The sequence below is a fragment of the Spea bombifrons genome, chromosome 2 (genome assembly GCF_027358695.1).
Source record: "Spea bombifrons isolate aSpeBom1 chromosome 2, aSpeBom1.2.pri, whole genome shotgun sequence".
NCBI classification, from domain to species: domain Eukaryota; kingdom Metazoa; phylum Chordata; class Amphibia; order Anura; family Pelobatidae; genus Spea; species Spea bombifrons.
In genome coordinates, this window is record NC_071088.1 from 53,178,721 (window position 1) to 53,467,078 (window position 288,358).

The following is a 288,358-nucleotide window of genomic DNA, read 5'->3' on the forward strand; positions in this document are numbered from 1 at the left end:
GCTGATTTATGTTTTATGAGTATTGATGAAATAATGGAGTGCTGGATCAGTACACTAAGGGTATTATTCTCATTATAGATTAATGATTTAGGAAGCTTTTTGGAATTTTTTTATTTACTATGAATACTGGTGAAACAATGGAGTGCTGGATCAGTACACTAAGGGTACTTTTTTTTAAATCAGTGGAACATCCCGTATTTGCTCGATTATAAGACGAGGTTTACCCCTCGTCTTATAATCAGACCTCAAATAGGTCTGACTATGAGACGACTAAGATCCAGATCCCCCGCAGCTGCAGGGGACCTGGATCCCCCCCCGCCCCACTTACCGGTGCTTCTGAGTCCCCGGTGTGTAGCCGGGGCAGTGTGTAGATGTCTACGCGATTCGCGTAGACAACTTACGCTGCAGCTGGAAGGAGGTGTGGCTAGCAGCGGGGGTTGTCTGCGGCCATCGCGCAGACCTTCCCCGGCGAATCGCGTAGACATCTACACGCTGCCCCGGCTGCATGACAGGGGAGTCAGAAGCACCGGTAAGTTGGGGGGGGGGTCGGGGGAGTGTTAAATGGGGCATTTCTGGAGGCAGAGTGTTCTATGAAATGCCTTTTAACCCCCTTAATGCCACTCTGCCTCCAGAAATGCCTTTTTAACTCTCTATACGCCACTCTGCCTCCTGAAATGCTTTAAACCTCCCTATATGCCACTCTGCCCCATAATATGCCTTTTAATCCCCTTAATGCCAGAGTGACATATAGGGGTATAAGGCATTTCTGGAGGCAGAGTGGCACATAGGGGGTCAAAAGGCATATCATGGGGCACAGTGGCATATAGGGTTAAAAGGCATATCATGGGGCACAGTGGCATATAGGGGGTATAAGGCATTTCTGGGGCAGATGTGCATAACTGGGGGGGGTTGGAAAATAGAAGGAAATAAAACCAAAATATTTTTTATTAAAAAAATAGTTTACATGCATTAACATTTACTGGTAAAACTTTTTTCCTATAGGGTCGTATTATATTCAGGCTTTTTCTTTTTTTCCTACATTAATATTCAGATTTGGGGGGTCGTCTTATAATCAGGGTCGTCTTATAATCGAGCAAATACGTACACGTTGAACTGCTGCTTTTTTACACTAATTAACGTGTAGAATATTGATTGATCACTAGAAAATAAAAGGTGGTTCAGCATAATAATGGTAATATTCAATTTATATCACAAATCACTGATTTAGGATTGAATTTTTTTTTCTTCTGATCAGTAGAACATACCTGTTCTTTATAATAGATGTCATATCGAAGAATCATGGTTCGTTGAATTATGAAATACATTTTTAGTAATGTTATTATTATTATTATTATAGATCACTAATTTATGAATTGATAATTTTTCACAATGTTGATTTAATGACCACTGAATTATCTATCACACATGAATGTTGGTGGATCACTAGACAATGAAAGTTGGATCAGCATAATAATGGTAATATTCAATTTATATCACAGATCACTGCTTTAGGAATGACTTTTTTATTCTCCCCTCTGCCCATTTCTTCGTCCTCTTCCACCTCCACTTGATGTGCTCTGATTTTATTCTGGTATCAGAGCAGGGGATGCATACATTTCTGTATCTCTTGAGTATGATTGGTATGTCAGTGTGTAGTGGTGGCGCTTGGGGGTTGTTAGTTGGCGACAACTTGATGACCTGGAGAATTTTGAATAGACACTATGGGGTGAAATTTAAAATAAAATGGTAAAGCTTAATTTAGTCATTATAAATACTCAAGGTTTAAATACTCAGAACAGGATGTATTTATATGAAACATTAATTAGACACATTGGAATGATGAAGGAGTAACATACTGGAAATAAAGTAAAAAATACCCTATCATTTATTCATCTAATTTATTCATATATAATTTATTCATCTAATTTACCAATTTAAAAAAAAAGGGGGCGCTGCGATAATTTTGTCTACAGACATTAAATTAGATTATATATTTCATGAGTGCGATCCTTACGGTAGATATGTTATACTCATTTGTAAATTAAACGATACAACTTTTACTTTGGTCAATTTTTATGCTCCTAATGACTACCCTGTCAAATTTTTGACCTCACTTTTTACAAGAACTGAGGAAGTTAGAAGAGGTACTTTATTATTTGGTGGGGATTTGAATTGTGTTTTAAATGTGGATCTGGATAAGAGATTAAGAGACAATAGGTCCCCTCCCCTGACAGGGCCACGGGGACTATGGCTCGGAGACTGACCAGGCTTATTGAAAACCATGGTTTATTTGACATTTGGAGGACTCAACATCCTTCGGAAAAGGATTATACATTTTTTCTAATAGACATCTCTCGTGTTCAAGGATTGACGCATTATACACCAATTTAGCATCCCTAAAAGATTGTATTTCATCTCATATTGGGAATATTACTTGGTTTGACCACGCCCTAGTCTTCTTTACGATTAATGATCAATTTAAATATAATCCTAGACCGGGATGGAGATTGAATGAATTTAATTTAAAATCTGATCTTTCTAAACAAAAACTTCTTAAAGAAGCTCAACAATTCATTCAGATAAATGATAACGTGTCAGTCCAAGGCATTTAAATGCACATTAAGGGGTTAATTAATAAAAACAAACAAAAAGGCAGATCCATCTCTGAATTATATATAGCATTGGCAAAGTTCGAACGTACTAATAAACTAAATCCCAATCCGGTTCTTATTAAAGAAATAGCAGTAATTCAGACAGAGATAAAGTTAAAACTTGATGAGAAATTAGAGCGAGCTATCTTTTATTCTAAGCAGAGATGGTATCATGAAAGTAATCGCCTGCATAAATGGATTACCAATAAGATCAAGACAATGGTTCAAAGACATAGAATTAAGAAACTAATAATAAATAATAAAGTGCTTCTGGATTCTTCAGAAATTGCAGAAGCCTTTAGAGACTATTATAAATCCCTTTATAAGGAAGATATATCTCTTGATCTATCAAGAGATATATCTTCCTCTCGCATTGAATGTTTCCTATGTAATCTCCCGCTACCAAAGTTATCTAGAGAAAAAGCTATATTAATAGACCTTTTTCATTGATTGAAATAAAAGAGGTGATTTTAAATTTAAAACATGGGAAATCACCTGGCCCAGATTGCTATACAACTTTATTTTATAAAATATTAGATCCCTTGATCTCTCCTCTATTGCTGAGGGTTGTTAATAATATCGGAGAACAAGGTGCTGTTACTAAAGACTTCCTTCAAGCTTCCATCTGTCCAATTCCAAAGATCCCTGTTTCGTCTCTAATTATAGACCAATTATATTCCAACATCTTGGCAAATAGATTGAGTAAAGTGATTATAGATCTGATCCATTCAGATCAATCTGGATCAGTGGTAGAAATGGAGAACATAACACTCGAAAATTATTAGATCTGATTTCGCAAGTTCATTATACTCTTACCCCCTCTGTCTACTTGGCTTTAGATGCCGAGAAGGCTAGTTGGAACTTTTTGAGTGCTACTCTGGATGCCGTAGGGATTACGGGATTTTTTAAAATAAGCACAATGGCTTTATATAGTACTCCTAGTGCTAAAGTCACAGGGCCCTCTTTGAATTCTACATTTTTTGACATCGCTAACGGTACTCGACAAGGGTGCCCATTGTGCCCTTTAACAATTGAACCGTTAGCGATTCAAATTAGATCATTGCAAGACATTGAAGGGATTAACATTAAGGAACAATCTTTTAAAATAAAATTATATGCAGATGATATTATTCTTACTTTGACTAACCTAGAGTGATCGGTTCCTGCGGCCCTGTCAACTATTCGAGAATTCAGTTCATATTCTAATTACAAATTAAATCTTCCGAAGACACAGGTGATGTCATCTTATCTTTCCCCTGCACAAAAGACTTACCTTGCTGAGTATTATCATTTTGATTGCGTGAATGAGTCGGTGGACTATCTGGGGATCACATTAATGTTTAATTTTAAAAAATTAGTCTATTAATTATGAAACTTTGTTGAATAATCTGGTCTCTCAAATAGAAAAATTTAAACTAATAGAGCTATCTTGGCTTATGTTGGAGATGCGGTTATGAGGAGGGGACTCAACTTCATATTTGGTGGGCATGCTGCAAACTGGAAAATATTAACCCCTTAAGGACAATGGGCGGTCCCTAAACCCATTGAAAATAATGCATTTTGAGCCCGTACATGTACGGGCTTTGTCATTAAGGGGTTAAGCTGGAAACTTCCAGGCTTCTCTCGTATATATTTAAATGCAACCTTTCCGTCCATTCTTATACCAAAAAATATGGCTCTTCAAGTAGTGCACGTAAACTACTGGCACTTAACATCTTACTATCTATAAAAATATGCTTTTTATGTTTTTATTGTTTATGTATTTCCCAAGCTAAACCAATACGGGCGTTGAAGAAACAAATGCCTCTTCTGTACATGCCATCGATTTAAAGCCGGGTGACTGCAACATGCAGAATGTGCCGCAAGCCAGGGCCGACACTTCATGGGTTACTTCTTTGCTGTAGAATTGTGAGCGCGCTGTTCTTATCGCTAAAAAGATATATATAAAATGTAACTTGTACAGCTTTCACTCGTTTGAAGGTCCTCAAATATTATATGCAGAATATTGATTTAACAAATTGGACCTCAAATAACATTGTGATACTTGAAGATTTAAAATCGAATGATTCACTTCTCAGCTTTTCAGATAAACTACTGGCAGTTAACATGTTACTGTCTATAAAAATATGCTTGGCCAGAGCCTGGAGGAAAGATGCAGCTCCCATATGGAAAGAGATAACAGATCAAATAACTTATCAGGCGAATATGGAAAAATATTTTTATTTGTTGAATCAAAACCCGCTAATTATAATGACATATGGTCTCCTTGGTTTAACCCCTTAATGACAAAGCCCGTACATGTACGGGCTCAAAATGCATTGTTTTCAATGGGTTTAGGAACTGCCCATTGTCCTTAAGGGGTTAATTATATTTTAGGCACTCATACATATAATTCCAATTCAATCTTGTAGATATCTCTTCTTTTTGGATTTAAATCTTAACCTCCTTGAGTCTCTTTATGCCATTTTATTCTCTTTATCTACTTACTGTAAGACCCCAATGGGTATAGTCCCTTCGAAACATCTTCTAGTTACTGATAACTAATTCTTCATCCTCCTCCTACCGCCACTTTGAATGTATGCGTCCTGTAAGAATGTCTGTGCATCAGTAAGTATGATAAATAAGTGAATAAGTAAATTAGTTCTGATCCATATTGGAATTGTGTCCGATTGGTACCCTTTAGATTATTGTGTAAGCAATTAAAATACTTTTGATCGATATTGTTATAAGATTGAAGATTACATTTTAATCTGACTCTTCAATCTGTAGTGGATTGTAGTCGTTGTACTTATTTTCACACCTTTTTTATTTAGTATGTTTGTGATATTTATGTTTATATATGAATAAATATTTAAGAAAAGGAAAAAAAATATACATAGCCAGTGCAAAGTAAGAAAAAAACTTTATTTAGGTATTTGCCTTGATTTTGGAAACACCTCATATGTCTGGTATTTATTTTGGTAATTACTGGGCTAAACTGGGTTGCTTGGAGTTTAACCCACAAAAGTGGCCAGAAAAAGCTATACCACTATATATAAAGGTATACAGTGCCCTCCACTAATATTGGCACCCTTGGTTTAAAATGAGCAAAAAATGCTGTGAAAAATTGTGTTTATTGTTTAACCCTAACCTGGATTTTATCAGCCCCAAAACATTAAAAAAGCTACCACCATATTTAACCGTGGGCATGCGGTCCTTTTCCATATGGCTACCTCTCTGTGTGCGCCAAACCCACTACTGGTGTTTATTGGCAAGAAAACTCTTCTATCTGAAGTTGCAGTAGTGTCCGGCGAACTGAAGCCAGTTGAGTTTGTTTTTGGATGAGAGTAGAAACAGACAATATACAGACAATATAGACACACATAATCTTCCAGGTTATTCCATAACATTTCCAATTGACTGGAACTCCTTAATTATTTCACTGGTGGTGGAAGTGGGCATTTTCAGTGCTTGCCATTTTCTTAAAGCCACTTAGAGAAAGTGACGGCAGATAACAACCATTCGGCCCATCCAGTCTGCCCAACATCTTAAAACTGTCCTTAGTTCCTGGCCTTATCTTATATCTAGCTTAACCTTATACCTATCCTATGCTTGCTTAAACACCTTCTCTGTATTAACATCTACCACTTCTGATGGAAGGCTCTTCCATGAAGCCACAGTTAAGAAATATTTTCTGATGTTACTTTTAAACCTTTGCTCCTCTAGCATAAGACTATGTCCTCTTGTTGTGGTAGTATTTCTCCTTTTAAATAAACTCTCTTCCTTTAAATCATATCCTCTGAAATTATTACTCCTAAATCCCTTTCCTCACACGTTGAGGTTAGGACAGTATCAAATATTCTATACTCTGTCCTTGGGTTGTTATGCCCTGGGTGCATTACTTTGCGTTTATCCACATTAAATTCCAGTTGCCACAGCTCTAACTATGTTTCAGGTTTAACTTAATAATTTGCCATTTGGCAAGGAACATCAACCCTGTTGCAAACTTTTGTGTCATCCGCAAAAAGACATACCTTCCCATCAACAATATCACTAATAAAAAATATTTCCCATTTTGTGAAGCTCAACAATCTTTTGCCCCACATCACAGCCATATTTTTTGGTTTTACCCATTATGATCAATGACTAAGGGAATTTGGCCTATGTGTTACCTAATATTTATACCCCTGCCAATATTACTGGAGAGCACTATACCTTTATACAGCAGTATAGCTTTTTCGATACTTTTGGGGCCCAACTATACATATAAGGTGTTTGAAAACAGTGATGCACATCTTTCATATTTTGCCCAGTAACTACCAAAATAAATATAAATACCAGGCATAGGAGGTGTTTCTAAAATCAAGGCAAATACCTAAATAAAGTTAGATTTTTTATTCTACTTACTTTGCACTGGCTATGTATATTTTTTAAAAGAAGCAACTGTGAACACAAATGGGATTTTTTTCCCATTTTGTAGAATTTGTTTTCAATATTAAATGGTTTATGTATATAAGATCCTACTTGTCCTCTAAAAACTCAATATATAATTTGTGGGCATGCACTGAATGAGTTGGTAGGAAATTATAGTTGAATAAAGATGGAATTTTATCTGGTAGTTTTTTGGAAAGCATTGTAAAATAAATGTTGGGGTTAATCACATCCTTTAAAGAAATCTTACCAATTTAATTATGTATTATCAGGGCTAATTTGTCAATGTTTTAACAGCCGAATAAGCATAGGTTGGTCCAATTTAACACGTCTAAATCAGCATATTGAAATATCCACCTCTATTCAGAGGCTTAAATTAATCTATCTCAGCTCATTGAATACCATAGACGGAAATACAACATTTTTAGTTAAAAAAAAAAACAATAACGAATTGATCTCACATAATTGGATAGAACCCATTATCTCAGTTTATTTTAGTTAATAAATATCACTTTAAGCCTCATTATAACATTTAAACCATTCTAATTTACTAGGGCAATGTTTACTTTATTTGACGTTGCTCCCTATTTCCTGTAAGTATGAGATGGTTTACTTTAGTTAGAGAGAAATGCAGAATTTGCTTTTGCAGCTCAGTTATACTGGCCACATATAGCCATAATTGAGTTTGATATTTCCATCAAATCCTTGGACCAACTGCCTAAACTCCACACCAAGAAAAGAAGGGCATGAAATGAATGAACTTGTTGCATGGGATGAAGATTTTGATGTGCCCCACCTACATTTACCAAAGTTTGGTGCGAGGAAGTGCAGACATTTTCTACAGCTTCTTGGGGGAAAACGTCACCGTAAACAAAGACATTCTTTTGGTTCCTTTTAACACGGATTCCTGGGGCTTCGGACAGCACTGGTGCCTTGGTGTAGTCCTTTTTAATACCAGGGAAGTGATAGTCATAGATTCCATGAAGGAAAAAGAAAGAGCTAAAGAAAATTGTGACATATTATTGTCTATTGCAGCTGCTTGTTACCAACTAGCAACATAGTAACATAGTAACATAGTTCATAAGGTTGAAAAAAGACCAAAGTCCATCAAGTTCAACCTATATACATATTGTGTCCCTACCGTGTTGATCCAGAGGAAGGCAAAAAACCCTTATGAAGCAGATGCCAATTGCCCCATACCAGGGGGAAAATTCCTTCCCGACTCCAAATATGGCAATCAGAATAAATCCCTGGATCAACGTTCTGTCCCTATTAATCTAATATCCATAACTTGTAATATTATTGCTTTCAAGAAACACGTCCAGGCTCCTTTTAAACTCTTTTATTGAGTTTACCATTACCACTTCCTCTGGCAGAGAGTTCCATAGTCTCACCGCTCTTACTGTAAAGAACCCCCGTCTGTGCTGGTGTAGAAACCTTCTTTCCTCCAGCCGTAGAGGATGTCCCCTTGTTATAGATACAGTCCTGGGTATAAATAGGTCCTGGGAGTGATTTCTGTACTGCCCCCTTATATATTTATACATAGTTATTAAGTCCCCCCTAAGCCGTCTTTTTTCCAAACTAAATAACCCTAATTCTGATAATCTTTCTGGGTACTGCAGTCCTTCCATTCCCCTTATTACTCTGGTTGCCCGTCTTTGAACCCTCTCCAGTTCCACTATATCTTTCTTGTACACTGGTGCCCAGTACTGTACACAGTATTCCATGTGTGGTCTGACTAGTGACTTGTACAATGGTAGAATTATTTCCTTGTCATGGGCATCCATGCCCCTTTTGATGCACCCCATGATTTTATTTGCCTTAGCAGCAGCTGCCCGACACTGGTCGCTACAGGTAAATTTACTGTTAACCAAGACTCCTAAGTCCTTTTCCATGTCAGTCGTCCCCAGTGTTTTCCCATTTAATACATATTCCCAGCCTGGATTTTTCTTCCCCATGTGCATAACCTTACATTTATCCGTGTTGAACCTCATCTGCCACATCCCAGCCCAAGCCTCCAACCTATGCAGATCCATTTGTAATCGTGCACTGTCCTCTATTGTGTTAACCACGCTACAGAGCTTAGTATCGTCTGCAAAGATTGATACTTTACTATACAATCCCTCTACAAGGTCATTAATAAATATATTAAAAAGAATAGGACCCAAAACTGACCCCTGTGGTACCCCACTAGTAACAGTCACCCACTCAGAGTATGTACCATTAATAACCACCCTCTGTTTCCTATCACTGAGCCATTTACTTACCCACATACACACATTCTCCCCCAGCCCAAGCATTCTCATTTTATGTACCAGCCTTTTATGTGGCACCGTATCAAATGCTTTGGAAAAATCAAGATATACGACATCCAGCGATTCTCCCCGATCCAGTCTTGAGCTCACCTCCTCATAAAAGCTGATCAGGTTAGTTTGACAGGACCGATCCCTTGTAAACCCATGCTGATATGGAGTTATACATTTATTTTCATTGAGATACTCCAAAATAGCATCTCTTAGGAAACCCTCAAACAGTTTACATACAACAGAAGTTAAACTAACAGGCCTATAATTCCCCGGGTCACTTTTTGTCCCCTTTTTGAATATTGGCACAACATTTGCAATGCGCCAGTCCTGGGGAACAGACCCGGTCACTATAGAGTCCTTGAATATTAGAAATAGGGGTCTGTCTATTACATTACTTAACTCCCTTAGAACGCGGGGGTGAATGCCATCTGGACCTGGTGATTTGTCTATTTTGATTTTTTTTAGGCGGCACTGCACTTCTTCCTGGGTTAGACAGGCGACCTGTACTGGGGCATTTATCTCATCCTGCTGTATATTACCTGGCATTTCATTTTCCTCTGTGAATACAGCAGAGAAGAATATATTTAATAGATTCGCTTTTTCCTGATCCCCGTCTATAACGTCTCCCTCATTACTTTTTAAGGGGCCGACGCTTTCATTTTTAACCTTTTTACTATTTATATAGTTAAAGAACATTTTGGGGTTTGTTTTACTCTCTTTGGCAATGAGTCTTTCTGTCGCCACTTTTGCTGCTTTTATCTGATTTTTACATATTTTATTTTTTTCCCGATAGCTTCTTAGTGCTTCCTCACTGCCTTCCTGTTTTAGTAGCTTAAATGCCTTTTTTTGCCATTTATTGCCACCTTTACATTTTTATTTATCCACATTGGTTTTCTCTTGCTCCTGACACTTTTATTCCCATACGGTATGTACTTTTCACAGTGAGAATTTAAGATATTTTGAAAAATCTCCCATTTAGTATCTGTGCTTTTGTTTTTGAGGACATTTTCCCAATTTACAGTGTTAAGGGCTTCTCTTAGTTGATCAAACTTTGCCTTCCTAAAGTTCATAGTTCTTGTGGCTCCTCTAAGAGTTCCCTTATTGAACGACAAGTTATAATGTATTATATTGTGATCACTATTTCCTAGGTGCCCTCTGACCTGCACATTAGTTACTCTGTCAGGTCTGTTGGTTAATATTAAGTCCAGTAGAGCGCCCCCTCTGGTTGGGTCCTGTACCATTTGGGACAGATAATTATCTTTACTTATAGTCAGAAAGCGGTTTCCTTTATGAGATTCCCAGGTCTCGGTTTCCCAGTTTATGTCGGGATAGTTAAAGTCCCCCATAATAACCACCTCATTGTGATTTGCTGCCTTGTTTATTTGCTTTAATAATTGATCTTCTGCTGCTTCAATTATATTTGGTGGCTTATAGCAAACCCCGATCAGTATTTTATTATTTTTCTTTCCATATATTTCTACCCATAATGACTCCACATCATCATTTCCCTCACATATATTCTCCCGCAGTGTGGCCTTTAGGCTGGACTTTACATAAAGGCAAACTCCTCCCCCTTTTCGTTTTTTTCGATCCTTCCTGAATAGACTATAACCCTGTATGTTAACCGCCCAGTCATAGCTATCATCCAACCATGTCTCTGTTATACCCACTATGTCATAATTTTCTGCAGACATTATTAACTCCAGTTCGCCAGTTTTATTGGTCAGACTTCTGGCATTAGTAAGCATACAATTTAGAGGTGTATGGTTTTTTCTCCTATCAAGCCTATCCCTATTAACTATTCTAACCCCTCCCTCCGCTCCACCCCCAGGTACATTTATATGCCCCAGCTCTCTATCTATACTATCTTCCCCTTCTATATTGTAGTTTCCCTCCCCCCCTTTCCCTAGTTTAAACACTCCTCCACCCTTCTGGCCATCTTCTCCCCGAGTACAGCTGCACCCTCCCCATTGAGGTGCAGCCCGTCCCTACCGTAGAGCCTGTATCCGACAGAGAAGTCGGCCCAGTTCTCCATGAACCCAAACCCCTCCTTCCTACACCAGCTTCTGAGCCACTTGTTTAGCTCCCTAATCTCCCGCTGCCTCTCTGGTGTGGCACGTGGTACAGGTAATATTTCAGAAAATACTACCTTGGAGGTCCTTGCCTTGAGCTTGCTACCTAAGTCCCTGAAATCATTTTTAAGGACACTCCGCCTACCTCTTACTTTGTCATTGGTGCCAATGTGCACCATGACAGCTGGGTCTTCTCCAGCCCCTCCCAGTAATCTGTCAACCCGATCCGCGATGTGCCGAACTCGAGCGCCAGGCAGACAACACACTGTTCGGCGATCCCGGTCTTTGTGACAGATTGCCCTGTCTGTCCCCCTAATAATAGAGTCCCCTACTACCAGCACCTGTCTGGCCTGCCCTGTGCTCGTCCTTCCCTCCTTACTGGAGCAGACACCGCTCTGGAGGTCAGAGGCAGTGACTTGCTGCAGTATTGCTAACTCTGAACTAACATCCCCCTCATCTGCCAACCGGGCAAACTTGTTGGGGTGTGCTAGATCAGGACTAGCCTCCCTGGCGCTTTTCCCCCTACCCCGCCTTCTAACTGTAACCCAGCTAGCTGCCTGACTGTCCTGTACCTCCATCCCGCTATCCTCCCCCACCTCTACCCGCGAGAGAGCTTGCTCAGTGAGCAGCAGACTCCTCTCCAAGTTGTCAATAGATCTCAGTGTTGCCAGTTGCTCCTCTAGACTCAGGATTTGTGCTTCCAAATGAGCAACCTGCACACATCTCGCACAGCAATATGCACCCTCGAAGCGCTGATCAAGGATTGCATACATTGAGCAAGATGTACACCTGACCGCATTGTCAAACATGGAGGACATCTTGGCAATGGGGATAGCTCAAATAACTAGCAAAAACAGACAGTAAGGTGCAAAATATATATAAATATATATGGAATAACAAGGATGTATACTTTCCCCTCCTTTTTGCTTTTTAACTCCTTCTTTGCTTGTAACTCCTCACTTAGAGATGTCACTTAGGAGATTCGCCCCAGCTCAGGATTCGCTTGTGTGTCCAAGCTAAATGCAACTGCAAAAAGCCAAGCAGAACTCACAGGACCAGCAAATAAGGGTAATAAAGTCTAAGCAAGAAACCGGACGTATGGCCAAATAAAATACAGGTAATAAGTCTTTTGGCAGAGAGCCCGCTTGGAAGGGCACGAAAGGCAGAGAGCCCGCTTGGAAGGGCACGGAGCCCACTTGGAAGGGTATGAAAGGCACAGAGCCCACTTGGAAGGGTACGAAAGGCAAGGAGCCCACTTGGAAGGGTACGAAAGGCACGGAGCCCACTTGGAAGGACATAAAGCAGGGAATCCCCTTGATCAGGACACAAAGCAGGTAACCAGGAACGGTACAGGTGCAGAGCCACAGCAGAAAGGTCCACAGACTTCAATACAAAGGCCCTCCGATGGACATTAATGCAATACTGTCATTCCATAGAAACCAGCTATAATCCCATTTAATATGAGTTTTAGATCCTATACACAAGGGGGAAAAACAAACAGCACACCTGATGTGGGTGTCAGTGTGGCAGAGCCTGTCCTGGTGTGTGCATGTTTGGGTGTCGGTATGGCAGAGCCTGTCCTGGTGTCTGTGTTGTTTGACTCTCTGTGTGGCAGAGCCTGTCCTGGTGTATGTGTCTGGGTATCGCTGTGGCAGAGCCTGTCCTGGTGTGTGTGTTTTGGTGTTGGTGTGGCAGAGCCTGTCCTGGTGTGTGTGTTTGGGTGTCGGTGTGGCAGAGCCTGTCCTGGTGTGTGTGTCTGGGTGTCCGTGTGGCAGAGCCTGTACTGGTGTCAGGGCGGGCTGTTTGGGGACAAAATTGTCTCACTCTGGACTGTAATTTGTTAATGTTATCTGGGTGCTAGTCGGGTTCTATAAGGGCAGTGTGGACACCAGGGCTGGCTTTGGGGTGTGCATCCTATGACCTGTGCCTGTAATTTATGCTATGTTTCCATACATTATTTATGTATTCCTGCAAATACAGGGTTTGTTTGTCTTATTTAGTTGATCTATACCAGCACGTGCTGTTTACATGTGGTGTTTATTTGATCTATACCTGAACTACAGGGGGTAAGTAAAAGAGAGGTATGGCTTAGTGAATGAGGCACAAAGGGACTCTGGGGGTGATTACAGTGGAGAGGATCTCTCAATGTCACAGTAATCTGCAGTCAGTATGGCAAATATTTTTTGGTGTGGGAGCGGAGTGATTGCATGCTAGGGAGTGTGGAGCAGGGCCCAAGGAAATGGGTCCAGTCTTTCAATATTTAAAAAATTAGCTGTTTTTTTTCATGTATTTAATGTACATTGTTTTTACCAGTGTTTCAAGTGATATATTATTGTACTTGTTTGCAAAAAAGATGGGGATAAAGTGGAGAAGGGGATAGTGAGGAAAGAGGTATGTGATCGGGAGAAAGAAGGGGGGTATCTGATAGGGAAAAATGCTACCCCCCCAGATTTTTAGGGGTTCCTACGCCCATGCTGCTGTGTGTGTATTTAGTCATCTTTTTCCTGGCACTTTACTTTCTGTAGGAATAATTTGAACTACATCATTTTTACTTATCCCGAGAGAAAACACCCTCTTGAAGTTGTAGTAACTTCAGTGAACAAAACGTTCTAGGCCCTCAAATCAGTGAGCAGAAAAGTAATGGTTTTGTGTTATTTACTCTATTTTAAGTTGCATATTTTATTAAAAAGTATTAGTGGCAGTAAATTGTGGCTTCAGGTGTCCCATGTATGATTTTGACTAGACTAGACACACCATTGCGTTTTTTCTGTATGTTCGTGCTTCCTCCTACATATACTCTGTGGTCGGGCCCCGAGGTGTTGATTTTTACAAAGCTTGATTGATCCATACACACTGTGAGTGCATAAATATATTCACCATAGGATCATTTGTGTCTACTACTATACCATCATAGTTTTCTTTTTATTTTTTACCACAGTACTGTTATGTGTTTGGACACGCCAGACTAGATGTACACTTACAGTTAGCAAAGATGTCTCATGCCTGTAGATGCTAAAGTCTTGTGAAGACTTACAGAAAACGTTTGACCTCTGTCATTGCCAACAAAGGGTATATAACAAAGTATTGATATGAACTTTTGTTATTGACCAAATACTTATTTTCCACCATAATTTGCAAATAAATTCTTTAAAAATCAGACAGTGTGATTTCCTGTATTCTTTCCCCCCATTCTGTCTCTCATAGTTGAAGTGTACCTATGGTGAAAATTACAGGCCTCTCTCATCTTTTTAAGTGGGAGAACTTGCACAATTGGTGGCTGACTAAATACTTTTTTGCCCCACTGTACATTTAACTTATAAAGAAATTATCTCGCAGTTTCAGAAGCTGTACATATTTTTTTGAATGGAATAAAATGTGACATCTTAGACCATCCACAATGACGTAGATAGTATTACAACCTTCATAATAAGGAAGATCCATTATAAAATCCATGCATATGGATTCCCATGGCCATTGAAGGATGTTGAGATTCATAAGAAGACCTTGTGGTGGTTTACGAACATTTAAAACATGCACAGAGCTCACAAGAGTGGATATAGTTTTCAATATAAGTTTGATATTGAGGCCACCAAAAGTAACGTTGATCGAGGTTAGTGATCTTTCTTACTCCTTGATGTACCACACGTTGCATGTCTTCAGGTATATAGAGAAGATCACCTTTATAGTACAATCCCGCTGTTTTCTAGAGACATTCAAGGATTTGTTCCTTGGATTCAAGAGGAGATTTTTTCAATTGTGATTCCATGGGAATATGATACCAACAAATTTTGATTCAGGGAGTACATCTGGATGGGTTTTGAGAACTGTATCCCTATTTGATAGAGCATCTGGTTTACCATTTTTTACTGGCTGGTCTATAAGAGATATGGAAATCAAAATGTTCAAAAAAGGTACTCCATTAGAATTGCCTGGAGGTAAGGATTTTACTAGATTTTGGATATTGGAGCTTTTTATGATCCATGTGAATGATGAAGGGAAATGTTATGCCCTCTAAGAGATGTCTCTAATTCTATAAAACATATGTAACAATTATTTTTCCTTTTGGCAGGTAATACATTTCTTGAGAAAAAGGCAATGGGATGTTGTGGATCATCTGCAAATTGCATTAGAAGTAGAATCTATTTAGCAGGTTTATTCATTAGCTTTAGTCATAACTAAAAGTCAGAAAAACTCCTACTTTTCTCAATTTTTCACCATATTTTATACTTTTTTTTAATATAGAAAATTAAATGATGCAATCAAAATAATGACATCTAAAGAAAGCTCGTCTTGTTTTATACAATATATAATTTGTGTGGGTACAGTAAATGGGAAAGAAGAAAATTACAGCTAAACTTGAGCACCGTAGAAATGTTAAAACAGCCATTGCCATGAAAGGGTTATTATTATTATTAATTGTTTTATATAGCGCCATCAAATTCCTTAGTGGTGTACAATGGGTGGACAGGACAAAACAAGTAGTATGTAACATAACAATTTGACTTAGAGAAAACAGGTGAGGAGGGCCCTGCTCAAACGATCTTACAATCTAGAGGGATTTAGGGTGTAATAGGTAAAAGTGCCGTCATTAAGGATGGACCAGCCACACTAGTAAAAGTATTGCAGGAGATGGACTAGGAAAGGTGAGCTAAAGAAATATGGGAGGGCATGAGGAGAAGGGGAGATGAGAGCACCACTGACATTGAGGGAAACTGATTGGGGAATCTTAGCATTGGAGGGAAGATGAGAAGTTTGGTTTTAGAGCGATTGAGTTTCAGGAACCGTGCAGACGTCCAGGTAGAGACAGAGGTGAGACAGAAGGAGAGAAATTAGGAGAGGATAGATAGATCTGGATGTCATCATCATACGGGTGGTATTGAAAGCCAAAGAATGCGATTAGTTTGCCAAGTGAGGAAGTGTAGAGAGAGAACAGAAGAGGTCCTAGAACTGAGCCTTGGGATACCCCCACTGAGAGGAGAGGGGAAGTGTTACCGGAGACGCTGAAGGTACGATCAGAGAGGTAGGAAGTGAACCAAGAGAGAGCAGTGTCACAGAGACCAAGAGCATGAAGGGTTTGAAGGAGAAGAGGGTGGTCCACAGTGTCAAAAGCGAGATAAAAGAGATATTGAGATAAAGAGGAGGAGAGAGATAACGAAAGATACGGAGAAAGGAGAGAGGTGAGGAGAAAGGGGAGAGAATAAGTAGAATGGATAACGAGAAGGGTAGAGAAAAAGAGGGGAAGATTTGGGGAAACAAGAGATAAAATTAAATCAGTGAGAGAGAAAGAGAAATGCAAAAGGTGAAAAAATAAAAAGAGGATATATAAAGAGAAAATGTGAATAAAGATAAGGAGAGAGATAAAGAAAATGGAGAGGTAGGGAGTTGAAAAGAATGGGAGATTTAGAGAACGGAGGGAGATAGAAAAAAGGTGAGGTAAAGAGAGAGGGGGAATGTTACAGAGTAAGGAGAGAAAAGAGATGAATAGCTCGAGAGATAAAGAGAATGGTGGGATGAGAAAGAAAACGAGAGCTAAAAAAACAAGAGATTAACCGAAAGGGAAGAGAGAAGAGAGATAGAAAGATAAGGGGAAAGAAGAGGACAGCTAAACAGCCAAGGGAGAAATGGGATAATGTGAAAGGGGATGAGACTCTGAGAGGAGACTACTGTAGGTGCAATCAGGGTGCGAGTAAATCCTGTGAATGCAATCTAAGCAAATCCTGATGGTCCAATATGGGTCCTTGGGCAAATCTTGTTGGTTCAATCCAGGTGTTTAGGCAAGTTGATGAAACATAGAGGGATGATAAACCAATTCATGAGTTTTTTTAGTTTATCTGCAGGTGAAGTTGGAAACATCCTTGGAAACATCAAAGTTGCTGAGCGGAAACCTGTTAAAAAAAAAAAGAATAGACTTGGTCTTTTGGACTAATGGCTAGCCCTTAAAACACTCTCTCCCGATTGGAGGAATGGGGAAAGGCTTTCCCTCTGCCTCTGCTATTTTGTGGAGAAAAGAGAGGCCTATTGGAGTACTTCCGCAAAATATTTATGTAAATATTTTATTATATCTTTTCATGTGATAAATGACACTCTGCTACAATGTGAAGTAGTGAGTGTACAGCCTGTATAACAGTGTAAATTTGCTGTCCCCTCAAAATAACTCAACACACAGCCATTAATGTCGAACACCTTGGCAACAAAAGTGTACTTTTGTGAAATACGGTATATCTTGTAACTTAGATGTCAGGCGTCAACGTTTACAGACCACTGTGCTGAATAGATAAGGAAACCCCCAAGAACATAAGAACAAAATGGTGAAGGACCTCTGTTTAGGGTGCCTGGCCAGCATCATAATTTGGAGGATTTTGGAATGTCCCCACGATGGCTATAAAAAACCCACGGCTGCGACCACAAACTATGAAGCCTCATCTGTGGTGTTTACAAGAACGCACATGGGCAACCCAGGATGGATCCAGGGATTCTTGCGTCCGAGACAAGCAGCTCTTCGAAAAGACTGTTCTGAGGGGTTTCCCAGTCCCTGCTGAGTTGCGAGTTAATCAGCTAGAAGAGTGACAACTACTTGGCTCGGCGATGTATTACTGTATTGACATTTGACACTATAGCATTGATTGCTGTGATATTGATGGATTGCTTAACTTGTTTTACACACACATATACATATATATAAATTTGCATACACAACTATTTTCTACCTGCTGTAGTAAGAGTTCTATATTAAAGTTTTGCTTGATCAAATTGTGTGTTGTGCTGTCATTCCATATCCTCATTGATTGGGCAAAACACCTCACAAATGATGTACTGGATAAATGGGCACAAATTCCCACAGAAACACTCCAGAATCTTGCGGAAAGCCTTTCCAGAAGAGTGGAAGCTGTTATAGTTATGTTATGCAAAGGGGAAGGGGGCAACCACATATTTAGAATGCGATGTCCCTATTGCTGTAATGTTCAGGTGACCCAATAAATTTTGTCCGTTATGTGTGCATGGGCAGGCGTGTGTAAGGGCAGTGTATGTGTGTGTATTGGCAGATGTGTGTATGGACAGTGTATATGTGTGGGGGAAATGTAAGTCTGTGTATGGGTAGTGTTTATGTGTGTGTATGGGATGGCCTGTATATATGGACAGTGTACATGTGTGTTTATGGACAGTGCACATGTGTATGTATGGGCAGGCATACATGTACACAGTGTATATCTGTGTGTGTGCAGTGTATAGGCAGTGTATTTAAGGGCAATGTATATGTGCGTGTATGGGCAAGCGTGTATATGGGCAGGCATTTGTAAGGGCAGTATATATGTGAGTAAGAGCAGTATACGTGTGTGTATGGGGAGTGTATATGCGCATGTATGGGCAGATGTGTGTAAGGGCAGTCTATATATGTGTATGAGCAGTTTTTACAGCATATGTGTTGGCAGTGTTTGGGCAGGTGTGTTTGTGTATGGGCAGGTGTGTGTGTGTGTGTAGACAGTGTATATGTGTGTTTATATGCAGTATATGTGCATGGGCAGGTGTTTATGAGCAGTGTAAATGTGTGTGTATGGCAGACCCGTGTAAGGGTATTGTATGTGTGTATGCATATGTGCAGTGTATATGTGTGTGTATAGGCAGGAATGTTCAATAGCAGCGTATAGGTGTGTGTATGGGCAGGTGTATTTAAGGGTAATGTATATGAGGGTGTATGGGCAGCCATATGTAAGGGCAGTGTATATGTGGGTGTATGGGCAGCCATGTGTAAGGGCAGTCTATATATGGGTGTATATTCAGGCGTGTGCATATGGAGAGTGTATATATAAACTATATGAACAAAAGTATTGGGACATCTACCCATTACACCAACAGGGACTTTTAGGACATTGCATTCGACATACATAGACATTAATATAAAGTTGTTCCTCCTGTTGCAGCTATAACAGCTTCCACTCTTCTGGGATGGCTTTCCACAACACTTTGGACTGTTTCTGTGGGAATTTTTGCCCATTCATCCAGTAGAACATTTGTGAGTTCGGACACTGATGTTGAACAAGATGGTTTGGCTTACAATCTCTGTTCCAGTTAACCCCAAAGGTGTTCGATGGGGTTGAGATCAGAGCTCTGTGCAGGCCAGTCAAGTTCTTCCACGCCAAACTCATCCATCCATATCTTTATGGACCTTGCTTTGTGCACTGGGAAACAGTGATGTTGGAATAGAAAAGGGCCTTCCCCAAAGCATGGTCCATAAAGACATGGTTGGATGAGTTTTAGGTGGAAGGACTTCACTGCACCACATTGAAAGGATTAGATCCCAGGAAACAGAGACCTGGAACCTACACCTGCTAGCTACTTCTTTAACACTAAAATTTCCTTTACATTGACAAGTCTTAAGGGTGTTGTGGCAAGTGTGCTTCTGAACTTGGTGATATAATCTGTACCATAACAACTAGATTATGTGGGTTGGGCAGAGTGGGTGGATCTTTGGGGCAAGTTTTCAAGTAAGTCTTTTTTTGCAAATTTTACCTGGATTTCTTTTTCAAATGTTGCCAATTATAATATTGCATTGCTTTATACAGAGTTTTAGGAAATCACCCAAGCAACCGAGGTATAGTGTTAGTATAATTGTTGTAATACTGTGTTAATTTCTACACTAAATTGATGTGTCTAGCTAATAATTATTGGTGTTTTAGTTAGAAACCCTTGATGACAATTGACGGTGCGGACACACAAAAACATTAAGTTACCAGACAGGTCTGGACAATTTTGGCTTTAAAAGGGTGTAGAAATCGATCGACACCAGTCGTGTCTGGCCCCTCCCCGGGGTGTCAACGTCCGGAAGCCCGTTTCAAATGGTGTAGCTGAAATGCCTCTATAGGCATTCAGCGACACCGAACAACCACCCCAGGACGCGCTATGACCGCTCCGGAGAGCAGTCACAACCGTTGCAAGAATAAGGGTATTTCTATTGCAGTCATCATTTTAAAATCAGTTATGGATGTCTCATTATCCAGTTTTTCCAGGACAGGTGACATGTAAAAACTGACAAAGGGAATTAAATAATTAACAAACGTAAATATTTCAGGATGTACTTGTACATATAATATATACTGGTCAGCAAAAAGCATTTTTAGGAGCTTTACTAAAAAAAAGCAAGCCTACCAAATTAAGTAATTGTTTTCTGTTAATTTGAATAATCCCAATATATGCAGCTATTATATATTAAAAACGTACATGATAATTTCCTGTAAGAATGATCCAAAAAATGTTGAAACGTTGCACAATACATTTCTGTCGTCGTAAGTACGTTGCCTTAAAACACTGGTTAAAAAATCTTCATTTATTGCATGCTTCAGAAAAATCCTGGTTTTCATAGGCCTTTTAAAGTCCAGTTTAAACACTGCTGTTCTGTTTTCTTCAGCACTGAAAAAATAAATTACAGAACTGTTTAGTCTACATGTTTTTATTGAGTAATGCTATAAATGGAAGCCACAATGTTAGTATTTATGTAAATCAAAATAAATGTACCGACAGCATACAAAGAATGTAAGTATCTAGTGCCGAGCCTACAGTGTCCCAGTATCAAAATACCAAATATAAAAAAATATAAATAACTTAGCAACGATGTGTCCACAAAATCCTCTTGTAATCCTAACGAGTACACTAAATGTATAATACTCACTTATCAGATATGCTCAGTAGGTTAAAATACCATTTAATTATTAATCCCAGAGAACAGTGCTATGGATAGTAGGGAGATCCTTGACCAGGGATCACTTATAACATAAGTCCACAGTTCTGTTATGTCTGCAACTCAACATTAAGCAAAAACAACACCACCGGCATATTAGTAGAATGCAATAAACTTTAATACAAATCTGTAAAATCACACTCATTCAGCAAGTCTGCCAGAGTTGCATAACATCCACAATATGTAGGAGTACAAAAGTAAATGTGCTGCATTCAGTCACCAGATGCTCTGGATCAATAAGCCTTCACTTTACAAACACATAGTTGTTGACCACTGACAAGTTAGATGTCAAACAATCTGTGAAAACCCATGTGGAGTTTCAATGATCACATCTATAAGCCATTGAAGAAGTGATTCTTCAATGGCTTACAGATGTGATCAAAAGTTTGCATACTCTTGGAGAGGTATTTGCCCGTATATAGGCCGCAGCCTAAAAGCTTGGTGCTTTTTTAAAGAAAAAGTTTTTTTTAATAGACATGCTGCCCTGTCCCCCCCCAAGAAATGCTGCCACTCTGTCTCCCCCCGAGATATGCTGCCACTCTGCCCCCCCCGATATGCTGCCACTGTCCTTCTCCTCCCCCCCGAGATATGCTGCCACTGTCCTCCTCCCCCCGAGATATGCTGCCACTCTGCCCCCCCCGACTTACCGGAGCAGACTCCCGGGTGTCTTGCGGGGCCGGCGGGGGACATCTACGCAATACACGTATACAGCGGATGTGCCGGCACCGGAAGTTGTATACGCTTATTGCGTAGATGTCCCCCGCCGGCCCCGCAAGACACCCGGGAGTCTGCTCTGGTAAGTCTTGGGGCAGAGGTAAAACGCATGACTCCCCCCGTGGGAATTCCCAGCAAGGTAGATTGTTAAAGCACATCGTGCAGACGTGCCGGCAGCGGAGGCTGTTTACGCTCATCGCGGGCTGCTGGTGAACGTCTGCACGATGCGCTTAGACAATCTGAGACAGGAGGCTGTCTCAGTGTATGAGAGAGTAGGATACGGGTCCCCTGCACCGCTGCGGGGGATCTGTATCCTAACCCTGCTGCCTGCCCAGCGCCCGGAACTGCATGTCCCGGGCGTCGAGCGCTAGACCCCGAATATAAGCCGCACCCCCACTTTAAAGACTTAAAGTGGGGGGGGAAAAGTGCGGCCTATATTCGGGCCAATACGGTAGTTGTCTATGAGGCCCCAAGTTCTTGCAAGTGGTATGGCAAAATGCTTCCAGGTCATGCAAAGTATTTGGCTGTCTTGCATGAACTGCATGTTTGAGATCTTCTAAGAGTGGCTGATATTAAGGCCAGGAGACTGTGATAACCACTCCAGAACCTTTTTCTGCTGTAACCACTGGAGGTTCAACTTGGTCTTGTGCTTAGGGTCGTGTTGGAAAAACCAAGAGCGTCCCATGCTCAGCTTTTGTGTGGAAGAATGGAAATTGTCTGCCAGTATTTTCTGAAAACATGCTGCATTCATCTTGCCATCAATTTCCACAAGATTCCATTTAGAACTCACAACCCAACTAAAACATCAGGGAGCCACCACCATGCTTCACAGTGGGGATGGTATTCTTTTTGCTATAGGCCTTGTTGACCCCTCTTCAAACATAGTGCTTATGGTTATGACCATAAAGCTCTATTTTGTCGACATATTGTAACCGAGCATTTTAGTCAGCAGTCTAAAGGTATGTCCTTTTTGGTTTTGTGTTTAGATTCGATGTTTAGTTTCAGTTTCAGTGATTCAATAGGCAGGGTTTAGCGTTAGGTACCACTAAGTCAATGTTCTACCCAAGAACAAGAATTTGCATCTAGACACATTTCTTTCAGTTTGAATACTAACCTATTGTGTGGATCCGTGTCAAACGCCTTGGCAAAATCCAAGTAGATTACATCCAATGCAATTATGACCTATGTTTCATAAAACCATGCAGATTTTTGCTAATAACACTGTTCTTCCCAATGAATTCCTGAATATTATCCCTTAATAAACCTTCAAATACTTTCCCAGCCACAGAAGTTAAGCTCACAGTTCTAAAATTTCCAGGCAAAGAGTTGGAACCCTTTTTGAATATAGAAACAACATCTGCCTTCCTCCAATACTGAAAGTACAATTCCTGAAAGAAAAGAACCCCGGAAGATTAAACACAGAGGTTAATTTATTTCCAGACTCAGCTCCTTAAGTACTCGTGGATGAATTTGTTGACATTAACTTTATTTAGTTACTGCAGCACCTTGTCCTGAGTCATCCAATCATAACTTGTCTGCAAGTTTTTTGCCGTAATCATTTGCATATCCATTGCCATAGGTCCCTCCTTAATATATACTGAGGAAATATAGTTAGTTTTTAATTTCTTGGTTTACTTCCCCACTAAGCCACATTGGTTTCAATCTGTTTCTTTTATATGTATTACCCAATGGTACATACTGAGAAGTGTACCTTTCTAATATTTGTTTGAAGATATTAGATTTTTCCTCTGTGTTTTTTCACTAAAGACTATGCCAGTTAACATGTTGTAAAGCTGCCCTTATCTTATTGAAATTGGCCTTTTTAAAATGATATGTTTTAGTATTACCCATGTGCAATTTCTTTTTGGAGTTTATTTCAAAAGACACCATTGTGAACACTATTACCCAAGTGCTCCCCCACTTGAATGTTTGACAATAGATCAACATTGTTTGTTTTAACAAGATCCAGACAAGAATCCTTTCTAGTTGGTGCTTGTATCAGTTGTGACATAAAGGTGTCATGTAACAGGTTAAAAAAACAGAATTCCCTTGCAGAACTACTAGTTCCTCTGTCCCAATTTATGTCTGCGTAATTAAAATCACCAAGAAAGTTATGAATAAATATATAAATAAAATAAATGCAATAATACATAAGAATATAAGATAGATATAAATACATTATAGTAATAAAATAACAATATATAAATATACAATTCATTAAATAAAGATAAGTAAATAATCTTATAAATTCATACAATAATTATATATGCAATAATCCAATAATAAAAATTAAATCAGAACCATAATCAATCCCAGTAATCCATAATGTAGAATCAAATTCAAATAGAACAATTAATAATACCATCACAAATTCATCATAGTAAACATGGAGGACAACAATTAAAAGCCAATTAAACAATGAATCTCCCATTTCCTACTGATACCAAAAGGAGCCTTAGTACCTACTTTGAAAATCCAAAATACCTCCCTACGATTGAGAAAGGTCTCAATATCACCACCCCTAATGACTTATTTACATTTTTCAATACCTAGAAAAGAAAAGAACCGTATTTTCCAGCGTATAGGACGACTGGGCGTATAAGACGACCCCCAACTTTTCCAGTTAAAATATAGAGTTTGGGCTATACTCGCCATGTAAGACTACCCCTCTACCCAGTATACAACAACCAGCCAATCACGGCAAGCGATGTACCTTACCGGTGATTGGCTGGTTGTTGTATACAAAACCTGCTTGGATTGGGTGGGTCAGCTCTCCCTAACATATGCCTGTCCACACACACACATGTATAGACATACACTGCCCTCACACACCCCTTCCTTTACACACATATACACATACACACCAGCTTACAAACACACATATACACATACACTGCCCTTACACACATCTGTCCATACACATACACTGCCCATACACAGACATATACATACATACATACACTGCCCTTACACACACACATATATATATATCTACACATACTAACATATGCCTGTCCATACATACACATACATACACTGCCCTCACCACACACCCCTGCCTTTACACACATTATATATATATATATATATATACACACACACCAGCTTACAAACACACAAATACCCACACTACTCTTACACACACCTGACCATCCACTGACCTTACACACACATATATACACATACACTGCACTTACACTCCTTTCTCCCCATCTCTTACCTTTCTCATCTTCTATCTTCCATCCAGTTGTGGGAACGTGAGGTCTGTCATTTCAGACCTCTGCTTTACTGCTCCCTCATCACTACGCACCGGCAATTGATGCTGAGCGCCGGGATATGACATCATCCCCGCGCTCAGCATCAATAGCCGTAGTGATTAGGGAGCACGGAAGCCGAGGTCTGAAGTGCCAGACCTCGAGCTCCCTAATGTTGGGCTAGTTAGAGGGAGGTCGTGATCTCCCCAACCAGCCCTGCTCATCGGGCGACCGCTGATCAGGGCTAGTTGGGGAGATCACGATCTTGCACCTACCTCGGCGCGGCCCTGAAGACCGGCCCAGGGGAGCTTCTCCGCTCGCCCCTCCCCTAGAGATACGCTAGGTTTTAGGGGCTTTGTGGGGAATAGTGATTCTCCAGTCCGGCTCGGTAAGTAAGTATACCCGGCGTATAAGACGACCCCCGACTTTTGTTATCGTGACAACAGCTATCAAAGAATCTAGTATCAATGTTCCTCCCAAAGCCTCCAATCTACCAATCATGCACGGCCTTTGTTATCACTAACATCAAATATACGTACCAGCCAAACATCGCCCATCCATCCTACAGTATCATCATGATAACCCTATCCACAATACCACTGAACAAGTCCAGCAAAGTTTCTGGAGGCCCTTCATGTCTTCTGTCCTGTTCCATTTGTGCCCATAATAAACAACCTACCACAAGACCAAATGGACTGCTATAGCCATTGCCTCTTCCAACGCATCCATTGAGCGATATCGGTATGGATTTTATAGTCGATAGTCCTATTCCTGCAACATATATTCCGTCTCCATGGAGTGCCCTGATTCATAACATTGGACCGTGGCTCCCAGTTCACCTCTCGGTTCTGGACTCAGTTTTGTCGAGGCCTCCACATTTCATGTTGCCTCTATCCTGCATACCACCCTCAGTCTAATGGCCTAACGGAAAGGACCAACAAGACTCTCAAGCAATATCTACGTTATGTCTCCTCTCACCTGCAGGATGATGGGAAACAATTACCCCTTGCTGAATTTGCCTACAATAATTAGAAACACGTTTTCAGCTAGGTGACCACTTTTTACACTAATTATGGATACCATCCGAACATCCTTCCTAACCTATTAGCCACATAAATAATGTAATAAGGGTTGTTATTTGATACCACTTTTAGTCCAAAATCTAGTATAAATATATTAAAAAGAAGAAAACAAAAATAGAAAAAATAGTTTTGGTATTGTCACTTTGGGTATTGTCAAAGTTGAGTTGACCAAAATACTCAATATGTTTTTTTTGCTTTTTTCTGCAAGTTATTGGCAATAAGTACAAGTAGCGTTTTGCTATTTCAAAATCATTTTTTTCAAAGCTGGCCATTCTGCCCCATGTGCTATTTCGGGTATCTTTGAAGCTGGCCAATGCAATTTACCCCCTCAAACCATATATTTTTCAAAACTAGACACCTCAAGGTATTTCAAATGCTGGTATTTTAGCCCTTTCCATGCACTAATTTTACTACCACCCTTTGCCAAACTTTGTGGTAGTGATTTATTTGGTGTTTTTTTATCACTAAAATTGCGCTTCGGGTATGGATTTACAGCTCCTGGTGTATGTCACTTTCAAACAATACCCCAATATTTGTTCAGTGATACCCCCCATGTATGGGTTTGTCGGGTTGTTTGGGAAGTGCACATTTTTTTACTTGGAACTTTTACATCTGGTCCTACTGCCCACATGACCTAACAGGGCCACCTTTGAATCTGGCTAATACCCTATCAAACCATATATTTTTGAAAACTAGACACCCCAAGGTATTTCAGATGCTAGAGATTCTACCACCAGCCTTTGCCAAAGTTTGTGGTAGTAATTTTTTGCATTTGTTTTTCACACACATTGTACTTCAGGTATACATTTATAGCTCCAGGTATACGTCACTATCAAACACCCCCCAATGTGTGTTCAGCAACATCTCCCGAGTACAGTGATACCACCCATGCATGGGTTTGTCTGGGTTTGGGGGTTAAAAGGCCACATTTGGGAAGTGAGCTCCCCCCCCCATTTTGGTCAGTCTGTGCCTATGCCCTATCTTTGAGCCCAGCCACTCCAATTTACCCCATCAAACCATTAATTTTTTTTTAAATTAGACACCCCTTCGGTATTTGAAATGCTTTTACATTAACTCTTCTCATCTCAATATTTTTTGGAGGATACAGCGCTAATTTTAGCACTTGCACATAATAATAAACTTTATTTTTTATTTTATTTATTTTATTCTTTTTGGACTTTTGTTTTACATTTTGCTGGAACTGGATGTTTCCTCTGATACATAGTTATTTTTACATGTTACCACAGATGTTTTTGTATTTTTTTTTTATTGGGGGAATTTTCTCAGGTTGGTGAAGGTGGGACTTGTTGTTACAGAGCGTTATATCGCTTGCAGTATAAACATGGATCAGAAAGTTTTTCGAGTGTGCCAACCAGCTGTTTTTATTTTTTAATGGCATGGCCATAGCATCCGCCATATTAACCCCTTCAATCCCAGGGGTTTTTGTTACCTCAAGTCCCAGAGCATGTCGGTTCAGCGATTCTCTTTTCCTGTGTACCCATGTAAACTATATTTTGTTTTTTAAAGGAGAGATAGAGCTTTCTTTTGATACCATAGTTGGATGATTAGCTGAAAATTTTGAATAAGAAATTTAGTAAAAACTAGCGAAAATTAGAAAAAAACACCTAATTTTTTTTACATTTTCCCTCTGAATCCTCACAAAATTAGGTAAAGTGATGGAAAATCCCCTCAAAGTTTATCAATTCAGGTGTACTGATTTCAGAAATACCTAATTTATATAGATTTTCCATAGTTTCCCAGCACCAGGGAACATACTATAAGGTGTACATTTTTTGTAGAATTTTTATGCTTATGGCTTAATGGGTTTAGGGGGTTGTGGGGCAGGAGGGTTATACTGGGTAGATGCTATTCTAGGGCAATGAGATGTAAGGTTTTTTAATTTTTTTATGATTATCTTTTTTTATATATTTTTTTTATATATATATATATATAAATATATATATATTTTATTTAAATGGTTAGAGGTCCTCTTAGGGACCTCCTGAACATGCCAGTGATGTCACAATGATTTTTTTATTATTATTTTTTAAATGAATAACATTTTTTTTTCTTCTTCTCTGTTTCAGGACGGGAGGGGAGTGAGAGACATGGCCCCAAAGCATGATGTTTCCACCCCCATGCTTCACCGTAGGTATGGTGTTCTATGGATGCATTCTCTCTCCTCCAAACACGATGAGTTGAGTTTCTACCAAAAAGTTCTACCTTGGTTTCATCTGACCATAGGACATTTACCCAATCCTCTTCTGGATCATCCAAATGCTCTCTAGCAAACTTCAGAGGGGCCCGGACATGTACTGGCTTAAGCAGGGGGACACGTCTGGCACTGCATGATTTGAGTCCCTGGCGGCGTAGTGTGTTACTGATGGTAGCCTTTGTTACTTTGGTCCCAGCTCTCTGCAGGTCATTCATTAGGTCCCCCCATGTGGTTCTGGGATTTTTGCTCACCGTTCTTGTGATCATTTTGACACCACAGGGTGAGATCTTGCGTGGAGCCCCAGATCAAGGGAGATTATCAATGGTCCTGTATGTCTTCCATTTTTGAATAATTGCTCCCACAGTTGATTTCTTCACACCAAGCTGCTTGCCTATTGCAGATTCAGTCTTCCCAGCCTGGTGCAGGTCTACAATTTTGTTTCTGGTGTCCTTTGACAGCTCTTTGGTCTTGGCCATAGTGGGGTTTGGAGTGTGACTGTTTGAGGTTGTGGACAGGTGTCTTTTGTACTGATAACAAGTTCAAACAGGTGCCATTAATACAGGTAACGAGTGGAGGACAGAGGAAACTCTTAAAGAGGATGGTACAGGTCTGTGAGAGCCAGATATCTTGCTTGTTTGTAGGTGACCAAATACTTATTTTACCGAGGAATTTACCAATGAATTCATTAGAAATCCTATAATGCACAATTGGTGGCTGACTAAATACTTTTTTGCCCCACTGTGTGTATATATATATATATATATATATATATATATATATATATATATATGATTTTTAACAGCAATCACACTCCTATCATGCCCAGGCATACCCAGATTCCAGCATGTACTAGCTGACTTGGCATGATAGGAGTGTGATTGCTGCAAATCCCGTATTTGCAGGTATACAATAATGTATGGAAACATAGCAAGAGATAAAACTACAGGCATAGATGATAGGTTGCACAACCCAAAGCCAGCTCTGGCGCCCACACTGCCCACATAGAACCTGACCAGCACCCAGATTACACACATAGGATTTACCATCTTTGTCCCCAAACAGCCCAGCATGAGTTAACTTCGTCCCCAAACAGCCCGGCCTGTGTCAACTTGGTCCCCAAGGCTCAAACATCCCGCTTGTGCCATCTTTGCCTTTCCACAAATCAATTATACATCTATCATACACACAAACACTTTAACACTAATTCACACTTTCATTCACATAATTAATTCATCCACACATTCATTCTCTCACTCATTCTCACTATCTACCTTTCCCCCTTTTCTACCCCTTCTCACTATCTACCCGCCTCTCCCCCCTCACTATCTATCCTCCTCTCCCCCCTCCCTCCCCCCCTCCCCACTATCTACCCCCCCCACTATCTACCCCCCCCTCACTATCTACCCTCCCCCCCACTATCTACCCTCTCCCCCTTTGTAGTTAAAGGTTTTGGACTTACCATCCAGAAGTCCTGCGGTGGGAGCCCGACGCCTCCATCTTCCTGCTATGCCGCTGCGCTGCTTCACTGCTGAGCACCGAAATATGATGTCATATTTCGGCGCTCAGCATGACATGCCGGCACCGTGACAGAGTTAGAGGCCTCGCGAAGGAGACTGAGAGGCGCCACCATTCGGCGCCCCTCTCTCTCCTCCGTGTAAAAAAAAATAAAATTACGAGGCTTCCGGGGATCCGTGACATGTGGTCACCCTAGCCCGTGGCAAGCCCTGACGAGCGGCACCAGGGGCGGACCGCCCACCCCCAGCCCCCCGCTAGGTATGCTACTGGAATAATGTACACCTTATAGCATGCTCCCTATGTGCTGGGAAAGTATAGAAATTCTATACAAATTAGGTATTTCAGGACACCTGAAATTATAAACTTGGAGGGGATTTTCCATCACTTTACCTAATATACAAAATTAGTTTTTTTGCAAATGTTTGCTAGTTTTTACTAAATTTCTCATCCTAAATTTTCAGCTAATTATCTAACTATTGTATCAAAAGAAAGCCCTCTCTCCCCTTGAAAAAACAATATATAGTTTATATGGGTACACTATTCGCAGGAAAGGGGAATAATCGCTGGACTGACATACCGCAAAAATGGCAAAATTGGTCTGGGACTTGAGGTACCAAAAAACCTTGGGACTGAAGGGGTTAAACTGCCTGCTCCATGATCACTTGCTTTCAGGGGGGAAACAGTTTACTTTTTTTTTTTTTTTTTTTTTTTACAATTTTCTCTTCATTTCTGCAATACCTTTAACCACTACCCGCAACTGTAGTGAGGCTTCTATACTAGAAGGGGTTATTCTGATGAAAAGAATCCTGTCTATTTGGGGAAATGTAGGAGTTTCATCAAAGATATCCAAGGTGGATAATGAGCTTGAATGAAGATGAAGCCTCTTCTCCCTGAGGTTAGTCCTGGAGTAAAGGTTTCAAAGGTTTTTGACGCAGGGATTTTTTTTTTACACATTCAAAGCCTGGACCCCGTGCCCCTCCCATGTGGAATATTCCCTGCCCATATTCCACTCATCACCCACCTTATGATTCTCTCATAAGCACACCTTATAAGAGTAAGGGTGAGCCAAGGGTCAGGGCCGGCCCTATAATGGGGCAGACTGGGGCAATTGCCCCAGGCGGCACTTTAGAAGGGGCGGCACTTTGCCGCCCCAAGCGATTTTTTTTTTTTTTTTTGAAGCGGAGGAGAGAGAGAGAGGGGCACCGAGTGGTTTTCGCTTACCCGCTCGGCGCCCCTCTCTCTCTCTCTCTCTCTCTCCTCTGCGGCGAGTCTCCCTGTTCGGTCCCGGTGCCGGCTTGTAATGCAGAGCGCCGGAAGTGACGTCAATTTCCGGCGCTCAGCATTACAAGCCGGCACCGTGGCAGAGCAGGGAGACTCGCCGCAGGACTGTTTAAAGGTAAGTACCGGGGGGGGCGGGGGTAGATAATGGCGTCGGCGAAGTTTAAAATGCCGCCCCCCCCGGCGTTGGCGGGGGGGGCGGCGTTTTAAACTTTGCCCCAGGCGGCGTTAAGTCTTCGGCCGGCCCTGCCAAGGGTTAGTGATAGTTTTTGATCACACTACCTAATATGCATGCATACTAACATGCAAACTCACCCTAACACTGTACACTTACACACACACATATTCTGTCTGCTGCTGCTCCTCCTCTCCCTGTCCCAGACACCATTAACCCTAGGCTCACCCTTGACACTCTGATGCTATAATATGTCACACATTATTCAACAACATACGCCAACATACACAGACACATTGACACTACAGTACAGTATACATACACTATTCCCCTTTTACCTCGAGAAGACCTGGTCTCCACTGCAGATTGCCCCTCTTGGTCCCTCAATTATCAGGTGGCTGGGTGCCGTTCACCCATGCTTTTAACACAGGTATACTAATCAGCTTAAAGGAATTTTTGATTTCTATTCTGTGCTCTAGAAAGGTTACCAAGTTGTCCTCATCTGTTTTGCAACCCTTGAGAGCTGTGTTCTGGTATCCTTGCACTAAATATATGATAAGTACAGTGGCGTCGGCAGGGGGGACAGAGGGGGCCATGGCCCCCCCTACAGCATGCTGTGCCCCCTCAATTGAAACGCCGTGTAAGGCACCTACCTTAAGTGGCTCCCGGACGTCCTCTCCTCACTCCCGGCAGAAACGCCGGCACCGTTCGCTGAAGCATGAAGCAGCCGCTCGCGCGCGCGGCCGCTTCATGAATATTTATGAGGCTGACCGCCGGCTGGATTCCGCTGCGTCGCTATGGCGACGCAGGACGCGATCACGTCCTGGACGCCGGGGAACGCCCCCCCCGGGCTATTTAAACCTCACTTACCGTTTCCTCAGTGCTCAGTTATACTGGTGCTTCCTGTATCTCGTGAGCTCCTCCAGTACTTCAGTTGTTGGTTCTGTTTACCCGGTATTTGACCCTGGTCTGCTTAACGGTTCCTGTGTACTTCTGGTATCCTGACTCTGGCTCTTCCTACGACTACGTGTACCTCTGGCATCCTGACCCCGGCTATCCTACTACTACGTGTACCTCTGGCATCCTGACCCTGGCTATCCATACCGACTACGTGTACCTCTGGCATCCTGACCCCGGCTATCCATACCGTCTACGTGTACCTCTGGCATCCCGACCCTGGTCTACTAAGCGGCGTCCCTCTGACCACCCGTGCTTACAGTTACACCGCCAAGCGCCCTGTTACCCTCTCCAGGCCCCTTGTGCGTGTTCTGTTCTGAGCAAGTGTGTTCCATTCCTGCATTCCGGATTCCTCCTGGTAAGACGAACCTCACACGCCGTCTTTTTTTTTTTCTTTTATAGGTGCGGAGCCTCGGGGCCGTTTTTAATGACTGCAGCATCCGCGGTGGGCCGGCACACCGAGATGCCATTGCAGCCGATATGGCTGTGACTCTTGAAGCGGCGGTAAGACACTGGGCAGCCAGCGTGCCTGCACAGTGCCGCCCAGTGTCCTGTTCCGTGTGACTCAGCCCCCTTGAGCGGCACGTCACAACGTCAATGTGATGGGCCGCTCAAGGGGGCGGAGTGACACGGAACAGTTCCTCGTGACAGGTAGAAGAGCACGTTGGAGGACAGCAGCAGTGAAGGATGGCAGCAAAAACGTAAGTATAAAAAAAATAAAAAAGTTGGGGTAATTGGTTGGAAGGGGAGCCATATTCAAAGGTGGGGACTGCATTGGGACAACAATTGAATACAAAATGGGGGTGGCTAGGGGGTATACAACAGGGTGGTTGGGGCACCACATAAATCAATACACAAAGGTGGGGGGTGGGTGGCTGGGTTCAATATACATGGGTCAGTTATTAACAATGCAAAGGGGGGCATCAATACACAAGGGAGGGAGGCTGGCTGGGGACATCACATAAATCAATACACAAGGGTGTTGGGGCATAATGCACAAAGGGGGCTGGCAGGGGGCACAAATCCACATGGGGCAATACACAAGGCGCATAATGTACAAAGGGGGCTGGCTGGGGGCACAAATCCACATGGGGCAATACTCAAGGGTGTGGGGGGAAATACATTAAAACCAAAGGGGGGCTGGCTGGGGCATCAATACACAAGGGGGAAAAACAAACAAACAGCAAACCAGTGTGGAAAGCATTTTGGATGTGGGTGTCAGTGTGGCAGAGCCTGTCCTGGTGTGTGTGTGTTTGGGGGTAGGTGTGGCAGAGCCTGTCCTGGTGTGTGTGTGTGTGTGTTTGGGTGTCGGTGTGGCAGAGCCTGTCCTGGTGTGTATGTGTGTGGGTGTTGATGTGGCAGGGCCTGTTCTGGTGTGTGTGTTTGGCTGTCTGTGTGGCAGGGCCTGTCCTGGTGTGTGTGTGTTTGGGTGTCGGTGGGACAGAGCCTGTCCTGGTGTGTGTGTGTTTGGGTGTCGGTGTGGCAGAGCCTGTCCTGGTGTGTGTGTCTGGGTGTCAGTGTGGCCGAGCCTGTCCTGGTATCTGTGTGGCAGAGCCTGTCCTGGTGTGTGTGTTTGGGTGTTGGTGTGGCAGAGCCTGTCCTGGTGTGTCTGTTTGGGTGTCGGTGTGGCAGAGCCTGTCCTGGTATCTGTGAGGCAGAGCCTGTCCTGGTGTGTGTGTTTGGGTCTCGGTGTGGCAGAGCCTGTCCTGGTGTGTGTGTTTGGGTGTCGGTGTTGCAGAGCCTGTACCGGTGTCAGGGCGGGCTGTTTGGGGACAAAATTGGCTCACGCTGGGCTGTTTGGGGACAAAGTTGGCTCACTCTCGACTGTAATTTGTTAATGTTATCTTGGTGCTGGTCGGGTTCTACCTGGGCAGTGTGGACACCAGGGCTGGTGAGCTGCATCCTGTGAGCTATGCCTGTAATTTAGGGGGTTTTATCTATACCGTTAATGCTTAGTTGTTATGTGATTTCCAGTTGATCTGTACCTGCAAAGCTGGGTTTGTGTTATTCCGTTGATCTGTATCTGCTATGCTATGCTTCCATACATTATTTATGTATACCTGCAAATACAGGGTTTGGATTTCTTATTCAGTTGATCTATACATGCACGTGCTGTTTACATGTGTTGTTTATTTGATCTATATCTGAACTACAGGGTGTAAGTAAAAGAGCGGTATGGTTTAGTGAATGAGGGGACAAAGGGATGATTACATCAGGACCTCTCAATGTCACGGTGCAGTCAGAAGGACTGACTCTCACTGTCTTCCCCTGATCTGCAGTCAGTGTGGAAAATATATTTTTCTTGGTGTGATAGCGGAGGGAGTGATTGCATGCAAGGGAGCATTGAGCGGGCCCAAGGAAATGCTTGGGTCCAATTTTTTCACTATAAAATATATTGGCAACAGGGTCTAATATTTATATATATATATATATTGGCAGCAGGGGCAAATATTTATATATATATTGGCAGCAGGGGCAAATATTTATATATGTTTTGGCAGCAGGGGCTAATATTTATATATATCGGCAGCAGGGTCTAATATTAATATATATCGGCAGCAGGGTATCATATAAGTATATATCGGAAGCAGGGTGTAATATTTCTATATATCCACAGCAGGGGCTAATATTTATATATATATTTCATATATTCTTCAAATATAAATCATATTTCAATCACTTCAAAGAGATAAGTACATATGATGTAATTAAAAATGCATGTCTAACGCATATATATATATATATATGCGTTAGACATGCATTTTTAATTACATCATATATAGTATATGTACCGTTTTATAATTGGCCCCCCTACTTTGGTCCCTGGTCCCCCATGTGCCCCCCTAAATATGAAAGCTGGAGACGCCACTGGATAAGTAGTATAATTTAAAGAAAAGACTCACTTAGTTAGATATTTTACTTCAGCAGTCAAGAAATAATGTTGTAAGGCTGGAGATGTCTGATATACACTGGCAACCTACAAAATAAATAAAGAAAAAAAAACATTTAAACACACTTCATTTAAATCGATTAATGGAATGGAATTGTATTAAAATAACCACTAACCAATCAAACCATTATTTTAAATTATGAATAAAATTAAATACTTGCCTCTAAGGCAAGTGCTGTTATACCATCCAGCATTATAATCTGTAAAATTTCTTGTGCATTGTACATGTTACATAGTTACAAAGTTACATAGTTACAGGCTGAAAAAAGACGTGCGTCCATCAAGTTCAGCCTTCCCTACAACATAGATACATACATCACCATCTATTTCCAAGGCTTAATATCTTAGAGACAAGGATGTATACATAGGAAGGAAAAAACACAGCACAACACTGTGTAGTACAAAAGCAGTATGATATTTATTTCAAATACACTCACATGTAAAATTGCATTCAGGTTACTGCTACACTGTCACTTCAGCAGAGAACATAAATGTTTCCACTAGACTTGTGCATTCGTCTTCGGACGAGCATGAAAACAAACATGAAGAGTGCGTTTTCGTTACGAAGAATCGAAAAAGAGAAGATAGCGGCCGTAAACATAGACGATCACGAAGACGCACAAAACGAAGAATCTTCGTTTCTTCTTTATCGTCTTAGTTTTCGCGGCGCGCCCGCCACATTTTCAAAGAGGAGGACACAGATTGAGTGAGTTGATCCTCGTTTGTCCAGTCAGCACGCTCTTGTGACATCATGCTGAGGGTCTCGTCCAATGCCTGTGCTGCTTTTTATTCAGAAACCGCCTTTATAAGAGCAGAACTTCCATGAGAGATCTATTAATTTTCGCTGTGACTGCTTTCGCAACACTGCCGTGCTGCATACGAGTGTTACAGAGAGAGATTGTTCTGTGTGAGACTGGTAAGCCTTAGCCTGCCATTTCTCACAGTATACTCTTCTTTAGTTCTACGGAATTAATTTAGTATTTTTTTTTTTAAGTGCTTCTGTCTGTCAACTGTGTAGTGCTGTTGAGTTAACAGTTTGCACACAGTGCCTCACTGGCACTAAGGTGCCCTTGCACTGGGCTGGCAGTGCCTACTGCCTGCCCTGTCTTCCCTTAGATTTTAAAATCTTCTTTTGCAATTTCAGGACAGCTTTTCAGTCAGTCAATAATTTAGTTATTTAAACTGTTTGAATTATTAATTAAATAATATAAATCATAAATTTAATATAATCATAATAATATATAACTAATAATATTGTCTTATAGCATACTAGTGTAGACGACTACTAGTGTGTAATCTAAAATCATTCATATTTAGTAATAATATTATTATAATTAATTTTAGCTAGCTTAATAATTAATTAGCTATATTATAATATATTAGCTTTTTTTTTTTTTCGCTTGAGTCTGTCAGGTAGAAGAGTTAATGTATCCCACATAAAGATTAACCAGTCCACTACTACCCTTAAGCTTAAGCTAGAAGTTGATAATGAATTTTATTATTAAAACCCTATTTATTAACTACTTAGCTAATAATTTACTATTACTGGTGCTGCAGCTCTTTAGTTTGTGCTTTGTTTTAACAACAGCAAGAGACCAGGTCAATTTTTCTTAATATTATTAATTTCATTTTATTTGTTTTGCTCACCTCAGTCCATCAGTGAAGTGAACATGATGGGCTAGTGAGTGCAGCCACATAAGTGCTGTGTGTTTTTTTGTTCAGCAAGCAGTGACGGTACCTGTTTTGCTAAATATTATTTTCTCATTTTAAATTTTATTTTATTAAAACCCTTAGTGTTTTGCACACTTCGGTCCATCAGTGAAGTGAACTTGTTGGGCTAGTGAGTGCAGTGAAGCTGTTTTGCTGTTAAATTTTATTTTCTCATTTCTTTTCAAGAAAGATTGACTGTGTGACGACAACTGTACTAAGCAAAGCTTCAAGGTAGCTATAGTACTAGTAAAAAAGAAAATAATTTAGCACATTTTTGTAGATTTAGCAGAAGTAGGACAACTATATCTGTCTGCTTCTGTATCTGATTTAAAGTAAAAGATGTTTAACCCCATAATATAATAAGTAATTGTGATTTATAATCTATTAATATTATATAAATTAATAATATTAATTAATAAATAATACACTGATATAATCTCACTTTAGCTTAGTGGGCTTGATCGTCTACCTTTCCCTCGAGGTAGACTTAGAATAGTAAGGAAATATAGCTTTAGCATAGTAGTAGGCTCTTATTTTTAAAATAAAAATAAAATACTGCTAGTAGTTTTACTAGTTAGTGTATTACAGTGAAACTTTAGTTAACTAATTTTTAAATAACTTGAGCACGTTTGCAGATTGCACAGTGCAGTTGGGCATAGTTTTTCAGCAGTAGCACTTAATAGAAACTTCCTCTAATTTTTTGGGGTTTCCATTTTTTTTTCCTTTTTCTTTATTTTTTTCTTTTTTAATCCTATTTTTCTTTCTAAAGTTATTTTCCCTGCCCCCCTAGTTTTAAACACTACACTACACACACAACACAAAATTTGAAATGGATCCCGCTTTTGGGACTAACAAAAGGAGGGAGGGACTGGCTCTATATACCACCACCACTACCAGTTCTTCTACGATGCAGCCTTTGCGTCAGTCTAGACGGCCAAGTAGGCCAAGCTCTCGGTTATCATTTGGGGAATCATTGCTTGGATGATCTATGTCATCAAGTAAAGGAAAGGCCCCAATAGCAGGCAGTAGTGGTGCTGCTAGGCCCACCATCTCTATGGTTTTTTTACGAAAAGCCTAAGGCACCAGAAGCAAAGTTAAAGGGTAGCACAACTAGTACTTCTACTAGCCCAGTGAGTAAAAGTAAGTGACTTTTGCCCCAAGCAGCATCTTCCCCATCCACGAGCAGCATGCAAGGTACCAAGCTGAGCAAAATTAGCAGGAAGAATGAGAGTGGTGTTCCCAAAGGGATCTTGTTCTTTCGCAGGGAGGCTTTTTGTAGAAAAAAATCCACCTCCCAAGACCACCCCCTCTACCACCACTAGTGCTGCGCCTGCTTTTCCCACCGGTACTGCCACCCCATTTCCTCCTAGCAACACCTCTAGCAAGCCAACAAGTCCTTACAATATTTTTCTAAAAACAGTTAGAGAGAGGACTACACATAGTGGAACTCCACCTAGCAAGGTACCAGAGGAGCATGAGACTAAGAGGCCAAGTGCAGAGTTAGGCTCTGTTCTTCCTGCTCACTCGTCTACTAGTCATGATATCCATCTTAGCTCCAGCCTAGCAGGAATTTCATTTGATCTGGCTAATAAATAACTTGACTATGAGCCAGAGGAAGTAGAGGAGATGAGTGGTCTGGGATTAGATTCCTCAGGGAGCAGTACGAATGACTAGTGCACAATTTTTCCCTGAGCCTCCACTTCTCCACTACTATCATAATCACCACCACCAATAGCAAAACCTACCAAATCTGGTAGAATTCAAGAAATTAGCTGTCCCACTATGGCCAGTACTCCTGTTTGCACTGGCACAGTTACCAGTGCCACCACCAGTACTGTAAAAGTGCCTATAAGAAGAGCAACCACTGGAACTAACGTGTATGCCAAATCAGGGCGTGATGACGTGAGGCGTTCACAGGGAGGAGCGATGGAGCGTGCGAGATGAATGTTAGGAGATGGCGTCCTGCGTTTTGTCTTCCTGACATGTTCCGAGATCCTGCTGGCAAACCTATTACGCGTTTCCCCCCGATTGAGGTTTAAAAATTCCTCCAACCAGCTACACAAAAAGGTTCTTTGGATGCAGCTACCCGGGAGAGTACCCTGAGGTGTGTCTGCCTCCGATTGAGGTTCCTGTGAAGCTGGACAGGCTGCTGTTTTTCCTGGAAACAGGAGTGAGATCTGAGTGAGACCTGAGGAAATTTACTACCTGTCTGCCTTACTGGCGGGGAAACGCGTTACAAATTTTTCGACGCCGAGGCCGGCGTTTGAGAGGATCTTCAGAGCTACCAGACTTGTCAAAAGTATTTTTTATCTATTTATTTCCTCTCTAATCATGTCTACGAATTAGCATTTGAATCAACACTGTATCCTGTATATTATTATTATTATTATTATCCTTTATTTATATAGCACCAACAGTTTACGCAGCGCTTAATACAATACAAAAATTCAAGGGATATGACAAGAATTGACAGACTAAGACAAACCGATACATTTGGCGGAGAGAGCCCTGCTCGCAAGCTTACAATCTAGAGGGAAATGGGGTGACAAACATAAGGCACAGAGAAAGGGTGAGAGGTAGTGTGGTGGTTGTATCGATGACAAGGAAGTTCTAGCAGCTAAGATGGTATGCTTCTCTGAAGAAGTGGGTTTTTAGATGTTTCTTGAATGTCGGGAGGGAGGGTGAATGCTGAAGGTTCCTTGGGAGTAGATTCCAGAGATATGGGGCAGCCCGAGTGAAATCTTGTAGACGGGAAAAGGAAGAGGTGATGAGTGAGGAGGAGAGCCTTAGCCCATGGGAGGAACGTAGGGAGAGTATTTGCTAATGAGGTCAGAAATGTACGGAGGAGCAGTATTATGGATGGCCTTATATGTCAGTACCAGGATCTTAAATTTAACTCTAAAGATAATTGGGAGCCAGTGGAGGGATTCACAGAGGGGGGAAGCAGAAGAGGAGCGACGTGCAAGGAAGATGAGCCTAGCAGCGGCATTTAGGATAGACTGTAGAGGAGAGAGTCGAGACAGTGGAGTGCCAACCAGAAGAGTGTTGCAGTAGTCAAGACGGGAAATGATAAGGGAATGAACCAGGGTTTTTGTGGATTCTTGGGTGAGGAATGGGCGGATACGAGAGATGTTTTTTAGGTGCAAGCGGCAGGCGAGGGACTGAATGTGAGGGATGAAGGAGAGGTTTGAGTCAAGGATGACCCCAAGGCATCGGGCCTGGTTAGTAGGAGAGATAGTCGTGTTGTTCATGGTCATAGAGAATTCAGGTAGTGGAGTGGAGATGGAGGGAGGGAAGATAATGAGTTCAGTTTTAGAAAGATTAAGTTTCAGGTAGTGTTGTGACATCCATGAAGAAATAGCAGACAAGCAATTGGTAATACGGGACAGGAGAGATGGAGAGAGATCAGGAGAAGACAGGTAGATTTGGGTATCATCTGCATATAGGTGATACTGGAGGCCAAATAAGTTGATTAGTTTGCCAAGAGAGGAAGTATAAAGAGAGAACAGCAGAGGGCCAAGGACTGAACCTTGGGGGACACCAACCGAAAGTGGAAGGGGTGATGATGTCTTGCCAGAGAAGTTGACAGAGAAGGAGCGGTTAAACAGATATGAGGAGATCCAAGAGAGAGCTGTATCTCGAATGCCTATAGAAGCAAGTGAGTCTAGAAGAAGGTGGTGATCAACAGTATCGAAAGCAGCAGAGAGATCCAGTAGAATTAGAATAGAGTAGTGACCTTTTGCTTTGGCAGAGAGCAAGTCATTGGAGACTTTTGTTAGAGCTGTTTCCGTAGAGTGAAGGGGTTTGAAACCAGACTGTAGAGGGTCAAGGAGGGAATTAGAGGAGAGGAAGTTAGTGAGGCGATTGTACACAATCCGGTCAAGCAGCTTAGAGGTAAAAGGAAGCAGAGAGATAGGGCGGTAGTTAGTCAAACAGACGGGATCTGAGGTAGGATTCTTTAGAATGGGTGTGATTAGCGCATGCTTGAAGGCAGATGGTACAGTTCCGGATGATAGAGAAAGATTAAATAGGTGGGTAAGTGATGGACCAAGGGATGGACATAGAGACTTTGTGAGGTGTGAAGGGATGGGGTTGAGGGGACAGGTTGTTGGGTGAGAGGAAGAAAGAAGAGTGGCTATCTCTTCTTCGGTTGTAGGGGAAAAGGCAGTTAGTATAGTAAGAGTGGAGAGAGTGGTGTTGAGTGGTGTAGGAGGGAGTTGTAAGGAAGAGAGGTCTTTTCTAATAGTCTTGATCTTCTCTTTGAAGTGGGTAGCAAGATCTTGGACAGTGAGAGAGGTTTGTGGTGTGGGTGTGGAGGGACAGAGAAGGGAATTGAAAGTAGAAAAAAGGCGTCGTGGGTTGGAAGAAAGAGAGGATATGAGAGTGGAGAAGTAGAGCTGTTTGGTGAGAGAGAGGGCAGAGTTGTAGGTGTGGAGCATGAATTTATAGTGAGTAAAGTCTTCGTTGGATTTGGATTTTCTGAAGTAACGCTCAGCCGTGCGGCAGCACTTCTGAAGAAACCGTGTGGTTTTGGTATGCCATGGTTGGCGTTTAAATTGTCGGGGGTAACTTGTAATAATTGGAGCTATGGTGTCGAGGGATGAAGCAAGTGTGTTGTTATAAAAAGAGGCTGCTGTGTCTGGGCAGGAAAGGGTTAACATGGAAGGTAAGAGAGGTTCAAGTGAGGCTGACAGTTGGGTAATGGTATTGTCTGGTAATGGCCTACAAGTATGAGGTGAGCGCTGTAAGTTTGTCTTGTTAGGGGTTAGCACTGGAGAAAAGGATAGAAGGTGGTGGTCAGACAGAGGGAACGGGTAGATGGAGAAGTCTGAAAGCGAGCATGATCTGGAGAAAACCAGATCAAGTGCGTGTCCCTCAGTGTGTGTAGGGGAATTAGTCCATTGAGAGAGACCAGAGGAGGCTGTCAGGGAGAGGAGTTTGGGGCTAGCAGAGTTGTTAGATATATCTAGAGGAATGTTAAAGTCACCCAGAATGAGACAGGGGATATTAGGAGAGAGGAAGAAAGGGAGCCAGGCAGAAAAGCGGTCAAATAACTGCGAGGTAGGACCTGGAGGGCGATATATGACAGCAATTTGAAGAGAGAGTGGAGAGAAAAGACGGATTGTGTGAGCTTCAAAGGAACAGAATGAGAGAGAGGGAGAGCTTGGTATATTCTGGAAGGTGCAGTGAGGTGAGAGAAGGATGCCTACACCACCACCCTTTCTGCCATCAGGCCTAGGAGTGTGGCTGAAGTGTAGTCCTCCGAAGGAGAGTGCAGCAGAAGCGGTAGTGTCATGGGAGGGGATCCAGGTTTCAGTAAGAGCTAGGAGGTTAAAAGCATGGGATAGAAAAAGGTCATGTATACAAGCAAGTTTGTTGCATACCGAGCGGGCATTCCATAGCGCGCAGTTCAAGACGGGAGGTAGCTTATGGTTGGAGATGATAGGCATAAGATTGGTTAGGTTGCGCATGTTGATTGAGTTTGCTGGTTTAGAGTGATAGGAATAGGGAAGACTATGTGGGGGACAGGAGTAGTAGAGCAAATATAGTTAGGTTTCACATATATAAAGGTTTAGTGTAGAGGTACTGGGATAGCTTTGACGGCAGAGAGATGGGGAGGGATAGGATTTGGAATTCTTTAATGGGGAGTAGTGGGTAGTAAAGGGATCTACAGTTTGGTGCCCTCTACTGGCGTGTTCCAATAGAGCTGGTACTTAACTGTCTATATATTAGAACACCACTGGGGCGGGTGGGAGAGGGGCAGGGAGGGCGCGCAAAAAACCAGTTGATTGTGGGGAACATGAAGGTGGGTATTGCAGGTTGTGAGGGCTGTAACAGAGAGTGTTAAATAGTGTTAAAGTGGACAGGGGCAGTAAGAGGGCAGATATAGGAGATAAGGGGTCAGTGGAGCAGAAAGATAGAAAGTAAAATATAACACACTTAAGTAGTGACAGGCATGACATAAATTTCACCAAATAAAAACAAATAAAACAATCAGTGGAAAAATGCTGCAACTCCCAGTAAGGGCATTCCTAGGCCATAAAGCATAGATAGACAGAAACAGAGTAATAGACAATTCAGGCACAGAAACAGGAAAATGATAATAACAATACAGAAAACAATAACAGATAATAAAGGAGATCTCTTGGTCCACTCTGTATACCTTGTAGCAAAGTATGCAGGTTTGCTTGGGCTTCAGTTGATTGTGGGGAACATGAAGGTGGGTATTGCAGGTTGTGAGGGCTTGTAGCAAAGTATGCAGGTTTGCTTGGGCTTCAGTTGATTGTGGGGAACATAAAGGTGGGTATAGTATACACTATAATCATTATAATTATGATGGCAGAGGACATGGCAATTTGATTGATCTTGGCTCTTAGGAATCATGCTATTAATTTACAATATTTATATATGAATTCATATTTTGATGGATCTAAGTGATATTTCTATTGATTCAGTTCATTTCTAATCATGTGACATCTTATTGCATCTCCTAATTATACAAAAATCATGCTTATATTTAATTAACTCACTGAATCACTACAATCATGCTGGAAACGGACATTCTAATTTAATCAAGCTGCGTAGGAGTTGGAAAACTGATTCGTCTTTGTGAATGTAATATTAACAATCAAGAAAGTGGATCTTGGTCTATACATAAATAACTAACTTTGGGATTAACCAATTTATCTTTGACTAGGTTTATTTGGACCCCTTTTTCTTATACCTCTAAAATGTATTTATTCTTTTTTATCTCATTAATGAATTATATATTCTGATTTTTATCTCACTAATGAATTATATATTTTTTGATTATCACTTAATTTCTGAATTGTGGTTATTAAAAAGAATATTAAAAAATATTTTTTTTTCCTTATTTTGACATTTACATTTTTTGGAAGAATAGAGGACACGATGGCTTCAAAAAGAGAGGATCCAAAATCGAAAAAAAGAGAAAAAAGAGACCTAGACCTAAAAAAAGAAAAAAGATCCCTATGTTATTTTCACCCAAGGGGCATAGGAAAATGGAGGAATCCGTGTGTCTTTCTGATTCCACTATAGATGAAACTGGAAGACATTCCCTAAGCCCTGGGGCACAATCCACTCAAATGATTACCAAAGAATTATGTATGGAATCTCAGCTGAACTCATTTAAAGATGAATTTATGAAATTGAACATGGAGTGGAAAAGTGAATTCAAAAAAACACAAGAATGTCTGAATTTAATCATGCAAAAGAATGAGCATCTTGAATTAGAGTTAAAATCAATTAAAGATGACCTTAATCAAAAAGAGAATATCATAAGAAATTTGGAACAAAAACTGAACGATGCTGAGGATCGCACGCGCAGGAAGAACTTAAGGATACGTGGCATTTCGGAGGATATTAAGCAGGACTCTATCAGAATTGTTCTCAGATATGGGCATCCGTGACGTTGAAAGAGATGATATAATTGAACGTGGACATAGAACACTAAAACCAAAGAATATTGCTGAAGGGAAACCCAGAGACATAATTATTCGCTTTTCAACACTTTTTATGCGACAGAAAATATTAATGGCAGCAAGTAATTATGTTCCGAAAGTAGATTTCAAAATGTAATGTTTTTACAAGATCTATCTTTACATACTAGACAAAAGAGATTTGAATTTAAAGAAGTGACTAAGAAATTGAGAGAGCAAAATATTAGATATTCTTGGGGATTCCTAGTAAAATTGATTATTATGTCCGCTCAGCATCAACCAATTAAGTTATCAACGGTTGACGAAGCTAGAAGTTGGCTTAAAGAAAAAGCAGTACATGTTTTGTAACAATAATCTAACGGATGTGTAACTTGATAAGAGTGGGAGGGTTATTTTTTTTTTCTTAGTTTTTTTTTTAATACTAGTACCATTCATTTAAGATTAATTTGGTATGCATATGATTGATGGTTTTAACTCCTTTTTCACCAATATATGGGCCTCAAAGGAGTGTTGGAGGGGTATTCACCTGCTGATCTTTGATAGCTGACAAATGAATTGCCGTCACTAATAAACTATAAGTATTGGCGGGTTAATGGATTTGTAGATGCCCACTAGAAGGGAATGCACACACATATTAATGTCATAATTTAAACGACACTTTGTTTATAACCTTCTTAATTAGGTACAAGGTATTTTATGCCTCTCTACTGGGGGCATGTAAAGTGCCATTCGACACTTGGAGTATGGTGTTTATTGTACGCTGTATTTGGGAATGTACTTGTTATCACTTGCACGAGATGTGGTTATTATATATAGTTACAACCTAATTCTTTTCATTATATTTTACAATATTCCTTACCACAATTATTGGCACTTTTTATAAGTAATACACTTAAGGGAACCCATCTTTTTAATAAATTTTCATTAACTACTCAGGATCAATTTGGTATAGATATGATTGGTCGTAAAAACACATTAGACTCTTACTTATATTCAGGTTTTAAAGGAGCTATGTTTATTTGATCGGTTGTAGCTGATAAAAGATTTGATTGATATTCCTTAACACATCTATTGGCACTTTTTATAAGTAATAAACTTAAGGGAACTAATTTTCTTAATATATTTTCACTAATTATTTAGGATCAATTTGGTATAGATATGATTGATCGTAAAAACACCTTAGACTCTCACTTATATTTGGGTTAAAGGAGGTATGTTTATTTGATGAAACATATCCCAGTGTGCTGTCCGTTATAGAAATAAGGGGAGAAGGAGTAAAAAGGAAGAAATATACGTAACGGCTGGAAAACGATACTTTAGACGTCCACTAGTATTTTAGTATTTCAATCTCAAAACTTTAACGAAATTTCCCCCCCCCCCTCCTGTTCATTTTTTATTCTTTCTTTTATACAGATATGTTCTCGCATAGCTCCTCAACAAGGTGGAGATACTATGTCCCCGGAGATTGTCGGGTTTTTTCTCCGGTGTTGGAATAGTATCCGGGTTTCCATTAATTTTTGTAAACTTTGTTATATGTGTGAGGATGTAGGATGTATGGAATGTGTGTATGGAGTAGTAGGGTCATTACCAGTCAAGCTTTATCTTATATCTTATTAACAAAATCTATATGAAATATGGAAGAATTACTTAAGATTATTTCGTTGAATGTCCAAGGCTTAAATCTGCCTCATAAAAGATATTCCTTATTCAATTATATAAATAACCTTCATATAGACGTATGCTGTATTCAAGAAACGCATTTGAAAAACGCAGTCATCCATAGATTGAATGATAAAAGATATACTGTGTTTGAATACTCATCTTTGACCAGTAAAAAAAACGAGGAGTAGCTATTTTAATTTCTAATAAAATTAAAGCTGAGTTGATTTATAAGCAGAAGGATCCCCATGCTAGATACGCCTTCATTGTATGTAAATTAGACGAGATAATTTTTTCTATTTTGAATATATACGCACCAAATTACAAACAGAATAATTTTTTAAATGGCACATTACAAAAAATCCAGAAATATATCCAGGGAACCTTTTTGTGTATGGGGGACTTTAATTGAGCTCCAGATGCAGAACTGGATAGCACTAGTCCCCAAGGAGGAACTTCCAACAGAAATCAAGTTACTTTATCTAAAGCCTTTAGTGCTACTCTTGGTAAATATAGACTTTATGATATTTGGAGGACGCTGAGACCGTCAGATAAAGATTATACGTTTTTTTCGGGTCGACACGACTTTTTCACGTATAGCTTTAATATTAACTACTGCGAACGTGATCTCAGATTGTAAACGTATAAGTATAGGTAATGTAGCTTGGTCAGATCATGATCCAGTTTGTTTGGAAATAGAAAATAAATATCACTTAAGTCCCCGTCCCTGGAGGATAAATGAATCCTTATTCAGCTGTAAGGATTCCCTTGATTACATTTCTCTGACGACTACCCAGTTTTTTCTGGAGAATTTGACGCATAATGTGAGCTTAGGTAATGTTTGGTGTGCTTACAAATGTGTCCTGAGAGGATACTTAATAAAAAAAGAAGCATACAATAGGAAAAAAGGAAAAGAAAAATTGTCTGATTTATATATATCCCTGAGCAATTTAAAAAGAAAGTGCGGCCAAGAGGAACAAGATATTACGAACATGATTAAAATTAAAAAAGAAATCGAGGATTGTTTAATAAGTAAAGCAAATTATAATTTGATCAAGTTAAAGCAAAAATTTTACTATATTGGGAATCGTGCAGAGAAACAGCTTACCAATCAATTAAAAAATAGAAATTTAAAAAATAGAATTCTTAAACTTATAGAAGGGAACAAACATATTTCTAGCCCAGATGACATTGGGAATGCTTTTGGCAAGTATTATACAACTCTGTACAATATTGTAGACCAAGCCCAAGACGACGTACAGATGAGACATTATTTGAAAGACTCCAGATTGCCGAAATTATCTGACACATTGGCGGAACAATTGGACGCCCCTTTTTTGGAGAGCGAAGTAAGAGAGGCGATTAAAAAACTAAAAATACGTAAAGCTCCTGGTCCTGACGGATACACAGCACTGTTTTATAAAAAACTGTCTAATCTGGTAGTTCCGCATTTAACCAGCACGTTTAATGAAATTAGTGTAAATAAGTCTTTTCCTAATGGCATGCTGGAGGGTATTATTCTTCCTATACCTAAGGCTGGGAAAGATTGTACGAAAGTGTCCGATTATAGACCAATCTCCTTGATTAATTTGGATATAAAAATCTATTCCTCAATACTAGCAGCTCGTTTAAAACCATTATGCTCACAGCTAATTTATAGAGATCAGACTGGTTTTATAAAAGGAAGGCAATCTAGCGATAATGTCCGAAAGATTATTGACATAGTAGAGTATGTAACCACTCATGAAATTCCCTCAATTTTCCTGGCCTTGGACGCAGAAAAGGCCTTTGACCGGGTTAACTGGACCTTTTTAGATCAGACACTGAGGTCCTATGGCTTCGGTGAAGGATTTATTCGAGCCGTTATGGCCCTGTATACGACACCAACTGCAATGGTAGTAGGCCAAGGCTTTAGATCGGAATGGTTCAGACTACATAACGGGACCCGACAAGGCTGCCCATTGGCACCTTTACTATATTTACCTACATTAGAACCATTAGCATCTAGAATTAGGTCCAATAATAGAATTAAAGGAATAAGAATTGGTGATCTGGAAAATAAACTTTGTTTATATGCGGATGACATATTATTATCTCTGTATGATCCGTTAAACTCAGTTGATTACTTGATGGCCGAAATTAATTTATTTAGCCGCTTCTCAAATTATAAATTGAACATTACAAAAACTCAAGCTGTAATGATGAACCTTTCGGCCTCATCAAAAGCTAGTATAGAGGAATCTTTTGAATTTTCCTGGGCGGCTGATAAGATCGACTACTTGGGGGTTGTAATACCAATTAAAATTGTTGAAATTATAGAAGCTAATTTTAGCAAACTACAGGATGAATTGATTAAGCAAACTAAAGAGTGGAAAGGCCTTTTTATTTCTTGGCTTGGGAGGATGAATGTCATTAGATTTTACATAGTCCCAAAATGGTTATACCTTCTTCAAATGATTCCGGTTAGGCTCCCGCTGTTTTGGACTACAGTCTTTCAAAAAAATATCGATAATTTTATCTGGGCTGGTAAGAGATCTTGAATAGCACGGAAAACATTAGTAGCTAGTAAAAGTAAGGGAGGACTTAATGTTCCATCGCTAACTAGATATGCCCAAGCAAGTATGCTTTCGCATATTTTGAAATTACAATATAAGAACAATAATAACGTAGATTGGTTTGTGATAGAGCAAGAGCTGACAGGCCTCTCAAACCTAGAATGTATACTTTGGCTACAATATTCTAAGCTAAAATCAATTAGAAATAACCTACCAATTACTCTTCATAGCTCTATGGAGTTTTGGGAGTTTATTAAGCCTCGATTAGGCCTTCGTAATAAAATAGTTTCGACAGCTCCGCTTGAAATTCTTCAGTATAATATCTCTCAATTAAAACTGAGAAATTGGACTAATTTTAGGAACAAAAGGATTACAGATATTCTGGTCCAGGATAAAACAAAATCATTTCCCCAGCTCTCAGGGGAATTTGAATTCGGCAATCTGGAGTCTTTCAATGTTTTTAGGATAACATTTTATATTAGATCTCACTTGTTTGTGGAGACTTCATCCACTTTGAGCCAAAAGATCTGTGCCATTTTTTCTACGGAAATTATTTCAAAAAGCCTGAAAAAATGGTATATATTGCTTGAAGATATAGAAACTCCCTTTATTTATACTGCATTAAAATCCTGGCAATCAGACTTAAAATGTTCGATCAATCTAAATATATGGACCAGTAGTCTATTAGAAATTAATAAAATCTCGCATTGTCTCAACATGATTGAACTGCATTATAAGATAATGTGGAGATGGTATATAACCCCGGTGAAACAGAGTAAATTTAATCATAACGCGTCCCCCCTCTGTTGGAGATGTGGCTCGACATTAGGATCATACACCCACATTTGGTGGGAATGCTTACAGATCCAATGTATCTGGCAAGATTTATTTAAGATTATTTCTGAAATTTTGAATCATGATATAGCTCCTACTATGCAAAGAGCACTATTACATTTTGATTTAAATGGATTTCAATTCAATCAAAGGGCCTTTATTGAACAATGCTTGTTAGCTATGAAGATAATCATAGCCAGACAATGGTTGCAATCATCATCTATTTCTTTGGATCATGTAGTGAATCAAATAAGTCATCAGTGTTTAATGGAATGTGTTTTTTTCTATCTCATCAGCGTCTTCATAAATTCTATAATATTTGGAGACCTTGGCTGGTTCAGCATCTGGACATTCTTCCGTGATAGTAAAATACATAATATAACGTATAAACATATTAATTATTTAAAATCTGCTTGACAGTATGAATGAATTGTGCGGATGGTTTGGAATGAATTAGTTTTTTGTTTGTCAGTATGTTAAGGTCCTGTGGGGTTTAGCCTGGGAAGTTTGTTGTAATCCCAGTCTAATTGTGTTTTATACTATGTATTCTCAGATGCATCAATATATATATGTGAACCCGTATATAAACGTGGAAATATATATGTTATTGTTATTTTATCGAAACTGTAAATATGTATTTACATGTGAATTTACATGTTGTTTCACCTATTGTAAGCATATTCTGCTTATATACTTTTGTTGATGCGATCTAACCTGTCATATAATAAACAATTAATTACTTTAAATAAATAAATAAATAAATAAAAAAGAAGAGCAACCACTGTTAGTAGCTGTTTAGAGAGCCTAGAGACGGAGAGAGGTTGATGTGCCATCTCCCAGTGTTCGCAGAACTAGTTCTGCCGCTGCTCATCCACCCAGAGCAGTAGAATGGAAAGTGAAAACATTGTGGGAAGCTAATAAGGAGATGGAAAGTGTCTGGGCATTTCAGCAGTGCTAGCATGAAGCATCACCTCAGCACTCAACACAACGCTGTGCTATTGGTCAAAGATGCAGAAAAACTTAGGGCAGGCAGCATAGCTGGTGGCCGTGGTACTACAACAACAACTAGTACCATCTCCAGAGAGAGTGGAAAAACCCCAACATCTGCTTCTGGGCCAATTGCAGCTACAGCTAGTGCTGGCAGCCAAAGAAAAAAAAAAGTTGGAGCACTGCAACATGTCCAGCCCACCCTGGAAGAATTTGGGGCATTCCACTCCAGGAGGTCGATACCCAAACAGCAGGCCAATAAAATAATCTGAATTATTGATCTGTTCTTTGCTGTTGGAGGGACACCCTTCTCCATGATTGAAGGGGAGCCTTTCAAACAATTGATGGCGGCTGTGGCTCCACTATACACAGTTCCATCACGTTCCACTTTCAGTAGGAACATTGTCCCCTCACTGTATCAGTCCTGAGTTTCAGCAGCGAAAGAGGAGCTTTCCAAGGCTGCTGGTCAGTGTGTACATTTCACAACAGATTTGTGGAGTGCACCTAGAAGTTAGCATGCCTTTCTTTCCTTGACAGCACACTGGTGGCAGCCCGGTGTGTCTAAGGAAGCTGCTGCAGCAGGCTACCGATCATGTCTTCTCCATGCAGAAGTGATGGATGAAAAGCACACTTCTGAAAATATTCTGCATGCAATAAGGAAAATGTGGGCACCAATGTTTAAGTTGGTTTTGTGGTAACTGACGGAGGTGCAAACATGGTGAAAGCACTGCAAGATGGTCATATTGTTGGTGTGCCCTGTGCAGCCCCATCATCCATTTTATAGTTAAGGCAGCAATGTCAGAAGGAACTAATATAGCAGCAGTAGTTCTGTAACGCTGCAGAAAGATCGCTGGGCACTTCTACCACAGTGTTAAGGCTAGCCAACTTTTGAGGGAAGAGCAAGAGGGGGCAGGTCTTCCCGTACACTGTCTATGACAAGATGACAGTATGTGGGGTAACTCCACTTTAGAGATGCTGGAGAGGATTTTGGAGCAGCAGATTGCCTCAGAGCACAATATTGGGATTACATCTTCATTGAATAGGGAGGATTTGACAGTGATAGCCCAGCTAGTGGCAGTCCTTAAACCATTCAGGGATGCCACAGAAAATTTAAAATGAAACACTGCCAGTCTGGCCCAGGTAATCCCAGTGTTCTCCCATCTAGGCAGCAAGATGGATGTTATCCTTGAAAACCGTGAGGCTGTTCATGGTGGCACTCTACATCCTGAAGTAGCAGCCATAGTCAGGAAGCTGAAGTATCTGCTAAAAGTATGCCTTCACAAACGCATGGAAGAAAGTCATGAAATTATTCTAGTGTGTCTTTGCGACCCAAGGATTAAAGGGAAGCTAGCAATGAAATTAAATGTTCTCAGTAGCTACCAGGAGCAATTGGTTGGAAAGGTGCCTGACTGGAAGCGTAAAAGGGGAATGCTGTCTAAGGACGGAGAGGTGCAGAAGGAGGAAGAGATGATGTTGTCGGCTACTCCTAGCAGCAGCAGCAGCCGCAGTGCCGCAAGCAGCACAACAAAGCTGAGTGGAGCAGCTGCGTTTTGGGAAGATGCACTTGGGAGTATAGTTGGACCATCTGACAGAGCCAGCAGCAGAAACAAGAGTAGTGCTGCTGAAATGGTCAAACTTTACCTCTGTGAAGTTCCTTCTGGGCCTAATGTTGATCCTCTTAGCTACTGAGATTAAAAGAAGAGTGTGTGGCCTGCACTCTCATGGGTTGCGCAGCAGCTACTATCATGCCTGCCAACCACTGTTCAAAGTGAGCACATGTTTTCTATGACTGGAAATGTTCTGAGTCCACAGTGCTCACGCATGGCACCTCATCTGATGGAGCAGATTGCTTTTCTTAAATTCAATCTGCCCAAGTTGGGGTACCCAGCTCTTAGCTTGGAAAGTTAATTTTCCCTAACGGTCAAGGTAGCTTCTCCCCCTGGTTGTGCTTGTTTGCGGTGTGGCAATGTCTGCTACCTCTGCCGGTGTAGCCAACTTACGCTAGGGCCTAGTGTTTGCGCTTTGGAAGTCCGCTCCCAAACGTCTAGGACTGACAGTGTTTGAATGCTTTGCCCTGGGGAGAAACAGGTGAGGGAGTCACAAATTGCCCACTCATTCACCTTTTCTGTTTCCAATGCTGCTTCTGCTGGTGGTGCCAGCATCTTTTGCCAGTTCGCTTCCTCGCTAAAGTCATGCCTCAAATGTCCCTAATGGTAAGGGTAGTTTATCCCTCTGGTTGTGTCTGTTTGTCATGCCTCAAATGTCCCTAATGCTCAAGGTAGTTTCTCCCCCCTGGTTGCGTTTGTTTGCGGTGTGGCAATGTCTGCTACCTCTGCCGGTGTAGCCAACGTATACTAGGGCCTAGTGTTTGAGCTCTGGAAGTCCGCTGCCAAACGTCGAGGACTGACAGTGTTTGGAGGCTTTGCTCTGGGGTGAAACAGGTGAGTGGGTCGCCAATTACCCACTCATTTACCTTTTCCATTTTTCATTCATCTACTTTTTCTCAGCAAATCATGCTTTTTCATTCCTTTAATTTTTTCCATCTGATTCACAACCAACCAAACATAACCTACACATATACACAATTCGCAAGGATCTTTCCTGTTATTTGCCCTGGCCTTTACTTCTACACTCACTAGCCTACAATTAACGCTAAAACTCATACTTCAATCTATAACCCTAAAATGATATTTGGAGTTTTTTGCCCCTCTTTCTTCTAACAAATACCTTCCAACAGTTCCAAAGTTCCCTACAGTCCCGTTGTTTGCATCCCGTCAACTTTGGAAAGTAAGTATTATAATTGTGCATTCGTCTTCGGCCGAACATGAAAATGAACACGACGAGTGTGTTTTCGTGTTCGTTCCGAAGACACGAAGAAGAGAAGATAGCGGCGGTAAAACGTAGACAAAGACGAAGACACACAACACGAAGAATCTTCGTGATCGTCTTCGTCTACTAATCTCCCTGGTCCCTTTCCCATCTAGCCTACCTTATCTTTGTGGCATCGCAGTAGTTGACAGAAGCGGAAATCTGTAGGTTTGCCGTCAGGGGTTAAAGGGCAGTGTGAGTGAGCTTATTGGTCACCTGCAGGGACCTCCTCTGGCATCAACCAATCAAACCCCTGCGATGCTGCGTTAGATAACGGGAGCGGAAATCCATAGATTAAAGGGCCATGCAAGCGACCAATAGGCTCACTCGCACGGCCCCTTAACTCCTTAAGATGCAACCCGACCACTGGTCTCCCTGCTGCAACAGTTAAAAGTCTGTACGAACGACCAATAAAGTCACTTGTATGAACATTTAACTGATAGAGCAGGAAGACCAGTGGTCTCTGCCGGTCAAGTTACGGGACCAGGATTTTAAAAGTCTCTACGAGCGACTCTGTTGGTCACCAGCAGGCGAGCCCCCTGCTGGCGACCAATAGAGTTGCTGATACGGACATTTAAACTCCTGGCGCCAGAGCGTAGTCCGTACCGCGTTAACCCCGTATTAACCCCTTCTATAAAACTGAAAAAAAACCGAAAAAAAACAAACACGAAGAATGTCCACGAATATTCGCCTGAAGAGAAGACGGGAACGGGCGAATATTCACGGAATACAAAGATTTTTTTTTCCCCGAAGACGAACACGAAGACCTCCCAGGTGCCCAAGTCTAATAAGTATGCCCTTGTGGGTAAGTATACAAATGTAGGTAAAAATAAATTAAATAAAACAACTTTTATAATATAATAAAATAAATATAAGAAATGTACCTCTTATTTTTAATAACACCCATTAAATTTAAATTATTTATAAATAATACATCTTTAACCAAACCAGTGCACTACTACTACTCTTAAACATAACCGTACATTAACCCTAAGCTATTTTTACTTCTTGTCCCACATTTTTCCATCCGATTACCTGCCAACAGATCCTCAATTTTCGGTACAGTCCTGTTTTTTTTTCCCAGTCCTGTCCCGTCAAATTTGGGTTGTTGGAAAGTATGTCATTGTAAATAAGTAGCAAATGTTAGGCAAGTATGTAAAAGTGGTCCAAAATAGACTTGGGCGCCGGTGGTGTCTTCGTGTTCGCCCGTTCGTGTCTTCTGTTCCGGCGAATATTCGTGTGCGTTCTTCCTGTTCCGGTTAATACGGGGTTAACACGGTACGGACTACACAGCAGCTTTGGCGCCAGGAGTTTAAATGTCCGTATGAGCAACTCTATTGGTCACCTGCAGGGGCCTCCTCTGCCATCAACCAATGAAGTACACCTGTACTTCATTGGTTGATGGCAGATGAGTCCTTGCTGGCGACCAATATGGTCACTCGTACAGACTTTTAAAATCCTTTCCCAGCAACTTGGCCCGCAGAGACCACTGGTCTCCATGCTGCAACAGTTAAAAGTCCGTACGAACAACCACTAAAGTTGCTTGTACCTTTAACTGTTATACCAGGGAGACCAGTGGTCTCTTCCAGCCAAGTTTACCCCTGACGGTGAACATGTGGATCTCCCCCTTCTTCTCAGTTAAGTCACACTGTGCTTTTGTTTTGTTTGTGGTCTTGGTTGACTGTGGTCACCATTTTAATGCCTGGAAGTTACTTGCCAAAATAAACATATGATAATTATGGATGTCAGGTATTCAAGTCATGCAATCCTTATTTCCTTGTACAACTGATATTTTTACCTATACATGTGAGGAAGAAAAAAATCCTATATATTTTTTTTCCTTAAAATTTTAAATTAAAATGTGGTACATATTTGCATAAAGTGAAAAGGAGGGCTACAAAATTAATAAGGGGATTGGGAGACACTAGTTATAAGAGAGACTAAAAAAGTTAAAATGATATACGCTAGAAAAACGGCGTCTCAGAGGGGATATGATAACATTATATAAATATATACAGGGCCAATATAAAGAGCTCTTCAGTGACCTGTTCATTAACAGAAATATACAAAGAACAAGAGGTCACCCTCTGAGACTGGAAGAGCGCAGGTTTCATAGCCGACAAAGGAAGGGGTTCTTTACAGTGAGGACAATAAAGGTATGGCATTCACTTCCAGGGGAGATGGTGTTATCCAATACATTAGATACCTTCAAAAGGGGTCTTGATATTTTCTTAGAAAGGCATGACATACAGGGATATAAATAGAACAACATTGATATTTTAGAGATTCTTGATCCAAGAAGAAATCCGATTGCCTCTTGGAGTCAAGAAGGAATTTTTTTCCCCTGATGGCAGAATTCGAAGTAGCTTAATTAAGGGGGTTTTTTTTTGCCTTCTTTCGGATCAAGAATAGGAAGGTTAGGTAGAAGGGTTGAAGTTGATGGATTTAGGTCTTTTTTCAACCTTATGAACTATGTAACTATGTAACATATGATATTCCAAAAAAAAAAAAAAATACATAATGTCATTGGGAAAAAAATGAAAACCTTTGTTGGAGTGAAATTGTTTACTACCAAGGTAGTACATCAACATTTTCAACATCACATTCAATTAAAATATTATCTCAAGTTAATATATTATCAATTACCAAACAAAAGTAACAGTGATAACCTTACCATTGTTTTTATTCCTGTTTGATTTCTTGGGATGTGGTCACATATAGAACTGTCTGTTAGCTTCAAATGTCCCATAAAAGTAAATATGCTTTTTTTTGCAATTGAGTCAACATGCATAATTTCATCTTCATCAATGTAAACACCTGAAAAAAATCCACAAGTTCTATTATTTTATAAACCAAGTATTCCCATTTGTTTAGACCACATTTTTTACCATACATCTTATGTTTTCACATTTTGTGTACCAAAAAAGCACAAGAAAAGGTCTGCTCTGATGCATTTGTAAAAAAAAAGTGATAATATTTATGAAAATGTATTGCTTTATTATTATTATTTGTATTATTATTTATATATTAAGTATACACTCAAGAGGTAGTTAAGGTTTATTAAGGTGTAAAACTGTCACTGTTAGAGGTGGACTAGCCACTCTAGTGTAAGTATTGTCCAAAGGTAGGAGAAGAATTGGAAAGGTGAGCTAAAGGAAGATGGCAGGAAGGACGTTAACGCATACATTTGTAGAAATTGTTCAAGAAGGGATCTTGAGGGATTTTTTGAAGAAAGGCAGGGGGAAAGACAGATAGGCCGGGAAAGTTGCCTTCCAGAGGATAACAGCAGCCCTGGAGAAATCTTGCAAGCGTGCATAGAGAGAGACCTATAAATCAGAGCACAGTATAGACGGAGATCACCACACAATCCCGATGTCTCCTACTGGACCTTGAGCTCTCTATGGATACCCCTGGATTGACACAGCTCCCTCAGTATTTTTGTTGGTAGTTGCCTGGTAGTGGGTTAATAATCCTTATCCAATTATGTTGTCTGTATAAATATCTGTGCTGTTCCCAATAAAGTCAGTTCCTGTTTTACCTCAATACAAGCTCTGTCTTGTTATTGGTGCTGTCCGGACAGTAAAACACTGTATTGCAATGCTACAGTGCCATTGAGGTTCACTTACAAATTATCTGATATTTTTTTTACATTGACTTTTATAATTTCCTTATTGGTCGGAGAAGCATAGTCTAACATGTTGGCATCAAGCGTGCATTATGACATCAATCAAATCAAGTAGTTATAAGAGTAACATTTCATCGTTACACTGAATGGGAAGGCAATAAAAGATACTGAAAACACATAAGCACCATATAGTCAATCAATTTTATGATGAGAGTATTGTAAAATAATTGTGACAGAGACCCGTACTCGGACTGAGTAGGTCCGCCATAGAGATCTTCCTTGCCGCTGAAAGCTTAATTGCGCAAGGAATTAACCCTTAATATTCCCCCAAGCACTATCCAAGACTAAGTGTAGGGGTAAAACAGAACTCTCTTTATTGAAGACAGCACAGATATTTATATAGCAACCATGATAGGATTAGGGGTTTAATCCCATCAACTACCAGACGGACCGGCGCCTCCATACAGTTCTATGGCCAGCAATGCCCACCCAACAAAGATTCACTATTTTGGGGTGATCCCAAGAGACCGGCATCAATCCTGGGGTACCAATAGAGAGCTCAACCCTGAGAAACTCAGTTTTGAGTGTTCTGCAAGGCTCATCAGTATTATTATGTAGTATTTTTAGAAGCATCTTGCAATAGTCCCTAGAAACAAACATTTTTGAATTCCTAACATATGCTTGGAGTGCTAAGTCCAAGTCTAGATTGGGAAATGCATTACTCCAAGATGCCGTACCAGCCACCTGCGTGTCCCATGCTTGTACGGACCTAACAAAATTATAAATTGTGGCCATTTTAAGTGGTTTGGAAAAAGACATTACCGTAAGACTGAATTTGTGCAACAGTTAACTATTTGACCGTATTTGGTTCTATAAAGTCATTAATTAAACGGCCACCACTCAGGGCCAGACGTTTAAAAATAGCATCCTCCCTGCCATGCTGGAACTGCGGATTATGATCCAACGAGAGGAATCTGGAACAACGAAATTCCAAGCCTAGTCGGCATATGACACGTTCCCATTCCTTTCAAGTGTGGTATAACAGTGGTTTAGAATTAAGATCTTCAGGCCAGGGAAATGTCTGGTGACAACTGTTGCTCCAGACTCAAATTTGTGAACCTAGTAGAAGCCTGAATCCAGCGATAATTAGCCGCTAAATTATAGTCAAACAAATTTGGAAGGTTTATGCCCCCAGTGTGGACCGGCTGTTGAAGTTTAACCATCCCTATCCTATAAAATTGTCGCAGCAGGTTATTATGGTACAGAACATCAAAACATCTGGATTGGGTAAAGCAATTTTGGAAAGAAAACCATCTTATACAAATGATAACGTCCCATAAATGAAAGGTTAAACTTGGACCAAGTTTTAAAGCAATTTCTCCATTTGATGCAATAAGTGAGACAAAATTTAAATTATAGCGTTGAGTTAAATTTCTTGAGATAGAAAGACCCAGATATTTCAAAGTAGGAGAGTGTGTCCATTTGAATGGGAACTCCCTTCCCCAATCTTGTCTTGCTTGTGGAAAAATGGGAAGTGCTTCAGTTAGAAATTAGAAATACAGATGCCATATGAAATTGATCAAATAAGTGGAAGAGTTGGGGCAATGCTGCCTTGGGGTCAGATAGAGGAAATACCGTATTTGCTCGATTATAAGACGACCCTGATTATAAGATGACCTCCCAAAATCTAAATATTAATTTAGGAAAAAAACAAAAAGCCTGAATATAAGACTACCCTATAGGAAAAAAAGTTTTACTAGTAAATATTAATTAATGTAAACAATATTTTCATATTTAATAAAAGCTATGATTGAGAAATTTTTTTTTTTATTTCCTTTTATTTGCCAACCTGCCCCCCCAGGTATGCACATCTGCCCCCAGGGTTGCCACTCTGCCCCCAGAAATGCCTTATACCCCCTATTTGCCACTCTGTCCCATGATGTGCCTTTTAACCCTCTATATGCCACTCTGCCTCCAGAAATGTCTTATACCCTCCTATATGCCACGCTGCCCCATGATATGCCTTTTAATCCCCTATATGCCAGAGTGGCATATAGGGGGTTAAAAGGCATATCATGGGGCAGAGTGGCATATAGGGGGTTAAAAGGCATTTCTGGAGATATATATATATATATATATATATATATATATAACTGCTAACAGCAATCACACTCCTATCAAGCCAAGGCAGCCAGTACATGCTGGAACCTGGGGATGATAGGAGTCTGAGTACAGCCTCCCTATGCCATGCTACCACCACCACCCCCCCTTACACATTGTATTGATTATGGACTGTCCCCATGCATGCGAAATAACATATAACCTACAGGGGGCCTAGTGAGCTCAGTGACATCGAGTGAGTAAAGATGGCTGACGCATACTCAATGAGACATGTGCTTTTGAGAAACTGTGATGTCGAGTGAGTAAAGATGGCTGCCGCATACTCAATGAGACATGTGCTTTTGAGAAAGGAAGTTGCCTAGTGAGAACTGTGACGTCGAGTGAGTAAAAATGGCTGCCGCATACTCAATGAGACATGTGCTTTTAGGAGGAAGTGAGGATCTTTGGGTCACTTCCTTACACAAATAACCACCTGTAGTGACCGCCTCCTAGAAATGACCATTCGGTATTGGCTGGGTTACTCCCGTGGGTGGATACTGGATTTAAGGCTATTTAAGGTTCTACCAGTTAGTTTAGAGGTAGTTTCATGACTGGGTCGGAAGAAGCCAGGTGTCTTATTTGAGGAGCCCATGTACTTCAATTGAATATGCGGCAAGGAACTCTCCTCATTGTTTCAACTTTTATGCTGAGCCATTTATCCCGTGTAAACTGCTGAGTCTACTAATAGAGCTAAGTATATTTGTATTGTTATTTTTTGTGTGTAATACTGTTTAGTTTTGGTTTAGATATATATGGTTTCTTCAGCAATGTATGTCTAAAACATTTGATTGATGTTTGTTGTTTATTTTTAGTAAAGGTTTGTTTATACTTTCATTGAGATTTTGCCTTGTCTGTTTATTCAAGATATTCACTGATATTTATGTGATTGACCAGTATACTTATCTATATTTAAATTTGGGTATTTGCATAACTGTATAAATTTACATATTCCCATAACACACATCCATACTAACACACACTCATTCACAAAAATGTAAATACTCATTCATTCCATTAATCACACATACTTGCTCAAAAACCCTCCCCCACCCCCTTACCTGAACTGCAGATCTCTCACTCAAAGACTTCTGCAGGGGCCCGGCTGTGCGAGCAACTTCTCTGGCCTCTGGCAGAGTTATGTGACACTCTTCTAGCTTCCTGTTCTCCTGCTGCTCGCGACCAAAGCACGGTAAACAGCATGGCCACAGCGGACATTTTGAGGTCTGATTAGAAGACGACCTCGATTATAAGACGAGGGGTATTTTTCAGACATATAAAAAGGGTGGTCTAAATACTGATCTAGATATAGTGACTTTTATAGATTGATTATTAACATATAATTTTATATATAATTTTGTTTTAATTTATAATCCATGAATTTTTTATTATATATTTTTATAATTAATTGATCATTAATATATAATTGTATCATTAATTTATTTGACTATTAAAAGATTTTAATTAATTTTAATTAATTAATTTTTTAAAAAACTTTCTTAAAAACTTTTTTAATTAATTTTAAAGCAAGATTTAATTAGATACATTAATTTTTCAAATGAATTAATATTTTAAACATACAAGGTTGAAAATCCTTTAAAACTTTTTAAAATACATCTCATTATTTCATAATAATTTAACCCTAGGCCATATTCAAAAGAATATTAGGATATATTATTATTTTTTTCTCTTATTATTTTTTCTCCTGTTATAATAACACATCTATTTGTATTAATCTTTATTGGCTTAATTTTTGCTTATGGTTTTATAATCAATAATCTATTAATTAATAGATTATTTAACTATTACATAATAAATATAATACACATCTCTCTCTGCATATAAACCTTAATGAATATCCCCATACAACATACATGTATCTCTCTATACTATCTCTCTTTCCTATTGTTTACGGTTCCGGGTCTCCGTCCACACATTATGGTAATTAACAAATATATTGCAAGACTCTTGACATATCCCTTCTCCCCCCCCCACAAAATACTCATGAAACGAGCACACACGGAAAGATGTTTATTGATGACATGCCCGAGAATCATCGCAACGATCTGAAAACAGTGAGGGGAATTGACCAATACATGTCAATCGGGAGGAGCCAGAAATTGAATAGACGCAGCGTCCCGGTTGCTTGGAGACGCCTGGAGACGCCGGAGATACAGAAGGGAGAAACTGCGAAAGCGTCCTGGTTGCCTGGTAACGACGGAGAAAGCGCGCTGACGACACACCCGGAAGCCAAGACGACGGACGGAACGGAACACGGACATAAGACATATAAATAGACGCTTAATCTCCACGAACACCATAAAACTTTCATTGCTGATAAAAAGCTGAAACGACTATTGTTCTCCTGAGGAAGCCGCGAGGCGAAACGCGTTGAGGACTACTTACGAGGACTACTTACCTTTGGATTTTTGCTTTTAAACCCCGGACTTTGAGTTGAAGTGCCTGATACAATCAACCATCTTGTAAGTGCAATCTAACTTTCCTTTTACAACCACAGGAAAATACTGCACCATTGGCCTGTTCTCTTTTTATATTAATTTTTAGAAATAAGAAGAAATAAAGAAAAATTTTTATTCTGAAGAGCCTTGACCACCTGTACTTTTGTGAGTGCACCCACTACACATACATATTATATTTTTATCTTTTAACATTATTGCACTATTATTCTTTATTTTTTTCCCACACATGTACATGCGCGCCTATACTTGTGCTGTTTTCTGTTGAACACTAAGAGGAGTGTTGTTCTGGGCCGCTGCAGTACTGTGAGGAAGTACCTTTTTATTATTTCATTTTCACGTTCACTATCTGGTGTTTATTTCTTTACCTTCTAGTTAAGCTGTGTTCCCAGGTTTGTTCCCTACTCCCTTATACACTTTAATTGAGGATCTCTATTTGGATTACTGGTTTTGACTCTTGACTACCCTTTGGATTACTCTTTTTTGCCTGTGTCCCCGATTTTGGACTGTGACCTCGTTACTGAACCTTTGCTGTCAGCCTTGGCCCTTGAACTTTTTTTGACTACTCTTTGGATTATCCTATTTTTTGTTGTTGTTTGTTTTTGTTTTTTTGTTTATTAAAGCCTTGATCACAGCCCTGCACATCGCTCCCTCTAGTTCTGACTGGGAACACCCTACAAGAGCTGCAGTTTTGTAAATGCTCTGACCCAGTCATCTAGCCATCACAATTTGGCCCTTGTCGAAGTCACCCAGATCCTTACACCCATTTTTCCTGCTTCAAACACATCAACTTTGAGGAAGAAATGTTCACTTGCTCCTTAATATATCCTACCCACTGACAAGTGCCATGATAACAAGATTATCATTGTTATTCATGTCACCCTTCAGTGGTCATAATGTTATGGCTGATCGGTGTATGTGCTCGGGTGGCATGGGAGATTATTTTGTTGTGTTTTCTTTCTTGTTCCAGGTAGGCCAGGGTACAACATCCTTCCTCAAGCATGCCTTGAACGTGAAAAAATATGTGGAAAAAAACACCTTTGTTCTTGACAGTGGTGTACCTAAAAGGGGGCAAGGGAGGCAGTCCGCCCCGGGTGCCACTTATCAGAGGGGTCCCGCGGGTGCAGTGAGTTGGCCCCGGACCACTGAAATTTGCAAGAGAGCAAAGGGGGTGCAGGAGAGTGAATGAATGAAGTAAGTGTTTAGGGGCGGAAATGGGACAGGCAGGCTGCTTAGAGGAGCAGAGGTTACATAGTTACATAGTAACTAAGGTTGAAAAAGACCTAAGTCAATCAAGTTCAAGCCTTCTACCTAACCTTCCTATTCTTGATTCGCAGTATTGCAAGTAGGTAATGCACTCACATTTCCAAGGACATAAATGCGCTCATCATAAAATATTCTTTTATTCTTTGTAACAAAAAAATATAAAAACACAGCAGCAATGGCACAGTATCACTGGGTCACGTGGAACAGATGAATGTACGTGAGTGTGTATAAGGTAATCATTGTTAAACCAGGCACAGGAAAGTCCACCATCCAGCAGCAGGAACTTCCCAATATATCCCAATCTCTCTCTCTCAACGCGTTTCACTGGACAACCGGCTTCCTCAGGAGATGAATCAGGATTTTCTTTTGCAGCTTGCTCGAAGATATAACATACACCACCCCTCAACAAATCCACAGTGGTTGAGTCATAAGGAAGGTGGTCTATGCAAGTGATTTGGCCACTCACAAGAAGGCGGTGGGTTCTTTCAAACAATAGTTTCCAAAGGGGTCTCTATAGACCCCCCTGAAAATACAGGTACTGCATTCAACCATTCAAATCAATGGAGCCCAGCCTTTTAATCACAAATGTAAAAAAAAATGTGAAAAATTTAAAAAGTTTAAAAAAAAATATTAAAAATGGTGTAAAAATATGTAACATGTAAAACATGTAAAAATTATTTCCCACTGATGTCACCATCAAGGGAACATTCCAGTTCCATTTTTTTTTTAAAAAGGCCAAAACAAAATTAGCCAACAGTGCCAAGAAGACAGAGTGAGTAGAGTGGACTTGGGAAATTAGATCAATCAGATTATGAGTGTTATCTTCTCCAGTTCTGCCCATTATAAATCCAGATTGATTTGGATGAATCAAATCGCTGATCACCCCATTCAATCTGTCTGCCAAGATTTTAGAATATATCTTGGCATCTAGACTGATCAACGAAATTGGTCTATAATATGTCATGGAGCTAGGGTATTTCCCGGGCTTTGGGATTGGACAAATCGAGGCCAGCAGGAATGCCTTCAAACAGGGTCCTTTCTCTCTCTAAAAACCCTTAGCAGCAGCTGGGAAATCAGAGGGTTCAAAACCTTATAGAATAATGCTGATTAGCCACCTGGGCCCGGTGATTTCCCCATTTTTAATTTTGAGATGGAATCTCTTACTTCCATTATAGAAAAAGGTCTATTAAGGGAACCCAGTTTCTCTTTTGATAGCTTAGGAAGCGAAAGTCCCTTTAGTGAGACGTGAATTAGGATTCAATTTATTATCGTGCTCCACGTTTGCTAATGCTATATGTAAATCAGAGATAGAGCTGCCTTTTTGCTTTCCAAGATAAGCATTAGTTTTAACCAAGTAACCCCTTAATGTGCATTTTAGTGCCCCCCATAAGGTACAATCCTGAACCGAACCATTATAGTTTATCTGGATAAACTGTTTAGCTTCCTTATATAATTTCTGTTTAGCATAGTCGTATTTTAAATTATATTTGTTCATTCTACAATCAGGTCTAACACAATAAGTAATAGACTTGTGCATTCGTCTTCGGGCGAACATGGAAACGAACACGAAGAGTGCGTTTTCGTGTTCGTTCCGAAGACACGCCGAAGAGAAGACGGCGGCGGTAAAACGTAGGCGAAGACGAAGACACACACCACGAAGATCTTCGTGATTGTCTTCGTCTTCGTCTACCATTCTTCCCCCCCTCTTCTAACTTACCTTGTCTTCGCGGCATCGCGGCAGTTCCCGGAAGTTCGCCGTCACGGGTTACAGGGCAGTGCGAATGAGCCTATTGGTCGCCTACAGGGACCTCCTCTGGCATCAACCAATTGGTTGATGCCAGAGGAAGACCCTGCAGGTGACCAATAGGCTCACTCGCAAGGTCTTTGTAACCCCTGACAGCGAACCTATGGATTTCCACTCCCGTTAACCCCTTCGATGCTGCGTTATCTAACACAGCATTGAAGGGGTTAACGGGAGCGGAAATCCATAGGTTAAAGGGCCGTGCAAGCGACCAATAGGCTCACTTGCACGGCCCCTTAACCCTTTAAAAAACAAAGTTAACCCCTAACTAATTGAACAGGGAGGGAGACCAGTGGGATCTGCCGGGTAAGTTGCAGCATTGAGGTTTTAAAACCCCAATGCTGCAACTTACCCTGCCGATGCCACTGATCTCCCTCCCTGTTCAATTAGTTAAATGTCCGTACGAGCGACTTTATTGGTCGCTCGTACGGACATTTAACCCGGCGCATACTAACTAATTGAACAGGGAGGGAGACCAGTGGCATCGGCAGGGTAAGTTGCAGCATTGGGGTTTTAAAACCCCAATGCTGCAATTTACCCTGCCGATGCCACTGATCTCCCTCCCTGTTCAATTAGTTAAATGTCCGTACGAGCGACTTTATTGTTCGCTCGTACGGACATTTAATGAATTGAACACGGAGGGAGACCAGTGGGATGTGCCGGGTAAGTTGCAGCATTGGGGTTTTAAAACCCCGATGCTGCAACTTACCCTGCAGATGCCACTGGTCTCCCTCCCTGTTCAATTAGTTAAAGACCAGTGGCATCTGCAGGGCAAGTTGCAGCATTGGGGTTTTAAAACCCCAATGCTGCAATTTACCCTGCCGATGCCACTGATCTCCCTCCCTGTTCAATTAGTTAAAATGTCCGTACGAGCGACTTTATTGTTCGCTCGTACAGACATTTAATTAATTGAACAGGGAGGGAGACCAGTGGGATGTGCCGGGTAAGTTGCAGCATTGGGGTTTTAAAACCCCAATGCTGCAACTTACCCTGCAGATGCCACTGGTCTCCCTCCCTGTTCAATTAGTTAAAGACCAGTGGCATCTGCAGGGCATGTTGCAGCATTGGGGTTTTAAAACCCCAATGCTGCAATTTACCCTGCCGATGCCACTGATCTCCCTCTCTGTTCAATTAGTTAAATGTCCGTACAAGCGACTTTATTGTTCGCTCGTACGGACATTTAATTAATTGGGGTTTTAAAAGTCTGCACGAGCGACCAACAGAGTCGCTCGTGCAGACTTTTAAATCCCCAATGCTGCAACTTACCCGGCACATCCCACTGGTCTCCCTGTTCTATCAGTTAAATGTCCGTACGAGCGACTTTATTGGTCGCTCGTACGGGCATTTAACTGCTAGAATAGGGAGACCAGTGGGATGTGCCGGGTAAGTTACAGCACCAGGAGCCTAAAAGTCTGTACGAGCGACCAACAGAGGCTTTAACCCCGTTTTAACCCCTTAACCGGGGAAAACGAAGAAAACCCGAACACGAAGAATGTCCGCGAATATTCGCCCGAAGAGAAGACGGGGCCAGGCGAAGACGAGCACGAAGACGAACACGAAGAGCCCCCTGGTGCCCAAGTCTAATAATTAAGGCGGTCAATTATCATAAAAAAAACTGGAGCATAATCTGACCAAGTTATGTTGGCAATATGGCAGGAAATACATTCCTTTAATTATGTCATGTTAGTATATATAGCATCGATCCTTGAAAAGAATGTAAAATCCCTCCCGGTAGGATGTTGAATCCTCCAATATATCAAATAAATTATACCTATCAATGAGCCTAGTGAGTCTTAGAGCTGTCTTCTTTACCACATTAGCCTCCCGTTCCTTTATCTCTAATCAAGATGAAAGCAATTCATATCTCCTCCAAATATTGGAGTATCTTGCTTAATTTCTTCTGTCCTCGCAATAAGTGAGGTCAGATATTTCACAGGATAATTGTTGCGGGCATAAAGATTAACCAGGGTAAAGAGTGAATCATTCAATTTACAGATAACAATAATACATCTACCGCCGGAATCATGCTCATGATGAACATGCTCAAACTTTATGTCGTTGGAAACAAATATCGCAATACCTCTCTTCTTTTCGTTTGATAAGTTTGTCGAGAAAACAATAGGATATTTCTTACATTTCCAAAAGGATACACCTTCATTGTTCCAGTAAGTCTCTTGAGCAAAACAGATAGTTATCTTTTCTCTAATTAATTTGTCATACAAATATGCCCTCTTCTGAGGAGTATTTAAACCCTGGGTATTAATAGTAACCAAATTAAACTTTACCATTTCATCTTAAAATTCACCCTGTAGTGTTTACCAAAGAACCTCCCAAAATCAAGTGGAGGTGGTAGACGAGGCAGGGATAACTACCAAGTATCATCAAGTTCATCCTCAACTCCGTCTACAATTAAAGGGGGAGAAAACAAAAAAAGGGGGGGAGCGGGGGAGTTTCCATACATATTCCATTAATGACCATTTTTCATTTAACAAATAAAACAGTAAAGTAGTAAATAATAAACCCCATATCAAAAATGTAGAAATACTAAACTTATATATAAATAAAATAAATAAATAAATTTATCTGTGCCAGAAAAAAAGGGGGAAGGAAACACACTTTCCCTACACTTCCATTAATAACCATGATTCATTTGACAAATGAGACCGTAAACTGGAAAATAATATAACTCAAAGTATAAGAAATAATGCTAAACATATCTCTCATATAAATAAATAAATAGATTTATCATCAATTATTTTTAAAATAATCTGTGCTCAGGGAACCCAAAACATATATATAAAAAAAAACGTGCAGACGTGCAATCGCGGCCAAAATATAAATGAAATGCCCCATATTATATTATCTGTGCTCGGTAACATAAAACATATAGTTCTAGGGGAGAAAAAAAATTAATAGTGCATTAGCGTCCAGGATTAATTTTTACACATAAGGCAACAAAAAATAAATAAAATACCCCATATTATATTATCTGTGCTCAGTAACGTAAAACACATAGCTCTATTAAAGAAAATACCCCATATCAAAACATTTGGGAGATAGCACTAGACTTATCTCTCATAGAATAACTTTGTCATCATTTGCTTATAACATTATCCGTATTCAGTGAACATAAAACATGTTTAAGTATTCTAGCTAAATGATCACTGTGGTAGCCAATGTTACCACAGTGATCATTTAGCGATGAAAAGTCACATTCCCTTTTTAAAAATGGCCGATACTAAATTTTAATCCCATGATCCCTTTGATCATGGGGTTAAATTTAGCCAATGGTAGAGGGAGGTAATTTTTGGAATCCTGATGAACTGTAAATGAACTGAAAATATTATTAAAATCAGCCTTTTAGCCTGTGTGGTACGTGAGTAACCATCTCATCCCTGGAGCTCCTTGCATTTTTACTGCAAAAACTTTTGCTGTAAAAGTGATTTTGTTTTTCCCTTTACCATCATTTCTTTGGGATTGTAAGGGGAAAGAATGGCATGTGCTTCTGTGAGTGAATGTATGGAAAGTATGGTGTGTGCTTCTGCGAGTGAATGGAGATATGAAAGGCATGTGAATGGTCAGTAATTAGGTTTGAAGCCTTGCCGTAGCATTACTGCTCACGTAGGAAGTTAAATTATGGCGCATCAAATGAGGGGCTGCATGTGTTTCTAGTACAAACATGGAGTGCGCAAGACACAAATGAACATGTCGCTATGGTTAGAAAAAACATATTTTCTAGCCAAAGCGACATATTCCATCGTTATTTGTGCACTCAACTTTTGTCCTAGAAATACATATAGCCCCACATTTGAGGCTCCAAGGGGTGTAGTTTCTTGAAATGTGTACTTTATGTACCAGATGTCTAGACCACTTTAAGTAGCAGATTTGAAAGTCTTGTTAAAAAATTGTCTTAAAACATTTAGGGGTGATGCCTGCAATTAGACAGCTTTAGACAGCTGGGAAGTTATGGTACATAAAGTATACATTTGCAGAAACTACACACCTTGGCGCATCAAATGAAGGGCTGCATGTATTAGTAGCACAAGACTGAAGTGCGCAAGACATAAATGATCTTGTCGTCGCTTTTAAGTATTTTTCTTATTTTTTATTTATTTGCTGCAGCTGGGGGTGTAGTTTCTAAAAATACCGTATTTTTCGCTCTATAAGACGCACCTGCTGATAAGACGCACCTAGATTTTAGAGGAGAAAAAAAAGGAAAAAATATTTTGAGCTAAAAAATGGGCTAAAATATTTATTACAATAACTGAATAAGCTATGAACACAGTAAGACACACACAGACACAGTGAGACACACACAGACACAGTAAGATACACACACACACAGTAAGACACACACACACACAGTAAGACACACACACACACACACAGTAAGACACACACACACAAACACAGTAAGACACACACACACACAGTAAGACCTCCCTCCCTAACCCCCCTTCTCAGTATCTCCCCTCTAACTCCCTAACCCCCCCTTCTCAGGATCTCCCCTCTAACTCCCTAACCCCCCCTTCTCAGGATCTCCCCTCTAACTCCCTAACCCCCCCTTCTCAGGATCCCCCCCCCCCCGCCCCGGTCACTTACCTTAAACTCCTGTGTTGGAAGCGTGAGGCGTTTGTCTCGGGTGCCGGCGCTTCACTGCTGAGCGCCCAGCGTAAAGCGCCGGCACCCGAGACAAACGCTTCCAACACAGGAGTTGAAGCGCTGAGGCAGGCGGCGGTGGCGGCGGCGGCGGTGGCGGCCGCCAGCAAAGGATTCCTGTATATCTGTCAGGCAGGGGGGCCCGAGAGTTGCCGAGCGGTTGTCTTCAGCAACCGCTCGGCACCCCTTGGGCCCCCCTGACTGGCAGAAATCCAGGACTCCTCTGCTGGCGGCCGCCGCCGCCGCCTGCCTCAGTTGCGACCCCGGATTTATCGGCGTATAACACGCAGGTAGGGTTTAAGCTCCGGATTTTAGTTAAAAAAGTGCGTGTTATACGCCGATAAATACGGTATATCGTTGCCCCCCCCTCCCTGCCTGCATCTTCGCTCCATAAGACGCGGCTGATTTTTCATCCTACTTTGGGAGGAAAAAAACTGCGTCTTATGGAGCGAAAAATACGGTATATAGTTTTGTTGGCATATTTTGACATCCCAGGCAGCTAGAGCTGTTTAATTAACGACAGCCATGCATTAAATTTAAAGATGTCTTTTGTGATAGTCTAGTAAATTGAACTTTTAGCAATAAAATATTAGAAAAACACAGTCTACTGTTCTCAATTTCTGTTTATTTTAGACCGGTTACCTACTACAAATATTTGACAACACAGGGTTTGATATTAGAGTTTAGAAAAATAAAATTACAAACTAGTTTTTATTGAGTCAGAAGTGAAGAAATACACTTTTTTTTCCACATTTTTGGCTTTATTTTGCAAACCTAATGAGACATACACATATGAAAAAGGGAAACATAGGAACTTGCTGGGTATGCTGAAAAAACAATATATGGTTTGTATAGTTTATTCCCAAGAAATTTACTTCTAAACATGTTTAAACGTGAGATGCACCAAAATGCCGAAAACCATCTTAGCACCCAGGTGGGAAATGGCTTAGCAGCCAAGGGGTTAAAATAGATAATTAACAACGCACTTGGTTCCACTGGCTGGCCTATGCCTCTGGTCCCCGCGCCCGTTCCTTGCTGTCCCAGGTGTCTGCGGACTAATCTGTAGCCCTTCTGTCTTGGCCCTCTGCCCGACGATATTGTAGCGCTCTGGTCCACATCCCCAGTCCTCTCCCCTCCTCTTGCCCCCCCCCCCCCTTTGTTCCCCCTTTTTTTTTTTTTTTTTTTTTTTTTTTTTTTTTTTTTTTTTTCTTCTTCTCCCTCTTCCCCTGCGCCTGACTTCCATCGCGTGCCGCTCTTGACTCTACCCGCTCGACCCCCCGTTCTCTTCTCTGCTGTTACGTGGGCAGTATGCCCGTGCAGGGTTTCCCCTTGACAGGCTGCTTCATCCCTGGCGCCTCTACGCCGGTAGTTGCGCTCATCTAGCGCTTAAGGCCACCGAGGCCATTCAGAGCTGAAGTTAGCAACCTTTGGGCTCCGCACCCCTCTCTTGGGCGTGCTGCTTAAGACATGTGTCGGTCAAGGGTCTCCTGCTGTTATCTTGTCGCTATGCGGGCCACTGTCGGGGGGTGGGCTGTTGGAGTGATATTGTTCTGATGTGTACCAACTGGGATGTCACGGTTTGTTTGCTCCCCTCCCCTTTCTTTTCTGTATCCCACATATTTGAAAAAATTTCAATAAACATTGATTTACCCTAAAATAGATAATTAAGTCCCTTGGTTAATCCATAGCGTTTAGGCCTCTTGGTCTGGGTAATGGATACAGTCAAAACTTCCCAGTTTATCTCATTTATCACTGTGGAGACCCATTTCTTACAGAATGTATCCAATTGATCATTGGTAATAGTCTCCGGAATTCCCCTAATACGTAGATTTCTCCTTCTTAACTGGTCTTCCAGGTCTGCCAATTTGAATTCCATCTTGTTTATATCTTCTTTCAAATACTGTGACTCGCTAGTAAGTTTACCCATATTTTCCGATTAATTGAATCTCCTGCTTCAGTTTAGTCAAATAATCCTTGATTTCGAATTTGTTCCCGGAGGTTCTCCAGTGCTCGCGCTAGGGTGACATTAAATAAGGGTTCCACAGGACCATTTGAACCGGCTTCTAAGTTAATTCTCTCAGGGGTTGCCATCATACCTGGAAGTGATTTCCTTACTCTGTTTCTGGTTTTGGGTGAGTAATATCCACTTATTCCACTCATTGTCTTAAGGTTTTGAGCATTTTCTTTATCTCTTTCCTTGTCCCTTACTCTCTCCCTATCTTTTTTGGAAGGCATTTAAGGGGTATTCAGGAGTATTATTCAGTCGGTCTGAGTTGGTCTGAGTTGGTCAAATATATAAATCTGCAAGCTCAACAGCCGTCTGATGTCCCCCACTCAATAAAGCTATAACAATTTATAGGGAGAAAGCGTAAGTCTATGGGACTGTCTTCAGGGTCCCACTCTAATACCGCAATGGGAATGCTGTGCAAGATAGTCAATAGTACATGTTTAAATAATTCCAGAGCAGGTATAGATCTCCTTAGTGAGTGGTTGACACTAGACACAAAGCCTGTATTGAGAGGTTTGGTTGAGTTAATTTAAATGTGGCTACATTTTATACGTAGCCTAAGCTTATGCTGTAACAATGCAAAGTAATATAAGGTATACTTTTAAGCGTCCCCACATATATACTTTAAATATTTTCGATTTTTATATTTATATAACTTAAGAGTATAACATTGTTGGAGTGACTGGTATAAAATCGGTCCTAACATTAATAGGGGGATCAGAAGAGCCACTGCGTAGAAGGCTATGTTGTTAATAACGACTACTAACTGCTCTGTACTCTTCCTTCAGGACGAAATGTTCAAATTATTGCAAAGGTTTCCAACTAAATTTCCGGGTTCCAATGCAGCTCAAAAATATGGCCCCCGATGTCTCTTCAAGATCGAGAATGCAACTCCACTCTCCTCTGGTTGCTCTCCAGCCTCCCCTGTCAGGACCTCCGCTACAGCCCTCCCTAGGCAAGTCGAGCAACCTAAAAGAAGGCTGTACGTAGCGGGATGAAGAGGAAGGAGGCGTTCGGAGGAGGAGACCTATAGACGGCGTTATGTAACTTGCTGCTTGTAGTTTCTGAGCTCTCTTCTGCTCATATCCACTCATAGTCCCTCCACATCGTCTAGCCACACCTCCAAACATGCGTCCTACGTCATGAGGCCTCAACAGCAAATCATTTTCATGAAGGCCAAAACTTTGGGGTTTTTTGTTGCAAATTTAACAAGGTCTGTATATGTTAAGAATATTTCAACTATACATGAGAAAGGGTACCCCCCCTTTCCCTCAAATGCAACAAAATAAATGAAAAAAACATCAACACAAAAAACAAAAGATCTCCTCTAATCCTCCTACATGAATTGGCCTAGGAGATTTACACCTTAGTACCAAGTGCAAAAGAAAAAGTTAAGTAACATTATTTTTACCGGTCAGATGTGGACACATTGCATCTTTCATAAAGGTCTTTATGTAATATAGTTTCATTGCCATAAACATATTATATATCATGTTAAAAGAAGATGTTCCACACTCTACTTTGCTTCAGTTTTTCTTGGAAAGAAAACAAAACAAAAATGACTTTGGGGGGGGGGGGGACAGAAAAAAACGCCTGCAGGATTTTCTGGTAGAGAGCACATTTGATAGTTCTAGCAATTATGCCCCAGGTCTTGAAGCAGCCCCAAGATCCTGAAGCAGCCCCAGATCATCACACTATCACCACAGCGTTTGATTATTGGTATGATATTCTTATTGTGGAATACTGTGTTAGCTTTAATCTAGCTGTGACAGAACCATTACAAGTTTGCATAGGAACCTGTCATAAATAAACTGCAATCTCTGGGTTTAGATCCCAATGTTGTTGAATGGATTAAGGAGTGGCTGAGTGACAGAAAACAGAGGGTTGTAGTCAATGGCGTATATTCAGAACAAGGTCTTGTTACCAGTGGGATACCTCAGGGATCTGTACTTGGACCCATTCTCTTTAATGTTTTCATTAGTGATATTGCAGATGGTGTTGATGGAAAGGTATGTTTATTTGCTGACGACACAAAAATTTGCAACAGGGTTGATGTTCCTGGAGGAAGAAGCCAAATGGCAAACGATCTAGGTAAGCTGGAAAAATGGTCAGAGCTGTGGCAATTGGCATTTAACGTGGATAAATGCAAAGTAATGCACCTGGGGCATAAAAACCCAAGGGCAGAGTATAGACTATTTGGTACTGTCCTAACCTCAACGTGTGAGGAAAGGGATTTAGGGGTAATTATTTCTGAGGATTTAAAGGTAGGTAGACAATGCAGTAGAGCAGCAGGTAATGCTAGCAGAATGCTTGGTTGTATAGGGAGAGGTATTAGCTGTAGGAAGAGGGAAGTGCTCATGCCGCTGTACAGATCACTGGTGAGACCTCACTTGGAGTATTGTGTACAGTACTGGAGACCATATCTCCAGAAGGATATAGATATATTGGAGAAAGTGCAGAGAAGGGCTACTAAAATGGTTTATGGATTACAAAATAAACCTTACCAGGACAGGTTAAAGGATCTTAACCTATATAGCCTGGAAAAAAGACGGGACAGGGGGGATATGATAGAAACATTTAAATACTTAAAGGGAATCAACAAAGTAAAGGAAGAAAGTTTATTTAAAAGAAGAAATAAAACCGCAACAAGAGGACACAAGCATAAACTAGAGGGGCAAAGGTTTAATGGTAACATCAGAAAATATTACTTTACGGAAAGGGTAGTGGACGCATGGAATAGCCTCCCAGTGGAAGTGGTAGATGTTAATACAGTAAAGTCATTTAAGCAAGCATGGGATAGGCATAATGCCAAGCTAGATATAGGATAAGGGCAAGTACTAAAGGAGAGTACTCAGAGGTTGGGCAGACTGGATGGGCCTTCTGGCTCTTATCTGCCGTCACTTTCTATGTTTCTATGTTTCTATGTCATCTAGAGACTCAAACCAAGTGTCTTAAGTGTCCCAACCCCTATTTTTGACAAAAGATGCAGATACACCTGACAAGAGGTACCCTATTTTGCTACCTTATGCTGAGTTCTATGATGTATTTGACAAACAAAGAGCTGATCAATTACCACCCAGTAGACTATACGACAGCCTCATAGATCTAACTGGAGCCCCTATATCCTCTGTGTTCTGCCAGGGTGGAAGAGAAGATCAGGATATCATCCACATATACTACCATGCAGAGATCAAGAACGTCTCGGAAAATATAGCTTAGGAAATGCTGAAAGGTAGCAGGGGCATTGCAGAGGCCAAATGGCCATATTGTGTCCTAAGGGCGGTCTTCCAATCATCTCCTTGAGATCCAGCTTAGAAATATTGTTGCTGATCGTACCCGGTCTAGTAGTTCAGAGATAAGGGTTCTTGATGGTAATCTTGTTCAGTTCTGGATAATCTATGCAAGGCCTCAAGCCCCCATCCTTCTTTTCCTCAAAAAAAATACCGGTTCAGGACATGTGGATGGACGAATAAAACCTTTTTGCAGATATTCCTTAAAATGCTGAGAATAAATTCTTCCAAAAAGGTATAGCTGCTCCTGGAAGGAGGTCAATAGGATAATTGTAAGTTCTGTGGGGAGGAAGTTGTTCAGCATACCTCTTAAAACACATCTTGGAAATTCTGGTATGGAGGTTGCAGATTGGAGGATGTGGTTTCTGGATCTTTGATGGTGTGCAGGAAAGCCATACCTGGCTGGCTGATAATAATGTTAATTGTAGCTCACACTTAAAAACATCTGCATCTTTACTGTTGACTGCACTTCCCATGATGCTCAGCTAGCATCATGGAAGCAGTATGTCTGGCGGAGCCTCATGGGAACTGTAGTTAACTGCAGATGATGTTATAGGTGTTAGTTGTGGATTACAACTCCCATGATGCCTAGTCATGGTGGACACCTGCCTGGCTGAACATTATTATTTTTATTATTATTTATTGTTTTATATAGCGCCATCAAATTCCGTAGTGGGAATTGTAGTTCACAGCGTACATCTGCAGCTTTATCTACTGTTAACTGCACTTCCCTTGATGCTCAGCCAGCATCATGGAAGTAGTATGTCTGGCTGAGCCTCATGGGAATTCAAATCAATGTGTTGGTTATTTTTAATTTGCATGACGGTGCTGACAAAAATGGAGTGTGTTTAAGTGGCGATGCAAGCGTGACACTGTAAAGTAGCGCCAGAGTGATCTAAAAAAATTGTCCCTCTTTCACATTTTGAAATGTTGGGATGTATGTTTAACAGACATTCTATATTATATTCTTAAGTTTGGATTTATGTAATTTTTGTGATATTTAATAAATAAGTAATTACTATGATTTAATTCTCAGTCCTTATAATTGTGTTCACAACTTCATTTATTGAATGTGAGACATCACATGTATAAAATTGAGATTTGGTAAATTATCACTTAGGGTGGAGAATAACCTCTTCTTAAGAAATTACATGGGTGGAAAGGAGTGAATCCATCACAATGGTGTCGCTGAAATGCCTCGATAGCAAGGCACTCAGTGATACCGAAAAACCCACCCCAATACGTACTGTGACCAGTCTGGACAAAGGTGCAAAAAATAAAAAATAAACACTGTGTATTTCTAAACTCAGGGCAAATAGTAGAATCTTTTTAGTTTTTTTTTTTTTAAATTTAAATGCGTTAAATACTTCAATTTCTCATCATTTTTTTTTATTTATAGGAAATTAGATGATATGATCAAAAATATCTGAAGCCATTCTTCCTTAACCCCTTCATTCCCCTATAGACGTACCGGGATGTCCAAAAAACGCCCACTAAGAAACCCCTATGGACGTACCTTTGTGCAGCGTCGTTTGACAGCCTGGACTCCCCCCTGGCAGCAGAAGCCGGCATCGCCGGCTTTCTGCTGCCCGATCTCCCGTAACAGCTTCCGGCATGAAAGCCGGTAAGCTGTTACAGTTGAAAGTGCCCGATCACTGCTGACGTAACCCGGAAGGTCATCGGAGGACAGGATATCCCCTGCGGGGATATCCTGCCCTCCCATGAGGCACAGAGACGCTGCGATCTCTATGCAGGTCTGTGAGGCCCTACATAGAGATCACAGTGTGATCGGTGCAGGGGGATCGCGGGGAGGGGAGTGAGAAACCATCTTTCTCACTCCCCCTCCCGTCCTGAAAGAGAAAGGCAGAAAAAAAAAAGTTAATTCATTTAAAAAATAATATTAAATAAATCATTAAAATAATAATATAAATAATACAAAAAAAATTATAATGTGAGCTGTGATGTCATTGTGACATCACTGGCATGTTCAGGAGGTCCCTAGGAGGACCTCTAACCATTCTGTGTAAAAAATAATATATAAAAAATAAAAAAAAATATAAAAAAATTAAAATTAAAAAAAAAATTCAAAAAAAATATATAAAAAAGATAATAAAAAATTTATTAAAAAACCTTACTTCCCATTGCCCTAGCATAACATCTAGCCAGTATAACCCTCCTGCCCCCGTTCACAACCCCCAAACCCGTTAAGCCATAGGCATAAAAATTATACAAAATTGTACACCTTATAGTATGCTCCCTGTTGCTGGGAAAGTCTGGAAAATCTATATAAATTAGGTATTTCTGAAATCAGGACACCTGAATTAATAAACTTGGAGGGAAGTTTCCATCACTTTACCTAATTTTGTGAGGATTCAGAGGGAAAATGTAAAAAAAAAATAGTTTATTTTTCTAATCTTCGCTAGCTTTTACTAAATTTTGTCAGATATTTTATGATGGAAAACATGTATTCTATATATTCTGTAATTTACATGAGCACAAAATGGAGTCAAAGCCATTTTATTTTACTTAATCATATAGTGATTATTTCTTTTTGTCCTTGTTCCCTCTAAAATTGAGAACAAAGAAGCGTTCATGTATATAGATGTTTCAGTATATATGATCCAATTAAGACTATCTTCCATGAGAAAGTTAAGGAGTAGACACTGCATATCCTTAGGAATGTAAATTGGAATGGGGGATACGTCGTAAGACCACCAAAACCTAATTTACTACCTAGGAGGCAACGTCTGGACATATGGGTGACTACAAAGACCTGATTTACTATCTAGGAGGTAACATCTAAAGATAAGGGTGACCATGGATGAATTCCAAACGCATATGTAATGGTCTTAAGTTATTCCTTAGACCAGAGCGTCTCTCGCAGGTAAATTAAGAAATTACAACGGTGTAAATATGAGTAGAAGTCCTAATTATAATGGCTAAAACCCACCGTTATGATTGGATAATTCCAATCAAGAGGTGGAGGCTATGATAATAAGCCCTGTCTTTAAAAGCTTATGTCTTTAATAATTTAGGAACTCACCTTAAGAGACTCACCCTAAAACTCACCCTGAAAAACTGACCCTGAAACAAAGGCACCCTGAAAACAGACAGACCCTGACGGACTCATTTAAATTTACCCCAGAGAATTGGAATCTTAAGATCCTGACACCATAATTTTTACTCTTAGAGTTACTTTGAGTCCTAACATATATAACTTTTAGAAAGTTATATTTCTTCCCACTTAATTTCTTGCCACTGAACCTGGGTTAACTTCTACAAGGACCAGTTGGACCACAGCAACAAGTGGTGGCAATTATAATTGTTTTATTATTCTGAATAGAGGTGAATTTTGTCTTCTTCATATAGAATTCCCTTTTTTCTGGGAAATAGCAAGTATTTGGCATTATTGTATATGACGGCTTGTGAGACTGCAGCTTATGACCCGTGATAATGACAATAATGAAAAGGTATTTTCACCTATAGATGAAGTTTGACATTATTTGCATCTATTAGGAACTTCACTTATACTCTTAGACATTATTAAATTATTTTTAATGTCATATTAGTAAAACTAATATATAGATAGAGTAAGTGATATTTTATTGCTGCCCTGATTATTATTGTTGTTGGTTGCTGAGTGGACTGGAAATTAATTGTGTGTTAGACTCATAAAGTAGTAATTTATATTGATAATATCGATAATATACTGTATTTGGAACTGATCCAATTTGACATGTTTTAAGAATTTTGTGTTTTATATTATGCACTGTGTGACTCGTATAGATATTTTATAAATTGTGTTTACAATAAATAATATTTTTGATTGACTATCGTGGTGATATATATCTAATTTGAATTATAATTTTTGGCGATCTGAAAGGATTTAGGATCGGAGATAAAATATAGGGTATCTCCTTAAATTCATATTGTGGATGTGGTACTACAATATTTGGTAGCGTCGTTATTTTGCGTGTGTGATAAAATATTGTTTTTACCTATTTTGTCTCATTAATATCCCTAATAATTTCTCATTCTAAATTTTCAGCTAATCATTCAACTATGGTATCAAACAAAAGCTCTATGTCTCCTTGAAAAAACAATATATAGTTTATATGGGTACACTATTCACAGGAAAAGAGAATCATCGCTAAACCGACATACCCCAAAAATGGCAAAATTGCTCTGGGCTTTGAGGTACCAAAAACCTCTGGGATTGAAGGGGTTAATTAAAGGGTTAATATAGTTATGTATTGAATATTTAATTGAAATAGATTTTTGTATACAATATTTAACATTGTTTTATACATTTAATTTATTCAATATATATGTATTTTGCACTATCATAAGATTTTGGTTGCTTATATGTCCCTTTAATATCTAATTGTGTCCCTTTTTTAAGTATCCCTCCTGCAATGATTGGAAAACTTCAAATTGCTGTGTAAACAAATGGAGAGAAGCAGGCCCGGACTGGGACACAAAATAGGCCTGGGAATTTAAGACTGAGCAGCCCATTTTTATGAAAAAAAACATATATATATACATATACATACATAATACTTGGTCATTCCACATGGGAAGCCTGAAGCCACAATTTAGTGCGACTTATCATTGAAATAAATATTATAGAGTAAATAACACAATACCTTATCTTTTCCACTAAATGATTTCAGGGCCTTGAATGTTTTGTCCCCTGAAATCACTACAAATTCAGGAGGGCATTTCATCTCTGAATAAGTACAAATGAAATAGTGCCTACTGTAAATTAAGTGCCAGGAAACAGAAAACCAAACACACACACCAACACAGGCTCTGTCACGCCGACACCCAGACACACAAACAAGGACAGGCTCTGCCACACCGACACCCAAACACACACCAGGACAGGCTTTTCCACACCGACACCCAGACACACACACCAGGAGAGGCTCTGTCACACCGACACTCAGACACACACCAGGAGAGGCTCTGCCACACCGACACCCAAACACACACTCCAGGACAGGCTCTGCCACACTGACACCCAAACACACACACACCAGGACAGGCTCTGCCACACCAACACCCAGACACACACACCAGGACAGGCTCTGCCACACCGACATCCAAACACACACACCAGGACAGGTTCTGCCACACCAACACCCAGACACACACACCAGGAGAGGCTCTGCCACACCGACACCCAAACACACACTCCAGGACAGGCTCTGCCACACCGACATCCAAACACACACACCAGGACAGGTTCTGCCACATCAACACCCAGACACACACACCAGGACAGGCTCTGCCACACCGACATCCAAACACACACCAGGACAGGCTCGGTCACACCAACACCCATACACACACACACCAGGACAGACACTGACACACACAAAAGGACAGGTTCTGCCACACCAACACCCATACACACACCTGGACAGGCTCTGCTATACTGATAACCAAAAACACACAAACAGCAGGACACAATCTACGACACAGACATCTACACCAGGATGGATTTTCCACACTGCATTGTCATTGATACCCCCCTTAGTGTTTTTGTCCCTTGTGTATTGATGCCTCAGCCAGCACCTTTTTAGTATAGATTAATGTGTTGCCCCCAGACCATTGTATGATCGCCGCCAGCCAGCACTATTTGTATTAATGCCCCCAGTAAGCCCCTCCCTTTATTATTTTTTTATGTGATGCCCCCATCACATATACAAATTAGACATGCATTTTTTAACTATATAATAAGTATTTATCTCTTGAAATATGATTTTGAAATAACAGCTGAACTGGCAGTTTCTTTAATATTAGATCCTGCTGCCGATATGTATTAATATTAAACCTCGCTGCCCATATATATTAATATTAGCCTATGCGGCCAATATATATATAAATATTAGACCCTGATGTCGATAGCAGCTATAGATCAACACATTAACACACAAACCCAGCTTTGCATGTATAGATCAATTGAAATTCACTTGTGAACTCCGTACTGAAGGTATAGATCAAATAAATAAATAGCATAGCAGATATGGATCTACAGAATAGCCAAAAAACCCAACTTTGCGGATATAGATCAATTGGAATTCACATAAAAACTCAGCATTAAAGGTATAGATACAAACCCTAAATTACAGGCATAGATCACAGGCTGCTCATCCCAAAGCCAACCCAAATTATACATATAGGACATGCCCCAAACAGCCCAGCACGAGTCAATTTTGTCCCCAAACAGCCCGGCCTGTGCCATCTTTGTCCCATAAACACCCTGACTGTGCCATCTTGGTCCCCATGGCTCCAACACCCTGCTTGTTCCATTTTTGCCTTTCCACAATTATACACCTGATACACACAAACACTTTTACAGTCACTCACTGTATTCTCTCACACATTCACACAAATTCATTAATTCTCTCCCTCATTCAGACAATTCATCCACACATTAATTCATACTCACTCTTTTGCACTTTCAATATTCTTACTACCCTCTTTCTCACTATCTACCCCCTCTCCTTCCCTTACACATTTTCTACCCTCTACCCCTTTCTATCTACCCCCACTGCGTCAATTATCACTTTCTACCCCCGCTCCCTCCTCTACCCACTATCTAACCTCTCCCCCTACCCACTATCTACCCTCTCCCCCACCCCTACCCACTATCTACCCTCTCCCCCACCCCTCCCCACTATCTACCCTCTCCCCTACCTACCCTATCCCCTCCCCACTAGCTACCCTATCCACCTCCCCTCCCCACTAGCTACCCTATCCACCTCCCCTCCCCACTATCTACCCTAGGAACCCAGCAGAGTCAAGTGAATGTACGTCACCTCACATGACTCCGCTCCATTACTGTTTCCCTGGGTGGGACAAGTGAAGTTTGCACTAGTGATCAGGTTACAGCTCATAGATTCACAGACTCGTTCAGAGGGACTATGACTCATAGATTCAGAGACTCGGTCAGAGAATCGTTCAGAGACTGGTTCAGAGAATCGTTCACAGACTCGTTCACATAATTGTTCGCAGCACACTGACACAATACTTTTATAAATAAATACAGTGTTAATCTTCACTGCCCCAGGATTTAAATTCCCGTTAGTTTGACGCCCTTTACCTCTAACTGCACCTTAAGTTAACTTTATTAAATTAATTAAATTAACCCTCAGTCCTCAGCATTAAATTAACCCTAAAGACCCCATCAACCATAACTGCCCCTAAATTGACCACAACGACCCCAACCATAACAGGGCCCCTAAGTTAACCCTGAAGACCCCATTAACCATAACGGCCCCTAAATTAACCCTAAACACCCCATTAACCATAACTGCCCCTAAATTAACTCAACCCTGAAGACCCAATTAACCATAGCTGCCCCTAAATTAACCCTAAACACCCCATTAACTATAACACCCCATCAACCATAACTGCCCCTAAATTAACCCTTAACACCCCATCAACCATAACTGCCCCTAAATTAACCCTAAACACCCCATCAACCATAACTTCCCCTAAATTTACCCTAAACACCCCATCAACCATAACTGCCCCTAACTTAACCCTAAACACCCCATTAATAATAACTGCCCCTAATTTAACCCACACCTCCACTAACTTTCAATAACCCAAATATTAACTTTTTACTCACAGTTAGATGAATTGCTGGGGCATGTGGACGCTATAGGAAATGAGCGGGGCCAATCAGTGTGACTGCAGGGAGGGACTGGGAGAAGGAAGGGGTGGGGCCAATCATCAGTGACTGCAGGGAGGGACTGGTAAGTAGTAACTGCTGTGAGTCACACTGAAATGGATTATAAAACAAGGGGTATTTTTCAGAGCATTTGCTCTGAAAAAACACTCATTTTATAATCGATAAAAATCGATTCAACTAATCGATAACGAAATTCATTGGCAAAAATTTTCATTATCGATTATTATCGATTTTATTGATTTGTTGTTGCAGCCCTATTGCCTATTGCTTCTAGTTCCCCCATTTTATTTAGGCTCCTTGTATTAGTAAGCATACATTTAATATTACCATGAGTCTCTTTTATGTGAATTTTTATCATTACATACCTCCTCTGATCTTGGGAGGACCCTGGGCGGATTCATCCAGGCATGCATACATGGAGCAAGATGTGCACTGAGCCAGACCATCAATCTTGTTAACTCCCATAACCACATACAGAATCAACAAGCATAGGAGAAAAATAAATAAATTAATAAATAACAAGAAATAAAAAAATTAACAGTTAAACAAAAATAGTCCGAATAAATATATATTGTGACAGTGTAAACCCCAGGGAGATGCTTATTTCGGCATTTGGGAACAGGTGCTATCCAAAACGTAAATATGGGTCCCTGGGGTGGAGCAACTGGAGAGCAGGGTGAGCCAATGCTCCATTCCCTATTCTGTGGAAATTCCATGCCGGCTTTTCCAGGAGGCTAGAAGTCTGCAGGATCAGGTCCAGGATTCTTATGGGGCCGGCATCAGGCACAGGTGCTGGGCATTAAAAACCCCTGGAGCCTGATATTCAGAGAGACTGTTGGGGAAAGAGGAGGTTCCCTGCGTTCCCAGGGCAAGGAGAGGCCCTGAAGAAGACCACCCCTGAGACAAGTGAGGCAATACCTGGACCTTTTGTGTGCGGTCTGGGGGAGGTATTCCAGAGCATGGCTTAGCTGGGTCTGGCTGGGAGGTCAAGTTAGTGGGTAATTAGGCAGGTCAGTCTGGACCAGCATAGTTTAGTTAGAGAGGGCTCCAATTGGGAGCTAGGTTTTCTTTTTATGATTTAGTTTTGGGGGTTTAAACGATTAAAAATAAAGAGCTGTTTTGTTACAAGCTGGTGTTCCCGACTCTGATTGCCCTAGAGGACTGTGCTTAGGACCCCTAAATGTGACACACACAGCCCTCGTGCTACAGGGTTTGTCACAATCTATATATATATATATATATTACATATAACATATAACACTACCTTGTCTAATCTCCTTTTCTTTTTTAAATTCCTGTTTTCTTTTTTAACTCCTACTTAAAACGGCCTACTTCGAAAGAAACTATCTCTAAGCAGAAGCAACTCACGTGAGCAAGCTCTGTGAGTTCGTTGTTAAAATGTAATCTAATAATACATATGGAGTCTATAGTGACTGGCTATGTACTGAAGTAAGATAAAAAACTAGACTTGGGCACCAGGGGGCTCTTCGTGTTCATCTTCGTGCTCATCTTCGGCAAAAAAAAATTTCGTATTCCGCGTATATTCGCCCCTTTCCTGTCTTCTCTTTGGGCGACTATTCGTGGACATTCTTCGTGTTCATTTTTTCCGTTTTTTTAATACGGGGTTACTGCGCACCGCAGCAGCTCTGGCGCATAAATGTCCGTATGAGCAACTCTATTGGTCGCCAGCAGGGGGCTCATCTGCCAACCAATTGGTTGATGCCAGAGGAGGTCTCTGTAGGCAACCAATAGGCTCACTCGCACTGCCCTGTATCCCCTGACGGCAAACCTACGGATTTCCGCTTCAATCAACTCCCGCGATGCCGCGAAGATAAGGTGGGCTAGATGGGGAAGGGACCAGGGAGATTAGTAGATTAAGACAAAGTCAATCACGAAGATTCTTTGTGTTGTGTGTCTTCTCTTCTTCATGTCTTCCGAAAGAACACGAAAACGCACTCTTCGTGTTCGTTTTCATGTTCGCCCGAAGACAAATGCACAAGTCTATAACAAACCAGAACAATGGGAATATAAATATAAACTGGCAGGAATCATAAGAATGCTTACAAACAATGCTATCTAGGAGCAAATACACGTAAAAAAGAAAAAAAACTCTTGGGATAGTAAAAAAAAAAAATAGTGAAAAATTGCTGCTGCAAAGGTAGCAGTTGCATACCTAGGAACTTGTGGACTCCAGAAACCCGGAGCCTACCCTTGCATGATGCAGTCAGGAATGCCCACTCATGTCCCCAGTGGCGACTCTAGAAACAATATATAGGGGGGGCACACAAGATATCACAGTCAAACTGGGGGTGCATAATTTCCAAAAGTAATGTGCTATGGAATTATACTTTTGTTATTGGGCTAAAATAATACTTGATCATTCAACATGGGAAGCCTGAAGCCACAATTGAGTGCGACTAATCCTTGAAATAAATATTATAACACAATAAATAACTTTTCCACTAAATGATTTCAGGGCCTTGAACGTTTTGTCCCCTGAAGTCACTACAACTTCAGGAGGCCATTTTATCTCTGCATAAATATAAATTAAATAATTCCTACTGTAAGTTAAGTGCCAGGAACAGATGACCAAACACACACACCAGGACAGGCTCTGCCACACAGACACCCAGACACACACACCAACACAGGCTCTGTCACACCAACACTCAGACACACACACCAGGACAGGCTCTGCGACACCGACAACCAAACATACACACACACCAGGACAGGCTCTGCCACACAGACACCCACACATATCATGGCAGGCTTTGCCACATCCAAACACACACACACACACCAGGACAGGCTCTGCCACACAGACACCCACACACACCAGGACAGGCTCTGCCACACTGACAACTGAACACACATATCAGGACAGGCTCTGCCACACCCACATCCAAACACACACACACACACCAGGACAGGCTCTGCCACACAGACACCCACACACATCAGGACAGGCTTTGCCACATGCAAACACACACACACACACCAGGACAGGCCCTGCCACACAGACACCCACACACACCAGGACAGGCTCTGCCACACTGACAACTGAACACACACATCAGGACAGGCTCTTCCACACCCACATCCAAACACATACTAGGACAGGCTCTGACACACTGACACCCAAACACACACCCTAGGACAGGCTCTGCCACACTGACAACTGAACACACACACCAGGACAGGCTCTGCCACACCAACACCCAAACACATACTAGGACAGGCTCTGCCACACCAACACCTATACACACACACCCGAGGACAGGCTCTGCTACACTGATAACCAAAAACACACAAACAGTAGGACACAATCCATGTCACAGACGTCTGCATCAGGATGGATTTTTTACACTGCATTGTCGTTTATACCCCCTTAGTGTTTTTGCCCCTGCTGCCCATATATATATTTATATTAGCCCCAGTTGCCGATAGCAGGTATAGATCAACACATTAACACACAAACCAAGCTTTGCATGTTTAGATCAACTGAAATTCACTTGTGATCTCAGCACTGAAGGTATATATCAAGTAAACAGAATCAGACATACAAATCCTGTATTTGCAGGTATACAATAGTATATGAAACGTAGCATTGCACGTATAGATCAAATAAATACATGGAAACAGCATTGCAGGTATTAATTAACTGAGTAAGACATACAAACACTGTATTTGCTGGTATGCATAAATAATGTATGGAAATATATAGATATGGATCTACAGAATAACGCAAAAACCCAGCTTTGCAGGTAAAGATCAATTGGAATTCACATAAAAACATGTCATTAAAAGGTATATTTAAAACCCCCTAAATTACAGGCATAGATCACAGGTTGCACACCCCAAAGCCAGCCCTGCCGTCCACACTGCCCACACAGCAATCACACTCCTATCATATCCAGGCAACGAGTAAATGCTGGTACCTAGGCATGATGGGACTGTGCTTGCTGTGATTGCTGTTAGCAATCACACTCCTATCATGCCAGGTCAGCCAGTACATGCTGGTACAGGGTGGCTGTAAGTGATTTGTAGACCCCATACTGCTGGCAGCATCAATACACAAGGGGGGCAGCTAGCTAGGTTTTAGCATGTACTGGCTGACTTGGCATGATAGGAATGTGATTGCTAACAGCAATCAAAGTCCCATCATGCCTAGGTTTCAGCACTTACACATCCAACCAGTAAATGCTGGAACCTAGGCATGATGGGACTGTGATTGCTGTTAGCAATCACACTCCTATCATGCCAAGTCAGCCAGTACATGCTGGTACAGGGTGGCTTTAAGTGATGTGCAGACCCCATACTGCTGGCAGCATCAATACACAAGGGGGCAGCTAGCTAGGTTTCAGCATGTACTGGCTGACTTGGCATGATAGGAGTGTGATTGCTAACTGCAATCAAAGTCCCATCATGCCTAGGTTCCAGCACTTACACATCCAACCAGTAAATGCTGGAACCTAGGCATGATGGGACTGTAATTGCTGTTAGCAATCACACTCCTATCATGCCAAGTCAGCCAGTGTATGCTGGTACAGGGTGGCTGTAAGTGATGGGCAGACCCCATACTGCTGGGAGCATCAATAGACAAGGGGGGCAGCTAGCTAGGTTTCAGCATGTACTGGCTGACTTGGCATGATAGGAGTTTGATTGCTAACAGCAATCAAAGTCCCATCATGCCTAGGTTCCAGCACTTACACATCCAACCAGTAAATGCTGAAACCTAGGCATGATGGGACTGTGATTGCTGTTAGGTGATGGGCAGACCCCATACTGCTGGGAGCATCAATAGACAAGGGGGGCAGCTAGCTAGGTTTCAGCATGTACTGGCTGACTTGGCATGATAGGAGTTTGATTGCTAACAGCAATCAAAGTCCCCTCATGCCTAGGTTCCAGCACTTACACATCCATGCTATCACACACACACTCATTCATTCATATACTCATTCATTCATTCACAGATTCATTCCCTCAATCACACATTCTCATTCAAACTCCCTCCCCACCCCTTACCTGCACTGCAGCTCCTGGACGCCGCTCACAGACTTCAGCAGAGGGTGCGGCCTCCCTCTGCGTTCTCTGGTAAAGCACAGAGGAAGCGGGACTGGAGCAGAGTCATGTGATGTCACGTGAACTCTGCTAGGTTCCGCTTTCTCTATGCACTACAGAAGACCCTCCCACAGGTAAGTAGCAGGGCTCGAGGTGCGGCCCGCGTAAGATCGGTTGCCTCGGCTGCCGATCTTACTCGGGCCGCACCCTCTCTCTCCTCCGCGTTAAAAAAAGAAATAAAAAAAAAAAAAAGAAAGACGGGATCCAAATTCGGCAGGGGGGCAACAGGGGTGGCAAGGATTAACCTAGGGGGGGGGCAATTGCCCCCCCTTGCCCCCCTGTAGCGACGCCACTGCATGTCCCTCAGTGGTACTGCCTACATCAGTGAGCATCCCACTGGCATCCTAGGAAAAAAAACCATTTAAAGGGAAAATGAGCAGGGAGTGTCTTCTGCTGAAAAAAGCACTATTTAATTTTCCATGGGTAAAATGATTCTTTTTCTCTGGCACTTTTAAACAAGAGGTGATTTTTAAATTAAAGATAGCGTTCAGAAGAAATTATAGTTTACGTTTGCTAACGTACGTAAGGTTGAGGGGACGCATATCGGGGACGTTCCTTCTTAATATTAACCCATTCAGGGAGAGAGAGAGAGTCACTGCTAAGCATCATACGGCTTTACAGCAGGTAATTTAATGTGGGAATTACCCCATGAATCCCACATACCCTATTACACAAAGTGTTACTTAATTAAGACTCAAGATCCCATTCCCATTATTAATATTGAACCTGAACATTAACCACATCAATTTTACATTGTTCATTGAGTTATACACCTAAATACAACAGACATATAATCTAGTCCATCAGATGAATTTAATACAATCAGAAGGAATGCACCCCAATAGTACTTATATCACCACCACAAAGGTATTAGAAGCTTATTAATGTATTCATTTTAATAATAATAAACTTAAGGCGAGGTGAAAAAAATAAAATAAATAAAAATAATGTGTATATATATGGGGTAGTAGAAGTATTATTAAACACTCATCTACAGACACCAGACAAGCCAGAAGGCTTGTTTTTTCCTCAGAAATCTAATGGTGCTGCCACAGCCACAAGGGATTCTGGGTAGGTATGCGCACATAAGGTTAACAATTATAACATAAAATGATATGCTATATCGCGTGTGCGTGGGTGAAATAAAAATAAAAGTGGTGAAAGAAGTGAAAAATAATAATTAAATTATGATATACTTCCCAAATGACCGCAGCAACCCAAAAAGCACTCTTCCTTAGGGTGCAAATACGAATATATACAGATGATTGGGGCGCAGGTACATATAGGGAAGAGAAAAACAAATATATAGTGTAAATCTTATGGACACTGAAGAGTGTATGGAAATATGAATGCACTCACAAACGAACAGAATGCTTCAGGCCTCTCAAATGTTGTAAATAGTTGAATCTTTAATTGATCTTCATATAAGATCTAAAAAATAAAACTAGACATAGTGCAGTATCTTAATAAAAGCAAAAGTACTTCTTTAGATTGCACTCACAGTTTATCCATGCACGGAGTGCATTTAAAAGCAAATGAAGTCCACCAAAAGGGGGGGGGGAGTCCCTTATGATGTTTTCTTCGTAAATCAAATAATCAATAAATAATATAAATAATAATAAATCCGCTGTAGTCCTTCTGACGCGTTTCGCCGTGTGGCTTCCTCAAGAGAAGGATTTTCTGTCACAGAAAATCCTTCTCTTGAGGAAGCCACACGGCGAAACGCGTCAGAAGGACTACAGCGGATTTATTATTATTTATATTATTTATTTATTATTTTATTTACGAAGAAAATATCATACGGGACTCCCCCCCCCCCTTTTGGTGGACTTCATTTGCTTTTAAATGCACTCCGTGCATGGATAAACTGTGAGTGCAATCTAAAGAAGTACTTTTGCTTTTAAGATACTGCACTATGTCCAGTTTTATTTTTTAGATCTTATATGAAGATCAATTAAAGATTCAACTATTTACAACATTTGAGAGGCCTGAAGCATTCTGTTCGTTTGTGAGTGCATTCATATTTCCATACACTCTTCAGTGTCCATAAGATTTACACTATATATTTGTTTTTCTCTTCCCTATATGTACCTGCGCCCCAATCATCTGTATATAACAATTATAACCTTTGCCTCTATATCCACTTTATACATGGATCCCTTGAAAGTAATTGCTCTCCTTTAGACCATCATATTGTTTATCCTTTTCAATCATTATTCAATGAATGAAGTAAAAGAAAAGCCCCCCCCCATTTAGCCCATTGGGGGAGAGCGTCTATAACTTATAAATCCAAAAGCACCCTCTCCACAGTAGTTTCACATTTATGTCACCTTTTCTAGGTGATTGCTTGATCTTTTCAATTGCCACAAAACTCAGACAAGATACATTACTCTTGTGGTATTGTCTCACATGACGAGAAACTGTACGGTATCCCTCGTGTATCTAACATAATTAATGTGCTCCTAAATTCTCTAAAGGTTTTACCGATGTATCTTTTTCCGCAGGTTCATTCGATCATATACACAACGCCCGTACTACGACCATTTAAGAAGTATAAAATAGTACTTACTCACTGCTAAATCCAAGGGCCAATACTCCATTCTAATCCTACTGGACCTTTCTGCTGCTTTTCACACTGTGGACCACCCTCTTCTCCTTCAAATGCTTCATGATCTCAGCCTCCGTGACACTGCTCTCTCCTGGTTCACTTCCTAACTCTCTGATCGTACCTTCAGTGTCTCCAGTAACACTTCCCATCCCTCTCTCAGTTGGGGTACCCCAAGGCTCTGTTCTATGACCCATTCTGTTCTCTCTTTAACACTTCCTCGCTTGGCATACTGAACTCATCCTTTGGCTTTCAATACCACCTGTATGCTGATGACAATTTCCCTCATCATTTCCCTGTCTACTCATGCACGCTGTCTTGGTGTCTCTTGATTCTAACCTTTCGTTCACCCCCCACATTCAGTCTGTCTCTAAAAACTGTTGCCTCCATCTTATAAACATTGCCCGCATCTGTCCCTTCCTAACACAGCATGCCACTAAGGCTCTTGTCCATGCCCTGATTATCTCCTGTCTTGATTACTGTAACTCTGTCTTAGCTGGTCTCCCTCTCAACTGTCTCACCTTTCTACAATCCACCATGAATGCTGCTGCCATAGTTATCTTCCTCTCCCATCGCTTTAGTGTCTCTCCCCTCTGTCAGTCTCTTCACTGGCTGCCTGTGCGCTTCAGGATTCATTAAAAAATCCTCAAAAGCCCTTCCCAGCAGTTCCCCTGCCTACATCTCCTCACTCATCTCTAAATACACTCTTAACTGGTCTCTCCTCTCATCCAATTATCTCCTTCTATCCTCTTCTCTGATTTCTAGCTCTCATGCACGCTTACAAGATTTGTCAAGGGCTGCCCCTATCCTCTGGAATGCCCTCCCCCGGTCTATCCGTCCCTCCACCTGCCTTTGGTACTTCAAAAAATCCCTCAGGACCCACTTCTTTAAGGATGCTTTTATAATATTGCACATAAACACCCTCCATATTCCCTTAGCTCACCTCTCCTAGTCCCTCTACTGCAATACTTACACTAGTGTGACTGGTCCATCCCTTACATTGGCACTTTTACCTTTTACCTATTGTGTAATACACCCTAAATCCCTAAATCTAGATTGTAAGCTTGTTTGAGCAGGGCCCTCCTCAACTGTTGTCTCTGTAAGTCAATTTGTTATGTTACATACTACTTGTTATGTCCTGTCTACCCATTGTATAGCGCTACGGAATTTGATGGCGCTATATAAAACAATAAATAATAATAATAGTGAAATGCGAGATGTTTTGTGACCTGTTGAATCCTTAAAATGATGGGTACATTTATACATTTATGCATGCCTTTAGGTTTCTTTCTGAGCCATGTAGAGGACTCACTAGTTGGTGAGAACTATGAACTAGTACAGGGGTGAGCAAGTTTTTTCTGCAGTGGACCACTTCATTAGAAATGTATGTGTGCATGGGCCGCACTCATATGTCACTGAGAGAAAATATGGCCTTTTAGCTTTATGATGCATATTAATACAGGGTTAATGTGGCAATAATAAAAAAACATTCTATCAATACTGATTTACTTAAACAGTAAAACAAAGTCAGTCCACAAACCATTTAAAATAGCCAAATAAAACCGTACAAGGCTGGAGCACACTGTGGGTACAAGCTGGATTTAAGTGGCCATTTTATGGAAATAAATAAAATAGACAGAATCTTAACTCAGAGCTCGGCAGATAATACAAGAGAGAATCTTATGTGATGGGACTGGGATTAATCAGTATATTATTATTATTATTATTATACTTTATTTATAAAGCGCCGACAGATTCCGCAGCGCTGTACAAGATGAAAATTTTACAGATAACAACAAACACAATACATACAGATACAAGAGGAATGGATGGTCCTGTTCCCGTAGGAATTTACAATCTAGGTGGATGAGGGGTGAGAAACAGCAGGTGAGGACTACGTGGTAGTGAATCATGTTAATGTAGGGCGAGATAAGGGTTGTTAGTGGGTGAGAGAGACGTTTTGATGTTTATGTCAGTGGTAGGCTTCCCTGAAGAGAAAAGTTTTTAGGGATCATTTGAAGGAGGATAGAGTTGGCGAGAGTCGGATAGCATAGGGAAAGAGCGTTCCAGAGGGTTGGTGCTGCACAAGAGAATTCTTGTAGGCGGGCACGGGAGAAAGTGATAAGTGTAGATGCAAGGAGCAGGTCATTGTTGGATTTTAGAGGGCGGGCTGGAGTATATTTGCTGCTGAGGATAGGGAGAGGGGAGTGGAGTTAGTGAGAGCTTTGCAGGATAGAGTTAGTATTTTGAATTTAATTCTGCAATGGCTGGGGGGCTAGCCAGTGGAGGGACTCGCAGAGAGGTGAGATTGGGGGTGGAGAGATAGATTTGTGTGTCATCTGCATAGAAGTGGTATTTGAAGCCAAAGCTGTCGATAAGTTTTCCAAGTAAAGAAGTATAGATGGAGAATAGTAGAGGACCCAGGACAGAACCCTGAGGTACTCCAACAGACAGAGGCATTGAAGAGGAGGAGTCGCCAGCAAAAGACACAGAGAAGGATCTGTCGGAAAGATATGAGTTAATCCAGGAGCCCAAGAGAGGAGGGGGTCGTCGACTGTGTCAAAAGCAGCAGAGAGGTCAAGTAAGATTAGGATAGAGTAGTGGCCATTGTTTCTAGCAGATAGAAGGTAATTTTCGACCTTGGTGAGAGCAGTTTCAGTCGAGTGCTGTGGGCGGAAACCAGATTGCAGGGGGTCAAGCAGGAAGTTTGAGGACAGAAAGTGGGTTAGACGGTCATAGATTAGTTTAGATGTTATTGGAAGTAGTGATATGGGGCGGTAGTTAGCAGGGGAATTTGGATCAAGGCAGGATGGGAGTGACCTGTGCATGTTTGAATGGGGATGGGAATATGCCAGTAGAGAGTGAGGAGTTGAAGATGTGAGTGAGGGCAGGAGTAAGGCTAGAGGAGAGTGATGGAATTAGGTATGAAGGAATGGAGTTGAGAGGGCACGTAGTGAGGCGTGAAGAAGACAGTAGAGCGTGAACTTCGTTCACTGTGGTTGGGGAGAAGAAGCTAAGAGAGGCAGAGGGGTTGATCGCAGAGGGAGGAGGAACGTGGAAACCATGCACTGGAAAGTTGTTGCGGATGGATTGTGGTTTTTTTTGGAAATAGTCTGCAAGCTCTTGGGCACTAAAGGCAGATGAGGGAGGTGTTGTGGGTGGGGTGAGGAGGGCGTGCAAGGTGGAGAAAAGTCATTTGGGGTTGGAGGAAAAAGATGAAATGAGGGAAGAAAAGTATGTTTGTTTAGCTAGCTGAGGGGCAGATGTGTAAGCATGGAGGATGAACTTGTAGTGGTTGTAGTCAGCTTTGGAGTGAGATTTCCTCCAGACACGCTCAGCAGTGCGGGAGCATTTTTGTAAGTAGCGCGTCTGCCTTGAGTGCCAGGGCTGAAGCTGATGACGTGGAGCTTTGCGAAGTTGAGGGGGAGCCAAGTTGAAGTGAGTCAAGTGCAGTTGATAGAATGTTGTTATAGTGTGCTGTGGCAATGTCAGGTTATAGTAGGAAATGCCAAATTGAATTAGATTAGCAAATTGACAGATTTCTACAGGTGCGGAGGCGAGGAGGAGGAAAAGTAGGTTTAGGTGTTAGTGTGAGATTGTAGGTGAGGAGATGGTGATCGGAAATGGGGAAGGGGCGACAGGTGAACTCTGATACGGAGCAGAGATTAGAAAATACCGGGTGTTTAGTATGCTAAAACAGTCATCATACACGGGATGCCTGAAGCCACAATTTAGTGCCACTAATCCTTTTTAATAAAATATGCAGATTAACAGAGTACATAACACAAAACCTTTACTTTTCCTCTCACTGTTTTCTGGGCCAAGAAAGTTTTGTCCTCTGAAGTGACTACAAATTCAGGAGGGCGTTTTATCTCTGGATAAGTAAAAAATAAGTAGTTCTATTTATTCCTGAAGTAAGTAAAGTTCCAGGAAACAGATGACCAAATACACAAACTAGGACAGGCTCCGCCACACCGACACCCAAACACACACACACCAGGACAGGCTCTGCCACACTGACACCCAAACACACACACACCAGGACAGACTCTACCGCACTGAAGCATAACAAATTGCCCCAGCCCAACCCTCTTTTGTATTGATTAATATGTCCCCCCCCACAACCTTGTGTATTGCCCCCCTTTGTGCATTTATGCCCCCACACCCTTGTATATTGATTTATGCGATACCCCAGCCCCCTTGTGTATTGATGCCCCCACCTTTTTTGTATTGGCTAATGTGATGCCCAACCAACCTCTTGTCTATTGATGCCCCCACTGCCATGTGTATTACCTCCAGCCACCCCCTATTGATTTTGTAATACCACAACCCAGCCACCTCCCTTTTGTATTTAATTTTTGTCCCAAGGGAATCCCCCCCCTTCAATATGGGTCCCCTTTCCTATAACCCCTAACTATTTTTTGGTAATACTTTTGAGGTTTTTTTCCCTGCTGTCCTCAGACATGACGATCCTCTTCTGTGAGCCTGCCCCCTTAAACGTCACATTTTAAAAGGGGCAGTAAGGTGGCGGCTGGCAGAGGCGGTATTGTTGCCACACGGCTGCTTTGAAAGTGGATGCGAAGGTCATGCAGTCGCTATTAATGATGGTCTGCCAGCCCACGGCCCAGCCATGGATGACCCTGAACTAGTATATCTCTGAGGTTTTTGGACCTTCTCATGGTGATCGTTGGATATGATAGTAGTGCCTTTGATAAATGAGGATCATTGTATAAAATCGTCCAGTAGATCTTGAAGATTCTCTGAATATCCCTCCGTGACGCATCCAGTGGTGGGATTCAGACACTTTGCACCGGTTCGTGCAAACCGTTTCTTAAAAAAATTATCGGTTCGCGCGAACCGTTTCTTAATTACCCTATTATAGGCCGCACTTTCCCCCCACTTAAAGTGGTTGTGCAGCCTATAATTGGGTTTAGGATCCAGATCCCCCGCGGCGCTGCAGGGGACTTGGATCTTCCTTTCCGGCAGCAGCGGGGTTTTCTGCTCCGCCCACCGTCCTCACTGAATGGAGCTGTCACTGCCCACGAAGGTCACTGAGTCGCGCTGGCCAGCTGACTCAATTCTATTTCGGATCAACGGGGACGGCTTCTTAAAATGCCACCCCTGTCGATTCGAAATAGAAGTGAGTCAGCCAGCGCCGCTCAATAACTTTCGTGGGTGGCACCAGCGCTGCTCAATGACCTTTGTGGGCGGTTCCAGCCCCGTTCAGTGAGGAGGATGGGTGGAGCTGCCGGCAGCAGCAGCGGGGTTGCCTGTATCACACAGATGTTTGACAGCGGGAATCCAGCAGAGTGCACATCGGGGTCTTCAGTCAGGTAAGTTTAAGAAGCTGGGGGCATGCTTGGCAGTGGGAGGCTGGGACAAAGATGGCTATGGGAGACTGGGGGCAAAGGCAAACTCTGTCCCCAATTTCCTATAGGCATCTTTGTCACTAAATAGCTTCCCATAGTCCCATGTTTAGTGACAAAGATGCCTATGGGAGACCGGGGGCAAAGGCAAACTCTGTCCCCAATTTCCTATAGGCATCTTTGTCACTAAATAGCTTCCCATAGTCCCATGTTTAGTAACAAAGATGCCTATGGGAAACTGGGGGCAAAGGCAAATTTTAACCCTTTAACTTTTAGCCCTTTAATCCCTCAAATGCAACTAAAACACTAACAAATCAGATACCAACCGACATCCCTCTAATCCTTAATTATAATGGAGCAGGGGTGGAAATAAAAAGGGTAATCGATCGGCACTGGCATTTACTAAAAACAGACCCATACCTGGAAGAACTTTTGGGACAACATCCAACAATAGTATTTAGAGGCGCACCAAAACTAAAAAAACAGCTGGTTAGAAGTTATTTAAAAACCTCAAACCAAAAAATACAGGAGGGAGACAATTCTTCAGAATAAAAAGGAGCATTAAACTAGAGTGTACCCTTAAATTGTTTAACACATCATAATAAAGATGCAAAATGTCTTGAATTCTTAGGAATTGCAAGAATAAATGGCTTTTGGAGAGGGGGCCACCTTTTAGACCAGTTAGGTAAGGCTGAAATGAAATGGATTTATAATTTAAAAACTCTTATACCAAATGGATTGAATAATGACTTTGAACTTTGTCATTTTCTCTAAATTATTTTTTTTATTATTTATTATGATATATATATATATATATATATATAAATATTTTTACTTTGGTTTTATATATATATATATATATATATATATCTTTTATAATGTATTTTATATAAATTATTCTATCTAGTGTATAAATACAAATGATTCTGAGGCTTTTTAATCGGTATATTAGTACACTTTTATCAAATTCTTACTACATTTTTATAAATCCATTTCAGGAGACAATGTATTTTAAGGCAAGATGTTTAAATAGCCCCCTAATTACATGGTTACGCGTCGTACATTGCACGTTGTGACGGAGGAGAAGGAGGACGTGATTGATATTTGCGGATATACATTCGGTTGTGCAGCAGTGTATGAACGCGGGACACTGTGATTTTGAAAACTGCCGCTACTCCAATTATTTATTTATTTTATATATTAAAATATTCATCTTTATATCATCCTCACCTCCGGATCTGTGCTTTGAAGAATTTGGGAGTAGTTCCCTCGATTTTCCTCGATAAGCCCCACCAAACGTAAGGGTCCAGTTTGCCTGTTAGATATTTGCCCGAATATAGGCCGCACTTCCCCCCCCCACTTTAAGTCTTTAAAGTGGGGGTGCGGCCTATATTGGGGGTCTAGCGCCCGATGCCCGGGGCATGTAGTTCCGGGCGCCGGTCAGGCAGCAGGGTTAGGATACAGATCCCCCTCAGACAGCCTCCCCTGCCAGCACTTCCCACGGGGGGGGGGGGGCACAGGGAGGTTGTCTAAGCGCATCGTGCAGACGTTCACCGGCAGCGGCGATGCGCGTAAACAGCCTCTGCTGCCGTCACCTCTGCATGATGTGATTTAACAATCACCCTTGCCGGGAATTCACACGGGGGGAGTCCCAACAAGGGAGATTGTTAAAGCACATTGTGCAGACGTGCCGGCAGTGGAGGTTGTTTATGCTCCCATCGCCGAGCCGGTGAACGTCTGCACGATGTATGCTAACAATCTTCCTTGCCGGTACTTCCCACGGTTCACACACTTCCGCAAGACCCCGTGTAGTCTGCACCGGTAAGTCTGGTGGGGGGGGGAGACATCTTGGGGACAGAGTGGCAGCATATCTCGGGGGGGTAGAGTGGCAGCATATCTCGGGGGGCACATCTTGGGGGCAGAGTGGCAGCATATCTCCGGGGGGATAGAGTGGCAGCATATCTCGGGGGGCACATCTTCGGGACAGAGTGGCAACATATCTCGGGGGGGCAGAATTTTTTTTTAAAAAAGCACCTAACTTTTAGGGTGCGGCCTATATTCAGGTGTGGCCTATATTCGGTAGATATACAATTATTTTGACGAACTGCACTATGATGTTTTTTTCTTTTCTTTTTGTTCTATGATTGAAATCTAGATACTGCTTGGATTTCCTTGAAGCTACATTAAATTGGTATTATTTGCATTATTTATACTCACTTGGTGTGAGGGGCGCGGTCACCTTTATATGTTTTTGCTGTTTTTCTTTAACAAAGTGGGGTTTTGTTTTGAGGTGTACCAGCAGCACATTCACATTTACTTATTACGTGTTTTTTTTTTTTGTATTTTGTATTGTTTATATAATTTTTTTGCGCACTACTCAGTTTTTATTCTTATATAAATTCATACTCATTACAGGAAATAAGATGGTTTTCAAAAGCGTAATTGAAGATGTCCATAAATATCTTCTCAAAGGGGATGGTAGGGTCTTGTGAAATTGATTTATATTTAGTCTTGTCCTCTAAGATATAAAGATATTTTTGAATAGCTATCATGATCCATCAAAACTATATTACCACCTTTTTAACAACAACAAATAGAGTGCAAACCTAGTCTCCTATGGTTGCTACATTGACGATTAATTACTTGGATCTGGATACTTACATCGAAGAAGACATGATAAAGAGTCGTTCTTTTTTTAAAACAGCTGATGTAAATAGTTATATAAAAGCCACTGGATTTTTAATTTGAATGTTCTTCAACCAAATGGTTTAAACTCAGATTTTGAGTTGTGTCACTTTCTATAATGCATGTGTATATTGGGAAGGTTTTTATAGCAGGTTCTATATTCTTTATTTATATATTTTAGGATAAGGATTTAATATTTGAGATATTGTATGGATATATTTTGAACTCTTACTATTTAATGGTGTCTGTTTCTTTAAATGATTATTTATGCTTTTTAATGGCTTTTTATGTAATTGTATTACGAAATTGGCAAGAATTAATGCCCCCCCCTATTTGTCCCTCCCTTTAGAGGAGTATTATAATATTAAGAATATGTTTTATATTTGTTTACTTGGCGTGAGTTATGTCTTATAAGGACCTGCTATGACAAGAAACTATTTAATAAAGTCAGAGTGTAGGCACCTTTATTAGCTCACAACATTGCATACTATATGCATTGTACTGTAATATATGAACTGCATTTCCCTATACGTACTGACGGTATATTCTATTTTGTCTTCATGGTTCATATGGTCACATGAGGAGGACTTCAAAAACCTCTGTTTTATATTTAAGGCATGTTCTATGAACTTTTATATATTTTGGTCTCAACCAGTTGCCATACCTTGCAACGGCAAGCGGCCGTATTGGTAGAGGACAGAGATGTTAACACTGACACAAGTAGGCGGCGGCATTATAGAAGGACACGTGATGAATGATTCGCCCGGTACCTGGAAATGAAGTTAAAACCACGGAAGATTCTGGAGTACAACCAGACTGATTTGAGGAAGCCCATCCAGGGGAATTTGGCAGCATTTCGTATTTGTTTATTTTGTTTTAATGTATTTGTTAAAATAAATACCTTTAGCCATATTTGCAAAGTCTGTTTTTCTGGTTGTATCCGGCTGCCTAAGGATTAAAGAAGGGAGTGCTGCCCTGAGTCAGCACCAGTGCATATACACTTGAGCCAGTGTTTCACTAACAGGTAGTGATGTGAAGTTTGGATCAGTAAAGTGAATTGGATCATTTCGAGTCGTTCATTGAAATGATCCGATTCATGATCCGATTCTTTGGATCATTCAGTGTGACTGACAGGAGTTACTATTTCTCAGTCCCTCCCTTCAGTCACACTGATGATCGGCCCTGCCCCTTTCATTAGAGTCTATTAATCCTCTTGCCTGGCTACTCTGGTTATGTCACTGAAGGCAGAGAGTCGTTTAGAGGATCATTCAGAGATTCGAATCCTTCAGAGAATCTCACTGACACCATACTTTTATAAATACATTAATAATCTTCACTGCCCCCAGGATTTAGATTCCCCTTAGTTTGCCCCCCTTTACCTCTAACTGCACCTTAAGTTAACTTTATTAAATTAATTAAAGTAACCCTCAGTCCTCAGCATTAAATTAACCCTAAAGACCCTATTAACCATAACTGCCCCTAAATTAACCCTAAAGACCCCGTTGACCATAATCTGCCCCTAAATTAATCCCTAAACACCCCTTTAACCATAACAGCCCCTAAATTAACCCTAAACACCCCATTAACCATAACTGCCCCTAAATTAACCCTAAAGACCCCATTAATCATAACTGCCCCTAAATTAACCCTAAGGACCCCATTAACCAGAGCAAATGCCCTGAAAAAAACCCCTTGTTTTATAATCCATTTTACTCAGTGTGACTCACAGCAGCAGTTACTACTAACTGTAGCAATGTTATACAAGCAACCTGCAGAGGGTGCTGGAGAGTTCAGTGTGAGTTGTAGCAACTGTAGTTTGGAGCTAACCAGCTCAGCATGGCGGTTGTATGTTATGAAGCTATGCATAATAAAGAAGCCTGTTTTACCCTTAACTAGGTATCAAAACATGGTGGCAGCGGTATGTGGATAATACTGAATTTCCAAACTGCAAAAGAAAACCTTGAGCTTTTGCGCAATATACAGCTGAGGCACAGAGAGGCCTTCAGAGCACTGGGAAGCCGGTTTGTGTAGCAGACTTATATACAGCAGAGAACACTGTAAGTAAGCATACTGATTATATCATGGAAGCTGTTCTAAAACCACCAGAATCTCAGTGCTGCTAACTTGTCACAAGCTTGGAGAAGCTGGAAAGAGGAGTTTACACTGTATGTGGATCTGACACTGACAGCAAGAGATGAGAGCAAGAAGGTAAAACTATTTTATTATTTGATTGGTGTGGAAGGTAGAGAAATAGCCAAGACACTAAGCATCCCAGGTGATACAGAGACCCCTGCACTGAGAGACATTACACAAGCATTTGATAAATACTGTGACCCCAAAAAAATGAAACTGTGGAAAGATATAAGTTTTTTTCAAGGAATCAAGAGCCAGAGGAGAAAATGGACTCATATGTCACACATTTGAAAAGGTTAGCAACAACCTGTGAGTTTGGGGATATAAGAGACTCTTTAATCAGGGACCGAATAGTCTGTGGTATGAGGGATTCCCAATTAAGAGAGAGACTTTTAAGAGAAGATGAGCTGAATCTTGAAAAATGTCTCCAAATATGTAGAGCCTCACAACTGACAAGTGAAAGTGTGAAAATGATAGAGAGTCCTTCTCTTTCCATGTTACATGCTATAATGTCAAAAGTAAGAAAGGCACATGTTAATGCAAGTAAGAGTACTGGATATCTACTAGACTTGGGCACCAGGGGGCTCTTCGTGTTCGTCTTCGTATTCCGCGAATATTCGCCCATTCCTGTCTTCTTTTCGGGCGAATATTCATGGACATTCTTCATGCTCGTTTCATCTTCGTTTTCTCCCGGCTGCGTAGCAGATGCGTTCGCGCCGTGAAGGTACGTGTGCGAGACTCTATTGGTTGCCGGAAAGGGGCTGATCTGGCATCAACAAATGAATTGCAGAACTGCAGAATGCACCTCATTCGTTGATGGCAGGCGAGCCCCCTGCCGAAACGACCAATAGAGTTGCACACACGTACCGAGGTGTACTGTACACTATACACATTGCCCGAAACTGAGGGCCAAGTTCCTCCGAGCCAGTTGTCTTGTCTGAGACCTAGACAAATGCTCCAAGGAACTTGGCCTCCTTTTTATCATACAGTCACACATCCATAGATGTTTAATAAAAGAATAGGGATTATTTTACATTTTTAAATCGATTTTGGACCACTTTTAATACATGCCTAACATTTGCTACCTATTTATAATGGCATACTTTGCAACAACCCAACTTTTACTGGAAAAAAGCAGGACTGTCCACGAAAATGTTGGGTGTGTTGGCAGGTATGCGAATGGAAAATTTTGGACAAGAACTAAAAAATAGCTTAGGGTTAATGTATGGTTATTTTTAAGATTATTAGCAGTTTTGGTTAAAGATAAGTTTAATTTTAATGGGTTTATTTAATTTTATTTTAAAGTTATATTTATTATTATTTACTTTATTATATTTATTTAATGTTGTAGTGCTACCCTACCCAGCTATACCTATGTGCACTAGCATACCTAGTTTAGCTAAATTTGATGGGACAGGAAAAAAGCAGGACTGTCCCTGAAAAAGTTGGGTCTGTTGGCAGATATGTGGATGGAAAATGTTATAGGGTGAAGTGTTATAGCGTTAATGCTAGTGAGTGTAGAAGTGAAGGCCAGGGCAAATAACAGGAGGAAAGGTCCTTGTGATTTGTGAATTGTACATGTGTGTGTTATGTGTGTTATGTCACTGTGTTATATGTGTTATGTGTGTTATGTGTTATGTCATTGGAAAAGGAAATGGAAAAGGCGAAAAGGTGACCCACTCACCTGTTTCACCCCAGGACAAAGCATCCAACAACTGTCAGTCCTAGACGTTTGGCAGCGGACTTCCAGAGCTCAGACACAAGGCCCTAGCATAAGCTGGCTACTCTGGCGGAGGTAGCAGGCGTTGCCACACCGCAAACAGACGCAGCCAGGGGGGAGAAACTACCCTTACCATAAGGCTAGGTTTCCACTTGGGTTTTTGTCCTGCGTTATTTTCTTGATGAAAAACGCCAAGAAAACTGCCACTGCATTTACCTGCGTTTTGGCGTTTTTTCTGGCGTTTTAGCCTTTCTGTGGAAATTGCTTTTTTTGACCTTAGGCAGTTTTTCCAGCCTTTACAAGTTAGAAGTTTCACCCAGCTAAAAGGGATTAGGATAAATGGCAAGTATCTGCCCCCTCCTGATGTCATTTCCTTGGTAGAGTTCTACTTAAATGCCCCGGCGGACCCTTTTGTCTCTTTTCTGTGGTTTGTAAGGCATGCTTTATTCCGAATGTCTGCTCCTCTAGGAAGATTGGCCCCAAATGATGGTGCAAATTGTTTGCTGTTGCTTTCGGCACGCATCCAGTTAATGCGTCGGGTATGTTTGTTTGTAATGACATGTTTGTTCCCAATGGTGTAAAATTCAATATGAACTTTGTTTTGTGTGAAACTGTTTGTTTCCAGCCTATTTCTCATAGGACACACAGATAATGGGTCCATCCTCTGCATTGTAACTGTGGAAAAAAACGCCGCAAAAAACCCACATGGCTTTTTCATGGCGTTTTTTCTCTCCCATAGACTTCTATTGGAGAAAAAGGCCAAGATTTCCTTGCAAAAAACGCCAGAGTGTCAACATGCTGCAATTCTGAAAAACTGCCACAGAGCCCAAAAAAGCAAAAAAACGCCAAAGAGGACTGAAAAAACGCCAAACAGAAAAACGCCAAGTGGATATGGCATTGTGCGATTTCCTATTGAAGAACAGCTAACATCTGGCTGCAGCGTTTTTTCACAAAAAAACCGCCGTGTGGCTGAATTGGCGTTTTTATGGGCGTTTTTAGCAAAAAAAAAACAAGTGGAAACCTAGCCTTAGGGACATTTTGGGCATGACTCTAGCCAGGAAGCGAACTGGCAAAGAAGAGACGCTGGCACCACCACCACCAGCAGCATTGAAAAATGAAAAAGGTGAATGAGTGGGCAATTGGCGACCCACTCACCTGTTTCACCCCAGGGCAAAGCATCCAAACAACTGTCAGTCCTAGACGTATGGCAGCGGGCTTCCAGAGCTCAGACAATAGGCCCTAGCGTAAGCTGGCTACTCCGGCGGAGGTAGCAGGCGTTGCCATACCGCAAACAGACGCAGCCAGGGGGGAGAAACTACCCTTACCATTAGGGACATTTTGGGCATGACTCTAGCCAGGAAGCGAACTGGCAGAAAAGAGACGCTGGCACCACCACCAGCAGCAGTAGCATTGGGAAAGGCAAATGAGTGGGCAATTGACGACCCGCTCACCTGTTTCACCCCAGGGCAAAGCATGAAAGTCTGTCGGTCCATGGCGTTTGGGAGCGGACTTCCAGAACTCAGACACTAGGCCCTAGCGTAAATTGGCTACACCGGCGGAGGTAGCAGGCGTTGCCACACCACAAATACGTGCAACCAGGGGGAGAAACTACCTTAAACATTTTGGACATTTGAGGCATGACACTAGCCAGGAAGCGAACTGGCAGAAAATGACGCTGACACCACCACCAGCAGCAGCAGCATTGGGAAAGGCGAATGAGAGGGCAATTGGCGACCCGCTCACTTGTTTCACCCCAGAGCAAAGCATCCAAACAACTGTCAGTCCATGGCGATTGGGAGCGGACTTCCAGAACTCAGACACTAGGCCCTAGCGTAAATTGGCTACACCGGCGGAGGTAGCAGGCGTTGCCACACCACAAACACGTGCAACCAGGGGGAGAAACTACCTTAATGTTTGAGGCATGACACTAGCCAGTAAGCGAACTGGCTGAAAAGAGACGCTGGCACCACCACCAGCAGCAGCAGCAGCAGCAGCATTGGGAAAGGCGAATGAGTGGGCAATTGACGACCCGCTCACCTGTTTCACCCCAGGGCAAAGCATGAAAGTCTGTCGGTCCATGGCGTTTGGGAGCGGACTTCCAGAACTCAGATACTAGGCCCTAGCGTAAATTGGCTACACCGGCGGAGGTAGCAGACGTTGCCACACCACACACCACACGTGCAACCAGGGGGAGAAACTACCTTGAACATTAGAGAAAGAAAATTAACTTTCCAAGCTAAGAGCTGGGTAACCCAACTTGGGCAGATTGAATTTAAGAAAGGCAATCTGCTCCATCAGATGAGGTGCCATGCGTGAGAGCTGTGGACTCAGTCATGTTTCCAGTCATAGAAAACACGCGCTCGCTTTGACCAGTGGTTGGCGGACATGATAGAAGCTGCTGCGCAACCCATGAGAGTGCAGGCCACACACTCTTCTTTTCATCCCAGTAGCTAAAAGGATCAACATTAGGTGCAGAAGGAACTTCACAGAGGTAAAGTTTGACCATTTCAGTAGCACTATTCTCCTTTCTGCTGCTAGCTCTGTCAGATGGTCCAACTATACTCCCAAGTGCCTCTTCCCAAAACGCATCTGCTCCGCTCAGCTGTGTTGTGATGCTTGTGGCACTGCTGCTGATGCTGCTGCTAGGACCTCTCCCTCCTCGGACAGCATTCCCATTTTACGCTGCCAGTCATGCACCTTGTTGACCAATTGCTCCCGGTAGCTACTGAGAACATTGAATTTCAAAGCTAGCTTTCCCTTAATTCTTGGATCGCAAAGGCACGCTAGCATCATTTCGGGACTCTCTTCCATGCGTTTGCGAAGGTGTACTTTTAGCAGATCCTTCAGCTTCCTGACTATGTCTGCTACGTCAGGATATAGAGTGCCACCTTGAACAGCCTCACGGTTTTCAAGGAACACATCCATCTTGCTGCCTAGATGGGAGAACACTGGGATTGCCAGACTGGCAGTGTTTGAGCTTAAATTTTCATTGGCATCCCTGAATGGTTTAAGGACTGCCACTAGCTGGGCGATCACTGTCCAATCCTCCCTATTCAATGGAGATGTAATCTATTAAATTATTTATAAATTCTATTATTTAATTTATTTAAGCAGGACAGCCAGCCCAGGGCAAGGGCACCCCAGTGCCAGTGAGGCACTGGGTGTACTGTCAACTCAACAGCACTACACAGTTGATGACAGACAAAAGCACTGAAAAAAATTAAATTAAAAAATGATTAAATTAATAAAATTATTAATTCAGTAGATGTAGAACTGAACACAGTACACTGTGAGAAATGGCAGGCTGAGGCTTACCAGTCTCACACAGAACAGAACAATCTCTCTCTGTAACGCTCGGATGCAGCACAGCAGTGCTGCCAAAGCAGTCACAGCAAAAAAAAGATTGGATCTCTCAGGAAAGCTCTGGCCTTATAAAGGCGGTTTCAGAAATTAAAAAAACAGCAGCACAGGCATTGGACGAGACCCTTAGCGTGACGTCACAAGAGTGAGCTGATTGGAGAGACGAGGATCAGCTCACTCCTGTTTGAAATTTTGGCGGTTGCGCGGCAAAAACGAAGATTCTTTGTGGTTGTGAGTCTTCGTCTTCTCCTACGTTTTGCCGGCACTGTATTCTCTTTGGCGTGTCTTCGGAACGAACAAAAAAACGGCCTCTTCGTGCTTGTTTCCATGTTCGCCCGAAGACGAATGCGCAAGTCTAATATCTACTGCTGTGTAAATACTGTGGCAAAAGACATGAGAGAAACAAAGAGAAATGCCGAGCTTATTGACAGACATGCAGGAGTTGTGGCAAAAGCAACCATTTTTCTACACAGTGTAAGCTGAAAGAAAAAATTAAGCACATGAAAGTACATGCAGTCACAGAGGACGCAGAATCAGATAGTTATGAGGATGTGATGTGGATTCAGTTACAACCTGAAGCAGACAGTATAAATATAATACAACAACCAACTACAAACAGAGCAACCCAGCTCTTTGCTACTATGATGCTGGATAAAAAGCCCATCCAATTTCAATTAGATTGTGGGGCAAGCTGCAATGTTATTCCATCTCATCTGCTGAATAAGACCGTAGACATACAATCTACAGATCAAGTCCTAATGATGTACAATAAAAGCATTCTTAAACCTGTGGGTAAGTGCAAAATTAAACTGAAAAACCCACGTAACTACAAAAGTTATAGGTTGGAATTTACAGTGGTAAATGAGGGTGACCATGTTCCTCTGCTGGGAATAAAAGTTTCAGGCAATGAATTTAATACAAGTGGAGTTTCACACAGGGCCACAGCAAACTGAAGGCCAGGCACCTATTGATTTGCATACCTTACAAGCAAGATTCTCAGATGTGTTTGAGGGAGATGGATGTCTGGAAGGTAGATATAAATTTGAATTGAATAATAGAATTGAACCAACAAAACTACCCAAAAGGAGGGTCTCTGTGTCAATGGTAAACCCTCTGAAAGCAGAACTCCACGACCTTCAGAAAAAGGTATAATAGCACCAGTACAACAGAGCACAGATTGGATAAGCAGCCTGGTGATAGTCAAGAAACCATCGGGAAAATTAAGAATCTGTATTGACCCAAAACCTCTTAATAAGGCACTGAAAAGAAACCATTACCCATTGCCTACAATTGATGATATTTTACCAGATCTTTCAAAGGCTGAAATATTTTCTGTCTGTGAAGTCAAAAATGGATTTTGGCACGTAGAGTTAGATGAGCAATCTAGATATTTGACAACTTTTGCTACACCATTTGCGCGATATAGGTGGCTTCGAATGCCACCTATAGGTGGGAATAAGTCCGGCCCCTGAAGTGTTTCAGCAGAAGCTCAACCAAGCTCTGGAGGGACTTCCAGGAATCAAAACAATAGCAGATGATATACTGGTGATAGGAGAAGGTGAAAATATGGAGTCTACAATACAGGATCATGATCAAAAAATGACTATTTTTAGAAAGATGTAGGAAACACAATATCAAACAAAATTTTGAAAAATTGCAACTTAAGTTGACGGACGTACCATACATTGGACATCTCCTAACATCTCAGGGATTGAAAGTGGATCCAGAAAAAGTCAAGGCAATTCAAGGAATGCCCTCACCTACAGATGTGCGTGGGGTCCAGCGAAGCGAATCTGTAGGTGAGGACATGGTAAATTATCTGTCTAAATTTTGCAGTCATTTGTCAGAAATGCGTGAACCACTACGACAGCTGACACACAAAGATGCACTATGGGAATGGACGGAGCTACAGCAAACAACATTTGAGTCTATAAAGCAGGCAATTGCAGAAATCACAATTCTGAAGTACTATAACCCAGAACAGGAACTAGTTTTCAATGTGATGCATCCGAGAAAGGCCTGGGGCAACACTCATGCAGGAGAAGATTCCTGTTGCATTTGCAAGTCGAGCACTGACTATAACAGAATCTGGATATGCGCAAATTGAAAATGAATTGTTAGCTGTGTTGTTCGGGATGGAAAAGTTTTATCAATATACTTATGGTCGACCCGTAGTAGTGCATTCTGATCACAAGCCGTTAGAAAGTATAACAAAGAAAGCATTACTAAATGCTCCAAAGAGGTTGCAGCGTATGCTGCTCAGACTGCAGAAATATGACTTCACCATCTGCTGCTGTCCAGGAAAAGACTTACTTATTGCAGATGCCCTCAGTAGAGCTTATTTACCAATAACAACCGACAAAGGAATAGCTACAATCAATACAAACATACACAGAAAATGACAAGACACTGAAACTTTTGAAAGAAGTAATTCTTGAAGGCTGGCCTAAATGTAAACAATATGTCCCAGTGGATGTTCCTCCTTTTTTCCATATACGAGATGAGTTGTCAGTACAGCATGGAATAAGGGGGAAAGAGCAGTTATACCTGAAGGTCTGAGACAAGACATAATGCACAGAATACATGCCTCACATATTGGCATAGAGGGTTGTTTACAGAGAGCACGAGAGTGTGTTTATTGGCCTGGTATGAATGAACAGTTAAGAACCTTTATCGAGAAGTGTATTATATGCCGATGTTGGGAAGACAAACAAAGTAAGGAAGCACTGCACCCACATGAAATTCCGAAAAGACCCTGGGAAAAATCAGTACAGATTTGTTCACTTGGGATAGCAAGGACTTTTTGATAACTGTGGACTATTTTTCTAATTTTTGGGAAGTGGACCATTTAAAGGACACCAGATCTAACACAGTTATTAGAAAATTAAAAGCCCATTTTGCATGATATGGCATTCACCCATATCATTGCTGCACAATTTTCATCAGCTGAATTTAAGAGAGTTTGACCATCAGACTTCATCCCCAGGATACCCGCAAAGTAATTGAAAAGCAGAGTCTGCGGTCAAAACTGTAAAGGGGCTGATGCGGAAGGCAAAGCAAGCAGGGACAGATATATATCTGTCTTTATTGGATCAACGGAAAGCAAAAAAAAACAAAAAAACAAATTCCACGTGTAAATTCAATAAAAATAAATATAGTACTTCCCAAATGTAAGCAGCTACCAACGACACTCTTCCTCAAAGTGTATACAAAAACGAACGGCAGATCATGGAGCGCATATACATAGGGAAAAAAATTAAATACAATAATAGTGCAATATGTTGAAAAAAAAGACTTTAATATGGTGTGGCTAGTGGATCTTACACCATATTAAAGTCTTTTTTATTTTAACATATTGCACTATTATTGTATTTTATTTTTTTCCCTATGTATATGCGCTCCATGATCCGCCGTTCGTTTATTGGATCAACGCAATACACCAAGCCAGGGTTTGTCCAGTAGTCCAGTACAAAGGCTTATGAGCAGGCGAATGAAGACTCTTCTGCCAATGAGTGAACAGCTACTAAAACCCAAACTTCTGGAGCAGACTCGAGTCAGGTTACACGAAAACCAAAAACGACAGGAACATTATTATAACAAAGGTGCAAGAGATCTGTCAGTGCTCCAAAGAAATGATTCTGTGCAAATACAGCCGATGGATAACTACAACAAATATTGGCAAAAGGCAACAGTCTGTCGGCAGGTGGGCATGGGCGTAGGAACCCCTAAAAATCTGGGGGGGATAGCATTTTTACTGGTAGGGTATACCTGACCATTTCACCAACAGGGATTTTTATGACATTGCATTATAAATACATAGACATTAATAGGTAGTTGGTCCCCCTTTGCAGCAATAACGGCTTCCACTCTTCTGGGAACGATTTCCACAAGATTTTGGAGAGTTTCTGTGGGGAATTTTTGCAACCATGCCTGTATGGACCTTGTTTTGTACACTGGGGCACAGTCAAGATGGAATAGAAAAGGACCGTCCCCAAAACTGTCCCCACAAAGGTAGAACCATAGTGCTGTCCAAAATGTCTTGGTTTATCACCTTCAGCTCATAAAACGTTCTACTGGATGAATGGGAGAAAATTCCCACAGAAACAGAAAAATCTTACAACCACAGATGGACCCCACTGGACACGGCCACAGAGACTACTATGATGTATTGAATGATCCATCTAAGACTCCTAACACGTCATGCACACAGGAACATATCCACACACTTAAACACTTGAATAACATACACATACATACACACACACACACAATAATACACCCAAAAAGATTCCCACCCTAATATACCTAGACACATGCCCACCATAACACACCTGAAAACAGACTAACATACCCACAAAAACAGATGTGCACAATAACATACCCACAAACATACGCTATCACACCCAGACACGCATTCAAACACATCCTTTACTTACTCTGCCTACCCGTAGATTTAACACGTGGTGCTTTGTATTAGTGATGCCCTAGACCAAGTAGCACCCCGCAATATTCTCTTGTGTCCAAATGCTACATACAGTGACACACACACTCATTTTAACCAGAAATAGGCCTGGATTTAACCCTAGGCGCCCCTGAGTTAAACATGTGTTACAGGGAATCATTCTCTTCCCTTTAAGTACGACATGCCTGCTTATACACACACATATGCACTGCTCTTACGCATGCCAGCCCACAAAAACACACATATACGCTGCAGTTTCCTGCACATACACACTTGCCAGTACTCACACATATGCACTACCCTTATACACGCCTGCCCAAACATACATAAACTGCTCACACACACATGCCTCCCCATAAATATACACTGCCCTTGAACATACTTACACAGACGTATACACTATAAGACAAATACACTCCTAATATACACACATATACACTGCCCATACACACATACACATATACACTGCCCATACACACATACACACTGCCCATACAGACGTACCCATACACACTGCCCATACAGACGTACACATATACACTGCCCATACAGAAGTACACATATACACTGCTCATACACACGTACACATATACACTGCCCATACACACGTACATATATATACTGCCCATACACACGTACACATATACACTGCCCATACACACATACACATATACACTGCCCATACACACTTACACTGCCCATACACATGTACAGATATACACTGCCCATACACACGTACAGATATACACTGCCCATACACACATACACATATACACTGCCCATACACACGTACACATATACACTGCCCATACACACGTACACATATACACTGCCCATACACACGTACACATATACACTGCCCATACACACTGCCCATACACACGTACACATATACACTGCCCATACACACGTACACATATACACTGCCCATACACACGTACATATATACACTGCCCATACACACATACACATATACACATATACACTGCCCATACACACGTACACATATACACTGCCCATACACACGTACACATATACACTGTCCATACACACGTACACATATACACTGCCCATACACACGTACACATATACACTGCCCATACACACGTACACATATACACTGCCCATACACACGTACACACATACACTGCCCATACACATATACACTGCCCATACACACATACACATATACACTGCCCATACACACTTACACTGCCCATACACATGTACAGATATACACTGCCCATACACACGTACAGATATACACTGCCCATACACACGTACAGATATACACTGCCCATACACACATACACATATACACTGCCCATACACACGTACACATATACACTGCCCATACACACGTACACATATACACTGCCCATACACACATACACATATACACTGCCCATACACACTGCCCATACACACGTACACATATACACTGCCCATACACACGTACACATATACACTGCCCATACACACGTACATATATACACTGCCCATACACACATACACATATACACATATACACTGCCCATACACACGTACACATATACACTGCCCATACACACGTACACATATACACTGCCCATACACACGTACACATATACACTGCCCATACACACGTACACATATACACTGCCCATACACACGTACACATATACACTGCCCATACACACGTACACATATACACTGCCCATACACACGTACACATATACACTGCCCATACACACGTACACATATACACTGCCCATACACATGTACACATATACACTGCCCATACACACGTACATATATACACTGCCCATACACACGTACACATATACACTGCCCATACACACGTACACATATACACTGCCCATACACGTACATATATACACTGCCCATACACACGTACACATATACACTGCCCATACACACATACACATATACACTGCCCATACACACGTACACATATACACTGCCCATATACACGTACACTGCCCATACACACGTACACATATACACTGCCCATACACACGTACATATATACACTGCCCATACACACGTACACATATACACTGCCCATACACACGTACACATATACACTGCCCATACACACGTACATATATACACTGCCCATACACACGTACACATATACACTGCCCATACACACATACACATATACACTGCCCATACACACGTACACATATACACTGCCCATATACACGTACACATATACACTGCCCATACAGACATACACATATACACTGCCTATACACATGTACAGATATACACTGCCCATACACACGTACATATATACACTGCCCCTCGTTTTGCACATCAGACCCCCCCTCGTTTTGCACATCAGACCCCCCCTCGTTTTGCACATCAGACCCCCCCCTCGTTTTGCACATCAGACCCCCCCTCGTTTTGCACATCAGACCCCCCCTCGTTTTGCACATCAGACCCCCCCTCGTTTTGCACATCAGACCCCCCCTCGTTTTGCACATCAGACCCCCCTCGTTTTGCACATCAGACCCCCCCTCGTTTTGCACATCAGACCCCCCCTCGTTTTGCACATCAGACCCCCCCTCGTTTTGCACATCAGACCCCCCCCTCATTTTGCACATCAGACCCCCCCCCTCGTTTTGCACATCAGACCCCCCCTCGTTTTGCACATCAGACCCCCCCCTCGTTTTGCACATCAGACCCCCCCCTCGTTCTTCACATCTCTTACCTTTCTCTTCTTCCTTTCTGCTTTCTCTTCATCCTCTCCTTCTGGTTTGCCGCTCACTCTCAGTGCAGTGCGGCTGCGCACAGCTGTTTATGCTGAGCGCCGGGGTTGGGATATAAACGTCATATCCCATCGCCCGGCGCTCAGTGACAGAGATCACACCGGTAAGTGTGCCCTTAATGTTGGACTGGTTAGGGAAATCCGTGATCTCCCCAACCAGTCCTGCACGCTGCAGCTGCTGATCGGGCAGCTGTGCACCGAGGGCACTTACCTCAAACAGCCCTGGGGGGATTTCTCTATTATCGGTCCCCCCCGCATGATTTCCTGGGGGGGATCTGTCCCCCCCGTCCCCCCCGGTTCCTACGCCCCTGCAGGTGGGACCCCGCTCATATGTAGTGCAAACAGAAGACGGTCGATTGTTTTAATAGAAATCGGCAGCACCTAAGGAGAACAAGAGAACTGGCCACTAGGGAACCAGGTGGGGATCTTGACATTACTCTACCAGAAGTGTCACCTATCAACACCCGACCAGGCGAAAGCCCCAATGCGAAATGTGCAGGAACCAAGAACACTAGAAGCATGGAACACTGGAGTACAAGGGACAGACAATGCAAATATTCCAGGGAGCAATGCAGATGTCCAATATACAACCAGATCTGGCAGAGTATGCAAAAAGCCAGTTCATCTGAAAGATTATGTCTGATTTTAGCTAATCTAGGACACCATTTGAAATCATATATATTTTCTGTATTCTACATGTTTATATTATTAATGTTGTTTTTGTTTCTTTAAGAGAAAAGATGTAGCAATGTTATAGAAGCAACCTGCAGAGAGTTCAGTGTGAGTTGTAGCAACTGTAGTTTGGAGCTAACCAGCTCAGCATGGCGGTTGTATGTTATGAAGCTATGCATAATAAAGAAACCTGTTTTACCCTTAACCGAGAGTGCATCAATGTATGCATAGGAGGTATCAAAACACTAACCTCCCTGCAATCACTCTGACGATCACTCTGACGGGTGTTAAGGGTTAATTTAGGGGCAGTTATGATTGATGAGGTTGTTAGGGTTAATTTAATGCTGAGGACTGAGGGTTAATTTAATAAGGTTAACTTAAGGTGCAGTTAGAGGTAAAGGGGGGGGGACTAAGGGGAATCTAAATCCTGGGGGCAGTGAAGGTGAATCCTATATTTATTTATAAAAGTATAGTGTCAGTGTGCTGTATACGAGTCTGTGAACGAGTCTGTGAATCTATGAGGGAACCATGGCATATCTGGGGAGGACAGAGTGACATATCTGGGGGTATAAGGCATACTAGGGTATAAGGCATATCAGGGGGCACAGTGGCATATCAGGGGGTATATAAGGCATTTGTGGAAGGCAGTGTGTCATTTGTCTGAGGCAGTGTGGCATATCTGGGGTCAGGGCCGGCCGAAGACTTAACGCCGCCTGGGGCGAAGTTTAAAACGCCGCCCCCCCCGCCGACGCCGGGTACTTACCCCCCCGCCGACGCCGGTACTTACCTTTAAACAGTCCTGCGGCGAGTCTCCCTGCTCTGCCACGGTGCCGGCTTGTAATGCTGAGCGCCGGAAATTGACGTCACTTCCGGCGCTCTGCATTACAAGCCGGCACCGGGACCGAACAGGGAGACTCGCCGCAGAGGAGAGAGAGAGGGGCGCCGAGCGGGTAAGCGAAAACCACTCGGTGCCCCTCTCTCTCTCTCCTCCGCTTCAAAAAAAAAAAAAAAAAAAAGCGCTTGGGGCGGCAAAGTGCCGCCCCTTCTAAAGTGCCGCCTGGGGCAATTTCCCCCAGTCTGCCCCATTATAGGGCCGGCCCTGTCTGGGGTTATGTGACATCTGGGAGGTAGTGTGGCAAGCCTGGGCTCAAATGTGCATATCTGGGGGGGGGGCAGGTTGGGAAATAAAAACAAGAAATGCATTTTTATCAAAGTTTTTTTTATTCTGCCGTTTGTTTTTAACATCCAGTTGTTTTAACATTTGAAACATTTACATTTAATTTTTTATCCGATTAATCGAAAAAATAATCGGCCAACTAATCGATTATGAAAATCCACTACAAGCCGAAAATGTAGTGAACGCTACGTAGAAATGCGCGTCTGGTTTTATTTATTTATTTACTTTTCCTGTAATTAGGCAGTCTTTTACAGACAAGGTAGATCAATAGATTAGAGTCCTTAACTTCCTGTCGGCTGCTGGGCTGTCCCCCTTTTGGGGGATAATTTTTCATTTGGACTAGATGTGATACAGACTTGCAGTCTATGGAGGAGGAGTTTTACATTTAACCTGCCATTGATAGCCTGTTTAGATACAGTATATTACATTGTGCTTTTTTCATAATAACGTCACGTTTTAATGGCAGGATTTCAGTTCTAGTGTGTGGGTTTAGTTAATATTTAAAACTAGCATAGAAATGATGTAGCCATAAATATTTCATTGCTCACCCTTTCTTGCTCACCCTTTCTGTTCTTCTCCCTAGTTCTTTCATTTCACACTTCCAAGATCTCATTAAGATCTCTTAATGGGAAACACACCCCTATTTTAAACAGTGCAAGGGGGTAGTTTACATACAATAGTCACAGCCTCATCCCTGTAGGGGGTTGCTATTGTAGTCTATGGGGAAGATAGTAAACATGGGCGGTTCTCTGATCTCTGGCTAAAACCAGTTTAAAACGGCTGGATTTCAGTTCTTGATCCAAATACTGGCCATAGAGGTAATGGAGAGCAAAACATATCACATATAACCCCCCTCACAAAATTCAGGTACTCCAAATCTGTGTCTGAGCTTCACAGACTTTAAAGTCTCTAGCAATGGGGAAACGTGGCACTCTGTTCCAGGGGGAACCCTTGTACCCACCTCCCCTAAAACAGAATCCCTTCCAAGGCCAGGGCCCACAGTCTGCATGGAGGAGGTTGGCCCTCATACCCCTCCAGGATTCCAGGGCATGGAGGGTTCTGTGACCCTGTATATTTAGCATAGATATCGAGCACCTACTTAAATTCTGTAGACATTTTCTGTAAATATATGTAACCCAGTGCAGTTATTTTGTCTAATAACATTACAGCTGGGTTGTCATGGATACTGACCTTTCCTTCCAGCACCAGGTTACTTGTCTCCTCTGAGCCAATCAGTATCTCAATGGGACATATGTCAGTTTGCCTAAGCTAGGGAATGTTTCTCAGCCTATCAGAGGAGAGGGTCTAGGAAGAAACTTCTGGAAGAGCAGAGCTAAGCAGGGGAGTGAAGGAGGAAGAGAGACAGACTGTCCTCCCTGTAAGTAGGCCTGAAATAAGCCTGCTGCCTTTAGTGTGTGTACTGCTGACATCCAAGCAGTACATTGAAGTAGAAGTGTGCAGCGAATACAGCATGGTGCTGTATGCTTCCTGAGTGAGAGTGAGAGACTGCAAGTACCCAGAGCGTCCAAGTCCTGCATCCTGTACCAGTGAGGTGAAAGCAGAGCTGCAGACAGACATCTGTGTGGGAAGACAGTTATACTCTCAGCCAGGAGGTTAAAGGGGCAGCATCCCAGAGCTGCCTGAAGACACTAAGGAGAGGTACTTAACTAATATATATCAACATATATATACTTTTCTCCCCGGGTAGCGCTACCTGCATCAAGGGCCCCAACAGTGCACCAACACTGGGACATCTGGGTGGGAAGAACACCTACATTTGGGGTGGGGGAGCGGGTGTTGGCAGTTATCTGTGTTAAATATATATATATTCTCAGGACTGTTCACCCACTGCTAGAACTGAACTGCATAGGCACAGCAGCTGGGTCTTTATATTATAATACCTGTTTATTTCAATATAGTCTATAAATAATTTGCATTTTAGTTGTGTGTTATTTTCTTGTGTGAAAGGGGCCATTTCTCAGTGGGTGGGTTCCCCTACTCAACATAGTACAAATCACTGAGTGGAGGCACTGCATAAAGAAAGAAGATGTCCCGATCTCCCAGCAATTGCGGAGGTTCAGGTTTCCTGTCACCAGCGTCACTGAAATTTGTAACTACCAGCCTGACAGCGGAGCAAGGTAAAAAAAGGGTTACAGATGGAGGCACTGCTGAGATGAGTTGGGACGTTAATAGAGTTATTAGTAGCATTTCGTACCCCAACTCCCTAGAAGTTCGGGAATGGGCACTGCGAAAATCTATTCCACCTAACCAGGCTGTGGCTATATGCAATATACCTCTTGCATTAAAAAGAAAAAGTTTTGATGATGCCATTCGACAGATACAAGGATTAGAGCATTTTCGTCTAGTACAGACCCGGAAGGATGAAACAGCAGGATTGGCTGTGGCTCTAGTAAGAGGCTATGGACCTCTGAACAAGGAAGATGGTCCTATGTGTATACAGTTGCCAGGGACACATATACCTGGCAGTCCTTTGATTTACGCTTATGAAAATAGCGACGATGACGGTGAAGTCAACGATGGGGACAATGACAACATTTTCAGCCCCGACTCTGATACCGAAATCCATAGTGACAGTGAGAGCGTTTGTGAAACTGTAAGGAAGCATCTTAAGCTGCCCACGCGAGACAGATCTCGAAAGAAGTATCATACCACCCCTGTTACTCAGAGAAATGAGACAAGTCCATCCTTAACTGAAGTACTGGCTCAGCTGTCTAAAAGTGTTGTACAAGCATCTCATGAACAGCACTACAGGAAGTTGAAAACCTTTTCCGGTGTTATGCCTGTGCCCACAGGTGAGGAGGATTTCTCTACCTGGAAAAGTAATGCAGTCCAGATGTTAGAAGAGTGGACCTGTGTTGAGAATGTTAAACGTCAACGAATCATTGAAGGTTTGAAAACTCCAGCATTGGAATTAGTGAGACATCATCTCTTGCTATACCCTGACTCAACAGCCAATGATATTATTGAGGTGTTGAATGAAGTCTATGGAGATGATGATACAGAGGATGAACTACGTACTCAGTACTATAATACCATCCAGAAAGAAAAGGAGAAACTCCCTGCTTATTTGGTTCGCTTAGAGTTGATATTAGGTAAGCTGTTTGAAAAGAAGATAATTTCTCGAGGTGAAATTGATGCATACAGAAGAAAACAAGTACTTAGAGGGACTCGTTCACAGGATAATAGAGTTATGTCCTTAACTACTCTGTTGCGATCTAGAGGTCCCCTTAGCTTTTCAGATCTAATAAAGGAGGCTAAAGCCATTGAGAAGGAATTCTCCTATGCAGCTAGCCAAAAGGGAATTGACACCAAAGCCTCTGGAAAGGAAGAACGGAAAACTGAGTTCAAGGAAAAGAAAGTGGATGCTCAACCCAAAGACTCAGAGAAGACTCCTAGAGCGTGGCCACAGCCCGAGATGAGGAGAGAATTTAAGTGTTTCAACTGTGGACAGAAGGGACATCTGCTAAGTAAATGCCCTCTTAAGGCTGGTTCTGCTAATGTAGAAGTCCTAACTATTGAACAGAGTCCTGCAGAGCTTAAATATCAGAGGAAGAAGAAGCAAAGGAAGCAAAGGAAAAAGCTACCTAGTAAAGGTAATGATGAACTGTCTACAGATATTAGGATAGGCCCAAAGTCTCTCATATCTCTTATGGTTGAAGGGATTCATGCCTCAGCATTGCTGGACACAGGCTCCCAAGTAACTATAATTTTCCGTCCATTCTACGATGAGCATCTAAGCCATTTACCTATCTTGCCAGCAGATGATGTCAAGTTGTGGGGGTTGAGTTCCCAGGCTTATCCTGTCGAAGGAGTCGTCAAGGTGCAGATTGTGATTCCTCAGCTGGACACTGGAATGGTGTATCCTATGGATGTTGAAGCCTTAGTGTGTCCAAACCTAGGTCGGCCTGGTATTCCCATTATACTTGGGACGAACACTCACATGGTTCGAGGTCTGTTGCAAACCTACCTTAAGGAAGTGGGAGATGTCTATATGAAAAGGATGGAAGAACTAGAACCAGCTCTGAGACAAGAATGTCATAAATTGGCTCTTGAGACCCAAACTGGACAGTTTCATTATTGGGGCCCCCAACCTGTTTCTCTAAAGCCTGGAGAAATTAAGTCTGTTACAGCTGTTGCAGTCTTGGGAGAAGGTATGTTTTCTGGGGATTGTCAGTTCTGCCTGGAATCCCTTCCTGAGGAAGACTCCATTAAAGGTTGGACTATTATGCCAGAAGTGAAAGACTGGAGAAGTCAGAAGATCGACATATTTGCAGTAACTGTCTTCAATCGATCTGCTACTGATATTTGTATAGATCATTGTCAGCAGTTGGGAGTTATCCACCTTCTGGAAGAGATAACCCCTCTCACGATGCTGACAGTAAATTGTGAAGAAAATTCTTCCAGAGACCTAAAGTTCAATCTGGATGGGTCCCACCTATCCCCAGAATGGACAGAGAGACTGTTGAAGGCTCTTAGATCCCGAGAAGGGGCCTTCTCTACAGGAGATATGGATGTGGGCTGTGCCAAAAGTGCCCAGCATAGCATTAGGCTGAATGATCCTGCTCCCTTTCGTGAGAGATCCAGACGAATTGCTCCTCGAGATATTGAAGATGTGAGAAACATACTTCAAGAAATGGAAGAGGCTGGAATTATTTGTGAGTCCAGAAGTCAGTATGCTTCTCCCATAGTCGTGGTGAGAAAGAAGAATGGTTCAGTGCGCCTGTGCATTGATTATCGCACATTGAATAAGAGAACTATCCCTGATCAGTATACACTGCCAAGGATAGAAGACCTCCTGAATGCCTTAACCGGGAGCAAGTGGTTTAGTGTCTTAGATCTACGGTCTGGATACTATCAAGTGCCTATGAGAGAAGAAGATCAGCAGAAGACTGCATTCATTTGTCCCTTGGGGTTTTTCCAATTTACCCGTATGCCACAAGGTGTAACCGGAGCTCCAGCCACTTTCCAACGACTAATGGAGAAGACATTAGGGGATCTGAATCCAAGGGAGTGTCTGGTCTACCTGGATGACATAATTGTATTTGGAAAGAATCCCGAAGAGCATGAAAAGCGGCTGCTGAAAGTGTTAGATCGTTTACAGGCTGAAGGTCTCAAACTTTCATTAGATAAGTGCAAATTTGCTCAGAATTCAGTTACATATGTTGGACACATCGTATCCGCTGAAGGAGTGGCCACAGACCCTGCCAAAATTGAAGCAGTTGTTAACTGGCCCAAACCAAGTAACATTGAGGAGTTGCGTTCTTTCTTGGGATTTTGTGGCTATTACCGGCGTTTTGTGGAAGGCTACTCCAAGATAGCCCGAAGTCTCCACAATCTTCTGCAAGCGGAACCTGTTAAAAAGGGGCGCAAAATTCGTCACCCCAAAGACCCTATTGGGGAAAAGTGGACTTCAGAGTGTGAAGAGGCTTTTCAGCTTCTTAAACAGAAGATGACTGAGGCGCCCGTTCTAGCTTATGCTGATCCTGACAAGCCATATGTTTTACACGTGGATGCGAGTTTGGAAGGACTTGGGGTTGTCCTACACCAACCATATCCTGAAGGGCTTAGGCCAGTGGCCTATATCAGTCGGAGTTTAACCGGAAGTGAGAAGAATTATCCAGTACATAAATTAGAGTTCCTTGCCCTTAAGTGGGCTATTGTGGAGAAGTTGCATGATTACTTGTATGGTGTTAAGTTTGAGGTGCGAACTGACAACAATCCTCTCACTTACATTTTGACTACAGCCAAGTTGGATGCTACAGGTCATCGGTGGTTAGCTGCGTTATCCAATTATGAGTTTTCATTGAAATACAAGGCAGGACCAACGAATGTGGGGGCTGATGCTCTATCTAGACGACCTGGATTGCCTGCAGTGAGAGATGAAGAGGAGTGGGTTGAGATCCCTGGCCCAGGAGTCAGAGCCCTTTGCCAAACCTCAACAGTGGAAAATGAGTGGGTAAATTTCTCAGAGTTGCGGTGTATAGACTCTCTCAGCTGTACGCCTGAAGCCATTCCAGAGGCTATGTGCCTTCCAGCCACAATTCCCCTGTGGTCCATGATTCGAATAGAGGAAAAGCAAAAAGCCCAGAACCAAGATCCTGTAGTTGGTCGTTTGTTAAGAGCTGTGAAGACTAATAATCTTAAGCTTTTGAATGATTTACCCGCTGAGCTACAACAACAGTTTAAGAAGGAGTGGCGTCGATTCCATATTGAAAATAAACTCCTGTATCGTATTATACAATACCATGATCATCCTGGCAGGAAACAATTAGTCCTACCTCAAAGGTATAGAGGGATGGTCCTGAGGTCTCTTCATGACCACCATGGCCACTTAGGAGTAGACAAAACCTTTGGGTTGATACGAGATCGCTTCTACTGGCCTGGAATGAGAGAATCTGTAGAGCTGTATTGCCGGAGGTGCAGAAGATGCATCCAGAGGAAGACCCTACCTACCAGAGCTGCACCCATGGGCCACCTTAGGAGTTTGGGCCCCATGGATTTAGTCTGCATGGATTTTCTCTGCATAGAAGCCGATTCTACTGGCACCAGCAATGTTTTGGTGATTACTGATCATTTCACCAGGTACGCCCAAGCATACCCAACAAAAGATCAGAAAGCTGCCACTGTTGCTAAAGTATTATGGCAAAAGTTCTTTGTACATTATGGGTTCCCAAACCGGCTGCACTCCGATCAAGGTAGAGATTTTGAAAGTAAGCTTATTCATGAGATGTTGAAGCTACTTCAGATTGAAAAGTCTAGAACGACCCCATACCACCCTGAGGGAGATGCTCTTCCTGAGAGGTTCAACCGAACGCTGCTTAATATGTTAGGGACACTTAAAGATTGTGAGAAAAGGTCCTGGAGTCGGCATGTAGAAGCGATGGTTCATGCATACAATTGTACACGGCATGAATCCACTGGCTTCTCCCCGTATTTTTTGATGTTTGGAAGAGAAGCAAGATTGCCCATTGACATCCGTCTGGGAGTGTCCTCAGATGGAATGAACCATGGATCTCACTACCGATATGTCAGGCAATTAAAGGAGAACTTACAAAAGGCTTATGGGTTGGCTGAGCAGGCCACAGCCAAGCTGAATGAAGATAACAAGCAAAGGTATGATACTAAAGTACGTTATAAGGACATTCAGCCTGGAGACAAAGTCCTACTGAGAAATTTAGGCATTCCAGGAAAACACAAGTTGGCTGACCGTTGGAAAGACATCTTGTTTGAAGTTGTTTCCAAGATCCCAGGGATTCCCGTGTACAGAATCAAGGGGCCTGAAGGCCGGATAAAGGCATGGCACAGGAATCACTTATTACCTGTGGCTTTTCCTGAAAATAGTCAGAGTAATGGAAATGAGGGCCCTAGTATGCAACCTCCATCAACAATTGACCCTGGAGAAGGTTCTAGTGGAGTTGTTCCTGTTAGCAGAGGAGCTGCTGAATCTGGCTGTGAACAAGACTGGTGGACTTTACCCCAACCTTCTGTCCACGATTCTCCTCCAAATTGTCTGAATCCTGAAAGCCCTAGCTTTGTCCCAGGTTCCTCTGAAAGAGACTTAAGTACTATGGGAGAACCAGAGCCTCAAGCGACTGGACCCCTCCCCAACAGTGCAAGGGGAAGACCTTGTGCTGAAGATACCAGAGGACTTCCTCAGAGGAATCTGGGTCGCAGCAGGAGAAATAGAAGGCCACCGAGGTTTCTAACATATGACAACATTGGGGAACCCACCTACTTTCAGTCCCAACCCATGTACAATAAATTGATAAATGTGTTGCACGCCCTAACCGAAATTCTTGGTGAGAGTGCTTTACTGTTCTAAGTCGCTGTTCGTGTATCACGTACCATGTTGTGTTTTACTGTTTTATACTTTGCTAGGATGTTCTGTTCCTGCCAGTGGGAGGCAGGATATTTTTTTTTCGAGGCGGAGGGTGTAACCCAGTGCAGTTATTTTGTCTAATAACATTACAGCTGGGTTGTCATGGATACTGACCTTTCCTTCCAGCACCAGGTTACTTGTCTCCTCTGAGCCAATCAGTATCTCAATGGGACATATGTCAGTTTGCCTAAGCTAGGGAATGTTTCTCAGCCTATCAGAGGAGAGGGTCTAGGAAGAAACTTCTGGAAGAGCAGAGCTAAGCAGGGGAGTGAAGGAGGAAGAGAGACAGACTGTCCTCCCTGTAAGTAGGCCTGAAATAAGCCTGCTGCCTTTAGTGTGTGTACTGCTGACATCCAAGCAGTACATTGAAGTAGAAGTGTGCAGCGAATACAGCATGGTGCTGTATGCTTCCTGAGTGAGAGTGAGAGACTGCAAGTACCCAGAGCGTCCAAGTCCTGCATCCTGTACCAGTGAGGTGAAAGCAGAGCTGCAGACAGACATCTGTGTGGGAAGACAGTTATACTCTCAGCCAGGAGGTTAAAGGGGCAGCATCCCAGAGCTGCCTGAAGACACTAAGGAGAGGTACTTAACTAATATATATCAACATATATATACTTTTCTCCCCGGGTAGCGCTACCTGCATCAAGGGCCCCAACAGTGCACCAACACTGGGACATCTGGGTGGGAAGAACACCTACATTTGGGGTGGGGGAGCGGGTGTTGGCAGTTATCTGTGTTAAATATATATATATTCTCAGGACTGTTCACCCACTGCTAGAACTGAACTGCATAGGCACAGCAGCTGGGTCTTTATATTATAATACCTGTTTATTTCAATATAGTCTATAAATAATTTGCATTTTAGTTGTGTGTTATTTTCTTGTGTGAAAGGGGCCATTTCTCAGTGGGTGGGTTCCCCTACTCAACATAGTACAAATCACTGAGTGGAGGCACTGCATAAAGAAAGAAGATGTCCCGATCTCCCAGCAATTGCGGAGGTTCAGGTTTCCTGTCACCAGCGTCACTGAAATTTGTAACTACCAGCCTGACAGCGGAGCAAGGTAAAAAAAGGGTTACATATACATAGCTGTGCATAGCACTGTGCATACATACTTATTTACCCCCAAACATCTTGTCTCTGCCATCTTTGTCCCCAAACTACTTGTCCCTGCCATATTTGTCCCCAAACAGCTTAACAACCCCACCGCTGTGCCCAAACAGCTTAACAACATCACCTCTTTTTTCTTACACATATTTGTCCTCACAGCTTAATGCCATGTGTGTCCCCAAACAGCTTAACAGTGCCACATCTGTCCCCGAACTGCTTAGCAATGTCACATTTGTCCCTAAACCACTTCATATTGCCAACTACCCAGTTTTTCCCAGTGCCAACTTTGTCCCTAGCTTCCCAGCTTACCCCTACCTGTCCAAAGAAAAAACGAGAATGTCTGCCTAATAATTTTCATGGTTGGTGCCACTAAATAAACCTTGAGGGCAGCACCGGCACCTGGGTGGGGAGGCTTTTTATGCTGCCTCCTGTACGGCAGCATAAAGCATCGTGAGGTCGAAACGTTGTTGTCCTTCTCCTTCAATAAATCTGCCTGATGGAACCCTTGAGTGCCTGGAGCCTTTTTCTATTTTGATTTACTGGGGAGCTGGCCCTTCCTGGCACAGCTAAGCACCTGAGTTCCTGTGGGGAGTGTGTGCAGATTCCTGATTCTGGTGACTTCCTGTACGGCCTAGTCAGCCTACGCCAAGGTACAGCCCTGTCTCTCTCCCTTCTCTACATCATTTTCTTTATCCTTGTACTCCTCACCTTTAAACGCTTTGCCTATATTCTTTTAATTATTGTTTTCCTCCCCTTGCCCTTCCTCTGCTTGACTTAATAATTTGAAACCTGCCCCAGATGTTCTTGGATGTCATCAACAAATTCAGTATACTCTGCTTAGTCCATCTAGTTTTCCTGTTTCTCCTGCTATAAATCCATTGCACTTCTTTATATAATGCCACCAGATTCAATAGCATTTTACAATCAGAGTCATTACAATACATTTAAAATCATGAACAATAACAAACTGTTACAAAAGGGGAATAGTGCCTTGCTCTTGCAAGCTTACAATTTAGTCAGTTTAGGGGGAAGTGAAACAGAGAGGACTGCTTGGATGAGATGAGTTGATCATAGAGGTTGTTGGTTGTATGTTTCTCGAAACGTTTGAGTTTTGAGATAGCTTTTGAAATTTGCAATCGAGGGAGAAAATCTGACAGAAGGGGAACAGCATGGGTGAAATCCTGGATGCAGGAGTATTGATGATGAGGAACGAAGAGGGCAGTTAGGGGTGTATTTGGATAGGAAAGTAGAGATATACTGGTGTGGAGAGTTGATGGGCTCTGTAGGTCAGGGTAAGAAGTTTAAATTTGATTCTGTAGGGTATGGGAATCCAGTGAAGCAATTTGCACAGAGGAGTAGCATGCGAGCAGTGGTGGAACTACCGGGGTTGCAGGGGTCGCGACTGCGACCGGGCCCAGGAGTTCTGCCAGTCAGGGGGACCCAAGGGGTGTCGAGCGGCTGCAGAAATCCAGGATGCCTCTGCTCCCAGCTGCTGCCGCTGCTGCCTCCGTCGCCGCCGCCTGCCTCAGCGCTGCTCAGAGTGCAGTGTTGGGAGCGTGAGGCGTTTGTCTCGGGTGCCGGCGCTTCACGCTGAGCGCCGGCATATGACGTCATATGCCGGCGCTCTGGAGTGAAGCGCCGGCACCCGAGACAAACGCCTCATGCTCCCAACACAGGAGTTGAAGGTAAGTGACCTACAAAGGGGGGTGGGGTGTGGGTAGATCGTGAGAAGGGGGGGTAGGGGAGGTAGATCGTGAGAAGGGGGAAGTGGGTAGATCGTGAGAAGGGGGGTAGGGAGGGAGAGGGTAGATTGTGAGAAGGGGGGTAGGGAGAGGGTAGATTGTGAGAAGAGGGGTAGGGAGAGGGTAGATTGTGAGAAGGGGGTAGGGAGGGAGAGAGTAGATTGTGAGAAGGGGGGTAGGGAGGGAGAGGGGAGATTGTGAGAAGGGGGGTAGGGAGGGAGAGGGGAGATTGTGAGAAAGGGATAGATGGGTTGGGGGTGGGTTGGGGGGGCCCTTAACAGATTCTCGTTACTCTAGTTACGCCCCTGCATGCGAGGAACTGTGACAGCGAAAGATTAATATCTAGCTGCAAACATTGGTCTCTTCTTAGATTGAGAATAGCCACATGCATGTTTTAAGTACCAATTTCAAGCCTCACTTATAAGTCCCATCATGAATGTCAAATGCAGAGCTACCCATTTGCACATATATATCACCTCAATTTAACACCACAAAACAGTGTGTTCAATTTTTTTTAATGTTTATGTACAGTATGTAGTGATTTACAATGGTGTATTATATAGAAGTTACTTTGTAATGCACTCCTTCTGTACCCACCTTCAAATACCACCACCGTGTCAACTCTCTCTTTCTAAATATCCTTTGCTCCTTAGCCTTAACAAATGGCGAAACACTGGCAAGGTTTAACAGGTTTTGCTGGAGTTTATACGAGTTCAATGGACAGGTTGTTGCAAGTTTCCAATCCATTAGCTGTCCTGAGCATCTTCTATGGCAAAGCCTCACTGCAATGTTTTGTATTTTTACTTTGATTTAATCAGTGGTTATCTTGTTTTGCTGTTCTCACAACTCACATTTTGGTGTGATCAGGTGATGCACATGTGTGCATGTTGGCTTTTCATGCTTGTTTATTTAATTTTACTCTTTGAATTGTTATGTGCATATTGTGTACAGAAGGACTGTCCTGTATTTTTTTTACTACAACTAGGTTTAATGAAACCTTTAAAGTGAGGCCCTGCTTCCTAATGTAACCTCTTGACGACAATTGACATGCCAGGCACGTCATGACTTTAATCGGGTGTAGAAAGCGATCTATGATCCCAAACGTTGCTGCTGTAATGAATCGACGTTGAGGCATTCAGCAACACCAAAATCTGAAGAAGGGGCCCTGTATGACCTCTCCACGAGGTGTCAACGTGCTCCATATTAAATATAGTGCCGGCCACCTTTTTAAATCGTTAGGAGGCAACAATGAAAACCCAGCCCAGGGCGCACTGTGACCGCTCCAGACCCTCCTAAGAACTCAGACCTCCCACTGGAGGTTGAATAAAAGGACTACATTGAATCATGCAAATTAATGGAGACCAGCTTACTAATCACATTGTAGTAGAATTAGTGGATGAGAAGGGTTAAAATATCCTAGTTTTAAAACAGATATGGTTTGACAGGGGTTAATTAAACTGAGGAGCTTCAAAGATATCCCAAATAGGACATGGGGCAAAACTTTCAACATGCATGGGTGGTACTACTGTACTCAGGAGATGTTGCTAAACACATATTGGCTGTTGTTTGGCTGTGGCATATACCAGTAGCTGTAAATTCATACCTGACATAGCATAAGCATGGGGGAAAAAAACACAAAAAATACTACTGCAAACATTGATAAAGGTTGGTGGTATAATGTGTTCTTCGAAAAAGTGAAAATAAAAGCATTTAAAATACCCTTGGGTTTCTGGTATGTGAACATACATGGTTTGATGGAGGTACATTGAACTGACCAGCTTCAAAGATGTCCCAAGTATGACCAGATTGGAAATTAAAAATGGTTTTGAAATAGCAATAGGAGCTTGTACTTATTGCCCTATAACTTGCGTATAAAAGCAAAAAGACATAAAAACATTGGGTATTTCTAAACTCAGGAAAAAATATTAATATTTAGCAGTTTTTTAATTAGCCTTTGTCCTGAAAAACAAATACAACTTGTGTGGGTACAGTAAATATGAGAGAAGAAAATGACGGCCAAACATGAGCCCTGCAGAAATGTTAAAACACGCATTGTTTACAAAAAAAAAGCTTTGTCCTGGAGGAGGGGCTGGCTAATTAACCTATTTAGTGCCTTGGTATGAATACATCATTGATTGACTAAGTTCTGACTGTGAAAAGATTAGTTCATTCAAGTCAGACTCAATCCAGGTCACCTAGTTTTAATAAATGATTATAGAACTAAATGATTCTTAGGTTTTTGTTATATAAATACAATGTTAGCAAACAGAAAAGGTGTTTACATTTGATAGAATTGTGTGTGATCTATTTTGTCTTAAGAAAATAAAAGGTGAGATGGGCTGAGCACTCTATGCAAATCTTTAATGCAAACTTTTTTATAGGTAATTGCTAACCACATCTTTGACTTGTGCAATAGGAACATATATATATTATTGTACTTACATGAATAAAGGGTAAGACTTATAGTTATTAATATTATGGTTGCTGTAACAACCGAGGTAACCAAAATCCGCATGCTGTATTTGCAAAACCTTTTAAAACTGTTTTGTTGCTGACTCTGTAAAAGAAAAAATAGAAATAAATAATTATTACCCGTGTTTAATTAAAAAAAAAAAACTGGTTATACACAATGCTATGTTAACAATTTAGTAAAATTTGTTTGCCTTAACTTCTTAGCATTAATTTGTTATTGTGATTTTTGAGTCAATTCTGTCTTATTGAAATATGAACCACATTCATATACACTTATACATACACTGGGCATTTTTTACATACATATGTCTCAATAATAACCGGTAATAAGTGTATGTTAAACAAAATGAGGTACAGAGATCAAGTATAATAAAATACAAACATCAGTAAAATCATACAAAACATTGACAAGACAATGCCAGGTGATTCCTATTTGAAGTGGTTCAATTAAATGAACAGGAGATGTATGAGAAAAGGGCCACTGAGACCCACAAATTACCAGCAATTGATGTAAATATTTAGCCTGAGTATATGTGATCACAGATGATTGGGTACAAATTAAGGGAATTAAACCAAAAATGGAAACTAAAACCAAACCGTGAGTGGTGTGACTGACATTAGTAAAAGAAAAGCAGACAAAATTGACAGTAAAGGAAATGGTCACAAAAAAAATGTTTACGCAGAAACAATACTGTCTAGCTGTTCAGTAGGTGACGGGGCCTCAATCCCCATAATGATCTTGAACTTTGGGGAGAGGAGAAATTCCTTCCAATGGAACCATCTCAACTCATGTGAATGTGCCATTCCCCTAGAAACCATCACGAGGTACTCCATATGATATCTAAAGATTACCTTTTTTAACCAAGCCTGAATTGGGGGGGGTGGATTGAGCCCTCCAGAACTGTGGGATTACAGCCCTAACCACATTAAGAAAATGTAGAGTAAGGGAACGTTTATATTTCCCTATAGGTATAGGGGAGGCCTGCAAGAATACCAATTGTGGTGTTAACTGAAATTCAGGGTCACATACCTCTCTAATTACTGCCAGAACCTTTGACCAAAAGGGACGAACCAAGGGACACATGTATATATGGACACATGTGCCTGAGCTTAAATCACATCTCCAGCATTGTGAGGAAACATGTGGCAAAAACTTGTGCAGTTCTGCCGGAATCCTATACCACCTGGTGAGTAACTTGAAGGCCAATTCTTGCGTTTTGCTGGCAAATTTTCAGCTTCCAAAAGGGCAGCGTATAAAAGAGATAGGAGATAATAGGTTTCCCTTCCTGCATTACAAAGTTTCTCAAACCGCGTGAGAGGGAGCAGCACCCGGGAATCTCTTAGTAAACCAGAGACAAAATTGTAAATAGAAATAGTTTAAATGTTTTGGTATGGGATGTATCATACAAACATCTTGTAGGGGTTTTAGAACCGAATTTTGCAGAACATGATGCAATCGGAGTGCAAAAGTGCCTGGAGGGAGTAAAGTGCTCATTTGCGCGGCTCCGCAACCTGGAGCAAAGGCAGGATTTTGACAACCCTAAGTGTTGGAGCAATAGTTGGTGTGGAACCAGAGGTAGTCTCATCTGTTCGCATTGTGTTGGCAAAAGAAAGAGTCCTCAACATGTACCCATTGTTTAGCTGTAAATAAGGACCATTCTACGATACGTCTAAGATGAGAAGCCGTCCAATGCTAGGAAGTCCCATACCCCCCTGAGACTTTGGTCTCGTTAGATGAGAATAAGAAAGTCTAGGGGTTCTCCCCCCTCATACGTAGCTAGTAAATAACATGTGACATGCTCTAAAAAAAAATCTTTAGCAGGAATACAGGAAGGGTTTGAATGGGTAAAACAATCTGGGGAGGATATCCATTTTGAGAACACCCATTCTCCTGAACCAAGAGAGGTGCGGGAATGACCACCTCTTCAGGTCTCTCACAAATCAATTTGAGAAGCCTAAAAAAAATAAGATTGGCGAGGTCAGGGAAATTAGGAGAAATATAAAGGCCCAAGTATTTAATATAATGTTTTAAAATATCTGACTTTTGAAGGTTGATTTTATAATTTGAGAGAACTTGAAATTCTTTTAATTCCTTAAGTATTTGAGACATAGATTGAACTGGATTCAGAAGAAAACACAGCATGTCATCTGCGTAAACTGAAACCTTGTGTTCAGTGTCCCCAATTTGCAGTCCCGAAATAGAAGAATTTGAACGTATTGCATTAAGCAAGGGTCCAGGGATAAAATAAACAATAAAGGGGAAAGGGGGCAGCCCTGTCTCGTACCATTAGACAGAGTGACCTGACCCGACAAAACGCCATTGACCCTGACCTGGGCCATAGCACTGGAATACAGAGAATTAATCAAAGCAAGTAAGTTGGGTCCAACACCCTAAACAAGAAGGACCAGGCCACCCTGTCAAAAGCTTTTTCGGTATTCATAGACACCAACACAGCCGGGTACTTATGATGTTGAGAATACGCAATAAGACTTAAAAGTCTTGTTGTATTGTCCCTAGCCTCTCTACCCGGTACAAAACCCACCTGGTCAGGATGGATAAGGGAAGGGAGTCATAGTGCTAAAAGTTTTGCCAATATTTTTGACAGCTGAAGTGGAATTCCGTCTGAAAGGTTGTGAAAACGTTTAAGCAGTTGAGGACCAAGAATAGGGAGAAATTTCTTGTAATATATCGGGGTAAATCCGTCTGGACCTGGACATTTACCCTGGGGAAGTGTCTCAAGAACCTGTTCTAGTTCCATTAAAGTGATGGGAGCATCTAACATCGATTTATCATCTTCCGACAGCTTAACTTTTAGATACTTAGAAAAGTAAGAATCTACGGAGTCCAAAAAAGAGTTATCTGAGGGGGAGGTAAAAGGCAAATTATGCAAGTCTTGATAGAAGGACTTAAAACAGTTTGCAATTTTCTCTGAGTGATAATGTAGGTTCCCCCTAGAGTCCCTAATTTAAGGGATATAAGTAACCGAATGTTTACTTCCCGGGTTTGTCCCCTAATTCATAAAAGTGTTTCTTAGTTAATAGGAAATTTCTTTTAATTTTATCATTTAAAAGAGAGGCCAGGTGATCCCGTAGTGTTTGTAATTGAAGTAAGTGATCAGCGTCATCAGTAGATTTATGTTGCATCTCTAAATTTGAGTTGAGTAATCTTTAGAATATTTGCCAACTCGAATCTCTTAATTTCTGAGCCCAGCCTAATCAAATGACCTCTTATAACTGATTTGTGGGCTTCCCAAACAGTGGGAAAAGGGGTCTCTGGGGATATACCGTATTTATCAGCGTATAACACGCGCTGGTGTATAACACGCACCCTCATTTTAACAATGAGTACAATTTTTTTTTAAATAAATGACTTGGAAGCTCTGAACTTAACATTGAAATAATATTTATTACATTATAACATTTATTATAATAGTGATGCAAAAAGAAGGAGCTCATTGATTCAGCAAAGCTGACAGACACAGACTCAGTGACACACAAATACTGACAAACACGCTTACACACACACTGACAGACACACTGGCACACACAAACTGACAGACACACACACTCAGACACACACTCAGTTAGACACACACCCCCCCTCATTAACCATAACTGCCCCTAAATTAACTCTATAGACCCCATTAACCATAACGGCTCCTAAATTGCATGTACACCAGATAAATTACCTAACAGTCCCAGATACGGTGAGGGCAATCCAATAAATTTTCGTTTAGCCTCCAGGACCACAATTTCTTTAATAGAAAGATGTACTGGGGCATGGTCGCTAAGGGTTTGGACTCCGATGTCTGTTTTGAATAAAAGAGATAAGTGATGGTGAGAAAGGAAAGACGCATCTATTCTAGTGTACCTATTGTGTAGGGCCGAATAATATGTATAATCACGGTCCCTAGGGTGCTGCACCCTCCACACATTCATTAACTGATTAAGGTGTAATTGACGTTTAACCTTATTAATATTAGAGTAGGAGATGTGGGATGTAGTATCTGAACAATCTAATTTGGGATTAAGGACTAGATTGAAGTCCCCACGTAGAATAGTTAACCCCTCTTGAAAAACAGTTAATTTAGTCAATGTCTTTCCCAGGAACTCGACCCGAGTCTTGTTGGGGGCATATATATTAACTAAAGTTACCTTTTGTTGACCAATATAACATTTGATAAAGAGACTTCTACCCTCAGGGTCCCACTAAACCTCAAGCTCCTGAAAGGGGATATCTTTGTGAATTAAAATAGCGACCCTTTAGTTTTTGAAGTAGGATAGCTGGCATAGTATACTGTGTGAAAATATCTATCAGATAATTTAAACTGTTTTGAGGTCAGAAAGTGTGTTTATTGAATGAAAGCAATCTTGGTCTTCAACAATTTGGATCTTTGCTGGGGTTTATTAAGACCTCTGACATTAAGAGAGGTAAATTGTATTGTATCAGGAGACATTGAGGCATATTGGCAGAGACCCCTTGGCAGAGGAAAAGCAGTACCGCTGACTGGAAAAGAAAACAAATACCAAAAACAACAAAACAAAACCAGAAACAAAGATGAAATAATCGTCAAATGCAGAAACACCTAATAAGACTGGGGACGGCAGGCTCTGGTAGGGTAACATGAGCTAACACAAACATGTAATTTAGCATTCATCATTCATAGTGAAAACCCTCACTATAAGCTACAAAAAGGTAAGTTCAACAAACAAGGTAAAAAGCAAATGTATTACAATCTGAGGATGATATACGTAAGTCGACTTGTGTATTAACTCCAGGAGGAAATATAAAATGCATGATGTTGACAGATTATGGTGTGGTTATGTACAGACATGAGTGGTATACTTACGCACTCATAGTGCATGATAACATATCTACCTGAGCCCCAAATTATTTAACCCTCCCTATACAGGCAGACAGATCACACCACACAGGCTCTATGCCTCTAACCCCTCTCCTGCCAATTCAGAACTAAAAACGAAAAACATAATGGAATATCCAGACCCTAAAATTGGATGAGCGAGAAAAACTTTAAATAAATGAAAAGTGTTGTTCAAGTAAAAGGGCACATGAGTGGAAACACACCATCATCAATACGATGCATTCCCTTCTTCTTGGTCCATCTAGAAAATAGGGTATTGGCAAAGGGAAGAGAGGAACCATAGACGAAAATAAAAAGGAGATAATATTCCAGTTTAGGAAAGTGGAAAGCTACATTATAGGCGCAGAACAGATCCTCAGTTGCAGTAAAAAATAAGCGCAATAGATGGGTTGAAAGGCAGAGATGACTAACCGACTGTCGGAGCATTCAGATTGCGTTGGCGTTTTCGTTGCTGAGTTCCAGGGGTCCAGGCTAAAGCAGGGTGCTTCAAAATTTCCCAGTTGTCTACATAAATCTTAGGGAGGCCAAGACGTTCCAAAAACTCCAGGATATCCGAAGCCTGCCTAATGGAATATGTACGGCCATCTTTTCTCACCATAAGGGCCAGCGGGAAACCCCATTGATAGGGAATGGCTGAGCGCCTTAACTCTTCAGTAATGGGTCGCAGACCACGAGGGTATTGCAGCGTCAGTGGTGAGAAATCAGGGAAGATCAGAATCTTGTGACCTTCCCATGAGACCGAGTTAGCTGGACGGTAACACGCTGAAATGGCTTTTTTGATGCCAAAGCCGTGAATGCGACAAATTATATCCCTATGTGGTTGTGCAGTAGTAGCACGTGGTCTCAGGGCTCTATGAGCCCGATCGAATTTGATTTCAGTGTCCAAAGGGCGTTGCAGTAAAGTATTAAAGATTGACTGTAAAGTAGGGATGATCTCAGGTAGTTCAATTGACTCCGGAACCCCCCTATTACGAAGATTGTTTCTACGTCCTCTATTATCAATATCGTCCAGGCATCTTGTAATAGATATAATATTACTTGCCTGATTCTGCAGTTGTGTAGAAAGACTGTCCACGGTTGTGGAGATTTTGTTGTTGTCGGATTCAAGTGCAGTAACTCGGTCCCCAATGTGCTGGACATCAGATTTGATTTCAGTCAGGACCTTGTGTATGCGTGTTGCTTGGTCCATAATCACCATGAGGTCCGATTTGGTAGGAAGAAGCTTGAATGCATCTTGCCAAGAAGAGCCCGAAGGAGATTTATCCCGGTCATCTTTTTGTATTGCAGGGACGACATCTTCCGAAGTCACGCTTTGCGGACTGTCCGGAACGGAGAGAAGCCGAGGAAATGAGTCCCTAGAATCCTGATCTGCAGCCCCATGGAAGAAGGAACGTACCGAGGTGAGTGAAAGTTTCTCTTTCGTTCCCTGGGTCTTTGGAGTGGCCGTAGCCTTGTTAAATTTACGTTTGGTGAAATTATAAATTGAGGGTAGGCAGAGCTCACAGCTCAAGTGTGCATTTTGGATCACAGTTGGCCACGCCCAAGTTATTGTGATTTTTAGTCAAATCTCCGTTTATTGACAAGTCATGACAAAGTACATTCGGAACAGTCATTAGCATACACTGACAATATGCATGAAGAGACATACGCCATAAAAACATAGATATGCGAATATAAACAAAGTATGCGTAACACAATGACGGCGAATATGAACGCTTGGAACGGCAATCCAGAGCCAGCGTAGGGAAGACGCCAAATACATGGACCTTGCCAGAAAAAGAAAATACATTGGAGGAGGGAGATCCAGTAACAAAGTAGGTACCATAAGGTAACATAAAGAAAAAACATAATTAAATTCAACATAATAAACAATGCTCCGAGTGTGTGTCGTGGGTGTTCAGCTAAGGTAAGAAAAAATAAAACATGTAGAAGATGTTATGAAAATTAAAGAAAAGGCAGAGGAGGTACGCCCCCAAAAACCGGAGAAGTTAGCAAGAGCGTGACAGCAGGTCTAGTAACCGTGCAGAGGCTACAAAAGTAGCCCAAGGCAACCATTTAATGTCATTGGCATATTCACGACCGTGCGCCGCAGCCACCAGATCCTCCAAACGGCGTATGAAGTTAACCCTAGCAAACCATGCGTCAACAGGTGGGGGACCAGGAGTCCTCCAGTATCGAGGTATAATGGACTTAGCTGCATGGATTAAGTGTATAATCAATGACTTCTTATAAGAACCAAACGAGCGTCGGGAATGGTGCAAGAGCAATGACTCAGGGGTCGCCACAAAGGACGGATCCGCAATCTCAGCAATTACCCCAACCACCGAACGCCAAAAGACCTGTATATCTGGACAAGACCACCAGAGGTGAACATAGGAACCCTCTTCCAGCCCACAGCGCCAGCAAAGCGGGGAGACCTGAGGAATGTAACGATGAAGATCTGCAGGGACTTTATACCATCTAGATAGTAATTTATAATTACATTCCTGGATCGAGCTCGAGATCGCCCCTTTGTGAGTGGCAGACAATATGTTATCCCAGTCACCAGAATCAGGAATCTGCACACACTCCCCACAGGAACTCAGGTGCTTAGCTGTGCCAGGAAGGGCCAGCTCCCCAGTAAATCAAAATAGAAAAAGGGTCCAGGCACTCAAGGGTTCCATCAGGCAGATTTATTGAAGGAGAAGGACAACAACGTTTCGACCTCATGATGAGGTCTTTATCAAGTTGGGATTCTTAATGGATGACGCCATCTGAAGACTTAATTTTAGGAATATAGGAAGAGGCCCTCTGCGCCCGAAGGGCTCTCGCCAGCAACTTGCCTGGCTTGTCACCCAGCTCGTAGAGCAGCTTTTTGGTCAATAAGAAGTGTCGTTTAGTGGTGGTGTCAAGGAGGGAGGCCAGTTGGTCCCTAAGGGCATGGAGTTGAGGCAAGATTTCAGGGGCGAGCGTCAGTTTATGGGACTGTTCAAGGCCAATAAGTTAGCCAAGCACAGCTTTTTGAGGGTGGCCCCTATCTGAATGAAGTGGCCCCGTATCACCGGTTTATGAGCTTCCCATATAACCGGGAAAGCTAATTCGTCAGTAAGGTTATCTGTAAAGTAATTACGTAAGTGCGTCGATAAATCCTCTATATGTGAGGGATTGTGAAGTATATTCTCGTTTAGCCTCCAACACCATGGTCGAGGCGCACTATGGGTAAGTGTAAGCGTGAAGTGTATCGGTGCGTGGTCGCTGATAGATTGTATCCCTATGTCCGAGTCATGTAAGTGTAGTAGGTGATGGTGTATAAGGAACAGGCTGTCAATTCTCGAATAACTATTATGAACAGAGGAGTGAAAGGTGTAGTCTTTCGAAGAGGGGTGCTGAGCCCTCCAAACATCCACCAGTTGATGGATATGAAGGAGTCGTTTGACCTTCTTAATACTAGAAACAGGGATATTTGACCTCTGGGAAGAGGAATCTCTCAAAGGATCCAGGACCATATTAAGATCGCCTCCAAAAATATTGACACCCTCCTGGAATCCCCCAAATTTGTTAAGCATATGACACAAAAAAGGAACCTGACATCTATTCGGGGAATAGACATTGCCAAGAGTCACCTTCAAGGCCCCTATATAGCACTTGATAAATATAGCCCTACCGTCAGATGTCCAATAGCCGAAACGGAACGGATTTGTGAATAACAATCGCGACTCCTTTAGTCTTGGAGTCTGAGGCGATTGCAAAAAATGCGTGCGCATAACGTCTATCCACGAGACGGAATTCAGTGGGCGCTTTAAAGTGTGTTTCCTGCAGAAATGCGATGTGTGTCCTGTGTGAGTGAAGTATTTGAAGCAATTTAGAACGCTGCTGCGGTTTGTTCAATCCCCTGACATTGAGGGAAGTAATTTTAATCACGTCAGGGACCATGGCCAGGACATCCAGAAAGACCCTCGGGACTCACGGAGCATAAAAAGAAAAGAACAAAAACTAAGATCCTAACCATAGAACCACAAACAAAACAATAAACCAAAAACATGAGCACATACAATGACTCAGGATGCCTAGGCATCAAATAGTGAGCCGGTTGACCTAGAGAAAGGTCAAGAACCATTACATTAGCTCCAGGACAGGGTAAAGCAAGTAGGCTCCGGGGGGGTAGAGCGACAGAGCCCAAAATGGAGAAACACTAGCAAGTGTTCCGAACACCGAGAGAGAAGGTGAGAGCACAGCGCAAAAAGCCCTGAGAGTAATAGACAGGAGCCGGTTGTGACATTTATCAAATATAGGCTGACATGAGAACCATAGCGTAGTAACACTAAAGATACAACAATATAAGCCCCTGGGCAGGGGTCAAAGCAGCCCGTGCTAAATACATCAACCCATGTCTCGGAAGGGCCATATGAGCCCTCATATTCAAGGTAGCATAACAGGGCAAGACCCCTAATAGTGAATAGAGATGACCTACAACGTTCGAAAAAAAAAAAAAAAAGCGGTGTAAAAATAAAACCCCATAGCGGACGATCGAAAGTCAAAAAGGCACGACGCAAAAACAAAACGACAGTAATCAGTAGGATACCGGTCCCAGGTGTCGGCAGCATGGACACAGTCAGTCACATCCAACTGGAGAAACAGGTCCGGAGGCAGGAACAGTGGAACTCCGGCCGGTCCGCTATGTCGAGATAAACGATGCGGTTGATCATAGAAGCGGTGACCCACTACGACGTATCAAGAGGCTTTTGACGCTTCCTCCTTTGGGGCCTCGGGGACCAGTCCTTCGACGAATTGGAGAGAATGGCAGGTGCCACGAAAGTAGATTCCCAGTCCGTAACCTCACAGGGTGGAAGTCCCAGAGCTTCAATAAATGCGGGCACGTCACCCGCCTGCCGGATCAGATGTGTAGACGTTCCCCTCCGAACAATTAGGGTGAATGGAAACCCCCACTGGTAGGGAATCCCTGCATCGCGAAGGGCTTGAGTAACGGACCGTAATAGGCAACGGACATGCCTGAGATGACTGTTCAGGAAACGTAAGTCTATGATCAGACGAAAACCTCCTGTTGCTTTGGGAACCAGAAAGACAGGAGAACAGATCCCCCGACCTTGCTCCAACTGAGGCACGGGAACCAGGGCCTAAAGCTCTACAAATTGCTGTATGGTGGAAAATAGGCAAGTCTGTTTCGCCTGATCCCGAGGAGGGCTGCGAAGAAACTGAAGCCGGTAACCCTGGGATATGAAAAATCGGAGCCTCCTTCCCACAGGAATGGGAGTGGTGTCATGCGGAGCTCTTGGGGTCCTGGGGCACTTTGGGGAAGGAGAATCTGTCAAGGTCTCCCCCTTCCCCGAGGAAATCTGCCTCGGAAGCCTTGATCCCTGGATGAGCGAGCAAATCTGGAACCTTAGCCTCTGGCCCGGGAAGTACGGCCGAAAGGACTGCCGTTTCTTTGAAGCAGGTTTCCGCTGAGGCATCCAATGCTTATCCCCAGTAGTCTTTTCGAGGAGGGACTCCAGCTCTTCACCAAACAAAGTCTTGCCTTTAAAGGGGATATTAAGAAGTCTATTCTTGGAAGCATTATCCGCAGCCCAGGTTTTCAGCCATAAGGCTCGTCTAGCCGCGATGGAGAGTGCAGAAGCCCTGGCTGTCATTCTGATGTTCTCAACGGAGGCATCACATAGAAAGTCCACGGCCATTTTGACAGCGGCGACATTCTTGAGGATAGTCTCTCTAGAGGTCTTGGCGGCAATATCCACTTCAATCTGCGAGAGCCAGATCTTAACTGCTCTGGATACTGAGGCAGAAGCGATTCCTGGCTTGAAAACAGCAGCAGAGGCTTCAAAAGACTTTTTAACGGCTGCTTCAGCCTTCTTTTCCATGAGGTCAGAGTGAGAACCATCTTCAAGTGGCAAAGTAGTCTTTCTGGAGACCCTCATAACAGCGGTATCAACTAGAGGGGTAGCACAAAACTGGTCGAAGTCCTCATCCAAGGGAAATAAACGTCTCACCCGCCTGGACAGGTTAACCCTTCTTTCCGGGTGGTGCCATTCCTGTTTAATAATATCTGATAAAGCAGGATGCACAGGAAAAGAGGCTGAATGCTTAGAGAAACTGGCAAAGAATGGGTCCTCACAGCGGAGATAAGAGTCTCAATGTCATCTACCGGGAACAAAAAAGAACTCTCCTCCCGGATCTCTCCTTCCTCAGAAGAACACTCCTCCATCTCTGGATAATCAAATTCTGAGTCAGATAATAATGGCTGACGGCCCAGGAGCAAGGGATCTTGCACTGCCAGAGGGTGAGGGTAGGCAGGAACAGGAACAGCCTGACGAAAGGCAGAGAAGGTAGATTGCATCTCCTCTTTAAGCCAGGCCAAAAATTATCTTCCACCAGAAGCTTCCGAATCCGCAACTGATTTTAGGCAAGCAGAACAAAGTTTCTTCCTTGAATCCTGCGAAGCTTTGTGACATCCGGAGCATGTTTGGACTTCTAGATGCAACAGCACCCTAGAAGCATACACAGTAAGCCGACAATGCAATCACCTACTTACCTTACCCTTTAAATATCAAGTAATCGGACTACAATCAGGCTGTCAGCTGCAACAGCGGCAGATTTTGGCACCAAAATCTTCAAATCCGGACGAAAACGAGGCTTGAAACGCACTACCAGAAGTGTGTAATGCCCCGAACCGGAAGAGAACCAGACGCCATCTTGGAGGATGCCGAACAGCGGCACAGAAGCCGCCCTGAAGCCACAGAAACGCAGCCGATCATTGGCTGAGGGATGCAGCCGCGAATAGCGGCGTCCAAGCCCTCCTGCAGCCGCGGAGCCGCGAATAGCGGCGTCCAAGCACTCCAAGCACTCCTCCGGCAAGGTAAGAGTGCGTTGGGCGGCGCGGCACCAGCCATCCGGCTGATGTTATTCTTGAATACCTTGCAAGCCCTTTGTTTGATGAAATGTTTGCATCAATCTATCCTAAGTAATAGAATCAATACCAACAAGTATATCAAATAGCTACAACTTATCTTCCTAATATTGGAATATTTTGCATTACCAGTCATGGAGGATATGGACTTACTACACTCTTTTGCTGCACGGACTTATATCATCAAAAGTGGGTACTTCCAAAAGGTCCTTGCGAGGCATGCCAGCGAGGCATGCCAGCATTTTGGATTTCATGCCACTCAGGGGATTGCTATATCTCACCGCTGCTACGTTGTCCATTTTCAGCAGAATGGAGCATGAGGTTCTCCCTTTGATGATGATGATGAGGACTGCTGATTGGTTGGCCTATCTCTATGATGATTTATATTTGTTATTATTCCATCTGTTTTAACTCTTTCAGTCAAATAAGTTGTCCTTCAATCTTTGCTGCTGAGGGAGTAATAAAGAAAGAGATTGCATAATAGGAGCCTCCGTGTCGTTAATAAAATTAATGAATTAAACAGGGCAGTCAGCACTGAGGTAGAATACAGACAGGGTAAGGCACAAAGTGGAATATCTGAGCAAATAATTAATGAATTAAACAGGGCATTCAGAAATGAGGGAGAATACAGACAGGGTAAGGCACAAAGTGGAATATATGAACAAATAATTAATGAATTAAACAGGGCATTCGGAAATGAGGGAGAATACAGACAGCGTAAGGCACAAAGTGGAATATATGAACAAATAATTAATGAATTAAACAGGACAGTCAGCAATGAGGTAGAATACAGACAGGGTAAGGCACAAAGTGGGAAGAAACCCTGGAGTCATAGGCATAAGGGGAACATGACCCTGCCAGCACTACAGGACGATGCACATGGTATTAGGGCAGGAAAGGGTTAACCCAGCAAGGGTCAGCACAAGGATAGAATGCACAGGGAAGGGGGGGGGACAGGGCTATAAAGCCCTTCTAAGCACATATGCAGGGGGCAATTACTAAACACCACAGGAGCAGTTTACAACCCGCCCTCCCCCTTGTTTTTTCGGCTATGTGTTTCCATGTTGGCTGGTGTTTTCTTTCCCCCTTTCCCTCTTTTTCTGCTTCTTTTGCATGATACGCTTTCTTTGCTGACGGCAGAGGAGTTCCCTGGAGAAGTTTGAAGGATAATGGGAGTGGCGAGTTGATTGTTTTGGTTAGAGGTTAGAGTTCATGCCCTCCCTGTACAGGATTAACCAACAATTTAAGGTGGCGCTCCCCTATCCAATCCGCGGTCATTTGGACGATTGTTGGTATCCGGCGGAAGGGGTAATGTGCCATTGTCGGTGTTTAGGTTGGGAACCCTCAGCTGATTGTTTGTACACAGATGTACAGAAGACTGTATAGTATCAAAGTGTTAATATCAAAGTGTTTTTACAATAATTTATAAGATGTTAAATAAAGTTATGTTGAGACATTTGTTAAATAAATGTCTCTGCCTTTTCTAAATCCAATTCTGCTGGTGTCTGTCTTTTATTTAGGGCTTGGGAAATGGGGAACCTCCTGGGTATGAGCAGTGCAAGGGCCATGAGAGAATGTAGATGAGAGAAGAGAGATTATAGATTACTTCCTGATGGTGCATGGATGAGTATCAGCAGAATTAACTCCCTTGGTCACTCCCAGAGGCTTGGTTTCCATTTGGGTTTTTTTTGCTAAAAACGCCTATAAAAACGCCAATAGCGCCACCTGGCGTTTTTTTTGTGAAAAACGGCTGCAGCCAGATGTTAGCTGTAATTCAATAGGAAATCGCAAAATGCCATTTCCACTTGGCGTTTTTCTGTCTGGCGTTTTTTCAGTCCTCTTTGGCGTTTTTCTGCTTTTTTGGGCTCTGTGGCAGTTTTTCAAAACTGCAGCATGTTGACACTCTGGCGTTTTTTGCAAGAAATCTTGGCTTTTTTTCTCCAATAGAAGTCTATGGGAGAGAAAAAACACCATGAAAAAGCCATGTGGGTTTATTGCCTTGGCGTTTTTTATGGCGTTTTTTCCACAGTTACAATGCAGAGGATGGACCCAGTATCTGTGTGTCCTACGAGAAATAGGCTGAAAACAAACAGTTTCACACAAAACAAAGTCCTGGACTGGTTCATATTGAATTTTACACCATTTGGAACAAACATGCCATTACAAACAAACATACGCGACCGGATCCTGCGTGCCAAAAGCAACAGCAAACAATTTGCACCATCATTTGGGGCCAATCTTCCCAGAGGAGCAGACATTCGAAATAAAGCATGCCTTACAAACCACAGAAAAGAGACAAAAGGGTCTACCAGGTAAATGACATCAGGAGAGGGCAGATACTTGCCATTTATCCTAATCCCTTTTAGCTGGGTGAAACTTCTAACTTGTAAAGGCTGGAAAAACTGCCTAAGGTCAAAAAAAGCAATTTCCACAGAAAGGCTAAAACGCCAGAAAAAACTGCAGAAAAAACGCCAAAACGCAGGTAAATGCAGTGGCAGTTTTCTTGGCAGTTTTCCTGGCGTTTTTCATCAAGAAAAAAACGCCGGACAAAAACCCAAGTGGAAACCTAGCCAGATAGTGGCACTTTAGTCCATCTTTAGGACCAGGGTTTACCCAGCCGTGGCTATGGAACTCTGGCCTGGCTACCACTCTGACAATTCCTAGGGACGTTTCCAACGCTGTTGCTCAGGGTCCCGTCCATGGATCAAGCCGGTTTTTGGAACATAACATTCTCGGACCCTGAGCTCTCCATTGGTGCCCTGGGATTGACACCGCTCTCTCAGGATCACCCCAGGATAGTGACTTTTTCCAGGTGGGCATTGCTGGCCATTGAACTGTATGGAGGTGCTGGGTTGTCTGGTAGTTGATGGGATTATACTCCTGATTCAATTATGTTGGCCTACAGGACTGCCTTCATTCTTTGTGACATACTTTCTACAAGGTGCTGGAAACATTCTTCAGAGATTTTGATCCATATTGACATGATGGCATCACGCAGTTGCTGCAGTTTTGTCGGCTGCAATCCATGATGCAAATTGGAGTACATTGAACTCATTAGTTTGAGATGATGTGAGCTTTGTGACATGGTGCATTATCCTGCTGGAAGTAGCTATCAGAAGATGGGTACACTGTGGCCATAAAGGGATGAACGTGATCAGCAACAATACTCAGGTAGGCTGTCACATTTAAGTGATGCTCAATTGGTATTAAGGGGCCCAGAGTATGCCAAGAAAATGTCCCCCACACCATTACACCACCAGCCTGAACCGTTGATTCAAGGCAGGATGGATCCATGTTTTAATGTTGTTTACACCAAAGTCTGACCCTGCCATCTGAATGTCGCATATGGAATCGAGACACATCAGACCAGGCAACATTCTTACAGTCTTCCATTGTCCAATTTTGGTGAGCCTATTCGTAGCATTAGTTTCCTGTTCTTCTACTGTTGTAAACCATCTTGTAACGATTATGGTGAGGTAGGACCCCAGATGGCAGAGTTAGCCAGGCCAAACAGGAACCAGAAAGTCAGAGAACCAACCGGGTCAGACAGGTAATCAGGATAAGCCAAATCAGAATCCAGAGACGAGGTCAACAAGCCGAATCAAATACCAGACGAACAGGAATCAGGAGCCAAATCAGGAGCCAAATCAGGAGACAGGAACGAAGTCAGCAAGCCGGGTCAAACGAAGAAATAGTCACAGCAACTCGCACAGGAAAACCACAGAATACACCAACCAAGGGTGAACCAGAAGAGGAAGTCCAGGTTTAAATAGGGACAGGTGGAAGTGTGTCCTGCATTAAGGAGGTCACCCGAGGTTATAAGAACACGTTACGTATGTAACGTGTAATATTACTTTTTGGCCACACGGTGGCGCTGTGCTACCTGTTTGCCGCGTGGTCGGGCCACACGGTGAAGACGCCGACCGGGTAGCGGTGGTACTAGCTGCCCGGTCGAGGAGGCAGCGTCGTGGGACCGGCCACGGCGCGGGACCGGAGAGGCAGGTAAGTCCTTACACATCTGCTTCAAGGTTCGACGTGTTGTGCGTTCAGAGATGATATTCGTCATACCTTGGTTGTAACAAGTGGTTATTTGAGTTACTGTTGCCTTTCTGTCATCTCGAACCAGTCTGCCCATTCTCCTCAGACCTCTGACATCAAGGGATTTTTATCCACACAACTGCTGCTCACTGGATATTTTCCCTTTGTCTTTCCATTCTCTGTAAACTCTAGAGAAGGTTGTGCATGAAAATCCCAGTAATGTTTGGCAGGGTAAGAGCCCTAGAATAAGGCACTCTGCGCTTATTCGGCCAAAAGAGAAGGGGGGCCTTGCGCTCCCGGACTTTCGGGGATATTATCGCGCTACTCACCTTCTGCGCATGCTCGAATGGCGCTTCGCTCCACCCGCTAAGCTCTGGATCTCACTGGAACAGGCCACTACGCAGGTCCCTCTGTCATCTTGTTTGGGGATCCGCCCGGGGGCTCTCCATTCCTCCGAGACAGAGAATCCTTTTTTCCGCGCCACGTTGACGGTGTGGCGCTTGCGGCATGTGGGTGGGACTCTCACCTCCTTCCCCTCTCCTCTGACCCCCATTGAGGGTAACCCTGACTTCCCACCTGGCATGGAGCGGGGTTACCTGGACTCATTGGGGTTGCCCCCGCGCACGCTCCTCTCCGCGGTGTGGGGTCAGGGTGCCATCCTCCCTATTGACCGCGCAATTCCTGGCACGGAGCTCACTCTGCTAAAACGCTTCCGATATGCCCAACTTACCCGATATGCGTCATCTATCCCGGGCAGACACCACATCTCTAGAGCGTTGACACCCTTTGAGACGCTCGCTGGCCATGACTCGTTGCTTAGGGGTGGGGTCTCTTCGCTCTACCGTCTGTTGATGGCAGCAGACCTCTCCTCACCGCCGAGGTTTGCTGGCTCCTGGGAGGCCGCCCTGGGTGAGACTCTGACTGAACCACAATGGGATAGGGTTTGCGCATTGGCACATAAATGCTCAATAGCAACCAGCATGCAGGAGACAGCCTACAAACTGTTGGCGATGTGGTATAGGACCTCTGTGACTCTTGCTAGGTTCTTTCCCGGCAGCGATCCCTCCTGCTGGAGATGCGGCGCGGAACCCGGCACTTACCTACATCTTTGGTGGGGCTGCAGCAGTCTCCGACCATTCTGGCAAGGCGTATTTCGAGGCTCAGGGGAAGTGGTGGGTCAGTTGATTCCGCTCTCCCCGAGCCTTGCTCTTCTTCTGCACGGTGGGCCCTCACGGACCCTGGTTAAAACTACAGTGCTGCGTCATCTTCTTAATGCGGCCCGTAGCTTAATTCCATTATTCTGGAAACGCACAAAGGCCCCTTCCCTGCGCCTTTGGGTATCCCGCGTAGAGGAGATACGAGTCATGGAGGAGCTCATTCATATGTCTAATGATAAAATGGACAAGTACACGGTGTATGGGCGAGCTGGCTGTCTTATCTGTCATCCGCCTCGCTGCGGGCTCTTCTCACACAACCCTGAACGCATCCGATTTGCGCTTGGATCGTTCCCACCAACCTTCTTGACTTCATTGTCTATCCCCCATAACCTCACCTGATGTGTTTACCCTTGCCCTCCCCTCCCTCCCCCCGCTCCTTTTTTTTTTTTTTTTTTTTCTTCTTTCCTGCAACGTAATCTGCTGGATCTAGTCCTTTCACCTCATGAATCGCAGTGCTCCACAGAATGTTATACCCTCACTTTATCATTGCGCCTGTGACAGATGGTTGGGCTCATTTTGTATCACATTGTACCTGTATGTACTGCACCACTCTGTATTAACTTGGACGCTGGCGCTCCATGCAGATTCGCGGCCCGCGACATTTTCATGTTACGACACTACCTGTTCCTATTGGTTATGTATCATCATGGTCGACTGTAGTGTATCGAATTGTAATGTTGTAACGCCAGGCAGACCATGGTGCACTGCAGAACGTTATATCCCCCTGTAATGATCACAACAATGACCTATGTTCGTGTCCACCATCGGTCACACAATAGCTGTATGTATCATACCGTACTGTATCATGCTGGATCATCAACTCTGATGTTGCTCTCCCTCTTAACCCTTTTCTTTCTGTACCCTTCTTCGTTTGACATGTTAAAACAATAAAAATTGATTTACCTGAAAATCCCAGTAAATCTGCAGTTTCTGAAATACTCAGACCAGTCCGTCTGGCAACAACAACCATGCCACGTTCAAAGTTACTTAAATCCCCTTTCTTCCCCATTCTGATGGTCGGTTTGAACTTCAGCAAGTTGTCTGACTGCGTCTACATGCCTAAATGCCCTGAGTTGCTGCCATGTGATTGGCTGATTAGCTATTTGTGTTAACAAGCAGTTGAATAGGTGTACCTAATAAAGTGGCCAGTGAGTGTATATCTGTGCTGTCCCCAATAAAGTCAGTTTCTGTTTTACCTTTGTATGAGTCTTGTTATTGAGGTACGTCTCAGTTGTAAAACACTGTATTGTTATGCTATAGTGCCAAATCTACTTGTCTTCTCCTGATCTCTTCAGCTGTCATGTTCTGTATTACTAACTGCTTGTCTGCTATTTTTCATTGATGTCACAATGCTACCTGAAGCTTAATCTTTCTTATCTTCCCTTCTTCTGTCTCCATCCCAGTACCTGAATTCTATCACCATTAACAACACGATTATCTCTCTGGTCATTCCTCCCCTTCCCTTTTGACTTAAATTCAGCAAAACTTTATGCCTAACCCATGCATCTTTACATTTGCTCACAGTTTTAGCCTCTACCACATCTGCTATGGAGGTGACACCCAGAGCCAGCTTTAGGGGTGTGCCACTTACAGTGCTTTCCCATTGATTCAGCTAAGGTAAGCAATATAGTCATGTAAAATTAGATAGGATGCTCCAGCTAAGAAACATGTGGCCATATAGTGCGACAGAATCTGTAATTTTTTATGCCTCAGATAGGTGCTTTTAAATAAGTATTTGCTGTGTGTGATCTGATCTCGCGTTGTTGTGTGTACGTATTTGTCATTTCAGCAGCACCTAGAATCTAAATATTAATGCTTTTTAGGATGTGCTTCCCTTTATGCATTTGTCTGTATGAAAAGACCTCACATCACAAGACTTCAGAAAGGTTAAGAGATGGAAAGAGAGGGGAGAGATAGTTTAGTAAGAAAGTGGAAAGGTAAAAATATAAGAGAGAAATAAAGTAGAGAAGAGAAAAAGGGGTGAGAGAGTGAGACAAGGTCCATACAAGTGACTGTATTGGTCGCTGGCAGGGAGATCCTCTGCCAGAGGAGCTCCCTGCCAGCAAACAATAGAGTCGTTAGTACGGACCATTAGCTCTTGGAGTGGACCAAGTTCTGTCATCAGGAGTTAAAGGTCTGTACCATCCACTCTATTGGTCGGTCGTACGGACCTTTAACTGGTGGAGCGGGGAGACCATTGGTCTCCCCAGGCAGAGTTTCGGCACCAGGATTTTAAAAGTCTTTACGAGCTACTCTATTGGTGGCCAGCAGGGTGATCTACCAATGAAGAGCATTGGGTCTCGGGTCTCTACCACCGGTGGTCAGAAGTCCTGCCGCCGGCACGGAAGGCAGAAGGAGGGGTCTGGGGATCCCACTATGGGTAGACAAAGGGATACCCGTCAGCGCAGATGAAGATACTTAGCCGTTCTCGGTCGCTGGAAGCTCCGGCTGCTAGAGAGCGGGGGGGTGCGGCCATGACTTAGGAGGCGGGGTCCAGAACAGGCGCCGGATTTAAAAATCCGGAAATGATTCTCACTGGCACCCTGTTGTGGTCCATTACTGTGTATTGTTGCCTGGGCTGCGGATCTCTGATATTTTGACCCTTGGCCTGCTCGACTACTCTCTGCTTAGCGAATCTGCACCTTTGCCTGGATTTCTCGTGTACCGGTCCTGCTCGTCTGACTACCCGTTTAGTGTTTTGACCTCTGGCTTGAATGACTACCAGCTCTGTGTACCATCCTGTTAGTGTTAACCCCTACTAAAATCCCTGTGTGTATCCTGTCGAAGCTGATCCTTACCTTACTGCTTGACTCAGTATGTATATTACCTGCCTGCACTAGGCCTCCTTCCTGTTGGGATCATCAAACTCCTGGATTATTATTACTAAGGGTTCCTCTCTTGGTAGTGGTATTCTGGGCAGAAGTGTGGCCAAGTGTGGGTGGACGTGACAGTAGGGACCATTATTTCTGTGGGATCATCCTGTGAGTTCTCCAGTTCTGTGACTCTCCTACATAGTGCTATTACTTCTGCAGTGGCATGACACAGTTCATCTACCTCGGTCTTTAGGCCATCTGTCCTAGAGCATGGATTTTAGCCACAATCCTACGGATATAAGTAATAATGTCCTGGAGGTGTATAGATGTTAAATATCTGCTTTGGTAGTACAGACAATGCTAAATAGTTGGTGAGCTATATTAAGGCTAACAGATGATACGATGCAGAATTTCTATTCCTTTTAATAGAAACATATGGACCGCTGTGGGGAATTGATCCTTTGCATTTCTGGAAGGCCTAGAATATATGTTCAGTATAATCTCATCGATACCCCCCCATACATGGGTTTGTTGGGTTATTTGGAAGGTAAAAGGCCATCTTTGTGAGGTGTGCATATTTGGGACATCTTTATATTTGGGACATCTTCAATTTACCCCATCAAATCAGATTTTTTTTTTAAAACAAGGCACCCCATGGGAATTTGAAATGCAAATATTTGAACTGCTTCCATGCGACAAGTTTTGTGAAGATATAGCGCTAATTGTAGGACTTGCTCAAAAAAAACATTTTTGTATATATATATATATATATATATATAGCGTCTAGACTTGGGCACCAGGGGGCTCTTCGTGTTCGTCTTCGGAGAAAAAAAATCTTCGTATTCCGCAAATATTCGCCTGTTCCTGTCTTCTTTTCGGGCGAATATTCGTGGACATTCTTCATGCTCGTTTCATCTTTGTTTTCTCCCGGCTGCGTAGCAGGGGTTAATACGGGGTTGAGAACACATCGGAGCAGCAGCAGATGTGTTAGCACCGTGAAGGTATGTGTGTGCGACTCTATTGGTCGCCGGAAGGGGGCTGGTCTGGCATCAACAAATGAATTGCAGAACTGCAGAATGCACTTCATTCGTTGATGGCAGGCGAGCCCCCTGCTGAAACGACCAATAAAGTTGCACACACGTACCGAGGTGTACTGTACACAATACACATTGCCCAAAACTGAGGGCCAAGTTCCTCCGAGCAGTTGTCTTGTCTGAGACCTAGACAAATGCTCCAAGGAACTTGGCCTCCTTTTTATCATACACAGTCACACATCCATAGATGTTTAATAAAAGAATAGGGATTATTTTACATTTTTAAATCGATTTTGGACCACTTTTAATACATGCCTAACATTTGCTACCTATTTATAATGGCATACTTTGCAACAACCCAACTTTTACTGGACAGGACTGGAAGAAAGCAGGACTGGCCACGAAAATGTTGGGTGTGTTGGCAGGTATGCGAATGGAAAAATGTTGGACAAGAACTAAAAAATAGCTTAGGGTTAATGTACGGTTATGTTTAAGATTATTAGCAGTGCACTGTTTTGGTTAAAGATGTATTATGTCTAAATAATAATTAAATTTTAATTTTAATGGGTTTATTTAATTTTATTTTAAAGTTATATTTATTATTTACTTTATTATATTTATTTAATGTTGTAGTGCTACCCTACCCAGCTATACCTATGTGCACTAGCATACCTAGTTTAGCTAAATTTGATAGGACAGGAAAAAAGCAGGACTGTCCCTGAAAAAGTTGGGTCTGTTGGCAGGTATGTGGATGGAAAAATGTTATAGGGCGAAGTGCGTTAATACTAGTGAGTGTAGAAGTGAAGGCCAGGGAAAATAACAGGAGGAAAGGTCCTTGTGATTTGTGAATTGTCTGTGTGTGTGTTATGTGTGTTATGTCTTATGTCACTATGTTATGTGTTATGTTTGGTAGGTTGTGTATCAGATGGAAAAAAATGAAATGGAAATGGAAAAGGAAATGGAAAAGGTGAATGAGTGGGCAATTGGCAACCCACTCACCTGTTTCACCCCAGGGCAAAACATCCAAACAACTGTCAGTCCTAGACGTTTGGCAGCGGACTTCCAGAGCTCAGACACTAGGCCCTAACGTAAGCTGGCTACTCCGGCGGAGGTAGTAGGCGTTGCCACACCGCAAACAAATGCAGCCAGGGGGGAGAAACTACCCTTACCATTAGGGACATTTGAGGCATGACACTAGCCAAAAAGCGAACTGGCAGAGAAGAGACGCTGGCACCACCACCAGCAGCAGCATTGGGAAAGGCGAATGAGTGGGCAATTGGCGACCCGCTCACCTGTTTTACCCCTGAGCAAAGCATCCAAACACTGTCAGTCCTAGACCTTTGGGAGCGGACTTACAGAACTCAGACACTAGACCCTAGCGTAAATTGGCTACACCAGCGGAGGTAGCAGACGTTGCCACACCACAAACACGTGCAACCAGGGGGAGAAACTACCTTGAACATTAGAGAAAGAAAATTAACTTTCCAAGCTAAGAGCTGGGTAACCCAACTTGGGCAGATAGAATTTATGGAAGGCAATCTGCTCCATCAGATGAGGTGCCATGCGTGAGCACTGTGGACTCAGTATGTTTCCAGTCATAGAAAACACGCGCTCACTTTGACCAGTGGTTGGCGGACATGATAGAAGCTGCTGCGCAACCCATGAGAGTGCAGGCCACACACTCTTCTTTTCATCCCAGTAGCTAAGAGGATCTTAGCAGAAGGAACTTCACAGAGGTAAAGTTTGACCATTTCAGCAGCACTACTCTCCTTTCTGCTGCTAGCTCTGTCAGATGGTCCAACTATACTCCCAAGTGCCTCTTCCCAAAACGCAGCTGCTCCACTCAGCTGTGTTGTGATGCTTGTGGCACTGCTGCTGATGCTGCTGCTAGGAGTAGCAGATCACATCATCTCTTCCTCCTCCTGCACCTCTCCCTCCTCGGACAGCATTCCCATTTTACGCTGCCAGTCACGCACCTTGTTAACCAATTGCTCCCGGTAGCTACTGAGAACATTGAATTTCATTGCTAGTTTTCCCTTAATTCTTGGATCACAAAGGCACGCTAGCATCATTTCGGGACTCTCTTCCATGCATTTGCGAAGGTGTACTTTTAGCAGAGACTTCAGCTTCCTGACTATGGCTGCTATGTCAGGATGTAGAGTGCCACCTTGAACAGCCTCACGGTTTTCAAGGAACACATCCATCTTGCTGCCTAGATGGGAGAACACTGGGATTACCTGGGCCAGACTGGCAGTGTTTGAGCTTAAATTTTCAATGGCATCCCTGAATGGTTTAAGGACTGCCACTAGCTGGGCGATCACTGTCCAATCCTCCCTATTCAATGGAGATGTAATCCCAATATTATGCTCTGAGGCAAGATTATGGATTGCCCTCTGCTGCTCCAAAATCCTCTCCAGCATCTCTAAAGTGGAGTTCCACCGCGTACTGACATCCTGTCATAGGCAGTGTACGGGAAGACCTGACCTCTCTTGCTCTTCCCTCAAAAGTTGGCTAGCCTTAACACTATGGTGAAAGTGCCCAGCGATCTTTCTGCAGCGGGACAGAACTACTGCTGCCACATTAGTTCCTTCTGACATTGCTGCCTTCACTACAAGATGGATGATGTGGGCTGCACAGCGCACACCAACAATATGACCATCTCGCAGCGCTTTCACCATATTGGCACCTCCGTCAGTTACCACAAAACCAACTTCAACATTGGTGCCTGCCTCTGCTCCCACCCAAAGGCTAAACATTTTCCTCATCGCATGCAGAATATTTTGGGAAGTGTGCTTTTCATCCATCACTTCTGCATAGAGAAGGAATGATCGGTAGCCTGCTGCAGCAGCTTCCTTGGGCACACCGGGCTGCCACCAGTGTGCTGTCAAAGAAAGAAAGGCATGCTGCCCACTAGGTGCACTCCTCAAATCTGTTGTGAAATGAACAGACTGACCAGCAGCCTTGGAAAGCTCCTCTTTCACTGCTGAAACACAGGGCCGATACAATGAGGGGACAATGTTCCTACTGAAAGTGGAACGTAGCGGAACTGTATATTGTGGAGCCACAGCTGCCATCAATTGTTTGAAAAGCTCCCCTTCAATCATGGAGAAGGATGCCCCTCCAACAGCAATGAACTGACCAATAAGTCACGTTACTTTATTGGCCTGCTGTTTGGACATTGACCTCTTGGAGTGGAATAAAATTGGACAAATTGTTCCAGGGTGGGCTGGACATGCAGTGCTCCAACCTGCCTTGGTCTCTGGCTGCCAGCACTAGCTGCTGCTGCTATTGGCTCAGAAGCAGCTGTTGGAGTTTTTCCACTCTCTCTGGAGATACTACTAGTTGTTGTTGTAGTACCACGGCCACCAGCTATGCTGCCTGCACTACGTTTTACATCTGCATCTTTCCCCTATAGCACAGCGTTGTGTTGAGTGCTGAGGTGATGCTTCATGCTAGCACTGGTAAAATAGCCAGACACTTTCCCTCTGCTTATTAGCTTCCCACAATATTTGCACTTTCCATAGCGCCCTTCTTCAACATTTTCAAAGTGCTCCCAAATTGGGGCGTGGGTGCCTTGGGTGCTGCTTCTACTGCTCGGGGTGGATGAACAGTGGCAGAACTAGTGGTACTACCAGTACTGGCCATAGTGGGACTGCTAATTGTTTTAACTCAGATTTGGTAGGTTTTGCCGCTGGTGGTGGTGATGATAGTAGCGGAGAAGGTGGAGGCTCAGGGGAAAATTGTGCACTAGTCATTTGTACACTGCTCCCTGAGGAATCTGATTCCTGACCACTCATCTCCTCTACTTCCTCTGGCTCATAGTCTAGTTCTTCATTAGCCAGATCAAATGGAATTCCTGCTAGGCTGGAGCTAAGACTGATATCGTGACTAGTAGTAGTGCAAGCAAGAAGAACAGACTCTGCACTTGGCCTCTCAGTCTCCTCTGCTACCTCGCTAGGTGTTGTTCCACTCCCGGGTGTCTTGCGGGGCCGGCGGGGGCATCTACGCAATACGCGTATACAACCGGAAGTTGTATACGCGTATTGCGTAGATGTCCCCCGCCGGCGCCCCGCAAGACACCCGGGAGTCTGCTCCGGTAAGTCGGGGGGGCAGAGGTAAAACGCATCGTGTGGACGGTCACCGGCTGCGGCGATGCAGGTAAACAACCCGGAGGCTGTTTACCCGCATCGCCGCAGCCGGTGACCATCCAGACGATGCGCTTAGACAACCTCCTGTGCCGGCACCCCCCCCCGTGGAAAGTGCTGGCAGGGGAGGCTGTCTGAGGACATCCGAGAGTAGGATGCAGGTCCCCTGCACCGCTGCGGGGGATCTGTATCCTAACCCCGCTGCCTGCCCGGCGCCCGGGACTGCATGTCCCGGGCGTCGGGCACTAGACCCCGAATATAGGCCGCACCCCCACTTTAAAGTCTTAAAGTGGGGGAAAAAAGTGCGGCCTATATTCGAGCCAATACGGTATATACACATACAGTATCTCACAAAAATGAGTACACCCCTCACATTTTTGTAAATATTTTATTATATCTTTACTACAATGTATAGTAGTAGTAGTGAGTGTAAAGCCTGTACAACAGTGTGAATTAGCTGTTAAAAAGTGAGTATACCCCAAAGTGTCAATATTTTGTGTGGCCACCATTATTTTCCTGCACTGCCTTAACCCTCTTGGGCATGGAGTTCACCAGAGCTTCACAGGTTGCCACTGGAGTCCTCTTCCATTCCTCCATGACGACATCACGGAGCTAGTGGATGTTATATATATATATACATACACACACACACACACACATATATATATATATGTATATATATATATATATATATACATATATATTAGCCCCTGCTGCCGATATATATATTAATATTAGCCCCTGCTGTCAATTTATATAAATATTAGCCCCTGCTGACAATATACATAAATATTAGACCCTGCTCCCAATACATTTTATATTGAAAAAAATTGGACCCTACGCAAGCATTCCTTTGGGCCACGCTCCATGCTCCCTAGCATGCAATCACTCCCTCTGCTCCCGCACCAAAAATAGGTATAGATCAACAACACATAAAACAGCACATGTATTGATCAACTGAATAAGACATGCAAACCTTATACCGTGTTGGCTCGATTATATAGGCCGCACTTTTTTCCCCCACTTTAAGTCTTTAAAGTGGGGGTGAGACCTATATTCGGGGTCTAGCGCCTGACGCCCAGGACATGCAGTCCCGGGCGCCGGGCAGGCAGCGGGGTTAGGATACAGATCCCCCACAGCGGTGCAGGGGACCTGTATCCTACTCTCTGATATGCTCAGACAGTCTCCCCTGCCAGCAATTCCCACGGGGGGAGTGCCAGCACGGGAGGTTGTCTAAGCGCATCGCGCAGACGTTCACCGGCAGCGGCTATGCGAGCGTAAACAGCCTCCGCTGCCGGCACGTCTGCTCGATGTGCTTTAACAATCTCCCTTGCCGGGAATTCCCACGGGGGGAGTCCCGGCAAGGGAGATTTTTAAAGCACATCTTGCAGACGTGCCGGCAGCGGAGGCTGTTTATGCTCGCATTGCCGCTGCCGGTGAACGTCTGCGCGAACAATCTTCCTTGCCGGTACTACCCACGGCGGAAGTGCCGGCACCGGAAGTTAAATACGCGTTATGCACAGATGTCCCCTGCCGGCCCCGCAAGACCCCGTGGAGTCTGCACCGGTAAGTCTGGTGGGGGGGGGACACATCTTGGGGACAGAGTGGCAGCATATGCCGGGGGGGTAGAGTGGCAGCATATCTCAGGGGGGGTAGAATGGCAGCATATCTCGGGGGGGTAGAATGGCAGCATATCACGGGGGTGATAGAGTGGCAGCATATCTCTGGGGGGGGCAGAAACTTTTTTCTTTAAAAAAGCACCTTACTTTTAGGGTGTGGCCTGTATTCGGGTGCGGCCTATATCCAAGTCAATACGGTATATCAACACATTAACACACAAACCCAGCTTTGCCTGCATAGATCAACTGAAATTCACATGTGAACTCAGCACTGTAGGCATAGATTCAGACACACAAATCCTGTATTTGCAGGTATACAATAATAATGTATGGAAACATAGCATTGCAGGTATAGATCAACTGAATAAGACATATAAACCCTGTATTTGCAGGAATACATAAATAATGTATGGAAACATTGCATAACAATGCTATTACAGCTTTGCAGGTATATCAATTGGAATTCACAAAAAAACTCAGCATTAAAAGGTATAGATAAACCCCCCTAAATTACAGGCATAGATCACTAGTTGCACAACCCAAAGCCAGTCCTGGCGTCCACACTGCCCACATAGAACATGACCAGCACGGAGATAACACACATAAAACTTGCCATCTTTGCCCCCAAACCGCCCAGCATGAGTCACTTTGTCCCCAAACAACTCGTCCCTATGCCATCTTGGTCCCCAAGGCTCAAACACCCTGCGTGTGCCATCTTGGTCCCCAATGTTATGCGGGACCAAGGACAACAGGGATGGTGCACCCACTATGCAGAGACAGTAGCGTGGCAGAGCCCAAAGGGTATAGGCATAGAGAATGCAAACAGGATATTCCACGGTCGGGGCAGGCAGCACAGGAGCAAAGTCGGTACACAAGCCAAGGTAGGGGCAGGCAGCACAGGATCAAAGTTGCGGACACGGTAGGTATCACACCCAAGGCTCAAACACCCTGCGTGTGTCATGAGACTTCATGAAAGACCGCTCTGCACCCCTCTCTCTCCTCCGTGTCAAAAAAAGACGGTGTTTCAATTTCAGGACAATGCATTCAGGCTGCCCGGGACACGGGACATTCCGGGCAATCCGGGACATGTGGTCACCCTAATATGAATTCTGTTGGACACTGCCACATCATAGATACTACTACAAGGTATTGAGTAATTTACTAAAACAGACGCACACAATAACATACCTAAACACACACTACCAGACAAATACATGTCCACAATACCATACCCAAACACATACACACTAACATAACCAGGCACACACTACTGTTCCCAGACACACACACCATCATAACCAGACACACAAGACACATTTCCCACATACACAACAAATGTGCAAAATAACATATCCACACACAACATACCTAGACACACATTTAAACATACGCTCACTCCACTCATATACCCTGCCTCAGCCTTCAATACAGCTGTGCTACAACTTTGGGGCCACGCACCCCTCGCACCTGCCTTAGCATGCTCCTGGTATATTGAAAATTCCGACATTTTTTTTTTAAAGAATTAATAGACTGGGCAAAGGGTGCCACTACCTCACTTTTTGATCAATAATATTTTGGCGCAAAGTAAATGCACAGAGCAACTGACTGACAGAGATGAGTGTGGCTGCGGGCAAAGCAATGGAGATGCCATTAGATCTCGTCAGGATAAGATGGCATTTTCTGGTATGCAGACTGTGTGGGTACCACCAAGGATGAGCCTAAGCCACCTTCACAAGTCGCTTGTCCCAGACTAGCAGTGGGGCACGCACCCTGACGTCACAGAGACTGTCTGCACTCTCTCATACATATTAATGAGCCATTTTATGAAAGTTACTCTCCCACTAATCACAGCTATGGTAGTGACCAGGCTGTGGAGAGCTATTTAGACTTTCAATTGTTAATACACCATTGCCTGTGATAGTGCCTCTTGTACTTCACTCTAATTATTATATTTGATTCCTGTTGCCGACCTTTGCTTGACTTCTGACTACCATTGTTTGCTGCCAGCCTTTGACCTTTGACCCGATTATACTTTTGCCTAGCCCTCATGGTTGTTGACTCCTACCGCTAGTAGTAATACAGAGCTTTGAGAGATTTATTGAAACCAAGTCACAGGCAACTATTTTTGGAATTATATATATTTTGTTAACAGCGATCTCAGGCATACCCTGAGCAATCACACTCCTATCATGCACAGGCAACCAGTACATGCTGGAACCTGGCCATGATAGGACTGTGATTGCTGTTAGTAATCATACTCCTATCATGCCAAGTCAGCCAGTGTATGCTAAAACCTGGCTAGATGTCCCCTTGTGTATTGATGCTGCCAGCAGTATTGGGTCTGCACATCACTTACAGCCACCCTGTACCATCCCCCCCTACTTACACATCCATGCTATCACACACACACACCGATTCATATACTCGTTCATTCACAGATTTATTCCCCCAATCACGCATACTCATTCATACACCCACCCTCTTACCTGCACTGCAGCTCTCTAGGTGCTGCTCACAGACTTCCGCAGGGGCCACGGCCTCCCTCTGCGTTGTTCACATTCTGTGCAAGCAACTTCTCTTGTACTGCACAGAGAAAGTAGGAATAGAGCAGAGTCATGCGATGTGATGTAAATTCACGTGACTCTGCTTCCCCTGTTCAGTACAAAAGACCCTCCCACAGGTAATCAACAGGGCCCTTGCGATCCCGGTTGCCCTGGCCGCACCTCGAGGTCAGATGGGCCGCATTTGGACCATGGGCCGCATGTTGGAGGCCCCTGAGCTAGGGTATAAGTTCTTTACTATATATTGGTGATATATGAATTTAAGAAATTCTATTGGCACAGTCATAGGATACACTAGCATTCCACAGAAGACCCTCTAAGCTACTTCACATAATTAAGAACATATGTTCCTAGCAGTCAAGTTGCATTCAAGCCTAAAGTGTGTTGAACAGAATAAAAGTATAACAATGATTTCTTACAGTTACAATGGCTTAGCTTTTTATTTGGGCCCCTGTCTAGCCCGTCTGGCATGGGGGCAATTTAGGCTATTTCTGAGTGTACTCAACCCACCGTGTTGAATTGTCACCAGTGATACTCGGCTGGAAGTTTTTTGGGAAGACAGGGAAAAACTGGTGGCCTTTATAATCCAAGTGGTTATCTGCGTTTTTTCTGTGTCTCATTTCTTCACTGGTAAAAACACGTAGAGTTGTGTGCATTCTGTTAATTTTTAATGCAAATATATACACTTGCGCTGCAGAAAAACTGTCCTGTACTTTTTGTTTAAACATATATTGTTATTTAAACACAAAGATTTCATATTTGTTTCTGAACATATATTAATGATTAAATCCCCAGTTCTAAAATTAAAAACATAAACCACATTAAAAAGTGATATATACATTTGAATAATAAAAACGGATAACTAAAAGATACAGCACAAACACTACAAAAAATAAAAGAATTACCAATAACATTAGGTCTTCTATTATAACTAATGCCATATTTTCAGTAGAAATCTCCTTGCTGATTAACTTATAGTTCATCAGCTATTATTCATAGTTTAAGAACTTATGACTTACCTTAGCTCCGAGTAAAGTATTTAAAACTTCTGGCTTATGTTTCCCATCCAAATGCATATTTAGTTGTTCCATAATATAAGTGGTAATCTTAATAAAAAAACTACTCACGTTGCTGTCACGAGTAAAGCTACATTTAAATGTACTTCCTCATATTTGTAGTATAGATGTTGAAACCAAAGGTGTTTTAAGGAGTGGCCTGAATTAATAGAAGCTTGCTACAACACAGTTACCTATCAAATATCAAGAAAGCTGCCATAGGTGAATACAGGTTTTTCCTGTTTGGTTACAGGTATATTAGAGTAAGCTTGTTTGAGCTGGCCCTCCTAACCTTGCTAAATCCAATTTGTTGAGTGATGCCCTACTTGTTATGCTAATTAATAAATATTAATAAAAGAAGCATAAACATTTACTGGCACCTGAATGCAGAATTTTTACACACACTTACCTATGTATTTAAGGCTAGTATTCCACTTACCTTCAGTCAGCATGGAAACGCTACAGATCAAAGAGCAAAATGGCTTTCCTAGTATCTAGTCTGATAAATGACATTATTTTCAGCCTATAGAATCTTAATGTGTTTTTCTAAGCTAGACTTAAGGAACTGTGTTTTTCAGAAACTAGTACAACTGCACGTGGAAGATAAATGATATAGCAAAAACGCTTTGTGATATTCTCTGTAAACCCTCTGAGGGTCCTGTATATAACCTGCCATGCAGACATATGCCTATGCTATAGAAACATAGAATTTGAAAGCAGATAAGAACCATTCGGCCCATCTAGCCTCCCCGTCTTTCCTAATGTAAGGGATTAAAAACCCTATCAGTCCCATAGTGAGAATAGCTTTATGTCTATCACATTAGTGATGTCCGGATCATGAACGAATCGCTCCTTTGATCCGAATCTTTTTAGTGATCCGGATGAATCAGTTCAGTAGACTGAACGATTCATTTGTAGCCATTCAGTCTGTGAATCATGCAGTTGTAACCTGATCCTAGAGTGAGTCATCTGCAGAGCACTCAGACACAGACTCTGGGATCAGGTTACAGCTCATTAATTCACAGAGGAACGATGACTCATATAGTCAGAGAGTCGTTCAATGATTCATACGATTCATATGATTCAAATGATTCATATGATTCAAATGATTTGAATCTTACAGGGATCCAGATCTTACCGAGATTCGAATCATTCAGAGAATATCACTGATACCATACTTTTATAGTTACATAGTTACATATAGTTACATAGTTCATAAGGTTGAAAAAAGACCGAAGTCCATCAAGTTCAACCCTTCTACCTATCCTTTCTATTCTTGATCCAAAAGAAGGCAAAAAAACCCTAATTAAGCTACTTCGAATTCTGCCATCAGGGGAAAAAATTCCTTCTTGACTCCAAGAGGCAATCGGATTTCTCCTTGGATCAAGAAGCTCTAAAATATTTTTTTATTTTTATTTTTTTTTATATTATTCTTTATTTGCATTTTAAAAAAAGTACGTACAAAAATATTCGATTGTATCCTAACAAAGCGAATTTTAACAAACAAACATATAACATCCATACATATGACAAGGATTAAAATTTCAATTGGATCATGTATATTATTCACAGATATAGATTATTGGTCCCCGCATCACCAGGGTTAATTCTGCTTATTGATTAACTTCTCATGTCTTCCTTAGGTTTATATAATATTAGTTTAATTTGCCCTTTTGTAGTTGATCTACCCAGCCATTCCAGAAGGAATATTTTTCTCTGTGGAATACTGGGTAGGTTGCAATTCCCCTCTCCATTTGGCACTGATAAATTAGTTGCGCTTTCACTTTAGTCCAAGTAATCCCTTCCACCTTTTTCCAATTCCTTGCCACTTCCATTTTTGCGGCTGTTAATAAATGGAGGAGAAATCTCAAGTCATTTTTATTTGTATTGAGAAGATTCAAATGTAACAAAGCCTGATCTGGAGTCAAACTCCATTTTTGCCCAAAAATTATTTGCAAACGAATAGATATGAAACTCCAAAATTTCTTAATAGCTGTACAATTCCACCATATATGTAGCTCGTCACCTTTTAGTTCCCCACACCTCCAGCAGTTAGGTATGGCATTATGATACATTTTTGCTAATAATGATGGAACTCTGTACCATCTATTCACCAATTTAAACTGTAACTCATTAAGGTTCAAACAATGAACATGTTTCGTAGTAAGTTTCAGGGCATAATTCCAGTCTTCTAATTCTATAACACAATTTAAGTCTTTTTCCCATTTCTTTAAGGCTGGAGGGAGAGGAATTTTTTTATATGCATTAATTATACCCAAAGATTTAGTAGTCATTTTATTATATTCATTGGATTTTAATAGTTTTATAAAGAGAAGAATAGCACTGTTTTTATTATCAAAACAAATATTTTTACTTAAAAAAGTTTTAATCCTTAAGTATTTAAAACATTCCCCCGGAGATAGAGCAAATTGTGTTTGTAATGTCGGGAAGCTTTTAATGATCTGGTCTTCATACAAATCTGAGATCTTTAATATACCAGCCTGTTCCCATGATATCAAGGTTATGTCTTGAACTAGCTTTTCGATTATAGTCAATGGTAAAGACATAATAATTTTATCTTCCAATCCCATTTTCTTTTTTATCTGGGTCCACCCCTTTAATAAGTGTACCAAAATTGAATTGTTACAGGTCTTAACATATTCGAGACTTTTTTTTTTGGGCAGCCAAAAAAGTGTTTGTAAATCTTTAAATGGGGTATTATTTATCAATTCTAGTCCATACCATGATTCTTGTTTTGCGTTATCAAATAAGGTCGTTAATATACGTGTAAGTTGCGCAGCCAAAGCATAATCTTTAATAATTGGGAAGCCCAGACTTCCTTCATGTGACTTTTTTGCTAGTAATTGCGAATTCATCCTCGGTTTTTTTAAGGCCCAAATACATTTTGTAAATGCTTGTTGTATTAATTCTATCCAAGCATCAGGGACTGAAAAGGGTATTAATCTAAAAAAGTATATAAATTTTGGTAATATATATGTTTTAGCAGCATTTAGTCTCCCCATCCATGAAATATATATTTTTTTCCAATTCTTAAATGACTGATTCATTTCTTTTATAGCTGGTAATAAATTAATTTCCAGCCAAGCCGTAGGGTCTACTGAAATTTTTATACCTAGATATTCTATTGAGTCTTCCGCCCAAGAAAAACCAAATTTTTCTAACTGGATCTTTTGAATATTCTTAAAACATAGAGGTAGAGCAAGCGTTTTTGAAGCATTTAATTTATAGTTCGACAGATAGCTATATTGGTTAATTATTGCCATAAGGCCCTCTATAGACCTTACTGGATCTTGTACTGTTATTAGAATGTCGTCCGCATAAAGTTTTATTTTATGAATCTCCTCCTCCCCACAACCTTTAATTTGTCGACTCGATCTAATCTCCCTAGCTAGGGGTTCTAACGAAATGATATATAAAAGGGGGGAGAGCGGGCTGCCCTGTCGGGTGCCATTAGTTAACAAAAACCAAGAAGACTCAGTCCCCGGTCCTACTACTCTACCCATTGGGGTTGTGTATAGGGCCATAATAGCTCTATGAAAGTCCCCACCAATGCCAAATGATTGTAAGGCTTCTGACATATATCCCCAACTGACTCTGTCACAGGCTTTCTCCGCATCCAATGACAGAGTCAGCTGGGGAACCCCCTTCCGCCCTGAATATTCCAGTAAATCGGCAAGGACTCTTATATGGTTTACAGAGGATCTACCGGCAACAAATCCTGCTTGATCTTTATGAATCAAGCAGGGAAGAACCTTTTTTAATCTTTGAGCCAAAATACCTGTATAAATTTTAAGATCCAGATTCAATAACGTTATTGGCCTATAACTAACTATATCCTCGGGGTTTTTCCCTGTTTTCAAAATAGGTATTATGTTACCTCTAAGTAATTCACTAGGGATATTCCCTGTACTCATAACCTCATTAAAGGCCATAGTCAAATTATAAGATATTCGATTTATAAATACCGTATTTGCTCGATTATAAGATGAGGTTTTTTTCAGAGCAAATGCTCTGAAAAATACCCCTCGTCTTATAATCGGGGTCGTCTTCTAATAAGACCTCAAATAGAGGTCTGATTAGGAGACTAAGATCCAGATCCCCCGCACCGCTGCAGGGGACCTGGATCCTCCTGTCGTCGCCCCCCCCCCACACACACACTTACCGGTGCTTCCGGAGGTGAAGTTGGCAGCGGGGGTTTGTATGCGTCCGTCGCAAATACCTTCCCCGACTGTCAGAGATGAGAGTTCCAGAGTTCCTGATCTCTGACAGCCGGGGAAGGTATTTGCGACGGACGCATACAAACCCCCGCTGCCAACTCCACCTCCTTCCGGCTGCCGCGGAATGAGACGTCAACCCGCTGCCCCGGCAATACAGCAGGAAATTGGAAGCACCGGTAAGTAAGTGTGTGTGTGTGTGTGTGTGTGTGTGTGTGTGTGTAGGGCATTTCTGGAATGCCTTACACCCCTATATGCCACTCTGGCACTTAGGGGGTTAAAAGGCATATTATGGGGCAGAGTGGCATATAGGGAGGTATAAGGCATTTCAGGAGGCAGAGTGGCGTTAAGGGGGCATTTAATAGAGCACTCTGCCTCCTGAAATGCCTTATACCTCCCTATATGCCACTCTGCCCCATAATATGCCTTTTAACCCCCTAAATGCCAGAGTGGCATATAGGGGTATAAGGCATTTCTGGAGGCAGAGTGCTCTATATAATGCCTTTTAACTCCCTTAATGCCACTCTGCCTCCTGGAATGCCTTATACCTCCCTATATGCCACTCTGCCCCATAATATGCATTTTAACCCCCTAAATGCCAGAATGGGATATAGGGGTATAAGGCATTTCTGGAGGCAGAGTGGCACATAGGGGGTCAAAAGGCATACCATGGGGCACAGTGGCATATAGAGGGTTAAAAGGCATATCATGGGCCACAGTGCCATATTGGTGTGGCAAGCCTGGGGGCAGATGTGCGTAACTGGGGGACAGGTTGGAAAATACAAGAAATAAAAACAAAAAAAAAATATTTTTCTCAATCATAGCTTTTATTAAAAAAAATAGTTTACATGAATTAACATTTACTGGTAAAACTTTTTTCCTTTAGGGTCGTCTTATATTCAGGCTTTTTCTTTTTTTCCTAAGTTAATATTCAGATTTTGGGGGGTCGTCTTATAATCAGGGTCGTCTTATAATCGAGCAAATACGGTATTTTGTAAAAATTAGCATTAAACCCATCCGGGCCGGGAGATTTTTTAACTTTTAATGCTTTTATTCTGTTTTTAACTTCATTAATTGTTATAAGTTTATTGAGTTCCTTGATCATTTCTTTTGTAGGTTTAGGGAAGGCCTTAGTGGCAAAATAATTTTTTATTTCCAATTCAGAACATTTCTGCGGAATATTATATAACATACTATAAAACTCATCAAAGGCTTGTCCTATTGCTCTGGGGGTCATCAGAGTCTTATCTTTATAAACTAATCTTGTAATTCGTTTCTTCATTCTTTTTTTTTTTAATAAGTTGGTAAGCAGTTTGTCCGCTCTATTCCTTTTGTAATACCTATTCATTTTTAAAGAATTCAATGTTTTATTTACTTTCTCTAGCAAAAGGTTATTGATCTTATTTTTTATTTCTTCAATCTTTTCTGTCAAATATACTGAAGGGGATTTTTTATTTTCTATTGTCCATAATTGGAGATTAATATAGAGTTCTGAAAGAGAAGACTCCATAGCTTTTTTCCTTTGGGCCTCTAATTTTATGAAATGTCCTCTAATTACCGCTTTATATGCGCACCATAAGGTGCGTGCTGGTATCTCATCTACATCGTTCTCTTTAAAATATAATCTAGTAATTTCATCTATGTGTGCAATGTCTTGGTCTCTCTTCATTAGATTATCATTCAATGTCCATTCCGGGCGATGCTTAAAGGCTAAGCCTTCTACTAATACTGTAATTAAATTGTGATCGGACCAGGTGATTTCATGTATATTTGCTTTCAGAACTCTAGACATCAAACCTAAATCTCCGAGCGCCAAATCAATCCTTGAGTAAGCGTTATAGGATTTAGAGAAACAAGTATAGTCTCTTTCCCTAGGATATATAGTTCTCCAAATAGCAAATAGTGAGTAGTTACATATCAACTTTTGAAATCTTTTAGCTTGTGCAATAATGTTTTTATCTTTCGTCATGCCTTTCTGAGTCATTTTATCTAGATTTGGATCTAATATGCAATTGAAGTCACCTAGAATCATCAAAAATCCCTGTTTAATTTTCATAATTTTTTGAAAAAGAGATGTAAGAAAATAGACCTGTGAGCTATTTGGTGCATATACATTAACCAATGTCATTAGTTTTTTATTTATTTCAATTATCGTTATTATGTATCTACCATCCGGATCTGTTTCTATTAATTTTATGTCAATATCCAGATCTTTAGAAAATACAATTGCTACTCCTCTCTTTTTTTTTTCTTTTAATGAAGCCTCAAATATGGTGGGGAATTTCGGCGTTTTCATATTTATTTTATCGATAGATCTCCAGTGTGTCTCTTGAATACAACATATATTTACCTTTTCACTCCATAATTTATTTAGCAATAACGTTCGTTTTTGAGGGGAATTTAACCCTTGGGCATTTATCGTAGCAAACTTAAGCATTACATTCAGATTGTCTAACACCTATTACAACCCTGGTGATGCTTTCTAATCGGACGTGAACCAAAGAAAAAAATACATTAACATACCAAACAATAATACAACATTTAAGACTTTTCACAGTATATATCTCACTTCTACCGAGAGACGTATACATCCACATGTGTCTCTCGCTACTATCCCCTTTGGCGAGAAATGCAAGTGGATAAGTTACCATCCTACCGATGGTTGTCGGAGCTATTGGGGTATCTCTAATAGACTAGATTTTGACTTAGATAAGAAGACAGATGAAGGGAGAGAAAAAAAATAAAAAATAGAAAACTTTACAGCATTATAACGTAATATTTACTCCCCTTACCACCAACCATAAGTGTTCCCAATTAACTCTAATAGTTAGGATATTTATATCCTTTTAATGCTTTATCAGCTATAAAGTGTTTGCTTTTAATACTATATCTTCAGTGATCATTTCTCATTGATGAAACCGTAACATTATTAAGTTAGAAATAACTAGTTAATCAGTTAATACCCCTTTCTATCAAGTATTACCACCAAAGGGAAAGACATATTTGTATCCTTTGGTGCTATTAACCTATTTCCTTATGCATAGTATTTCTTAAATTGGTTTTATCTTTATCTTTAGAGTTAAATAATTAATCCATTAGTGCTTTTTGTATCAGATATTATGAAAAAAAAGAAAAATAGAAAAACTTTGCAGCATTATAGCGTAATGCTTACTCCCCTTACCAACAACCATAAGTGTTCCCAAATGACTCTAATAGTTAGGATATTTATATCCTTTTAATGCTTTATCAGCTATAAAGTGTTTACTTGCCGAAACAAATTCCGTTAATACTATATCTTCAGTGATCATTTCTCATAAGTGAAACCATAACATTATTAAGTTAGAAATAGCTAATTAATCAATTAATACTCCTTTGTATCAAGTATTGCCACCAAAGGAAAAAAAAAAAATAACAGTATTTGTATCCTTTGGTGCTATTAATCTATCTTCTTTGTGCATAATATTTCTTAAATTAATTTTATCTTTATCTTTAGAGTTATATAATTAATCCGTTAGTGCTCTTATATCAGACCTTCTAAGAAAAAAAAGAATAAAAAAAAAAAAAAAAATTTTAACTCTTCCATCGGTTCTCCCCATGTAGGTCAAAGACCCAGCCTCAAAAACAGAAACTATCTTTGGGCATTAATAATCTTATTTGTTTGTATCCATATTTTTAATTTTTCCGGTGAATCAAAACTGAAATTTTTTTGATCAAAAGTTAATATCATCTTCCCTGGGAGAGTCCATCTGTAACGGATATTTTTTTCTTTCAGAGTCCCAGTAAATTCTAAAAATCTTCGCCTTTGTGTTCTTGTGTAGTAAGATAAGTCCGGTAATATTCTGATAACATCATAAGGACTGTATAAAGTTGTATTCCTTATCTTACTTACGATATTATCTTTTAACGTTGTTGAAACAAAACTTATCAAGACATCTCTGGGAGACTCTGATGACACATTAATAGGTTTAGGAATTCTATAGCATTTATTCCAAATCCTTGTGTCAACCTCCCATTTGATCCCAAGCATCTCAATGAATTTTTCAATATAATCTTCATTCGGGATAGATTCTGAAATTCCTCTAAATCTGAGGTTATTTTGTCTTGACCGATCTTCCTGATCTGCTAGTTTTTGCTCCAAAAATTTTATTTTAGTATCACTCTGTTTAATAATGTCTTGATATGTTCCAACTTGAATTTCTAAGTGTTCCAGTTTTTCTTCATTTTGTTTTACTTTCATAGTAGTTGCTGTTAGGTCGAGCTTTAGCTCCTGTATAGTACTCTGTAATAATCGTTTAATCTGTTCAAGTTGAGCATCCAAAGCTTCCGTCAAATGATCTTGTATAAATTGTTTCATATCAGTTATTGTTGATAAGGGACTTATATGGGCTATATCTACATCGGTTCGATTTAATCCAATCATACTTTCCTCCGGGTTTAACCCTCTTTGATCGTGCTTAATAGGAGGAGTAAAAAAGGAAAGTCTTTTTTCTGTTTTCTGTTCTTTTCTGTCCTTCCTTGTGATTTTTTCTTGAGTTTTTTTAGTAGCCATTATACAAGCGGTGTTCCCTTTTGGGGTTATCAGATTCACAAAAATACTACAGTTTTATTGGGTACATTCAACCTCCTCAAGATGGTTTCTTTACAGTATATAGCTATTTTATAGGGTTGTTTTGACTAAAGAGTGATACAAAGTCTATAATCCAACAGTCAATAAGTATAATAAATATATATTAGTAAAAGTACTGGAACTTTCTCCAGCTCGGATTCTTTACTTTACTTTAGTTATTCATGCCTTATCCCAGGAACTTTCTCCAGCTCAGATTCTTTACTTTACTTTAGTTGTTCAGGCCTTTGCATCTCCACAGTTACTTGTAAATTTCTTCCAGGTCACACTCTGTCTCTGATGTCAAATCAGTCTGCCACAGCTGCAAATCTGTCTGCCACAGCCACCACTCCCCCGTATCTCCACGGCCGGCAGAACAGGCCTTCGGCCACAGGTCACACAATCCCTCCAACTCCAAACTTCAACCGGAGGAGAGGGGCAGAGGGAGACTCCCAAGAGACGCCAAAATGGCGCCGCAGCCAGCAACCCGCTGCTTCCACGCAGGCCGCTCGCAGCCAGTCACGAACGCCGGCACCGCACGCAGCCGGCAAAACTGAGTGAGAGCCGGCACTCCACCGCGGCCGGCAGAACCGGCAAAATCAGCGGGACCCGCGAAGCGGGCACGCAGGCCAGTGGGACAGACGGGACAGGAGGACCAGGACCCGGACCACGAACCAGCAGGTGGGTAGATGCCGCAGCCAGGGAGACCCTTAGCAGCCCAAATTCATCTTGCCGCCCCTACTCCAACAAACCGCGCGCACAGCACGCCCGCCGTGCTACGTCATCGCTCCACGAATTTCTGCTATGTTTTACCCCAAGAAGCTCTAAAATATTAATATTATTCTATTTATATCCCTGTATATCGTGCCTTTCTAAGAAAATATCGAGGCCCCTTTTGAAGGTATCTAATGTATTGGATAACACTACCTCCCTTGGAAGTGAATTCCATACCTTAATTGTCCTCACTGTGAAGAATCCCTTCCTTTGTCGTCTATGAAACCTGCGCTCTTCCAGTCTCAGAGGGTGACCTCTTGTTCTTTGTATATTTCTGTTGATGAACAGGTCACTGAAGAGCTCTTTATATTGGCCCTGCCAATAATAAATACATTAATAATCTTCACTGCCCCCAGGATTTAGATTCCCCTGAGTTTGCCCCTCTTTACCTCTAACTGCGCCTTCAGTTAACTTTATTAAATTAATTAAATTAACCCTCAGTCATCAGCATTAAATTAACCCTTAACACCCCATCAACCATAACTGCCCCTAAATTAACCCTAAACACCCCATTAACCATAACTGCCCCTAAATTAACCCTAAACACCCCATTAACCATAACGGCCCCTGAAATGAACCTTAAAGACCCCATTAACCACAATTGCCCCTAAATTAAACCTAAACACCTCATCAACCATAACTGCCCCTAAATTAATTGCATGTACTCCAGATAAATTACCTAATAAATTGGTATGGTTGATGGGGTCTTTAGGGTTAATTTAGGGGCAGTTATGGTTAATGGGGTGTTTGGGGTTAATTTAGGGGCAGTTATGGTTAATGGGGTGTTTAGGGTTAATTTGGGGGCAGTTATGCTTAATGGGATCTTTAGGGTTAATTTTAGGGGCAGTTATGGTTGATGGGGTGTTAAGGGTTAATTTAATGCTGAGGGTTAATTTAATAAAGTTAACTTAAGGTGCAGTTACAGGTAAAGGGGGAATCTAAATCCTGGGGGCAGTGATTATTAATGTATTTATTTATAAAAGTATGGTGATATTCTCTGAATGATTCAAATCCCTGTAAGATCCGGATCACTGTAAGATCCGGATCCCTGTAAGATTCGGATCCCTGTAAGATCCGAATCTTTGAACGACTCTCTGCCTTCATTGACATTAGTAGAGTAGGCAGGCGGGAGGGTTCATTGACTAATGAAAGGGGCCAATCATTAGTGTGCCTGCACGGAGGGACTGGGAAACAGTAACTCTTGTGAGTCACACTGAGTGATCTGAAGATTCGGATCATGAATCTGATCATTTCAGGGAACGAGTCGAAATGATTCGATTCACTTTAATGATCCGAACTTCCCATCACTATATCACATGCCTGTTTAAATTCCCTCACTGTATCAGCCTCTACCACTTCTACACGGAGGGTGTTCTATTTATCTACTACCCCCCTCAGCGAAGTTGAACTTTGTTATATTAGCTCTAAGCCTCTTACACTCAAGTTTTATACTATGACCTCTTGTTCTAACTTTGCCCCTCTTTTCAAATAAGCTTGCCACCTGTACTTTATTAAATCCGTGGGAGTATTTAACTGTTTCTATTGCATCCTCCCTCTCTCTTCTTTCCTCCAAGCTATACATGTTAAAATCCCTCAGTTTTTCCTGATTTCTGTCTTGCAAACCACTTAACATGTTTGTAGCCCTACTCACTTTTGTTGCCAAGGTTTAAACATTAATGGCTGTGTGTTGAGTTACTTTGAAGGGACAGCAAATTTACACTGTTATGCAGGCTATACACTCACTACTTTACATTGTAGCAGAGTCTCATTTCTTCAGTGTTGTCACATGAAAAGATATAATAAAATATTTACAAAAATGTGAGGGGTGTGCTCACTTTTGTGAGATACTATATATATATATATATATATATATATATATAATTTTGTTCAGGACAAGCAGAGCTTTCTTTAGATTCCATTATTTTGATCATATCATTATAAAATATGTTTTACCCATCTGCAAAAAACTAAGGTAAACAACCTGCTTAATAGATTCTACTATTCGTCCTGAGTTTAGAAATGCCCGGGGGCGGAGCTAGCGCTCGATGAAGATGGCCGCTTAAGATCTGAGCTCTGCTCGCCGTTCGCCCTTTTAAACACTTCGCTACACTTTTTCCCGACGATGGGGAAGACTAACCGCGTTGGGGGCACCCCCAGATCAGTGGGGACCCGGGATAAGCCTCCGAATCCTTCTGTGCGGTCCTATTTCCATGGCACGCCTGATCAGGAATCGCGGGACTCGGACGCCAAGATGGCGCCTTCGCCTGCTAGCCAGGCCAGTGAATGTTCGGAGACGGGACTCTCGGATCCAGAACCTGGCTTACCTTTATTGCCCTTCTCTGATTCCTCGTGGATGGAGACTCTCAAGTCGCTCCTGACGAAGGCAGACCTCGCGGCTGTTATCGATTCCTCGTTAGAACACGCTCTCCATGGTGTTAAGGCCGACCTCGTGGATATAAAGCAGGACCTGAAACAGATAGGAGACCGCGTGGTGACGCTGGAAGAGGCCCACTCGTCGGCATGTGAGAGAATCAACCTACTCTCCTCCACCATGCACACACACACAGACTCGATACAGCAGCTGAGACGGCAACTTGAAGACCTCGATAATCGGGGCAGAAGAAACAATCTCAGGGTGCGAGGCTTGGCCGAGACGATTCCTCCAGAGAGTCTTCGTTTCACATTGCAGACCATTTTCAACTCGTTGCTTAATCTGCCGGGCGACTCTCCTATTCACTTCGACCGTACTCACCGTGCTCTCCGCTCCCGAGGCTCCCCGTCTTCCCCGCCAGGAGACGTGGTATGCTGCCTGCACGAGTACACGGTCAAGGAGTCGATTCTCAAGGCTTGCCGTGCGGCAGGGACAGTGGAATTTGAAGGGGAGAAGATCTCTGTCTTCCAGGATCTGTCTCCACTTACCCTCCAGAAGCGTAGGGTACTGCGACCCGTCACCTTAGCCCTCCGTGAAGCTGGGATCCCATACCAGTGGGGTTTTCCTTTTGTGCTCATCGCGAGACGGAACGGGGACACTTCCACTCTACGGCACCCCGGAGACTTGAAGTCCTTCTTGGAGGACTTGGACTTGCCGCCCATTGATGTCCAGGATTGGGATGCTGCACCGGCGACTCTACAGCCTCTCTCCGACCCGGCCGGGTCTTGGATCCCGCATACCAACCGCAGGAAGCGGTCACGCCGCGCTCCTTCTACTGCGACGACCATTGGCTGATTCAACCTTCTCCGATGTCCAGATGTTCCGTCTCCCGAGGTGGCTCCCAGGGCGTTTGGTCTGGCTTCGACAGCCCATCTGCTGTCGATGGTGATATTCTCTGAATGATTCAAATCCCTGTAAGATCCGGATCACTGTATGATCCGGATCCCTGTAAGATTCGGATCCCTGTAAGATCCGAATCTTTGAACGACTCTCTGCCTTCATTGACATTAGTAGAGTAGGCAGGCGGGAGGGTTCATTGACTAATGAAAGGGGCCAATCATTAGTGTGCCTGCACGGAGGGACTGGGAAACAGTAACTCTTGTGAGTCACACTGAGTGATCTGAAGATTCGGATCATGAATCTGATCATTTCAGGGAACGAGTCGAAATGATTCGATTCACTTTAATGATCCGAACTTCCCATCACTATATCACATGCCTGTTTAAATTCCCTCACTGTATCAGCCTCTACCACTTCTACACGGAGGGTGTTCTATTTATCTACTACCCCCCTCAGCGAAGTTGAACTTTGTTATATTAGCTCTAAGCCTCTTACACTCAAGTTTTATACTATGACCTCTTGTTCTAACTTTGCCCCTCTTTTCAAATAAGCTTGCCACCTGTACTTTATTAAATCCGTGGGAGTATTTAACTGTTTCTATTGCATCCTCCCTCTCTCTTCTTTCCTCCAAGCTATACATGTTAAAATCCCTCAGTTTTTCCTGATTTCTGTCTTGCAAACCACTTAACATGTTTGTAGCCCTACTCACTTTTGTTGCCAAGGTTTAAACATTAATGGCTGTGTGTTGAGTTACTTTGAAGGGACAGCAAATTTACACTGTTATGCAGGCTATACACTCACTACTTTACATTGTAGCAGAGTCTCATTTCTTCAGTGTTGTCACATGAAAAGATATAATAAAATATTTACAAAAATGTGAGGGGTGTGCTCACTTTTGTGAGATACTATATATATATATATATATATATATATATATATATATATATATAATTTTGTTCAGGACAAGCAGAGCTTTCTTTAGATTCCATTATTTTGATCATATCATTATAAAATATGTTTTACCCATCTGCAAAAAACTAAGGTAAACAACCTGCTTAATAGATTCTACTATTCGTCCTGAGTTTAGAAATGCCCGGGGGCGGAGCTAGCGCTCGATGAAGATGGCCGCTTAAGATCTGAGCTCTGCTCGCCGTTCGCCCTTTTAAACACTTCGCTACACTTTTTCCCGACGATGGGGAAGACTAACCGCGTTGGGGGCACCCCCAGATCAGTGGGGACCCGGGATAAGCCTCCGAATCCTTCTGTGCGGTCCTATTTCCATGGCACGCCTGATCAGGAATCGCGGGACTCGGACGCCAAGATGGCGCCTTCGCCTGCTAGCCAGGCCAGTGAATGTTCGGAGACGGGACTCTCGGATCCAGAACCTGGCTTACCTTTATTGCCCTTCTCTGATTCCTCGTGGATGGAGACTCTCAAGTCGCTCCTGACGAAGGCAGACCTCGCGGCTGTTATCGATTCCTCGTTAGAACACGCTCTCCATGGTATTAAGGCCGACCTCGTGGATATAAAGCAGGACCTGAAACAGATAGGAGACCGCGTGGTGACGCTGGAAGAGGCCCACTCGTCGGCATGTGAGAGAATCAACCTACTCTCCTCCACCATGCACACACACACAGACTCGATACAGCAGCTGAGACGGCAACTTGAAGACCTCGATAATCGGGGCAGAAGAAACAATCTCAGGGTGCGAGGCTTGGCCGAGACGATTCCTCCAGAGAGTCTTCGTTTCACATTGCAGACCATTTTCAACTCGTTGCTTAATCTGCCGGGCGACTCTCCTATTCACTTCGACCGTACTCACCGTGCTCTCCGCTCCCGAGGCTCCCCGTCTTCCCCGCCAGGAGACGTGGTATGCTGCCTGCACGAGTACACGGTCAAGGAGTCGATTCTCAAGGCTTGCCGTGCGGCAGGGACAGTGGAATTTGAAGGGGAGAAGATCTCTGTCTTCCAGGATCTGTCTCCACTTACCCTCCAGAAGCGTAGGGTACTGCGACCCGTCACCTTAGCCCTCCGTGAAGGTGGGATCCCATACCAGTGGGGTTTTCCTTTTGTGCTCATCGCGAGACGGAACGGGGACACTTCCACTCTACGGCACCCCGGAGACTTGAAGTCCTTCTTGGAGGACTTGGACTTGCCGCCCATTGATGTCCAGGATTGGGATGCTGCACCGGCGACTCTACAGCCTCTCTCCGGGTCTTGGATCCCGCATACCAACCGCAGGAAGCGGTCACGCCGCGCTCCTTCTACTGCGACGACCATTGGCTGATTCAACCTTCTCCGATGTCCAGATGTTCCGTCTCCCGAGGTGGCTCCCAGGGCGTTTGGTCTGGCTTCGACAGCCCATCTGCTGGACTTGACTGATCCTCCTTTTCGAGGGCTCGAGCTCACGCTTCTGCGTGTCCCTGGTCTGAGACTTGTGCGCCTTGGCTCGGGTATTATGTTTTGTTTGTTTTTATTTCGGATTTATGTTTAATACGGTTTGCGTCTCTTTCGGTTTTTATTCTGTTTCCCATGATGGTCTCCTTACACCTGCTCACACACGCTCTACCATGCATACATTAATCACACACGCGATCACTGCGGGCCCGGATCCCTGGGTCCTTTCCCCAGTTGGTCTACCCATGTCTGTACATTGCCTTGACCTGGGTCATTGTCCCGTGCTTGGGGCCTCTGTGCTTACTGACATACCCCTCTAGGCGGTCAGTCTTGATTTGGCATATGTATCACACACACTGAGTCACACACGACTGGAGCCATGACTCTGTATATATGTTTGTTTTTTTTTATGCGCCGGGTGTATTTTTATTTCTATTTTTATTTTTATCTATATTTTGCTTCAAGTATGGCTATTGTTGTGTTTCCCGTGCTGATGGCTGGTGTGACGAGTTTTTTCCCTCCCTACCGGGAGCGGTCGTCTGCCTAAGCCCCTTTTGGGGTTATGTCCCCGGGGCCTCCTTCTGGCTATGCACTCCCTCTTTGGTCTTTCTCCCCATCTTTCTGGGAACGTAGGCAGCCTCTGCTTTCTCAGGCGGGCGGCGATGTAGTTGCTTTTCTGTCCATTCCTTGCTTTCTCTTTTAGTCTATTAGTTTCTTTGCCTCTTTTCCCTCTCTCCCCTTTACCTTCTTCACGGGCCTACCCCCCCCGAGCTCTCCTGTCCTCTTGGGACAGTGATCTAGGGACTCTCTGCAGTCCCACAGCTCACACGGTTTTGACATTCTGTGTCATTGCGCTGGACTGTTTTCAGTCTGCTTTAGATTTACGCACCACACTCTACACACTGATTTGTTTTGTTAGTTTATTTGTTTTTCTGTTTTTGGACTGATTGATCCGTTGCGACTCTGTCCCTAGCTCCATTTATTTACCAGACACTACCATGTCTTCTGATAATCTACGCTTTGTGACTCTAAACATGAGGGGCTTGAATAAACCTGAACAACGTTCCAAACTCTGCTCCTTTCTTCGCTCCTCTAAAGCCCATATCGCTTTTATTCAGGAGACTCATTTCCGCCAGGGCGCTGAGCGCAGGCTCCTGGAGCGTAATTTCGCTCATTCCTATTTCTCAAGCTCACCCACTTCTAAAACGAAAGGAGTAGCCCTCCTAATTCATAAAGTAGCCCGGTTTCAACACATAGATGAGTGGTCTGATGACGAGGGGCGTTGCGTGTTTGTGAAGGGGTACATAGGGTCTCAGAAAATAACTTTGGCGAATATTTATGCCCCTAACAGGTCCCAGGGTAGATTTATCATCTCTATACTTAACAAGCTGGTGGATTTCCAGGAGGGTATCACTGTCCTGGGTGGGGACTTTAATATGGTCTTTGACCCCCTGTCTGATACGTCCTCTGGCAGGTCTCACATCCCGTATTCTCTGATCCGCAGGGTCCTCAAACATTTTAAATTGAACCAACTTATTGATGCTTGGAGGGTGTTACACCCGACGGACAAGGATTATACCCATTTTTCGTCACCTCATACCACTTACTCTAGGATTGATACCTTTTTTGTTTCCCACTTCCACCTCTCCTTCCTGCGCTCTGCTGAGATTGGCCCGACCACTATCAGTGACCACGCTCCGGTGTTTTTGTCTCTCTCTTTGTCCTCGCTTCTTAAGCCGCAATGGAGTTGGAGGCTCAATGAGACTCTCCTGGACGACCCTCATGATGTGTCCTCCCTGACCTCCTGTATTTCTACCTATTTTGCGGAGAACTCTGCTCCCGACATACCTGAGGCGACTGTTTGGGAGGCCCATAAGGCGGTTCTGCGGGGCTATTTGATCGGGATGGGGGCGGCAGCAAAACGTCCCTCCAACTCCAACTGACCTCCCTACGGACTAGACTGGCGTCCTTGGTGGACGCGCGTATCCGGCGTAATTTTTTGATGACGCGCCATAAATTCTACGAATTTGGGGACAAGCCCGGTAAATTGTTGGCTGCCCTAGCTGAGGGCGAAGAGAGCCCAGAGTTATTTGCTCCGGATTCGGGATGGCCGCAATCAAATACACTTCCACTCCCATAAAATCGCTGAGAGTTTCCGGCAGTATTACTCCTCTCTTTACAATCTCCCCCCTAGCCCAGGCCCCCCTTCGGAGGTTCAACGGGCCTCCGATGACTTCCTGGCTGCGCACCTTCAAAAGGTTCTGTCCGCGGACGACAGTAAGCTTCTTGAGGACCCGATCACGTTGTCTGAGGTCGAGTCCGCTGTAAAGGGCTCTCCCTCGAGCAAGAGCCCGGGTCCGGACGGCTTCTCAGCCGCTTATTATAAGAAATTTCTGCCTCTCCTAGGCCCCCGTCTAGTCACCCACTTTAATGCTATAGCCAGGGGCGAGCCCTTTGACCCCCGCGCGCTCGATGCCAGTATTGTGGTCATTCCGAAGCCCGACAAAAATTTGGACCTCTGCAGTAGTTACAGACCGATCTCGCTGATCAATGTGGACGTCAAACTGTTTGCCAAAGTCCTGGCTAACCGCCTTCGCCCCCTCTTGCCGGGCCTGATCCACCCGGATCAGGTTGGCTTTGTGCCGGGGAGGCAGGCGAGGGACGGCACGATCAGGGTCATAGATATCGTCGCGCATGCACAACATTCCCGGACCCCAATGGTTCTTGCCTCAATGGATGCCGAAAAGGCATTTGACCGGGTTTCCTGGTCCTTTTTATTTAAGGTCCTGGAGGGTATCGGTCTGGGCACGCGGTTCCTGACCTGTATACGTGCGTTGTACGCCTCCCCCATGGCCCAGGTTACGGTCAATGGTATCCAGTCGGAGGGGTTGACCCTTTCTAACGGGACGCGCCAGGGTTGCCCTCTATCCCCCCTCTTGTTCCTTCTGGCGATTGAGCCGCTTGCAATGGCTGTCCGTTCTGATCCGGCGATCAAAGGCATTGAGATAGCGGGTCGCTCCCATGCGATCTCGCTGTTTGCTGACGATGTCCTCGTGACACTTTCGGACCCATGCCGTTCTCTACCTGCTTTGTTGTCCCTGCTGGAGCATTTCCATTATCTCTCCAATTATAAAATTAACCTGTCCAAGTCTGAGGTGATGGGGTTCCATCTCCCGTCAGACCTCTCCCATCATATCCGTTCCACGATGCCATTTCGCTGGAAGGAGGACTACATCAAATACCTGGGCGTCCTCATTCCCTCGGACCTGTCTCGGATCAGGGCCTTGAATTTCGACCCCCTTTTGACTTCCCTTCACTCCGACTTGACTAAGTGGGCCTTCCCCCATGTGTCTTGGTTTGGCAGGGTTAGTGTCCTTAAAATGAATGTTTTACCCCGTTTTCTTTATCTTTTCCAGACATTACCTGTTTTCCTCCCCCGCTCCTACTTTCGTAAGTGTCACAGTGCCTTTCTTCGGTATATCTGGAAGGGCAGGCCCCCCAGGCTTTCCTTTTCTTACCTAACAAGGCCGAAGATGGCGGGTGGAATGGGCCTCCCTAATTTGGAACTGTACTGGCGGGCCGCCCACCTCCGACGAGTGGTGGAGTGGTCTGTTGGTTCCGCGAGGCCTTGGCTTCAGGTTGAGGCCGCGGCCGTTTCATGTCCCCTCGGTGTCCTTCCCTGGATCTCTGACCCTCAGAGGTGTGTTGTTTCTGCGCCTCATCCCCTGATTTCGTCCACATTACGGGCGTTCAGGGGGGCGGTGCGTGCTGGAGGTGTCGTGCTAGAACCCTCTCCCCTATTTCCTATCTCGGGGCACCCTGACTTTGCTCCTGGGGGTGATGCGGCTCGGATGGCGTCTCTTACGCCTCCTAACGTTTCCGTTCTTCGAGTTTATCATGTTTCCCACGGTTCTACGTGTAAACCGTTGGCGGAGCTGACTGGGGACCCGATCAACCCCTTCTCGACTGTCTTTTTATATCACCAGGTTAGACACTTTCTCAAATCCTCCGGTGCCCTCGTGGGAGGGACTCGTGCCCCTACAGAATTTGAAAAGCTTTGTTTGGCTGACAAGGCTCCTCCCCATCTCCTCTCTGCTTTGTATGCCATTCAGCTTGCCCCAGCGGTACTTACCAAGCCGTATTACTTTAGCCTCTGGGAGGGAGACTTGGGGATTTCTTTTTCCCTGGAGGAGTGGGAGAGGATGCTCATGATCGTCCACAAGGGGACTGTCTCCAGCAGAGTGCAGGAAACGCTCTTTAAACTTGTCACCCGATGGTACAAGGTCCCGCTGGACTTGAATAGGTTTTTGCCCCAGATTTCTCCTACCTGCTGGCGCTGTAATTCCCTTCCTGGTTCCCTCCTCCAAATATGGTGGTCGTGTCCGGCGATTCAAGCATTCTGGGAAGCGGTGTCTTTTATAGCTACCCCGGCATCCGTCCTTCTGCACCACACTGCTATTCCCTACAAGTCCTATAAAGGCTCCGTCACATTCCATTTAATCAATGCTGCCCTCACCACAATTCCCAGATCCTGGAAGTCCGCCAGTGCTCCCTCTATGTCGGCCTTGTTCCGACGCGTCGAATTTATTTATCAAATGGAGGTCCTCACGGGGGCCGCTAGGGGCCGAGAGCACTCTGTCGAACTCCAGTGGTTCCACTGGCGCTCCTACGTTGCCTCCCTTGCTGACCGCCTGCCCTCCTTAGGGCCTTGAGTCCTTCACTGTTTCTTGACCCCGCTACGGATCTCTGATCTCAGTCCATTTTTTCTTTTCTTTTATGTTTTTTATTTTCTTTTGATTACTACTTATGTTGTGTATGTTTTTACACGAAGTGTTATGTACCTAACTTACCTGCGGGGCGGGATTGCCGGCAATCCGGCCGAGATTCCCTCCCCTACTTACGTTGTCTTTATCCTCCAGGTACTTTGGTTGTTGCTGTTTTTCGCGACTTTTTGCCTACAGTCACTGTTTATCGCTTATGATTGACATGTTGCACAGATCCCTTTGTGTTTTCTAGGCAATGTACCCAATTGTCCGTACTGATACCTTATTGGCCTATACCATGTGGGGTACACCCTCTTGTCTATGTACCATGTGTATCTTCTTTTTGTTACGTTGTTGCTCTCATGATTTGTGCTCTGACCAGGGCCGGCCTTTGGGGTGTGCGACCTGTGCGACCGCACAGGGCGCCACACTCCAGGGGGCGCCGCCGCGGGGTCCGCCGCCGCCGCAGCGCGGTCCGACGCCACTGCCGCCGCGGGGTCCGCTGCCGCCAGTATGGGGCACCCGGCACCCCTCCAGAGACGGACAGTAATGTCCGCCGCTGGAGGAGCAGGCTCGCAAGGGAGCAGTATCGGAGGTCTTTAACAGACCTCCGATACCGCTCCCTTGTGATCCCCGCGGCAACAGCTGCTGTGCGCCGGGGTTTGCTGTCAGATCCCGGCGCACAGCACTGAAGCCGCGCCCACCGGTCTCCGTGCCCTCTGACCCGGAAGAAGAGAAGACAGAAGAACTAAGAAAAAGAGCGAAGAGGAGGCAAAGAAACTGAAAGAGGAAAGGTAGGAAAGCATAGAGTGATAGTGAGAGTGGATTGGTGTATATGTGTGGATTAGTATATATATGTGTGGTTTGGTATATATGTGTGGTTTGGTATATGTGTGGATTAGTATATATGTGTGGTTTGGTGTATATGTGTGGATTGGTGTATGTGTGGATTGGTGTATATGTGTGGTTTGGTATATGTGTGTGGATTGGTGTATATGTGTGGATTGGTATATATGTGTGGATTGGTATATATGTGTGGATTGGTGTATATGTGTGGATTGGTATGCGTGTGGATTGGTATATATGTGTGGATTGGTGTATATGTGTGGATTGGTGTATACGTGTGTGGATTGGTATGCGTGTGGATTGGTGTATATGTGTGGATTGGTATATGTGTGGATTGGTGTATATGTGTGGATTGGTATGTGTGTGTGGATTGGTGTATATGTGTGGATTGGTGTATATGTGTGGAGTGGATTGGTGTATATGTGTGGATTGGTGTATATGTGTGGATTGGTGTATATGTGTGGATTAGTGTATATGTGTGGATTAGTATATATGTGTGGTTTGGTATATATGTGTGGTTTGGTATATATGTGTGGATTGGTGTATATGTGTGGATTGGTGTATGTGTGTGGATTGGTGTATGTGTGTGGATTGGTATATATGTGTGGATTGGTGTATATGTGTGGATTGGTGTATGTGTGTGGATTGGTAAGGGTGTGAGAGTGATGGGTGTTATGCTGTACCATTTCCAATGTATTTTTCATTATATAATTATGCTCTAAAGTACATCATAACTCCCATCACTCTATACTGTTCCATACAGTGGCAGAGCTGGGAGGCAGAGGCCTTGCACCCTCACCGCAGGACTTCTGAAAGGTAAGTGAACCTCAAAGAGGGAGAGGGTAGATAGTTAGGAGGGGGTAGATAGGGAGAATGGAGTGAGACGGGGTACATAGGGCAATCATACTCCTATCATGCCAAGTAGTCTACGAGTACATCCTGGAATCTGCGGGCATGATAAGAATGTGATTGCTGTTAATCATATATATATATATATATATATATATATATATATAAATATTGTTATTTCATTGTTTTGTTATGTGTTATGGTGTGGGGGGGGGTCATATTCGGTTTCGGCCAGGTAAATGCTGCACTTTTGGTTTCAGTCCAGAATTCGTTTCGCTGCATCCCTACTACTAAGCCAGACAATGAAGTGGTAGGCCTACACCACATCAATGTTTGGCGTAGTATATAGTGATTGGGGTTTTGTTACAAGTTTTGATTCCTTTCTTTTTTTGGGATGGGGGGGCGCCAGACGAGTAGTCCGCACAGGGCGCCAGAACACCTAAGGCCGGCTCTGGCTCTGACATGATTGTTTTACATAAACGGTGAATTGACAAAAAAAAAAAGAAATGCCCAATATATTTATGTTTGTTTGCAAGTTATAGGGGAAGAAGTACAAGTCCTATTTTTGGGATATCTTTGAAGACGGCCAATTCGATTTACTCCATCAAATCATAAATTTTTCTAAAACTAGGCAACCCATGGCCATTTAACATGCCAATATTTTAACTCTTTCCCTGCAACAAATCATGTGACGATATAGCGCTTTATTTATTTTATTGATTTATTTTATTTTATTTATTTAGGCCTTGCTCATAAAAAAAACATATACTGTATGTATATATACACACTCACTCACCACTTTATTAGGTACACCTTGCTAGTACCGGGTTGGACCCCTTTTTGCCTTTAGAACTGCCTTCATTCTTTGTGCCATACTTTCTACAAGGTGCTGGAAACATTCTTCAGAGATTTTGGTCCATATGGACACATCACGCAGTTGCTGCAGATTTGTCGACTGCACATCCATGTTCCAAATCTCCCATTCTACCACATCCCAAAGGTGCTCTATTGGATTGAGATCTGGTGACTGTGATTATCCTGCTGGAAGTAGCCATCAGAAGATGATCATAAAGGGATGGACACGGTCAGCAACAATACTCAGGTAGGCTGTCGTGTTGAAACGATGCTCAATTGGTACTAAGGGGCCACCAGTGTGTAAAGAAATTGTCCTCCACACCATTGCACCACAACCAGCCTGAACTGTTGATACAAGGCAGGATGGATCCATGTATACACCAAAGTCTTACCCTGCCATCTGAATGTCGCAGCTGGAATCGAGACTCATCAGAATAGGCAACGTTCTTTCAGCCTTCCATTGTCTAATTTTGGTGAGCCTGTGCAAATTATAGCAACAGTTTCCTATTCTTAGCTGACAGGAGTGGCACCCAGTGTGGTCTTCTGCTGCTGTAGCCCATCTGCTTCAAGGTTCGACGTGTTGTGCATTCAAAGATGGTATTCTGCATACGTTGGTTGTACCAAGTGGTTATTTGAGTTACTAGCAGGCGGCATAGGCACCACGACCCTATCGCTCCATTGGGACCGTGCCCACAAAACCCACACAACTTCCCACAACCTTGGTTTTTATACCTCAGATGATAAACTACCAAAACGTCCAAGTACCAGGAATAATTTTTCCTAAAACACCGAACCGGAACCTCAGTTCCCTGCAAACACAAATCTCCATCAACACTAACCGTGTCACAACCCAAACATCAGATTATAGGGAGGGTGGGAGGGAAACGCTTTACTGGTCGTTTGAATCTAAAGGAAGGCCATGACACCTAGCCTTCCTTATAAAGCCCCCTAGACTCCACCCCCTAATTTTACCTAACTCCCTACTATAGGTCAAGCAGATCAAGCAGCCCCTCCTATTATTTTGTGTATATGGGGCCCACTATAAGTAGACACAGTTGTATTGAATTAAGTACAGCAAGAATGAACATTTTATTGGTGTAAGACTCATATATCCAAAGAACCATCCATCCCGTCTAACTAGACTGGATGGTTCAAATAATCCCATGCGACGCGGCGAGGGTAGACTTGAGCCTACTCAAAATGGCTGGCGTCGGCGGCAGTTCCGGTACGGACGGACCGGAAGTGTATAGATCTTCCCCCCTCGGTGCTGGAAACCAAGGTTCCGCTTCTTTTTTCAAGTTAACCCTTTGATTGCTGACAATAGCCAGCAATCACAGGGTAATGTGATTTAACCCCCTTTTTACCAGTTCCCCCTAATTCCTTTATAAACTCCACCAACCCCACACCTAACAGTAACCTCCCCATCAACTCAATAAATTACCCCACTGCTATACAAACAAACTCCCCAGTTGCCCAACCCCATTCCCCCGGGTTAGGCGGGAGCGCTCTCCCAGCTAACCCCACTGATAACCCACTGAGCCTGCACGGCTACACGGGATCCTTTAACCCTCAGGCAAAGTACTATAAGCTACTCCGCTATGGGGTGGCCTTTCCAATACCCCCATCAAAAGGACGGTAACATAGGCCACCAAATCACATACCTTCCCTGCCAATTACCCCCGCCACAAGCTTCAGTTACAGTCGTGCATGCCCCTTCCCAAAGCACAGGGGTGCCTAACCAGACCACACTAAATGTTATCCCTCTCTCTCAGCAGAGCCATGCAGGATCAACACAGACGGACGTCTCACCCAGCTCAAGCCAAAACACCCTACCGTGACGCAAAATCAAACCGTGCAGGACTGCACGGAAAAAGACAGCAATGTCATGGCTACAGAGGAATCACAGCCACCTCTAACAACCATAGGTAGAAATCTACTGTGGCAAGCTGAAGGCAGCCTCGGTAAGTCTAATTACACCACACAATTACCCTGCTCCGACTAGACTTCTGACAATTCTGGCACATCAGAATCGTCAGACAGCGACTCTGGAGATCATACTACGCTTACATTTCTGAAAAAGTATGTTAAACAAGCTAGTAGGAAGAAGGGTAAAATATGGTCCATATGGCACACATACGATAGAGAATTCAGGAAAAAAAAAAGATCAAAAACCTTAAGTTTTGGACAGAAAATATTGATTTTTGGACAAGGGTAGTGTCCCTTCGGAAAAGCCAGAACATGACATAGGCAGAACCCTGGGAATATCTCATTAAAACTGGCATGTAGGGCTTTTAATGAAAAAAAATGTAGCAAGGGTTTTAATTTTAAAAAGAGACACAAGTGCAGCGAGTGTTGTGGGGTTACTAATGGCTCCTTTCGGCCCAACCTGGTAAAAGCGGCAACACCAATAATAAAAGGCAGACTCAGTGAGTTATTAGAGGGGTGTACTGATAGACTGAAAGCCGAGTTTTTGTTGCATGGTTTTAAGTTTGGTTTAAATTCCTGTCAGGGATGCTGATGTACATAGAGCATTGGGAACTACAACACAGGTCAGGCTTAGCATCAACAGCCCATTACCTTGATGATTTCCTAGTTATAGGGGCTTCATGTGGGCAGGATTTTGCCTTACTGTTATCTACCTTAAAATAAGGCTTACCAAGCAGCTAAAGCAAGACATGGCAGTCTGGGACCGGTTCCTGTCTAACTTTAACGGAGTCAGGCTCTGGGTAGATAAGGAAGTATCTATCACAGAATTGCAATTGTTTACCGATGCAGCAGGCTCAGTGGGTTTTGGTGCTTTCCTATCCGAGGAATGGTGTGCGAGATATGGCCAGCTAAATGGCACCGACTGGGGCTCACGATAAATCTGACAATCATTGAGCTGTTCCCCATTATTGTAGCACGTGAAATTTGGTGGGCTAGCTTGGCCAACAAGTCCATGGTGTTCTGGACAGATAATTTGAGTGTCGTGCATGCTATTAATAACCTGCATCATCTGCATCTCTTCCAGTCATCAGGCACATTAGGCACCTGGTACTATTATGCATGAAGCACAATATTCGTTTTAAGGCTAAGCATGTGCCAGGAGTAGACAATACCATTGCTGATGCTCTGTCCAGGGGTGACATGATCAAATCAAGCTGCCCCAAGGGCATGCCGCAAGTACTTTAACATTCCCAAAAACCTTTGGCAGTTGGTAACAGATCCTTAGATCATCTCATTTAATGGACTAATTCACAAGAGCCAGGGCCGTTAGTAGCTTTAGCTGCCATATCCTCCTTTTAAGAAATTGTATGGTCTTACCAATCCTATAAAAGAAATGTGTCAGAGCTTAAGGGCAGTATCTGTGAATTCTACCGGAACACAAGAATATTCACTGGCTCAAGAGAAGAGGAATGGCCCAGAAAGACCTGGCGTGCATGTTGGACATACAGCTGAGGAGCTGAGGTAAGCAGGATATTGTTAATTTTACTTATCACGGGTAACCTCCTGACGTTAAATCAGTTGCCAAAAAGATACTGCTGGGATGGCCAGAGTTTACATTAGTTTAGGCATTATGCCTAGAAAGGCGAGTATCCTACCACATATCCACCCTAGCTGTAATACACACCATTCAATAAATTCCTACATGTTCTTGTTGAACAGATTGCCAAATGGCGATAGGTTTGGATACTCCTTTAAAGAAGGTCATTCCGATTGCATAAATGGATAAGTATGGTTTTATTGATAGATAATATGATAGATAATATGATATTATTGCATGAACACAATCTTATCAAGCATTCACAAATTACTATTACTATTACAAGAGGCCGACGTCCTTGATTGTTGCAAATTTACTGATTTTAAGCGCTTTTTTTCCTTTTCACATAAACTTTTGCATTATGTGCTGTTTTGTGCAGCCCAATTGGCTGTAAGAAACGCACAAATGTCATCAAAATATATGATTTTCTGTTCTTTCCCATTCTGACTTTTTCTACCTTTACCTTCTGCAAACATTGCACCACATTCAAAGGTGATGTTATGGAACCGAGTTATGTCTATATATCTCAGCAAGAAACGCTTATAAGTTGTAATGAATATAAGCTGGCTCTGACCAGTGTAAAGGGTCAAACCTCACGCAAATATGCGAGAGACGCAAGTAGAAATAGTTTAGGACGTTTAGTACAAGTTACGTAAACATGTACTCTATACTTTACTAACCGCAAGATATCCGGCTGGCATTTTGTTCTAGATACCAGGAAATTACCTAAGTATCGCCTGATGTTTGTTTATAACGGTTTTTCTGCCTATATCCGCATAGTTTTAAGGAATTAACCAATTAAGATGCTTTTATGTGATAAGACGTCCTCCTTTATTGGACACTATATAACCTATATCCGTATCGTAATAAAACAGAGTGATTTCGGACCAGACCCAGACTGTGTCGTGTGTCTTATTTCTCTCTCCGTGCACGTACATTTATAACCATGTAATTTGGAGTAGTTCAACAACTGAAGAAAGCTTTTATTGAAAGAGATCCAAAACAGTGACCCATCCTTTAAATCCTCTTCCCAATGGTCTGCCAATTCCGTCCCTAAGGACCCCTTATTCGCATCTATATTGTAAGGAGCTTCCTCTCAACCTGGAATCATAACAGATTCCTGCAGCACCTCTTTTTTCTTAACCCCTTAAGGACAATGGGCGGTCCCTAAACCCATTGGAAACAATGCATTTTGAGCCCGTACATGTACGGGCTTTGTCATTAAGGGGTTAAAGAGGGACATGTCATCAATGCGTCAAATATCACAAATCTATCCGCAACCTTCCACGTATCCTGCCGACTACGCCAAATTTATGTATTGCCAAATGGCAATAGGTTTGGATACGCCTTTAAAGAAGGGTTATTGATAGATAATATGATAGATAATATGTTATTATTGCATGAACACAATCTTATCAAGTATTCACAAATTACAAATCTGATCAGAACAATCGATTATATACTTACATCACCGAGAGGCTAGCACGTCATCTGTCTGGAATCATCAGCTGGGGAAGCACCGGCGACCAGTCAGAGAACCTCCTCGGGAAAGTACCAACACTCTACAGACGGGCACTCCTATACAGCCATCCTATGAGCCATACAGTTACAAGACTCTTCAGACAATACGGGCAGTATGCCTGGTACTTGCTACTCTTTGTTCTGATTATATTTTAGGATATCTTGTCCTTGCTTTCTAATAAAACAGCTTGTTCTTGCTAACACAAATAATTCTATGATTTGCACATTAGGTTACAAAGAATCATTCGTCAAATTTATCTATACAATGGTGGCAGAAGTCCAATTTGGTGGTGGCAAGAGGGGTAAATAAAGAGTCCCCTCTTTTGGTGGCGGTAATGCGGCTTTTTTCTCCTCCCAAGGTGGCTAGCGAACACCCTCTAGGGTTCGGTTCAAGCCAGGACTGGGCACTGACTTTGTGGTCTGGCCTGGCAACGGCAGATGGCTGAGTAACCCAAATGTATTATATATATCCACAAGCCAATAATTTATAACTGATCAATAATACACTGTATTTTATGTCATGAAACGTGGTTGACACCCTCGGACACTACCTCTCCTGCTGCTCTCGCTTATGGTGGTCTTCACTTCAGCCACACTCCCAGACCTGGAGACAAACAGGGAGGTGGTGTTGGTATTCTCCTCTCTCCTTGCTGCACATTTCCATGTCTACCACCAATTCCCTCTCTGTCTTTCTCATCTTTCGAAGTACACTCTGTCTGCCTTTTCTCCCCGATTGCTCTTTGCGTTGCAGTGATCTACCGGCCTCCTGGCCCTACCTTGCATTTCTTTGATCACTTTGCTGTTTGGCTTTCCCACTTTCTTTCCTTCACCATCCCTACACTAATCCTAGGGGACTTCAGTATACCTATTGATGACCCATCCTCACCTGCTGCTTCCAAACTACTTTCACTCTCCTCCTCCCTCCTAACTCCCCAACACGGACTAACTCCCCAACACACCGTGGCAGTCATCAAATAGATCTAGTGTTCTCCCACCTTTTTTTTCCACATCTCAGTTCTCCAACTCTCCCATCTGTCTGTCTGATCACAGCCTGCATACATTTAATTGCGACATACCACACACACCTTCTCTACCCAAGAAACCACACAAACCTACCGTAACATCAGCAACCTCAACACTCCACAGCTTTCAGACACACTACGGCCACTCCTCTCAAGTATATCCTCCTCCTCCTGTCCTGACACAGCTACATCTCAGTATAACCATACACTAGCCTCAGCCCTAGATATGGTTGCCCCTGTAACTGTACACAATCCCCCACGCCGTCCACCTCAGCCATGGCATTCCAAACAGACATGCCTCCTTCACAGCCTGTGGAGGAAGTCTCGTTCACCTGAAGACTTAATTCACTACAAATTCATGCTCCCCTCCTATACATCGGCCCTCCATGTCTCTAAACATACATATTTCATTTCATTTATCACCTCTCTTTCCCATAACCCTAAACGTCTATTCTCCACATTTAACACCCTTCTCTTACCCACAGCACCTCCCTTGCCCTCCAACTTCTCTGCCCAAAAACTTGCCACCTACTTCAAAAACAAAATTGACATAATCAGGGATAACATCCTCCCCCATAGTGTCAATCATATGGTACCTCAGCCTCCCTCCTCACCTCAATCCATCCTCACCTGCTTCACATCTCCTACCACCCCTCTCTAGTGTCCTTACCCCAACCCTAACCCACATCTTTAATCTCTCCTTGTCCTCTGGTGTATTCCCATCCTCATTCAAACGTGCCATCATCTCCCCCATCCTAAAGAAACCTTCACTTGATCCCACATGCCCATCCGGTTTCACTTCTCCCGCTAGCTTCCAAACTGCTGGAACGATACACAATCAACTAACAACATTTATCTCGTCAAACTCTCTACATGACCCTCTACAATCTAGTTTCCGTCCACAGCATTCAACAGAGACTGCACTGACTAAGATTACTAATGACCTCCTCACAGCTAAAACGAAAGGCCAATTCTCACTAGTTGTTCTCTTGGACCTCTCAGCAGCCTTTGACACAGTCGACCACCCCCTTCTCCTACAAACCCTCCATGCTCATGGCATCCGTGACATGGCTCTTTCATGGCTTAAATCCTACCTTTCTAACCGTACTTTTAGCGTCTAATTTACTGGAACTTGCTCCTCTCCCCTATCGCTATCTACTGGTGTTCCTCAAGGCTCAGTTCTTGGGCCTCTGCTTTTCTCCATCTACACTTCTTCTCTCAGAAAACATATTTCTTCCTTTGGTTTCCAGTACCACCTATATGCAGATGACACCCTACTCTATATTTCTGCACTGACTAAGATTACTAATGACCTCCTCACAGCTAAAACGAAAGGCCAATTCTCACTGGTTGTTCTCTTGGACCTCTCAGCAGCCTTTTGACACAGTCGACCAAAACCTCTCTGAAAACCCACTTGTTTATGGAAGCCTACAACATTTCTGTACAGTGCTCCCAACCATCATCCTAATCAAAGCCATCTGAACAAACTGCTTCAACACATCATCGCAATCATTACAATATCAAAAAGCAATACATACAATCCTATGGATACAATATCAAAAGACAATACTAACACTATCACACATTATTTACAAACAGACAATGTAATACAATATTTACAGTTTCCCTTTGATGTGAGCTTCGTGGGGCTACATGTGCACATGCTTTCTGTGAGCATGTGAATTCAACTGGCCAAATGTCAGATCACTTTAACTCCTTTTACACCAATAATGACTGGAATTTATATTTTTAATATAATTATGCTATAATGCTCCTAAAGTGTCTGACATAGTCTGCATGCTACCTCCACACATACTTCACAGATTTACAAATGTAATTCCTTGTGCTTGGGGTACTGCAACCTTTGCTGAACACTTTCCTATGCCAGGAGTAATAATGTCCCACTGTTTCAGGTCCTGAAAGGTACTCACCCCATACCGGGGTTTTGATCTCATTGAAGGGGCGGGATATGTACATGTTGTGGCCCGAGGTTTTGAGATTGGAGAGGTAATAACGTCTTTGGGGAATGGGGCTTTTTATGCCTTATGGTTGATTCCATGATTTTCATGCGCCTAACTTTACTTTCAGTCTCCCAGGTTATTACTTACACTGTATGCGATATTGGAATTGTGCATCGCTTGTACCTGTATACATCTATTTTGTCAACATGTGTATATGCAACTTTGTTCTTATGTTGTATGCTTTGTCTTCTCCTTGTGATAAAGAAGTTTTAAAAAAGTAGATTGGGTAGAAGGGAAGAGACAAAGTGTTTAATTGGGTGAAATATAAATGTAGTAATAAATGGGATGGGTGTCTGCCGACAGAAATCAGATAACTGTTTCATCTCATTCCCATTTAAGACATGAATAAACATAGACAGCTTGTGTTTTAAGGAGAGAAACTTGTTAAGGAGTTCCTTGTTGGAATTCTGGAATTCTGAAGCAATGGACAAAAGTGAGATGGACAAGAAAGAGCCATGAGTGTCTCTCCCCCCACACATATTTAGAGAACACACGATGGCAAGTTCAAAACAATGATTTGGGCAGAAAATTAGCAGAGTTTGGAATAGGTAGAGAAAATGAGAGAGAATTAACTTTTATTACCGCAATTCATCCAAACCAAGAGTTATGCAGGTATGACCATTTCCTGAGGTCAGAAATAATTTCAGTTTATAAAGATGAGTTTAGTGAGGTCAGCAGGTATATGCAAGCCTAGGTATTTGAAGGACACCTCACACCACCTGAAAGAGAATTGGTTAAGGATCTGGTGTTTTAAAAGAGGATTCATATTCAGGCCCAGCATCTCCGATTAATGCAAATTAATTTATAATAAGAGATTTTATGGAAAAGACCTAATTCCGTAATCACTTGCAAAAGTGATGTGAGAGGGCCTGTGAGCAATTACCCATGGGTATCCTAGAAAGTAAGGAATTTGTGCGTAAGCCATTGGCCAAGGGTTCCACAATTACTATGAAAAGTAAAGAGGACAGGGGACATCGCTGATGCGTGCCATTCATCAGGCTGACCCAGCCAGATAGGGTACCATTAACCTTAATCCGTAGAGTGGTAGAAGAATAAAGAACTAAAATTTGGTTCAAGCTAGGTCCCATTCCAATTTTTGTTAGCACCTTAAATAAATAGGGCCAGGCCACCCTGTCAAAGGCTTTCTATGCATCCAGGGAGAGGAAGACTGAGGGAATTTTGAGGTGCAATACGAACGTGTTATCCCTGGCCTCTCTGCCCCGGCAAATCTCACCTGGTCACGATGTATAAGCTGTGGAATAATCAGTTTTAAACGGTTGGCCATTGCTTTTGCTAGTAGCTTTAAATCTGTATTGATTAATGATATTGGTCTGTAACTATCACATCGTTCGGGGTTTTAGTATAAGTGAGATACGTGCAAGATTTGTGTTTGGGTCTGGCTTTCCCCCTTTATAAAAGCAATTGAACAAAGAAACTAAATGAGGGCCTAGGGTCAAGAATTTTTTTTTATAATAAGCCACCATTACACTGTCTGGACCGAGGGTTTACCAGCACGTGAGGATTTCAAGGCTGCAGAAACCTTTGCTAAAGTAATAGGGGACTCTAGGTTTGCAATAGCGGAGTCATTAAGGTTTTTCCCCAAGTAAGAATCAGTGTTAGGCTAGGTTTCCACTTGGGTTTTTGTCCTGCGTTTTTTTCTTGATGAAAAACGCCAGGAAAAACGCCAAGAAAACGGCCACTGGATTTTCCTGCGTTTTGGCGTTTTTTCTGGAGTTTTTTCTGGCGTTTTAGCCTTTCTGTGGAAATTGCTTTTTTGACCTTAGGCAGTTTTTCCAGCCTTTACACGTTGGAATTTTCACCCAGCTAAAAGGGATTAGGATAAATGGCAAGTATCTGCCCCCTCCTGATGTCATTTTCTTGGTAGAGTTCTACTTAAACCCTTAGACCCTTTTGTCTCTTTTCTGTGGTTTGTAAGGCATGCTTTATTCTGAATGTCTGCTCCTCTAGGAAGATTGGCCCCAAATGATGGTGCAAATAGTTTGCTGTTGCGGGATCCAGTCGGGTATGTTTGTTTGTAATGGCATGTTTGTTCCAAATGGTGTAAAATTCAATATGAACTTTGTTTTGTGTGAAACTGTTTGTTTCCAGCGTATTTCTCGAAGGACACACAGATACTGGGTCCATCGTCTGCATTGTAACTGTGGGAAAAAAACACCATAAAAAACGCCAAGGCAAAACCCACATGGCTTTTTCATGGGGTTTTTTCTCTCCCATAGACTTCTATTGGAGAAAAACGCCAAGATTTCCTTGCAAAAAACGCCAGAGTGTCAACATGCTGCGATTTTGAAAAACTGCCACAGAGCCCAAAATAGCAGAAAAACGCCAAAGAGGACTGAAAAAAACGCCAAACAGAAAAACAGTGGATATGGCATTGTGCGATTTCCTATTGAAGAACAGCTAACATCCGGCCGCAGCGTTTTTTTCACAAAAAAAAACACTGTGTGGCTGAATTAGCGTTTTTATGGGCGTTTTTAGCAAAAAAAAAAAAACAAGTGGAAACCTAGCCTTAGTGTGTCGGTCAGAAGGAATGAGTGGTTTCAAATTATATAGAGCCTGATAGTATGTGTGAAAGCAATTTGAAATTTTACTAGTCTCATAGTGAGGGGTACCACACAGGTCTCTGACTGAGGGAATATAGGAGTGGGCTTTCTTCATTCTCAAAGCTCTAGCCAGCAACTTGCCAGGTTTGTCACCTAGCTCGTATAAATGGCTTTTGGTTAGTAGGTAATTTCGTTTCATTTTATTATTCAAGAGTGTTGCCAAATGTGATCTAAGGGCCTGCAGTTGTTCGTGGACACCTGGAGAAGGGTGTAATTTATCTCCAATTGGGAGATTTAGTTAGAAATAGATTAGTGTATCCAATAAGTTTTCATTCAATCTCCAGCTCCATGTTTTAGCTGGGAGGCTAGGGATTTTAATAGTAAGATGTACCGGAGAGTGATTACCAATTCATTGAGTGCCATTTTCTGAGGAGTGTAAGTGTGATAAATGGTGGTGCGATAGAAACAGAGCATCAATTTGGCTGAGGGTGTAGAACCCTCCAAGCATCCACCAGTTGAATACTATGGAGCGGGTGCTTCACTTTTGGAATTATAGAATGTGTGATTTACCTGCCGATGAATCCACTGGGAGGTCTCCTCCTAACACTGTTAGACCTTCTTGAAAATCACCCAGTTTAGAGAGAATGCATGATAAAAAAGTGATTTGGTTGTGGTTAGGTGCATATACATTAGCTAGGGTGAGTTTCTGTCGACCAATAATACCTTAAATCAAGCCCTGCCCTCAAGATCCTTCCAGACTTCAGAAATAGTGAATGGGACATTTTGTATGGATTAAAATTTGAGTCTTGAGAGCTTGAGAAAAAGGAATGAATGAAACATTTATCTGATAGTTTGAATTCATTATTTGTCTTAAAATTGGTTTCTTGAATAAATGCAATTTTAGTTTTTAGAGAGTGCAATACGAGGAGTATCTCTGATCTTTACTGGGTTTGTTGAAGCCTCTTACATTAATGGTTGTTATTCTGATATCTGTTTATATGTTTGTGCTTAACCTCTTCAATCCCAGGGGTTTTTGGTACCTCAAAGCCCAGAGCAATTTTGCCATTTTTGGGGTATGTCGGTTTAGCGATGATTCTCTTTTCCTGTGAATAGTGTACCCATATAAACTATATATCGTTTTTTCAAGGAGAGATAGAGTTTTCGTTTGATACCATAGTTGGATGATTAGCTGGAAATTTAGAATGAGAAATTTAGTAAAAACTAGTGAAGATTAGAAAATTAAACTAATTTTTTTTTACATTTTCCCTCTGAATCCTCACAAAATTAGGTAAAATGATGGAAAATCCCCTCCAAGTTTATTAATTCAGGTGTCCTGATTTCAGAAATACCTAATTTATATAGATTTTCCAGACTTTCCCAGCACCAGGGAGCGTTCTATTAGGTGTACAATTTTGTATAATTTTTATGCCTATGGCGGGTTGTGAACGGGGGGCAGGAGAGTTATACTGGCTAGATGTTATGCTAGGGCAATGGGAAGTAAGGTTTTTAATAATTTTTTTATTATCTGTTTTTATATATTTTTTTTAATTTTTTTTTTATTTTAATTTTTTTACATTTTTTTTATTTTTTATATATTATTTTTACACAGTAATGGTTAGAGGTCCTCCTAGGGACCTCCTGAACATGCCAGTGATGTCACAATGACATCACAGCCCACATTATAATTTTTTTTTGTATTATTAATATTAATATTTTAATGATTTATTTAATATTATTTTTAAATCACTTACCGTTTTTTTTTCTGCTTTTCTCTTTCAGGACGGGAGGGGGAGTGAGAGAGATGGTTTCTCACTCCCCTCCCCACGATCCCCCTGCACCGATCACACTGTGATCTCTATGCAGGTCCTCATAGACCTGCATAGAGATCGCAGCGTCTCTGTGCCTCATCCTCCGATGACCTTCCGGGTTACGTCAGCAGTGACGTAACCCGGAAGGGAATGCCCGATCGCGCGTTTGCAACTGCGCGATCGCGCAATCGGGCACTTTCAACCGTAACAGCTTACCGGCTTTCATGCCGGAAGCTGTTACGGGAGATCGGGCAGCAGAAAGCCGGCAATGCCGGCTTCTGCTGCCAGGGGGGAGTCCAGGCTGTCAAACGACAGCCTGGTCTCCCGTGCAGCGGCAGGGATGTGTCCCTGACGCTGCACGAAAGGCTGGACGTACCGGGACGTCCATAGGGGTTTCTTTGTGGGCGTTTTTTGGACGTCCCGGTACGTCTATAGGGGAACTAAGGGGTTAATATATAAAAAGTTGATGCCTTACACTACCACCTAGTGGCACACATTGGTCATTTTCTGTCAACTTCCTGTTCCAGGTTATTCCACTGTAAGCAAGTCTGAGGAGTAGTAAAAGTTATGAGCTCTCCCTTTTTCTTACACACAGGATTTGGAATTATAAATCTATAAGTAGACAGGCATTGGTTTAAATGCATTATTTTATACTTTCACTGATTTAAGTACTGTTTTACGTTGGTGTATATTATGTTCATGTCAGTATGGTGATATGAGCTAGGCAAGCTAGGCCTTTGTTTTTTTGTCATAATTGAATAGTCATGTTGTATGCCTGTCACTTGTATGCATTGTAGTTTGAGAATGTATGCAATGTTCTAATATATATGTTCCTAATTCTGTATAGTTGCAGTTTTACAGCAAAAAAAAAGATGAAAAGAGAAGTCAAATATTAAAAAGTCTCAGTACCCTTGCTTCCTGAGTTTTTATTGAGAATTTGTTCGCTGTCTGCCAAACCTTGTACTAGCAACACATTGTGAGGGCAGAACAGTAAAAAGACTTACTACATGGCGGGCCTAGCCACAGGAAGAGAGGATCCATTATCAGAGCCGGCCTTAGGTGTTCTGGCGCCCTGTGCGAACTACTCCTCTGGATTGCCTCAGTTCCCATGTTTTGCTGTGATCCATTCCTGGATTTCCGTATGCTCTGTTCTGTACCTCTGATTCCTTGATTCCAGTCTGCTCTTAGCTTCAGCTCTGTTTCCTTTATAAGGTGTGTCCCGTTTGTTCTGTTTGTCTCAGTCTGCAGTCTAAAGGTATGTCCTTCTCGGTTCTGTGTTTGGATTCAATGTTTAGTTTATCAGTACTTTCGTATGCAGGGCTTAGTGTTAGGACCCACCATCATTGGAGTACTTTGGCGTAGTGGTGGGCTAAGCATACTATGGCCATAAGATGTGACGGAATCTCCAATTGTTATCACATAGTTCTAGGCTAGTTTCTGTATTCATGTTTGTCTGTCTCTTATGTACCTTTGCCCTTCTTCCCTGAATCATCTGAGGGTTCTGGTTCCTCTCTCCTCTCCCCATGTCCCAGTTAATATGTCCTATCCTTGCTTAAAGGAGAAGCGTCCGAGGATTCCGGCTCCTCACTCCTTCCCCTGTGTTCCTTGCCTTGTTCCCTCTCCTTTGTTGTGCCATGTATGTATGTCTTGTATGGTTATGTTCCTTGCTCGGTCTCCCTGTTCCTTGCTCTGTCCTTGCTTGCTACGTTTCTGTTGATATTCTGCTTAGCTTCCATACTCCCTGCCTGCAGCATCCTGTCATGAGTCTAGTGCTATGTCTCATGCCTGCTCCAGGGTGCCTGGAGGATATCTCCAAGTTTAGTTTGGATTTCCACATCCAGTCAAGTTTCGTTCTGCTCTGTTCTGGACTACTTCCGCTGCTATGTCAGGGTGCTGGTATGTGGCTGCTCAACCCTAGATGCCCACTTGGGAGAGTGCAGTCGCCCTGCACCAGGCCCTGTCCTACTCCACTCCTGCGCAATACCTCCTGAACTCCATCTATGGGCGCGCTGGGTCATTACAGTCGTCTGTATGGACCCAGTTCCCTGACAACTGGTTTGGTTAAAGTATTATTTCTAAATAATAATCTAATTTTAAATTTAATGGGTGTTAAAAATAAGGGGGTTCATTTTATTATATTATTAAAGTTATTTACTTTATAATATTTATTTATTTATTCTACCTAGCTACCTACATTGCATACCTAGTACAGCCAAATTTGACGGGACAGGACTGGAAATAAACAGGACTGTCCCGAAAAAGTAGGGTCTGTTGGCAGGTATGCAGATGGAAAAATGTGGGACAAGAACTAAGAGGTATATTTCTTATATTTATTTTATTTGCAGTTGCATACTTACCCACAAGGGCATACATACTTTCCACAGTTGACAGGATGCAAGCAGTGGGACTGTAGGGAAATTTGGAACTGTTGGAAGGTATTTGTTAGAAGAAAGAGGGCCAAAAAACTCCAAATCATCTTAGGGTTATAGGGTGAAGTGTGAGTTATGGCGTCAATTGTAGGCTAGTGAGTGTAGAAGTAAAGGCCAGGGCAAATAACAGGAAATAACCTTGTGAATTGTGTATATGTGTGTGTGTTATGTTTGGTTGGTTGTGAATCAGATGGAAAAAAATGGAATGAAAGGAATGAAAAAGCATGATTTGCTGAGAAAAAGTAGATAATTGAAAAATGGAAAAGGTAAATGAGTGGGCAATTGGCGACCCACTCACCTGTTTCACCCCAGAGCAAAGCATCCAAACACTGTCAGTCCTTGACATTTGGCGCTATATAAATAAAAGATAATAATAATAATAATAATAATTTGGGAGAGGACTTCCAGAGCTCAAACACTAGGCCCTAGTGTAACTTGGTAGCAGGTGTTGCCACCCTGCAAACAGACGCAGCCAGGGGGAGAAACTACCTTGACCATTAGGGACATTTTGGGCATGACTGTAGCCAGGAAGCGAACTGGCAGAGAAGAGACGCTGGCACTGGAAATGGAAAAGGTAAATGAGTGGGCAATTGGCGACCCACTCACCTGTTTCACCCCAGAGCAAAGCATCCAAACACTGTTAGTCCTAGACGTTTGGCAGCGGACTTCCAAAGCTCAGACACTAGGCCCTAGCGTAAGCAGGCTACTCTAGCGGAGGTAGCAGGCGTTGCCACACTGCAAACAGATGCAGCCAGGGGGGAGAAACTACCCTTACCATTAGGGACATTTTGGGCATGACTCTAGCCAGGAAGCGAACTGGCAGAGAAGAGACACTGGCACCACCACCAGCAGCATTGGAAATGGAAAAGGTGAATGAGTGCGCAATTGGCGACCCACTCACCTGTTTCACCCCAGAGCAAAGCATCCAAACACTATCAGTCCATGACGTTTGGCAGCGGACTTCCAGAGCTCAGACACTAGGCCCTAGCGTTAGCTGGCTACTGCGGCGGAGGTGGCAGGTGTTGCCACACTGCAAACAGACACAGCCAGGGGGGAGAAACTACCCTTACCATTAGGGACATTTTGAGCATGACTCTAGCCAGGAAGCGAACTGGCAAAAGACGTTGGCACCACCACCAGCAGAAGCAGCATTGGAAACGGAAAAGGTGAATGAGTGGGCAATTGACTACCCGCTCACCTGCTTCACCCCAGGGCAAAACATTCAAACACTGTCAGACCTTGACGTTTGGGAGAAGACTTCCAGAGCTGAAACGTTAGGACCTAGCGTAAGTTGACTACAGCAGCGGAGGCAGCAGAGTTGCCAGACTGCAAACAAGCACAACCAGGGGGGAGAAACTACCTTGACCATTAGGGAAAATTAATTTTCCAAGAGCTGGGTACCCCAATTTGGGTATATTGAATTTAAGAAAGGTAATCTGCTCCATCAGATGAGGTACCATGCGTGAGTATGTTTCCAGAAAATCCACTGGGATTACGTGGGCCAGACTGGCAGTGTTTGAGCTTAAATTTTCCGCGGCATCCCTGAATGGTTTAAGGTAGACTTGGGCACCAGGGGGCTCTTCGTGTTCGTCTTTGTACTCGTCTTCGTAGAAAAAAAAAACCTTCGTATTCCGCGAATATTCGCCCGTTCCTGTTTTCTTTTCGGGCGAATATTCATGGACATTCTTCGCGCTCATTTCATCTTCATTTCCTCCCGGCTGCGTAGCAGGGGTTAATACGGGGTTAAGATCACATCGGAGCAGCAGCATCAGCAGATGCGTTTGCGCAGTGAAGGTATGTGTGTGCGACTCTATTGGTCGCCGGAAGGGGGCTGGTCTGGCATCAACAAATGAATTGCAGAACTGCAGAATGCACCTCATTCGTTGATGGCAGACGAGCCCCCTGCCGAAACGACCAATAGAGTTGCACACACGTACCGAGGTGTACTGTACACAAAATGACCTAGACAAATGCTCCAAGGAAGTTGGCCTCCTTTGTTTTTGTGATACACAGTCACACATCCATAGATGTTTAATAAAAGAATAGGGATTATTTTACATTTTTAAATTGATTTTGAACCACTTGTAATACATGCCTAACATTTGCTACCTATTTATAATGGCATACTTTGCAACAACCCAACTTTTACTGGACAGGACTGGAAAAAAGCAGGACTGTCCACAAAAATGTTGGGTGTGTTGGCAGGTATGCTAATGGAAAAATGTTGGACAAGAACTAAAAAATGTCTTGGGGTTAATGTACGGTTATTTTTAAGATTATTAGCAGTGCACTGTTTTGGTTTATTTTATTTTATTTTAAAGTTATATTTATTATTATTTACTTTATTATATTTATTTAATGTTGTACCCTACCCAGCTATACCTATGTGCACTAGCATACCTAGTTTAGCTAAATTTGATGGGACAGGAAAAAAGCAGGACTGTCCCTGGAAAAAGTTGGGTCTGTTGGCAGGTATGTGGATGGAAAAATGTTATAGGGTGTAGTGTGAGCTATAGCGTTAATACTAGTGAGTGTAGAAGTGAAGGCCAGGGCAAATAACAGGAGGAAAGGTCCTTGTGATTTGTGAATTGTCCGTGTGTGTGTTATGTGTTATGTCACTGTGTTGTATGTGTTATTGTGTGTGTTATGTTTGGTAGGTTGTGTATCAGACGGAAAAAAATGAAATGGAAATGGAAAAGGCGAATGAGTGGGCAATTGGCGACCCATCACCTGTTTCACCCCAGGGCAAAGCATCCAAACAACTGTCAGTCCTAGACGTTTGGCAGCGGAATTCCAGAGCTCAGACACTAGGCCCTAGCGTAAGCTGGCTACTCCGGCGGAGGTAGCAGGTGTTGCCACACCGCAAACAGACGCAGCCAGGAGGAGAAACTACCCTTACCATTAGGGACATTTTGGGCATGACTCTAGCAAGGAAACGAACTGGCATTGAAGAGATGCTGGCACCACCACCAGCTGCAGCAGCAGCATTGGGAAAGGCGAATGAGTGGGGAATTGGCGACCCACTCACCTGTTTCACCCCAGGGCAAAGCATCCAAACAACTGTCAGTCCTAGATGTTTGGCAGCGGACTTCCAGAGCTCAGACACAAGGCCCTAGCAGACGCAGCAAGGGGGGAGAAACTACTCTTACCATTAGGGACATTTTGGGCATGACTCTAGCCAGGAAGCGAACTGTCAAAGAAGAGACTCTGGCACCACCACCACCAGCAGCATTGAAAAATGGAAAAGGCGAATGAGTGGGCAATTGGCAACCCACTCACCTGTTTCACCCCAGGGCAAAGCATCCAAATAACTGTCAGTCCTAAACGTTTGGCAGCGGACTTCCAGAGCTCAGACACAAGGCCCTAGCATAAGCTGGCTACACCGGCGGAGGTAACAGGCGTTGCCATACTGCAAACAGACGCAGCCAGGGGGAGAAACTACCCTTACCATTAGGGACATTTTGGGCATGACTCTAGCCAGGAAGCGAACTGGCATTGAAGAGACGCTGGCACCACCACCAGCAGCAGCAGCATTGGGAAAGGCGAATGAGTGGGCAATTGGCAGACGCAGCCAGGGGGGAGAAACTGCCCTTATCATTAGGGATATTTAAGGCATGACACTAGCCAGGAAGGGAACTGGCAGAGAAGAGACGCTGGCACCACCACCAGCAGCAGCAGCATTGGGAAAGGCAAATGAGTGGGCAATTGGCGACCCGCTCACCTGTTCCACCACAGGGCAAAGCATCCAAAGACTACACCGGCTACACCGGCTGAGGTAGCAGGCGTTGCCACACCGCAAACAGACGCAGCCAGGGGGAGAAACTACCTTGAACATTTTGGACATTTGAGGCATGACACTAGCCAGGAAGCAAACTGGCAGAGAAGAGACGCTGGGACCACCACCACCAGCAGCAGCAGCAGCATTGGGAAAGTTGAATGAGTGGGCAATTGACGACCCGCTCACCTGTTTCACCCCAGGGCAAAGCATGAAAGTCTGTCAGTCCATGGCGTTTGGGACCGGACTTCCAGAACTCAGACACTAGGCCCTAACGTAAATTGGCTACACTGGCGGAGGTAGCAGACGTTGCCACACCACAGACACGTGCAACCAGGGGGAGAAACTACCTTAAACATTAGAGAAAAAAAATGTAACTTTCCAAGCTAAGAGCTGGGTAGCCCAACTTGGGCAGATTGAATTTAAGAAAGGCAATCTGCTCCATCAGATGAGGTGCCATGCGTGAGCGCTGTGGACTCAGTATGTTTCCAGTCATAGAAAACACGCGCTCACTTTGAACAGTGGTTGGCGGACATGATAGAAGCTGCTGCGCAACCCATGAGAGTGCAGGCCACACACTCTTCTTTTCATCCCAGTAGCTAAGAGGATCAACATTAGGTGCAGAAGGAACTTCATAGAGGTAAAGTTTGACAATTTCAGCAGCACTACACTCCTTTCTGCTGCTAGCTCTGTCAGATGGTCCAACTATACTCCCAAGTGCCTCTTCCCAAAACGCAGCTGCTTGGTTGTGACGATGCTGGCACTGCTGCTGCTGCTGCTGCTGCTAGGAGTAGCAGACCACATCATCTCTTCCTCCTCCTGCACCTCTCCCTCCTCTGACAGCATTCCCATTTTACGCTGCCAGTCACGCACCTTGTTGACCAATTGCTCTCGGTAGCTACTGAGAACATTGAGTTTCAAAGCTAGCTTTCCCTTAATTCTTGGATCGCAAAGGCACGCTAGCATCATTTCGGGACTCTCTTCCATGCGTTTGCAAAGGTGTACTTTTAGCAGATCCTTCAGCTTCCTGACTATGGCTGCTACGTCAGGATGTAGAGTGCCACCTTGAACAGCCTCACGGTTTTCAAGGAACACATCCATCTTGCTGCCTAGATGGGAGAACACTGGGATTACCTGGGCCAGACTGGCATCGTTTGACCTTAAATTTTCTGTGGCGAACCTGAATGGTTTAAGGACTGCCACTAGCTGGGCGATCACTGTCCAATCCTCCCTATTCAATGGAGATGTAATCCCAATATTGTGCTCTGAGGCAAGATTATGGATTGCCCTCTGGTGCTCCAAAATCCTCTCCAGCATGTCTAACGTGGAGTTCCACCGTGTACTGACATCCTGACGCAGGCAGTGTACGGGAAGACCTGACCTCTCTTGCTCTTCCCTCAAAAGGAAGTTCCTTCTGACATTGCTGCCTTTACTACAAGATGGATGATGTAGGCTGCACAGCGCACACCAACAATATGACCATCTCGCAGCGCTTTCACCATATTGGCACCTCCGTCAGTTACCACAAAACCGACTTCAACATTGGTGCCTGCCTCTGCTCCCACCCAAAGGCTAAACATTTTCCTCATCACATGCAGAATATTTTGGGAAGTGTGCTTTTCATCCATCACTTCTGCATGGAGAAGGAATGATCGGTAGCCTGCTGCAGCAGCTTTCTTGGGGACACCGGGCTGTCACCAGTGTGCTGTCAAAGAAAGAAAGGCATGCTGCCCACTAGGTGCACTCCACAAATCTGTTGTGAAATGAACAGACTGACCAGCAGCCTTGGAAAGCTCCTCTTTCACTGCTGCAACACAGGACCGATACAATGAGGGGACAATGTTCCTGCTGAAAGTGGAACGTGACGGAACTGTATATTGTGGAGCCACAGCCGCCAACAATTGTTTGAAAGGTTCCCCTTCGATCATAGAGAAGGATGCCCCTCCAACAGCAATGAACTGACCAATAAGTCGTGTTACTTTATTGGCCTGCTGTTTGGGCATTGACCTTTTGGATTGGAATGCCACAAATTGTTCCAGGGTGGGCTGGACATGCAGTGCTCCAACCTGCCTTGGTCTCTGGCTGCCAGCACTAGCTGCTGCTGCTATTGGCTCAGAAGCAGCTGTTGGGGTTTTTCCACGGCCACCAGCTATGCTGCCTGCACTAAGTTTTACTTCTGCATCTTTTCCCAATAGCACAGCGTTGTGTTGAGTGCTGAGCACTTCATGCTAGCACTGGTAAAATGGCCAGACACTTTCCCTCTGCTTATTAGCTTCCCACAATGTTTTCACTTTCCATAGCACCCTTCTTCAACATTTTCAAAGTGCTCCCAAATTGGGGCGCACATAGCCTTGGAGTGTGCCTTGGGTGCTGTTCCTACTGCTCGGGGTGGATGAACAGAGGCAGAACTAGTGGTGGTGGGACTGATGGTAACAGTACTGGCCATAGTGGGACTGCTAATTGCTTTAACTTTAGATTTGCTAGGTTTTGCTGCTGCTGCTGGTGGTGATGGTGATGATCGTAGCAGAGAAGGTGGAGGCTCAGGGGAAAATTGTGCACTAGTCATTTGGACACTGCTCCCTGAGGAATCTGATTCCTGACCAACACATCTCCTCTACTTCCTCTGGCTCATAGTCTAGTTCTTCATTAGCCAGATCGAATGGAATTCCTGCTAGGCTGGAGCTAAGACTGATATCGTCGTGAGACTCGTGACTAGTAGTAGTGCGAGCAGGAAGAACAGACTCTGCACTTGGCCTCTCAGGCTCCTCTGCTACCTCGCTGGGTGGAGTTCCACTATGTGTAGCCCTCTCTCTGACTGTCTTCACAAAAATATTGTAAGGACTTGGTGGCTTGCTAGAGGTACTAGGAGGACATGGCGTGGCGGTACCGGTGGGAACAGTAGGCGCAGCACTAGTGGTGGTAGAGGTGGGGGTGGTGGTGGTGGTGGTGGTTTTCCCTACAAAGGAATGAGATCTCTTTGGTTTGGGACCCCTCTGAGTCTTGCTGCTAATTTGGCTCTGCTTGGTACCTTGCATGCTGCTCGTGGATGGGGAAGATGCTGCTTGGGGCAAAAGGCACTTCTTTTTATTCACTGGGCTAGTAGAAGTACTAGTTGGGCTACCCTTTAACTTTGAACGTGCTTCTGGTGCTTTAGGCTTTCCGTAAAAAAACATAGAGCTTGTGGGCCTAGCCGCACTATTACTGCCTGCTTTTGGTGCCTTTCCTTTACTTGATGATCCTTCAAGCAATGCTTCCCCAAATGATAAGCGAGAGCTTGGCCTACTTGGCCTACTAGACTGACGCAAAGGCTGCATCTTAGAACTGGTGGTGTTGCTGGTGGTAGATGGAGCTTGTCCCTCCTTTGTCCCACAAGGAGGATCCATTTCAAATTTTGTGTTGTGTGTGTAGGGGGATAAAGACTTTGAATTTACACGGGCCTAAGAGCCTATCCTAGTAGTATGCTAAACCTAAAGCTATATTAGTATTCTAGTCTAACTCTAGGCAGACGCTCTCAAGCCCACTAAGCTAAAGTGAGGTTAAGTTATATATAATATTATATTATTAATAGATTAGAATTACTTATATGTTGGATTATAGATAGAATTACTTATATATATTATTGATTATGAATTAGCATTTATATTATATAATATATTATAGATTAAGAAGATTAAAGATTAGAATTATTTTAGTACTACAGCTAGTAGCTTGAAGATTTGCTTAGTACAGTTGTTGTCGTCACACAGTCAATTTTTCTTGAAAAGAAATTAGAAATAAAATAAAATGTCACAGCAAAACAGTTAGCTTCACTGCTTGCTGAAACACACAGCACTTATGCGGCTGCACTCACTAGCCCAACAAGTTCACTTCACTGATGGACTAAGGTGAGCAAAACACTAAGGGTTTTAATAAAATAAAATTTAAAAGGAGAAAATAATATTTAGCAAAACAGTTATCATCACTGCTTGCTGAACAAAAAAAACACATAGCTTTTAAGTGACTGCACTCACTAGCCCAACAAGTTCACTTCACTGATGGACTGAGGTGAGCAAAACAAATGAAATGAAATTAATTAATAATATTAAGAAAAAATGACTTGGTCTCTTGCTGTTGCTAAAACAAAGCTAAAACTAAGTAATTAATAATTAGGGATTTCTTATATTAATATAATCAATAATAAAATTATCAACTTCTAGCTTAAGCTTAAGGGTAGTAGTGGACTACTGGTTAATCTTTATATGGGATAAATTAACTCTTCTACCTGAGAGACTGTCTCAAGCAAAAAAAAAGCTACTATATTATAATATAGCTAATTAATTATTAAGCTAGCTAAAATGAATTATAATAATATTAGTATTAAATATTAACGATTTTAGATTACACACTAATAGTCATCTACACTAGTATACTATATGACAATATTAATGTATTATTTATATATATAAATAATATATTATTTATGATTATATTAAATGTATACATTCTATTATTTAATTAACAATTCAAATGCTTCAGCTTAAAAACTAAGTGAAGACAGGGCAGGCAGTAGGCACTGTCAGCCCAGGGCAAGGGCACCCCAGTGCCAGTGAGGCACTGTGTGCAAATTGTCAACTCAACAGCACTACACAGTTGACAGACAGAAGCACTGGGAAAAAATAAAATAAAAATTAATTCAGTAGAACTGAAGAAGAGTACACTGTGAGAAATGGCAGGCTGAAGCTTACCAGTCTCACACAGAACAATCTCTCTGTAATACTTCCCACAACATTACTTTATGTTGATTGTTATTTGGGGTGCTGAAGGTATGATTTAAAGCAGGTTTGGAGAATTTGAAAAAAAAACATATTTTTTGGCAAAAAAGTACGGTCCGGGGTCTAGGTTTTTTCATGTTTTCAGCCAAATCCGGTACTGCACGTAGCTTCCATATAATGCTTCCCACAACATTACTTTTATGTTGGTTGTTATTTGGGGTGCTGAAGGTTTGGGGTAAGTGAAGCTGAAGGTTTAAAGCAGGTTTGGGGTAAGTGTTTGGTGTCGCTGAATGCCTCTTGATCGAGGCATTGAAGTTTAGGAGGTGATCGTTGATCGCCTCCTAAACTCTTTTAAAATGGGCGTCCGCCGCCATACAATGTATGGCGGATGTTGATGCCCCGGGGAGGCATTACAGCAACGCCGTTTAAGCGAAGAAAGTTATCGTTGCTCACTTTCTAAGCTTATTTAATTTAAAGACGGTTTAGGACCGTCAAAGGTCGTTAAGTGAGTGTTTTTGCGTGACGGTCCTGAGCCGGCAAAGGTCGTTAATGGGTTAAACTCTCCGCAGAAAAGAGGCCACGTATATAAAATGCTTCAAGAAAATAGTATTGCTATTGCCTTTATACAGGAAACACATTGGATTAAGACACATACATCTCTGTGGAAGTTTAAAAACTATTCTCATATGTACTCAGCTAACATGATGGGCTCTAAGTAAAAATGAGGGATAGCAATAATCTTCTCAAATAAGCTAAAAATAGAGCCCATATATGAGTCGGATACTAACGGCCGTTTTCTTATAGTGATAGTGAAAATTAATGATATTATTTATACTCTTGTCAACGTGTATGCCCCAAATAGGGTCTCACTACGCTTTTTTGATTCATTGATCACAAAAATAGATACACTCCAGACAGGTAATTTACTTATGGGAGGTGATTTTAGTGCTGTTCAGGACCCTAAGATGGATCGTAGTCACTCTAGGACAGGTGAGAAAAGTCATCCTAGCTGCCATTTGGGGATTCAAGACGGATCGTGCTCCTTTATTTTTGGAAATTACTAACAAATTAGAATATAAAACTAGAAATAAATGGAGATTAAATGAATCAATATTGAAAACCCCCCAAAACACTCAGGAATTAGCTTCAGAGGCCAAAGAATTCATAGAGAATAATGATAATGGAGAGGGATCAGATGCGATTCTATGGAACACATTTAAGGCCTATATGAGGGGTATTTTTATAAGTATGGGAGCTATAGAAAAGAAACAAAAGAGCGCCTCTTTATCTGAACTACATATTAAATAAGCAAAATTAGAGAGAGCTAATATAAATGAACTGGATCCATCCAAATTACAAGAGATAAAAACAATTTGAAAAGAAATTCTTGGTAAAGAATTGGATATTATTAACTGGAAACTCTTAAACCTAAGACAAAGATGGTACTACTCCAGTAATACAATTAGGAAATTGTCATCTAATTGTCACGTACAAGTAGTAAGGAGACACCGTAGTCAGGTAGGACTCCAGGACAGAATAGTTCATACAAGCCGAGGTCAGGATTCAGGAGATCAGGATAAACAATAAACGAGCCAAGGTCAGGATACAGGAAAACAATGTAGTCAGGCAAGCCGAGGTCAAACACAGGAATCAGGAAGGTAAACGCTATCTGGGTGCTAGCACAAGGCATAGACGACCATCAGAAGGCAAGGTGTAACAGGTCTGAAGGGTTTAAATGGAGAACCACAGAGGAAGTCTGAATCTCCCATCAGCCCCTCATGACATCACTTCTGGTGTCCGGGAATCGCGACCATTTTGAGTGTGGCGAAGTCTCCCTGCATAAAGGCCTGCAGTTAGGGAGTTTGCCATTATAGGGCGCGCGAGCGCAGTAGCAGGACGCCGTTATCCAGGAGGTCTGCCTCTCTTGCACGGCACTTTGGAGGACGTCAGCGAAAGTGGTCGTGCGGTGGAGGGGAGTCTCCCTCTCCCTCGTGGCGGCTGCTGCGGAGGTGGCCGTGCGTTGGAGGGGGGTCTCCCTCTCCCTCGTGACGGCTGCTGCGGAGGTGGCCGTGCGTTGGAGGGGCATCTCCCTCTCCTTTGTGGCGGCTGCTGTGGAGGTGGCCGTGCGTTGGAGGGGGGTCTCCCTCTCCTTCGTGGCGGCTGCTGTGGAGGTGGCCGTGCGTTGGAGGGGGTCTTCCTCTCCTCCGCGGTGGCTGTTGCAGCAACGTGGGAACAGAGGACAGGTGAGTAACAGTACCCCCTCTCAAAAGGGCACCCTCAGGGCGACCACCAGGACGCGAAGGACGTCTGGCGTGGAACGCACGTATCAATCGTGGTACCGAGGTACTGCAGACTGCCTTGTTGCCGCCGGGAATCGAGAATGGCCTGGGGGATACGACTCTCCAAACCCCTCCTGGAAGTCTCAGCAGTAGACTGTGCACCTCGGGTAAACTGATTGCAGACTAAAGGTTTCAGCAAGGAGGCGTGAAATACCCGAGGAATACAAAGCATTCCGGGGAGCGAGAGTTCGCACGCCACCGGATTAATCCGATGTAGAACCAGAAATGGCCCAATAAAACACGGAGCCGATTTCATAGAAGAAACCCGGAGTCTCAGGAACCGCGTAGACAACCAAACCCTATCACCGGGTTGGTACGAAGGATTGGCAGACCGCTTCTTGTTGGCCTGACTCTGCTGGAGCTGAGCACCACGTTCCAGAGTGGAGTGAACAGAGGCCCAGGTGGCACAGCTGGAAGCGAGTCTCTCCTCCAGATCTGGAACAGGCGAAACCGGTAAAGTCCCTGGGAGAGACTGCGGGTGGAGGCCATAAAGGCAGAAAAACAGAGAGATCCTGGTAGCCTCCTGGAGCGTGTTGTTCCTCGCGAATTCAGCGAACGGCAGTAGGTCGACCCAGTCATCCTGGTGGTCATTAATAAAGAGGCGCAAGTACTGCTCTAGGTGTTGATTAGTCCTCTCAACCATGCCGTTCGTCTGAGGGTGATACGCCGAGGAGAAAGCCAAGGTGATTCCCAAGGACTTAAAGTCTCAAAGTCGCGCCAGAATCTAGCAACAAACTGGGTACCTCTGTCAGACACAATCTCAAACGGTACTCCGTGCAGGCGAACGATGTCCCGGATAAAAACATCCGCCAAAGTAGAGGCGTTAGGAAGCTTCTTAAGTGGAACAAAATGAGCCATCTTTGAAAAGCGGTCAACCACCACGAGAATCACGGTATGACCCTTAGAAGGAGGCAGCTCGACAATAAAGTCCATGGCCACATGAGTCCAAGGAACCGAGGGACAAGGGAGCGGCCGAAGAAGTCCAGCAGGACGTGTGCGACAGGACTTGTTGGCAGCGCATTTGGTGTAGTGTCCCTGCCCCAGTGGGGCCACCAAAAAGCTGGAGAAATCAGGTCCTTGGTGCGTGCCACTCCAGAATTGAGAACAAAGAAGTATTCATGTATATAGATGCTTCAGTATATATGATCCAGTTAACGTTATCTTTCATGAGAAAGTTAAGGAGTAGTCGCTACATATCCTTAGGAATGTAAATTGGAATGGGGGATATGTCGTAAGACCACCAAAACCAGATTTACTATCTAGGAGGTAACATCTAAAGATAAGGGTGACCATGGATGAATTCCAAACGCATATGTAATGGTCTTAAGTTATTTCTTAGACCAGAGCGTCTCTCGGAGGTAAATTAAGAAATTACAATGGTGTAAATATGAGTAGAAGTCCTAATTATAATGGGTAAAACCCACCATTATGATTGTATAGTTCCAAGAAACAAAATTTTTAGGGTTTGGATACCTACACCTACAGAGGATGCATTAGGTCAATTAGTGCATGCAAATGACATGGATAGATTGAAACAATTAATTCTGTTTACAACTGGTGACTCATCTCCTTCTCTTGACTTAATTGAATCTCTAAAAGTAAATCTTCAAGATGATCCCTTTGCATTTTTGTTGAAATTTGAGAAAGCCTATAGAATGGTAATGGGAGTTGATGATGGAGATGAACCACAGGCAATGATTATAGCATTTGTAAGGAAAGGTAAATATCTAGATCCTGTATCCGTTCAGCTTGCCTCTGAAAAAACTAGTTTGCAAGAAGCAGCCATATTCATTGATCGTATTAGAAGAGCAATTAAAATGTCAACTGTAAAGGTAAAAGTATCTACAGTACAGGAACTAATTGACAAACGGCTAGAATTAACTCAGAATGATTGTCTCAAGCCACAAACTAATCCTACTAATTTTGAACGATTTGATAATACTAACCAAGAGATATTCAGACCAAATTTTAGTTGTTATCATTGTGGTAAAAAAAGGACATTTGAAGTGACAGTGTAAACAATTTCTTAAAAATAGAAAATTTGTCCCTAAAACACAAAATTTTGGGAAAGAGAATGGGCTGGTGCCAACAGCCCCACCTACTGGTGAACAGTTTAAGTCAACGTCCCCATACACTCCACTAATAAAACAGGTGCAAGAGCTCACAACAAATAGTGCTGCTATTAATGTAACAGGAAAGAATTTCAGGGGGGTCTGACACCCTCTCAGTGGCTAGATAAGAATCAATCACTCTGTAAATTGACCTATGTAGCTCCAGTGTCAACTGACAACTGTGGCAGACCATATGTCAAGGGAAAATGTCAAGGGAAAATTACAGGGAAAAGAGATTACATTCCTAATTGATACAGGAGCTCAATTAAGTGTGACTAATCAAGCTTTGCCTATAACATCTAACTCACCTGTTTGTAGGTTTTAGTGGAAAAGGTAATACTTCAGCAACTTTGGTTACTGGTGTTTTGTTTGAGATTCCTGGCTATTTGTGTACTGAAATTGATATCTGGCATTGTCCTAGCTCAGAAAATATCTTAGGGGCTGACATAATGAGAGAAAGAGGTTGGGTCATTGACTTAGGGACTCAAGTGATTTGGAGAAGTAATAACCTCAAAGGGCCTGTAGTAATAGATCCAAGTGACTATAGTATAGTGGCCGTTATCAATTTAATTGAGGAGGTATCCCCAAATCATGTTTGGCCACAAATGGATTTTGTTTTTGTTTTTTTCCTTTAAATCATATTTATTATTTTTTAACAGTTCATACAGGACAAATAAACATAAAAAAGACATGAAACAACATAGATATGCATACAAATGCATGACAGCATAACCAAAAATTAGTTATTCGTCTTCTCGTATCATTAGACCTCTATGTGGTCGTCTCATAATAAGCATCAGACAACATAAACATCAGAGAGACAGAAAAAAAAAAAGAAATGGAGTCAGGCGTAGGATTATTTACCAGATTACGAATTCATATCATACATTTCATTAATTTTTTTAATCCAGCCTTCACAAATTTCTGATTTTCTTTGATATGATAAACTGATCCAACAAAGACCACTTTCCATTTGCAATTGGAACAATATTTGTTTTATTAGTGATATCTTAGATATTGGTTTAGATTCTTTCCAAGCTCTAGCAATTAATATCTTGGTTGCCGCTAATACATGTATTATTATTATTTTTCTTTCCTTAGATATATTCTTTGGTAGAATATGAAGGAGAGCTATCCTCATATTTTTCTCAATAACAAATGGATTTTGATGACTTGACTCTTGTAGAAATTGTGCAGAAACATCCCTCGTTATGGGCTCAGTCTAAGAATGAGGTAGGGACAATGAAAGATGTTGTTATTAAAGTGGAAGGAACAGATCCCATAGCTCAGAAACCGTACCGATTGCCTCCAGATTCAATTGAGCCTTTGTCCAAAATTATTGAAGAACTACTTCAACAAGGCGTCATACACAAATCAAATTCGGTGACAAATTATCCGTTATGGGCAGTTAAGAAACCAGATAATTCTTATAGAATGCTTCTAGATCTACGTATGTTTAATAAATGTACCCCAAATGTGGCGCCAATTGTAGCAGATACCCCTGACATCATGTATCGATTGAATGCTAAGGCAAAGTTTTTCTCGGTACTGGATATCAGTAATGTTTTTTTCAGTATTCAGATAGAGAGGAGTTGTCAATACAAATTTGCTTTTACTTTACTGAATGAGCAATATGTATTTTGCAGATTACCACAAGGGGCGCACATGTCACCTAGTCTGTTTCATCAGGCATTGGCAAAAGTGTTATCAAAATTCTCAAGGCAAGATTGTATTCTACAGTATGTTGATGATATCTTGTTGGCAACAAAGAGTAGAGAGGAACACCTCACCTTGTTAGCAGAATTGTTTGATCTGTTGTATGAGTCAGGATTGAAATTAAATCCAAGGAAGGTCCAATTACTGAAACAAGAGGTTCAGTACTTGGGAGTTTTGATAAGTCCAGGCCAGAGACGTCCTTTGCAGGAAAGAGTACCAACAGTAGCAGCATTGCCTGTACCTACAACTTTCAAAGCTTTAAGACAATTCCTGGGACTTGTAAATTTTTCTAGAGACTTCATAGAGGGCTTTGCTGAAAAAGCTAAACCCTTATATGACTTACTAAAAAGTACAATTTCTGCTGCTCATCTCCCCATTTGTATTTGTAGATGGTTCTAGATTTTGCTTTGTTACACTATAAGCAGGTGTGTGAATATATTTATGTATATGGACACGTGTATGCAGGTGTATGGATGTACATGTGTGTAGATATGCATATGTAGGTATGTATGTGTATGTGTGTATATATATATATCATGGTTTCTGTTAATACTAGTTAAATCAAGATGCATGGGAGGTGGCCGGGAATGATAAATATTTGGGAAACCTTTTTGTCTTAGTTTAGATAACACCGATATGCGTGATGAAGGGTGTGTGGAAGAAAGACAGGTTTTCGCATGAAATAGATTGTCATGTCAATAATCAGGTCAGGAGATCTTTGGGTTTTACTGCCCCATGATTTATAAAGACCCCAGGGTGTGGTGTTGGCCAAAGGGAATAACTTCAAAGGGTAACTATGGCAACCACAGGGTCCAATCAGGGATCTCCCAGTAGACTCAATTGGGACCCTCTAGTATATCAAGGGACAGGTAGTGAAAGAAAGAAAGGAGAGGAGAAGGAGAGAAAGTAAAGAGACAAAGGAACATCACTAACCTGGAGCTCTCAGGGAAGATAACTATGAACATGCATGTTTGAATATTGTAAATAGGAACTTATATATATGTATTTGTTGTAAGTGTGTCAATTAATGTGGTGATTATTGTTATTGTACTGTTATTTGTATTGTTTTATATTTGGAACGTTCTAGTAAAAGTTGGTATTGTTATATCATAGCCGCATTGTGGATTCTTTGATATCCTGTTGTTGTTTCCAAAATATTCTGTTGCATTCTGGAAGAAGCGAAAGTTTTCAGTTCAAACCTTAAAAGTTAGAAGAGATAGAACAGGGATTGTTTAACTTAATAAGCCAGTGGGTGGGTTTATCGGTGCATATTTCATAAGTGTATCCATATACCCATTCACCTGGATAAGTGTAGTTATTGTAGCTAGAAAACACATTAGCCTTCAGGAGATATATCCGAATACATATTGTGATTTCATTGATATGTGTTTGGATGTATCTGTTGTTGGATCAGTTGTAATCTTAAACACATAACACATTTATAAGTCTTTTAGATGGTATGCTGTAGATAAAGCATTAATCCATCTGATTGATATTTTAATAACACAATTCCCTAGTTCCCTCAAAAGAAAACTTAACAGCTTGAAAGGACAATATTATACCGGATATGCCATTTGGATTCCAAAGAAAGGTCGAGCTATACAGCATAGACTACCAGGACATTTTTCTGCCCAGAGAACAGAAATTGAAGCTGTTAAAACAGTATTGGAAATTAATGAGAAAGAAAACAATGATCCTTTGGTAATCTATACGTTCACTAACAGACTACTTACCAGTGTGGGAAAACGAGGTTTTGTGGATTCATCTAACAAAATCTTAAGTCATGTTGATACATTGCAGACTATCTTTGAGCTTGCTTCTAAAAATCCTAACCGATATGCTATTATCAAGGTACCAGGCCATAGCAGAGGAACTAGTGATTTAGCTTTGGGAAATGAGAAAGCAGATTCTCTAGCAAAGGAAGCAGCTTTGACAGGAGAGATAGTGATGGAACTAGAACCGTTGGAAGTACTACCAGTAAAGAGTAAGGAAGCAAATCTACCTTCATTCAGTGATGAACAGATGAAAGATCAGTTCATTGTGGAATGTAAGAATAAAATAACACCTCCCTTTGTTTGTGAAAATGGGATGCAAATGGGAATGAAAATGGGATGCAAGGTAATTTACTTCCAGTTGTGCCTAAACACTTGCAGACGGAATTCACCCGCTATAATCATGAAAGTTTAGGTCATGTGGGTCAGCAAAAGTTGCTGGAAATTCTCAAAGAGAAGTTTTATTGGGACAAAATGGAGGACTCTGTACAAAATGTTGTTCAGTCATGTCTCATTTGTGCTCAAGTAAACCCCAGGCCTAAAGGACAAAAGCCTCCACTTCTAAGAATTGCACCTGCAGACGGTCCGTGGTCTACATTGCAGATTGACTACATAGGTCCCCTACCTTCAGGTAAACAAGGTCTCAGGTATGCATTGGTTGTGGTAGATGTATTTTCTAAGTGGGTAGAACTGTTGCCTGTCAGGAAAGATGATGCTTTGTCTACGGCAAAAGCATTAGTGAATCATGTTTTTTGTACATGTTCCATACCATCCTCTGTCCGCAGGTATTGTAGAAAGAATGAACAGAACGATTAAGTCTAGAATTGCAAAAATGTTACTTGATAAAGGAAATACTTGGGTTGATGCAGTACCTCTGGTATTGATGAGTATTAGGGGAACAAGCTCCTCAAATACCCAGTATACACCTTTTGAATTAATGACAGGAAGGAAAATGCCATTGATCTTTCCTCATGAACCGTTTTTGTCTACTCCACAGAAAGATGCCATTGCAAGAACTAAGTGGTTACAGGTACTTCAGGGTAATTTAAAAACAATCCTTCCTCATGCAGCATCTAGAATGCAGCGTATGGTACCGCCTCACTCTTCTAAATTTGTGAGAGGAGCATCAGTAATGATTAAGACTTTTAGGAAGGCGGGACCTTGGGAAAGTAATTGGGAAGGACCATTTGAAATAATCGACACAATGGGTCAAGTTATGATCCTTGTTCAAAGAACAGTGAAAAATACCCGTAGGCAGCAGAAGCTGTGGGTACATGTTGACCAGTGTAAATTGTATGTTTCTAACTAAATTCTGTTCTTGCAGGAACACAGTTCTGCAAGAAAATGGAGGAACAAAACTGTTTACTATTGGACAGAGAACCTCCAAAGAAACAGCAATACAAGAAGCGTGACATCAAGATAGCGTGCTACATATTACTTCCATGGTTGTTGGTGCTGAGTTTTTTGATTGCTGTGTTGTTTGATCTATACCAGAAGCCAATTGGAATTGATGATCCGACAAAGGATTTACCACAGGAGACATTGTTATCACATAAGATAAGAGAAGTTCAGGTGGATCGACTCCTACCGTGTTTCCCCGAAAGTAAGACAGTGTCTTACTTTCTTTTTATCCCTAAAAGCCCCACTATGTCTTACTTTCGGGGTATGTCTTATATTGGGAAAAAATTGAGAGTGATGGGAGTTATGATGTACTTTTAGAGCATAATTAGATCATGAAAAAGACATTGGAAATGGTACAGCATAACACCCATCACTCTCACACACTTACCAATCAACACACCTACCAATCCACACGTATACCAATCCACACACATATACACAAATCCACACACATATACACAAATCCACACACATATACACTAATCCACACACATATACCAATCCACACACATATACACCAATCCACACACATATACACCAATCCACACACACATACACCAATCCACACACACATATACACCAATCCACACACACATATACACCAATCCACACACACATATACACCAATCCACACACACATATACACCAATCCACTCTCACTTAATGCTTTCCTACCTTTCCTTTCTTCTTTCAGCTTCTTTTCCTCCTCTTCGCTCCTCTTCTTCAGTTCTGTCTTCTTCCTGGTTCAGAGGGCACGGACAGCGGTGGGCGCGGCTTCAGTGTTGTGCGCCGGGATCTGACAAGAAACCCCGGCGCACAACAGCTGTTGCCGCGCAGATCACAAGGGAGCGGTATCGGAGGTCATTAACAGACCTCCGGCTCCCTTGAGTGATTTTAAGCCGGGTTGAACCCGGCTTAAAATCACTCAAGGGAGCCGGAGGTCTGTTAAAGACCTCCGATACCGCTCCCTTGCGAGCCTGCTCCTCCAGCGGCGGACATTACTGTCCGTCTCTGGAGGAGTGCCGGGTGCCGCAAGTTGGCAGCCCCTGATGAGCGGCACCCGGTGCGGACCGCCCCCCGTCGCGCCCCCTGGAGTGTGGCGCCCTGCTCTAAGAGGCCGGGAAGCCCCCACCAGGGCCGGCCTTAGGGGTCTGCGGCCGCACAGGGTTTAAATAAAAACATCGGGGGTTTTTTTCAACTTTATTTAACATCCTCCATGTTAAATAAAGTTAAAAAAACTTTATTTAACATGGAGGATGTTAAATAAAGTTAAAAAAAAACCCCGATGTTTTAATTTAAATCCTGTGCGGCCGCAGACACGTAAGGCCGGTCTTGGTGGGGACTTCCCGGCCTCTTAGAGTGGCGGACCCGGCAAATCCCCCGTGTTTCCCCGAAAGTAAGACATATGTCTTACTTTCGGGGTACGGCTTATATTAGCCGACCCCTCTGAAACCCCCGATACGTCTTACTATCGGGGGTGTCTTACTATCGGGGAAACACGGTAACATCAGACATTGATACATCAAGAGACATTGTTGGACAAATTAGATTCGGTTATGGCTCCAGTGATCAACCTTGTTTGACTATATTTTTTGAGCATACCTCAGAGATCACGGTTCATCCAAAAGTAGGGCCAAAAGCCAAATTCACACAGTCACAGGGGAATTATACCCATACCTGTCTGAACAGGTGTTTGGGAATGTCATCCTACTGAGTCCATGTGGTGGTCTATAACAATTAAGGGAGAAGAACATGCACAATGGACAGGTGATGTTACCAATGAGATGTTAACATCAGGGAAAATGGGAAGATCTAAGACAGAGATTTGGTATAAGACTCAGTCTTATGGGAAAATCTTGGATCCTCCACTGCTTTCTATTTCAGCAGGGGATGATGATTGGACTAGGGTTTGGAACTTTCAGGTGGTCAAAGTATCTTTTGTATTTACGGTAACTAATTCTATAGCACCTGAAGTTAGAGTTAATCCCCATAGTGTGAAAGTCCAAGAGGAATTGGAACCTATAGAACTACAATGTGGGACAAGGTTACTATTACCCCAGGAAGCATCACTCGTTTGGTCAAAAGGGAAAACATCTTTAGGAAGTTTTACGAATAATCCAACTCGTTTACTTCATAAGGGTCAAATAGGGGATGTACATTGGAATGGTATGCATTTTATGCTTAGATTAGATAGTCCAACTCGTAAAGACTCTGGGATATATGAATGTTGTGTATTACTGAAAGGAGATTACAAACACTGTGACAGAGCAAATGTCAGTGTTTGGTCCCCTGAAGACAATTTGTGTACTGGTACTAGGCTCAAACCATCCAATCCTTTTCAGGTTAATTACTTTCAGTCTAAACCATTGTTGAGGAATGGATCGTTTGTAACCCTAGTTTGGACTTTTAACATGACTGATTGGAAAATATCCACTTGGTTTCCTCAGTGTTTGTCACACCTTTTTTAATATGGAAAAAGGTCTTGCCCAATGGTTTGGACAAAATCCTTTGAGAATGACAAGAAGTAGACGAGGTGTTATTGAAGGAATCTTGGGGGGTGTTGGTTCAGTAGGAAGCTTACTTAATACTATGGATATAAATACTCTTAAATCCGATTTGGGATCCGTGAGTTATGTAGGAAATCAGTTATTGGAAAAAATGGTTCTAAGTTCTGCTACCGTGATTGGGTCATCTGTATCTTATTTACAGGATGCCACTTTAGACTTAATAGAGAGTCAAGAGGAGAATCAAGTGTCAAGGGCATGCATGGAAATACAGATAGAATATTCCACTAATCTAAAGATGATTGCACAGGCTTTACAGAGTGGTATTCAGGCCCGGACTGGGACAAAAAATAGGCCCGGGCATTTCAGACTGAGCAGCCCATTTTTTATGAAAAAACATATATGTACATACACATACATAATACTTGGTCATTCAACATGGGAAGCCTGAAGCCACAATTTAGTGCGACTAATCCTTGAAATAAATATTATAGAGTAAATAACACAATACCTTATCTTTTCCACTAAATGATTTCAGAGCCTTGAATGTTTTGTTCCTTGAAGTCACTTCAAATTCAGGAGGGTGTTTTATCTCTGGATAAGTAAAAATGAAATAGTTCCTACTGTAAATTAAGGACACAGATAAGCAAACACACACCAGGAGAGGCTCTGCCACACAAACACCCAAACACACACACACACACACTAGGACAGGCTCTGCCACACTGACACCCGAACACACACATCAGGACAGGCTCTGCCACACTGATACCCAGACACACACATTAGGACAGGCTCTGCTACACTGACACCCAGACACACACACCAGGACAGGCTCTGTCGCACCGACACCCAAACACACACACCAGGACAGGCTCTGTCACACCAACACCCATACACAAACACACACCAGGACAGGCTCTGCCACACCGACACCCACACACACACACACACCAGGACAGGCTCTGCCACACCGACACTCAAACACACACACAACAGGCTCTGCCACAATGACACCCAATCACAAACACCAGGACAGGCTATGCCACACTGACACCCGCATCTGGAGGGTTTCCACGGACGGTTTCACTCAGCCTGCCTGTGGCATCTTTGCCCCCATAACAGCCTGCATGTGGCAACTTTGCCACCAAAACAGCCTGCCTGTGGCATTTTTGCCACCAAAACAGCCTGCCTGTGGCAACTTTGCCATCAAAACAGCCTGCCTGTGGCAACTTTGCCACCAAAACAGCCTGCCTGTGGCATCTTTGCCACCAAAACAGCCTGCCTGTGGCAACTTTGCCATCAGAACAGCCTGCCTGTGGCAACTTTGCCACCAAAACAGCCTGCCTGTGGCAACTTTGCCACCAAAACAGCCTGCCTGTGGCAACTTTGCCACCAAAACAGCCTGCCTGTGGCAACTTTGCCACCAAAACAGCCTGCCTGTGGCATGTTTGCCACCAAAACAGCCTGCCTGTGGCATCTTTGCCCCCCTACAAAGTGTGCTATCACACACACATATTCATTCACTCGTTCACAAATATTTATTCACTAATTCACAGATAATCATTCACTCATTCAGATATTCATAATCATACATTGATACTCTAATTCCCTCATTCAGATACTCATTTACATATACTCCTTCACAAACATTAATTCACTCACTCCTTCACAGATACCCATTAATTCTCTCTTTCATTCAATCTCACATACTCCTTACAGCCTCCCTCACCCCCTTACCTGGACTCATGATGTACGCGTCGCTCACATGGCTCCGTTCCGTTGGATTCCTGCGTCCCCCTGGCCGTGGAAGGGACGCTGCTCGCGCGCGTCTGCCAGGTAAGTAGCGGGCCGGATCGCGGTTGTTGCGGGCTTAAGGGGAAGGTGCCCCTTTTGCCCTGCGTTAAGGACGGCCGCATTGGGCCTATTTTAAGGTAGGGGCCTGGAGCTGCAGGTCCATTAGCCCCTAAGTCAATCCGGCCGTGGATCTGCCCCGGCCGTGGCCCTGTCCCGGCCCGGCCCACCGGGCAAATGCCCGGTGTGCCCGATGGCCAGTCCGGGCCTGGTGGTATTACACCTTTGGGTTTGTTGAAAAGTTTACCTGACAAATATAGTTTTGGTCTGGGTCATATTGATTTGTGGATTAATAAATGGATGGGTTGTGATCAGGATTTTTGTATTGGGACATCTTTAATCCCAGTGGCAGGAGTTGAACAAGTAGTGGTACCAGTAACAGTTTTAGGAATTCCGGTCAGTGACACACAATTGATTCATTATAATTTAAGGTATACAGATTTTGTATTTGATGGGAAAAATCTGGAACAATTAGATGTTTCAGCTTGTCTTCATTTTGTTTCTAAAGTAATATGTCTTCCAGGGCAAGAAAAGGTTGTCTATCATTCTTGTTTTCACAATCATTCATCATGTGAGGCCAGGATTGAAAGTGTTACATCTATGCATGGATTAATGACTCAAGTAAAGATAGGGAAAGTTTGTTTTCAAGTAATGAAGGAAGAGTCATTGGTCAGAGCATTCTTTTCAAATTGTATGCATAATGAAACTCTTCACAGAGGATTATATTGCATAGAAGGTGATTTGAAAAAGTTGGAGATAGATGGGAAAAAGTTTAATGTCTCCACTATAGGCACAGAGCGTTTAAGAACACTACCTCTGCAATTTAATCTTACACAGATAGACCATTTTCCTTGGAAAACATGGACCGAGGAAATAAAGAAAGATAAGGGATTATTGGCCATATTAAAGCAACAATTGAAAGATGCAGAAATTGTTTTCCAACATAAACAAGGTGAATTAGAACAAATTCAACATCAATGGAATGATATGTCTGGAGTTAGTTGGTGGTCAAATTTTAAAAAATCAGTAAATATGTGGTCACAATCTTCGGTAAAATCCGCAGCTGGTAATATATTGTTAAATCCAATTGTTATTATAGCTATACTTGTTTTATTATGTATTGTTTATCAAAGTTTTCTTATGTGTAGAATATTAAGATATATTAATATGTTTAAATGATAGGCTTCAGGGTTTCCTTGACCTTAAATATAGAATGAAGGATTTGCTGAACAGGCATTCTATAGATAGAACAGTAACTTGCTAATGCATGGTATAGTTGTAACTGTAAAAGGGCATTACAGTATATGTACAGCCACCACCTAAAATATGGTTTCGATGTGTAAAGATCTTAGTGAGCATGTTTACCCAATTAGGTGAAGACCAATAGACTGACAAGACTGACATCATTATCCAAAAACCGTATATAAGTTAGGCCTTGGAGAAGCATGGGAGGAGAGGTAGAGGGGAGATGTACTTGCCATCCACGGACTCTTCACGTCCCAACACTCCCTCCCTCCATCCTCAGGAATGCATAGGACAGATGTCATTAACTAAATTCCTCTCGAAGGTTTTGTAAGACTTGTTTTGTATTATTTTTGTTATCTTCTTTTTATATTCTTCTTCTATTTTTGTTCGTATTAAATGTTTTACCTTTGTTTGCATCTAAGTGACTCTGCCTATTTTTGACGCACATACATACATATGTGTTGATCCAATTATTTGAAGTTTGGATTGGCCCTATATTTTATTACATGGTGTGACTGTGGTGTGACTGTGGAAGGGAAAACAGTGCAGGCCTTACTAGACTCTGGAAGTATGGTGACTCTGCTGGACAAGTCTTTGGCTCCCGACATTTGTAATGATGACTGTAATAAGGTGGATATCGCATGTATACATGGGGACATACACAATTATCCCACTACTATGGTACGGGTTGAGAACCATTGTGGCACAGTAGACTGTCAAGTTGGCTTGGTACCAAAATTAGCACACAATATGATAATCAGTAGAGATTTCCCACATTTTTTAGGGTTGTGGAATTCCTCTGAAAATAATGCATCTAGCTTATCGGATGACTTTCCTTTTGCAGACATATTGGTAGATGAGCTGAATAGCAATGTGAAGCCTGAAAATAAGCTGTCATGCCCCATTAAAACACTAGTTGGCGACAATCTAGAACAGCATGATTCCTTGAATAGTCAGGAACAAGACATGGGGTTAATTGATTTTAAAGTTAGCCCAGGTAATTTCCATAGTGCACAGTGGTCAGATCCTACTTTATCAGTGGCTAGAAACACTATTGCAGTAAGAAACGGAGCACCCACTGACCACGGAAAACCACTTACCTATCCGTATTTTGAAGTTGATAATGACTTATTATATCGAATTGTTAAGAAAGAGGCGGCAAAACAGTTGTTGGTGCCACAAAGTTATAGGCGCACAGTGTTAAATCTCGCACATAGCCACGTCTTAGAATACTCAGGAGATTTTATTGGCCAGGGGTGATTGCAGAAATAGCAAATTACTGTGCGTCCTGTCCTGACTGTCAGCGCACTGCCCCATTTAAAGCGTTCCGTAGTCCATTGGTGCCCTTGCCCATCATTGAAACTCCATTTGAACGTATTGCAATGGATTTTGTTGGCCCGTTGGTGAAATCTGCGAGAGGACACCAATATATATCAGTAATATTGGATTATGCCATCCGATATCCCGAGGCGATACCTATGCGTACAACCTCTGCAAAGTCTATTGCCAAAGAATTGTGGATGATGCTTAGCAGGTTTAGGATCCCAAAAGAAATTTTGACAGACCAAGGAACACTGTTCATGTCTAATGTCACTAAAGAGTTACGTAAGCTCCTTAACATAAAGCACCTGAAAACATTTGTGTATCACCCACAAACAGATGGCCTTGTAGAGCGGTTTAACAAAACCTTAAAGGCAATGCTAAGGAGAGTAATTGATAAAGATGGGAAAAAATTGGATTTTTTGTTACCCTATTTAATGTTTGCCATTAGAGAAGTGCCTCAAGCCTCTACTGGTTTTTCACCATTTGAATTATTGTATTGTAGGCATACCCGGGGGCTACTTGACATAGCCAAGGAAACTTGGGAACAAGAAGGTACCGCATATCGTAGTGTCATTTCCCACATAAACCAGATGCAGGAACGTATGGAGGCCATTATGCCCATAGTATGAGAGCATATAGAAAAGGCCCAACAGGATCAGAAGAATAGTTACAACAGGAATGCCAGGGTTCAGGTGTTTCAGCCTGGTTTTAGAGTCCTAGTCCTGTTCCCCACCGTAGTTAATAAATTCCTAGCAACCTGGCATGGTCCATGCCAGGTTGCTAGGAATTTATTAACTACGGTGGGGAACAGGACTAGGACTCTATCACCAGGCTGAAACACCTGAACCCTGGCATTCCTGTTGTAACTATGGTCCATATGAAATTATTGAAAGGGTAGGAGAAGTAACTTACAGGGTGAGACAGCCAGGCAGAAAAAGGCCTGAACAAATATATCATGTGAATCTACTTAAGCCATGGAAGAACAGGGAAGTCTTAGTTGCAGTTGAAGTCAGGGGAGGGCTGGCAGCCTAAGGCCTGGGGGGCAAGTCTAGTCAACTGGCCCATTGCACCATCAAAGCGGCTGCGAACGACATTGAAAGCGGCCGTCGTGCGGCAGTCACTCCACCAGCGCCTAATGAAATTAAAGTGGCCGGTGTGCACACACCGCATGCCTCAGCTCTTCATCACACCCCTTTTAAGACGTGGGAAGAGGAGCTGAGGCATGGCCGTTGGGTCTGACAGCCGCATGATGCAGGGGCATACCTAGAGTATTTGGCACCTGTGGCAGATCCTGTATGTGGCACCCCCCCACACACACACACACACTTTTAAACTGCCTAGTTTCTATGGTTAGGCAAACATTGACAGGGGTACAGCTAAATTGTTATCATTATATACTTATATAATTGTTATCATTATATATGTTATATATTATACACCGTCAATGTGTGCCTATACATTGAGCCAGACACTGACAACCCCTATCACTATATACTAAGCCAAACATTGATGTGGTGCAGGCATAGTATATAGTCGGGATGCACCGAAATGAAAATTCTGGACTGAAACTGAAAATTCAGCATTCACTTGGCCAAAACTGAAAAAAAAAAACAACTTTAAAATACTTTATTAAAAGTAACAGCAAAATTAGACAAAAAAATCAATAACAATATTAACATATATATATATATATATATATATATATACACACACATATATATATACTGTCACGACCTTCCTAATACTGGCACTTACCGCGGAAGTTATTCCACCTGGAATACTACGACCAAAGGAGGAGCCCCTGGCAGCAGCACCCCAGGATTTAGATGATCCCAACAGCAAGGAGGCCAGATAAGGTAGGTATAGGTAGTAGATACGGAGTTGATAGTACAAGGAGCAAGACTTAGCAAAGACTGGAAAGCCGAGGCAGGATACGGACACAGGAACACAATAAGCCGTGGACGAGATCCAGAGAGGGTAGTCAGGTAAGCCGTGGTCGAGATCCAGAGAGGGTAGTCAAGTAAGCCGTGGTCGAGATCCAGAGAGGGTAGTCAGGTACGCCGTGGTCGAGATCCAGAGAGGGTAGTCAGACAATCCGAGGTTCAGCAACAAGATCAGCAAGGCACAGTACAAAATCAGCAGGCAAAGAGAGGTCAGGCAAGCAAAGGGTCAAAAATTAGCTGGAAGTAACACAAAACACAACCGAGCATAAAGACCACAACAGGGTAACTGGCTAGAGAACTTCCTGACTTTTAAATCTGGCGCCAGAACCTAACCCCGCCCCTAAGATGACATCACCGCAGAAGCTCTAGACGGCCATCCAAACCACGCCTCCAGTTGCGTGGTAACGAAAAGCTCCTGCCGCGAAGAGACCGAGCCGAGGTAAGTCCCTGACTCCGGGGATCTCCACTGCTGCAGGCAGGCTGCTGCAGCGTGGAAAGAAGATCCCCGGAGGAAGCTCTATATGACCCGGATCTCGGTGGACCACAGTCATCCGCCTGCCTGTGTCTGCCGAGATCCGTGTCAGTAACACTAAACCTCGGCGCCCGGCGTTCACAGGCATCGGTTTGCCTGTGTCTGCCGGGATCCGAGTCAGTGTCACACGATCTCGGAGCCCGGCATTCACAGGCATCGGCTTGCCTGTGATTGCCGGGAACCGAGACCGTGACCCGCGACCTCGGAACCCGGCGTTCACAGGCATGGGCTTGCCTGTGTTTGCCGGGATCCGAGGATGCAGCCCGAGATCCCGGAGTTTGCCGTGTACCGGCAACCTCTTGCCGGTACCGGCCGGGACCCGGGACTGTGACAGTACCCCCTGCTCGAGGGCCGGCCGTAGGCCGAAAATAACCAGGTTTATGGGGAAATTTCTTATGGAATTTCTTAAGCAACGCGGGGGCATGAAGGTCTCTAGAATGAATCCAAGATCGTTCCTCAGGACCATATCCTTTCCAATGAACAAGGTAAAGAACGGAATTACGTAGTTTCTTGGAATCTAGGATGGACTGGATTTCATATTCCTCTTGGGAATCAATAAAAACGGATTTGGGACGTGGAGTATATTTGGTAAATTTATTACACACAAGAGGTTTAAGCAAGGAGACGTGAAAGGTCCGAGGCATTCTTAACGAAGAAGGAAGGAGTAATTCATATGTGACCGGGTTAATCTTACGAGAAATACGGAAAGGACCGATATATCGGGGAGCCAATTTCATCGAAGGGACTTTGAGTTTAAAATTTCTAGTTGACAACCACACTCTATCTCCTATTAAATATGAGGGACCTAACCTGCGACGGCGATTAGCTTGACACTTATACATATTAGCCGCCCTAGATAAAGATAGCTGGACAGAGTCCCAAAGAGCAGGTAATTGAGAGATGTAATGATCCACTGCAGGTACTAGAGTAGGAGGAAAGGAGTGCGGTAACATAGTGGGATGAAATCCATAATTACAAAAGAACGGGGACAGTTTAGAGGCCTCATGACAAGAGTTATTTCTAGCAAATTCTGCCCAAGGCAACAGTTGTGTCCAGTTATCTTGATGATCATTAATAAATACTCGGAGGAATTGTTCAAGGGATTGATTGGTTCTTTCTGAAATCCCATTAGATTGCGGGTGGTATGCAGAGGAGAAAGCTAAAGAGATATTTAGGGACTTACAGAAAGATTTCCAAAACAAGGCAGTGAATTGAACTCCCCTATCGGAGACAATTTGTTGCGGAAGACCATGAAGCCGAATTATCTCCTTAACAAAAATGGGAACTAGTTCAGGAGCCGAGGGTAACTTGGGAAGGGGAACGAAATGGGCCATCTTCGAGAAATGGTCGGTAATAACCAGAACATAACAGTGTTCCCTTCAGACACGGGGAGTTCTACAATAAAATCCATAGCCAGATTGGGCCAAGGGCGAGAAGGGATCGGCAGGGGCTGAAGTAAACCAGCAGGTTTAGTATGAATGCTCTTAGCAGTGGCACAGGGAACACACGCAGCAACAAAATCCTTACAATCCTTCCCCAACGTAGGCCACCAGAAATGTCGTCTTATAACTTCCTGAGTACGACGAGCACAGGGATGTCCCGAGGATTTAGATGCATGCGCCCAGGTTAACACATTATCCCTCTCAGAGACAGGAACAAACAAAGTGTCCATAGGCCATTCACTGTGAACAAAGGCTCTTTCTTGGGCTTTGAGAATTCGAGCAACCATAGGCGAGGACAGCTGCGTAGTAACTGATGCCACGATTTGAGAGGGCGCAATCATAGGCTCCAGAGAAGGCTTATTATCAGAGTCATTAAGAAACTGACGAGAAGAGACCGAGCCGAGGTAAGTCCCTGACTCCGGGGATCTCCACTGCTGCAGGCAGGCTGCTGCAGCGTGGAAGGAAGATCCCCGGAGGAAGCTCTATATGACCCGGATCTCGGTGGACCACAGGCATCCGCCTGCCTGTGTCTGCCGAGATCTGTGTCAGTAACACTAAACCTCGGTGCCCGGCGTTCACAGGCATCGGTTTGCCTGTGTCTGCCGGGATCCGAGTCAGTGTCACACGATCTCGGAGCCCGGCGTTCACAGGCATCGGCTTGCCTGTGATTGCCAGGAACCGAGACCGTGACCCGCGACCTCGGAACCCGGCGTTCACAGGCATGGGCTTGCCTGTGTTTGCCGGGATCCGAGGATGCAGCCCGAGATCCCGGAGTTTGCCGTGTACTGGCAACCTCTTGCCGGTACCGGCCGGGACCCGGGACTGTGACATATATATATATATATATATATATATATATACACGCATATATATAACAACAATCAAGATCCTATCATGCCCAGGTTCTAGCATGTGCTGGCTGACTTAGCATGATAGGAGTGTGATTGCTGTTTGCAATTATATATATATATATATATATATATATTAATACTGTCATTGAATTATTCTGTCCAATAAAAGTGTTAACACACCGAAGTTGGACCAAAAAATAATTTATAACAGCAATCACACTCCTATCATGGCTTGGCAGCCACTACATGCTGGAATCTGGGCATGAAAGGAATGTGATTACGGCTTCCCTATGCCAAGCTATCCCCCAACACTTACACATCCATGCTATCTGAAACCCTCATTCACAAACATTCAGCATAACACCCATCACTCTCACACACTTACATTCAGCATAACACCCATCACTCTCACACACTTACATTCAGCATAACACCCATCACTCTCACACACTTACATTCAGCATAACACCCATCACTCTCACACATTTACATTTAGCATAACACCCATTACTCTCACACACTTACATTCAGCATAACACCCATCACTCTCACACACTTACTAATCCACTCGCCCTGAATCTTGTCCTTTTCTTCTTTCACTCTCACTTTTCCTCCTCCTCCTCCTCTTCTTCTACTTCTACTTCTTCTTCTTCTACTTCTTCTTCTTCCTGTCCTTCCGGTGTACTGAGCGCTGAAGACGGTGGGCGTGTTGTGCGCCGGGATTTGACATCAAGTCCCGGCGCACAGCCACAGTTGCCGCGCACATCGTTTCTGAAGGCGTGCCGGCAAGGTGGCACCCTTCAGATGAGCACCCCCCCCCGCCAGGTACGCATGACGGCCGCATTCAATCCTGCTCGCGGCCGCTTAGTTTTTAACTTTGCGGCCGCATTGAATGCTAGTCTGCCGGTCGTCCGTCCGGCCCACCGGCCCGGATTTAGGGCGGCCTGGGGGGCAATTGCCCCCCTGCCCCCCGCCCCAGCCCGCCCCTGGTTGAAGTCACTACCTTCCCCCTAAAGGATAACATTGAACCAGAGGTTAACATACCAGAAACCCTGTCCGTACACCAGACACGGGAGGTGAAGGAATTTATTAGATTAAATAAAGATGTGTTTTCTCCAAACCCAGGCAGAACAAATGTTATAAAACAAGACATTATAACAGAACCAGGTAAAAGGATCTACCTCAAACCTTATAGAATACCTGAAGCTCGCAGGGAGGCAGTTAGGGCAGAAGTTAAAAAAATGCTACACCTTGGGGTAATTGAAGAGTCATGCAGTGATTGGAGTAGCCCTATAGTACTTGTACTGAAACTGGATGATACAATAAGATTTTGTAATGACTACCGTAAATTGAATGCCATCTCAACATTTGATTCATATCCCATGCCCAGAGTTGATGAGCTAGTAGAAAGACTGGGGAAAGCCCGTTACCTTACTACACGTGATTTAACCAAGGGATACTGGCAGGTTCCGCTAACCGAGTGAGCAAAAGAAACAACTGCTTTTTCTACCCCTGATGGTGTTTTTCAATATAAGGTTTTACCTTTTGGTTTACATGGGGCCCCTGTCACCTTTCAAAGGATGATGGACAGGATACTGAAACCACATATGCGTTATGCAGCTGCATATTTGGATGATGTAGTAATACATAGTGAAGACTGGGAATTTCATCTTTCAAAAGTGCAAGCCGTGTTAAATTCAATTCGAGATGCTGGGTTAACGGCTAATCCTAGTAAATGTACAATTGGATTAGAGGAAGCCAAATACTTAGGGTATTCAATTGGAAGGGGGTTAGTGAAACCTCAGCAGGCAAAAATAGAAGCCATGCGCAATTGGCCGGAACCAGCCACTAAGAAACAGGTGAGAACATTCCTAGGTCTAACTGAATATTACAGAAGGTTTATCTCTGAATTTGCTACAATTGCAAGTCCTTTAATTGACCTTACAAAATCGAAAGCCCCTGTGTTGGTAAAATGGTCCCCAGAAACTGAGAATGCATTCAAAAAGTTGAAAGAAATCATCTGTACCCAACCAGTGTTAGTAACCCCTGACTTCTCCAAAGAATTCATTTTGCAGACAGATGCATCTGATGTTGGACTGGGGGCAGTCCGTTCTCAGGAAAGCCGAGGGGAAGAACACCCAATCTTATACATAAACTGGAAGCTTAACTCACATGAAAGGAATTACTCTATTGTGGAAAAAGAATGCCTTGCTATAAAGTGGGCGTGTGACAGAATGAGTTGTCATACAAGGCCCCAAGGTAGTCAGAGACGGCTCCAGCCTGGCTGCCAAACAGGCAGGAACTCCATTGTTAAACTAATCCCATTAACAGGATGGCTACCAGGGGGATATTCAGTAGCTAAAGGGGATTAAAGGTTGGGTTGTCTACCTGTTTATCAATGTTAATTTATGTTAATGAAGTTCTGTGGCTATACCAGTCTATGTTTTACATCAATAAACTGTTCATTCCTGCTGTACTCAGTTCAAGGTAGTTGTGTCTACTTATTGGGTACACATAGCAGGGTTCCAAGGTGCGCATGCTGGCTGGTGCTGGAAGTGATTCCGGGGACAACAGGAGGATACATGTGGGTGATCTCTGGGAGTTACTACAGCTCTCTTGGTGAACCCGTTACATTGGTGGCAAGCGGCGGGATTGCCTCCTAGTCTGAGGGACACTTCCTTTGCACCGGGATCTATCTCCAGGAAAGAGAATGGAAGTCAGCTACGCAGAGCTGATCAAGAGGAATTGTACCCGTCTGAAGCTCTGGAGGGAGGTTCTCCACCTGGAAATTAAGTACAAGGGGAAAAGCCTCCCAACCTTTGAGGAAAGGTTTTGGCTCCAGCGGAAGTTGCGGATGCCGTTCTTGGGGAAGCAGCCCAAAGAGGAATGGGTGGCTGAGCTGCAGGTGCTGGTCCAGACAGAGCTGAGGTTGGACGATGGATATCGGGCTCTGCGGTGGTACGCAGCACAGCTGTGCCTGGGGCGGTAGACAATCTTAAATATTGCTTACCAGGGAGGAAGTTTAGACTTGTAACTGACCATGCACCACTTACATGGATGTGCCAGAACAAAGAGAAAAACAGTAAAGTAACACGGTGGTTTCTGAGTTTGCAACCCTATCACTTTTCAGTAGGACACAGGGCTGGATGCAAACAGGAGAATGCTGATGGGCTCTCAAGAATGCACTCACTGATGTCTATGGTCGCTCACCCCATTAGGTCTGAGCTGGGGGGGAGGATGTGTGACAGAAAGCAGGGGATGATAATGGAGGGAGTGTATATATCCCCTTATATTTTGCAGGGTGGTTACCCTCAATAGTTTTTACCAGCCCCAGGGAGATGTCTTGTTAATAATGGAATTATTGATGTCTGTTATTTGTGTATTTTGGGTCCCTGGGGTGGAGCACTTGGAGAGTAGGGTGGGCCAATGCTCCACTCCACATTTTGTGAGCAGCCGAAGACCAGCAGGTGGGAATCCAGTCCGGAGATTCGCGGTTACTCTCCTAGTACTCACCTGTTTCCACTAATTAAGGGGAGAGGCAGTTAAGTAGTCTTCTGATCTCAGAACAAGATAGATCATTTGGCTCCCAGAGAGAGAGGGAGAGAGCTGCTAAGCTACTGAGCACTGCCATTATTACACATAAACTGTTATTTTGTTTGTTGGGAACGGATAAGCCGTCCAACTGCAGTTAGGCAGAAGAATCTTGTATTAGTTAGTGCTCACAAGAGCAAGACTTTTTGTTTTGATTTATTTATTTTTCTGTAATGTCTGTGGTGAAAAAATAAAAACAGGCCCAGCCTTTTATTTAACTCTCCTCGTGTCTGAGCCGTCTCTGCAGCCTGGTAGACTGTGTGTGAGTAAAGATTCCCGGACAGAGTACCAAAGTGAAGAGGTATTGTGTCACACTATGTAACACTTGAACATATACTTTTTTACTAAAGTACACTAATAAAAAGTAATATGAAACAACAAAACACATTCTTTACCTATTGGACCCAATAACTTTCGATCCTCTATAGCAGGAAGAGATTCACTTAAATTTATACATTTAATAATAATAAGTAATACACATATTGATACACCAATACGATCTGATATTGGACCCAATTTTTTTAGGGCTTCCAACAATATATTTTAAACACCGGACACCTTTTTTTTTTCTTTTCTTTTTCTTTCTTGGATTTTTTGAGCTCGATGATGGCACCTACGCTTGACTTAGCCTTATATACTGACGATGATAAAAATAATAGTGATCAGGCGCTAAATAAATAATTATTATAAAAAAAAAAATGTTTTTGTAAATATATATATAAGTGAAAAAAAATAATGCTGCAAACACTAATAGGGTAACCCTATTTCCAGTCTCCATTCATTGTGTCAAAATATGTATCAATATATGGAAACAAAAAAGAAACAAAAAATCATAGTGCTTTCCGCAAATATATGTGAATCAACTGTATCTTCTATATGGTGTTTCACTCACATGGAGATGAGCAATAAGTTTGCTCTGACTTATTGAATTCTATGGCAAAGGAGTTTCAGCTCCGTTCCCACCGAACAAGTTGTTTCAGGACGCCCATTTGGTCTGGCACTATAGAAGAACTTAATTTGTTCTTCTCTCACCTCAATAATAATGATTGGGGTATCAGCCTAACTATGGAACAAAGTGTTCAAGAAATTGCTTTTTTAGATCTTTTAATTTATATAAATAATTCACAATTTCACACCAAAACATATTTCAAACAAGTAGATGTCAATAGTTACGTTTTATTTAGCAGTGGACATTATAGTCCCTGGCTAACAGGTATTCCGAAGGGAGAACTAATAAGGGTTAAACGAAATTGTACAAGTGAGGACACATTTAAACAACAGGCTAACAAAATTAAAAAAGATTTTTTGGAAAAAGGGTACCCACTAGATCTATTAAATAAAACTTTGATGGAAGTTTCTAAGATTGAACAAAAAGATCTATTACAATCCAAAAGAATAAAAAGAACAACCAATAATCAAGAAGATATACCTTTAGTTCTAAATTTTAATAAATGCCATTATGATATGAAGAAAATAATTAAGCGACACTGGCCTCTTTTACTGAAAGATAATGATTTACAAAAAATACTCCCAAAAAACCCTAGAGTTATATTTAGAGGGGCACCTAACTTAAGCCGGGATTTAACCTCCAGTTACACCCGACCATTAAGGAATAACCAGAATGAACATTTCTTGAATAAACACAAAGGTTTTTTTTAGATGTGGTTATTGTACCACATGTCGAGATACAAATTCTAGAAATAGTGATGCAATTACTAACTTTACATCTAGTGTTACAAATAAGCAATATAGAATTAGGCACTTAATAACATGCCATACCAAGGGGGTTATATATTTATTGCAATGCCCATGTGGCTTGCAATACATTGGTAGAACGATTCGCCCGTTGCATAAAAGATTAGATGAACACGTTAGAGGAATAAAAACAAATAAAACTAATCATCCTGTACCAATACATTTTTCCAGATACCATAATAGTGATCCAAAATGCCTCACATATATAGGAATCGAAATTGTCAAAAAAGACTGGAGAGGGGGTGATTACCTGAAAAAAATAGGACAGACAGAGATGAAATGGGTTTTTGACCTTAAAACTTTAAACCCCAAAGGTCTAAATCAAGATTTTGATTTATTTAATTGTTTAGACTAGAGCATTTGTTAAAATGTAATATTTTCTGCTCTTTCTAATATATATATATATATATTTTCTTTTTTTATAGGATTTATATTTATATATTTATTTTTATTTTTTTAAACATGTTGTTCACAAATCTGAATTACATCAGTAGAATGTTACAGTATCAAAGGAAAGAAAAGAAAAAGAAAAGAAAGGGATTCATGAGTGAAATTTGTAAGAAATTAAACTCTTACTCAAAACAAACAAGACATCCAATTCTTATTCATTTCTGTATTTCGTTCTACTGAGTGTTATATGATTAATTAGAGATTTTGTAAACGAACAAACAGTATGCTCCTAGCCCAACCAAATACAAAAAATAAAAAAGTTAGTTATTATCTGGTATAGGCTTTGGATTTGGCAGCCAGTTATAAGACCACACATAGCATTCATACATCTAACAGTCATACATGGGAGACAGAGAGAAGCACTTAGGGGTTAGCTATTACTCATAGATTAAATCATAATATGGTATAATGTATCATCCGCCCAGGGGTAACGTGAGAGGGAAATAAAGAGTTAGACCTCAAATAGTAGAATTTATAACGTTCTCTAGATCAGTATCTCGAAAGTGTTTCCAAAGTAACCAGATATTGTCAAATTTATCAGGCTTATTGATTTTAATGTAAAATCCTCTTTCCATTAGATACTGGTAATTAATTTGATTGATAACTAATCTCCATTCAAACGGACCTACCTGTCTCCAGTTTCTAGCTATACATATTTTTACGGCCATAAATATATGAATAATTAAAATTCTGTGATTTAGATGAAGTTTCCCAAGTCCCAGATGAAAAAGAAACATCTGTGGATCTAATTGATCCTTGAAGTGAAAAAGTGAGCCAAGTAATTGAGATAGATTAAATCTTAATTTCAGTAATTGCGGGCACTCCCACCAAATATGGGCAAATGAGCCTGTATGGGAGAGACAACGCCAGCATCTGTTTAGGTATATACTACTGATTTTGTTAAGTCTAGTTGGAACCAGATACCATCTATAGGTTATCTTAATGTAAGTCTCTATTAAGTTTATTGAATTAACATATTTTCTTATGAAAACCAAGGCCTGACGCCACTGATCCAAAGAGGACTCAAAACCTAGCTCACTTTCCCACTTCAGGATTGGTGGATCTTTCTCATCTGTTTGCGTAGATAATAAAAGTTTAGATGAGCTTGAGATTTGTTTCTTTTTTTTATGTGTTGTAAGCCAATGTTCTAGTTCCGGATTTCTTTCAATTCCTACCTGGTTAATAAGATTCTTAATCCTTAAAAAAAGAAAATAATTCAAGTAATGGTAAAGAAAAAGATTTACATATCTGGGGAAAAGGCGCAAAAAACCTGATATGGGTCTTGGTGATTTATATTCTTTGTTTTGGGCTGACAAACTTCGATTGAAAAATATAAAAATTCTGAATCCCATAATTCACAATACATTTAAAACATTGTATAAACTTAAACGGACTATGGGGATAAAAAGATCTCTTATGCCCTCTAACAAAATTGGTGGATCTTTCTCATCTGTTTGCGTAGATAATAAAAGTTTAGATGAGCTTGAGATTTGTTTCTTTTTTTTATGTGTTGTAAGCCAATGTGTTGTTAGATGTAATCTAACAAAAACCTGACCAGATGGCAAGGATGCGGTATCTCTTGCATTGGAAACTTGTTAAATCAAGAGATTTAACAAGTTTCCAATGCAAGAGATACCGCATCCTTGCCATCTGGTCAGGTCTATGTCTCTAATAAGATGGCGGATAGCCTCAATTGGGGTAGAGGGCATAAGAGATCTTTTTATCCCCATAGTCCGTTTAAGTTTATACAATGTTTTAAATGTATTGTGAATTATGGGATTCAGAATTTTTATATTTTTCAATCGAAGTTTGTCAGCCCAAAACAAAGAATATAAATCACCAAGACCCATATCAGATTCCTCTATGTGAAGCCATCGTGGGGAAATGTTAGTTTTTTTGTCCCAGGCCAAGTAATGGGTCAACATTGTAGCGTCATGGAGTTTATTGATACTCGGGTAGGATTTCCCCCTCTATTTGGTTTCTTAGTTAAGATGTTATTTGTTATCCTTGGTCTTTTCTGCTGCCAAATAAAATGGTCAATAATTTGCTGAATATGTTTCAAAATAGGGGGGTAAACTCTCAGGGGAATTTTTCTAAAAAAGTAAAGAATTTTAGGAATTAAATATCCATTTATTAAATGGATTCGGCCAAGCCAAGAGATTTCAAGGTTTTTCCACCTTGAGAGCTGTGCTTTTATTTTATCGATTAAGTTATTGTAGTTGAAATCAATAAGCAAAGGAAGTTCTTTTGTAATATTAATTCCGAGATAGTCTATAGTTTGTGAATTCCAGTCAAGTGAACACAAGGACCCAAGCTCAGTTATTTCATCTTGCGTGAAGCTGGTCGTGATAAGCTGCGTTTTCCCAAGGTTAATTTTGTAGTTAGAAATTAAGCCATATTTATCCAATATTTTAAAAAGTGCAGGAAGAGAAGATTTTAAGTTTGTCATTGACAAAATTACGTCATCTGCATAGAGAGAAATTTTAAATGACTCTGAGTTGATTTGTATACCAAAAATATCGGGTGATTGTCTCAACAGTTCAGCGAGAGGCTCTATGCTAAGGATGTATAATAAAGGGGCAAGTGGACATCCTTGGCAGGTTCCATTTTTTATCGGGAACCAATCTGAATCCAGTAAATGACCAACCACTTTGGCTGTTGGATTAGTGTAGAGATTCATGACATAATTCTTAAATGTCCCTACGATACCGTAGTTTGTAAGCACCGCTTCTAAGTATCTCCAGTTCACCCGATCAAAAGCTTTTTCGGCGTCAAGCGCCAAAAAAGCTGATTTAATTCGAAGAGAGTTAGCCTTATGTATAAGATTTAGAATCTTACGGGTGTTGTCCGTGGGGCTTCTGCCTTCCACAAATCCTGTCTGATCCTTATTAATGATATGTGGAATCACTTGTTTTAATCTCTGTGCTAAAATTTTAGAGTAGATCTTGATATCTAAATTGATTAGAGAAATAGGTCTATAGTTAAGCGTTGAGCTTGGGTCCTTACCTTCCTTGGGAATTGGGGTTATTACTGCTTCAAGGAGTTCTGCCGGTACTTGCGCCTTTAAGGCGAAAGAGGAAAAAAGTCGTAATAATAACGGAGCAATCATTTGATGTAATGATATATAAAAAAGGAAGAGAATCCATCAGGACCGGGAGCTTTTCCTAATTTCATTTCCTTTATAGACTTATTAATTTCTAGTAATGAAAAAGGTTGATTTAGAGATTCTAATTGTGAGGCCGAGATTTTTGGGAGTTTTAAATTTTGTAAGAATGTATTTATTTCCAGATCCGAGTGTGAAACCTCAGGAAGATTATATAAGGTTTTATAATAATTAGCGAAGGCGTTAGAAATAGCTTTAGGGGTAAGAAAATGATTATTTCCAACTATAATTTTTTTTATAATTTCAGTTTTTTGTCTAACTTTGAGTTTATTAGATAATATTTTTCCTACCCTATTGCTAGAATAATAATATTTCTGGCGTAGTTGTAAAAGCATCAAGTTGATTTTTTCTTGTTCTTTAATTACAATTTCCTTTCTGATGGATTTTATCTGGTGAAGCAAGGGAAGGTCCCTGTTATTTTTATTAATTCTCTCTAGCGCGGCTAGTTTTATATAAAGTTCTGCAAGCGTAGAGCCCCTCCGTTTCCTCTCTCTAGAACCTATTCTTATCAGTACACCCCTTATGTTTGCCTTGAAGGCACACCACATAGTAGGGTCTGATACTTCCCCATTGTCGTTTGCCCGACAAAATTGCTTAGCCTTCCGTAGTACTTCATCTAAAGTTGTTGTATTTCTCAATAAAGGGTCATTTAATCTCCATTTATTTCTTATTTTATGGTCGGGATTGTTAGTTATGTCCAAGAAGACCGGCGCGTGATCCGACCATGTAATGTTTCCTATCTTGGAGTCTTTCACCATTTTCAAGGAATTCGCTTTTGTCAAGAACAAATCAATTCGCGAGTTTGATGTTTGATGCATATTTGAAAAAAAGGTATAGTCTCGCTGTAATGGATGACTAGTATGCCAGCAGTCAAACAAAGAATTTCTCAACAAAAAATCCTGAATCCCATAAGAAGAATTGGTGTGTTTATTAGTATAATGCTTAGAATAACTACGGTGTAACTTAGAGTCCTGAACGGCATTACAATCGCCGCCTAGTAAGAGGGTACCCATCTGAAGAGAATCTATTTTAGTAATAAGATTATCCAAGAAACGACCCGAAAACCTATTTGGGGCATAGACGTTAACTAATGTAAACGTAATGTCATTAATTTTAACTATTAGTATCAGGAAGCGTCCATTAGGATCTGCTTCCTCATATATGGAATCTACTTTAAGTTGTTTAGAAAAAATTATTGCTACTCCCCTTTTCTTTTTAACACCTTCCAAGTTGGCTGAATAAATATAGGGGTATTTTTTAAATTTCCACAAGGAGATGGATGGTTTAATCCAGTGGGTTTCTTGGATAAAAGCAGGAATCAATATTATTATCTTCTAACGTTTTATATAAAGCAGTTCTTTTTTGCGGGGAGTTCAGTCCCTGGGCGTTTAAAGTAATGACCCTAATGGTCATGGAGGGTGATATATTGCCCCTGATGCTTCTCTCCTCTTTCTTCCATACTTCAATTTTACAAAACAATCATAACATACATACATCTTCTCTAGAGTTCAAGCAAACTAATTATGTTGCTGACCCTAAAAGTTCCTGTATCCACCACAGGAGTTGTGTAGGGAGGGAGGAAAAGAGAGGAGGTATTAAAAAAAAAAAAAAAAAAAAAAAAAAAAGCTCAATACGTGTCATGCATTTATTTTTTTTTTTTTCCTTTTTTTTACTTTTTAGTGACGCATTTGAATTCAAACTGTATAGACAGGTATAGCATGATATTCAAATTACGTCATAGCATCCCCTCGTTGTAGCGTTCTAAATGTGTTTGTGGTCGAGTCAAGGCATATCATTCATATTGTGTCATACAGCACCTCACGATATGGCATTCAAAAAGCTCAGTACATATCCTACAATTTTTAGTAACATGCGTAGTATCATACTATATAGACGAGTCAAGCGCGATGTTCAAATTGCGTCATTGCGTCGCCTCAATATATCTTTCTAAAAACAGGAATATTCAAGTCGAGGTATAGTATTCAAATTATGTCGCAGAACACCTCACAGTGTGCCATTCAAAAGACTAAATGTATATCGTACGATTTCTTAGTAACGTGCCTACGTTTACACTGTATAGTCCGATCACGGCATGATATTTAAATTGCATCATAACATCCCCTCAATATAACATTCTAAATGAACTTGTGATCAGATCAAGGTATAATATACAGGATGTATCCTACAACATCCCACAGTGTGCCGTTCAATCTAGACAGCTCCTTAAGCCTTATGATCAATAGTAATAAAAAAAAAGAAAGTCACGCATATCAAGAGCCAAGAAAATTCGTGGGTTTCGACATAATACGTTCCAAATAGTCTTTAAGAGGAACTTGTGGGGCCTCTGTAGTGAACCACAGGTTTACTAATAACTATAAATGTAGTCTGTAATGAACGCAGTTACCAATATACAATTATACGGAGAGGAAATCATCACAATTTCTTACACAGACTCATAATAGGATCCTTCGATCCAGTCTATATGCTCAGTTATAATAAAAATATAAAAATAAAAAATAAAAATTATAAATAGGTAAATAAACGTTAATATATAAGACAGGATATGCCTAATGTATCTAAACAAATCAAAATATAATATAAAAATAGGTTTATAAAAAAGAAAAAAAAATAATTCCGTGGATAAAGAATAACTACTCAACTCTGCATAACGTAAGTTATACTAATATTTTAGAAAAAAGAAAAAACTTGTGAAATAGTGGACACTTGATAGGAATAGCAGGTAAGGATTTTCTTTCTTTTTTTTTATTTATTTTTTTATTTTTTCCTTCCTCTCTTTCTGTCTTTTCTCTCTTTTTCTTTTCTCTTTTTTTTTGTTGTAATATAGTGTTTATCGAAGTCAAACAATGAATAGTTATCTATTAGGTAGCTATGTGTTAAGAGTGAGTGAAGTGTAAGAAAGGGTATCATTTAAGAAACCGCAGTATTGTGTTATATGGAGAGCCAATCAAGTGTAAAAAAAATGTGTATAAAAAAAATAAACAGTGATCATTAAGTGTCTTAAGGTGTGTAAAATGGAAAGGGAGTGTAGATGAAGGTTTATAAGATTTTGTTTGTTGCTCCCCATATAAGTGAGTAAGAAAAAGCAATACATAGATATCTTTTAGATAACTATGTGTTAGGAATGAGTAAAATGTGAGAAAAAATATGATTTAAGAAACCACAATCTTGTGTTATATGGAGAGCCAATCAAGTGTGAGTGTGTATATAAAAAAGAAAAAACAAAAAAAATAAATAAAAATAAATTATTTATGAAGCTGTTTATAGTAGGTCTATATATCAAAAAGTAAAAAGTTCAAAAGTCTCTGTTCAGCTTTCTATTAGTCCCCAGTGGAGCATCTTTTCTCTAAGGGAAGCCTGGTCCTTAAGTTGATATACATTGTCTTCGTAGTAGATAATTAATGCTGAAGGAAATCCCCATCTGTAGCGTACTGATTTTTTCCTAAGAATTTGTGTGAGTTCTTGGAAGGATTTCCTAGCAGTTCTTGTAGCTTGGGAGAGATCTTGAAATATTTGAATTCCTTTATATGGGTCAATTCTTGGTTTATCTTTTCTAAGTTCCTGTGTGATACGTGTTTTTAGATAGAGACTTGAGAACCTTACAATAACGTCTGCTGGGTAAGAAGCATCTTGAGCTATGGGTTTACGCAGCCTATGGAATCGTTCAAATAGGTGTGAGCCCAAATCCTCTGATGGAATTAAGGTGAAAAAAAAATTTAGCAAAAAGTGTTCGAGGTCCTGGTTTTGTAATGCGTCTGGGATGCCTCTTAGTCTCATATTTTTTCTTCGAGACCTATCTTCTATATCTGAAATTTTTACTTCAAGTTCTTTAATTTTTTTTGTAAGGACCGCGTTTATGTAAGGTTTTGTTGTCGTCCTGTATGCTTGTAATAATTTTGTCATGTTTCGCTAGGACTTCAGCTGCTTGAGAGACCTCAGTTCTGATCTGGGCGAGGCTATTGTCACGGGGTTAGGGAGCGAAGGAGGACCCAACTATGCAGATATATGGATGAGGCACGGTCCAGTAAACAGTCCGAATAACGGGCAACAGCAAGCAGCGAGGTCAAAAACGTATCCGAGGTCGAGGCAGGCAGATCATAAGCGTAAACGATATAAACAGGTCCGGGTCGTAGGCAGGCAGCGCAAAGACGTAGTCAAAAAACAGGCAAAGGTCGGTACACAAGGCAATAGAGATATATATCACAGAACAGCACACCCAAAATCAAAACACTTTGAACGGGTAAAGGAGAGAAATACAAATGGCGTTTAAATAGGAGAAGGTACACACAAATAGGCCGCGGCGTGGTGTGCGTAGCGTGTGGCATGCGTAGCGTGTGGCGCGCGCGGCGTGACGTCATCGCGGCCGCGGCAGACTCCCTATCTGCTGTCCCGGTGATATCTGCCTGCACGTCCTCGGCGTGCAGGCACAAGCCCCAGCGAGGGAGCGGAGGCAGGACTACCCTGCCGACGTCGGGTCGCCGCGGAGGTGGAGCCGCGACACCGACTTGTTCGTACGGCGCCGGTGGCAGTGACGGGCGAGCCGCCGCGATCGCTTGAGGCGCGTGTGACGCTCTGTTGACGTCGGGTCGTGGCGGGGGCGGAGCCGTGACCCCGACGTGACCGCACGGCGTCATCGGGCGGACGGAGAGAGTCGCCGCGAGCACCCGAGGTAAGTGCTGCGGTGGCGCGCGTGACAGTACCCCCCCTCCAGGATCGCGCCCCGAGCGCGACGGGGCCGGACACAAGGGATACAGCGAGTGGAAACGGGCAACACAACGGGGAGCGTGCACGAAGCGAGCCGGCACCCAAGTCCGTTCCTCAGGACCGTACCCCTTCCAGGCCACAAGGTATTGTATGCCGTTGCGAACCCTATGGGAATCAAGGATCTTGTCGATGATGTATTCTTCATGGCCCTGGACGTCGAGGGGAGCAGGAGCCTTAATGGGAACGGTGAACCGGTTGGTCACACACGGCTTCCATAAAGAGACGTGGAAGGACCTAGGGATTTTCATGGTAGGTGGCAGATCAAGGGACACCGTCACGTCATTGAGCTTGGCACGGATGCGGAAAGGACCAATAAAACGGGGACATAGAGATCTGGACGGTTGGCGTAAGCGAATGTGTCGCGTTGATAACCAGACACGGTCACCCACTTGGTAATCTGGAGGAGGTGTTCTCTTGGCGTCAGCACTCCGTTTATAGCGATGTTGGGCTTTCAGGAGAACTTTCCGGAGGTATTGCCAATGTTTGTCCATGTCTGACACACGGCTGTCGACTGCTGGTACCGAGGAGGAGGAACTGGAAGATGGAGGAGGCAACACGACAGGGTGATAGCCCAAGGCAGCAACGAATGGGGTACAGCCGATGGACTCATGAAGAGAACTGTTGTATGTCATTTCTGCGAGCGGGAGAAGAGAAGTCCAGTTGTTTTGGCGTTCATTGCTGAACATCCTCAGGTATTGTTTGAGTGTTTGGTTTGTTTTTTCAGTCCCCCCCTCCAGGAGCGCGCTGAGGGTGATATGCCGACGATAAATGGAGCTGGTCTGAGGGTGATATGCCAACGATAAATGGAGCTGTATGCCGAGTTTATGACAGAGGTGTCTCCAGTAGCGGGATATGAATTGTGTACCACGATCAGACACCATAGGGAGAGGGAGACAGTGAAGGCGGACGATGTGGTTGAGGTAGGCGAGGTAAGGCGATGAAGTGCGCTTGTTTGGAGAAGCGGTCAACAACCACCAAGACGGTGGTGTTACCTTGCGACTTGGGTAGATCCACTATGAAGTCCATTGACACGTGTGTCCATGGGACCATGGGAATGGGAAGCAGGTTCAGGAGACCTTGAGGGCACCTCCGAGAGGTCTTCTGACATGCGCAGGAGTGACAGGCTGCAAGGTACGCTCGGGTGTCTTTGGCAAGGGATGGCCACCAGAACGACTTCCGAATGAGGTAGTCTGTCTTCCGAAAACCAGAGTGACCTGCGAGAAAGGACTTATGTCCCCAGTGAAGGACGTCCGTACGGAGACTGGGAGGGACGTAAAGACGACCTGGAGGAGGACGTCCGGATGACGGGATGGCCCCTTGGGACATGCGGATTTTGCTCATCGTGCGGAGGGACAGTCCAGCGATAAGGCGTGTGGACGGTATGATGGGCTCGTTGGTTTGTTGGTCTCTGTGGTTGTCATGTTGTCTAGAGAGCGTTGACGTCGGCCTTGACGTTTTTGGAGCCCGGTCTGTAAGTGATGAAGAAATTAAACCGGTTAAAAAAAAGCGACCACCGTGCTTGTCGAGGACTTAACCTCTTGGCACTCTCTATGTACAACAGATTCTTGTGATCTGTCATGACAACTACAGGTTGTTCCGTGCCTTCTAACAGGTGGCGCCACTCCTCGAATGCCATTTTGACGGCTAGGAGTTCGCGGTTTCCAACGTCATAATTCCGTTCTGCCGCGGAGAAACCCTTGGAAAAGAAGGCACAGGGATGGTATTTCGTGGTTTGGTCGTCTCGTTGCGATAACACAGCCCCTGCCCCGGTTTCGGAGGCATCAACCTCTAAGAGATACTGTTTGGCAGGATCCGGCCGTCGTAATATGGGGGCTGAGACGAAGGCTTGTTTGAGACGGTCGAACGCCTGTCGGGCTTGTGTGGTCCACTGAGACGGGTCAACTCCTTTTATAGTCATAGCGGTGATACGAGCGGCTATGGCAGCGTAGTTTCTGATGAAGCGTCTGTAATAATTGGCAAAGCCCAGGAAACGTTGGATGGCTTTGAGTGTGAGTGGAAGGGGCCATGCGGTTATGGCCTCGAGTTTAGCAGGGTCCATGTGAAGTCCTTCGGAGGAGACGATGTACCCAAGGAAGGGCAAACGGGTCTTCTCGAAAATGCATTTTTCGGCCTTGGCGTACAAACCGTTCTCCCGCAGCCTCTGCAGAATGGCCTTTACGTGACGCCGGTGTGTGCTGAGCGTAGGGGAATAGACGAGGATGTATTCCAAGTATACAATGACGTGGGACAAGAGCATATCCCTGAAGACGTCGTTAATGAAGGCCTGGAAGACCGCAGGAGCGTTGCACAACCCGAAGGGCATGACCCTGTACTCATAGTGCCCGAAGCGAGTGTTGAAGGTCGTCTTCCACTCGTCCCCGGACTTGACGCGAATCAGATTGTAGGCGCCCCTGAGATCCAATTTGGTGAAATAGGTAGCCCCTTTCAAGAGGTCATAGATCTCTGTGATGAGGGGGAGCGGATACCGGTTCTTAATCGTGATACGGTTTAAACCTCTGTAATGGATGCATGGCCTTAAGGAGCCTTCTTTCTTGGCCACGAAAAAAAATCCAGCCCCGGCAGGTGAAGAGGATGGGCGAATGAAGCCTTTGTCCAGGCTTTCTTTGATGTATTTTTCTAGGGCTTTGTTCTCTGGTTCGGAGAGTGGGTACGTACGTCCCCTTGGTGGGTTGGACCCAGGCAACAGTTCGATGGCACAATCATAGGGCCGATGTGGTGGTAGTTTCTCCGCATCTTTTTTGGAAAACACATCCAAATAGTCCCAGTAGTGTTGTGGAACCAGGGTTCTGGGGTCTGTGGGTGTGATCTCAAGGACGAGATTGAGTCGGCGACAGGGCACGACACAAGACTCTTGGCATCGGTTGCTCCATGCCAGCATGTCACCTTTTGTCCAATCGATGTGTGGGTTGTGCTGACGTAGCCAGGGATGAGAAACAAAAACTGTCTGCGCTTCTTGCATGCTTACACCTGTTTGGTAGGCCTCGTATTACACATTTGTATTATTTGAGCCTGTGACTAGCTTAGCGCACCGACATTTTTTCTTTTCCCTGTAGCCAGGGATGACCCAGGATGATCGAGGCATGAGGAGACTTGATGATCTCGAACGTGAGCTGTTCCTGGTGGGTTACCCCCACCAGTAGGGTTAAAGGCATGGTTTCCTGTGTCACGAGTCCTGATCCCAGAAGAGAGCCGTCAACGGAGGCCACCAGAGAAGGCGCTTTGGTGCGAAGTGGTATGTGGTGTTCCTTAACCCACTGGTGATCCATGAACATGCCCGCTGCTCCGGAATCTATGAAGGCGCGGGTGGTCACTACGCGATCCTCCCAGCGGATGGAGATGGGCACCGTCAAGCGAGTAGCGGGAGGAGAAGTAACACGATATGTGCTTAGGGTGCCTTCTCCGGTACAGCCTAACCCTTACGAAAAAATTACTGCAGTTTTTCTGAAGTAATACTGCAGTTTTTTGGACATGAAAAAACTGCAATACTGCACTTTTACTGCAGTATTACTGCACATTTACTGCAGTTTTACTGCATTTGTACTTCACTGTACTGCAGTTGTACTGCAGTTATTTTTGTACGGAAGTACAATTGCAATAAAGCTGCAGTACATTGAAGTACAATGCAGTATAATTGCAGTAAAAAAAAAAGCGCAGTAAATGTGCAGTAATAATGCAGTACAGTGAAGTACAAATGCAGTAAAACTGCAGTAAACGTGCAGTAATACTGCAGTAAAAGTACAGTATTGCAGTTTTTTCATGTCCAAAAAACTGCAGAAAAACTGCAGTAATTTTTTGTAAGGGAAGCGTTGTCTTTTACCGGCCTGGTAGGACAGGAGGGCAATAGATGGTCGGCTTGGCCACAGTACAGACGTAGCCCCTGTGTCCGTCTGTGTTTCGTTTCAGCCTCGGAGAGTCGACGAACGGTCCCGTTCTCCATGGGTTCGTTGGCAACGGATGAGGGATGAGTAGCCGACGGAGGTCTTGCGAGACCGGAGGAGAATGGTCCTATTTTCCTTCCACGGTTGTGTTCGTTCATCCTTTCTTGGATACGTTTATCCACTCGTAGACACAGGGCTACGAGGTCCTCGAGATCCGTGGGGGTATCGTGGAAGACGAGGGCGTCTTTGATCTTCTCATTGAGGCCTCGTTTGAAGGCGGCTTTGAGAGCGCCCTCCTCCCAGTTGGTCTCATGGGCTAGGGTGCGGAACTCCACAGTGTACTGAGCCAAGGTTTTGCAGCCTTGGTGGAGTTCAAGCAGTGAGGACTCTGCGGTCTCTTTACGACCTGGAGCGTCAAAGACAGTTCGTATGGCTTCCATAAAAGCGGGGCAATCCTCTAGGAGGTACGATTCTTGCTCCACAAGGGGAGATGCCCACAGCAATGCTTCTCCTTTCAGTAGCGAAATAATAAACGAGACCCTTTTGGAGGACGTCTGGAACGCTTGGGGATGGTTACGGAAGTGGAGCATACATTGATTAAGGAAGCCACGGCATTCCTTCGGATCCCCGGAATATTTTTCAGGTAGAGGGAACCGTGCGACGGCCCCCGTGTCCTCGTGTGAGGTGTCTCTGCGATGGGTGGAACTCACGGTAGAAAGTGATGTCAAGGAACGCAGCAGGTCCGTCATGGCGTCGACCTTTTGTTCCAGGGATTGGAGTTGAGCGGCCTGGGCGGCGAGATGCTGGTCTTGGAGGTCCTGCCGTGCTTGCAGCCGTGCCATATACGCGGGATCCATGTTGTTTACCCGTTCAAAATTGTCACGGGGTTAGGGAGCGAAGGAGGACCCAACTATGCAGATATATGGATGAGGCACGGTCCAGTAAACAGTCCGAATAACGGGGAACAGCAAGCAGCGAGGTCAAAAACGTATCCGAGGTCGAGGCAGGCAGATCATAAGCGTAAACGATATAAACAGGTCCGGGTCTTAGGCAGGCAGCGCAAAGACGTAGTCAAAAAACAGGCAAAGGTCGGTACACAAGGCAATAGAGATATATATATCACAGAACAGCACACCCAAAATCAAAACACTTTGAACGGGTAAAGGAGAGAAATACAAATGGCGTTTAAATAGGAGAAGGTACTCACAGATAGGCGTCATTGCGGCCGCGGCAGACTCCCTATCTGCTGTCAAGGTGATATCTGCCTGCACGTCCTCGGCGTGCATGTAGAAGCCCCAGCGAGGGAGCGGAGGCAGGACGACCCTGCCGACGTCGGGTCGCGGCGGAGGTGGAGCCGCGACACCGACTTGTTCGTACGGCGCCGGTGGCAGTAACGGGCGCGCCGCCGCGATCGCCTGAGGCGCGTGCCGCGGCGGCGCGTGTGACGCTCTGCTGACGTCGGGTCGCGGCGGGGGCGGAGCCGTGACCCCGACATGACCGCACGGCGTCATCGGGCGGACGTAGAGAGCCGGCGCGAGCACCCGAGGTAAGTGCCGCGGCGGCGCGCGTGACAGCTATCTACTAAATCTTGTTTAATTTTCTTGTAGAAACCTTCCAACAGGTCTCTAATGAAGTCCTGTGAAACCTCCTGCTGTGTATCAGTTTTTTTGCAAAAAAGTATGGTGTTAAGTGTAGATAGCTTCATGTTTTCATCCAAATACTGTATTGCTTGTAGCTTCCACATACTGCATCCCACAACATTACTTTCATGTTGGTTGTTGTATGGGCTGCTGAAGGCATGATTTAAAGCAGTTTTGGTGAATTAGAAACAAAAAGTTTTTTTGCAAAAAAGTATGGTGCTAAGTGTAAATAGCTTCATGTTTTCATCCAAATACTGTATTGCGTGTAGCTTCCACATACTGTATCCCACAACATTACTTTTATGTTGGTTGTTATTTGGGCTGCTGAAGGCATGATTTAAAGCAGTTTTGGTGAATTAGAAACAAAAAAAGTTTTTTTGCAAAAAAGTATGGTGCTAGGTGTAGATAGCTTCATGTTTTCATCCAAATGCTGTATTGCGTGTAGCTTCCACATACTGCATCGCACAACATTACTTTTATGTTGGTTGTTATTTGGGCTGCTGAAGGCATGATTTAAAGCAGTTTTGGTGAATTAGAAACTAAAAAAGTTTTTTTGCAAAAAAGTATGGTGCTAGGTGTAGATAGCTTCATGTTTTCATCCAAATACTGTATTGCTTGTAGCTTCCACATACTGCATCCCACAACATTACTTTTATGTTGGTTGTTATTTGGGCTGCTGAAGGCATGATTTAAAGCAGTTTTGGTGAATTAGAAACAAAAAAAGTTTTTTGGCAAAAAAGTATGGTGCTAGGTGTAGATAGCTTCATGTTTTCATCCAAATACTGTATTGCGTGTAGCTTCCACATACTGCATCCCACAACATTACTTTTATGTTGGTTGTTATTTGGGCTGCTGAAGGCATGATTTAACGCAGTTTTGGTGAATTAGAAACAAAAAAAGTTTTTTTGCAAAAAAGTATAGTGCTAGGTGTAGATAGCTTCATGTTTTAATCCAAATACTTTTCAAATAATTTTTATTACAGTTTTATAAAATACAAAACAAAAATAAATGTAACTATAACATCAAACACATGAGACTGTCAAATAGTATTGCACATACAATATACAGTGTACAATAATAATTAAAATTGAAACCATAGATTTGGGAAATAGTAGTTACAACAATTATCACTCGAAAGAGAAAAAAAAACAAGGGGGGGGAAACAGGGGGGAATATGGAAATGTAAATTATTAAAATCTTCAATCTGGAAGTCTCTGTCTTCACTTTAACCAAAGTTATCTCGCTATATAAAAAAAACACATATGGATGAAAAATTAAGAAGAAGCGTGCAGTAATGTAAAATTAAAAAAATAATAATCTAAAGGAACAAAAAAGATAAACTAAAGTAAAAATTTCTTTATAATTTTCTCTTCCCAGGTGTCCCAAAAAATAAAAATTGTGTTTTAAAAGCTGAGGGTGGCCTAATGGAAGATTCATAAGATTTATTCTTCAAGGTTCTATACAAGATTTCTTTTATAGTCGGAACAACTCCTGTTTTCCAATACTTAGGGATAAGGATAGTAGCTGCAATCAGCAAATGACCTATGATGATCATATCTATTTTAGGCAAATCAGACTGAAAATGTTTAAAAATACATAGTTCTGGACCAAGTACCTCAATCTCGCTATTCATAAGCTTAATTATTGGTAATAAAGAGTCCCACATAGGTTTAATTAATGGACAATCCCAAAAAATATGAAGGAGATTACCTGGGCCATTACAGCCTCTCCAACATTTAAAACTTGTAGTCATCTTCATGCGAAAAAGCCTTTCCGGGGTCAGGTACCATCTGTATATTATCTTAAAATGATTTTTAAAATGATGTCTCTATATCAGTCAAAGCTGAATGAGACTGATCCACATCAAAATCAGATATATTAAATCGTTCTTGAATAATTTGAAGAATGAAGTCATAATCACATTGCCTGTCAGCATCTAAATTATATATTTTTTGTAATTTTGTAAATGATAGAGCCGAATTATTCTTAAAGAAATCATTAATAGAAAAAATATGTTTGCCATTCCAGTAATCTATATCTAGGTCTGGAAGAACATATCTCAAGGAACTGTCACGCTACTGGCAGGGAGATCCGCTGGGTCCCCCGGCCGGCAACAGCAACCGCCGCGAGGCAGGGGGAGACCCCCCGCTTCGGTCCGGCAGCCGCAGCTGCCGCGAAGAAGAGGGAGACCCCCCGCTTCTGAACGGCAGCAGCAGCCGCCGCGAGGTAGGGGAAGACCCCCTGCTCCCGCACGGCAACCTCGGTCCCCGCGCAGAAGGGGGAGACCCCCCACTTCTGCACAGCAGACGCGGCCGCCGCGGAGAAGGGGGAGACCCCCCACTTCTGCAGGGCAGGCGCAGCCGCCGCGGAGAAGGGGGAGACCCCCCGCTTCTGCACAGCGGAGACAGCCGCTGCAGATGGAAGGGGAACTTACCTCTTCCACGTCGCGTTCCCAGCAGCTTCACAGGTCCAGCTCTGGTGTCCGGACGCGTTCTTCTTCACGCCACCTAGTGGCGCCCGAGGAAACTGCATCTACCTATATAGGACGATTACGCAATCGCCAACCACAAGATGGCCGCGCAGGAAGTGACGTAACGGCACTTTGAAATTTTGGCGGGAGATCTCCAATTAGTGCCTAACTTCCTGTGCCTACTTAAGAGACTTCAGAACACTAGACCTTGCCTTCTGATGGTCGTCTATGCCCTGTGCTAGCACCCAGATAGCGTTTCCTTGCTTGATTCCTGTATTTGACCTCGGCTTGTTTTTGACTATTCTGATCTCTGGTATCCTGACCTCGGCTTGCTCCTCGTTTATCCTGCTCTCCGGTATCCTGACCTCGGCTTGCTCCTCGTTTTTCCTGCTCTCCGGTATCCTGACCTCGGCTCTCTGGACCATCCCTGCAGTCCTACCTGACTACGGAGTCTCCTCTGTACGCTGTGTCGTGACAGAATCAGAAGGCCATCATGAGACCCGCTTCGGTAGGACAAGGGTCCACTGAGGCTCGACTTGACGAGATGGATCATCGTCTGGATCAATTTGCTCAAGCTCTTCAGACCTTGCTTCAGCGTACTGATCCTTCGCAGCAAGCACCTCAACCTGTGGCGGCTCCTACTCCACCGCCGTTACCAGTGGCCACGGTTCCTGCTCACCTGCCTCCACCCCAACGCTACAATGGGGATCCAGCAACCTGTCGAGGTTTTTTGAACCAGTGTGAGATACACTTTGAACTGTCTCCTTATGCCTTCCCCACTGAACGTGCCAAGGTGGGATACGTCATTTCACTCCTTACGGATAAAGCCTTGGCATGGGCTTCACCGCTTTGGGAGAGGAACGTCTCTACAGTGCGCTCCTATGCTGAATTTGTTTCCAGTCTACGTGCCGCATTTGATACTCCGGGTAGAAGGGCCACTGCTTCCAATTCGCTCTTTACCATCCGTCAGGGTTCCCGTCCGCTTCTGGAATACGCTATAGAGTTCCGGACCCTGATGGGAGAGGTGAACTGGACTAATGAGGCATTAGTGGCTGCCTTTCTGAATGGACTTTCTGAGACCCTCAAGGACGAGACTGCTGCCAGAGATTTGCCCACAGAACTAGACTCCGTGATTTCGTATATTTCTCAAATTGATCTGCGTCTCCGCCAAAGGCAAGCACAACGGGAGAGTTTGAAGTTACGTGACAAGGGTGAGAGATCTACTACACGCTTCTTACCACAGTTTTCTTCTGCCGATCCCTCGAACGAACCATCTGAGGAACCCATGCAGTTGGGAGCCACTCGACTCTCTGATCGAGAGAGGAACAGACGGAGACGGGAGGGATTATGCTTTTACTGTGGACTCTCGGGTCACTTTATCGGACACTGTCCTAGCAGGCCGGGAAACGCCCGCACCTAGGTAGGCCAGGGGAACCTACCATAGGTGTGGTGAACTATTCCCCTAACCTGTTCACTACCCGAATGACTGTTCCGGTTCGTCTAGTCTGGGATTCTGGATTCGTTGACACTGAGGCTTTCCTGGATTCCGGCGCTGCCGGCAACTTTATTGATTCTGTGTTTTGTGAGCAGCAACGCATTCCCACCCTATCCCTGCCCGTACCGTTAGCTATTGAAGCTATTGATGGTAGACCGCTTCGTCCTGATCAGATTTCTCGTTCTACAGCTCCACTCAACCTTGCCGTCGGGATTGTACACAAGGAACGTTTACAACTACTCGTCATCCGCTCGCCCTCCATTCCCATTATATTGGGATTTCCGTGGCTACAGGTACATAATCCTGTTATTGATTGGACTACGACTCAGATCACGTCCTGGAGTGCGTCCTGTAAGGCGCATTGCCTCACTCCTCTAAAGCTTGCCACGGTTACAGCCTCTTCGAGGGAGGCCTCTTCCCTGCCGAAACAGTACCAGGACTTCGCGGACGTATTTGATAAGAAAGAGGCTGAGAAACTACCACCACACAGACCGTACGATTGCCCGATTGACTTGCTTCCTGGGACCATGCCACCCCGGGGGCGGGTTTACCCACTCTCCATTCCGGAGACCCAAGCTATGGAATCATACATAGAGGAGAATCTTCGCCGAGGATTTATCCGCCGGTCTGTATCACCCGCTGGCGCAGGGTTCTTCTTCGTGAAGAAGAAGAATGGGGAACTTCGTCCATGTATCGATTATCGGGGCCTGAACAAGATTACCAGGCGTAACACTTACCCTATTCCACTGATTTCCGAACTTTTCGACAGGCTACGTGGGGCTACTATCTACACCAAGCTGGATCTCCGGGGAGCGTACAATCTTGTCCGAATCCGTGCTGACGATGAATGGAAGACCGCCTTCAATACTCGTTCTGGACATTATGAATATACCGTTATGCCATTTGGGCTATGCAACGCCCCGGCGGTCTTCCAGGAGTTCATTAATGACTGCCTTCGAGACTTTCTTCAACAGTTTGTGGTGGTGTACCTCGATGACATTCTGATATACTCTTCCGATTTGCAGTCACACCGCACCCATGTTAAGCGCGTTTTGTCCCGATTACGGCTCCATGGACTATACGCTAAACTCGAGAAGTGTGAATTTGAGATCCAGAAGGTGATATTTCTTGTATACGTTATTACGCCCTCAGGCTTTGAGATGGACCCATCCAAGGTGCAGGCCATCAGAGACTGGCCTCAACCACTGGGCCTCAAACCCCTACAGCGTTTTTTGGGGTTTGCTAATTATTATAGACGTTTCATCCGTGACTACTCCAAGGTCGCTGCTCCCCTGACGGCCCTTACTAAGAAAGGGGCCAATACCCTGGAGTGGTCTCCCGAAGCCATTTCCGCTTTTTCCCGACTCAAGACCAAGTTTACCACCGCTCCTGTGTTACGTCATCCTGATCCTCGGTTACCGTTTGTTTTGGAGGTCGATGCATCTGAGTCTGGAGTCGGGGCTGTGCTTTCACAGAGGGCTTCCTATAGTGGTCCTCTCCATCCTTGCGGGTACTTCTCCAGGAGATTCTCCCCGGCGGAGAGGAACTATGATGTGGGAAACAAGGAACTTCTGGCTGTCATCCTCGCGCTGGAAGAGTGGCGTCATCTTCTGGAGGGTGTTCCTATTCCCACGCTGATTCTGACAGATCATAAGAATCTTCAGTATATAGAGACTGCCAAGTGCCTGAATCCCCGGCAGGCCAGATGGGCCTTGTTTCTTTCCCGCTTCTCGTTTGTCCTGACCTATCGTCCAGGCTCCAAGAACGTCAAGGCGGACGCTCTCTCCCGTATGCATGTGTCCCCCGAGGAGGAGGGTCGTGCGCCCGAACCCATCATACCTGCTACCAAGGTCCTGGCTGCTCTACATACTTGTTGCCGAACTCCCTTGCTTGACCGGATCGCTGGTTTTCAAGCCCGAGCTCCAGCCTCCTTGCCAGCTGGGAGACTGTTTGTTCCCGCGCACCTCCGTACCCGCGTGCTTCGCCTGTCCCGTGTGTCCAGAACTGCCGGCCACCCTGGGCTAGCACGTACCAAGGACCTTGTTTCGAGGACATTTTGGTGGCCAGAATGGACTAAGGATACTGCCCTGTTTGTCCGCTCCTGTCTCAAGTGCGCCGCCAATAAGTCCTCCAGGAGACACCCTGCCGGGTTGCTTCACCCATTGCCCCGTCCTTCAAGGCCTTGGACTCACCTTGCCATGGACTTTATAGTGGACTTGCCCAACTCTAAGGGGCATACCGTGATTCTGATGATCATTGATCGTTTTTCAAAGATGGCGCACATGATACCTTTGAGGAAACTTCCCACGGCATCAGTATTGGCGGACATATTCTTGCGGGAGATAGTCCGTCTTCATGGAGTACCCACCGAGATCGTCTCCGACCGCGGTACCCAATTTATTGCACGTTTTTGGCGCGAGTTCACGAGGGCATTGGGTGTTACACTAGCGTTTTCTTCGGCCTATCACCCACAGTCTAACGGCGCTGCTGAGAGGGCTAACCAGCACCTTGAACAATATCTGCGCATTTTCATCAACCAACATCAGGATGATTGGGTTGACCTGCTTCCTTTGGCGGAGTTTGCTCGGAACAATGCGGTACAAGAGTCTACGGGAGAGTCCGCCCGTATCTTCAGTATCTTGTTCATTGGAGAGGACATGGCCCAGAGGATCGTTCCTGGGTTCCTGAAGCTCGCTTCCACGCCCCTCATCTCGTGCGTGCATTCCATGCTAAGAGGCAGCGTGGTTCGGGCAGGGGTCGCCCTGAGGTCGCCCCTTTAAGGAGGGGTACTGTCACGCTACCGGCAGGGAGATCCGCTGGGTCCCCCGGCCGGCAACAGCAACCGCCGCGAGGCAGGGGGAGACCCCCCGCTTCGGTCCGGCAGCCGCAGCTGCCGCGAAGAAGAGGGAGACCCCCCGCTTCTGAACGGCAGCAGCAGCCGCCGCGAGGTAGGGGAAGACCCCCTGCTCCCGCACGGCAACCTCGGTCCCCGCGCAGAAGGGGGAGACCCCCCACTTCTGCACAGCAGACGCGGCCGCCGCGGAGAAGGGGGAGACCCCCCGCTTCTGCAGGGCAGGCGCAGCCGCCGCGGAGAAGGGGGAGACCCCCCGCTTCTGCACAGCGGAGACAGCCGCTGCAGATGGAAGGGGAACTTACCTCTTCCACGTCGCGTTCCCAGCAGCTTCACAGGTCCAGCTCTGGTGTCCGGACGCGTTCTTCTTCACGCCACCTAGTGGCGCCCGAGGAAACTGCATCTACCTATATAGGACGATTACGCAATCGCCAACCACAAGATGGCCGCGCAGGAAGTGACGTAACGGCACTTTGAAATTTTGGCGGGAGATCTCCAATTAGTGCCTAACTTCCTGTGCCTACTTAAGAGACTTCAGAACACTAGACCTTGCCTTCTGATGGTCGTCTATGCCCTGTGCTAGCACCCAGATAGCGTTTCCTTGCTTGATTCCTGTATTTGACCTCGGCTTGTTTTTGACTATTCTGATCTCTGGTATCCTGACCTCGGCTTGCTCCTCGTTTATCCTGCTCTCCGGTATCCTGACCTCGGCTTGCTCCTCGTTTTTCCTGCTCTCCGGTATCCTGACCTCGGCTCTCTGGACCATCCCTGCAGTCCTACCTGACTACGGAGTCTCCTCTGTACGCTGTGTCGTGACAGGAACCAAGTGACATCGCCCTGGACCAAGTAATAGAACCTGGTGATTTATTAAATAATCTATCCCAAGAGAGTATAGCCAATTTAGTTGAGGGGTACATTTTTGTAAACTTGGGCCGATTAGCATGTGAAACCCATAAAACATCTTTTATACAAAAAGGTTTTAGTTTATTAATTTCCATAATAAGCCATCTAGGCCAATCCCTGTCCAAATTAAATTTGAAAGCGCTAGAAGCATTCGATGCATAATAATAAAGTAAATAATAAATAAAAATCCGAAATTGTCTCTAGAATTAGTCAAAGTGGTAAATTTGACTCTGCTAGGCTTCTTCCTCCAGATAAACTTTATGAGCGCAGAATACACCGAATCAAAAAAAGAAATAGGCACACTTAAAGGTATGGCTCTTAAAAAATACAAAATCTTAGGGAGAATAACCATCTTAATGGAGTGTATTCTACCCAACCATGAAATCTCAAGATTGTCCCACCTCTCAAGATCCAGTAGCAAAGAGGGCCAAAAAGTCTTTAAATTGTAAGCATACATCTGTGTTAAATTTTTACATAAATTAAATAGGAAATAAAGGTCTTCCTCCAGTCAAAGTCATACGATCTCTTAAGAGCAGTCAAATCATTCCTCTTTATATGGAATGGTAATGCCTGTGTTTTGGTATCATTAATTTTATCAAAGGACACTTCACGAAATTCTCTAAGAAGAGAAAATAAATGACCCATAGAAGTAGCTGGATCACTTAACGTAAGAATTACATCGTCTGCAAATAAACCCAATTTGTGAGTATCTCCATCTATTGTAATATTACTATCAACTCTTATTGCCTCAGCCAAAGGTTCAATAGCTAAAGCAAAAAGTAAAGGTGACAAAGGGCAACCCTGCCTAGTCCCATTGGATAAAGAGAATGAGTCGGACAAAACTCCAGAGGCCAGCACTTTTGCAGTAGGCTTCTGATACAAAGCAAAAATAGCTTTTCTCAAAGCAGCTGGGAACCCAAACCGAATCAAAACATCTTCCAAATATCCCCAATGGACCCTATCAAATGCCTTTTCAGCATCGAGTGATAAAAATAAAGAGGGGTGTTTAGATTTTTGAATAGATGAGATCAAATTAATAAAACGTCTCGTATTGTCTGTTGCTTGACGTCTGGGAATAAAACCTACTTGATCGTTATGAACAAGCAGAGGCAATAAATTTGAGATACGATTAGCTAATATTTTCGAGTATAATTTGGTGTCATTATTAATTAGAGAAATGGGCCTAAAATTGGAACACCTATCAGGTTCCTTCCCGGGTTTAGGTAAAGTAGAAATTAGGGCACAAAGGGATTCATCAGGAATATAGCCATTTTTCCAATATTCGTTAAACAATTTCGTTAAATGTGGCAATAAGATATTTTTAAATTTGTGATAGTATAGAGCAGAAAAACCATCAGGACCCGGTGCCTTACCAGATGGAGTATCTTTAATAGCTTGAAGCACCTCCTCCAAAGAAATGTCCGACTCAAGAAATTCAACATGAAAATCAGGGATTCTAGGGAGATTAATTTTATCCAAAAATTCAGTTATTTTAGCAGAGGTTGGTTGTGTTTCCAGAGGGGAATCTTTAAGGTTATAAAGTGACTTATAATATGCAGCAAAAGAATTAGGAATGTCCCTAGGATGTAAAATTTTCTGGCCAGAATCATCCAATATATAAACTATTCTAGATTGTATAGTTTTTTGTTTTAATTTATTCGCTAATAAATTAGAGGCTTTATTACCCTTTGAGTAAAATGACATTTTTAAAGATCGTAAATTTTTAGCAGTCTTTTCCAAATTAAGTTTATCCAATTTTGTTTTCACGTCTTATTATTTATTTATTTTCATTTTTATTTGTTTTCTTTTGTTTCTATTTTTTTCTTATTATTTTGTGTTTCTTTTTTAATTCTTTTTTAATTTTGTTTTTTATTTTTATGTGTGGGTCTTTAATAGATTTCTTTTATTTTTTTATTTTTTTTCATTCGTTTTTATGCAACGTTATTAATTATTACATTATCCCTGTCCTCACTGTTCTCTCGCTACCCCCCCAACGGTAAGGCCTTTTTTTTTTTAACATCAATGGAGAGGAGTATATTTTTCATTTCTTTTTACTCCTCTCTTTGGGCCTATTTTTTATCTTTGGTATATATTTTATTTGTTCCAAATTTAGTTGGTTCCCCATTAGGAAGGGAATCATTTCTTTTTTAGTTTTGTTGTTTTTCCCCTACCCATTTGTAATCAATGGAAGCTCTTGTGTGATACTTCTTATTTTGTTTCTTTTGGTTCTCTCGCTGTGCGTGCTTGTACCTCCTTTACAATAACCTTTCATGTTTTTAAAATTTGATGTGTTAGGCTTGTGTTCATTTTTGCTGTTCCTTATAATCAATGGTATTGAAAATAATGTCCTTTAATGTTAAGGGATTGGGCTCTTTTCTTAAAAGAAGGCTGTTGTTGAAGGAGGCTAGGGAGAAGCGTGTAGATGTTTTGTGCATACAGGAGTCCCACTTTAAAAATGATTTTAATCCCCACATTTTTGCTAGGTATTATCCCATTCAATTTCATTCTAAGTTTTCTTCAAAGGCTAGGGGAACTTCTATTTTTTTTAACAAATCATTGGCTATCAAGACTTTGGCAACTATTATTGATCCTGACGGTAGATATGTGTTATGGGTGGGTAAAGTGAATAACGTAGATTATTCCATTTTCAATGTTTATTTTCCAACGAGTTCCCAATTTCAATATTTGAAAAACGTTATGCAAACAGCTCTTGATGAATGTAGGGGGAGAGTGATTGTTTGTGGTGATACTAATTTCGTATTGGACCCTGAAAGTGATGTCTCGAGGGAGGACTCCTCTCCCAATTCAAATTCTTATATGTCCACTGCAAAGAGGTGCTCCAAATTGTTGCAATCCAAATGTTACTATGATGTGTGGCGTCTCCTACATCCTAATGAAAGAGATTATACTTTTTACTCAGCTGGCCACAATATGTACTCTCGTATCGATCGCTTTCTAGTGCCTGAAAATATGTTAGCTTTCATTGAGAAAGCTGAAATTTTAGATTTTAAATGGTCAGATCATGCTCCTATTACTTTGGGTATTCATGAAACAATACCACATATCCCTTATAGACCTTGGAGACTGAATGATTTCATTTTGAATAACATAGATGAAAAAATCTTGGCTGAAAAAACGTTATCTTCATATTTTGACGACTTTTTCATGATCTAATTATGCTCTAAAAGTACATCATAACTCCCATCACTCTGTACTGTTCCATACAGTGGCAGAGCTGGGAGGCAGAGGCCTTGCACCCCCACCGCAGGACTCCTGAAAGGTTAGTGAACTTCAAAGAGGGAAAGGGTAGATAGTTAGATGGGGGTAGATAGGGAGAAGGGAGTGAGAAGGGGTAGATAGGGCAGAAGGGAGTGAGAAGGGGTAGATAGGGCAATCATACTCCTATCATGCCAAGTCTGCGAGTACATCCTGGAATCTGGGTATGCCTGGACATGATAGGAATGTGATTGCTGTTAATTATATATATATATATATATATATATATATATATATATATATATAATATTGTTATTTAATTGTTCTGTCCTATTTTGGTGTGTTACTTACTTTAAATAAAAGTGTTAGATTTTTTATGGTGTGTGGGGGGGTCATATTCGGTTTTGGCCAGGTAAATGCTGCACTCTCGGTTTCAGTCCAGAATTTGTTTCGGTGCATCCCTACTACTAAGCCAGACAATGAAGTGGTAGGCCTACACCACATCATTGTTTGGTGTAGTATATAGTGATTGGGGTTTTGTTACAAGTTTTGTTACAAGTTTTTATTCCTTTCTTTTTTTGGGATGGGGGGGCGCCAGAGGAGTAGTCCGCACAGGGCGCCAGAACACCTAAGGCCGGCTCTGTTTGGAATGCTCATAAGGCTGTGTTAAGAGGTCATTTTATTCAGAGAAATTCTTATATTAGGAAAACATCGTCTGCAAATGTTAAAACTTTGGAGAAAGAATTATATAATTTAAATTTAGCAAATAAGTTAGGCCCTTCTTTCTCTGTTTCAGCTTTAATTAAAGACGTGAAAACAAAATTGGATAAACTTAATTTGGAAAAGACTGCTAAAACTTTACGATCTTTAAAAATGTCATTTTACTCAAAGGGTAATAAAGCCTCTAATTTATTAGCGAATAAATTAAAACAAAAAACTATACAATCTAGAATAGCTTATATATTGGATGATTCTGGCCAGAAAATTTTACATCCTAGGGACATTTCTAATTCTTTTGCTGCATATTATAAGTCACTTTATAACCTTAAAGATTCCCCTCTGGAAACACAACCAACCTCTGCTAAAATAACTGAATTTTTGGATAAAATTAATCTCCCTAGAATCCCTGATTTTCATGTTGAATTTCTTGAGTCGGACATTTCTTTGGAGGAGGTGCTTCAAGCTATTAAAGATTCTCCATCTGGTAAGGCACCGGGTCCTGATGGTTTTTCTGCTCTATACTATCACAAATTTAAAAATATCTTATTGCCACATTTAACGAAATTGTTTAACGAATATTGGAAAAATGGCTATATTCCTGATGAATCCCTTTGTGCCCAAATTTCTACTTTACCTAAACCCGGGAAGGAACCTGATAGGTGTTCCAATTTTAGGCCCATTTCTCTAATTAATAATGACACCAAATTATACTCGAAAATATTAGCTAATCGTATCTCAAATTTATTGCCTCTGCTTGTTCATAACGATCAAGTAGGTTTTATTCCCAGACGTCAAGCAACAGACTGTCGCTCGTGTATCACTAGAGGTACTCACCGCAGGAGTTATTCTGCCCAGAAAACTGCTGTATAGGGAGAAGCCCCAACAGTGGTAATCCAGGACTTAGATGATCCCAACAGTGAGACACTCTCCGTGAACACAGGTAGCAGGTAAGTACTGAGTATGGCAAACAGGTACAGGTGAGGATGTCAGACAAGCCAGGTCGGTATACAGGAGCAGGTTAGCAGGCAAGCCGGGTCGGTACACAGGAGCAGGTTAGCAGACAAGGCCGGGTCGGTACACAGGAGCAGGTTAGCAGACAAGGCCGGGTCGGTACACAGGAGCAGGTTAGCAGACAAGGCCAGGTCGGTACACAGGAGCAGGTTAGCAGACAAGGCCGGGTCGGTACACAGGAGCAGGTTAGCAGACAAGGCCGGTCGGTACACAGGAGCAGGTTAGCAGACAAGGCCGGGTTGGTACACAGGAGCAGGTTAGCAGACAAGGCCGGGTCGGTACACAGGAGCAGGTTAGCAGAGGTACAAAATCACAAAGGCAAAAGGGAGGTCAAGCAGGCAAGGGTCCAAAAACAAAGATCAGCAGCAAAACTCAGAGTCACAGGCAAAGACCACAACAGGGTGCCTGTGAAAGGACAGCAAGGATTTTAAATCTGGCGCCAAACAGAAGACCCCGCCTCCGAGCAGAGTCAAGGCCACGCCTCCAGACGTCCATCACGTCCACGGCACCAGCCAGAAGGAGTAGCTGCGCCCCTAGTGGACGGACCGGCGGCCGGACAGCAGGTAAGGGAACCCCTCTGGGAACTCCTGCATAGACGGGCAGCCTTAGATCTGCTCGTCGAGGAGTTCCCGGATCCGACCTTCCTTCTCCCGTGTCGGCGGTCGGTCTGTTCGCCGCCGGCACGGTGTCACGTCTGCAATACAGCAGAGGATCCTCGCTGCAGAAATTGGGAAGGCGCCTCCTGGCGGAGATGGAGGGCCCAGCAACGAAACACCAAAGTGAATAACGGACACAGGAGCGTAGCGCAGTACAAAATCCAGGAACGAAAATAATAAATGAAAAATAATAAATTCAGGGGTCAGGCAGAAGAGTAGTCGGGGTCACGAGCTGAGGTCAGGGCAGGCAGCAAACAGCAAGGTCAAAAACTAGCCGGAGTCAGAACCAATAAATAACAAAGCAATATAGGAACGCTAGTGAAGGCTATTAGGCACTATCACAGGCAAAGGTGAAGTGCCTACTGAGGGTTTAAATATCCCTCTCAATCACAGGATCCTCCTACCCACCTAATTAGGGGGAGGAGGAAAAAAGATAAATGTCGCTTTAAGAAGCGACATGAATATTTATGAGTTAGCCGTTCGCGCATGCGCGAACGGCACTCCTGACGTCGAGGCGCGCGCCCCGTCAGGATCCAGTGATCTCTGCGGGGACGCGCGTCTATCCGCCGAACGGACCTGGCGGCGGCTCCCGCCAACGGAACAAGCAGGGGGCTGGACGCGCGGGCTGCGTCTCAGCTCCCCTACCCGCGGGACAACGGAGGAGGTAACACACGGAGAGAACGTGTACGTCCCTCGGGCGCCCGTGCGCCGCGAGCGGTAGTCCGCTCGCCGACCACGGGTCCGGAGAGAGAAGTATCGGGTCCCCGTGATCTGCGAGCAGGCCCCCGCCCGCGGCTAACAGGACCCGAGGACGTGACAGTGACACAGACAATACGAGACGTTTTATTAATTTGATCTCATATATTCAAAAATCTAAACACCCCTCTTTATTTTTATCACTCGATGCTGAAAAGGCATTTGATAGGGTCCATTGGGGATATTTGGAAGATGTTTTGATTCGGTTTGGGTTCCCAGCTGCTTTGAGAAAAGCTATTTTTGCTTTGTATCAGAAGCCTACTGCAAAAGTGCTGGCCTCTGGAGTTTTGTCCGACTCATTCTCTTTATCCAATGGGACTAGGCAGGGTTGCCCTTTGTCACCTTTACTTTTTGCTTTAGCTATTGAACCTTTGGCTGAGGCAATAAGAGTTGATAGTAATATTACAATAGATGGAGATACTCACAAATTGGGTTTATTTGCAGACGATGTAATTCTTACGTTAAGTGATCCAGCTACTTCTATGGGTCATTTATTTTCTCTTCTTAGAGAATTTCGTGAAGTGTCCTTTGATAAAATTAATGATACCAAAACACAGGCATTACCATTCCATATAAAGAGGAATGATTTGACTGCTCTTAAGAGATCGTATGACTTTGACTGGAGGAAGACCTTTATTTCCTATTTAATTTATGTAAAAATTTAACACAGATGTATGCTTACAATTTAAAGACTTTTTGGCCCTCTTTGCTACTGGATCTTGAGAGGTGGGACAATCTTGAGATTTCATGGTTGGGTAGAATACACTCCATTAAGGAGCAGGTTAGCAGACAAGGCCGGGTCGGTACACAGGAGCAGGTTAGCAGACAAGGCCAGGTCGGTACACAGGAGCAGGAGATGTAATTCTTACGTTAAGTGATCCAGCTACTTCTATGGGTCATTTATTTTCTCTTCTTAGAGAATTTCGTGAAGTGTCCTTTGATAAAATTAATGATACCAAAACACAGGCATTACCATTCCATATAAAGAGGAATGATTTGACTGCTCTTAAGAGATCGTATGACTTTGACTGGAGGAAGACCCTTATTTCCTATTTAATTTATGTAAAAATTTAACACAGATGTATGCTTACAATTTAAAGACTTTTTGGCCCTCTTTGCTACTGGATCTTGAGAGGTGGGACAATCTTGAGATTTCATGGTTGGGTAGAATACACTCCATTAAGATGGTTATTCTCCCTAAGATTTTGTATTTTTTAAGAGCCATACCTTTAAGTGTGCCTATTTCTTTTTTTGATTCAGTGCGTTCTGCGCTCATAAAGTTTATCTGGAGGAAGAAGCCTAGCAGAGTCAAATTTACCACTTTGACTAATTCTAGAGACAATTTCGGATTGGGGGTGCCAGATTTTAGGAATTATTATTATGCATCGAATGCTTCTAGCGCTTTCAAATTTAATTTGGACAGGGATTGGCCTAGATGGCTTATTATGGAAATTAATAAACTAAAACCTTTTTGTATAAAAGATGTTTTATGGGTTTCACATGCTAATCGGCCCAAGTTTACAAAAATGTACCCCTCAACTAAATTGGCTATACTCTCTTGGGATAGATTATGTAATAAATTACCAGGTTCTATTACTTGGTCCAGGGCGATGTCACTTGGTTCCCTGAGATATGTTCTTCCAGACCTAGATATAGATTACTGGAATGGCAAACATATTTTTTTCTATTAATGATTTCTTTAAGAATAATTCGGCTCTATCATTTACAAAATTACAAAAAAAATATAATTTAGATGCTGACAGGCAATGTGATTATGACTTCATTCTTCAAATTATTCAAGAACGATTTAATATATCTGATTTTGATGTGGATCAGGCTCATTTAGCTTTGACTGATATAGAGACAGTTTATATTAATGCCCCGGACCTGACAGGTACTATCTCATTGTATTACTCTTCCCTCTCCTCGAAGGTTTCAGAAAAACTTAAATTTTTATCGGCCTGGGAAGAGGAATTAGGTAAAATGTACGATCTAGCTGTCTGGAATGATGTGTTCTCGGGACTAAGGGGCATAACACAATGCGCACAACATTTTGAAAATCATTTTAAGATAATATACAGATGGTACCTGACACCGGAAAGGCTTTTTCGCATGAAGATGACTACAAGTTTTAAATGTTGGAGAGGCTGTAATGGCCTAGGTAATCTCCTCCATATTTTTTGGGATTGTCCATTAATTAAACCTATGTGGGACTCTTTATTACCAATAATTAAGCTTATGAATAGCGAGATTGAGGTACTTGGTCCAGAACTATGTATTTTTAAACATTTTCAGTCTGATTTGCCTAAAATAGATAAGATCATCATAGGTCATTTGCTGATTGCAGCTACTATCCTTATCCCTAAGTATTGGAAAACAGGAGTTGTTCCGACTATAAAAGAAATCCTGTAAATCCGTTAGGCCACCCTCAGCTTTTAAAACACAACTTTTATTTTTTTGGGACACCTGGGAAGAGAAAATTAGAAAGGAATTTTTACTTTAGTTTATCTTTTTTGTTCCTTTAGATTATTATTTTTTTAATTTTACATTTCTGCACGCTTCTTCTTAATTTTTCATCCATATGTATTTTTTTTATATAGCGAGATAACTTTCGTTAAAGTGAAGACAGAGACTTCCAGATTGAAGATTTTAATAATTTACATTTCCATATTCCCCCCTGTTTTTCCCCCCTTGTTTTTCTTTCTCTTTCGAGTGATAATTGTTGTAACTACTATTTCCCAAATCTATGGTTTCAATTTGAATTATTATTGTACACTGTATATTGTATGTGCGATACTATTTGACAGTCTCATATGTTTGATGTTATAGTTACATTTATTTTTGTTTTGTATTTTATAAAACTGTAATAAAAATTATTTGAAAAGTATGGTGCTAGGTGTAGATAGCTTCATGTTTTCATCCAAATAGTGTATCCACCTCCTCCTCCTCAGCCATAGGAAATAGGCGAGCAAATGGAGGAGGAGGACTCTATTTGCATGGCCGTCTCCGCCCCTCCTTCCAGCCCTTCCCCTAAGATCACTCTTGATGTAGCCGGAAAACCTTGCTCATTTTTTGTTGACACTGGCGCTGCTCGTAGCGTGCTTTGTGAGACGGATGCACACCCATCCTGGTTATCTGATATACAACTCCCCTGTAGTGGGTTAGAAGGCGTGGTTCAACACAACCCACTCACATGCCCCTTACCTGTCACAAGCTCTTCAATACATCTGCCTTCATCTACTCTAGCTCAATTTGTGGTCAGTGCCACTTGTCCTTTCAATCTTCTAGGAGCGGATTTTCTCAGCAAAATCCAAGCTAATATCTCTTTTACTGACAATGGAACTGTCACTCTCAATACTGCTCTCGCCCCTGAAGAAACCTGTATGCTTATGGCAGTAATACATGATCCACCTCAAGATGAGCCCCCAGACTTTCTAAACAAATTGCTTGACAATCTTCCAGCTATTTTGTGGGCCTCTGGGCCTATGGACATTGGACGACTCAACGTCCCCACCAGTACAAGTTGTGCTTAAGGATCCTAACATTCTTCCATAAAAGGCCTAATATCCTTTATCGGTGGCCCAACTAGATGCAATATCTATTCAAGTAGCTGCACTCCTAGAATCCGGTGCAATAATACCTACTACTTCTCTTTGCAATATTCCGCTGTATCCAGTCAAAAAGAAGCAGATCAAAGGCCAACCTCCAGTGTACAGGATGGTACAAGATTTACGCGCTGTCAACGAAGCCACGGTTCTGGATACCCCTATTGTGCCAAATCCACATACTCTTCTATCCAGCATTCCACCTACGGCATCCTGGTTCACTGTAATTGATCTTGCTAATGCCTTTTTCTCCATTCCATTACACCCTTGGTGTCAATATCTTTTTGCATTCACACATGCTGGTCGGCAATACACCTGGACAGTGATGCCACAAGGAGCTCAAAACAGCCCGTCCAGTTTCAGCAAAGCTATATCTTCTGTGCTTTCTTCATGGCAAGACGCTCACCCGGAAGTTGAGCTCCTGCAATACGTGGATGACCTACATCTTTGTGCTCCAGACCCATCCACGTGTCAAGAAACTACCCTGGACCTACTCTATTTTCTAGCTACAGCTGGCTGTAAGGTCTCCAAATCGAAACTACAGTTATGCCTTCAAAAAGTGATTTTTCTGGGACATTGTATTACCAAAGCCGTAAACACCTTACAATGGCACGGAAAAAGGCCATCCTGGAGTTGGCTCCGCCAGAAACTCCACATCAGCAACAGACCTTTCTGGGTCTCATTTTATACTGTCGTCCCTGGATTCCCGACGCTTCTGTTCTAATGCAACCACTATATGACTGTATACCTCGAGAACTACCAACAATTTTTTATTTAACACCAGAGGCACTGGACTCATTCGACGCTCTACAACAAATGATTGCCTCATCTCCAGCTTTAGGAATTCCGAACTATTCTCTTCCATTCCGTCTCTATGTTATGGAACGGCAAGGCCATGCCACAGGCGTTCTCACTCAGATGCACGGTGGTCGACATCGTCCCCTCGGATTCTACTCCAAACGATTGGACCCAGTTGCTCGCGCGACACCCTCCTGTGTAAGGGCTATTCACGCTGCCAGCTGTCTTCTGGACATCACTTCAGATATTGTCCTCGGACATCCCATGACAATTCTAGCTCCACATGACATCTCAGCTATTTTACAACAGACCCAACCCAGATATCTCACTGCTCAGCGTCATCTTTGTCTCCAAGGGAGTCTGTTGTTGCCCGACAATGTTACTATTCAACGATGCAATGTTCTCAATCCGGCTGCCCTCCTTCCATTTCCAAGGGGGGAGTATACTGATATTCCGTCTACAGATTTTATTGATCTAGCCACAGAAGAAGATCTTCAGGAACAGCTATTGTGGCATACACAGTCATCAAATGTCGATTTTCCAGATGTACCACCCGAGGACGATCCACATGATTGTCTGACCATGATGCAAGCGGAAGTCGGTTCGCCTCCGAACATACAGGATACCCCACTCTCAAACCCAGAATGTACCCTATTTGTGGACGGCTCCAGATATGCCGATGACAAGGGTCGCTTCCATACGGGAATGGCGGTTACGACTGACACCACTGTACTCTGTGCAAAAGCTCTACGACCGGATCAGTCGGCTCAGGAGGCTGAACTAGCTGCCCTCACCGAGGCCTGCATTATGGCTAAAGATTCTACCGCAAATATCTATACGGATTCCAGGTACGCCTTCGGAGTTAAACATGATTTTGGAGTCATCTGGAAGGCAAGAGATTATATCACCGCAGCAGGGACTCCAATCAAGAACGGGAAAGCAGTTGAAGCTTTGATGACTGCGGCCCTACTCCCGAAACAAGTTGCAATGATCAAAGTCAAGGCACACTCACGGGCTGACACTATGGAAGCAAAAGGAAACGCCTGAGCAGATCGCACCAGGAATCACCCCGATGCTAGCACGAACCACCGAATCATGTTTAATTTGTGCTCAGTGTAACACCGGAAGAACAGAACCTACACCGCCTAAATGTTTACCGAATGCTCAATACCCTTTCCAACGGATTCAAATTGACCACATTCAAATGCCGATGTGTCAGACATTTCAATATGTACTGGTAGTGGTCGATGTGTTTTCCGGATGGCCAGAGGCCTATCCAGTACGAAACCAAACCGCACCCACTACCGCCAAGAAACTCATTCAAGAACTTATTTGTCGCTTTGGGGTCCCTGAGGTCATAGAAAGCGATCAGGGACCTGCATTCACTGCAAACATCACCCAAGAAGTGTGGAAGATTATAGGTTTACATCTCGCTTTCCACACTCCCTACAGACCTCAGAGTAGCGGGAAAGTGGAAAGACTGAATGGTATAATCAAGTCAAAAATGCTAAAAATGACTCAAGAGACTGGTCTAAATTGGGTACAGTGTCTACCCATTGTGCTATCGTTTGCTATCAGACATACGCCAAAGGCATCTGCATCACACAAACTCACTCCACACGAAATACTTTTCGGAAGTAGTCCTAGACTAGGCCAGTATTTCCCACAACAATTGCAAATGAATTATGAAACAATGGCAAAATATGTTATTGCTTTGACTACTCAGTTGTCTAATATACATGCCCAAGTTTTCTCTTCTATTCCAGATCCCAATACCCTCAAAGGTACCCATTCTCTATTGCCTGGAGAGTGGGTGGTCGTGAAGAAACACGTCCGATCTACTCTGGAACCGCGATTCGAGGGCCCTTATCAAGTGCTGTTAACAACACCTACCTCAAAAAAAGTTGAAGGGAAGCCCACGTGGATACACGCATCACACTGCAAGAGAGTCAAAGGATACGATCCTCCAGCAATTGACTCCTAAAATGCATATCCTTTGCAAGGGGGTGGGCATCCCATTGCTGCTATTAACCATTTTGCCATATATGTGGGGAAAATTAATTAGATCTTATGGGCACACAGGTTCTACAGCTCAAGCTACCAGTCACCAGGGGGGTCAGGTAGCCATTACAAGAGACGCACGACAAGCAGGTCCCCCCACTTTTTGGTATAACTCCAGTAGCACAACAGTAGCCATATACTCATTCCAATTTTGTCACATTATAGATTGTGTTTCTAAACGCTACACCAATGTATATACCGGTGTGATGACACAAGAAGGGGATACCACCGACAATTTTGACCCCGGGTATTGTGATGTTCAAATAGGAGAATGTTTTGGGTACATATGCTATGTTGGATGGCAATGGGTATTGGTGCTCTGTAATAACTAATTCAGTTACCAAATGGGGACATAAGCCCCCTGAAGCCCTAGCCCTCAAAGATCAATATGGTAAATCATTGCTCTCACGAATGACTCTCATATCCACCGGAACTGGTGATAACCAACGATACACCCTTACTATAGAGAATCCCCGGCCAACTGATGCTCGAAAATATATTTCCGGGATTTACAAATATGGTTTCATGAGCGGCAAGGCCCCCTTCTATCTTAAAGATATGTACAATAGTTTAGAATGGAAAGAGCCACAAGGTAAACCATTAAACCAACCAGTTTCTAAACCACCGGAAATTCCATATAATGCGCGCCATTCAACGTATGATAGCTATAGCGAATCCCACTTATGATGATACTGTAGCCATAGAAACTGGATATAATGATATTAATGTATGGCTCGAGTGGATGCAATATTCTGCTATTAAGCACAATAAGTCCAATTGCTATGTGTGTGGTAGAGCCCGTCCACATCTGGGTACAGTACCCCTACAGTTGCCCTATCAGTCACTGTTATGTCTATTGAGTCTTTATACCAATACCAGTAACAAGTTCACCGAATGTGAGAAATGGAAAAGAGAATACCCTCTATTAATCGAGGCTCCCAAGCTCAACGGAGGAATTACTTTATATTCTGGCACTTACATTTGTATTTCAAACACCAAAGGAACAGGCAAATTTCTTGGTAAATTCTCTAATGGTAATTGTGCTGAATACAGCAATTTGACCGGTTCCCCCACACAAAATGAAGTATATTCTTTGGGAGACATCTATTGGCTATGTGGAGACATGAAACTGCGCACCAGATTAGAAGGTAGTTGGACTGGTGAATGTGCACTGGCCAAAGTTATAATGCCGTTATTTATAATGTCGGAAAAGCCAGAAGCTGTTGAGGCCCAGTCTACCCTGTTCCGTAAGAAACGCAGTGTCTCAAAAGCCCCCGAGGGAAGCTTCGACCCCCATGTGTATATAGATGCAATAGGAGTTCCAAGGGGGGTCCCAGTATAAAGCCTGAGATCAAGTAGTCGCTGGTTTCGAATCCATTTTTCCCATTGTTACAATAAATAAAAATGTTGACTGGATTAACTATATCTATTATAATCAGCAGAGATTTGTCAACTACATCCGAGATGCACTCCAAGGATTTTTGGATCAATTGGAGGCTGCAACCCAGATGACTTTTCAGAATCGTATGGCATTAGATATGATTCTGGCAGAAAAAGGCGGAGTCTGTCAAATAATTGGAGAAACTTGTACTTTCATCCCAGATAATACAGGCCCCGACGGAAAAGTGACCGTGGCTATTAAAAAGTTAAATTCTCTAGGAGACGAATTAAAGCGCAACTCCGGAATCGATCATCCATGGGCCGAATGGTTTGGCTGGCTCAAAGGATGGAAACAAGCTCTGGTCCAGCTGGGAATAATTTTACTGATTATTGTTATTATTGTCGCTTTTATGCTATTATGTGTAGTCCCTTGTCTTCGACGTCTATGCGATAAAATGCTTGCAGTAGGCGAGACTAACCCGTTAATGCTTATGTACGATGACACGGTGCCAAGCTTTGCATCTTCTTATGAAACACCATTTAGTTCGATAGTTCCCCCTGACGGTAATCCCCGCCCCGTGTAGGGACATATAGATCCGAGGGACATGTCCAAGACCTGAAACCGGGATTTTATAATCTATAATATAAACAAAATAAAGCAGAGTGATTTTGGACCTGACCCAGAGTGTGTCGTGTGTCTTATTTCTCTCTCCGTGCACGTACATTTATATTCACATAATTTGGAGCAGTTCAACAATTGAATAAAGGCTTTATTGGAAAGCATCCAAAACACTTGTAGCTTCCACATACTGCACCCCACAACATTACTTTTATGTTGGTTGTTATTTGGGCTGCTGAAGGCATGATTTAAAGCAGTTTTGGTGAATTAGAAACAAAAAAAGTTTTTTTGCAAAAAAGTATGGTGCTAGGTGTAGATAGCTTCATGTTTCATCCAAATACTGTATTGCTTGTAGCTTCCACATACTGCACCCCACAACATTACTTTTATGTTGGTTGTTGTATGGGCTGCTGAAGGCATGATTTAAAGCAGTTTTGGTGAATTAGAAACAAAAAAGGGTTTTTTTGCAAAAAAGTATGGTGCTAGGTGTAGATAGCTTCATGTTTTCATCCAAATACTGTATTGCTTGTAGCTTCCACATACTGCACCCCACAACATTACTTTTATGTTGGTTGTTATTTGGGCTGCTGAAGGCATGATTTAAAGCAGTTTTGGTGAATTAGAAACAAAAAAAGTATTTTTGCAAAAAAGTATGGTGCTAACTGTTGATAGCTTCATGTTTTCATCCAAATACTGTATTGCTTGTAGCTTCCACATACTGCATCCCACAACATTACTTTCATGTTGGTTGTTATTTGGGCTGCTGAAGGCATGATTTAAAGCAGTTTTGGTGAATTAGAAACAAAAAAAGTTTTTTTGCAAAACAGTATGGTGCTAGGTGTAGATAGCGTCATGTTTTCATCCAAATACTGTATTGCTTGTAGCTTCCACATACTGCACCCCACAACTTTACTTTTATGTTGGTTGTTGTATGGGCTGCTGAAGGCATGATTTAAAGCAGTTTTGATGAATTAGAAACAAAAAAAGTTTTTTTGCAAAAAAGTATGGTGCTAAGTGTAGATAGCTTCATGTTTTCATCCAAATACTGTATTGCTTGTAGCTTCCAGACACTGCACCCCACAACATTACTTTAATGTTGGTTGTTATTTGGGCTGCTGAAGGCATGATTTAAAGTAGTTTTGGTGAATTAGAAACAAAAAAAGTTTTTTTGCAAAAAAGTATGGTGCTAAGTGTAGATAGCTTCATGTTTTCATCCAAATACTGTATTGCTTGTAGCTTCCACATACTGCACCCCACAACTTTACTTTTATGTTGGTTGTTGTATGGGCTGCTGAAGGCATGATTTAAAGCAGTTTTGGTGAATTAGAAACAATAAAAGTTTTTTTGCAAAACACTATGGTGCTAGGTGTAGATAGCTTCATGGTTTCATCCAAATACTGTATTGCTTGTAGCTTCCACATACTGCACCCCACAACATTACTTTTATGTTGGTTGTTATTTGGGCTGCTGAAGGCATGATTTAAAGCAGTTTTGGTGAATTAGAAACAATAAAAGTTTTTTTGCAAAACAGTATGGTGCTAGGTGTAGATAGATAGCTTCATGGTTTCATCCAAATACTGTATTGCTTGTAGCTTCCACATACTGCACCCCACAACATTACTTTTATGTTGGTTGTTGTATGGGCTGCTGAAGGCATGATTTAAAGCAGTTTTGGTGAATTAGAAACAAAAAAAAGTTTTTTTGCAAAAAAGTATGGTGCTAAGTGTAGATAGCGTCATGTTTTCATCCAAATACTGTATTGCTTGTAGCTTCCACATACTGCACCCCACAACTTTACTTTTATGTCGGTTGTTATTTGGGCTGCTGAAGGCATGATTTAAAGCAGTTTTGGTGAATTAGAAACAAAAAAAGTTTTTTTTGCAAAAAAGTATGGTGCTAAGTGTAGATAGCTTCATGTTTTCATCCAAATACTGTATTGCTTGTATCTTCCACATACTGCAACCCACAACATTACTTTTATGTTGGTTGTTATTTGGGCTGCTGAAGGCATGATTTAAAGCAGTTTTGGTGAATTGGAAACAAAAAAAGTTTTTTTGCAAAAAAGTATGGTGCTAAGTGTAGATAGCTACAAGTTTTCATCCAAGTACTGTATTGCTTGTAGCTTCCACATACTGCATCCCACAACATTACTTTTATGTTGATTGTTGTATGGGCTGCTGAAGGCATGATTTAAAGCAGTTTTGGTGAATTAGAAACAAAAAAAGTTTTTTTGCAAAAAAGTATGGTGCTAGGTGTAGATAGCTTCATGTTTTCATCCAAATACTTTATTGCTTGTAGCTTCCACATACTGCATCCCACAACATTACTTTCATGTTGGTTGTTATTTGGGCTGCTGAAGGCATGATTTAAAGCAGTTTTGGTGAATAAGAAACAAAAAAAGTTTTTTTGCAAAACAGTATGGTGCTAGGTGTAGATAGCTTCATGTTTTCATCCAAATACTTTATTGCGTGTAGCTTCCACATACTGCACCCCACAACATTACATTTATGTTGGTTGTTATTTGGGCTGCTGAAGGCATGATTTAAAGCAGTTTTGGTGAATTAGAAACAAAAAAAGTTTTTTTGCAAAAAAGTATGGTGCTAAGTGTAGATAGCTTTATGTTTTCATCCAAATAATGTATTGCTTGTAGCTTCCACATACTGCACCCCACAACATTACTTTAATGTTGGTTGTTGTATGGGCTGCTGAAGGCATGATTTAAAGCAGTTTTGGTGAATTAGAAACAAAAAAAGTTTTTTTGCAAAAAAGTATGGTGCTAGGTGTAGATAGCTTCATGTTTTCATCCAAATACTGTATTGCTTGTAGCTTCCACATACTGCACCCCACAACATTACTTTTATGTTGGTTGTTATTTGGGCTGCTGAAGGCATGATTTAAAGCAGTTTTGGTGAATTAGAAACAAAAAAAGTTTTTTTGCAAAACAGTATGGTGCTACGTGGAGATAGCTTCATGTTTTCATTCAAATACTGTATTGCTTGTAGCTTCCACATACTGCACCCCACAACATTACTTTTATGTTGGTTGTTATTTGGGCTGCTGAAGGCATGATTTAAAGCAGTTTTGGTGAAGTAGAAACAAAAAAAGTTTTTTTGCAAAAAAGTATGGTGCTAGGTGTAGATAGCTTCATGTTTTCATTCAAATACTATATTGCGTGTAGCTTCCACATACTGTATCCCACAACATTACTTTTATGTTGGTTGTTATTTGGGCTGCTGAAGGCATGATTTAAAGCAGTTTTGGTGAATTGGAAACAAAAAAAGTTTTTTTGCAAAAAAGTATGGTGCTAAGTGTAGATAGCTACAAGTTTTCATCCAAGTACTGTATTGCTTGTAGCTTCCACATACTGCATCCCACAACATTACTTTTATGTTGATTGTTGTATGGGCTGCTGAAGGCATGATTTAAAGCAGTTTTGGTGAATTAGAAACAAAAAAAGTTTTTTTGCAAAAAAGTATGGTGCTAGGTGTAGATAGCTTCATGTTTTCATCCAAATACTTTATTGCGTGTAGCTTCCACATACTGCACCCCACAACATTACTTTTATGTTGGTTGTTATTTGGGCTGCTGAAGGCATGATTTAAAGCAGTTTTGGTGAATTAGAAACAAAAAAACTTTTTTTGCAAAACAGTATGGTGCTAGGTGTAGATAGCTTCATGTTTTCATCCAAATACTTTATTGCGTGTAGCTTCCACATACTGCACCCCACAACATTACATTTATGTTGGTTGTTATTTGGGCTGCTGAAGGCATGATTTAAAGCAGTTTTGGTGAATTAGAAACAAAAAAAGTTTTTTTGCAAAAAAGTATGGTGCTAAGTGTAGATAGCTTTATGTTTTCATCCAAATAATGTATTGCTTGTAGCTTCCACATACTGCACCCCACAACATTACTTTAATGTTGGTTGTTGTATGGGCTGCTGAAGGCATGATTTAAAGCAGTTTTGGTGAATTAGAAACAAAAAAAGTTTTTTTGCAAAAAAGTATGGTGCTAGGTGTAGATAGCTTCATGTTTTCATCCAAATACTGTATTGCTTGTAGCTTCCACATACTGCACCCCACAACATTACTTTTATGTTGGTTGTTATTTGGGCTGCTGAAGGCATGATTTAAAGCAGTTTTGGTGAATTAGAAACAAAAAAAGTTTTTTTGCAAAACAGTATGGTGCTACGTGGAGATAGCTTCATGTTTTCATTCAAATACTGTATTGCTTGTAGCTTCCACATACTGCACCAAACAACATTACTTTTATGTTGGTTGTTATTTGGGCTGCTGAAGGCATGATTTAAAGCAGTTTTGGTGAAGTAGAAACAAAAAAAGTTTTTTTGCAAAAAAGTATGGTGCTAGGTGTAGATAGCTTCATGTTTTCATTCAAATACTATATTGCGTGTAGCTTCCACATACTGTATCCCACAACATTACTTTTATGTTGGTTGTTATTTGGGCTGCTGAAGGCATGATTTAAAGCAGTTTTGGTGAATTAGAAACAAAAAAAGTTATTTTGCAAAAAAGTATGGTGCTAAGTGCAGATAGCTTCATGTTTTCATCCAAATACTGTATTGCTTGTAGCTTCCACATACTGCACCCCACAACTTTACTTTTATGTTGGTTGTTATTTGGGCTGCTGAAGGCATGATTTAAAGCAGTTTTGGTGAATTAGAAACAAAAAAAGTTTTTTTGCAAAAAGTATGGTGCTAGGTGTAGATAGCTTCATGTTTTCATCCAAATACTGTATTGCGTGTAACTTCCACATACTGCACCCTACAACATTACTTTAATGTTGGTTGTTATTTGGGCTGCTGAAGGCATGATTTAAAGCAGTTTTGGTGAATTGGAAAAAAAAAATGTTTTTTGTAAAAAAGTATGGTGCTAGGTGTAGATAGCTTCATGTTTTCATCCAAATACTGTATTGCTCGTAGCTTCCACATACTGAACCCCACAACATTACTTTTATGTTGGTTGTTATTTGGGCTGCTGAAGGCATGATTTAAAGCAGTTTTGGTGAATTAGAAACAAAAAAAGTTTTTTTGCAAAAAAGTATGGTGCTAGGTGTAGATAGCTTTATGTTTTCATCCAAATACTGTATTGCATGTAGCTTCCACATACTGCACCCCACAACATTACTTTTATGTTGGTTGTTATTTGGGCTGCTGAAGGCATGATTTAAAGCAGTTTTGGTGAATTAGAAACAAAAAAAGTTTTTTTGCAAAAAGGTATGGTGCTAAGTGTAGATAGCTTTATGTTTTCATCCAAATACTGTATTGCGTGTAGCTTCCACATACTGCACCCCACAACATTACTTTCATGTTGGTTGTTATTTGGGCTGCTGAAGGCATGATTTAAAGCAGTTTTGGTGAATTAGAAACAAAAAAAGTTTTTTTGCAAAAAAGTGTGGCGCTAAGTGTAGATAGCTTCATGTTTTCTTTTTTCTTTTTTTTTTAGAAAAGTATAAAATATACAGATAGAAAATTCATAAATATACATCTATTTTAGAAACATTCAGAGTCTAATATATAATCGACATACATAAAGACAGACGCTAATATAAATATCTAAATATATTGTTTCAAATAAGCATTGGGGACTCCTCAGAGGAGAGAAGAGAATTATTTCCATTATATTAATTATTGTTTTTTTTTTTTTTTTTGTCTCGCAATGTCCTGGGCTTTTTTTAACCAATTAAGGTAAGTCCATGTAGTTCTACCCGTTATATCGAAAGACCAGCTAATGTCCTTTTCCATATTTAGTTGATGGATCAACTGAGATAAGTAGTGGTCCATATGAAACAGCTCAGTAGATTTCCAATTTCTAGCTATTATTATTTTTGCAGCTGCTAGGCAGTGTATCACTAGCGGTCTTTTTTCTTTTGGTATATGTGCTATATTTAAAAGGAGCAACGCAATCTTGGGGTCCCTATCGACTTTTATATTCGTTAGTTGATAAAACAATTCAAAGGTATATTTCCAAATTGGAGAAACTAATTTGCAAAGCCACCACATATGTAGAAAAGAGCCGTCTTGATCACCGCATCTCCAACAATTAGGGGCCACATGAGGATACATTTTATTTAATTTTTTGGGGGTTAAATACCATCTATATAATAATTTATATTGATTTTCTACTAAGTTTAAACAATGAACTACCTTATTTATTTGGTAGGCAGCTGTATTCCATTCTTTTAGAGGTATTTTTAAATTTAAATCATTTTCCCAGGATTTTAAACTTGTAGGTGTAGAAGTTTTATTGCTTAATCTCATTAATTCATTACATTTAGTCACAAGTTTATTTATTTTTTTATGGGAAAAGATAACCTCAAGAAAATTGTTCAGAGGGCTAGTAGACAGTAAGTGTTTCCTCAGAAAACTTTTAATACGTAGATATTGAAACATATCTTTATTAGAGAGTTGTATCCTTTCAACCAAGTCTGAAAATAGACAGATCTCATTATTTGTCATTATATCAGAGAAGGTTAAAGTATTTAGAATTGAACATCGATCTAATGTAAAGTCCTCAATAATGTAATGTAAAGTTTTTATGTGTACTGGTTTTATGACTTTATTATGTAAACCTATTCTTTTTTTTATTATATTCCATTCTAATAAAGTTTGAGTTAAAGTCATAGATTTTAAATTTATTAGATCGATGTTAGATTTTAGATTGTTCGTCCATAGTAAATATTCTAGGTCATTTTTAAAAAAAGCATCAGATTCGATCATATACCAAGGTTCTTCTTTATTTTGTTCTATTTGTAAGTAGCTTACATGGGCAATTATATTGGCTTGATATATCCAATGTATGTTGGGGTAATTTAATCCACCTTGCTTGGTTTTCTTAGAGAGAATCGATTTAGCTATTCTTGGTCTCTTCCCTCTCCAAATGTATGTATCAAATAATGATTGGGCCATATCTAACCACGGTCTTGGTATTTTGTATGGTAACATTTTAAAGAGATATGCCCATTTTGGCAATATATAATAGTTAATCGTGTTAACTCTACCCCACCATGATATGTCAAGATATCTCCACTCTCTTAAGAATTTATTTGATTGTTTATATAAAGGCATAAAATTTATCTCTACTTGATTTTCCGGTTTTGCAGCTATCCGCATTCCCAGATAACTAAACTCTTTATTAGTCCATTTACATTTATATTTTTTCTCTAGAGTTATTTGTGAATCTAAAGCAATATTTTTACTTTGAGCTATTGTTTTATTCTCATTTAATTTATAATTTGAAATCAGGCTATATCTATTAATTTCATTCATTAAGTGATGCAGAGATGTAAGGGGTTGGGTAAGAGTAACTAAAATATCGTCCGCATATAAAGAGATTTTTAATTCTCTTTTACTGGTTACAAAACCTTTTATATCTGTGTTATTTCTTATTTTTATTGCTAAAGGTTCTATCGAAATTAAATATAATAAAGGAGAAAGTGGGCATCCTTGTCTTGTACCGTTGGTTAGATTAAACCAATTAGAACATATATTTGGGCCGATAGTTCTTGCCATGGGGGAAGAGTATAATGTTTTAATTGCCTCATAAAACCAACCTTCGAATCCAAAGGCTTTTAATGTTGTGTTTAAATATCCCCATCCAACGCGATCAAACGCCTTTTCGGCGTCTAAAGATAGACTTAGGAGGGGTATACTCGAATTTTCTGATTGTTCTATAATATCAAACATTCTTCTTGTATGATTACAAGACGATCTGTTCGATACAAACCCAATCTGATCGGTATGGATTATAGAGGGTATTATTAGTTTAAGGCGTGCTGCTAGTATAGATGCGTATAATTTTATATCCACATTAATTAAAGAAATTGGTCTATAATTTCTTATATTAGTAGGATCTTTTTCAGGTTTTAATATCGGTAAAATATTAGCGTGGAGGAATTCGGCAGGAGTTTTAGAGCTTAATGCTATTTCATTAAAAGTCATAAAAAGAGAGGTGAGACATGGTGAGAAGGAGTCTTTAAAGATTTTATAGAAGCTATTACCAAATCCGTCGGGGCCGGGAGTTTTTTGATTTTCTAAATGGTCTATTGCTTTTGTCAATTCTTTTATAGTTATTGGTTGATTTATAGTATCTCTTTGAAGATCTGATATTCTTGGAATTTTTATTTCTTTAAGATATTCATCAATTTCTCTTACTGAAACTCCTTTACTTAGATTATAAAGGTCGCTATAATAATTATTAAATGCTTGGCCAATATCCTCCGGGGATAAAAATATTTTATCTCCTTCAATGATTTTTGATATTTTACTCGCTGATCTTTTATTTTTGAGTTTTTTGGTCAAGATCTTATCTGCTTTTTTAATTTTTTAATTTTAAATTATGAATAGCTTTTATAATCTTATCTTCTAATTTAATGTTTATTTTTTGTTTTATCTCCTTGATTGCTTTTAAATTATCTACTTTAGGAGCGATTTTATTGCTGGAAGTCAGTTTAAAGTAATTCATATATAAATCAGACAGATCCAAGTCCCTATTTCTTTTATCTTGTTTACTTATTTTGATAAGGTATCCTCTCATTACTGCTTTATAAGAAAGCCAGATTGTAGCCGAATCTAAATCAGGAGTCATATTTTCTTTAAAGAAAAAATCTGACATTCTTAATAAATATTCTCTATTTTCTTTATTTTTTAAGATGAAGTCATTTAACTTCCATGAAGTCGCACCTACTATTCTATTACCAATCTCTATAACATTAAAACTATGATCTGACCATGTATTCTCTATTAGAGACGCTTTCTTAACTCTCCTTATCATAGAAGCACAGCCCAGGCAAAGGTCGATCCTAGAATAAGATCCATATACTCGAGACAGATGTGAATAATCTTTTGTATATGGATGGAGAGTACGCCAAATATCGAAAAGATCTCCTTTTTTACAAATAATTGTCAATTTTTTGGCTTGTTTAACTAGGTTTTTATCTACTAAACCATCATTAGGAATTTTTTTGTCTAGAATCGGGTCCATTATACAGTTGAAATCACCCGCTATTAATAAACAGCCTTTTTGAATCTTTTCAGCTCTATCTATAATTTTTTGAAAGAGCAGAATGGGGTTTTTATTTGGGAGATATACATTAATAAACGTAAATATAGCATGTTCTATTTTGCAAACAAGGATAATAAAGCGACCCTCAGGGTCTAAATCCTGACCTAGAATATTTATTTGTAAATTCTCCGCAAAAACAATGGCTACACCCTTCTTTTTTTCCGTTAAAGAGGCCTGGATTATTAATGGGAATTTGATTGTTTCTCTGACTTTTTCCAATGGGTCTCTTGAAGGAAGGCCACTTGGATATTATTTTTTATTAATGTGTCGTAAAGTAGGCATCTTTTTACGACACAATTTAGCCCTTGGGCATTGAGAGACATAACTCTTATAGCCATTTATTAACTAATTCTCTCCTCGTTCCCCTTCCCAATTTTAGAATTTTATATAAGCAAGACAATACTCCTGGTATAGACTCCCTATCGCGAAAAAACATAAAATTTGGAGCAAAAGCTCCATCTAAGTTCTTTCCTAACCATTGTATTTGGAAAGAAACTAAGGTGCTCTGCGTTTAAAGCGCAGTAGGCGGAATTTTATACGGTAGGAGCCTCTACTTTTGATTGTAAATATCCCTAACTCAACGTGTGGACCAGAGGGAAAAAAAAAAAAAAAAAAAACTTGTATATTCCCCCAATGTATGGGTGCTAGGTGTAGATAGCTTTATGTTTTCATCCAAATAATGTTTTGCGTGTAGATTCCACATACTGCACCCCACAACATTACTTTTATGTTGGTTGTTATTTGGGCTGCTGAAGGCATGATTTAAAGCAGTTTTGGTGAATTAGAAACAAAAAAAGTTTTTTTGCAAAAAAGTATGGTGCTAAGTGTAGATAGCTTCATGTTTTCATCCAAATACTGTATTGCTTGTAGCTTCCACATACTGCACCCCACAACATTACTTTTATGTTGGTTGTTATTTGGGCTGCTGAAGGCATGATTTAAAGCAGTTTTGGTGAATTAGAAACAAAAAAAGTTTTTTTGCAAAACAGTATGGTGCTAAGTGTAGATAGCTTCATGTTTTCATCCAAATACTGTATTGCTTGTAGCTTCCACATACTGCACCCCACAACATTACTTTTATGTTGGTTGTTGTATGGGCTGCTGAAGGCATGATTTAAAGCAGTTTTGGTGAATTAGAAACAAAAAAAGTTTTTTTGCAAAAAAGTATGGTGCTAAGTGTTGATAGCTTCATGTTTTCATCCAAATACTGTATTGTGTGTAGCTTCCACATACTGCACCCCACAACTTTACTTTTATGTTGGTTGTTGTATGGGCTGCTGAAGGCATGATTTAAAGCAGTTTTGGTGAATTAGAAACAAAAAAAGTTTTTTTGCAAAAAAGTATGGATCTAAGTGTAGATAGCGTCATGTTTTCATCCAAATACTGTATTGCTTGTAGCTTCCACATACTGCACCCCACAACATTACTTTTATGTTGGTTGTTGTATGGGCTGCTGAAGGCATGATTTAAAGCAGTTTTGGTGAATTAGAAACAAAAAAAGTTTTTTTGCAAAAAAGTATGGTGCTAAGTGTAGACAGCTTCACGGTTTCATCCAAATACTGTATTGCTTGTAGCTTCCACATACTGCACCCCACAACATTACTTTTATGTTGGTTGTTATTTGGGCTGCTGAAGGCATGATTTAAAGCAGTTTTGGTGAATAAGAAACCAAAAAAGTTTTTTTGCAAAAAAGTATGGTGCTATGTGTAGATAGCTTCATGTTTTCATCCAAATACTGTATTGCTTGTAGCTTCCACATACTGCACCCCACAACTTTACTTTTATGTTGGTTGTTGTATGGGCTGCTGAAGGCATGATTTAAAGCAGTTTTGGTGAATTAGAAACAAAAAAAGTTTTTTGGCAAAAAAGTATGGTGCTAAGTGTAACTAGCTTCATGTTTTCATCCAAATACTGTATTGCTTGTAGCTTCCACATACTGCACCCCACAACATTACTTTTATGTTGGTTGTTATTTGGGCTGCTGAAGGCATGATTTAAAGCAGTTTTGGTGAATTAGAAACAAAAAAAAGTTTTTTTGCAAAACAGTATGGTGCTAAGTGTAGATAGCGTCATGTTTTCATCCAAATACTGTATTGCTTGTAGCTTCCACATACTGCACCCCACAACTTTACTTTTATGTTGGTTGTTGTATGGGCTGCTGAAGGCATGATTTAAAGCAGTTTTGGTGAATTAGAAACAAAAAAAGTTTTTTTGCAAAACAGTATGGTGCTAGGTGTAGATAGCTTCACGGTTTCATCCAAATACTGTATTGCTTGTAGCTTCCACATACTGCACCCCACAACATTACTTTTATGTTGGTTGTTATTTGGGCTGCTGAAGGCATGATTTAAAGCAGTTTTGGTGAATAAGAAACCAAAAAAGTTTTTTTGCAAAAAAGTATGGTGCTAAGTGTAGATAGCTTCATGTTTTCATCCAAATACTGTATTGCGTGTAGTTTCCACATACTCCACCCCACAACATTACTTTTATGTTGGTTGTTATTTGGGCTGCTGAAGGCATGATTTAAAGCAGTTTTGGTGAATTAGAAACAAAAAAGTTTTTTTGCAAAAAAGTATGGTGCTAAGTGTTGATAGCTTCATGTTTTCATCCAAATAATGTATTGCTTGTAGCTTCCACATACTGCATCCCACAACATTACTTTCATGTTGGTTGTTATTTGGGCTGCTGGAGGCATGATTTAAAGCAGTTTTGGTGAATTCGAAACAAAAAAAGTTTTTTTGCAAAAAAGTATGGTGCTAAGTGTAGATAGCTTCATGTTTTCATCCAAATACTGTATTGCTTGTACCTTCCACATACTGCACCCCACAACATTACTTTTATGTTGGTTGTTGTATGGGCTGCTGAAGGCATGATTTAAAGCAGTTTTGGTGAATTAGAAACAAAAAAGGTTTTTTTGCAAAAAAGTATGTTGCTAAGTGTAGATAGCTTCATGTTTTCATCCAAATACTGTATTGCGTGTAGCTTCCACATACTTTTCAAATAATTTTTATTACAGTTTTATAAAATACAAAACAAAAGTAAATGTAACTATAACATCAAACATATAAGACTGTCAAACAGTATCGCACATACAATATACAGTGTACAATAATAATTCAAATTGAAACCATAGAATTGGGAAATAGTAGTTACAACAATTATCACTCGAAAGAGAGAAAAAAAAAACAAGGGGGGAAAAAAACAGGGGGGTAAAATGGAAATGTAAATTATTAAAATCTTCAATCCGGAAGTCTCTGTCTTCACTTTAACCAAAGTTATCTCGCCATATAAAAAAAAATACATATGGATGAAAGATTAAGAAGAAGCATGCAGAAATGTAAAATTAAAAAAATAATAATCTAAGGGAACAAAAAAGATAAATTAAAGTAAAAATTTCTTTCTAATTTTCTCTTCCCAGGTGTCCCAAAAAAATAAAAGTTGTGTTTTAAAAGCTGAGGGTGGCCTAATGGAAGATTCATATGATTTATTCTCCAAAGTCATATACAAGATTTCTTTTATAGTCGGAACAACTCCTGTTTTCCAATACTTAGGGATAAGGATAGTAGCTGCAATCAGCAAATGACCTATGATGATCTTATCTATTTTAGGCAAATCAGACGGAAAATGTTTAAAAATACATAGTTCTGGCCCAAGTACCTCAATCTCGCTATTTATAAGCTTAATTATTGGTAATAAAGAGTCCCACATAGGTTTAATTAATGGACAATCCCAAAAAATATGAAGGAGATTACCTGGGCCATTACAGCCTCTCCAACATTTAAAACTTGTAGTCATCTTCATGCGAAAAAGCCTTTCCGTGGTCAGGTACCATCTGTATATTATCTTAAAATGATTTTCAAAATGTTGTGCGCATTGTGTTATGCCCCTTAGTCCCGAGAACACATCATTCCAGACAGCTAGATCGTATGTTTTACCTAATTCCTCTTCCCAGGCCGATAAAAATTTAAGTTTTTCTGAAACCTTCGAGGAGAGGGAAGAGTAACACAATGAGATAGTACCTGTCAGGTCCGGGGCATTAATATAAACTGTCTCTATATCAGTCAAAGCTAAATGAGACTGATCCACATCAAAATCAGATATATTAAATCGTTCTTGAATAATTTGAAGAATGAAGTCATAATCACATTGCCTGTCAGCATCTAAATTATATTTTTTTTGTAATTTTGTAAATGATAGAGCCGAATTATTCTTAAAGAAATCATTAATAGAAAAAATATGTTTGCCATTCCAGTAATCTATATCTAGGTCTGGAAGAACATATCTCAAGGAACCAAGTTACATCGCCCTGGACCAAGTAATAGAACCTGGTAATTTATTAAATAATCTATCCCAAGAGAGTATAGCCAATTTAGTTGAGGGGTACATTTTTGTAAACCTGAGCCGATTAGAATGTGAAACCCATAAAACATCTTTTATACAAAAAGGTTTTAGTTTATTAATTTCCATAATAAGCCATCTAGGCCAATCCCTGTCCAAATTAAATTTGAAAGCGCTAGAAGCATTCGATGCATAATAATAATTCCTAAAATCTGGCACCCCCAATCCGAAATTGTCTCTAGAATTAGTCAAAGTGGTAAATTTGACTCTGCTAGGCTTCTTCCTCCAGATAAACTTTATGAGGGCAGAACGGACCGAATCAAAAAAAGAAATAGGCACACTTAAAGGTATGGCTCTTAAAAAATACAAAATCTTAGGGAGAATAACCATCTTAATGGAGTGTATTCTACCCAACCATGAAATCTCAAGATTGTCCCACCTCTCAAGATCCAGTAGCAAAGAGGGCCAAAAAGTCTTTAAATTGTAAGCATACATATGTTTTAAATGTTTACATAAATTAATGCCTAAATAGGAAATAAAGGTCTTCCTCCAGTCAAAGTCATACGATCTTTTAAGAGCAGTCAAATCATTCCTCTTTATATGGAATGGTAATGCCTGTGTTTTGCTATCATTAATTTTATAAAAGGACACTTCACGAAATTCTCTAAGAAGAGAAAATAAATGACCCATAGAAGTAGCTGGATCACTTAACGTAAGAATTACATCGTCTGCAAATAAACCCAATTTGTGAGTATCTCCATCTATTGTAACACCCTGAATATTACTATCAACTCTTATTGCCTCAGCCAAAGGTTCAATAGCTAAAGCAAAAAGTAAAGGTGACAAAGGGCAACCCTGCCTTAGTCCCATTGGATAACGAGAATGAGTCGGACAAAACTCCAGAGGCCAGCACTTTTGCAGTAGGCTTCTGATACAAAGCAAAAATAGCTTTTCTCAAAGCAGCTGGGAACCCAAACCGAATCAAAACATCTTCCAAATATCCCCAATGGACCCTATCAAATGCCTTTTCAGCATCGAGTGATAAAAATAAAGAGGGGTGTTTAGATTTTTGAATATATGAGATCAAATTAATAAAACGTCTCGTATTGTCTGTTGCTTGACGTCTGGGAATTAAACCTACTTGATCGTTATGAACAAGCAGAGGCAATAAATTTGAGATACGATTAGCTATATATATATATATTTTCGAGTATAATTTGGTGTCATTATTAATTAGAGAAATGGGCCTAAAATTGGAACACCTATCAGGTTCCTTCCCGGGTTTAGGTAAAGTAGAAATTTGGGCACAAAGGGATTCATCAGGAATATAGCCATTTTTCCAATATTCGTTAAACAATTTCGTTAAATGTGACAATAAGATATTTTTAAATTTGTGATAGTATAGAGCAGAAAACCCATCAGGACCCGGTGCCTTACCAGATGGAGTATCTTTAATAGCTTGAAGCACCTCCTCCAAAGAAATGTCCGACTCAAGAAATTCAACATGAAAATCAGGGATTCTAGGGAGATTAGTTTTATCCAAAAATTCAGTTATTTTAGCAGAGGTTGGTTGCGTTTCCAGAGGGGAATCTTTAAGGTTATAAAGTGACTTATAATATGCAGCAAAAGAATTAGAAATGTCCCTAGGATGTAAAATTTTCTGGCCAGAATCATCCAATATATAAGCTATTCTAGATTGTATAGTTTTTTGTTTTAATTTATTCGCTAATAAATTAGAGGCTTTATTACCCTTTGAGTAAAATGACATTTTTAAAGATCGTAAAGTTTTAGCAGTCTTTTCCAAATTAAGTTTATCCAATTTTGTTTTCACGTGTTTAATTAAAGCTGAAACAGAGAAAGAAGGGCCTAATTTATTTGCTAAATTTAAATTATATAATTCTTTCTCCAAAGTTTTAACATTTGCAGACGATGTTTTCCTAATATAAGAATTTCTCTGAATAAAATGTCCTCTTAACACAGCCTTATGAGCATTCCAAATAGTAGAATATGGAATATCTTCAGTAATGTTTTCTTCAAAATATGAAGATAACGTTTTTTCAGCCAAGATTTTTTCATCTATGTTATTCAAAATGAAATCATACAGTCTCCAAGGTCTATAAGGAACATGTGGTATTGTTTCATGAATACCCAAAGTAATAGGAGCATGATCTGACCATTTAAAATCTAAAATTTCAGCTTTCTCAATGAAAGCTAACATATTTTCAGGCACTAGAAAGCGATCGATACGAGAGTACATATTGTGGCCAGCTGAGTAAAAAGTATAATCTCTTTCATTAGGATGTAGGAGACGCCACACATCATAGTAACATTTGGATTTCAACAATTTGGAGCACCTCTTTGCAGTGGACATATAAGAATTTGAATTGGGAGAGGAGTCCTCCCTTGAGACATCACTTTCAGGGTCCAATACGAAATTAGTATCACCACAAACAATCACTCTCCCCCTACATTCATCAAGAGCTGTTTGCATAACGTTTTTCAAATATTGAAATTGGGAACTCGTTGGAAAATAAACATTGAAAATGGAATAATCTACGTTATTCACTTTACCCACCCATAACACATATCTACCGTCAGGATCAATAATAGTTGTCAAAGTCTTGATAGCCAATGATTTGTTAAAAAAAAATAAAAGTTCCCCTAGCCTTTGAAGAAAACTTAGAATGAAATTGAATGGGATAATACCTAGCAAAAATGTGGGGATTAAAATCATTTTTAAAGTGGGACTCCTGTATGCACAAAACATCTACACGCTTCTCCCTAGCCTCCTTCAACAACAGCCTTCTTTTATGAAAAGAGCCCAATCCCTTAACATTAAAGGACATTATTTTCAATACCATTGATTATAAGGAACATCAAAAATGAACACAAGACTGTAAATGGCTAAAACACAAAATAAAGGGATTGGGCCTAACACATCAAATTTTAAAAACATGAAAGGGTATTGTAAAGGAGGTACAAGCACGCACAGCGAGAGAACCAAAAGAAACAAAATAAGAAGTATCACACAAGAGCTTCCATTGATTACAAATGGGTAGGGGAAAAACAACAAAACTAAAAAATAAATGATTCCCTTCCTAATGGGGAACCAACTAAATTTGGAACAAATAAAATATATACCAAAGATAAAAAAATAGGCCCAAAGAGAGGAGTAAAAAGAAATTAAAAATATACGCCTCTCCATTGATGGTAAAAAAAAAGGCCTTACTGTTGGGGTGGTAGCGAGAGAACAGTGAGGACAGGGATAATGTAATAAGTAATAACGTTGCATAAAAACGAATGAAAAAAAATAAAAAATAAAAGAAATCTATTAAAGACCCACACATATAAGAAAAAAATAGAAACAAAAGAAAACAAATAAAAATGGAAATAAATAATAAAAAAGAAACATTATCAACAAGTAGCCAGTTCGAATTAAGACAGTTAAAAAAGACCTCAAAAATATATGGATAGTTTTAAAACAATAGCTGGGCGGTGTCCCTGTAGCAGTGTTTCTTAACAACATATCCATGCTCCTGCAGAGATACTGCAATGTTTATTTAACAAAGAAGTTCCGGTTGTTTACTCCTGAGAACAATAGAGGAATAGGGAAATTCCAGAGATTTGAAATAGGTGTGGCACGCCCAGTCAGCGCCATCAACTTGCAAAAAGAAAACAAAAAATAGAAAAACACGGAAAAAAAAATCAATGTCTATATGTATAGAGCACATATCAATAAATCAAACCTATTACTCCGCAATAATGGCTTCTTCATCCAATATAGCTGCAGCTTCTGCAATTTTGGTATGCATTCTGCGATCAAATCTTTGTCCCTTAGATTCGTGATGTCTTGGCGAAAATATTTGTAAAAAATCCTTTCCCTCTTCCGGTGATGTTATAACATAGTTCTGACCGTCATGCCTAAATAAAACTTTAACAGGGAATCCCCATCTGTATCGGATATTCAGAGCTTGTAATTCCCTTGTAAGAAATTGAAAATCTTTTCTTCGTGACATAGTGGAAGCAGAAAAATCTTGAAAGAATTTGAGGTTTGTATACTCCTCACAGAGATTAGATAGCTTCATCATTTGAAAAGTAGATAGCTTCATGTTTTCATCCAAATACTGTATTGCTTGTAGCTTCCACATACTGCACCCCACAACATTACTTTAATGTTGGTTGTTATTTGGGCTGCTAAAGGCATGATTTAAAGCAGTTTTGGTGAATTAGAAAGAAAAAAAGTTTTTTTTGCAAAAAAGTATGGTGCTAGGTGTAGATAGCTTCATCATTTGAAAAGTAGATAGCTTCATGTTTTCATCCAAATACTGTATTGCGTGTAGCTTCCACATACTGCATCCCACAACATTACTGTTATGTTGGTTGTTATTTGGGCTGCTGAACGCATGATTTAAAGCAGTTTTGGTGAATTAGAAACAAAAAAAGTTTTTTTGCAAAAAAGTATGGTGCTAAGTGTAGATAGCTTCATGTTTTCATCCAAATACTGTATTGCTTGTAGCTTCCACATACTGCACCCCACAACATTACTTTCATGTTGGTTGTTATTTGGGCTGCTGAAGGCATGATTTAAAGCAGTTTTGGTGAATTAGAAACAAAAAAAGTTTTTTTGCAAAAAAGTATGGTGCTAGGTGTAGATAGCTTCATCATTTGAAAAGTAGATAGCTTCATGTTTTCATCCAAATACTGTATTGCTTGTAGCTTCCACATACTGCACCCCACAACATTACTTTAATGTTGGTTGTTTTTTGGGCTGCTAAAGGCATGATTTAAAGCAGTTTTGGTGAATTAGAAACAAAAAAAGTTTTTTTGCAAAAAAGTATGGTGCTAAGTGTAACTAGCTTCATGTTTTCATCCAAATACTGTATTGCTTGTAGCTTCCACATACTGCACCCCACAACATTACTTTTATGTTGGTTGTTATTTGGACTGCTGAAGGCATGATTTAAAGCAGTTTTGGTGAATTAGAAACAAAAAAAGTTTTTTTGCAAAAAAGTATGGTGCTAGGTGTAGATAGCTTCATGTTTTCATCCAAATACTGTATTGCGTGTAGCTTCCACATACTGCATCCCACAACATTACTTTTATGTTGGTTGTTATTTGGGCTGCTGAAGGCATGATTTAAAGCAGTTTTGGTGAATTAGAAACAAAAAAAGTTTTTTTGCAAAAAAGTATGGTGCTAGGTGTAGATAGCTTCATGTTTTCATCCAAATACTGTATTGCTTGTAGCTTCCACATACTGCATCCCACAACATTACGTTTATGTTGGTTGTTATTTGGGCTGCTGAAGGCATGATTTAAAGCAGTTTTGGTGAATTAGAAACAAAAAAAGTTTTTTTGCAAAAAAGTATGGTGCTAGGTGTAGATAGCTTCATCATTTGAAAAGTAGATAGCTTCATGTTTTCATCCAAATACTGTATTGCTTGTAGCTTCCACATACTGCACCCCACAACATTACTTTAATGTTGGTTGTTATTTGGGCTGCTAAAGGCATGATTTAAAGCAGTTTTGGTGAATTAGAAACAAAAAAAGTTTTTTTGCATAAAAGTATGGTGCTAAGTGTAACTAGCTTCATGTTTTCATCCAAATACTGTATTGCTTGTAGCTTCCACATACTGCACCCCACAAAATTACTTTTATGTTGGTTGTTATTTGGGCTGCTGAAGGCATGATTTAAAGCAGTTCTGGTGAATTAGAAACAAAAAAAGTTTTTTTGCAAAAAAGTATGGTGCTAAGTGTAACTAGCTTCATGTTTTCATCCAAATACTGTATTGCTTGTAGCTTCCACATACTGCATTCCACAACATTACTTTTATGTTGGTTGTTATTTAGGCTGCTGAAGGCATGATTTAAAGCAGTTTTGGTGAATTAGAAACAAAAAAAGTTTTTTTGCAAAAAAGTATGGTGCTAGGTGTAGATAGCTTCATGTTTTCATTCAAATACTGTATTGCTTGTAGCTTCCACATACTGCATCCCACAACATTACTTTTATGTTGGTTGTTATTTGGGCTGCTGAAGGCATGATTTAAAGCAGTTTTGGTGAATTAGAAACAAAAAAAGTTTTTTTGCAAAAAAGTATGGTGCTAGGTGTAGACAGCTTAATGTTTTCATCCAAATACTGTATTGCGTGTAGCTTCCACATACTGCATTCCACAACATTACTTTTATGTTGGTTGTTATTTGGGCTGCTGAACGCATGATTTAAAGCAGTTTTGGTGAATTAGAAACAAAAAAAGTTTTTTTGCAAAAAATTATGGTGCTAGGTGTAGATAGCTTCATGTTTTCATCCAAATACTGTATTGCGTGTAGCTTCCACATACTGCATCCCACAACATTACTTTTATGTTGGTTGTTATTTGGGCTGCTGAAGGCATGATTTAAAGCAGTTTTGGTGAATTAGAAACAAAAAAAGTTTTTTTGCAAAAAAGTATGGTGCTAGGTGTAGATAGCTTCATGTTTTCATCCAAATACTGTATTGCGTGTAGCTTCCACATACTGCATCCCACAACATTACTTTTATGTTGGTTGTAATTTGGGCTGCTGAAGGCATGATTTAAAGCAGTTTTGGTGAATTAGAAACAAAAAAAGTTTTTTTGCAAAAAATTATGGTGCTAGGTGTAGATAGCTTCATGTTTTCATCCAAATACTGTATTGCGTGTAGCTTCCACATACTGCATCCCACAACATTACTTTTATGTTGGTTGTTATTTGGGCTGCTGAAGGCATGATTTAAAGCAGTTTTGGTGAATTAGAAACAAAAAAAGTTTTTTTGCAAAAAAGTATGGTGCTAGGTGTAGACAGCTTAATGTTTTCATCCAAATACTGTATTGCGTGTAGCTTCCACATACTGCATCCCACAACATTACTTTTATGTTGGTTGTTATTTGGGCTGCTGAACGCATGATTTAAAGCAGTTTTGGTGAATTAGAAACAAAAAAAGTTTTTTTGCAAAAAATTATGGTGCTAGGTGTAGATAGCTTCATGTTTTCATCCAAATACTGTATTGCGTGTAGCTTCCACATACTGCATCCCACAACATTACTTTTATGTTGGTTGTTATTTGGGCTGCTGAAGGCATGATTTAAAGCAGTTTTGGTGAATTAGAAACAAAAAAGTTTTTTTGCAAAAAAGTATGGTGCTAGGTGTAGATAGCTTCATGTTTTCATCCAAATACTGTATTGCTTGTAGCTTCCACATACTGCACCCCACAACATTACTTTTATGTTGGTTGTTATCTGGGCTGCTGAAGGCATGATTTAAAGCAGTTTTGGTGAATTAGAAACAAAAAAAGTTTTTTTGCAAAAAAGTATGGTGCTAAGTGTAACTAGCTTCATGTTTTCATCCAAATACTGTATTGCTTGTAGCTTCCACATACTGCACCCCACAACATTACTTTTATGTTGGTTGTTATTTGGGCTGCTGAAGGCATGATTTAAAGCAGGTTTGGTGAATTAGAAACAAAAAAAGTTTTTTTGCAAAAAAGTATGGTGCTAAGTGTAACTAGCTTCATGTTTTCATCCAAATACTGTATTGCTTGTAGCTTCCACATACTGCACCCCACAACATTACTTTTATGTTGGTTGTTATTTGGGCTGCTGAAGGCATGATTTAAAGCAGTTTTGGTGAATTAGAAACAAAAAAAGTTTTTTTGCAAAAAAGTATGGTGCTAGGTGTAGATAGCTTAATGTTTTCATCCAAATACTGTATTGCGTGTAGCTTCCACATACTGCATCCCACAACATTACTTTTATGTTGGTTGTTATTTGGGCTGCTGAAGGCATGATTTAAAGCAGTTTTGGTGAATTAGAAACAAAAAAAGTTTTTTTGCAAAAAAGTATGGTGCTAGGTGTAGATAGCTTCATGTTTTCATTCAAATACTGTATTGCGTGTAGCTTCCACATACTGCATCCCACAACATTACTTTTATGTTGGTTGTTATTTGGGCTGCTGAAGGCATGATTTAAAGCAGTTTTGGTGAATTAGAAACAAAAAAAGTTTTTTTGCAAAAAAGTATGGTGCTAGGTGTAGATAGCTTCATGTTTTCATCCAAATACTGTATTGCGTGTAGCTTCCACATACTGCATCCCACAACATTACTTTTATGTTGGTTGTTATTTGGGCTGCTGAAG

At 42.1% G+C, this 288,358-nt stretch overlaps 1 protein-coding gene across 1 annotated transcript; it reads right to left on the minus strand.

Moving 5' to 3' along the window:
- Window positions 1-17,266: 17,266 nt before the first annotated feature.
- On the minus strand, window positions 17,267-158,104 carry LOC128473668 (uncharacterized). The gene is made up of 6 exons (XM_053455919.1): window positions 157,906-158,104; window positions 127,646-127,760; window positions 56,060-56,202; window positions 35,266-35,339; window positions 20,656-20,844; window positions 17,267-17,324 (listed from the first exon to the last, which is right to left on the minus strand). The coding sequence occupies exons 1-6, from the start codon at window positions 157,975-157,977 to the stop codon at window positions 17,267-17,269; spliced, it is 651 nt and encodes a 216-aa protein (XP_053311894.1). The 5' UTR covers window positions 157,978-158,104.
- Window positions 158,105-288,358: the final 130,254 nt, after the last annotated feature.

Excerpts from the sequence above, each read along its gene's own strand:
- LOC128473668 (XM_053455919.1), bottom strand. The coding sequence starts at position 157,977 with ATGGAACAACTAAATATGCATTTGGATGGGAAACATAAGCCAGAAGTT. Across the intron at positions 127,761-157,905 it reads ATACTTTACTCGGAGCTAAG|AGTCAGCAACAAAACAGTTT; the intron begins GTAAGTCATAAG and ends TTTCTTTTACAG. Across the intron at positions 35,340-56,059 it reads AAACAGGAATAAAAACAATG|GTTGCCAGTGTATATCAGAC; the intron begins GTAAGGTTATCA and ends TTTATTTTGTAG.